Source organism: Caloenas nicobarica, chromosome 27 (genome assembly GCF_036013445.1).
Source record: "Caloenas nicobarica isolate bCalNic1 chromosome 27, bCalNic1.hap1, whole genome shotgun sequence".
Lineage (NCBI taxonomy): Eukaryota > Metazoa > Chordata > Aves > Columbiformes > Columbidae > Caloenas > Caloenas nicobarica.
The window spans coordinates 61,148-344,203 of NC_088271.1; the positions used below are offsets into that span (position 1 = coordinate 61,148).

At 58.6% G+C, this 283,056-nt stretch overlaps 4 protein-coding genes and 1 long non-coding RNA gene across 26 annotated transcripts; 1 reads left to right on the forward strand and 4 right to left on the reverse strand.

Annotated features, from left to right (window-relative positions):
- Positions 1 to 109,359: 109,359 nt before the first annotated feature.
- LOC135999195 (uncharacterized) lies at positions 109,360 to 110,097 on the forward strand. The gene is made up of 2 exons (XR_010607683.1): positions 109,360 to 109,456; positions 109,549 to 110,097. It is a non-coding gene; the product is annotated as an uncharacterized LOC135999195 (long non-coding RNA).
- A 6,332-nt stretch (positions 110,098 to 116,429) lies between these two features.
- On the reverse strand, positions 116,430 to 127,420 carry MEX3D (mex-3 RNA binding family member D). Its single transcript, XM_065652560.1, has 2 exons — positions 126,810 to 127,420; positions 116,430 to 117,809 (listed from the first exon to the last, which is right to left on the reverse strand). Exons 1-2 carry the CDS (start codon positions 127,306 to 127,308, stop codon positions 116,539 to 116,541), a joined length of 1,770 nt encoding a protein of 589 aa, XP_065508632.1. The 5' UTR covers positions 127,309 to 127,420; the 3' UTR covers positions 116,430 to 116,538.
- A 7,586-nt stretch (positions 127,421 to 135,006) lies between these two features.
- Positions 135,007 to 152,145, reverse strand: MBD3 (methyl-CpG binding domain protein 3). 4 transcript variants are annotated; one of them, XM_065652653.1, is made up of 8 exons: positions 152,080 to 152,136; positions 147,383 to 147,439; positions 145,056 to 145,215; positions 143,259 to 143,396; positions 140,792 to 140,882; positions 140,155 to 140,332; positions 139,025 to 139,222; positions 135,007 to 137,435 (listed from the first exon to the last, which is right to left on the reverse strand). In XM_065652653.1, the coding sequence occupies exons 1-7, from the start codon at positions 152,133 to 152,135 to the stop codon at positions 139,030 to 139,032; spliced, it is 873 nt and encodes a 290-aa protein (XP_065508725.1). In that variant the 5' UTR covers position 152,136; the 3' UTR covers positions 135,007 to 137,435; positions 139,025 to 139,029. The 4 variants fall into 4 exon arrangements, with proteins under 4 accessions (XP_065508725.1, XP_065508726.1, XP_065508727.1 ...); XM_065652654.1 differs by lacking the exon at positions 152,080 to 152,136 and adding an exon at positions 151,622 to 151,748; XM_065652655.1 differs by lacking the exon at positions 147,383 to 147,439 and having other exon boundaries at positions 152,080 to 152,145.
- Positions 152,146 to 157,321: 5,176 nt separating this feature from the next.
- On the reverse strand, positions 157,322 to 160,133 carry LOC135999128 (cytochrome b-c1 complex subunit 10). The gene is made up of 3 exons (XM_065652615.1): positions 160,025 to 160,133; positions 158,945 to 159,079; positions 157,322 to 157,580 (listed from the first exon to the last, which is right to left on the reverse strand). The coding sequence occupies exons 1-2, from the start codon at positions 160,072 to 160,074 to the stop codon at positions 158,959 to 158,961; spliced, it is 171 nt and encodes a 56-aa protein (XP_065508687.1). The 5' UTR covers positions 160,075 to 160,133; the 3' UTR covers positions 157,322 to 157,580; positions 158,945 to 158,958.
- A 709-nt stretch (positions 160,134 to 160,842) lies between these two features.
- TCF3 (transcription factor 3) lies at positions 160,843 to 240,350 on the reverse strand. 19 transcript variants are annotated; one of them, XM_065652633.1, is made up of 20 exons: positions 240,270 to 240,350; positions 237,335 to 237,430; positions 230,487 to 230,559; positions 199,252 to 199,325; positions 198,106 to 198,202; positions 190,629 to 190,696; positions 187,644 to 187,773; positions 186,090 to 186,139; positions 179,758 to 179,860; positions 179,409 to 179,548; positions 179,133 to 179,259; positions 178,200 to 178,258; positions 177,746 to 177,824; positions 176,607 to 176,680; positions 175,788 to 175,991; positions 174,478 to 174,601; positions 173,407 to 173,569; positions 172,274 to 172,512; positions 168,698 to 168,842; positions 160,843 to 167,975 (listed from the first exon to the last, which is right to left on the reverse strand). In XM_065652633.1, the coding sequence occupies exons 2-19, from the start codon at positions 237,407 to 237,409 to the stop codon at positions 168,700 to 168,702; spliced, it is 2,022 nt and encodes a 673-aa protein (XP_065508705.1). In that variant the 5' UTR covers positions 237,410 to 237,430; positions 240,270 to 240,350; the 3' UTR covers positions 160,843 to 167,975; positions 168,698 to 168,699. The 19 variants fall into 19 exon arrangements, with proteins under 19 accessions (XP_065508705.1, XP_065508708.1, XP_065508723.1 ...); XM_065652636.1 differs by lacking the exon at positions 240,270 to 240,350 and adding an exon at positions 239,755 to 239,842 and having other exon boundaries at positions 173,407 to 173,566; positions 198,106 to 198,199; XM_065652651.1 differs by lacking the exons at positions 172,274 to 172,512; positions 240,270 to 240,350 and adding exons at positions 169,350 to 169,576; positions 239,755 to 239,842 and having other exon boundaries at positions 173,422 to 173,569; positions 198,106 to 198,199.
- Positions 240,351 to 283,056: the final 42,706 nt, after the last annotated feature.

Here is a 283,056-nt window from a genome sequence, read left to right on the forward strand (position 1 = left end):
CCGACAGAGCCCGACAGAGCCCGACAGAGCCCGACAGGGCCCAGTAGAGCCCGACAGAGCCCGACAGAGCCCGACAGAGCCCGACAGAGCCCAGTAGAGCCCGACAGAGCCCGACAGAGCCCGACAGGGCCCGACAGAGCCCGACAGGGCCCGACAGAGCCCGACAGAGCCCGACAGAGCCCGACAGAGCCCGACAGAGCCCGACAGGGCCCGACAGGGCCCGACAGAGCCCAGTAGAGGCCGACAGAGCCCGACAGAGCCCGACAGAGCCCGACAGAGCCCGACAGGGCCCGACAGGGCCCGACAGAGCCCGACAGAGCCCGACAGAGCCCAGTAGAGCCCGACAGAGCCCGACAGAGCCCGACAGGGCCCGACAGAGCCTGACAGGGCCCGACAGGGCCCGACAGAGCCCAGTAGAGCCCGACAGAGCCCGACAGGGCCCAACAGGGCCCGACAGGGCCCAGTAGAGCCCGACAGAGCCCGACAGAGCCCAGTAGAGCCCGACAGAGCCCGACAGGGCCCGACAGGGCCCGACAGGGCCCAGTAGAGCCCGACAGAGCCCGACAGAGCCCAGGCGAGCCCGACAGAGCCCGACAGAGCCCAGTAGAGCCCGACAGAGCCCGACAGGGCCCGACAGGGCCCGACAGAGCCCGACAGGGCCCGACAGGGCCCGACAGGGCCCAGTAGAGCCCGACAGAGCCCGACAGGGCCCGACAGGGCCCGACAGAGCCCGACAGGGCCCGACAGGGCCCGACAGGTCCCAGTAGAGCCCGACAGAGCCCGACAGAGCCCAGTACAGCCCGACAGAGCCCGACAGAACCCGACAGAGCCCGACAGAGCCCGACAGAGCCCGACAGAGCCCGACAGGGCCCGACAGGGCCCAGTAGAGCCCGACAGAGCCCGACAGAGCCCAGTAGAGCCCGACAGAGCCCGACAGAGCCCGACAGAGCCCGACAGAGACCAGTTGAGCCCGACAGAGCCCGACAGAGCCCGACAGGGCCCGACAGGGCCCAGTAGAGCCCGACAGAGCCCGACAGAGCCCGACAGAGCCCGACAGAGCCCAGTAGAGCCCGACAGAGCCCGACAGAGCCCGACAGGGCCCGACAGGGCCCGACAGGGCCCGACAGGGCCCAGTAGAGCCCGACAGAGCCCGACAGAGCCCGACAGAGCCCGACAGGGCCCGACAGGGCCCGACAGAGCCCGACAGGGCCCGACAGGGCCCGACAGAGCCCGACAGAGCCCAGTAGAGCCCAGTAGAGCCCGACAGAGCCCGACAGAGCCCGACAGAGCCCGACAGAGCCCGACAGAGACCAGTTGAGCCCGACAGAGCCCGACAGAGCCCGACAGAGCCCGACAGAGCCCGACAGGGCCCGACAGGGCCCAGTAGAGCCCGACAGAGCCCGACAGAGCCCGACAGAGCCCAGTAGAGCCCGACAGAGCCCGACAGGGCCCGACAGAGCCCGACAGAGCCCGACAGGGCCCGACAGGGCCCAGTAGAGCCCGACAGAGCCCGACAGAGCCCGACAGGGCCCGACAGGGCCCGACAGGGCCCGACAGGGCTCGACAGAGCCAGACAGAGCCCGACAGGGCCCGACAGAGCCCGACAGAGCCCGACAGAGCCCGACAGACCCCGACAGGGCCCGACAGAGCCCGACAGAGCCCGACAGGGCCCAGTAGAGCCCGACAGAGCCCGACAGAGCCCGACAGAGCCCAGTAGAGCCCGACAGAGCCCGACAGAGCCCGACAGGGCCCGACAGGGCCCGACAGGGCCCGACAGAGCCCGACAGAGCCCAGTAGAGCCCGACAGAGCCCGACAGAGCCCGACAGGGCCCGACAGGGCCCGACAGGGCCCAGTAGAGCCCGACAGAGCCCGACAGAGCCCGACAGAACCCGACAGGGCCCAGTAGAGCCCGACAGAGCCCGACAGAGCCCGACAGAGCCCGACAGGGCCCGACAGGGCCCAGTAGAGCCCGACAGAGCCCGACAGAGCCCGACAGAGCCCGACAGAGCCCGACAGAGCCCGACAGGGCCCGACAGGGCCCGACAGAGCCCGACAGGGCCCGACAGGGCCCGACAGAGCCCGACAGGGCCCGCCTGAGCCCGACAGAGCCCGACAGGGCCCGACAGGGCCCGACAGAGCCCGACAGGGCCCGACAGGGCCCGACAGAGCCCGACAGGGCCCGACAGGGCCCGACAGAGCCCAGTAGAGCCCGACAGAGCCCGACAGGGCCCGACAGGGCCCGACAGAGCCCGACAGGGCCCGACAGGGCCCGACAGGTCCCAGTAGAGCCCGACAGAGCCCGACAGAGCCCAGTACAGCCCGACAGAGCCCGACAGAACCCGACAGAGCCCGACAGAGCCCGACAGAGCCCGACAGGGTCCGACAGGGCCCGACAGGGCCCAGTAGAGCCCGACAGAGCCCGACAGAGCCCGACAGAGCCCGACAGAGCCCGACAGAGACCAGTTGAGCCCGACAGAGCCCGACAGAGCCCGACAGGGCCCGACAGGGCCCAGTAGAGCCCGACAGAGCCCGACAGAGACCGACAGAGCCCAGTAGAGCCCGACAGGGCCCGACAGGGCCCGACAGGGCCCGACAGGGCCCGACAGAGCCCAGTAGAGCCCGACAGAGCCCGACAGAGCCCGACAGAGCCCGACAGAGCCCGACAGGGCCCGACAGGGCCCGACAGGGCCCGACAGAGCCCGACAGGGCCCGACAGAGCCCGACAGAGCCCGACAGGGCCCAGTAGAGCCCGACAGAGCCCGACAGGGCCCAGTAGAGCCCGACAGAGCCCGACAGAGCCCGACAGAGCCCGACAGAGCCCGACAGGGCCCGACAGGGCCCAGTAGAGCCCGACAGAGCCCGACAGAGCCCGACAGAGCCCGACAGGGCCCGACAGGGCCCGACAGGGCCCGACAGGGCCCAGTAGAGCCCGACAGAGCCCGACAGAACCCGACAGGGCCCAGTAGAGCCCGACAGAGCCCGACAGAGCCCGACAGAGCCCGACAGGGCCCGACAGGGCCCAGTAGAGCCCGACAGAGCCCGACAGAGCCCGACAGGGCCCGACAGGGCCCAGTAGCGCCCGACAGAGCCCGAGAGAGCCCGACAGGGCCCGACAGAGCCCGACAGAGCCCGACAGAGCCCAGTAGAGCCCGACAGAGCCCGACAGAGCCCGACAGAGCCCGACAGAGCCCAGTAGAGCCCGACAGAGCCCGACAGAGCCAGACAGGGCCCGACAGAGCCCGACAGAGCCCGACAGAGCCCGATAGAGCCCGACAGAGCCCAGTAGAGCCCGACAGAGCCCAGTAGAGCCCGACAGAGCCCGACAGAGCCCGACAGGGCCCGACAGAGCCCGACAGAGCCCGACAGAGCCCGACAGGGCCCAGTAGAGCCCGACAGAGCCCGACAGAGCCCGACAGAGCCCAGGCGAGCCCGACAGAGCCCGACAGAGCCCGACAGAGCCCGACAGGGCCCGACAGGGCCCAGTAGAGCCCGACAGAGCCCGACAGAGCCCAGTAGAGCCCAGTAGAGCCCGACAGAGCCCGACAGAGCCCGACAGAGCCCGACAGAGCCCGACAGGGCCCAGTAGAGCCCGACAGAGCCCGACAGAGCCCGACAGAGCCCGACAGAGCCCAGTAGAGCCCGACAGAGCCCGACAGAGCCCGACAGGGCCCGACAGGGCCCGACAGGGCCCAGTAGAGCCCGACAGAGCCCGACAGAGCCCGACAGAGCCCGACAGAGCCCGACAGGGCCCGACAGGGCCCGACAGAGCCCAGTAGAGGCCGACAGAGCCCGACAGAGCCCGACAGAGCCCGACAGGGCCCGACAGAGCCCGACAGGGCCCGACAGGGCCCGACAGAAACCGACAGAGCCCGACAGAGCCCAGTAGAGCCCGACAGAGCCCGACAGAGCCCGACAGGGCCCGACAGAGCCCGACAGGGCCCGACAGGGCCCGACAGAGCCCAGTAGAGCCCGACAGAGCCCGACAGGGCCCGACAGGGCCCGACAGGGCCCGACAGGGCCCAGTAGAGCCCGACAGAGCCCAACAGAGCCCAGTAGAGCCCAGTAGAGCCCGACAGAGCCCGACAGAGCCCGACAGAGCCCGACAGGGCCCGACAGAGCCCGACAGAGCCCGACAGAGCCCGACAGAGCCCGACAGGGCCCAGTAGCGCCCGACAGAGCCCGACAGAGCCCGACAGGGCCCGACAGAGCCCGACAGAGCCCGACAGGGCCCGACAGAGCCCAGTAGAGCCCGACAGAGCCCGACAGAGCCCGACAGAGCCCGACAGAGCCCAGTAGAGCCCGACAGAGCCCGACAGAGCCCGACAGGGCCCGACAGGGCCCGACAGTGCCCGACAGGGCCCGACAGGGCCCAGTAGAGCCCGACAGAGCCCGACAGAGCCCGACAGAGCCCGACAGAGCCCTACAGGGCCCGACAGGGCCCGACAGGGCCCGACAGAGCCCGACAGAGCCCGACAGGGCCCGACAGGGCCCGACAGGGCCCAGTAGAGCCCGACAGAGCCCGACAGAGCCCGACAGAGCCCGACAGAGCCCGACAGAGCCCTACAGGGCCCGACAGGGCCCGACAGGGCCCGACAGGGCCCGACAGAGCCCGACAGAGCCCTACAGAGCCCTACAGAGCCCGACAGGGCCCGACAGGGCCCGACAGGGCCCGACAGAGCCCGACAGGGCCCGACAGGGCCCGACAGGGCCCGACAGAGCCCAGTAGAGCCCGACAGAGCCCGACAGAGACCAGTTGAGCCCGACAGAGCCCGACAGAGCCCGACAGAGCCCGACAGGGCCCGACAGGGCCCAGTAGAGCCCGACAGGGCCCGACAGGGCCCAGTAGAGCCCGACAGAGCCCGACAGAGCCCAGTAGAGCCCAGTAGAGCCCGACAGAGCCCGACAGAGCCCGACAGAGCCCGACAGAGCCCGACAGGGCCCGACAGAGCCCGACAGAGCCCGACAGAGCCCTACAGGGCCCGACAGAGCCCGACAGGGCCCAGTAGAGCCCGACAGAGCCCGACAGAGCCCGACAGAGCCCGACAGAGCCCGACAGAGCCCGACAGGGCCCGACAGAGCCCAGTAGAGCCCAGTAGAGCCCGACAGAGCCCGACAGAGCCCGACAGAGACCAGTTGAGCCCGACAGAGCCCGACAGAGCCCGACAGAGCCCGACAGGGCCCGACAGGGCCCAGTAGAGCCCGACAGGGCCCGACAGGGCCCAGTAGAGACCGACAGAGCCCGACAGAGCCCAGTAGAGCCCAGTAGAGCCCGACAGAGCCCGACAGAGCCCGACAGAGCCCGACAGAGCCCGACAGAGCCCGACAGAGACCAGTTGAGCCCGACAGAGCCCGACAGAGCCCGACAGGGCCCGACAGGGCCCAGTAGAGCCCGACAGAGCCCGACAGAGCCCGACAGAGCCCAGTAGAGCCCGACAGAGCCCGACAGGGCCCGACAGAGCCCGACAGAGCCCGACAGAGCCCGACAGGGCCCGACAGGGCCCAGTAGAGCCCGACAGAGCCCGACAGAGCCCGACAGGGCCCGACAGGGCCCGACAGGGCCCGACAGGGCTCGACAGAGCCAGACAGAGCCCGACAGGGCCCGACAGAGCCCGACAGAGCCCGACAGAGCCCGACAGGGCCCGACAGAGCCCGACAGAGCCCGACAGGGCCCAGTAGAGCCCGACAGAGCCCGACAGAGCCCAGTAGAGCCCGACAGAGCCCGACAGAGCCCGACAGGGCCCGACAGGGCCCGACAGAGCCCGACAGAGCCCGACAGGGCCCGACAGAACCCGACAGGGCCCAGTAGAGCCCGACAGAGCCCGACAGAGCCCGACAGAACCCGACAGGGCCCAGTAGAGCCCGACAGAGCCCGACAGAGCCCGACAGAGCCCGACAGGGCCCGACAGGGCCCAGTAGAGCCCGACAGAGCCCGACAGAGCCCGACAGAGCCCGACAGGGCCCGACAGGGCCCGACAGGGCCCGACAGGGCCCGACAGACCCCGACAGGGCCCGACAGAGCCCGACAGGGCCCGACAGAGCCCAGTAGAGCCCGACAGAGCCCGACAGGGCCCGACAGGGCCCGACAGAGCCCGACAGGGCCCGACAGGGCCCGACAGGGCCCGACAGAGCCCAGTAGAGCCCGACAGAGCCCGACAGGGCCCGACAGGGCCCAGTAGAGCCCGACAGAGCCCGACAGAGCCCAGTAGAGCCCGACAGAGCCCGACAGAACCAGACAGAGCCCGACAGAGCCCGACAGAGCCCGACAGGGCCCGACAGGGCCCGACAGGGCCCAGTAGAGCCCGACAGAGCCCGACAGAGCCCGACAGAGCCCGACAGAGCCCGACAGAGCCCGACAGAGACCAGTTGAGCCCGACAGAGCCCGACAGAGCCCGACAGAGCCCAACTGGGCCCGACTGGGCCCAGTAGAGCCCGACAGAGCCCGACAGAGCCCGACAGAGCCCAGTAGAGCCCGACAGAGCCCGACAGAGCCCGACAGAGCCCGACAGGGCCCGACAGGGCCCGACAGGGCCCGGTAGAGCCCGACAGAGCCCGACAGAGCCCGACAGGGCCCGACAGAGCCCGACAGAGCCCGACAGGGCCCGACAGAGCCCGACAGGGCCCGACAGAGCCCAGTAGAGCCCGACAGAGCCCGACAGGGCCCAGTAGAGCCCGACAGAGCCCGACAGGGCCCAGTAGAGCCCGACAGAGCCCGACAGGGCCCGACAGGGCCCAACAGGGCCCAGTAGAGCCCGACAGAGCCCGACAGAGCCCGACAGAGCCCGACAGGGCCCGACAGGGCCCGACAGGGCCCAGTAGAGCCCGACAGAGCCCGACAGAACCCGACAGGGCCCAGTAGAGCCCGACAGAGCCCGACAGAACCCGACAGAGCCCGACAGGGCCCGACAGGGCCCAGTAGAGCCCGACAGAGCCCGACAGGGCCCGACAGGGCCCGACAGAGCCCGACAGAGCCCGACAGAGCCCGACAGGGCCCAACAGGGCCCAGTAGAGCCCGACAGGGCCCAGTAGAGCCCGACAGAGCCCGACAGGGCCCAAAAGAGCCAGACAGAGCCCGACAGAGCCCGACAGAGCGCGACAGGGCCCAGTAGAGCCCGACAGAGCCTGACAGAGCCCGACAGAGCCCGACAGGGCCCGACAGAGCCCGACAGGGCCCGACAGAGCCCGACAGAGCCCGACAGAGCCCAGTAGAGCCCGACAGAGCCCGACAGAGCCCGACAGGGCCCGACAGGGCCCGACAGAGCCCGACAGAGCCCGACAGGGCCCAGTAGAGACCGACAGAGCCCGACAGAGCCCGACAGAGACCAGTAGAGCCCGACAGAGCCCGACAGGGCCCGACAGGGCCCGACAGGGCACAGTAGAGCCCGACAGAGCTTGACAGAGCCCAGTAGAGCCCAGTAGAGCCCGACAGAGCCCGACAGAGCCCGACAGAGCCCGACAGAGCCCGACAGGGCCCGACAGGGCCCGACAGGGCCCGAAAGAGCCCGACAGGGCCCGACAGGGCCCGACAGGGCCCAGTAGAGCCCGACAGAGCCCGACAGAGCCCAGTACAGCCCGACAGAGCCCGACAGAGCCCGACAGAGCCCGACAGGGCCCGACAGGGCCCGACAGGGCCCGACAGGGCCCAGTAGAGCCCGACAGAGCCCGACAGAGCCCAGTAGAGCCCGACAGAGCCCGACAGAGCCCGACAGAGCCCGACAGAGCCCGACAGAGACCAGTTGAGCCCGACAGAGCCCGACAGAGCCCGACAGGGCCCGACAGGGCCCAGTAGAGCCCGACAGAGCCCGACAGAGCCCGACAGAGCCCGACAGAGCCCGACAGAGCCCGACAGAGCCCGACAGAGCCCGACAGGGCCCGACAGGGCCCGACAGGGCCCGACAGGGCCCAGTAGAGCCCGACAGAGCCCGACAGAGCCCGACAGAGCCCGACAGGGCCCGACAGGGCCCGACAGAGCCCGACAGGGCCCGACAGGGCCCGACAGGGCCCGACAGAGCCCAGTAGAGCCCAGTAGAGCCCGACAGAGCCCGACAGAGCCCGACAGAGCCCGACAGAGCCCGACAGAGACCAGTTGAGCCCGACAGAGCCCGACAGAGCCCGACAGAGCCCGACAGGGCCCGACAGGGCCCAGTAGAGCCCGACAGAGCCCGACAGAGCCCGACAGAGCCCAGTAGAGCCCGACAGAGCCCGACAGGGCCCGACAGAGCCCGACAGAGCCCGACAGGGCCCGACAGGGCCCAGTAGAGCCCGACAGAGCCCGACAGAGCCCGACAGGGCCCGACAGGGCCCGACAGGGCCCGACAGGGCTCGACAGAGCCAGACAGAGCCCGACAGGGCCCGACAGAGCCCGACAGAGCCCGACAGAGCCCGACAGGGCCTGACAGAGCCCGACAGGACCCAGTAGAGCCCGACAGAGCCCGACAGAGCCCGACAGAGCCCAGTAGAGCCCGACAGAGCCCGACAGAGCCCGACAGGGCCCGACAGGGCCCGACAGGGCCCGACAGAGCCCAACAGAGCCCAGTAGAGCCCGACAGAGCCCGACAGAGCCCGACAGGGCCCGACAGGGCCCGACAGGGCCCAGTAGAGCCCGACAGAGCCCGACAGAGCCCGACAGAACCCGACAGGGCCCAGTAGAGCCCGACAGAGCCCGACAGAGCCCGACAGAGCCCGACAGGGCCCGACAGGGCCCAGTAGAGCCCGACAGAGCCCGACAGAGCCCGACAGAGCCCGACAGGGCCCGACAGAGCCCGACAGAGCCCGACAGAGCCCGACAGGGACCGACAGAGCCCGACAGAGCCCGACAGAGCCCGACAGAGCCCGCCTGAGCCCGACAGAGCCCGACAGGGCCCGACAGGGCCCGACAGAGCCCGACAGGGCCCGACAGGGCCCGACAGGGCCCAGTAGAGCCCGACAGAGCCCGACAGGGCCCGACAGGGCCCGACAGAGCCCGACAGAGCCCGACAGGGCCCGACAGGTCCCAGTAGAGCCCGACAGAGCCCGACAGAGCCCAGTACAGCCCGACAGAGCCCGACAGAACCCGACAGAGCCCGACAGAGCCCGACAGAGCCCGACAGGGTCCGACAGGGCCCGACAGGGCCCAGTAGAGACCGACAGAGCCCGACAGAGCCCAGTAGAGCCCGACAGAGCCCGACAGAGCCCGACAGAGCCCGACAGAGCCCGACAGAGACCAGTTGAGCCCGACAGAGCCCGACAGAGCCCGACAGGGCCCGACAGGGCCCAGTAGAGCCCGACAGAGCCCGACAGAGCCCGACAGAGCCCAGTAGAGCCCGACAGAGCCCGACAGAGCCCGACAGAGCCCGACAGGGCCCGACAGGGCCCGACAGAGCCCAGTAGAGCCCGACAGAGCCCGACAGAGCCCGACAGAGCCCGACAGGGCCCGACAGGGCCCGACAGAGCCCGACAGGGCCCGACAGGGCCCGACAGGGCCCGACAGGGCCCGACAGAGCCCGACAGGGCCCAGTAGAGCCCGACAGAGCCCGACAGGGCCCAGTAGAGCCCGACAGAACCCGACAGAGCCCGACAGAGCCCGACAGGGCCCGACAGGGCCCAGTAGAGCCCGACAGAGCCCGACAGAGCCCGACAGAGCCCGACAGGGCCCGACAGGGCCCGACAGGGCCCGACAGAGCCCGACAGGGACCGACAGGGCCCAGTAGAGCCCGACAGAGCCCGACAGAACCCGACAGGGCCCAGTAGAGCCCGACAGAGCCCGACAGAGCCCGACAGAGCCCGACAGGGCCCGACAGGGCCCAGTAGAGCCCGACAGAGCCCGACAGAGCCCGACAGGGCCCGACAGGGCCCAGTAGCACCCGACAGAGCCCGACAGAGTCCGACAGGGCCCGACAGAGCCCGACAGAGCCCGACAGAGCCCAGTAGAGCCCGACAGAGCCCGACAGAGACCGACAGAGCCCGACAGAGCCCAGTAGAGCCCGACAGAGCCCGACAGAGCCCGACAGAGCCCGACAGAGCCCGACAGAGCCCGACAGAGCCCGACAGGGCCCGACAGGGCCCAGTAGAGCCCGACAGAGCCCGATAGAGCCCGACAGAGCCCGACAGGGCCCAGTAGAGCCCAGTAGAGCCCGACAGAGCCCAGTAGAGCCCGACAGAGCCCGACAGAGCCCGACAGGGCCCGACAGAGCCCGACAGAGCCCGACATAGCCCGACAGGGCCCGACAGAGCCCGACAGAGCCCGACAGGGCCCAGTAGAGCCCGACAGAGCCCGACAGAGCCCGACAGAGCCCGACAGGGCCCGACAGGGCCCAGTAGAGCCCAGTAGAGCCCGACAGAGCCCGACAGAGCCCGACAGAGCCCGACAGAGCCCGACAGAGACCAGTTGAGCCCGACAGAGCCCTACAGAGCCCGACAGAGCCCGACAGAGCCCGACAGGGCCCGACAGGGCCCAGTAGAGCCCGACAGAGCCCGACAGAGCCCAGTAGAGCCCAGTAGAGCCCGACAGAGCCCGACAGAGCCCGACAGAGCCCGACAGAGCCCGACAGAGACCAGTTGAGCCCGACAGAGCCCGACAGAGCCCGACAGAGCCCGACAGGGCCCGACAGGGCCCAGTAGAGCCCGACAGAGCCCGACAGAGCCCGACAGAGCCCAGTAGAGCCCGACAGAGCCCGACAGGGCCCGACAGGGCCCGACAGGGCTCGACAGAGCCCGACAGAGCCCGACAGGGCCCGACAGGGCCCAGTTTAGACCAGTAGAGCCCGACAGAGCCCAGTAGAGCCCGACAGAGCCCGACAGGGCCCGACAGGGCCCGACAGAGTCCGACAGAGCCCGACAGGACCCAGCAGAGCCCGACAGAGCCCGACAGAGCCCGACAGGGCCCGACAGAGTCTGACAGAGACCGACAGGGCCCGACAGGGCCCAGTAGAGCCCGACAGAGCCCGACAGGGCCCGACAGAGCCCGACAGAGCCCGACAGGGCCCGACAGAGCCCGACAGAGCCCGACAGGGCCCATTAGAGCCCGACAGAGCCCGACAGAGCCCGACAGAACCCGACAGGGCCCGACAGGGCCCGACAGGGCCCAGTAGAGCCTGACAGAGCCCGACAGAGCCCGACAGAGCCCAGTAGAGCCCGACAGAGCCCAGTAGAGCCCGACAGAGCCCAGTAGAGCCCGACAGAGCCCGACAGGGCCCGACAGAGCCCGACAGAGCCCGACAGGGCCCAGTAGAGCCCGACAGAGCCCGACAGAGCCCGACAGAGCCCAGGCGAGCCCGACAGAGCCCGACAGAGCCCGACAGAGCCCGACAGGGCCCGACAGGGCCCAGTAGAGCCCGACAGAGCCCGACAGAGCCCAGTAGAGCCCAGTAGAGCCCGACAGAGCCCGACAGAGCCCGACAGAGCCCGACAGAGCCCGACAGAGCCCGACAGAGCCCGACAGAGCCCGACAGAGCCCGACAGGGCGCAGTAGAGCCCGACAGAGCCCGACAGAGCCCGACAGAGCCCGACAGAGCCCGACAGAGCCCAGTAGAGCCCGACAGAGCCCGACAGAGCCCGACAGGGCCCGACAGAGCCCGACAGGGCCCGACAGGGCCCGACAGGGCCCGACAGAGCCCGACAGAGCCCGACAGGGCCCAGTAGAGCCCGACACAGCCCGACAGAGCCCGACAGAGCCCGACAGAGCCCGACAGGGCCCGACAGGGCCCGACAGAGCCCAGTAGAGGCCGACAGAGCCCGACAGAGCCCGACAGAGCCGGACAGAGCCCGACAGAGCCCGACAGGGCCCGACAGGGCCCGACAGGGCCCGACAGGGCCCGACAGAACCCGACAGAGCCCGACAGAGCCCAGTAGAGCCCGACAGAGCCCGACAGAGCCCGACAGAGCCCGACAGAGCCCGACAGGGCCCGACAGGGCCCGACAGAGCCCAGTAGAGCCCGACAGAGCCCGACAGGGCCCAACAGGGCCCGACAGGGCCCGACAGGGCCCAGTAGAGCCCGACAGAGCCCGACAGAGCCCAGTAGAGCCCAGTAGAGCCCGACAGAGCCCGACAGAGCCCGACAGAGCCCGACAGGGCCCGACAATGCCCGACATAGCCCGACAGAGCCCGACAGGGCCCAGTAGCGCCCGACAGAGCCCGACAGAGCCCGACAGGGCCCGACAGAGCCCGACAGAGCCCGACAGGGCCCGACAGGGCCCAGTAGAGCCCGACAGAGCCCGACAGAGCCCGACAGAGCCCAGTAGAGCCCGACAGAGCCCGACAGAGCCCGACAGGGCCCGACAGAGCCCGACAGAGCCCGACAGGGCCCGACAGGGCCCAGTAGAGCCCGACAGAGCCCGATAGAGCCCGACAGAGCCCGACAGAGCCCGACAGAGCCCTACAGGGCCCGACAGGGCCCGACAGGGCCCGACAGGGCCCAGTAGAGCCCGACAGAGCCCGACAGAGCCCGACAGAGCCCTACAGGGCCCGACAGGGCCCGACAGAGCCCGACAGAGCCCGACAGAGGCCGACAGGGCCCGACAGGGCCCGACAGGGCCCGACAGAGCCCGACAGAGCCCGACAGAGCCCGACAGAGCCCGACAGAGACCAGTTGAGCCCGACAGAGCCCGACAGAGCCCGACAGAGCCCGACAGGGCCCGACAGGGCCCAGTAGAGCCCGACAGGGCCCGACAGGGCCCAGTAGAGCCCGACAGAGCCCGACAGAGCCCAGTAGAGCCCAGTAGAGCCCGACAGAGCCCGACAGAGCCCGACAGAGCCCGACAGAGCCCGACAGAGACCAGTTGAGCCCGACAGAGCCCGACAGAGCCCGACAGAGCCCGACAGGGCCCGGCAGGGCCCAGTAGAGCCCGACAGAGCCCGACAGAGCCCGACAGAGCCCGACAGAGCCCGACAGAGCCCGACAGAGCCCGACAGAGCCCGACAGGGCCCGACAGAGCCCGACAGAGCCCGACAGGGCCCGACAGGGCCCGACAGGGCCCAGTAGAGCCCGACAGAGCCCGACAGAGCCCGACAGGGCCCGACAGGGCCCGACAGGGCCCGACAGGGCTCGACAGAGCCAGACAGAGCCCGACAGGGCCCGACAGAGCCCGACAGAGCCCGACAGAGCCCGACAGGGCCCGACAGAGCCCGACAGAGCCCGACAGGGCCCGACAGGGCCCAGTAGAGCCCGACAGAGCCCGACAGGGCCCGACAGAACCCGACAGGGCCCAGTAGAGCCCGACAGAGCCCGACAGAGCCCGACAGAACCCGACAGGGCCCAGTAGAGCCCGACAGAGCCCGACAGAGCCCGACAGAGCCCGACAGGGCCCGACAGGGCCCAGTAGAGCCCGACAGAGCCCGACAGAGCCCGACAGAGCCCGACAGAGCCCGACAGGGCCCGACAGGGCCCGACAGGGCCCGACAGGGCCCGACAGAGCCCGACAGGGCCCGACTGAGCCCGACAGACCCCGACAGGGCCCGACAGGGCCCGACAGAGCCCGACAGGGCCCGACAGAGCCCAGTAGAGCCCGACAGAGCCCGACAGGGCCCGACAGGGCCCGACAGAGCCCGACAGGGCCCGACAGGGCCCGACAGGGCCCAGTAGAGCCCGACAGAGCCCGACAGGGCCCGACAGGGCCCGACAGTGCCCGACAGGGCCCGACAGGGCCCGACAGGGCCCAGTAGAGCCCGACAGAGCCCGACAGAGCCCAGTAGAGCCCGACAGAGCCCGACAGAACCCGACAGAGCCCGACAGAGCCCGACAGAGCCCGACAGAGCCCGACAGGGCCCGACAGGGCCCGACAGGGCCCAGTAGAGCCCGACAGAGCCCGACAGAGCCCAGTAGAGCCCGACAGAGCCCGACAGAGCCCGACAGAGCCCGACAGAGCCCGACAGAGACCAGTTGAGCCCGACAGAGCCCGACAGAGCCCGACAGAGCCCGACAGAGCCCGACAGGGCCCGACAGGGCCCAGTAGAGCCCGACAGAGCCCGACAGAGCCCGACAGAGCCCGACAGAGCCCAGTAGAGCCCGACAGAGCCCGACAGAGCCCGACAGAGCCCGACAGGGCCCGACAGGGCCCGACAGGGCCCGACAGGGCCCGGTAGAGCCCGACAGAGCCCGACAGAGCCCGACAGAGCCCGACAGAGCCCGACAGGGCCCGACAGGGCCCGACAGGGCCCGACAGGGCCCGACAGAGCCCGACAGGGCCCGACAGAGCCCGACAGAGCCCGACAGGGCCCAGTAGAGCCCGACAGAGCCCGACAGGGCCCAGTAGAGCCCGACAGAGCCCGACAGAGCCCGACAGAGCCCGACAGAGCCCGACAGAGCCCGACAGGGCCCAACAGGGCCCAGTAGAGCCCGACAGAGCCCGACAGAGCCCGACAGAGCCCGACAGAGCCCGACAGAGCCCGACAGAGCCCGACAGGGCCCGACAGGGCCCAGTAGAGCCCGACAGAGCCCGACAGAACCCGACAGGGCCCAGTAGAGCCCGACAGAGCCCGACAGAGCCCGACAGAGCCCGACAGGGCCCGACAGGGCCCAGTAGAGCCCGACAGAGCCCGACAGAGCCCAACAGAGCCCGACAGAGCCCAGTAGAGCCCGACAGGGCCCAGTAGAGCCCGACAGAGCCCGACAGGGCCCAAAAGAGCCCGACAGAGCCCGACAGAGCCCGACAGAGCGCGACAGGGCCCAGTAGAGCCCGACAGAGCCTGACAGAGCCCGACAGAGCCCGACAGGGCCCGACAGAGCCCGACAGGGCCCGACAGAGCCCGACAGAGCCCGACAGAGCCCGACAGAGCCCAGTAGAGCCCGACAGAGCCCGACAGAGCCCGACAGGGCCCGACAGGGCCCGACAGAGCCCGACAGAGCCCGACAGAGCCCGACAGGGCCCAGTAGAGACCGACAGAGCCCGACAGAGCCCGACAGAGCCCAGTAGAGCCCGACAGAGCCCGACAGGGCCCGACAGGGCCCGACAGGGCACAGTAGAGCCCGACAGAGCTTGACAGAGCCCAGTAGAGCCCAGTAGAGCCCGACAGAGCCCGACAGAGCCCGACAGAGCCCGACAGGGCCCGACAGGGCCCGAAAGAGCCCGACAGGGCCCGACAGGGCCCAGTAGAGCCCGACAGAGCCCGACAGAGCCCAGTAGAGCCCAGTAGAGCCCGACAGGGCCCGACAGGGCCCGACAGGGCCCAGTAGAGCCCGACAGAGCCCGACAGAGCCCGACAGAGCCCGACAGGGCCCGACAGGGCCCGACAGGGCCCAGTAGAGCCCGACAGAGCCCGACAGAGCCCGACAGAGCCCAGTAGAGCCCGACAGGGCCCGACAGGGCCCAGTAGAGCCCGACAGAGCCCGACAGAGCCCGACAGAGCCCGACAGAACCCGACAGGGCCCGACAGAGCCCGACAGGGCCCGACAGAGCCCGACAGGGCCCAGTAGAGCCCGACAGAGCCCGACAGAGCCCAGTAGAGCCCAGTAGAGCCCGACAGGGCCGGACAGGGCCCGACAGGGCCCAGTAGAGCCCGACAGAGCCCGACAGAGCCCGACAGAGCCCGACAGAGCCCGACAGGGCCCGACAGGGCCCGACAGAGCCCGACAGGGCCCGACAGAGCCCAGTAGAGCCCGACAGAGCCAGACAGAGCCCGACAGAGCCCGACAGAGCCCGACAGAGCCCAGTAGAGCCCGACAGAGCCCGACAGGGCCCGACAGGGCCCGACAGGGCCCGACAGGGCCCAGTAGAGCCCGACAGAGCCCGACAGGGCCCAGTAGAGCCCAGTAGAGCCCAGTAGAGCCCGACAGAGCCCAGTAGAGCCCGACAGAGCCCGACAGAGCCCGACAGAGCCCGACAGGGCCCGACAGAGCCCGACAGAGCCCGACAGAGCCCGACAGGGCCCAGTAGAGCCCGACAGAGCCCGACAGAGCCCGACAGAGCCCGACAGAGCCCGACAGAGCCCGACAGGGCCCGACAGAGCCCGACAGGGCCCAGTAGAGCCCGACAGAGCCCGACAGAGCCCAGTAGAGCCCAGTAGAGCCCGACAGAGCCCGACAGAGCCCGACAGAGACCGACAGAGCCCGACAGAGACCAGTTGAGCCCGACAGAGCCCGACAGAGCCCGACAGAGCCCGACAGGGCCCGACAGGGCCCAGTAGAGCCCGACAGAGCCCGACAGAGCCCGACAGAGCCCAGTAGAGCCCGACAGAGCCCGACAGAGCCCGACAGAGCCCGACAGGGCCCGACAGGGCCCAGTGGAGCCCGACAGAGCCCGACAGAGCCCGACAGAGCCCGACAGGGCCCGACAGGGCCCGACAGGGCCCAGTAGAGCCCGACAGAGCCCGACAGGGCCCAGTAGAGCCCGACAGAGCCCGACAGGGCCCAGTAGAGCCCGACAGAGCCCGACAGAGCCCGACAGAGCCCGACAGAGCCCGACAGGGCCCGACAGGGCCCAGTAGAGCCCGACAGAGCCCGACAGAGCCCGACAGGGCCCGACAGGGACCGACAGGGCCCAGTAGAGCCCGACAGAGCCCGACAGAACCCGACAGGGCCCAGTAGAGCCCAACAGAGCCCGACAGAGCCCGACAGGGCCCGACAGGGCCCAGTAGAGCCCGACAGAGCCCGACAGAGCCCGACAGGGCCCGACAGGGCCCGACAGGGCCCAGTAGAGCCCGACAGAGCCCGACAGGGCCCAACAGAGCCCGACAGAGCCCGACAGAGCGCGACAGGGCCCAGTAGAGCCCGACAGAGCCCGACAGGGCCCGACAGAGCCCGACAGGGCCCGACAGAGCCCGACAGGGCCCGACAGAGCCCAGTAGAGCCCGACAGAGCCCGACAGAGCCCGACAGAGCCCGACAGGACCCGACAGGGCCCGACAGAGCCCGACAGAGCCCGACAGAGCCCGACAGGGCCCAGTAGAGCCCGACAGGGCCCAGTAGAGCCCGACAGGGCCCGACAGAGCCCGACAGAGCCCGACAGAGCCCAGTAGAGCCCGACAGAGCCCAACAGGGCCTGACAGGGCCCGACAGGGCACAGTAGAGCCCGACAGAGCCCGACAGAGCCCAGTAGAGCCCAGTAGAGCCCGACAGAGCCCGACAGAGCCCGACAGAGCCCGACAGAGCCCGGCAGAGCCCGACAGGGCCCGACAGGGCCCAGTAGAGCCCGACAGAGCCCGACAGAGCCCAGTAGAGGCCAGTAGAGCCCGACAGGGCCCGACAGGGCCCGACAGGGCCCAGTAGAGCCCGACAGAGCCCGACAGAGCCTGACAGGGCCCGACAGAGCCCGACAGAGCCCGACAGAGCCCGACAGGACCCAGCAGAGCCCGACAGAGCCCGACAGAGACCGACAGGGCCCGACAGGGCCCGACAGGGCCCGACAGGGCCCGACAGAGCGTGACAGGGCCCGACAGGGCCCGACAGGGCCCGACAGAGCCCGACAGGGCCCGACAGGGCCCGACAGAGCCCGACAGGGCCCGACAGGGCCCGACAGAGCCCGACAGAGCCCGACAGGGCCCGACAGAGCCCGACAGAGCCCAGTAGAGCCCGACAGAGCCCGACAGAGCCCGACAGAGCCCGACAGGGCCCAGTAGAGCCCGACAGAGCCCAGTAGAGCCCGACAGAGCCCGACAGAGCCCGACAGGGCCCGACAGAGCCCGACAGGGCCCGACAGGGCCCAGTAGAGCCCGACAGAGCCCGACAGAGCCCGACAGAGCCCGACAGGGCCCGACAGGGCCCGACAGAGCCCGACAGGGCCCGACAGAGCCCGACAGAGCTTGACAGGGCCCGACAGAGCCCGACAGGGCCCAGTAGAGCCCGACAGAGCCCGACAGAGCCCGACAGAGCCCGACAGGGCCCGACAGGGCCCGACAGGGCCCAGTAGAGCCCGACAGAGCCCGACAGAGCCCGACAGAGCCCGACAGAGCCCGACAGGGCCCGACAGGGCCCGACAGGGCCCGACAGGGCCCAGTAGAGCCCGACAGAGCCCGACAGAGCCCGACAGAGCCCGACAGAGCCCGACAGAGCCCGACAGAGCCCGACAGGGCCCAGTAGAGCCCGACAGAGCCCGACAGAGCCCGACAGGGCCCGACAGGGCCCGACAGGGCCCGACAGAGCCCGACAGGGCCCGACAGGGCCCGACAGGGCCCAGTAGAGCCCGACAGAGCCCGACAGGGCCCGACAGAGCCCGACAGAGCCCGACAGAGCCCGACAGAGCCCGACAGAGCCAGACAGAGCCCGACAGAGCCCGACAGAGCCCGACAGAGCCCGACAGGGCCCGACAGGGCCCGACAGGGCCCGACAGGGCCCAGTAGAGCCCGACAGGGCCCAGTAGAGCCCGACAGGGCCAGACAGAGCCCGACAGAGCCCGACAGAGCCCAGTAGAGCCCGACAGAGCCCAACAGGGCCTGACAGGGCCCGACAGGGCACAGTAGAGCCCGACAGAGCCCGACAGAGCCCAGTAGAGCCCAGTAGAGCCCGACAGAGCCCGACAGAGCCCGACAGAGCCCGACAGAGCCCGGCAGGGCCCGACAGGGCCCGACAGGGCCCAGTAGAGCCCGACAGAGCCCGACAGAGCCCAGTAGAGGCCAGTAGAGCCCGACAGGGCCCGACAGGGCCCGACAGGGCCCAGTAGAGCCCGACAGAGCCCGACAGAGCCTGACAGGGCCCGACAGAGCCCGACAGAGCCCGACAGAGCCCGACAGGACCCAGCAGAGCCCGACAGAGCCCGACAGAGCCCGACAGGACCCGACAGGGCCCGACAGAGCGCGACAGGGCCCGACAGGGCCCGACAGAGCCCGACAGAGCCCGACAGGGCCCGACAGGGCCCGACAGAGCCCGACAGGGCCCGACAGGGCCCGACAGAGCCCGACAGAGCCCGACAGGGCCCGACAGAGCCCGACAGAGCCCGACAGAGCCCGACAGAGCCCGACAGAGCCCGACAGGGCCCAGTAGAGCCCGACAGAGCCCAGTAGAGCCCGACAGAGCCCGACAGAGCCCGACAGAGCCCGACAGGGCCCGACAGAGCCCGACAGGGCCCGACAGGGCCCAGTAGAGCCCGACAGAGCCCGACAGAGCCCGACAGGGCCCGACAGGGCCCGACAGGGCCCGACAGGGCCCGACAGAGCCCGACAGAGCTTGACAGGGCCCGACAGAGCCCGACAGGGCCCAGTAGAGCCCGACAGAGCCCGACAGAGCCCGACAGAGCCCGACAGGGCCCGACAGGGCCCGACAGGGCCCAGTAGAGCCCGACAGAGCCCGACAGAGCCCGACAGAGCCCGACAGGGCCCGACAGAGCCCGACAGGGCCCGACAGGGCCCGACAGGGCCCAGTAGAGCCCGACAGAGCCCGACAGAGCCCGACAGAGCCCGACAGAGCCCGACAGGGCCCGACAGGGCCCAGTAGAGCCCCACAGAGCCCGACAGAGCCCGACAGGGCCCGACAGGGCCCGACAGGGCCCGACAGAGCCCGACAGAGCCCGACAGGGCCCGACAGGGCCCAGTAGAGCCCGACAGAGCCCGACAGGGCCCGACAGAGCCCGACAGAGCCCGACAGAGCCCGACAGAGCGCGACAGGGCCCAGTAGAGCCCGACAGAGCCCGACAGAGCCCGACAGAGCCCGACAGGGCCCGACAGGGCCCGACAGAGCCCGACAGGGCCCGACAGGGCCCGACAGAGCCCGACAGAGCGCGACAGGGCCCAGTAGAGCCCGACAGAGCCCGACAGAGCCCGACAGAACCCGACAGGACCCGACAGGGCCCGACAGAGCCCGACAGAGCCCGACAGAGCCCGACAGAGCCCGACAGGGCCCAGTAGAGCCCGACAGAGCCCGACAGAGCCCGACAGAGCCCAGTAGAGCCCGACAGAGCCCGACAGGGCCCGACAGGGCCCGACAGGGCACAGTAGAGCCCGACAGAGCCCGACAGAGCCCGACAGAGCCCGACAGAGCCCGACAGAGCCCAGTAGAGCCCAGTAGAGCCCGACAGAGCCCGACAGGGCCCGACAGGGCCCGACAGGGCACAGTAGAGCCCGACAGAGCCAGACAGAGCCCAACAGAGCCCAGTAGAGCCCGACAGAGCCCGACAGAGCCCGACAGAGCCCGACAGGGCCCGACAGGGCCCGACAGGGCCCGACAGAGCCCAACAGAGCCCAGTAGAGCCCGACAGAGCCCGACAGAGCCCGACAGAGCCCGACAGGGCCCGACAGGGCCCGACAGGGCCCGACAGGGCCCGACAGAGCCCAGTAGAGCCCGACAGAGCCCGACAGGGCCCAGTAGAGCCCAGTAGAGCCCAGTAGAGCCCGACAGAGCCCAGTAGAGCCCGACAGAGCCCGACAGAGCCCGACAGAGCCCGACAGAGCCCGACAGAGCCCGACAGAGCCCGACAGGGCCCAGTAGAGCCCGACAGAGCCCGACAGAGCCCGACAGAGCCCGACAGAGCCCGACAGAACCCGACAGAGCCCGACAGAGCCCGACAGAGCCCGACAGGGCCCGACAGGGCCCAGTAGAGCCCGACAGAGCCCGACAGAGCAAAGTAGAGCCCAGTAGAGCCCGACAGAGCCCGACAGAGCCCGACAGAGCCCGACAGAGACCAGTTGAGCCCGACAGAGCCCGACAGAGCCCGACAGAGCCCGACAGGGCCCGACAGGGCCCAGTAGAGCCCGACAGAGCCCGACAGAGCCCGACAGAGCCCAGTAGAGCCCGACAGAGCCCGACAGAGCCCGACAGAGCCCGACAGGGCCCGACAGGGCCCAGTGGAGCCCGACAGAGCCCGACAGAGCCCGACAGAGCCCGACAGAGCCCGACAGGGCCCGACAGGGCCCGACAGGGCCCAGTAGAGCCCGACAGAGCCCGACAGGGCCCAGTAGAGCCCGACAGAGCCCGACAGAGCCCGACAGAGCCCGACAGAGCCCGACAGGGCCCAGTAGAGCCCGACAGAGCCCGACAGAGCCCGACAGAGCCCGACAGGGCCCGACAGGGCCCGACAGGGCCCGACAGAGCCCGACAGGGCCCGACAGAGCCCGACAGGGACCGACAGGGCCCAGTAGAGCCCGACAGAGCCCGACAGAACCCGACAGGGCCCAGTAGAGCCCGACAGAGCCCGACAGAGCCCGACAGAGCCCGACAGGGCCCGACAGGGCCCAGTAGAGCCCGACAGAGCCCGACAGAGCCCGACAGGGCCCGACAGGGCCCGACAGGGCCCAGTAGAGCCCGACAGAGCCCGACAGGGCCCAACAGAGCCCGACAGAGCCCGACAGAGCGCGACAGAGCGCGACAGGGCCCAGTAGAGCCCGACAGAGCCCGACAGGGCCCGACAGAGCCCGACAGGGCCCGACAGAGCCCGACAGGGCCCGACAGAGCCCAGTAGAGCCCGACAGAGCCCGACAGAGCCCGACAGAGCCCGACAGAGCCCGACAGAGCCCGACAGGACCCGACAGGGCCCGACAGAGCCCGACAGAGCCCGACAGGGCCCGACAGAGCCCGACAGGGCCCAGTAGAGCCCGACAGGGCCCAGTAGAGCCCGACAGAGCCCGACAGAGCCCGACAGAGCCCAGTAGAGCTCGACAGAGCCCGACATAGCCCGACAGAGCCCGACAGAGCCCAGTAGAGCCCGACAGAGCCCAACAGGGCCTGACAGGGCCCGACAGGGCACAGTAGAGCCCGACAGAGCCCGACAGAGCCCAGTAGAGCCCAGTAGAGCCCGACAGAGCCCGACAGAGCCCGACAGAGCCCGACAGAGCCCGACAGAGCCCGGCAGGGCCCGACAGGGCCCGACAGGGCCCAGTAGAGCCCGACAGAGCCCGACAGAGCCCAGTAGAGGCCAGTAGAGCCCGACAGGGCCCGACAGGGCCCGACAGGGCCCAGTAGAGCCCGACAGAGCCCGACAGAGCCTGACAGGGCCCGACAGAGCCCGACAGAGCCCGACAGAGCCCGACAGAGCCCGACAGGACCCAGCAGAGCCCGACAGAGCCCGACAGAGCCCGACAGAGACCGACAGAGCCCGACAGAGACCGACAGAGACCGACAGAGACCGACAGGGCCCGACAGGGCCCGACAGGGCCCGACAGAGCGCGACAGGGCCCGACAGGGCCCGACAGGGCCCGACAGGGCCCGACAGGGCCCGACAGAGCCCGACAGGGCCCGACAGGGCCCGACAGGGCCCGACAGGGCCCGACAGAGCCCAGTAGAGCCCGACAGAGCCCGACAGAGCCCGACAGAGCCCGACAGAGCCCGACAGAGCCCAGTAGAGCCCGACAGAGCCCGACAGAGCCCGACAGAGCCCGACAGGGCCCGACAGGGCCCGACAGAGCCCGACAGGGCCCGACAGGGCCCAGTAGAGCCCGACAGAGCCCGACAGAGCCCGACAGAGCCCGACAGGGCCCGACAGGGCCCGACAGAGCCCGACAGGGCCCGACAGAGCCCGACAGAGCCCGACAGGGCCCAGTAGAGCCCGACAGAGCCCGACAGAGCCCGACAGAGCCCGACAGAGCCCGACAGGGCCCGACAGGGCCCAGTAGAGCCCGACAGAGCCCGACAGAGCCCGACAGAGCCCGACAGGGCCCGACAGAGCCCGACAGGGCCCGACAGGGCCCGACAGAGCCCGACAGAGCCCGACAGGGCCCAGTAGAGCCCGACAGAGCCCGACAGAACCCGACAGGGCCCAGTAGAGCCCGACAGAGCCCGACAGAGCCCGACAGGGCCCGACAGGGCCCGACAGGGCCCAGTAGAGCCCGACAGAGCCCGACAGAGCCCGACAGGGCCCGACAGGGCCCGACAGGGCCCAGTAGAGCCCGACAGAGCCCGACAGAGCCCGACAGAGCCCGACAGAGCCCGACAGAGCGCGACAGGGCCCAGTAGAGCCCGACAGAGCCCGACAGAGCCCGACAGAGCCCGACAGGGCCCGACAGGGCCCGACAGAGCCCGACAGAGCCCGACAGGGCCCGACAGGGCCCGACAGAGCCCGACAGGGCCCGACAGGGCCCGACAGAGCCCGACAGAGCCCGACAGAGCGCGACAGGGCCCAGTAGAGCCCGACAGAGCCCGACAGAGCCCGACAGAGCCCGACAGGACCCGACAGGGCCCGACAGGGCCCGACAGAGCCCGACAGAGCCCGACAGAGCCCGACAGGGCCCAGTAGAGCCCGACAGAGCCCGACAGAGACCGACAGAGCCCAGTAGAGCCCGACAGGGCCCGACAGGGCCCGACAGGGCCCGACAGGGCACAGTAGAGCCCGACAGAGCCCGACAGAGCCCGACAGAGCCCGACAGAGCCCGACAGGGCCCGACAGGGCCCGACAGGGCCCAGTAGAGCCCGACAGAGCCCGACAGAGCCCAGTAGAGCCCAGTAGAGCCCGACAGGGCCCGACAGGGCCCGACAGGGCCCAGTAGAGCCCGACAGAGCCCGACAGAGCCTGACAGAGCCCGACAGGGCCCGACAGGGCCCAGTAGAGCCCGACAGAGCCCGACAGAGCCCGACAGAGCCCGACAGGGCCCAGTAGAGCCCGACAGAGCCCGACAGAGCCCGTCAGAGCCCGACAGAGCCCGACAGGGCCCGATAGGGCCCGACAGAGCCCGACAGAGCCCGACAGGGCCCGACAGAGCCCGACAGAGCCCGACAGGGCCCGACAGGGCCCAGTTTAGCCCAGTAGAGCCCGACAGAGCCCGACAGAGCCCGACAGGGCCCGACAGGGCCCAGTAGAGCCCGACAGAGCCCGACAGGGCCCGACAGGGCCCGACAGGGCCCGACAGAGCCCGACAGAACCCGACAGGGCCCGACAGAGCCCGACAGGGCCCGACAGGGCCCGACAGAGCCCGACAGAGCCCAGTAGAGCCCGACAGAGCCCGACAGAGCCCGACAGAGCCCGACAGGGCCCAGTAGAGCCCGACAGAGCCCAGTAGAGCCCGACAGAGCCCGACAGAGCCCGACAGGGCCCGACAGGGCCCGACAGAGCCCGACAGAGCCCGACAGAGCCCGACAGGGCCCAGTAGAGCCCGACAGAGCCCGACAGAGCCCGACAGGGCCCGACAGGGCCCGACAGGGCCCAGTAGAGCCCGACAGAGCCCGACAGAGCCCAGTAGAGCCCGACAGAGCCCGACAGAGCCCGACAGAGCCCGACAGAGCCCGACAGGGCCCGACAGGGCCCGACAGGGCCCGACAGGGCCCAGTAGAGCCCGACAGAGCCCGACAGAGCCCAGTAGAGCCCAGTAGAGCCCGACAGAGCCCGACAGAGCCCAGTAGAGCCCAGTAGAGCCCGACAGAGCCCGACAGAGCCCGACAGGGCCCGACAGGGCCCGACAGAGCCCGACAGGGCCCAGTAGAGCCCGACAGAGCCCGACAGAGCCCGACAGAGCCCGACAGGGCCCGACAGGGCCCGACAGGGCCCAGTAGAGCCCGACAGAGCCCGACAGAGCCCGACAGAGCCCGACAGAGCCCGACAGAGCCCAGTAGAGCCCGACAGAGCCCGACAGAGCCCGACAGAGCCCGACAGAGCCCGACAGGGCCCGACAGGGCCCGACAGAGCCCGACAGAGCACGACAGGGCCCGACAGAGCCCAGTAGAGCCCGACAGAGCCCGATAGAGCCCGACAGAGCCCGACAGAGCCCGACAGGGCCCAGTAGAGCCCAGTAGAGCCCGACAGAGCCCAGTAGAGCCCGACAGAGCCCGACAGAGCCCGACAGAGCCCGACAGGGCCCGACAGGGCCCGACAGAGCCCGACAGAGCCCGACAGGGCCCAGTAGAGCCCGACAGAGCCCGACAGAGCCCGACAGAGCCCGACAGAACCCGACAGAGCCCGACAGGGCCCGACAGGGCCCAGTAGAGCCCGACAGAGCCCAGTAGAGCCCAGTAGAGCCCGACAGAGCCCGACAGAGCCCGACAGAGCCCGACAGAGCCCGACAGAGCCCGACAGAGACCAGTTGAGCCCGACAGAGCCCGACAGAGCCCGACAGGGCCCGACAGGGCCCGACAGGGCCCGACAGGGCCCAGTAGAGCCCGACAGAGCCCGACAGAGCCCGACAGAGCCCAGTAGAGCCCGACAGAGCCCGACAGAGCCCGACAGAGCCCGACAGAGCCCGACAGGGCCCGACAGGGCCCGACAGAGCCCAGTAGAGCCCGACAGAGCCCGACAGAGCCCGACAGAGCCCGACAGGGCTCGACAGAGACCGACAGAGCCCGACAGGGCCCGACAGGGCCCGACAGAGCCCAGTAGAGCCCGACAGAGCCCGACAGAGCCCGACAGAGCCCGACAGGGCCCGACAGGGCCCGACAGGGCCCAGTAGAGCCCGACAGAGCCCGACAGAGCCCGACAGAGCCCGACAGGGCCCGACAGGGCCCGACAGGGCCCGACAGAGCCCGACAGGGCCCAGTAGAGCCCGACAGAGCCCGACAGGGCCCAGTAGAGCCCGACAGAGCCCGACAGAGCCCGACAGGGCCCGACAGAGCCCGACAGAGCCCGACAGGGCCCAGTAGAGCCCGACAGAGCCCGACAGAGCCCGACAGAGCCCGACAGGGCCCGACAGAGCCCGACAGAGCCCGACAGGGCCCAGTAGAGCCCGACAGAGCCCGACAGAACCCGACAGGGCCCAGTAGAGCCCGACAGAGCCCGACAGAGCCCGACAGGGCCCGACAGGGCCCAGTAGAGCCCGACAGGGCCCGACAGGGCCCGACAGAGCCCGACAGGGCCCGACAGGGCCCAGTAGAGCCCGACAGAGCCCGACAGGGCCCGACAGAGCCCGACAGAGCCCGACAGAGCCCGACAGAGCCCGACAGAGCCCGACAGGGCCCAGTAGAGCCCGACAGAGCCCGACAGAGCCCGACAGAGCCCGACAGAGCCCGACAGAGCCCGACAGAGCCCGACAGGGACCGACAGAGCACAGTAGAGCCCGACAGAGCCCGACAGAACCCGACAGAGCCCGACAGGGCCCGACAGAGCCCGACAGAGCCCGACAGAGCCCGACAGAGCCCGACAGGGCCCAGTAGAGCCCGACAGAGCCCGACAGAGCCCGACAGAGCCCAGTAGAGCCCGACAGAGCCCGACAGGGCCCGACAGGGCACAGTAGAGCCCGACAGAGCCCGACAGAGCCCAGTAGAGCCCAGTAGAGCCCGACAGAGCCCGACAGAGCCCGACAGAGCCCGACAGAGCCCGACAGGGCCCGACAGGGCCCGACAGAGCCCGACAGGGCCCGACAGGGCCCGACAGGGCCCAGTAGAGCCCGACAGAGCCCGACAGAGCCCAGTAGAGCCCAGTAGAGCCCGACAGAGCCCAGTAGAGCCCGACAGAGCCCGACAGAGCCCGACAGGGCCCGACAGAGCCCGACAGAGCCCGACAGAGCCCGACAGGGCCCGACAGGGCCCAGTACAGCCCGACAGAGCCCGACAGAGCCCGACAGAGCCCGACAGGGCCCGACAGGGCCCGACAGAGCCCGACAGAGCCCGACAGAGCCCAGTAGAGCCCGACAGAGCCCGACAGAGCCCGACAGAGCCCGACAGAGCCCGACAGGGCCCAGTAGAGCCCGACAGAGCCCGATAGAGCCCGACAGAGCCCGACAGAGCCCGACAGGGCCCAGTAGAGCCCAGTAGAGCCCGACAGAGCCCAGTAGAGCCCGACAGAGCCCGACAGAGCCCGACAGGGCCCGACAGGGCCCGACAGAGCCCGACAGAGCCCGACAGGGCCCAGTAGAGCCCGACAGAGCCCGACAGAGCCCGACAGAGCCCGACAGAGCCCGACAGGGCCCGACAGGGCCCGACAGGGCCCAGTAGAGCCCGACAGGGCCCAGTAGAGCCCGACAGAGCCCGACAGAGCCCAGTAGAGCCCAGTAGAGCCCGACAGAGCCCGACAGAGCCCGACAGAGCCCGACAGAGCCCGACAGAGCCCGACAGAGACCAGTTGAGCCCGACAGAGCCCGACAGAGCCCGACAGAGCCCGACAGAGCCCGACAGAGCCCGACAGGGCCCAGTAGAGCCCGACAGAGCCCGACAGAGCCCGACAGAGCCCAGTAGAGCCCGACAGAGCCCGACACATCCCGACAGAGCCCGACAGGGCCCGACAGGGCCCGACAGGGCCCAGTAGAGCCCGACAGAGCCCGACAGAGCCCGACAGAGCCCGACAGAGCCCGACAGGGCCCGACAGGGCCCGACAGGGCCCAGTAGAGCCCGACAGAGCCCGACAGAACCCGACAGGGCCCAGTAGAGCCCGACAGAGCCCGACAGAGCCCGACAGAGCCCGACAGGGCCCGACAGGGCCCAGTAGAGCCCGACAGAGCCCGACACAGCCCGACAGGGCCCGACAGGGCCCAACAGGGCCCGACAGGGCCCAGTAGAGCCCGACAGAGCCCGACAGGGCCCAACAGAGCCCGACAGAGCCCGACAGAGCCCGACAGGGCCCGACAGGGCCCGACAGGGCCCGACAGGGCCCAGTAGAGCCCGACAGAGCCCGACAGGGCCCAACAGAGCCCGACAGGGCCCGACAGGGCCCGACAGGGCCCAGTAGAGCCCGACAGAGCACGACAGGGCCCAACAGAGCCCGACAGAGCCCGACAGAGCCCGACAGAGCGCGACAGGGCCCAGTAGAGCCCGACAGAGCCCGACAGAGCCCGACAGAGCCCGACAGGGCCCGACAGGGCCCGACAGAGCACAGTAGAGCCCGACAGAGCCCGACAGAACCCGACAGAGCCCGACAGGGCCCGACAGAGCCCGACAGAGCCCGACAGGGCCCGACAGGGCCCAGTTTAGCCCAGTAGAGCCCGACAGAGCCCGACAGGGCCCGACAGGGCCCGACAGGGCCCAGTAGAGCCCGACAGAGCCCGACAGGGCCCGACAGGGCCCGACAGGGCCCGACAGGGCCCGACAGAACCCGACAGGGCCCGACAGAGCCCGACAGGGCCCGACAGGGCCCGACAGAGCCCGACAGAGCCCAGTAGAGCCCGACAGAGCCCGACAGAGCCCGACAGAGCCCGACAGAGCCCGACAGGGCCCAGTAGAGCCCGACAGAGCCCAGTAGAGCCCGACAGAGCCCGACAGAGCCCGACAGGGCCCGACAGGGCCCGACAGAGCCCGACAGAGCCCGACAGAGCCCGACAGGGCCCAGTAGAGCCCGACAGAGCCCGACAGAGCCCGACAGAGCCCGACAGAGCCCAGTAGAGCCCGACAGAGCCCGACAGAGCCCGACAGAGCCCGACAGGGCCCGACAGGGCCCGACAGGGCCCAGTAGAGCCCGACAGAGCCCGACAGAGCCCAGTAGAGCCCGACAGAGCCCGACAGAGCCCGACAGAGCCCGACAGAGCCCGACAGAGCCCGACAGGGCCCGACAGGGCCCGACAGGGCCCAGTAGAGCCCGACAGAGCCCGACAGAGCCCAGTAGAGCCCAGTAGAGCCCGACAGAGCCCGACAGAGCCCAGTAGAGCCCAGTAGAGCCCGACAGAGCCCGACAGAGCCCGACAGGGCCCGACAGGGCCCGACAGAGCCCGACAGGGCCCGACAGAGCCCGACAGGGCCCAGTAGAGCCCGACAGAGCCCGACAGAGCCCGACAGGGCCCGACAGGGCCCGACAGGGCCCGACAGGGCCCAGTAGAGCCCGACAGAGCCCGACAGAGCCCGACAGAGCCCGACAGAGCCCGACAGAGCCCGACAGAGCCCAGTAGAGCCCGACAGAGCCCGACAGAGCCCGACAGAGCCCGACAGAGCCCGACAGGGCCCGACAGGGCCCGACAGAGCCCGACAGAGCACGACAGGGCCCGACAGAGCCCAGTAGAGCCCGACAGAGCCCGATAGAGCCCGACAGAGCCCGACAGAGCCCGACAGGGCCCAGTAGAGCCCAGTAGAGCCCGACAGAGCCCAGTAGAGCCCGACAGAGCCCGACAGAGCCCGACAGAGCCCGACAGGGCCCGACAGGGCCCGACAGAGCCCGACAGAGCCCGACAGGGCCCAGTAGAGCCCGACAGAGCCCGACAGAGCCCGACAGAGCCCGACAGAACCCGACAGAGCCCGACAGGGCCCGACAGGGCCCAGTAGAGCCCGACAGAGCCCAGTAGAGCCCAGTAGAGCCCGACAGAGCCCGACAGAGCCCGACAGAGCCCGACAGAGCCCGACAGAGCCCGACAGAGCCCGACAGAGCCCGACAGGGCCCGACAGGGCCCAGTAGAGCCCGACAGAGCCCGACAGAGCCCGACAGAGCCCAGTAGAGCCCGACAGAGCCCGACAGAGCCCGACAGGGCCCGACAGGGCCCGACAGAGCCCAGTAGAGCCCGACAGAGCCCGACAGAGCCCGACAGGGCTCGACAGAGACCGACAGAGCCCGACAGGGCCCGACAGGGCCCGACAGAGCCCAGTAGAGCCCGACAGAGCCCGACAGAGCCCGACAGAGCCCGACAGGGCCCGACAGGGCCCGACAGGGCCCAGTAGAGCCCGACAGAGCCCGACAGAGCCCGACAGAGCCCGACAGGGCCCGACAGGGCCCGACAGGGCCCGACAGAGCCCGACAGGGCCCAGTAGAGCCCGACAGAGCCCGACAGGGCCCAGTAGAGCCCGACAGAGCCCGACAGAGCCCGACAGGGCCCGACAGAGCCCGACAGAGCCCGACAGGGCCCAGTAGAGCCCGACAGAGCCCGACAGAGCCCGACAGAGCCCGACAGGGCCCGACAGAGCCCGACAGAGCCCGACAGAGCCCGACAGAGCCCGACAGAGCCCGACAGGGCCCAGTAGAGCCCGACAGAGCCCGACAGAGCCCGACAGGGCCCGACAGGGCCCAGTAGAGCCCGACAGGGCCCGACAGGGCCCGACAGAGCCCGACAGGGCCCGACAGGGCCCAGTAGAGCCCGACAGAGCCCGACAGGGCCCGACAGAGCCCGACAGAGCCCGACAGAGCCCGACAGAGCCCGACAGAGCCCGACAGGGCCCAGTAGAGCCCGACAGAGCCCGACAGAGCCCGACAGAGCCCGACAGAGCCCGACAGAGCCCGACAGAGCCCGACAGGGACCGACAGAGCACAGTAGAGCCCGACAGAGCCCGACAGAACCCGACAGAGCCCGACAGGGCCCGACAGAGCCCGACAGAGCCCGACAGAGCCCGACAGAGCCCGACAGGGCCCAGTAGAGCCCGACAGAGCCCGACAGAGCCCGACAGAGCCCAGTAGAGCCCGACAGAGCCCGACAGGGCCCGACAGGGCACAGTAGAGCCCGACAGAGCCCGACAGAGCCCAGTAGAGCCCAGTAGAGCCCGACAGAGCCCGACAGAGCCCGACAGAGCCCGACAGAGCCCGACAGGGCCCGACAGGGCCCGACAGGGCCCGACAGAGCCCGACAGGGCCCGACAGGGCCCGACAGGGCCCAGTAGAGCCCGACAGAGCCCGACAGAGCCCAGTAGAGCCCAGTAGAGCCCGACAGAGCCCAGTAGAGCCCGACAGAGCCCGACAGAGCCCGACAGGGCCCGACAGAGCCCGACAGAGCCCGACAGAGCCCGACAGGGCCCGACAGGGCCCAGTACAGCCCGACAGAGCCCGACAGAGCCCGACAGAGCCCGACAGGGCCCGACAGGGCCCGACAGAGCCCGACAGGGCCCGACAGAGCCCAGTAGAGCCCGACAGAGCCCGACAGAGCCCGACAGAGCCCGACAGAGCCCGACAGGGCCCAGTAGAGCCCGACAGAGCCCGATAGAGCCCGACAGAGCCCGACAGAGCCTGACAGGGCCCAGTAGAGCCCAGTAGAGCCCGACAGAGCCCAGTAGAGCCCGACAGAGCCCGACAGAGCCCGACAGGGCCCGACAGAGCCCGACAGAGCCCGACAGAGCCCGACAGAGCCCGACAGGGCCCAGTAGAGCCCGACAGAGCCCGACAGAGCCCGACAGAGCCCGACAGGGCCCAGTAGAGCCCGACAGGGCCCAGTAGAGCCCGACAGAGCCCGACAGAGCCCAGTAGAGCCCAGTAGAGCCCGACAGAGCCCGACAGAGCCCGACAGAGCCCGACAGAGCCCGACAGAGACCAGTTGAGCCCGACAGAGCCCGACAGAGCCCGACAGAGCCCGACAGAGCCCGACAGAGCCCGACAGAGCCCGACAGAGCCCGACAGGGCCCAGTAGAGCCCGACAGAGCCCGACAGAGCCCGACAGAGCCCAGTAGAGCCCGACAGAGCCCGACAGATCCCGACAGAGCCCGACAGGGCCCGACAGGGCCCGACAGGGCCCAGTAGAGCCCGACAGAGCCCGACAGAGCCCGACAGGGCCCGACAGGGCCCGACAGGGCCCAGTAGAGCCCGACAGAGCCCGACAGAACCCGACAGGGCCCAGTAGAGCCCGACAGAGCCCGACAGAGCCCGACAGAGCCCGACAGGGCCCGACAGGGCCCAGTAGAGCCCGACAGAGCCCGACACAGCCCGACAGGGCCCGACAGGGCCCAACAGGGCCCGACAGGGCCCAGTAGAGCCCGACAGAGCCCGACAGGGCCCAACAGAGCCCGACAGAGCCCGACAGAGCCCGACAGAGCCCGACAGGGCCCGACAGGGCCCAGTAGAGCCCGACAGAGCCCGACAGGGCCCAACAGAGCCCGACAGGGCCCGACAGGGCCCGACAGGGCCCAGTAGAGCCCGACAGAGCACGACAGGGCCCAACAGAGCCCGACAGAGCCCGACAGAGCCCGACAGAGCCCGACAGAGCGCGACAGGGCCCAGTAGAGCCCGACAGAGCCCGACAGAGCCCGACAGAGCCCGACAGGGCCCGACAGGGCCCGACAGAGCACAGTAGAGCCCGACAGAGCCCGACAGAACCCGACAGAGCCCGACAGGGCCCGACAGAGCCCGACAGAGCCCGACAGAGCCCGACAGAGCCCGACAGAGCCCGACAGAGCCCGACAGGGCACAGTAGAGCCCGACAGAGCCCGACAGAGCCCAGTAGAGCCCAGTAGAGCCCGACAGAGCCCGACAGAGCCCGACAGAGCCCGACAGGGCCCGACAGAGCCCGACAGGGCCCGACAGGGCCCGACAGGGCCCAGTAGAGCCCGACAGAGCCCGACAGAGCCCAGTAGAGCCCAGTAGAGCCCGACACGGCCCGACAGGGCCCGACAGGGCCCAGTAGAGCCCGACAGAGCCCGACAGAGCCCGACAGGGCCCGACAGGGCCCGACAGGGCCCGACAGGGCCCAGTAGAGCCCGACAGAGCCCGACAGAGCCCGACAGAGCCCGACAGAGCCCGACAGAGCCCAGTAGAGCCCGACAGAGCCCGACAGAGCCCGACAGAGCCCGACAGAGCCCGACAGAGCCCGACAGAGCCCGACAGGGCCCGACCGGGCCCAGTAGAGCCCGACAGAGCCCGATAGAGCCCGACAGAGCCCGACAGGGCCCAGTAGAGCCCAGTAGAGCCCGACAGAGCCCAGTAGAGCCCGACAGAGCCCGACAGAGCCCGACAGGGCCCGACAGAGCCCGACAGAGCCCGACAGGGCCCGACAGGGCCCGACAGGGCCCAGTAGAGCCCGACAGGGCCCAGTAGAGCCCGACAGAGCCCGACAGAGCCCAGTAGAGCCCAGTAGAGCCCGACAGAGCCCGACAGAGCCCGACAGAGCCCGACAGAGACCAGTTGAGCCCGACAGAGCCCGACAGAGCCCGACAGAGCCCGACAGAGCCCGACAGGGCCCAGTAGAGCCCGACAGAGCCCGACAGAGCCCGACAGAGCCCAGTAGAGCCCGACAGAGCCCGACAGAGCCCGACAGAGCCCGACAGAGCCCGACAGGGCCCGACAGGGCCCGACAGAGCCCGACAGGGCCCGACAGGGCCCGACAGGGCCCAGTAGAGCCCGACAGAGCCCGACAGAACCCGACAGGGCCCAGTAGAGCCCGACAGAGCCCGACAGAGCCCGACAGAGCCCGACAGGGCCCGACAGGGCCCAGTAGAGCCCGACAGAGCCCGACAGAGCCCGACAGGGCCCGACAGGGCCCGACAGGGCCCAGTAGAGCCCGACAGAGCCCGACAGGGCCCGACAGGGCCCGACAGAGCCCGACAGAGCCCGACAGAGCCCGACAGAGCGCGACAGGGCCCAGTAGAGCCCGACAGAGCCCGACAGAGCCCGACAGAGCCCGACAGGGCCCGACAGGGCCCGACAGGGCCCGACAGGGCCCAGTAGAGCCCGACAGAGCCCGACAGAGCCCGACAGAGCCCGACAGAGCCCGACAGGACCCGACAGAGCCCGACAGAGCCCGACAGAGCCCGACAGAGCCCGACAGAGCCCGACAGGACCCGACAGGACCCGACAGAGCCCGACAGAGCCCGACAGAGCCCGACAGAGCCCAGTAGAGCCCAGTAGAGCCCGACAGGGCCCGACAGAGCCCAGTAGAGCCCGACAGAGCCCGACAGAGCCCAGTAGAGCCCAGTAGAGCCCGAAAGGGCCCGACAGGGCCCGACAGGGCCCAGTAGAGCCCGACAGAGCCCGACAGAGCCCGACAGGACCCGACAGAGCCCGACAGAGCCCGACAGAGCCCGACAGAGCCCGACAGAGCCCGACAGAGCCCGACAGGACCCGACAGAGCCCAGTAGAGCCCAGTAGAGCCCGACAGGGCCCGACAGAGCCCAGTAGAGCCCGACAGAGCCCGACAGAGCCCAGTAGAGCCCAGTAGAGCCCGAAAGGGCCCGACAGGGCCCGACAGGGCCCAGGAGAGCCCGACAGAGCCCGACAGAGCCTGACAGAGCCCGACAGGGCCCGACAGGGCCCGACAGAGCCCGACAGGGCCCGACAGGGCCCAGTAGAGCCCGACAGAGCCCGACAGAGCCCGACAGGGCCCCGTAGAGCCCGACAGAGCCCGACAGGGCCCGACAGAGCCCGACAGGGCCCGACAGGGCCCAGTAGAGCCCGACAGAGCCCGACAGAGCCCGACAGAGCCCGACAGGGCCCGACAGGGCCCGACAGGGCCCGACAGGGCCCAGTAGAGCCCGACAGAGCCCGACAGAGCCCGACAGAGCCAGACAGGGCCCGACAGAGCCCGACAGAGCCCGACAGGGCCCGACAGGGCCCGACAGGGCCCGACAGAGCCCAGTAGAGCCCGACAGAGCCCGACAGAGCCCGACAGAGCCCGACAGAGCCCGATAGAGCCCGACAGAGCCCAGTAGAGCCCGACAGAGCCCAGTAGAGCCCGACAGAGCCCAGTAGAGCCCGACAGAGCCCGACAGAGCCCGACAGGGCCCGACAGGGCCCGACAGGGCCCAACAGAGCCCGACAGGGCCCGACAGAGCCCGACAGAGCCCGACAGAGCCCGACAGAGCCCGACAGAGCCCGACAGAGCCCGACAGAGCCCGACAGGGCCCGACAGGGAACAGTAGAGCCCAGTAGAGCCCGACAGAGCCCGACAGAGCCCGACAGAGCCCGACAGAGCCCGACAGGGCCCGACAGGGCCCGACAGGGCCCGACAGAGCCCGACAGGTCCCGACAGGGCCCAGTAGAGCCCGACAGAGCCCGACAGAACCCGACAGCGCCCAGTAGAGCCCGACAGAGCCCGACAGAGCCCGACAGAGCCCGACAGGGCCCGACAGGGCCCAGTAGAGCCCGACAGAGCCCGACAGAGCCCGACAGGGCCCGACAGGGCCCGACAGGGCCCGACAGGGCCCGACAGAGCCCGACAGGGCCCAACAGGGCCCAGTAGAGCCCGACAGAGCCCGACAGGGCCCAACAGAGCCCGACAGAGCCCGACAGAGCCCGACAGAGCCCGACAGGGCCCAGTAGAGCCCGACAGGGCCCGACAGAGCCCGACAGAGCCCGACAGGGCCCGATAGGGCCCGACAGGGCCCGACAGAGCCCAGTAGAGCCCGACAGAGCCCGACAGAGCCCGACAGGACCCGACAGGACCCGACAGAGCCCGACAGAGCCCGACAGAGCCCGACAGAGCCCAGTAGAGCCCGACAGAGCCCGACAGGACCCGACAGAGCCCGACAGAGCCCAGTAGAGCCCAGTAGAGCCCGACAGGGCCCGACAGAGCCCAGTAGAGCCCGACAGAGCCCGACAGAGCCCAGTAGAGCCCAGTAGAGCCCGAAAGGGCCCGACAGGGCCCGACAGGGCCCAGGAGAGCCCGACAGAGCCCGACAGAGCCCGACAGAGCCCGACAGGGCCCGACAGGGCCCGACAGGGCCCGACAGAGCCCGACAGAGTCCGACAGGGCCCAGTAGAGCCCGACAGAGCCCGACAGGGCCCGACAGAGCCCGACAGGGCCCGACAGGGCCCAGTAGAGCCCGACAGAGCCCGACAGAGCCCGACAGGGCCCGACAGGGCCCGACAGGGCCCAGTAGAGCCCGACAGAGCCCGACAGAGCCCGACAGAGCCCGACAGAGCCCGACAGAGCCCGACAGAGCCCGACAGGGCCCGACAGGGCCCGACAGAGCCCGACAGGGCCCGACAGGGCCCGACAGAGCCCGACAGAGCCCGACAGAGCCCGACAGAGCCCAGTAGAGCCCGACAGAGCCCAGTAGAGCCCGACAGAGCCCAGTAGAGCCCGACAGAGCCCGACAGAGCCCGACAGGGCCCGACAGGGCCCGACAGGGCCCGACAGGGCCCAACAGAGCCCGACAGGGCCCGACAGGGCCCGACAGAGCCCGACAGGGCCCAGTAGAGCCCGACAGGGCCCGACAGAGCCCGACAGAGCCCGACATAGCCCGACAGAGCCCGACAGGGCCCGACAGAGCCCGACAGAGCCCGACAGGGCCCGACAGGGCCCGACAGAGCCTGACAGAGCCCAGTAGAGCCCGACAGGGCCCGACAGGGCCCGACAGGGCCCAGTAGAGCCCGACAGAGCCCGACAGAGCCCAGTAGAGCCCAGTAGAGCCCAACAGAGCCCGACAGAGCCCGACAGAGCCCGACAGAGCCCGACAGAGCCCGACAGGGCCCAGTAGAGCCCGACAGAGCCCGACAGAGCCCGACAGAGCCCGACAGAGCCCAGTAGAGCCCGACAGAGCCCGACAGAGCCCGACAGGGCCCGACAGGGCCCGACAGAGCCCAGTTTAGCCCAGTAGAGCCCGACAGAGCCCGACAGGGCCCGACAGGGCCCAGTACAGCCTGACAGAGCCCGACAGGGCCCGACAGAGCCCGACAGAGCCCGACAGGGCCCGACAGGGCCCGACAGGGCCCGACAGAGTCCGACAGAGCCCGACAGGACCCAGCAGAGCCCGACAGAGCCCGACAGGGCCCGACAGAGCCCGACAGGGCCCGACAGGGCCCGACAGGGCCCTGTAGAGCCCGACAGAGCCCGACAGGGCCCGACAGAGCCCGACAGAGCCCGACAGGGCCCGACAGGGCCCGACAGGGCCCGACAGGGCCCAGTAGAGCCCGACAGAGCCCGACAGAGCCCGACAGAACCCGACAGGGCCCGACAGGGCCCGACAGGGCCCGACAGGGCCCGACAGGGCCCGACAGAGCCCAGTAGAGCCCGACAGAGCCCGACAGAGCCCAGTAGAGCCCGACAGAGCCCAGTAGAGCCCGACAGAGCCCAGTAGAGCCCGACAGAGCCCGACAGAGCCCGACAGGGCCCGACAGGGCCCGACAGAGCCCGACAGGGCCCAGTAGAGCCCGACAGAGCCCGACAGAGCCCGACAGGGCCCAGGAGAGCCCGACAGAGCCCGACATAGCCCGACAGAGCCCGACAGAGCCCGACAGAGCCCGACAGGGCCCAGTAGAGCCCGACAGAGCCCGACAGAGCCCAGTAGAGCCCAGTAGAGCCCGACAGAGCCCGACAGAGCCCGACAGAGCCCGACAGAGACCAGTTGAGCCCGACAGAGCCCGACAGAGCCCGACAGAGCCCGACAGGGCCCGACAGGGCCCAGTAGAGCCCGACAGAGCCCGACAGAGCCCGACAGAGCCCGACAGGGCCCAGTAGAGCCCGACAGAGCCCGACAGAGCCCAGTAGAGCCCAGTAGAGCCCGACAGAGCCCGACAGAACCCGACAGAGCCCGACAGAGACCAGTTGAGCCCGACAGAGCCCGACAGAGCCCGACAGAGCCCGACAGAGCCCGACAGGGCCCGACAGGGCCCAACAGGGCCCAGTAGAGCCCGACAGAGCCCGACAGAGCCCGACAGAGCCCAGTAGAGCCCGACAGAGCCCGACAGAGCCCGACAGAGCCCGACAGGGCCGTACAGGGCCCGACAGGGCCCAGTAGAGCCCGACAGAGCCCGACAGAGCCCGACAGAGCCCGACAGAGCCCGACAGAGCCCGACAGGGCCCAGTAGAGCCCGACAGAGCCCAGTAGAGCCCGACAGAGCCCGACAGGGCCCAGTAGAGCCCGACAGAGCCCGACAGGGCCCGACAGGGCCCAGTAGAGCCCGACAGAGCCCGACAGAGCCCGACAGAGCCCGACAGGGCCCGACAGAGCCCGACAGGGCCCAGTAGAGCCCGACAGAGCCCGACAGAGCCCGACAGAGACCGACAGGGCCCGACAGGGCCCGACAGAGCCCAGTTTAGCCCAGTAGAGCCCGACAGAGCCCGACAGAGCCCGACAGGGCCCGACAGGGCCCGACAGGGCCCGACAGGGCCCAGTAGAGCCCGACAGAGCCCGACAAAGCCCGACAGAGCCCGACAGAGCCCGACAGAGCCCAGTAGAGGCCGACAGAGCCCGACAGAGCCCGACAGAGCCCAGTAGAGCCCAGTAGAGCCCGACAGAGCCCAGTAGAGCCCGACAGAGCCCGACAGGGCCCGACAGGGCCCGACAGGGCCCGACAGAGCCCGACAGAGCCCAGTAGAGCCCGACAGAGCCCGACAGAGCCCGACAGAGCCCGACAGGGCCCGACAGGGCCCAGTAGAGCCCGACAGAGCCCGACAGGGCCCAACAGGGCCCGAGAGGGCCCAGTAGAGCCCGACAGAGCCCGACAGAGCCCGACAGAGCCCAGTAGAGCCCGACAGAGCCCGACAGAGCCCGACAGGGCCCGACAGGGCCCGACAGGGCCCAGTAGCGCCCGACAGAGCCCGACAGAGCCCGACAGGGCCCGACAGGGCCCGACAGAGCCCGACAGAGCCCGACAGGGCCCGACAGGGCCCGACAGGGCCCAGTAGAGCCCGACAGAGCCCGATAGAGCCCGACAGAGCCCGACAGGGCCCAGTAGAGCCCAGTAGAGCCCGACAGAGCCCAGTAGAGCCCGACAGAGCCCGACAGAGCCCGACAGGGCCCGACAGGGCCCGACAGGGCCCGACAGAGCCCGACAGGGCCCGACAGGGCCCGACAGGGCCCAGTAGAGCCCGACAGAGCCCGACAGAGCCCGACAGAGCCCGACAGAGCCCGACAGGGCCCGACAGGGCCCGACAGGGCCCAGTAGAGCCCAGTAGAGCCCAGTAGAGCCCGACAGAGCCCGACAGAGCCCGACAGAGACCAGTTGAGCCCGACAGAGCCCGACAGAGCCCGACAGAGCCCGACAGAGCCAGACAGAGCCCGACAGGGCCCAGTAGAGCCCGACAGAGCCCGACAGAGCCCAATAGAGCCCAGTAGAGCCCGACAGAGCCCGACAGAGCCCGACAGAGCCCGACAGAGCCCGACAGAGACCAGTTGAGCCCGACAGAGCCCGACAGAGCCCGACAGAGCCCGACAGGGCCCGACAGGGCCCAGTAGAGCCCGACAGAGCCCGACAGAGCCCGACAGAGCCCAGTAGAGCCCGACAGAGCCCGACAGAGCCCGACAGAGCCCGACAGGGCCCGACAGGGCCCAGTAGAGCCCGACAGAGCCCGACAGGGCCCGACAGAGCCCGACAGGGCCCGACAGGGCCCGACAGAGCCCGACAGAGCCCGACAGGGCCCGACAGGGCCCGACAGGGCCCGACAGGGCCCGACAGGGCCCCGTAGAGCCCGACAGAGCCCGACAGGGCCCAGTAGAGCCCGACAGAGCCCGACAGAGCCCGACAGAGCCCAGTAGAGCCCGACAGAGCCCGACAGAGCCCGACAGGGCCCGACAGGGCCCGACAGGGCCCAGTAGAGCCCGACAGAGCCCGACAGAACCCGAAAGGGCCCAGTAGAGCCCGACAGAGCCCGACAGAGCCCGACAGAGCCCGACAGGGCCCGACAGGGCCCAGTAGAGCCCGACAGAGCCCGACAGAGCCCGACAGGGCCCGACAGGGCCCGACAGGGCCCAGTAGAGCCCGACAGAGCCCGACAGGGCCCAGTAGAGCCCGACAGAGCCCGACAGGGCCCAAAAGAGCCCGACAGAGCCCGACAGAGCCCGACAGGGCCCGACTGAGCCCGACAGAGCCCGACAGGGCCCGACAGGGCCCAGTAGAGCCCGACAGAGCCCGACAGAGCCCGACAGGGCCCGACAGGGCCCGACAGAGTCCGACAGAGTCCGACAGGGCCCGACAGGGCCCGACAGGGCCCAGTAGAGCCCGACAGAGCCCAGTAGAGCCCGACAGAGCCCGACAGAGCCCGACAGAGCCCGACAGGGCCCGACAGGGCCCGACAGGGCCCGACAGAGCCCGACAGGGCCCGACAGGGCCCGACAGAGCCCGAAAGAGCCCGACAGGGCCCAGTAGAGCCCGACAGAGCCCGACAGAGCCCAGTAGAGCCCAGTAGAGCCCGACAGGGCCCGACAGGGCCCAGTAGAGCCCGACAGAGCCCGACAGAGCCTGACAGAGCCCGACAGGGCCCGACAGGGCCCGACAGAGCCCGACAGGGCCCGACAGGGCCCGACAGAGCCCGACAGGGCCCAGTAGAGCCCGACAGGGCCCAGTAGAGCGCAGTAGAGCCCGACAGAGCCCACTAGAGCCCGACAGAGCCCGACAGAGCCCGACAGAGCCCGACAGGTCCCGACAGAGCCCGACAGGGCCCGACAGGGCCCGACAGGGCCCGACAGGGACCAGTAGAGCCCGACAGAGCCCGACAGAGCCCGACAGAGCCCGACAGGGCCCGACAGAGCCCGACAGGGCCCGACACGGCCCGACAGAGCCCGACAGAGCCTGACAGAGCCCAGTAGAGCCCGACAGGGCCCGACAGGGCCCAGTAGAGCCCGACAGAGCCCGACAGAGCCCAGTAGAGCCCAGTAGAGCCCGACAGAGCCCGACAGGGCCCGACAGGGCCCGACAGGGCCTGACAGAGCCCGACAGAGCCCGACAGGGCCCAGTAGAGCCCGACAGAGCCCGACAGAGCCCGACAGGGCCCAGTAGAGCCCGACAGAGCCCGACAGGGCCCAGTAGAGCCCGACAGAGCCCGACAGAGCCCGACAGAGCCCGACAGGGCCCGACAGGGCCCGACAGAGCCCGACAGAGCCCAGTAGAGCCCAGCAGAGCCCAGTAGAGCCCGACAGAGCCCGACAGAGCCCGACAGAGCCCGACAGAGCCCGACAGGGCCCGACAGAGCCCGAAAGGGCCCGACAGAGCCCGAAAGGGCCCGACAGAGCCCGACAGGGCCCAGTAGCGCCCGACAGAGCCCGACAGAGCCCGACAGGGCCCGACAGAGCCCGACAGAGCCCGACAGGGCCCGACAGGGCCCAGTAGAGCCCGACAGAGCCCGACAGAGCCCGACAGAGCCCGACAGAGCCCAGTAGAGCCCGACAGAGCCCGACAGAGCCCGACAAGGCCCGACAGGGCCCGACAGGGCCCAGTAGAGCCCGACAGAGCCCGATAGAGCCCGACAGGGCCCAGTAGAGCCCAGTAGAGCCCGACAGAGCCCAGTAGAGCCCGACAGGGCCCGACAGAGCCCGACAGGGCCCGACAGGGCCCGACAGGGCCCGACAGGGCCCAGTAGAGCCCGACAGGGCCCAGTAGAGCCCGACAGGGCCCAGTAGAGCCCGACAGGGCCCGACAGAGCCCGACAGAGCCCGACAGGGCCCGACAGGGCCCGACAGGGCCCGACAGGGCCCAGTAGAGCCCAGTAGAGCCCGACAGAGCCCGACAGAGCCCGACAGGGCCCAGTAGAGCCCGACAGAGCCCGACAGAGCCCAGTAGAGCCCAGTAGAGCCCGACAGAGCCCGACAGAGCCCGACAGAGCCCGACAGAGCCCGACAGAGCCCGACAGAGACCAGTTGAGCCCGACAGAGCCCGACAGATCCCGACAGGGCCCGACAGGGCCCGACAGGGCCCAGTAGAGCCCGACAGAGCCCGACAGAGCCCGACAGAGCCCAGAAGAGCCCGATAGAGCCCGACAGGGCCCGACAGGGCCCGACAGGGCCCGACAGGGCCCGACAGAGCCCGACAGGGCCCGACAGGGCCCAGTAGAGCCCGACAGAGCCCGACAGAGCCCGACAGAGCCCGACAGGGCCCGACAGGGCCCGACAGGGCCCGACAGGGCCCGACATGCTCGACAGAGCCCGACAGAGCCCGACAGAGCCCGACAGAGTCCGACAGAGTCCGACAGGGCCCGACAGAGCCCGACAGAGCCCGACAGGGCCCGACAGAGCCCGACAGAGCCCGACAGAGCCCGACAGAGCCCGACAGAGCCCGACAGGGCCCAGTAGAGCCTGACAGAGCCCGACAGGGCCCGACAGGGCCCGACAGGGCCCAGTAGAGCCCGACAGAGCCCGACAGGGCCCGACAGGGCCCGACAGGGCCCAGTAGAGCCCGACAGAGCCCGACAGAGCCCGACAGGGCCCGACAGGGCCCGACAGAGCCCGACAGAGCCTGGCAGAGCCCAGTAGAGCCCGACAGGGCCCAGTAGAGCCCGACAGAGCCCGACAGAGCCCAGTAGAGCCCAGTAGAGCCCGACAGGGCCCGACAGGGCCCAGTAGAGCCCGACAGAGCCCGACAGAGCCCGACAGAGCCCGACAGGGCCCGACAGGGCCCGACAGGGCCCGACAGGGCCCAGTAGAGCCCGACAGAGCCCGACAGAGCCCGACAGAGCCCGACAGAGCCCGACAGAGCCCGACAGAGCCCGACAGGGCCCGAAAGGGCCCGACAGGGCCCAGTTTAGCCCAGTAGAGCCCGACAGAGCCCGACAGAGCCCGACAGAGCCCGACAGGGCCCAGTAGAGCCCGACAGAGCCCGACAGGGCCCGACAGAGACCGACAGAGCCTGGCAGAGCCCAGTAGAGCCCGACAGGGCCCAGTAGAGCCCGACAGAGCCCGACAGAGCCCAGTAGAGCCCAGTAGAGCCCGACAGGGCCCGACAGGGCCCGACAGGGCCCAGTAGAGCCCGACAGAGCCTGGCAGAGCCCAGTAGAGCCCGACAGGGCCCGACAGGGCCCAGTAGAGCCCGACAGGGCCCGACAGAGCCCAGTAGAGCCCAGTAGAGCCCGACAGAGCCCGACAGAGCCCGACAGGGCCCGACAGGGCCCGACAGGGCCCAGTAGAGCCCGACAGACCCCGACAGAGCCCAGTAGAGCCCAGTAGAGCCCGACAGGGCCCGACAGGGCCCAGTAGAGCCCGACAGAGCCCGACAGGGCCCGACAGAGCCCGACAGAGCCTGGCAGAGCCCAGTAGAGCCCGACAGGGCCCAGTAGAGCCCGACAGAGCCCGACAGAGCCCAGTAGAGCCCAGTAGAGCCCGACAGGGCCCGACAGGGCCCGACAGGGCCCAGTAGAGCCCGACAGAGCCTGGCAGAGCCCAGTAGAGCCCGACAGGGCCCGACAGGGCCCAGTAGAGCCCGACAGGGCCCGACAGAGCCCAGTAGAGCCCAGTAGAGCCCGACAGAGCCCGACAGAGCCCGACAGGGCCCGACAGGGCCCGACAGGGCCCAGTAGAGCCCGACAGACCCCGACAGAGCCCAGTAGAGCCCAGTAGAGCCCGACAGGGCCCGACAGGGCCCGACAGGGCCCAGTAGAGCCCAACAGAGCCCGACAGAGCCCGACAGAGCCCGACAGAACCCGACAGAGCCCGACAGAGACCAGTTGAGCCCGACAGAGCCCGAAAGAGCCCGACAGAGCCCGACAGAGCCCGACAGAGCCCGACAGGGCCCGACAGGGCCCAGTAGAGCCCGACAGAGCCCAGTAGAGCCCGACAGAGCCCGACAGAGCCCGACAGAGCCCGACAGGGCCCGACAGGGCCCAGTAGAGCCCGACAGAGCCCGACAGAGCCCGACAGAGCCCGACAGGGCCCGACAGGGCCCAGTAGAGCCCGACAGAGCCCGACAGAGCCCGACACGGCCCGACAGGGCCCGACAGAGCCCGACAGGGCCCGACAGAGCCCGACAGGGCCCAGTAGAGCCCGACAGGGCCCGACAGGGCCCGACAGAGCCCAGTTTAGCCCAGTAGAGCCCGACAGAGCCCGACAGAGCCCGACAGGGCCCGACAGGGCCCAGTAGAGCCCGACAGAGCCCGACAGAGCCCGACAGGGCCCGACAGAGCCCGACAGAGCCCGACAGAGCCCGACAGAGCCTGACAGGGCCCGACAGGGCCCGACAGAGCCCGACAGGGCCCGACAGGGCCCGACAGGGCCCGACAGAGCCCGACAGGGCCCAGTAGAGCCCGACAGAGCCCGACAGAGCCCGACAGAGCCCGACAGGGCCCGACAGGGCCCGACAGGGCCCAGTAGAGCCCGACAGAGCCCGACAGAGCACGACAGAGCCCGACAGGGCCCAGTAGAGCCCAGTAGAGCCCGACAGAGCCCAGTAGAGCCCGACAGAGCCCGACAGAGCCCGACAGAGCCCGACAGGGCCCGACAGAGCCCGACAGGGCCCGACAGGGCCCTGTAGAGCCCGACAGAGCCCGACAGAGCCCGACAGAGCCCGACAGAGCCCGACAGGGCCCGACAGGGCCCGACAGAGCCCGACAGAGCCCAGTAGAGCCCGACAGAGCCCAACAGGGCCCAACAGGGCCCGACAGGGCCCAGTAGAGCCCGACAGAGCCCGACAGAGCCCAGTAGAGCCCAGTAGAGCCCGACAGAGCCCGACAGAGTCCAGTAGAGCCCAGTAGAGCCCGACAGAGCCCGACAGAGCCCGACAGAGCCCAGGCGAGCCAGACAGAGCCCGACATAGCCCGACAGAGCCCGACAGAGCCCGACAGGGCCCGACAGGGCCCGACAGGGCCCAGTAGAGCCCGACAGAGCCCGACAGAGCCCAGTAGAGCCCAGTAGAGCCCGACAGAGCCCGACAGAGCCCGACAGAGCCCGACAGGGCCCGACAGGGCCCAGTAGAGCCCGACAGGGCCCGACAGAGCCCAGTAGAGCCCAGTAGAGCCCGACAGGGCCCGACAGGGCCCGACAGGGCCCAGTAGAGCCCAACAGAGCCCGACAGAGCCCGACAGAGCCCGACAGGGCCCGACAGGGCACAGTAGAGCCCGACAGAGCCCGACAGAGCCCGACAGAGCCCGACAGAGCCCGACAGAGCCCGACAGAGCCCGACAGAGCCCAGTAGAGCCCGACAGAGCCCGACAGGGCCCGACAGGGCCCAGTAGAGCCCGACAGAGCCCGAAAGAGCCCGACAGAGCCCGACAGAGCCCGACAGAGCCCGACAGGGCCTGACAGGGCCCGACAGGGCCCAGTAGAGCCCGACAGAGCCCAGTAGAGCCCGACAGAGCCCGACAGGGCCCGACAGGGCCCGACAGGGCCCGACAGGGCCCAGTAGAGCCCGACAGGGCCCAGTAGAGCCCGACAGGGCCCGACAGGGCCCGACAGAGCCCAGTTTAGCCCAGTAGAGCCCGACAGAGCCCGACAGAGCCCGACAGGGCCCGACAGGGCCCAGTAGAGCCCGACAGAGCCCGACAGGGCCCGACAGGGCCCGACAGGGCCCGACAGGGCCCGACAGAGCCCGACAGAGCCCAGTAGAGCCCGACAGAGCCCGACAGAGCCCGACAGGGCCCGACAGGGCCCGACAGGGCCCGACAGAGCCTGACAGGGCCCGACAGGGCCTGACAGAGCCCGACAGAGCCCGACAGGGCCCAGTAGAGCCCGACAGAGCCCGACAGAGCCCGACAGGGCCCGACAGGGCCCGACAGGGCCCGACAGGGCCCAGTAGAGGCCGACAGAGCCCGACAGAGCCCGACAGAGCCCGACAGGGCCCAGTAGAGCCCAGTAGAGCCCGACAGAGCCCGACAGAACCCGACAGAGCCCAGTAGAGCCCGACAGAGCCCGACAGAGCCCGACAGAGCCCGACAGAGACCAGTTGAGCCCGACAGAGCCCGACAGAGCCCGACAGAGCCAGACAGGGCCCAGTAGAGCCCGACAGAGACCGACAGAGCCCGACAGGGCCCGACAGGGCCCGGCAGGGCCCGACAGGGCCCGACAGAGCCCAACAGGGCCCAGTAGAGCCCGACAGAGCCCGACAGAGCCCAGTAGAGCCCAGTAGAGCCCGACAGAGCCCGACAGAGCCCGACAGAGCCCGACAGAGCCCGACAGAGACCAGTTGAGCCCGACAGAGCCCGACAGAGCCCGACAGGGCCCGACAGGGCCCGACAGGGCCCAGTAGAGCCCGACAGAGCCCGACAGAGCCCGACAGAGCCCAGTAGAGCCCGACAGAGCCCGACAGAGCCCGACAGAGCCCGACAGGACCCGAAAGGGCCCGACAGGGCCCGACAGGGCCCAGTAGAGCCCGACAGAGCCCGACAGAGCCCGACAGAGTCCGACAGAGCCCGACAGGACCCAGCAGAGCCCGACAGAGCCCGACAGAGCCCGACAGGGCCCGACAGGGCCCGACAGGGCCCAGTAGAGCCCGACAGAGCCCGACAGGGCCCGACAGGGCCCGACAGAGCCCGACAGAGCCCGACAGAGCCCGACAGAGCCCGACAGGGCCCGACAGGGCCCGACAGAGCCCGACAGAGCCCGACAGGGCCCGACAGGGCCCAGTAGAGCCCGACAGAGCCCGACAGAGCCCGACAGAGCCCGACAGAGCCCGACAGAGCCCGACAGAGCCCGACAGGGCCCAGTAGAGCCCGACAGAGCCCAGTAGAGCCCGACAGAGCCCGACAGAGCCCGACAGAGCCCGACAGGGCCCGACAGGGCCCAGTAGAGCCCGACAGAGCCCGACAGAGCCCGACAGAGCCCGACAGAGCCCGACAGAGCCCAGTAGAGCCCGACAGAGCCCGACATATCCCGACAGAGCCCGACAGGGCCCGACAGAGCCCGACAGAGCCTGACAGAGCCCAGTAGAGCCCGACAGGGCCCGACAGGGCCCGACAGGGCCCAGTAGAGCCCGACAGAGCCCGACAGAGTCCAGTAGAGCCCAGTAGAGCCCGACAGAGCCCGACAGAGCCCGACAGAGCCCGACAGAGCCCGACAGAGCCCAGGCGAGCCAGACAGAGCCCGACAGAGCCCGACAGGGCCCGACAGGGCCCGACAGGACCCAGTAGAGCCCGACAGAGCCCGACAGAGCCCAGTAGAGCCCAGTAGAGCCCGACAGAGCCCGACAGAGCCCGACAGAGCCCGACAGAGCCCGACAGGGCCCAGTAGAGCCCGACAGGGCCCGACAGGGCCCAGTAGAGCCCAGTAGAGCCCGACAGGGCCCGACAGGGCCCGACAGGGCCCAGTAGAGCCCAACAGAGCCCGACAGAGCCCGACAGAGCCCGACAGGGCCCGACAGGGCCCGACAGGGCCCGACAGAGCCCGACAGAGCCCGACAGAGCCCAGTAGAGCCCGACAGAGCCCGACAGAGCCCGACAGGGCCCGACAGGGCCCAGGAGAGCCCGACAGAGCCCGAGAGAGCCCGACAGAGCCCGACAGAGCCCGACAGGGCCCGACAGGGCCCGACAGGGCCCGACAGAGCCCAGTAGAGCCCGACAGAGCCCGACAGAGCCCGACAGAGCCCGACAGGGCCCAACAGGGCCCGACAGGGCCCAGTAGAGCCCGACAGAGCCCGACAGAGCCCGACAGAGCCCGACAGGGCCCAGTAGAGCCAGACAGAGCCCGACAGAGCCCGACAGGGCCCGACAGGGCCCAGTTTAGCCCAGTAGAGCCCGACAGAGCCCGACAGGGCCCGACAGGGCCCAGTAGAGCCCGACAGAGCCCGACAGAGCCCGACAGGGCCCGACAGGGCCCGACAGGGCCCGACAGAGCCTGACAGAGCCCAGTAGAGCCCGACAGAGCCCGACAGAGCCCGACAGGGCCCGACAGGGCCCAACAGGGCCCGACAGGGCCTGACAGGGCCTGACAGGGCCCGACAGAGCCCGACAGAGCCCGACAGGGCCCAGTAGAGCCCGACAGAGCCCGATAGAGCCCGACAGAGCCCGACAGGGCCCGACAGGGCCCAGTAGAGGCCGACAGAGCCCGACAGAGCCCGACAGGGCCCAGTAGAGCCCAGTAGAGCCCGACAGAGCCCAGTAGAGCCCGACAGAGCCCGACAGAGCCCGACAGAGCCCGACAGAGCCCGACAGAGCCCGACAGGGCCCGACATGGCCCGACAGGGCCCGACAGGGCCCGACAGAGCCCGACAGAGCCCAGTAGAGCCCGACAGAGCCCGACAGAGCCCGACAGAGCCTGACAGGGCTCGACAGGGCCCGACAGAGCCCGACAGGGCCCGACAGGGCCCGACAGAGCCCGACAGAGCCCAGTAGAGCCCGACAGAGCCCGACAGGGCCCAACAGGGCCCGACAGGGCCCAGTAGAGCCCGACAGAGCCCGACAGAGCCCAGTAGAGCCCAGTAGAGCCCGACAGAGCCCGACAGAGCCCGACAGGGCCCGACAGGGCCCGACAGGGCCCGACAGGGCCCGACAGAGCCCGACAGAGCCCGACAGGGCCCAGTAGCGCCCGACAGAGCCCGACAGAGCCCGACAGGGCCCGACAGGGCCCGACAGGGCCCGACAGAGCCCAGTAGAGCCCGACAGAGCCCGACAGAGCCCGACAGAGCCCGACAGAGCCCAGTAGAGCCCGACAGAACCCGACAGAGCCCGACAGAGCCCGACAGAGCCCGACAGGGCCCGACAGGGCCCAGTAGAGCCCGACAGAGCCCGATAGAGCCCGACAGAGCCCGACAGAGCCCGACAGGGCCCGACAGGGCCCGACAGGGCCCGACAGGGCCCAGTAGAGCCCGACAGAGCCCGACAGGGCCCGACAGAGACCGACAGAGCCCGACAGAGCCCGACAGGGCCCGACAGGGCCCGACAGGGCCCAGTAGAGCCCGACAGAGCCCGACAGAGCCCGACAGAACCCGACAGGGCCCGACAGAGCCCAGTAGAGCCCGACAGAGCCCGACAGGGCCCGACAGAGCCCAGTAGAGCCCGACAGAGCCCAGTAGAGCCCGACAGAGCCCGACAGAGCCCGACAGGGCCCGACAGGGCCCGACAGGGCCCAGTAGAGCCCGACAGAGCCCGACAGAGCCCGACAGAGCCCGACAGAGCCCAGTAGAGCCCGACAGAGCCCGACATATCCCGACAGAGCCCGACAGGGCCCGACAGGGCCCGACAGAGCCCGACAGGGCCCGACAGAGCCCGACAGAGCCTGGCAGAGCCCAGTAGAGCCCGACAGGGCCCGACAGGGCCCAGTAGAGCCCGACAGGGCCCGACAGAGCCCAGTAGAGCCCAGTAGAGCCCGACAGAGCCCGACAGAGCCCGACAGAGCCCAGGCGAACCCGACAGAGCCCGACAGAGCCCGACAGAGCCCGACAGGGCCCGACAGGGCCCGACAGGGCCCGACAGGGCCCAGTAGAGCCCGACAGAGCCCGACAGAGCCCAGTAGAGCCCGACAGAGCCCGACAGAGCCCGACAGAGCCCGACAGAGCCCGACAGAGCCCGACAGAGCCCGACAGAGCCCGACAGGGCCCGACAGGGCCCAGTAGAGCCCGACAGAGCCCAACAGAGCCCGACAGGGCCCGACAGGGCCCGACAGGGCCCGACAGGGCCCAGTAGAGCCCGACAGAGCCCGACAGAGCCCAGTAGAGCCCAGTAGAGCCCGACAGAGCCCGACAGAGCCCGACAGAGCCCGACAGAGCCCGACAGAGCCCGACAGAGACCAGTTGAGCCCGACAGAGCCCGACAGAGCCCGACAGGGCCCGACAGGGCCCAGTAGAGCCCGACAGAGCCCGACAGAGCCCGACAGAGCCCGACAGAGCCCGACAGAGCCCGACAGAGCCCGACAGAGCCCGACAGAGCCCGACAGAGCCCGACAGAGCCCGACAGAGCCCAGTAGAGCCCGACAGAGCCCGACAGAGCCCGACAGGGCCCGACAGGGCCCGACAGGGCCCAGTAGAGCCCGACAGAGCCCGACAGAGCCCGACAGAGCCCGACAGGGCCGACAGAGCCCAACAGGGCCCGACAGGGCCCGACAGAGCCCGACAGAGCCCGACAGGGCCCAGTAGAGCCCGACAGAGCCCGACAGAGCCCGACAGAGCCCGACAGGGACCGACAGAGCCCAGTTTAGCCCAGTAGAGCCCGACAGAGCCCGACAGAGCCCGACAGGGCCCGACAGGGCCCGACAGGGCCCAGTAGAGCCCGACAGAGCCCGACAGAGCCCGACAGGGCCCGACAGGGCCCGACAGAGCCCGACAGAGCCCGACAGAGCCTGACAGAGCCCAGTAGAGCCCGACAGAGCCCGACAGAGCCCGACAGAGCCCGACAGGGCCCGACAGGGCCCGACAGGGCCCGACAGGGCCCGACAGAGCCCGACAGAGACTAACAGAGCCCGACAGGGCCCAGTAGAGCCCGACAGAGCCCGACAGAGCCCGACAGAGCCCGACAGGGCCCGACAGGGCCCGACAGAGCCCAGTAGAGGCCGACAGAGCCCGACAGAGCCCGACAGAGCCCGACAGAGCCCGACAGGGCCCAGTAGAGCCCAGTGGAGCCCGACAGAGCCCAGTAGAGCCCGACAGAGCCCGACAGAGCCCGACAGGGCCCGACAGGGCCCGACAGGGCCCGACAGAGCCCGACAGGGCCCGACAGGGCCCAGTAGAGCCCGACAGAGCCCGACAGGGCCCAACAGGGCCCGACAGGGCCCAGTAGAGCCCGACAGAGCCCGACAGAGCCCAGTAGAGCCCAGTAGAGCCCGACAGAGCCCGACAGAGCCCGACAGAGCCCGACAGGGCCCGACAGAGCCCGACAGGGCCCGACAGAGCCCGACAGGGCCCAGTAGCGCCCGACAGAGCCCGACAGAGCCCGACAGGGCCCGACAGAGCCCGACAGGGCCCGACAGAGCCCAGTAGAGCCCGACAGAGCCCGACAGAGCCCGACAGGGCCCGACAGGGCCCGACAGGGCCCGACAGGGCCCAGTAGAGCCCGACAGAGCCCGATAGAGCCCGACAGAGCCCGACAGGGCCCAGTAGAGCCCAGTAGAGCCCGACAGAGCCCAGTAGAGCCCGACAGAGCCCGACAGAGCCCGACAGAGCCCGACAGGGCCCGACAGGGCCCGACAGGGCCCGACAGGGCCCGACAGAGGGTGACAGGGCCCGACAGAGTGTGACAGAGCCCGACAGGGCCCAGTAGAGCCCGACAGAGCCCGACAGAGCCCCACAGAGCCCGACAGAGCCCGACAGGGCCCGACAGGGCCCGACAGAGCCCGACAGGGCCCGACAGGGAACAGTAGAGCCCAGTAGAGCCCGACAGAGCCCGACAGGGCCCGACAGGGCCCAGTAGAGCCCGACAGAGCCCGACAGAGCCCGACAGAGCCCGACAGAGCCCGACAGGGCCCGACAGGGCCCGACAGGGCCCGACAGGGAACAGTAGAGCCCAGTAGAGCCCGACAGAGCCCGACAGAGCCCGACAGAGCCCGACAGAGCCCGACAGTGCCCAGTAGAGCCCGACAGGGCCCAGTAGAGCCCGACAGGGCCCGACAGGGCCCGACAGGGCTCGACAGGGCCCAGTAGAGCCCGACATAGCCCGACAGGGCCCGACAGGGCCCGACAGGGCCCAGTAGAGCCCGACAGAGCCCGACAGAGCCCGACAGGGCCCGACAGGGCCCAGTAGAGCCCGACAGAGCCCGACAGGGCCCGACAGGGCCCGACAGGGCCCGACAGGGCCCAGTAGAGCCCGACAGAGCCCGACAGAGCCTGAAAGAGCCCGACAGGGAACAGTAGAGCCCAGTGGAGCCCGACAGAGCCCGACAGAGCCCGACAGAGCCCGACAGAGCCCGACAGAGAACAGTAGAGCCCAGTAGAGCCCGACAGAGCCCGACAGAGGCCGACAGAGGCCGACAGGGCCAAGTAGAGCCCGACAGAGCCCGACAGAGCCCGACAGGGCCCAGTAGAGCCCGACAGAGCCCGACAGGGCCCTAGAGAGCCCGACAGAGCCCGACAGGGCCCAGTAGAGCCCGACAGAGCCCGACAGGGCCCGACAGGGCCCGACAGGGCCCGACAGAGCCCGACAGGGCCCGACAGGGAACAGTAGAGCACAGTAGAGCCCGACAGAGCCCGACAGAACCCGATAAAGCCCGACAGGGCCCGACAGGGCCCAGTAGAGCCCGACAGAGCCCGACAGGGCCCGAAAGGGCCCGACAGAGCCCGACAGGGCCCGACAGAGCCCGACAGAGCCCGACAGAGCCCAGTAGAGCCCGACAGAGCCCGACAGAGCCCGACAGGGAACAGTAGAGCCCAGTAGAGCCCGACAGAGCCCGACAGAGCCCGACAGGGCCCGACAGGGCCCGACAGGGCCCGACAGGGCCCAGTAGGGCCCAGTAGAGCCCAGTAGAGCCCGACAGAACCCAGTAGAGCCCGACAGAGCCCAGTAGAACCCGACAGAGCCCGACAGGGCCCGACAGGGAACAGTAGAGCCCGACAGAGCCCGACAGAGCCCGACAGAGCCCAGTAGAGCCCAGAAGAGCCCGACAGAGCCCGACAGAGCCCGACAGAGCCCGACAGAGACCGACAGAGACCGACAGAGCCCGACAGAGCCCGACAGAGCCCGACAGGGCCCGACAGAGCCCGACAGGGCCCAGTAGAGCCCGACAGAGACCGACAGAGCCCAGTAGAGCACAGTAGAGCCCAGTAGAGCCCGACAGAGACCGACAGAGACCTACAGAGCCCGACAGAGCCCAGTAGAGCCCAGTAGAGCCCGACAGAGACCGACAGGGCCCGACAGGGCCCGCCAGAGCCCGACAGGGCTCGACAGGGCCCGACAGGGAACAGTAGAACCCAGTAGAGCCCGACAGAGCCCGACAGAGCCCGACAGGGAACAGTAGAGCCCGACAGAGCCCGACAGAGCCCGACAGGCCCCGACAGGGCCCAGTACAGCCCGACAGAGCCCGACAGAGCCCGACAGAGCCCGACAGGGCCCGACATGGCCCGACAGGGAACAGTAGAACCCAGTAGAGCCCGACAGAGCCCGACAGAGCCCGACAGGGCCCAGTAGAGCCCGACAGAGCCCGACAGGGCCCGACAGGGCCCGACAGGGCCCGACTGAACCCGACAGAGCCCGACAGAGCCCGACAGGGCCCAGTAGAGCCCGACATAGCCCGACAGGGCCCGACAGGGCCCAGTAGAGCCCGACAGAGCCCGACAGAGCCCGACAGAGCCCGACAGGGCCCGACAGGGCCCGACAGGGCCCAGTAGAGCCCGACAGGGCCCGACAGAGCCCGACAGGCCCCGACAGGGCCCGACAGGGCCCAGTAGAGCCCGACAGAGCCCGACAGAGGCCGACAGAGCCCGACAGAGCCCGACAGGGCCCGACAGGGCCCGACAGGGCCCGACAGGGCCCAGTAGAGCCCGACAGAGCCCGACAGAGCCCGACAGGGCCCGACAGGGCCCGACAGGGAACAGTAGAGCCCTGTAGAGCCCGACAGAGCCCGACAGAGCCCGACAGGGCCCGACAGGGAACAGTAGAGCCCAGTAGAGCCCGACAAAGCCCGACAGAGCCCGACAGAGCCCAGTAGAGCCCGACAGAGCCCGACAGAGCCCAGTAGAGACCGACAGAGCCCGACAGGGCCCGACAGGGCCCAGTAGAGCCCGACAGAGCCCGACAGAGCCCGACAGAGCCCGACAGGGCCCAGTAGAGCCCGACAAAGCCCGACAGAGCCCGACAGAGCCGGACAGAGCCCGACAGAGCCCAGTAGAGCCCGACAGAGCCCGACAGAGCCCGACAGAGCCCGACAGAGCCCGACAGGGCCCAGTAGAGCCCGACAGAACCCGACAGAGCCCGACAGAGCCCAGTAGAGCCCGACAGAGCCCGACAGAGCCCGACAGGGTTCGACAGGGCCCAGTAGAGCCCGACAGAGCCCGACAGAGCCCGACAGGGCCCGACAGGGAAAAGTAGAGCCCAGTAGAGCCCAGTAGAGCCCGACAGAGCCCGAAAGAGCCCGACAGAGCCCGACAGAGCCCGACAGGGCCCGACAGGGCCCGACAGGGCCCGACAGGGAACAGTAGAGCCCAGTAGAGCCCGACAGAGCCCGACAGAGCCCGACAGAGCCCGACAGAGCCCGACAGAGCCCGACTGAACCGGACAGAGCCCGACAGAGCCCGACAGAGACCGACAGAGCCCGACAGAGACCGACAGGGCCCGACAGGGCCCAGTAGAGCCCGACATAGCCCGACAGGGCCCGACAGGGCCCGACAGGGCCCAGTAGAGCCCGACAGAGCCCGACAGGGCCCGACAGAGCCCGACAGAGCCCGACAGAGCCCGACAGAGCCCGACAGAGCCCGACAGGGCCCGACAGGGCCCAGTAGAGCCCGACAGAGCCCGACAGGGCCCGACAGGGCCCGACAGGGCCCAGTAGAGCCCGACAGAGCCCGACAGGGCCCGACAGGGCCCGACAGAGCCCGACAGGGCCCGACAGGGCCCGACAGGGCCCGACAGAGCCCGACAGGGCCCGACAGAGCCCGACAGGGCCCGACAGGGCCCGACAGAGCCTGACAGGGCCCGACAGGGCCCGACAGGGCCCGACAGGGCCCGACAGGGCCCAGTAGAGCCCGACAGAGCCCGACAGGGCCCGACAGGGCCCGACAGGGCCCGACAGGGCCCAGTAGAGCCCGACAGAGCCCGACAGAGCCCGACAGAGCCTGACAGAGCCCGACAGGGCCCAACAGGGAACAGTAGAGCCCAGTAGAGCCCGACAGAGCCCGACAGAGCCCGACAGGGCCCGACAGGGCCCGACAGGGAACAGTAGAGCCCAGTAGAGCCCGACAGAGCCCGACAGAGCCCGACAGAGCCCGACAGAGCCCGACAGGGCCCGACAGGGCCCGACAGGGCCCGACAGGGCCCAGTAGAGCCCGACAGAGCCCGACAGGGCCCAGTAGAGCCCCACAGAGCCCGACAGAGCCCTAGAGAGCCCGACAGAGCCCGACAGGGCCCAGTAGAGCCCGACAGAGCCCGACAGAGCCCGACAGAGCCCGACAGGGCCCGACAGGGCCCGACAGGGCCCAGTAGAGCCCGACAGGGCCCGACAGGGCCCGACAGAGCCCGACAGAGCCCGACAGGGCCCGACAGGGCCCGACAGGGCCCGACAGGGCCCGACAGAGCCCGACAGAGCCCGACAGAGCCCGACAGGGAACAGTAGAGCCCAGTAGAGCCCGACAGAGCCCGACAGAGCCCGACAGGGCCCAGTAGAGCCCGACAGAGCCTGACAGGGCCCGAAAGGGCCCGACAGAGCCCGACAGGGCCCGACAGAGCCCGACAGGGCCCAGTAGAGCCCAGTAGAGCCCGACAGAGCCCAGTAGAGCCCGACAGAGCCCGACAGAGCCCGACAGAGCCCGACAGGGCCCGACAGGGCCCAGTAGAGCCCGACAGAGCCCGACAGGGCCCGACAGGGCCCAGTAGAGCCCGACAGAGCCCGACAGAGCCCGACAGAGCCCGACAGAGCCCAGTAGAGCCCGACAGAGACCGACAGAGACCGACAGAGCCCGACAGAGCCCGACAGGGCCCGACAGGGCCCAGTAGAGCCCGACAGAGCCCGACAGAGCCCGACAGAGCCCGACAGAGCCCGACAGCGCCCAGTAGAGCCCGACAGAGCCCGACAGGGCCCGACAGGGAACAGTAGAGCCCAGTAGAGCCCGACAGAGCCCGACAGAGCCCGACAGGGCCCGACAGGGCCCGACAGGGAACAGTAGAGCCCAGTAGAGCCCGACAGAGCCCGACAGGGCCCGACCGGGCCCAGTAGAGCCCGACAGAGCCCGACAGAGCCCGACAGAGCCCGACAGGGCCCGACAGGGCCCGACAGGGCCCGACAGGGAACAGTAGAGCCCAGTAGAGCCCGACAGAGCCCGACAGAGCCCGACAGAGCCCGACAGAGCCCGACAGAGCCCGACAGAGCCCGACAGAGCCCGACAGGGCCCGACAGGGCCCGACAGGGCCCAGTAGAGCCCGACATAGCCCGACAGGGCCCGACAGGGCCCGACAGGGCCCAGTAGAGCCCGACAGAGCCCGACAGAGCCCGACAGGGCCCGACAGGGCCCGACAGGGCCCAGTAGAGCCCGACAGAGCCCGACAGGGCCCGACAGGGCCCGACAGGGCCCGACAGGGCCCAGTAGAGCCCGACAGAGCCCGACAGAGCCCGACAGAGCCCGACAGGGAACAGTAGAGCCCAGTAGAGCCCGACAGAGCCCGACAGAGCCCGACAGAGCCCGACAGAGAACAGTAGAGCCCAGTAGAGCCCGACAGAGCCCGACAGAGCCCGACAGAGCCCGACAGAGCCCGACAGAGCCCGACAGGGCCCAGTAGAGCCCGACAGAGCCCGACAGAGCCCGACAGGGCCCAGTAGAGCCCGACAGAGCCCGACAGGGCCCTAGAGAGCCCGACAGAGCCCGACAGGGCCCAGTAGAGCCCGACAGAGCCCGACAGGGCCCGACAGGGCCCGACAGGGCCCGACAGGGAACAGTAGAGCACAGTAGAGCCCGACAGAGCCCGACAGAGCCCGATAAAGCCCGACAGGGCCCGACAGGGCCCAGTAGAGCCCGACAGAGCCCGACAGGGCCCGAAAGGGCCCGACAGAGCCCGACAGGGCCCGAAAGGTCCCGACAGAGCCCGACAGAGCCCAGTAGAGCCCGACAGAGCCCGACAGAGCCCGACAGGGAACAGTAGAGCCCAGTAGAGCCCGACAGAGCCCGACAGAGCCCGACAGAGCCCGACAGGGCCCGACAGGGCCCGACAGGGCCCAGTAGAGCCCGACAGAACCCAGTAGAGCCCGACAGAGCCGAGTAGAACCCGACAGAGCCCGACAGGGCCCGCCAGGGCCCAGTAGAGCCCGAGAGAGCCCGACAGAGCCCGACAGGGCCCGACAGGGCCCAGTAGAGCCCGACAGAGCCCGACAGAGCCCAGTAGAGCCCAGAAGAGCCCGACAGAGCCCGACAGAGCCCGACAGAGACCGACAGAGACCGACAGAGCCCGACAGAGCCCGACAGGGCCCGACAGAGCCCGACAGGGCCCAGTAGAGCCCGACAGAGACCGACAGAGCCCAGTAGAGCACAGTAGAGCCCAGTAGAGCCCGACAGAGACCGACAGAGACCGACAGAGACCTACAGAGCCCGACAGAGCCCAGTAGAGCCCGACAGAGACCGACAGGGCCCGACAGGGCCCGACAGAGCCCGACAGAGCCCGACAGGGCTCGACAGGGCCCGACAGGGCCCGCCAGAGCCCAGTAGAGCCCGACAGAGCCCGACAGGCCCCGACAGGGCCCAGTACAGCCCGACAGAGCCCGACAGAGCCCGACAGAGCCCGACAGGGCCCGACAGGGCCCAGTAGAGCCCGACAGAGCCCGACAGAGCCCGACAGGGCCCGACAGGGAAAAGTAGAGCCCAGTAGAGCCCAGTAGAGCCCGACAGAGCCCGAAAGAGCCCGACAGAGCCCGACAGAGCCCGACAGGGCCCGACAGGGCCCGACAGGGCCCGACAGGGAACAGTAGAGCCCAGTAGAGCCCGACAGAGCCCGACAGAGCCCGACAGAGCCCGACAGAGCCCGACAGGGCCCAGTAGAGTCCGACAGGGCCCGACAGGGCCCGACAGAGCCTGAAAGAGCCCGACTGAACCCAACAGAGCCCGACTGAACCGGACAGAGCCCGACAGAGCCCGACAGAGACCGACAGAGCCCGACAGAGACCGACAGGGCCCGACAGGGCCCAGTAGAGCCCGACATAGCCCGACAGGGCCCGACAGGGCCCGACAGGGCCCAGTAGAGCCCGACAGAGCCCGACAGGGCCCGACAGGGCCCGACAGAGCCCGACAGAGCCCGACAGAGCCCGACAGGGCCCGACAGGGCCCAGTAGAGCCCGACAGAGCCCGACAGGGCCCGACAGGGCCCGACAGGGCCCAGTAGAGCCCGACAGAGCCCGACAGGGCCCGACAGGGCCCGACAGGGCCCGACAGAGCCCGACAGAGCCCGACAGAGCCCGACAGGGCCCGACAGGGCCCGACAGAGCCCGACAGGGCCCGACAGAGCCCGACAGGGCCCGACAGGGCCCGACAGAGCCCGACAGGGCCCGACAGAGCCCGACAGGGCCCAGTAGAGCCCGACAGAGCCCGACAGAGCCCGACAGGGCCCGACAGGGCCCGACAGGGCCCAGTAGAGCCCGACAGAGCCCGACAGAGCCCGACAGAGCCTGACAGAGCCCGACAGGGCCCAACAGGGAACAGTAGAGCCCAGTAGAGCCCGACAGAGCCCGACAGAGCCCGACAGGGCCCGACAGGGCCCGACAGGGAACAGTAGAGCCCAGTAGAGCCCGACAGAGCCCGACAGAGCCCGACAGAGCCCGACAGAGCCCGACAGAGCCCGACAGGGCCCGACAGGGCCCGACAGGGCCCGACAGGGCCCAGTAGAGCCCGACAGAGCCCGACAGGGCCCAGTAGAGCCCCACAGAGCCCGACAGAGCCCTAGAGAGCCCGACAGAGCCCGACAGGGCCCGACAGAGCCCGACAGAGCCCGACAGAGCCCGACAGAGCCCGACAGAGCCCGACAGGGCCCGACAGAGCCCGACAGGGCCCGACAGGGCCCGACAGGGCCCAGTAGAGCCCGACAGGGCCCGACAGGGCCCGACAGGGCCCGACAGAGCCCGACAGGGCCCGACAGGGCCCGACAGGGCCCGACAGGGCCCGACAGAGCCCGACAGAGCCCGACAGAGCCCGACAGGGAACAGTAGAGCCCAGTAGAGCCCGACAGAGCCCGACAGAGCCCGACAGAGCCCGACAGGGCCCAGTAGAGCCCGACAGAGCCTGACAGGGCCCGAAAGGGCCCGACAGAGCCCGACAGGGCCCGACAGAGCCCGACAGGGCCCAGTAGAGCCCAGTAGAGCCCGACAGAGCCCAGTAGAGCCCGACAGAGCCCGACAGAGCCCGACAGAGCCCGACAGAGCCCGACAGGGCCCAGTAGAGCCCGACAGAGCCCGACAGGGCCCGACAGGGCCCAGTAGAGCCCGACAGAGCCCGACAGAGCCCGACAGAGCCCGACAGAGCCCGACAGAGCCCGACAGAGCCCAGTAGAGCCCGACAGAGACCGACAGAGACCGACAGAGCCCGACAGAGCCCGACAGGGCCCGACAGGGCCCAGTAGAGCCCGACAGAGCCCGACAGAGCCCGACAGAGCCCGACAGAGCCCGACAGCGCCCAGTAGAGCCCGACAGAGCCCGACAGGGCCCGACAGGGAACAGTAGAGCCCAGTAGAGCCCGACAGAGCCCGACAGAGCCCGACAGGGCCCGACAGGGCCCGACAGGGCCCGACAGGGAACAGTAGAGCCCAGTAGAGCCCGACAGAGCCCGACAGGGCCCGACCGGGCCCAGTAGAGCCCGACAGAGCCCGACAGAGCCCGACAGAGCCCGACAGAGCCCGACAGGGCCCGACAGGGCCCGACAGGGAACAGTAGAGCCCAGTAGAGCCCGACAGAGCCCGACAGAGCCCGACAGAGCCCGACAGAGCCCGACAGAGCCCGACAGGGCCCGACAGGGCCCGACAGGGCCCAGTAGAGCCCGACATAGCCCGACAGGGCCCGACAGGGCCCGACAGGGCCCAGTAGAGCCCGACAGAGCCCGACAGAGCCCGACAGGGCCCGACAGGGCCCGACAGGGCCCAGTAGAGCCCGACAGAGCCCGACAGAGCCCGACAGAGCCCGACAGGGCCCGACAGGGCCCAGTAGAGCCCGACAGAGCCCGACAGAGCCCGACAGGGAACAGTAGAGCCCAGTAGAGCCCGACAGAGCCCGACAGAGCCCGACAGAGCCCGACAGAGAACAGTAGAGCCCAGTAGAGCCCGACAGAGCCCGACAGAGCCCGACAGAGCCCGACAGAGCCCGACAGAGCCCGACAGAGCCCGACAGAGCCCGACAGAGCCCGACAGAGCCCGACAGGGCCCAGTAGAGCCCGACAGAGCCCGACAGAGCCCGACAGGGCCCAGTAGAGCCCGACAGAGCCCGACAGGGCCCTAGAGAGCCCGACAGAGCCCGACAGGGCCCAGTAGAGCCCGACAGAGCCCGACAGGGCCCGACAGGGCCCGACAGGGCCCGACAGGGAACAGTAGAGCACAGTAGAGCCCGACAGAGCCCGACAGAGCCCGATAAAGCCCGACAGGGCCCGACAGGGCCCAGTAGAGCCCGACAGAGCCCGACAGGGCCCGAAAGGGCCCGACAGAGCCCGACAGGGCCCGACAGAGCCCGACAGAGCCCGACAGAGCCCAGTAGAGCCCGACAGAGCCCGACAGAGCCCGACAGGGAACAGTAGAGCCCAGTAGAGCCCGACAGAGCCCGACAGAGCCCGACAGAGCCCGACAGGGCCCGACAGGGCCCGACAGGGCCCGACAGGGCCCGACAGGGCCCAGTAGAGCCCGACAGAACCCAGTAGAGCCCGACAGAGCCCAGTAGAACCCGACAGAGCCCGACAGGGCCCGACAGGGCCCAGTAGAGCCCGACAGAGCCCGACAGAGCCCGACAGGGCCCGACAGGGCCCAGTAGAGCCCGACAGAGCCCGACAGAGCCCAGTAGAGCCCAGAAGAGCCCGACAGAGCCCGACAGAGACCGACAGAGACCGACAGAGACCGACAGAGCCCGACAGAGCCCGACAGAGCCCGACAGAGCCCGACAGAGCCCGACAGGGCCCGACAGAGCCCGACAGGGCCCAGTAGAGCCCGACAGAGACCGACAGAGCCCAGTAGAGCACAGTAGAGCCCAGTAGAGCCCGACAGAGACCGACAGAGACCGACAGAGACCGACAGAGCCCGACAGAGCCCAGTAGAGCCCGACAGAGACCGACAGGGCCCGACAGGGCCCGACAGGGCCCGACAGGGCCCGACAGGGCTCGACAGGGCCCGACAGGGCCCGCCAGAGCCCAGTAGAGCCCGACAGAGCCCGACAGGCCCCGACAGGGCCCAGTACAGCCCGACAGAGCCCGACAGAGCCCGACAGAGCCCGACAGGGCCCGACAGGGCCCGACAGGGCCCGACTGAACCCGACAGAGCCCGACAGAGCCCGACAGAGCCCGACAGAGCCCGACAGGGCCCGACAGGGCCCAGTAGAGCCCGACAGAGCCCGACAGAGCCCGACAGAGCCCGACAGAGCCCGACAGGGCCCGACAGGGCCCGACAGGGCCCAGTAGAGCCCGACAGGGCCCGACAGAGCCCGACAGGCCCCGACAGGGCCCGACAGGGCCCAGTAGAGCCCGACAGAGGCCGACAGAGCCCGACAGAGCCCGACAGAGCCCAACAGGGCCCGACAGGGCCCAGTAGAGCCCGACAGAGCCCGACAGAGCCCGACAGGGCCCGACAGGGAACAGTAGAGCCCTGTAGAGCCCGACAGAACCCGACAGAGCCCGACAGGGCCCGACAGGGAACAGTAGAGCCCAGTAGAGCCCGACAAAGCCCGACAGAGCCCGACAGAGCCCAGTAGAGCCCGACAGAGCCCGACAGAGCCCAGTAGAGACCGACAGAGCCCGACAGGGCCCGACAGGGCCCGACAGGGCCCAGTAGAGCCCGACAGAGCCCGACAGAGCCCGACAGGGCCCAGTAGAGCCCGACAAAGCCCGACAGAGCCCGACAGAGCCGGACAGAGCCCGACAGAGCCCAGTAGAGCCCGACAGAGCCCGACAGAGCCCGACAGAGCCCGACAGGGCCCAGTAGAGCCCGACAGAACCCGACAGAGCCCGACAGAGCCCAGTAGAGCCCGACAGAGCCCGACAGAGCCCGACAGGGCCCGACAGGGCCCAGTAGAGCCCGACAGAGCCCGACAGAGCCCGACAGGGCCCGACAGGGCCCGACAGGGAACAGTAGAGCCCAGTAGAGCCCGACAGAGCCCGACAGGGCCCGACAGGGCCCGACAGAGCCCGACAGAGCCCGACAGGGCCCGACAGGGCCCGACAGGGCCCGACAGGGAACAGCAGAGCCCAGTAGAGCCCGACAGAGCCCGACAGAGCCCGACAGGGCCCAGTAGAGTCCGACAGGACCCGACAGGGCCCGACAGAGCCCGAAAGAGCCCGACTGAACCCGACAGAGCCCGACTGAACCGGACAGAGCCCGACAGAGCCCGACAGAGACCGACAGAGCCCGACAGAGACCGACAGGGCCCGACAGGGCCCAGTAGAGCCCGACATAGCCCGACAGGGCCCGACAGGGCCCAGTAGAGCCCGACAGAGCCCGACAGAGCCCGACAGGGCCCGACAGGGCCCGACAGGGCCCAGTAGATCCCGACAGGGCCCGACAGGGCCCGACAGGGCCCAGTAGAGCCCGACAGAGCCCGACAGGGCCCGACAGGGCCCGACAGGGCCCGACAGGGCCCAGTAGAGCCCGACAGAGCCCGACAGAGCCCAGTAGAGCACAGTAGAGCCCAGTAGAGCCCGACAGAGACCGACAGAGACCGACAGAGACCGACAGAGACCGACAGAGCCCGACAGAGCCCAGTAGAGCCCGACAGAGACCGACAGGGCCCGACAGGGCCCGACAGAGCCCGACAGAGCCCGACAGAGCCCGACAGGGCTCGACAGGGCCCGACAGGGCCCGCCAGAGCCCAGTAGAGCCCGACAGAGCCCGACAGGCCCCGACAGGGCCCAGTACAGCCCGACAGAGCCCGACAGAGCCCGACAGAGCCCGACAGGGCCCGACACCGCCCGACAGGGAACAGTAGAACCCAGTAGAGCCCGACAGAGCCCGACAGAGCCCGACAGGGCCCAGTAGAGCCCGACAGAGCCCGACAGGGCCCGACAGGGCCCGACAGGGCCCGACAGGGCCCGACAGAGCCCGACAGAGCCCGACAGAGCCCGACAGAGCCCGACAGAGCCCGACAGGGCCCGACAGGGCCCAGTAGAGCCCGACAGAGCCCGACAGAGCCCGACAGAGCCCGACAGAGCCCGACAGAGCCCGACAGGGCCCGACAGGGCCCGACAGGGCCCAGTAGAGCCCGACAGGGCCCGACAGAGCCCGACAGGCCCCGACAGGGCCCGACAGGGCCCAGTAGAGCCCGACAGAGGCCGACAGAGCCCGACAGAGCCCGACAGAGCCCGACAGAGCCCGACAGGGCCCGACAGGGCCCGACAGGGCCCAGTAGAGCCCGACAGAGCCCGACAGAGCCCGACAGGGCCCGACAGGGAACAGTAGAGCCCTGTAGAGCCCGACAGAACCCGACAGAGCCCGACAGGGCCCGACAGGGAACAGTAGAGCCCAGTAGAGCCCGACAAAGCCCGACAGAGCCCGACAGAGCCCAGTAGAGCCCGACAGAGCCCGACAGAGCCCAGTAGAGACTGACAGAGCCCGACAGGGCCCGACAGGGCCCAGTAGAGCCCGACAGAGCCCGACAGAGCCCGACAGGCCCCAGTAGAGCCCGACAAAGCCCGACAGAGCCCGACAGAGCCGGACAGAGCCCGACAGAGCCCAGTAGAGCCCGACAGAGCCCGACAGAGCCCGACAGAGCCCGACAGGGCCCAGTAGAGCCCGACAGAACCCGACAGAGCCCGACAGAGCCCAGTAGAGCCCGACAGAGCCCGACAGGGCCCGACAGGGCCCAGTAGAGCCCGACAGAGCCCGACAGAGCCCGACAGGGCCCGACAGGGCCCGACAGGGAACAGTAGAGCCCAGTAGAGCCCGACAGAGCCCGACAGGGCCCGACAGGGCCCGACAGAGCCCGACAGAGCCCGACAGGGCCCGACAGGGCCCGACAGGGCCCGACAGGGCCCGACAGGGAACAGCAGAGCCCAGTAGAGCCCGACAGAGCCCGACAGAGCCCGACAGGGCCCAGTAGAGTCCGACAGGACCCGACAGGGCCCGACAGAGCCCGAAAGAGCCCGACTGAACCCGACAGAGCCCGACTGAACCGGACAGAGCCCGACAGAGCCCGACAGAGACCGACAGAGCCCGACAGAGACCGACAGGGCCCGACAGGGCCCAGTAGAGCCCGACATAGCCCGACAGGGCCCGACAGGGCCCAGTAGAGCCCGACAGAGCCCGACAGAGCCCGACAGAGCCCGACAGGGCCCGACAGGGCCCGACAGGGCCCGACAGGGCCCAGTAGATCCCGACAGGGCCCGACAGGGCCCGACAGGGCCCAGTAGAGCCCGACAGAGCCCGACAGAGCCCGACAGGGCCCGACAGGGCCCAGTAGAGCCCGACAGAGCCCGACAGGGCCCGACAGGGCCCGACAGGGCCCGACAGGGCCCAGTAGAGCCCGACAGAGCCCGACAGAGCCCGACAGAGCCCGACAGAGCCCGACAGAGCCCGACAGGGCCCGACAGGGCCCGACAGGGCCCGACAGGGCCCGACAGGGCCCGACAGAGCCCGACAGGGCCCAACAGGGAACAGTAGAGCCCAGTAGAGCCCGACAGAGCCCGACAGAGCCCGACAGGGCCCGACAGGGCCCGACAGGGAACAGTAGAGCCCAGTAGAGCCCGACAGAGCCCGACAGAGCCCGACAGAGCCCGACAGAGCCCGACAGAGCCCGACAGGGCCCGACAGAGCCCGACAGGGCCCAGTAGAGCCCGACAGAGCCCGACAGGGCCCAGTAGAGCCCCACAGAGCCCGACAGAGCCCTAGAGAGCCCGACAGAGCCCGACAGGGCCCGACAGAGCCCGACAGAGCCCGACAGGACCCAGTAGAGCCCGACAGAGCCCGACAGAGCCCGACAGAGCCCGACAGGGCCCGACAGGGCCCGACAGGGCCCAGTAGAGCCCGACAGGGCCCGACAGGGCCCGACAGAGACCGACAGGGCCCGACAGGGCCCGACAGGGCCCGACAGGGCCCAGTAGAGCCCGACAGAGCCCGACAGGGCCCGACAGGGAACAGTAGAGCCCAGTAGAGCCCGACAGAGCCCGACAGAGCCCGACAGAGCCCGACAGAGCCCGACAGAGCCCGACAGAGCCTGACAGGGCCTGAAAGGGCCCGACAGAGCCCGACAGGGCCCGACAGAGCCCGACAGAGCCCGACAGGGCCCAGTAGAGCCCGACAGAGCCCGACAGAGCCCGACAGGGCCCAGTAGAGCCCGACAGAGCCCGACAGAGCCCGACAGAGCCCGACAGAGCCCGACAGGGCCCGACAGGGCCCGACAGGGAACAGTAGAGCCCGACAGAGCCCGACAGAGCCCGACAGAGCCCGACAGAGCCCGACAGAGCCCGACAGAGCCCGACAGGGCCCGACAGGGCCCGACAGGGCCCAGTAGAGCCCGACAGAGCCCGACAGAGCCCGACAGGGCCCAGTAGAGCCCGACAGAGCCCGACAGAGCCCGACAGGGCCCAGTAGAGCCCGACAGAGCCCGACAGAGCCCGACAGGGCCCGACAGGGCCCGACAGGGCCCAGTAGAGCCTGACAGGGCCCGACAGAGCCCGACAGGGCCCGACAGAGCCCGACAGGGCCCAGTAGAGCCCAGTAGAGCCCGACAGAGCCCAGTAGAGCCCGACAGAGCCCGACAGAGGCCGACAGAGCCCGACAGGGCCCGACAGAGCCCGACAGGGCCCGACAGGGCCCGACAGAACGCGACAGAGCCCGACAGGGCCCGACAGGGCCCGACAGGGCCCGACAGAGCCCGACAGAGCCCGACAGGGCCCGACAGGGCCCGAAAGGGCCCGACAGGGCCCGACAGGGAACAGTAGAGCCCGACAGAGCCCGACAGAGCCCGACAGAGCCCGACAGAGCCCGACAGAGCCCGACAGAGCCCGACAGAGCCCAAGAGAGCCCGACAGGGCCCGACAAAGCCCGACAGGGCCCGACAGGGCCCGACAGGGCCCGACAGAGCCCGACAGGGCCCGACAGAGCCCAGTAGAGCCCGACAGAGCCCGACAGGGCCCGACAGGGCCCAGTAGAGCCCGACAGAGCCCGACAGGGCCCGACAGGGCCCGACAGGGAACAGTAGAGCCCAGTAGAGCCCGACAGAGCCCGACAGAGCCCGACAGAGCCCGACAGAGCCCGACAGAGCCCGACAGAGCCCGACAGAGCCCGACAGAGCCCGACAGGGCCCGACAGGGCCCGACAGGGAACAGTAGAGCCCAGTAGAGCCCGACAGAGCCCGACAGAGCCCGACAGAGCCCGACAGGGCCCAGTAGAGTCCGACAGGACCCGACAGGGCCCGACAGAGCCCGAAAGAGCCCGACTGAACCCGACAGAGCCCGACTGAACCGGACAGAGCCCGACAGAGCCCGACAGAGCCCGACAGAGCCCGACAGAGCCCGACAGAGACCGACAGAGCCCGACAGGGCCCGACAGGGCCCAGTAGAGCCCGACATAGCCCGACAGGGCCCGACAGGGCCCGACAGGGCCCAGTAGAGACCGACAGAGCCCGACAGAGCCCGACAGAGCCCGACAGGGCCCGACAGGGCCCGACAGGGCCCGACAGGGCCCGACAGGGCCCAGTAGATCCCGACAGGGCCCGACAGGGCCCAGTAGAGCCCGACAGAGCCCGACAGAGCCCGACAGGGCCCGACAGGGCCCGACAGGGCCCAGTAGAGCCCGACAGGGCCCGACAGGGCCCGACAGGGCCCGACAGGGCCCGACAGGGCCCGACAGGGCCCGACAGAGCCCGACAGGGCCCGACAGGGCCCAGTAGAGCCCGACAGAGCCCGACAGGGCCCAGTAGAGCCCGACAGAGCCCGACAGAGCCTGACAGGGCCCGACAGAGCCCGACAGAGCCCGACAGAGCCCGACAGAGCCCGACAGGGCCCGACAGGGCCCGACAGAGCCCGACAGAGCCCGACAGAGCCCGACAGGGCCCAACAGGGAACAGTAGAGCCCAGTAGAGCCCGACAGAGCCCGACAGAGCCCGACAGGGCCCGACAGGGCCCGACAGGGCCCGACAGGGAACAGTAGAGCCCAGTAGAGCCCGACAGAGCCCGACAGAGCCCGACAGAGCCCGACAGAGCCCGACAGAGCCCGACAGAGCCCGACAGAGCCCAGTAGAGCCCGACAGAGCCCGACAGAGCCCGACAGGGCCCAGTAGAGCCCCACAGAGCCCGACAGAGCCCTAGAGAGCCCGACAGAGCCCAACAGGGCCCGACAGAGCCCGACAGAGCCCGACAGAGCCCGACAGAGCCCGACAGAGCCCGACAGGGCCCAGTAGAGCCCGACAGAGCCCGACAGAGCCCGACAGAGCCCGACAGGGCCCGACAGGGCCCGACAGGGCCCAGTAGAGCCCGACAGGGCCCGACAGGGCCCGACAGAGCCCGACAGGGCCCGACAGGGAACAGTAGAGCCCAGTAGAGCCCGACAGAGCCCGACAGAGCCCGACAGAGCCCGACAGAGCCCGACAGAGCCCGACAGAGCCCGACAGGGCCCGACAGAGCCCGACAGGGCCCGACAGGGCCCAGTAGAGCCCGACAGAGCCCGACAGGGCCCGACAGGGCCCAGTAGAGCCCGACAGAGCCCGACAGAGCCCGACAGAGCCCGACAGGGCCCGACAGGGCCCGACAGGGAACAGTAGAGCCCGACAGAGCCCGACAGAGCCCGACAGAGCCCGACAGGGCCCAGTAGAGCCCGACAGGGCCCGACAGAGCCCGACAGAGCCCGACAGAGCCCGACAGAGCCCGACAGAGCCCGACAGGGCCCGACAGGGCCCGACAGGGCCCGACAGGGCCCAGTAGAGCCCGACAGAGCCCGACAGAGCCCAGTAGAGCCCGACAGAGCCCGACAGAGCCCGACAGAGCCCGACAGAGCCCGACAGGGCCCGACAGGGCCCGACAGGGCCCGACAGGGCCCGACAGGGCCCGACAGGGAACAGTAGAGCCCGACAGAGCCCGACAGAGCCCAGTAGAGCCCGACAGGGCCCGACAGAGCCCAACAGAGCCCAACAGGGCCCGACAGAGCCCGACAGGGCCCGACAGGGCCCGAAAGAACCCGACAGAGCCCGACAGAGCCCAGTAGAGCCCGACAGAGCCCGACAGGGCCCGACAGGGCCCAGTAGAGCCCGAGAGAGCCCGACAGGGCCCGACAGGGCCCAGTAGAGCCCGACAGAGCCCGACAGAGTCCGACAGGGCCCGACAGGGCCCGACAGGGAACAGTAGAGCCCAGTAGAGCCCGACAGACGCCGACAGAGCCCGACAGAGCCCGACAGGGCCCAGTAGAGCCCGACAGAGCCCGACAGAGCCCGACAGGGCCCAGTAGAGCCCAGTAGAGCCCGACAGAGCCCGACAGAGCCCGACAGAGCCCGACAGAGCCCGACAGAGCCCGACAGAGCCCGACAGAGCCCGACAGAGCCCGACAGGGAACAGTAGAGCCCGACAGATCCCGACAGAGCCCGACAGAGCCCGACAGCGCCCGACAGGGCCCGACAGGGCCCGACAGGGCCCGACAGGGCCCGACAGGGCCCAGTTTAGCCCAGTAGAGCCCGACAGGGCCCGACAGAGACCGACAGAGCCCAGTAGAGCCCGACAGAGCCCGACAGGGCTCCACAGAGCCCGACAGATCCCGACAGGGCCCGACAGGCCCAGTTTAGCCCAGTAGATCCCGACAGAGCCCGACAGAGCCCGACAGAGCCCGACAGGGCCCAGTAGAGCCCAACAGAGCCCGACAGAGCCCGACAGAGCCCGACAGGGCCCAGTAGAGCCCGACAGAGCCCGACAGAGCCCGACAGAGCCCAACAGAGCCCGACAGGGCCCGACAGGGCCCAGTAGAGCCCGACAGAGCCCGACAGAGCCCGACAGAGCCCGACAGAGCCCGACAGAGCCCGACAGAGCCCGACAGAGCCCGACAGGGCGCGACAGGGCGCGACAGGGCCCGACAGGGCCCAGTAGAGCCCGACAGAGCCCGACAGGGCCCGACAGGGCCCGACAGGGCCCAGTAGAGCCCGATAGGGCCCGACAGGGCCCGACAGGGAACAGTAGAGCCCAATAGAGCCCGACAGAGCCCGACAAAGCCCGACAGGGCCCAGTAGAGCCCGACAGAGCCCGACAGGGCCCGAAAGGGCCCGACAGAGCCCTACAGAGCCCGACAGGGCCCAGTAGAGCCCGACAGAGCCCGACAGAGCCCGACAGAGCCCGACAGAGCCCGACAGAGCCCGACAGAGCCCGACAGAGCCCGACAGAGCCCAGTAGAGCCCGACAGAGCCCGACAGAGCCCGACAGGGCCCGACAGGGAACAGTAGAGCCCGACAGAGCCCGACAGAGCCCGACAGGGCCCAGTAGAGCCCGACAGAGCCCGACAGAGCCCAGTAGAGCCCGACAGAGCCCAGTAGAGCCCGACAGAGCCCAGTAGAGCCCGACAGAGCCTGACAGAGCCCGACAGGGCCCGACAGGGCCCAGTAGAGCCCGACAGAGCCCGACAGAGACCGACAGGGCCCGACAGGGCCCAGTAGAGCCCGACAGAGCCCGACAGGGCCCGACAGGGCCCAGTAGAGCCCGACAGGGCCCGACAGGGCCCAGTAGAGCCCGACAGAGCCCAGTAGAGCCCAGCAGAGCCCGACAGAGCCCGACAGAGCCCGACAGAGCCCGACAGAGCCCGACAGAGCCCGACAGAGCCCGACAGGGAACAGTAGAGCCCAGTAGAGCCCGACAGAGCCCGACAGAGCCCGACAGAGCCCGACAGAGCCCGACAGAGCCCGACAGAGCCCGACAGGGAACAGTAGAGCCCAGTAGAGCCCGACAGAGCCCGACAGAGCCCGACAGAGCCCGACAGGGCCCGACAGGGCCCGACAGGGAACAGTAGAGCCCAGTAGAGCCCGACAGAGCCCGACAGAGCCCGACAGAGCCCGACAGAGCCCGACAGGGCCCGACAGAGCCCGACAGGGCCCGACAGGGCCCGACAGGGCCCGACAGGGCCCGACAGAGCCCAGTAGAGCCCGACAGGCCCCGACAGGGCCCGACAGGGCCCAGTAGAGCCCGACAGAGCCCGACAGGGCCCGACAGGGCCCGACAGGGAACAGTAGAGCCCAGTAGAGCCCGACAGAGGCCGACAGAGCCCGACAGAGCCCGACAGGGCCCAGTAGAGCCCGACAGAGCCCGACAGGGCCCAGTAGAGCCCAGTAGAGCCCGACAGAGCCCAGTAGAGCCCGACAGAGCCCGACAGAGCCCGACAGGGCCCGACAGGGCCCGACAGGGAACAGTAGAGCCCGACAGAGCCCGACAGAGCCCGACAGAGCCCGACAGAGCCCGACAGAGCCCGACAGAGCCCGACAGAGCCCAGTAGAGCCCGACAGGGCCCGACAGGGCCCGACAGAGCCCAGTAGAGCCCGACAGAGCCCGACAGGGCCCAGTAGAGCCCGACAGAGCCCGACAGAGCCCGACAGGGCCCGACAGGGCCCGACAGGGCCCGACAGGGCCCAGTAGAGCCCGACAGGGCCCGACAGGGCCCGACAGAGCCCGACAGGGCCCGACAGGGCCCGACAGGGCCCAGTAGAGCCCGACAGAGCCCGACAGAGCCCGACAGAGCCCGACAGGGCCCGACAGGGCCCGACAGGGAACAGTAGAGCCCAGTAGAGTCCGACAGAGCCCGACAGGGCCCGACAGGGCCCAGTAGAGCCCGACAGAGCCCGACAGAGCCCGACAGGGCCCAGTAGAGCCCGACAGAGCCCGACAGGGCCCGAAAGGACCCGACAGAGCCCGACAGGGCCCGACAGGGCCCGACAGGGCCCGACAGAGCCCGACAGAGCCCGACAGAGCCCGACAGAGCCCGACAGGGAACAGTAGAGCCCGACAGAGCCCGACAGAGCCCGACAGGGCCCGACAGGGCCCGACAGGGCCCAGTAGAGCCCGACAGAGCCCGACAGAGCCCGACAGAGCCCAGTAGAGCCCGACAGAGCCCGACAGAGCCCGACAGGGCCCGACAGGGAACAGTAGAGCCCGACAGAGCCCGACAGAGCCCGACAGGGCCCGACAGGGCCCGACAGGGCCCAGTAGAGCCCGACAGAGCCCGACAGAGCCCAGTAGAGCCCGACAGAGCCCAGTAGAGCCCGACAGAGCCCAGTAGAGCCCGACAGAGCCTGACAGAGCCCGACAGGGCCCGACAGGGCCCAGTAGAGCCCGACAGAGCCCGACAGAGACCGACAGGGCCCGACAGGGCCCAGTAGAGCCCGACAGAGCCCGACAGAGCCCGACAGGGCCCGACAGGGCCCGACAGGGCCCGACAGGGCCCAGTAGAGCCCGACAGGGCCCGACAGGGCCCAGTAGATTCCGACAGAGCCCAGTAGAGCCCAGCAGAGCCCGACAGAGCCCGACAGGGCCCAGTAGAGCCCGACAGAGCCCGACAGAGCCCGACAGGGCCCGACAGAGCCCGACAGAGCCCGACAGAGCCCGACAGAGCCCGACAGGGCCCGACAGGGCCCGACAGGGCCCGACAGAGCCCGACAGAGCCCGACAGGGCCCAACAGGGAACAGTAGAGCCCAGTAGAGCCCGACAGAGCCCGACAGAGCCCGACAGGGCCCGACAGGGCCCGACAGGGCCCGACAGGGAACAGTAGAGCCCAGTAGAGCCCGACAGAGCCCGACAGAGCCCGACAGAGCCCGACAGAGCCCGACAGAGCCCGACAGAGCCCAGTAGAGCCCGACAGAGCCCGACAGGGCCCAGTAGAGCCCCACAGAGCCCGACAGAGCCCTAGAGAGCCCGACAGAGCCCAACAGGGCCCGACAGAGCCCGACAGAGCCCGACAGAGCCCGACAGAGCCCGACAGAGCCCGACAGGGCCCAGTAGAGCCCGACAGAGCCCGACAGAGCCCGACAGAGCCCGACAGGGCCCGACAGGGCCCGACAGGGCCCAGTAGAGCCCGACAGGGCCCGACAGGGCCCGACAGAGCCCGACAGGGCCCGACAGGGAACAGTAGAGCCCAGTAGAGCCCGACAGAGCCCGACAGAGCCCGACAGAGCCCGACAGAGCCCGACAGAGCCCGACAGAGCCCGACAGGGCCCGACAGAGCCCGACAGGGCCCGACAGGGCCCAGTAGAGCCCGACAGAGCCCGACAGGGCCCGACAGGGCCCAGTAGAGCCCGACAGAGCCCGACAGAGCCCGACAGAGCCCGACAGGGCCCGACAGGGCCCGACAGGGAACAGTAGAGCCCGACAGAGCCCGACAGAGCCCGACAGAGCCCGACAGGGCCCAGTAGAGCCCGACAGGGCCCGACAGAGCCCGACAGAGCCCGACAGAGCCCGACAGAGCCCGACAGAGCCCGACAGAGCCCGACAGGGCCCGACAGGGCCCGACAGGGCCCAGTAGAGCCCGACAGAGCCCGACAGAGCCCAGTAGAGCCCGACAGAGCCCGACAGAGCCCGACAGAGCCCGACAGAGCCCGACAGGGCCCGACAGGGCCCGACAGGGCCCGACAGGGCCCGACAGGGAACAGTAGAGCCCGACAGAGCCCGACAGAGCCCAGTAGAGCCCGACAGGGCCCGACAGAGCCCAACAGAGCCCAACACGGCCCGACAGAGCCCGACAGGGCCCGACAGGGCCCGAAAGAACCCGACAGAGCCCGACAGAGCCCAGTAGAGCCCGACAGAGCCCGACAGGGCCCGACAGGGCCCAGTAGAGCCCGAGAGAGCCCGACAGGGCCCGACAGGGCCCAGTAGAGCCCGACAGAGCCCGACAGAGTCCGACAGGGCCCGACAGGGCCCGACAGGGAACAGTAGAGCCCAGTAGAGCCCGACAGACGCCGACAGAGCCCGACAGAGCCCGACAGGGCCCAGTAGAGCCCGACAGAGCCCGACAGAGCCCGACAGGGCCCAGTAGAGCCCAGTAGAGCCCGACAGAGCCCGACAGAGCCCGACAGCGCCCGACAGGGCCCGACAGGGCCCGACAGGGCCCGACAGGGCCCAGTTTAGCCCAGTAGAGCCCGACAGGGCCCGACAGAGACCGACAGAGCCCAGTAGAGCCCGACAGAGCCCGACAGGGCTCCACAGAGCCCGACAGATCCCGACAGGGCCCGACAGGCCCAGTTTAGCCCAGTAGATCCCGACAGAGCCCGACAGAGCCCGACAGAGCCCGACAGGGCCCAGTAGAGCCCAACAGAGCCCGACAGAGCCCGACAGAGCCCGACAGGGCCCAGTAGAGCCCGACAGAGCCCGACAGAGCCCGACAGAGCCCAACAGAGCCCGACAGGGCCCGACAGGGCCCAGTAGAGCCCGACAGAGCCCGACAGAGCCCGACAGAGCCCGACAGAGCCCGACAGAGCCCGACAGAGCCCGACAGAGCCCGACAGGGCGCGACAGGGCGCGACAGGGCCCGACAGGGCCCAGTAGAGCCCGACAGAGCCCGACAGGGCCCGACAGGGCCCGACAGGGCCCAGTAGAGCCCGACAGGGCCCGACAGGGCCCGACAGGGAACAGTAGAGCCCAATAGAGCCCGACAGAGCCCGACAAAGCCCGACAGGGCCCAGTAGAGCCCGACAGAGCCCGACAGGGCCCGAAAGGGCCCGACAGAGCCCTACAGAGCCCGACAGGGCCCAGTAGAGCCCGACAGAGCCCGACAGAGCCCGACAGAGCCCGACAGAGCCCGACAGAGCCCGACAGAGCCCGACAGAGCCCGACAGAGCCCAGTAGAGCCCGACAGAGCCCGACAGAGCCCGACAGGGCCCGACAGGGAACAGTAGAGCCCGACAGAGCCCGACAGAGCCCGACAGGGCCCAGTAGAGCCCGACAGAGCCCGACAGAGCCCAGTAGAGCCCGACAGAGCCCAGTAGAGCCCGACAGAGCCCAGTAGAGCCCGACAGAGCCTGACAGAGCCCGACAGGGCCCGACAGGGCCCAGTAGAGCCCGACAGAGCCCGACAGAGACCGACAGGGCCCGACAGGGCCCAGTAGAGCCCGACAGAGCCCGACAGGGCCCGACAGGGCCCAGTAGAGCCCGACAGGGCCCGACAGGGCCCAGTAGAGCCCGACAGAGCCCAGTAGAGCCCAGCAGAGCCCGACAGAGCCCGACAGAGCCCGACAGAGCCCGACAGAGCCCGACAGAGCCCGACAGAGCCCGACAGAGCCCGACAGAGCCCGACAGAGCCCGACAGAGCCCGACAGGGAACAGTAGAGCCCAGTAGAGCCCGACAGAGCCCGACAGAGCCCGACAGAGCCCGACAGAGCCCGACAGAGCCCGACAGAGCCCGACAGAGCCCGACAGGGAACAGTAGAGCCCAGTAGAGCCCGACAGAGCCCGACAGAGCCCGACAGAGCCCGACAGGGCCCGACAGGGCCCGACAGGGAACAGTAGAGCCCAGTAGAGCCCGACAGAGCCCGACAGAGCCCGACAGAGCCCGACAGAGCCCAGTAGAGCCCGACAGGGCCCGACAGAGCCCGACAGGGCCCGACAGGGCCCGACAGGGCCCGACAGGGCCCGACAGAGCCCAGTAGAGCCCGACAGGCCCCGACAGGGCCCGACAGGGCCCAGTAGAGCCCGACAGAGCCCGACAGGGCCCGACAGGGCCCGACAGGGAACAGTAGAGCCCAGTAGAGCCCGACAGAGGCCGACAGAGCCCGACAGAGCCCGACAGGGCCCAGTAGAGCCCGACAGAGCCCGACAGGGCCCAGTAGAGCCCAGTAGAGCCCGACAGAGCCCAGTAGAGCCCGACAGAGCCCGACAGAGCCCGACAGGGCCCGACAGGGCCCGACAGGGAACAGTAGAGCCCGACAGAGCCCGACAGAGCCCGACAGAGCCCGACAGAGCCCGACAGAGCCCGACAGAGCCCGACAGAGCCCAGTAGAGCCCGACAGGGCCCGACAGGGCCCGACAGAGCCCAGTAGAGCCCGACAGAGCCCGACAGGGCCCAGTAGAGCCCGACAGAGCCCGACAGAGCCCGACAGGGCCCGACAGGGCCCGACAGGGCCCGACAGGGCCCAGTAGAGCCCGACAGGGCCCGACAGGGCCCGACAGAGCCCGACAGGGCCCGACAGGGCCCGACAGGGCCCAGTAGAGCCCGACAGAGCCCGACAGAGCCCGACAGAGCCCGACAGGGCCCGACAGGGCCCGACAGGGAACAGTAGAGCCCAGTAGAGTCCGACAGAGCCCGACAGGGCCCGACAGGGCCCAGTAGAGCCCGACAGAGCCCGACAGAGCCCGACAGGGCCCAGTAGAGCCCGACAGAGCCCGACAGGGCCCGAAAGGACCCGACAGAGCCCGACAGGGCCCGACAGGGCCCGACAGAGCCCGACAGAGCCCGACAGAGCCCGACAGAGCCCGACAGAGCCCGACAGGGAACAGTAGAGCCCGACAGAGCCCGACAGAGCCCGACAGGGCCCGACAGGGCCCGACAGGGCCCAGTAGAGCCCGACAGAGCCCGACAGAGCCCGACAGAGCCCAGTAGAGCCCGACAGAGCCCGACAGAGCCCGACAGGGCCCGACAGGGAACAGTAGAGCCCGACAGAGCCCGACAGAGCCCGACAGGGCCCGACAGGGCCCGACAGGGCCCAGTAGAGCCCGACAGAGCCCGACAGAGCCCAGTAGAGCCCGACAGAGCCCAGTAGAGCCCGACAGAGCCCAGTAGAGCCCGACAGAGCCTGACAGAGCCCGACAGGGCCCGACAGGGCCCAGTAGAGCCCGACAGAGCCCGACAGAGACCGACAGGGCCCGACAGGGCCCAGTAGAGCCCGACAGAGCCCGACAGAGCCCGACAGGGCCCGACAGGGCCCGACAGGGCCCAGTAGAGCCCGACAGGGCCCGACAGGGCCCGACAGGGCCCAGTAGATTCCGACAGAGCCCAGTAGAGCCCAGCAGAGCCCGACAGAGCCCGACAGAGCCCGACAGAGCCCGACAGAGCCCGACAGGGCCCGACAGAGCCCGACAGGGCCCGACAGGGCCCAGGAGAGCCCGACAGAGCCCAGTAGAGCCCGACAGAGCCCAGTAGAGCCCGACAGAGCCCGACAGGGAACAGTAGAGCCCAGTAGAGCCCGACAGAGCCCGACAGAGCCCGACAGAGCCCGACAGAGCCCGACAGAGCCCGACAGAGCCCGACAGGGAACAGTAGAGCCCAGTAGAGCCCGAAAGAGCCCGACAGAGCCCGACAGAGCCCGACAGAGCCCGACAGAGCCCAGTAGAGCCCGACAGGGCCCGACAGAGCCCGACAGGGCCCGACAGGGCCCGACAGGGCCCGACAGGGCCCGACAGAGCCCGACAGGGCCCGACAGGGCCCGACAGGGCCCGACAGGGCCCGACAGAGCCCGACAGAGCCCGAAAGAACCCAGTAGAGCCCGACAGAGCCCGACAGGGCCCGACAGGGCCCGACAGGGCCCAGTAGAGCCCGACAGAGCCCGACAGAGCCCGACAGGGCCCGACAGGGCCCGACAGGGCCCGACAGGGCCCGACAGGGAACAGTAGAGCCCAGTAGAGCCCGACAGAGGCCGACAGAGCCCGACAGAGCCCGACAGGGCCCAGTAGAGCCCGACAGAGCCAGACAGGGCCCAGTAGAGCCCAGTAGAGCCCGACAGAGCCCAGTAGAGCCCGACAGAGCCCGACAGAGCCCGACAGGGCCCGACAGGGAACAGTAGAGCCCGACAGAGCCCGACAGAGCCCGACAGAGCCCGACAGAGCCCGACAGAGCCCGACAGAGCCCGACAGAGCCCGACAGAGCCCGACAGGGCCCGACAGGGCCCGACAGGGCCCGACAGAGCCCAGTAGAGCCCGACAGAGCCCGACAGGGCCCAGTAGAGCCCGACAGGGCCCGACAGGGCCCAGTAGAGCCCGACAGGGCCCGACAGAGCCCGACAGGGCCCGACAGGGCCCGACAGGGCCCGACAGGGCCCAGTAGAGCCCGACAGAGCCCGACAGAGCCCGACAGGGCCCGACAGGGCCCGACAGGGCCCGACAGGGAACAGTAGAGCCCAGTAGAGCCCGACAGGGCCCGACAGGGCCCGACAGGGCCCGACAGGGCCCAGTAGAGCCCGACAGAGCCCGACAGAGCCCGACAGGGCCCAGTAGAGCCCGACAGGGCCCGAAAGGACCCGACAGAGCCCGACAGGGCCCGACAGGGCCCGACAGGGCCCGACAGAGCCCGACAGAGCCCGACAGGGCCCGACAGGGCCCGACAGGGAACAGTAGAGCCCGACAGAGCCCGACAGGGCCCGACAGGGCCCGACAGGGCCCGACAGGGCCCAGTAGAGCCCGACAGAGCCCAGTAGAGCCCGACAGAGCCCGAAAGAGCCCGACAGGGCCCGACAGGGCCCAGTAGAGCCCGACAGACCCCGACAGAGCCCGACAGAGCCCGACAGAGCCCGACAGGGACCGACAGGGACCGACAGGGACCGACAGGGCCCAGTAGAGCCCGACAGGGCCCGACAGAGCCCAGTAGAGCCCAGTAGAGCACGACAGAGCCCGACAGAGCCCGACAGGGCCCGACAGGGCCCGACAGGGCCCGACAGGGAACAGTAGAGCCCAGTAGAGCCCGACAGAGCCCGACAGAGCCCGACAGAGCCCGACAGAGCCCGACAGAGCCCGACAGGGCCCAATAGAGCCCGACAGAGCCCGACAGGGCCCGACAGGGCCCGACAGGGCCCGACAGGGCCCGACAGAGCCCGACCGGGCCCGACCGGGCCCGACCGGGCCCAGTAGAGCCCGACAGAGCCCGACAGGGCCCAGTAGAGCCCGACAGAGCCCGACAGGGCCCAGTAGAGCCCGACAGAGCCCGACAGAGCCCGACAGGGCCCGACAGAGCCCGACAGGGAACAGTAGAGCCCGACAGAGCCCGACAGAGCCCGACAGAGCCCGACAGAGCCCGACAGGGCCCAGTAGAGCCCGACAGAGCCCAACAGGGCCCAGTAGAGCCCGACAGAGCCCGACAGAGCCCGACAGGGCCCAACAGGGCCCGACAGGGCCCAGTAGAGCCCGACAGGGCCCGACAGAGCCCGACAGGGCCCAGTAGAGCCCGACAGAGCCCGACAGGCCCCAATAGAGCCCGACAGAGCCCGACAGGGCCCGACAGGGAACAGTAGAGACCAGTAGATCCCGACAAAGCCCGACAGGGCCCGACAGGGCCCGACAGGGCCCAGTAGAGCCCGACAGGGCCCGACAGAGCCCGACAGGGCCCAGTAGAGCCCGACAGGGCCCAGTAGAGCCCGACAGGGCCCGACAGAGCCCGACAGGGCCCGACAGAGCCCGACAGAGACCGACAGAGCCCGACAGGGCCCGACTGGGAACAGTAGAGCCCAGTAGAGCCCGACAGAGCCCGACAGAGCCCGACAGGGCCCGACAGGGAACAGTAGAGCCCAGTAGAGCCCGACAGAGCCCGACAGAGCCCGACAGGGCCCGACAGGGCCCGACAGGGCCCAGTAGAGCCCAGTAGAGCCCAGTAGAGCCCGACAGAGCCCGACAGAGCCCGACAGAGCCCGACTGGGAACAGTAGAGCCCAGTAGAGCCCGACAGAGCCCGACAGAGCCCGACAGGGCCCGACAGGGCCCGACAGGGCCCGACAGGGAACAGTAGAGCCCAGTAGAGCCCGACAGAGCCCGAAAGAGCCCAGTAGAGCCCGACAGAGCCCGACAGAGCCCGACAGGGCCCGACAGGGCCCGACAGGGAACAGTAGAGCCCGACAGAGCCCGACAGTGCCCGACAGAGCCCGACAGAGCCCGACAGAGCCCGACAGGGCCCGACAGGGCCCGACAGGGCCCGACAGGGCCCGACAGGGCCCGACAGAGCCCAGTAGAGCCCGACAGGGCCCGACAGAGACCGACAGGGCCCGACAGGGCCCAGTAGAGCCCGACAGGGCATGACAGGGCCCGACAGGGCCCAGTAGAGCCCGACAGAGCCCGACAGGGCCCGACAGGGAACAGTAGAGCCCAGTAGAGCCCGACAGAGCCCGACAGGGCCCAGTAGAGCCCGACAGGGCCCGACAGAGCCCGACAGGGCCCAGTAGAGCCCGACAGAGCCCGACAGGGCCCGACAGAGCCCGACAGGGCCCGACTGGGAACAGTAGAGCCCAGTAGAGCCCGACACAGCCCGACAGAGCCCGACAGGGCCCGACAGGGAACAGTAGAGCCCAGTAGAGCCCGACAGAGCCCGACAGAGCCCGACAGAGCCCGACAGAGCCCGACAGAGCCCGACAGAGCCCGACAGAGCCCGACAGAGCCCGACAGAGCCCGACAGAGCCCGACAGGGTCCGACAGAGCCCGACAGGGTCCGACAGGGTCCGACAGAGCCCGACAGAGCCCGACAGAGCCCGACAGAGCCCGACAGAGCCCGACAGAGCCCGACAGAGCCCGACAGAGCCCAGTAGAGCCCGACAGAGCCCGACAGGGCCCGACTGGGAACAGCAGAGCCCAGTAGAGCCCGACAGAGCCCGACAGGGCCCGACAGGGCCCGACAGGGAACAGTAGAGCCCAGTAGAGCCCGACAGAGCCCGACAGGGAACAGTAGAGCCCAGTAGAGCCCGACAGAGCCCGACAGAGCCCAGTAGAGCCCGACAGAGCCCGACAGAGCCCGACAGAGCCCGACAGAGCCCGACAGAGCCCGACAGGGCCCAGTAGAGCCCAGTAGAGCCCAACAGAGCCCAGTAGAGCCCGACAGAGCCCAGTAGAGCCCAGTAGAGCCCGACAGGGCCCGACAGGGAACAGTAGAGCCCAGTAGAGCCCGACAGAGCCCGACAGAGCCCAGTAGAGCCCGACAGAGCCCGACAGAGCCCGACAGAGCCCGACAGAGCCCGACAGGGCCCAGTAGAGCCCAGTAGAGCCCGACAGAGCCCAGTAGAGCCCGACAGAGCCCGACAGAGCCCGACAGAGCCCGACAGAGCCCGACAGAGCCCGACAGAGCCCGACAGAGCCCGACAGAGCCCGACAGAGCCCGACAGGGCCCAGTAGAGCCCAGTAGAGCCCGACAGGGCCCAGTAGAGCCCGACAGAGCCCGACAGAGCCCGACAGGGCCCGACAGGGCCCGACAGGGCCCAGTAGAGCCCGACAGAGCCCGACAGAGCCCGACAGAGCCCGACAGAGCCCAGTGTAGCCCGACAGAGCCCGACAGGGCCCAGTGTAGCCCGACAGAGCCCGACAGAGCCCGACAGAGCCCGACAGAGCCCAGTAGAGCCCGACAGAGCCCGACAGAGCCCGCCCGGGCCCGACCGGGCCCGACAGGGCCCAGTAGAGCCCGACAGAGCCCGACAGAGCCCAGTAGAGCCCGACAGAGCCCGACAGAGCCCAGTAGAGCCCGACAGAGCCCGACAGAGCCCGACAGGGCCCGACAGGGAACAGTAGAGCCCGACAGAGCCCGACAGAGCCCGACAGAGCCCGACAGAGCCCGACAGAGCCCGACAGAGCCCGACAGGGCCCGACAGGGCCCGACAGGGCCCGACAGGGCCCGACAGGGCCCGACAGAGCCCGACAGAGCCCGACAGAGCCCGACAGAGCCCGACAGGGCCCAGTAGAGCCCGACAGAGCCCGACAGAGCCCGACACGGCCCGACAGGGCCCAGTAGAGCCCGACAGGGCCCGACAGAGCCCGACAGGGCCCGACAGAGCCCGACAGGGCCCGACAGAGCCCGACAGGGCCCGACAGGCCCCAATAGAGCCCGACAGAGCCCGACAGGGCCCGACAGGGAACAGTAGAGCCCAGTAGAGCCCGACAGAGCCCGACAGGGCCCGACAGGGCCCAGTAGAGCCCGACAGGGCCCGACAGAGCCCGACAGGGCCCAGTAGAGCCCGACAGGGCCCGACAGGGCCCGACAGAGCCCGACAGAGCCCGACAGAGCCCGACTGGGAACAGTAGAGCCCAGTAGAGCCCGACAGAGCCCGACAGGGAACAGTAGAGCCCAGTAGAGCCCGACAGAGCCCGACAGAGCCCGACAGGGTCCGACAGGGTCCGACAGGGTCCGACAGGGTCCGACAGGGTCCGACAGAGCCCGACAGGGCCCAGTAGAGCCCAGTAGAGCCCGACAGGGCCCGACAGGGTCCGACAGGGTCCGACAGGGTCCGACAGGGTCCGACAGGGTCCGACAGGGCCCAGTAGAGCCCGACAGAGCCCGACAGGGCCCGACTGGGAACAGTAGAGCCCAGTAGAGCCCGACAGAGCCCGACAGAGCCCGACAGGGCCCGACAGGGCCCGACAGGGCCCGACAGGGAACAGTAGAGCCCAGTAGAGCCCGACAGAGCCCGACAGGGAACAGTAGAGCCCAGTAGAGCCCGACAGAGCCCGACAGAGCCCAGTAGAGCCCGACAGAGCCCGACAGAGCCCGACAGAGCCCGACAGAGCCCGACAGAGCCCGACAGAGCCCGACAGAGCCCGACAGAGCCCAGTAGAGCCCAGTAGAGCCCGACAGGGCCCGACAGGGCCCGACAGGGAACAGTAGAGCCCAGTAGAGCCCGACAGAGCCCGACAGAGCCCGACAGAGCCAGACAGAGCCAGACAGAGCCAGACAGGGCCCAGTAGAGCCCAGTAGAGCCCGACAGAGCCCAGTAGAGCCCGACAGAGCCCGACAGAGCCCGACAGAGCCCGACAGAGCCCGACAGAGCCCGACAGAGCCCGACAGAGCCCGACAGAGCCCGACAGAGCCCGACAGGGCCCGACAGGGCCCAGTAGAGCCCGACAGAGCCCGACAGAGCCCGACAGAGCCCGACAGAGCCCGACAGAGCCCGACAGAGCCCGACAGAGCCCGACAGGGCCCGACAGGGCCCGACAGGGCCCAGTGTAGCCCGACAGAGCCCGACAGAGCCCGACAGAGCCCGACAGAGCCCGACAGAGCCCGACAGAGCCCAGTAGAGCCCGACAGAGCCCGACAGAGCCCGACAGGGCCCGACAGGGCCCGACAGGGCCCAGTTGAGCCCGACAGAGCCCGACAGAGCCCGACAGAGCCCGACAGAGCCCGACAGAGCCCGACAGAGCCCGACAGAGCCCGACAGAGCCCGACAGAGCCCGACAGAGACCAGTAGAGCCCGACAGAGCCCGACAGAGCCCGATAGAGCCCAGCAGAGCCCGACAGATCCCGACAGGGCCCGACAGGGCCCGACAGAGCCCGACAGAGCCCGACAGGACCCAGTAGAGCCCGACAGAGCCCGACAGAGCCCGACAGAGCCCGACAGAGCCCGACAGAGCCCGACAGAGCCCGACAGAGCCCGACAGGGCCCGACAGAGCCCGACAGGGCCCGACAGAGCCCGACAGGGCCCGACAGAGCCCGACAGAGCCCAGTAGAGCCCGACAGAGCCCGACAGAGCCCGACAGAGCCCGACAGGGCCCGACAGGGCCCGACAGGGCCCGACAGGGCCCAGTTTAGCCCAATAGAGCCCGACAGAGCCCGACAGAGCCCGACATGGCCCGACAGGGCCCGACAGGGCCCGACAGAGCCCAGTTTAGCCCAGTAGAGCCCGACAGAGCCCGACAGGGCCCGACAGGGCCCGACAGGGCCCAGTAGAGCCAAGTAGAGCCCAGTAGAGCCCAGTAGAGCCCAGTAGAGCCCAGTAGAGCCCAGTAGAGCCCAGTAGAGCCCGACAGAGCCCGACAGGGAACAGTAGAGCCCAGTAGAGCCCGACAGAGCCCGACAGAGCCCGACAGGGCCCAATAGAGCCCGACAGAGCCCGACAGGGCCCAACAGGGCCCTGTAGAGCCCGACAGGGCCCGACAGAGCCCGACAGGGCCCGACAGAGCCCGACAGGGCCCGACAGGGCCCAGTAGAGCCCGACAGGGCCCGACAGGGCCCAGTAGAGCCCGACAGGGCCCGACAGGGCCCAGTAGAGCCCGACAGGGCCCGACAGGGCCCGACAGGGCCCAGTGGAGCCCGACAGGGCCCAGTAGAGCCCGACAGGGCCCAGTAGAGCCCGACAGGGCCCGACAGAGCCCAGTAGAGCCCGACAGAGCCCGACAGAGCCCAGTAGAGCCCGACAGAGCCCGACAGGGCCCGACAGGGCCCGACAGGGCCCGACAGGGCCCAGTAGAGCCCAGTAGAGCCCGACAGAGCCCAGTAGAGCCCGACAGAGCCCGACAGGGCCCGACAGGGCCCAGTGTAGCCCAGTGTAGCCCGACAGAGCCCGACAGAGCCCGACAGAGCCCAGTAGAGCCCGACAGAGCCCGACAGAGCCCGACAGAGCCCGACAGGGCCCGACAGGGCCCGACAGGGCCCGACAGGACCCACTACAGCCCGACAAAGCTCGACAGAGCTCGACAGAGCCCGACAGAGCCCAGTAGAGCCCGACAAAGCCCGACAGGGCCCGACAGGGCCCGAGAGAGCCCGAGAGAGCCCGAGAGAGCCCGACAGGGCCCGACAGGGCCCGACAGGGCCCAGTAGAGCCCGACAGAGCCCGACAGAGCCCGACAGAGCCCGACAGAGCCCGACTGGGAACAGTAGAGCCCAGTAGAGCCCGACAGAGCCCGACAGAGCCCGACAGGCCCCAATAGAGCCCGACAGAGCCCGACAGGGCCCGACAGGGCCCGACAGGGAACAGTAGAGCCCAGTAGAGCCCGACAGAGCCCGACAGGGCCCGACAGGGCCCAGTAGAGCCCGACAGGGCCCGACAGAGCCCGACAGGGCCCAGTAGAGCCCGACAGGGCCCGACAGAGCCCGACAGGGCCCGACAGGGCCCGACTGGGAACAGTAGAGCCCAGTAGAGCCCGACAGAGCCCGACAGAGCCCGACAGGGAACAGTAGAGGCCAGTAGAGCCCGACAGAGCCCGACAGAGCCCGACAGGGCCCGACAGGGAACAGTAGAGCCCAGTAGAGCCCGACAGAGCCCGACAGGGCCCGACAGGGCCCGACAGGGCCCGACTGGGAACAGTAGAGCCCGACAGGGCCCGACAGGGCCCGACAGGGCCCGACAGGGAACAGTAGAGCCCAGTAGAGCCCGACAGAGTCCGACAGGGAACAGTAGAGCCCCGTAGAGCCCGACAGAGCCCGACAGAGCCCGACAGGGCCCGACAGGGCCCGACAGGGCCCGACAGGGAACAGTAGAGCCCAGTAGAGCCCGACAGAGCCCGACAGAGCCCGACAGAGCCCAGTAGAGCCCAGTAGAGCCCGACAGAGCCCGTCAGAGCCCGACAGAGCCCGACAGAGCCCGACAGGGCCCAGTAGAGCCCGACAGGGCCCAGTAGAGCCCGACAGGGCCCAGTAGAGCCCGACAGGGCCCAGTAGAGCCCGACAGAGCCCGACAGAGCCCGACAGGGCCCAGTAGAGCCCGACAGGGCCCGACAGGGCCCGACAGGGCCCGACAGCGCCCGACAGAGCCCGACAGGGCCCAGTAGAGCCCGACAGAGCCCGACAGAGCCCGACAGGGCCCGACAGGGCCCAGTTGAGCCCGACAGGGCCCGACAGAGCCCAGTAAAGCCCGACAGGGCCCGACAGAGCCCGACAGGGCCCGACAGGGCCCGACAGGGCCCGACAGGGCCCGACAGGGCCCAGTGTAGCCCGACAGAGCCCGACAGAGCCCGACAGAGCCCGACAGAGCCCGACAGAGCCCGACAGAGCCCGACAGAGCCCGACAGGGCCCAGTAGAGCCCAGTAGAGCCCGACAGAGCCCGACAGAGCCCGACAGAGCCCGACAGAGCCCGACAGGGCCCGACAGGGCCCGACAGAGCCCGACAGGGCCCGACAGGGCCCGACAGGGCCCAGTTGAGCCCGACAGAGCCCGACAGAGCCCGACAGAGCCCGACAGAGCCCGACAGAGCCCGACAGAGCCCGACAGAGACCAGTAGAGCCCGACAGAGCCCGACAGAGCCCGACAGAGCCCGACAGGGCCCGACAGGGCCCGACAGTGCCCGACAGAGCCCGACAGAGCCCGACAGAGCCCGACAGAGCCCGACAGAGCCCAGTAGAGCCCGACAGAGCCCGACAGGGCCCGACAGGGCCCGACAGGGCCCGACAGGGCCCGACAGAGCCCGACAGGGCCCGACAGGGCCCGACAGAGCCCGACAGGGCCCAGTTTAGCCCCATAGAGCCCGACAGAGCCCGACAGGGCCCGACAGGGCCCGACAGGGCCCGACAGGGCCCGACAGGACCCACTACAGCCCGACAAAGCTCGACAGAGCTCGACAGAGCCCGACAGAGCCCAGTAGAGCCCGACAAAGCCCGACAGGGCCCGAGAGAGCCCGAGAGAGCCCGAGAGAGCCCGACAGGGCCCGACAGGGCCCGACAGGGCCCAGTAGAGCCCGACAGAGCCCGACAGAGCCCGACAGAGCCCGACAGAGCCCGACAGAGCCCGACAGAGTCCGACAGAGCCCGACTGGGAACAGTAGAGCCCAGTAGAGCCCGACAGAGCCCGACAGAGCCCGACAGAGCCCGACAGGGCCCGACAGGGCCCGACAGGGCCCGACAGGGAACAGTAGAGCCCAGTAGAGCCCGACAGAGCCCGACAGGGCCCGACAGGGCCCAGTAGAGCCCGACAGGGCCCGACAGAGCCCGACAGGGCCCAGTAGAGCCCGACAGGGCCCGACAGAGCCCGACTGGGAACAGTAGAGCCCAGTAGAGCCCGACAGAGCCCGACAGGGAAAAGTAGAGCCCAGTAGAGCCCGACAGAGCCCGACAGAGCCCGACAGGGCCCGACAGGGAACAGTAGAGCCCAGTAGAGCCCGACAGAGCCCGACAGGGCCCGACAGGGCCCGACAGGGCCCGACTGGGAACAGTAGAGCCCGACAGGGCCCGACAGGGCCCGACAGGGCCCGACAGGGAACAGTAGAGCCCAGTAGAGCCCGACAGAGCCCGACAGGGAACAGTAGAGCCCAGTAGAGCCCGACAGAGCCCGACAGAGCCCGACAGGGCCCGACAGGGCCCGACAGGGAACAGTAGAGCCCAGTAGAGCCCGACAGAGCCCGACAGAGCCCAGTAGAGCCCAGTAGAGCCCGACAGAGCCCGACAGAGCCCGACAGAGCCCGACAGAGCCCGACAGAGCCCGACAGAGCCCGACAGAGCCCGACAGAGCCCGACAGGGCCCAGTAGAGCCCGACAGGGCCCAGTAGAGCCCGACAGAGCCCGACAGAGCCCGACAGGGCCCAGTAGAGCCCGACAGGGCCCGACAGGGCCCGACAGGGCCCGACAGCGCCCGACAGAGCCCGACAGGGCCCAGTAGAGCCCGACAGAGCCCGACAGGGCCCGACAGGGCCCGACAGGGCCCGACAGGGCCCAGTTGAGCCCGACAGGGCCCGACAGGGCCCAGTTGAGCCCGACAGAGCCCAACAGAGCCCGACAGAGCCCGACAGAGCCCAGTAGAGCCCAACAGAGCCCAGTAGAGCCCCACAGGGCCCGACAGGGCCCGACAGGGCCCAGTAGAGCCCGACAAAGCCCGACAGAGCCCGACAGAGCCCAGTAGAGCCCGACAGAGCCCGACAGAGCCCGACAGAGCCCGACAGAGCCCAGTAGAGCCCAGTAGAGCCCAGTAGAGCCCAGTAGAGCCCAGTAGAGCCCAGTAGAGCCCGACAGGGCCCGACAGGGAACAGTAGAGCCCAGTAGAGCCCGACAGAGCCCGACAGAGCCCAGTAGAGCCCTACAGAGCCCGACAGAGCCCGACAGAGCCCGACAGAGCCCGACAGAGCCCGACAGAGCCCGACAGAGCCCGACAGAGCCCGACAGAGCCCGACAGAGCCCGACAGAGCCCGACAGAGCCCGACAGGGCCCGACAGGGCCCAGTAGAGCCCGACAGAGCCCAGTAGAGCCCGACAGAGCCCGACAGAGCCCGACAGGGCCCGACAGGGCCCGACAGGGCCCGACAGGGCCCAGTAGAGCCCGACAGAGCCCGACAGAGCCCGACAGAGCCCGACAGAGCCCGACAGAGCCCGACAGAGCCCAGTGTAGCCCGACAGAGCCCAGTGTAGCCCGACAGAGCCCAGTGTAGCCCGACAGAGCCCGACAGAGCCCGACAGAGCCCGACAGAGCCCGACAGAGCCCGACAGAGCCCGACAGAGCCCGACAGAGCCCGACAGGGCCCAGTAGAGCCCGACAGAGCCCGACAGAGCCCGACAGGGCCCGACAGGGCCCGACAGGGCCCGACAGGGCCCGACAGAGCCCGACAGAGCCCGACAGGGCCCGACACGGCCCAGTTGAGCCCGACAGAGCCCGACAGAGCCCGACAGAGCCCGACAGAGCCCGACAGAGCCCGACAGAGCCCGACAGAGCCCGACAGAGCCCGACAGAGCCCGACAGAGACCAGTAGAGCCCGACAGAGCCCGACAGAGCCCGACAGAGCCCAGCAGAGCCCGACAGATCCCGACAGGGCCCGACAGGGCCCGACAGAGCCCGACAGGGCCCAGTAGAGCCCGACAGAGCCCGACAGAGCCCGACAGAGCCCAGTAGAGCCCGACAGAGCCCGACAGAGCCCGACAGAGCCCGACAGGGCCCGACAGGGCCCGACAGGGCCCGACAGGGCCCAGTAGAGCCCGACAGAGCCCGACAGAGCCCGACAGAGCCCGACAGAGCCCGACAGAGCCCGACAGAGCCCGACAGGGCCCGACAGGGCCCGACAGGGCCCAGTTTAGCCCCATAGAGCCCGACAGAGCCCGACAGGGCCCGACAGGGCCCAGTTTAGCCCAGTAGAGCCCGACAGGGCCCGACAGGGCCCAGTAGAGCCAAGTAGAGCCCAGTAGAGCCCAGTAGAGCCCGACAGAGCCCGACAGGGCCCGACAGGGCCCGACAGGGCCCGACAGGGCCCAGTAGAGCCCAGTAGAGCCCGACAGAGCCCAGTAGAGCCCGACAGAGCCCGACAGGGCCCGACAGGGCCCGACAGGGCCCAGTGTAGCCCAGTGTAGCCCAGTGTAGCCCAGTGTAGCCCGACAGAGCCCGACAGAGCCCGACAGAGCCCGACAGAGCCCGACAGAGCCCGACAGAGCCCAGTTTAGCCCAGTAGAGCCCGACAGAGCCCGACAGAGCCCGACAGAGCCCGACAGGGCCCGACAGGGCCCGACAGGGCCCGACAGGGCCCAGTTTAGCCCAGTAGAGCCCGACAGGGCCCGACAGGGCCCGACAGGACCCACTACAGCCCGACAGAGCCCGACAGAGCCCGACAGAGCCCGACAGAGCCCAGTAGAGCCCGACAAAGCCCGACAGAGCCCGACAGGGCCCGACAGGGCCCGAGAGAGCCCGAGAGAGCCCGAGAGAGCCCGACAGGGCCCGACAGGGCCCGACAGAGCCCGACTGGGAACAGTAGAGCCCTGTAGAGCCCGACAGAGCCCGACAGAGCCCGACAGGCCCCAATAGAGCCCGACAGAGCCCGACAGGGCCCGACAGGGCCCGACAGGGAACAGTAGAGCCCAGTAGAGCCCGACAGGCCCCAATAGAGCCCGACAGAGCCCGACAGGGCCCGACAGGGCCCGACAGGGAACAGTAGAGCCCAGTAGAGCCCGACAGAGCCCAGTAGAGCCCGACAGAGCCCGACAGGGCCCGACAGGGCCCAGTAGAGCCCGACAGGGCCCGACAGAGCCCGACAGGGCCCGACAGGGCCCGACAGGGCCCGACTGGGAACAGTAGAGCCCAGTAGAGCCCGACAGAGCCCGACAGGGAACAGTAGAGCCCAGTAGAGCCCGACAGAGCCCGACAGGGAACAGTAGAGCCCAGTAGAGCCCGACAGAGCCCGACAGGGCCCGACAGGGCCTGACAGGGAACAGTAGAGCCCAGTAGAGCCCGACAGAGCCCGACAGGGCCCGACAGGGCCCGACAGGGAACAGTAGAGCCCAGTAGAGCCCGACAGAGCCCGACAGGGAACAGTAGAGCCCAGTAGAGCCCGACAGAGCCCGACAGAGCCCGACAGGGCCCGACAGGGCCCGACAGGGAACAGTAGAGCCCAGTAGAGCCCAGTAGAGCCCAGTAGAGCCCGACAGAGCCCAGTAGAGCCCGACAGAGCCCGACAGAGCCCGACAGAGCCCGACAGAGCCCGACAGAGCCCGACAGAGCCCGACAGAGCCCGACAGAGCCCGACAGAGCCCGACAGAGCCCGACAGAGCCCGACAGAGCCCGACAGAGCCCGACAGAGCCCGACAGAGCCCGACAGAGCCCGACAGAGCCCGACAGAGCCCGACAGAGCCCGACAGGGCCCAGTAGAGCCCGACAGGGCCCGACAGGGCCCGACAGGGCCCAGTAGAGCCCGACAGAGCCCGACAGGGCCCGACAGGGCCCGACAGGGCCCGACAGGGCCCGACAGGGCCCAGTTGAGCCCGACAGGGCCCGACAGAGCCCAGTAGAGCCCGACAGAGCCCAGTAGAGCCCCACAGGGCCCGACAGGGCCCGACAGGGCCCAGTAGAGCCCGACAGAGCCCGACAGAGCCCGACAGAGCCCGACAGAGCCCGACAGAGCCCGACAGAGCCCGACAGAGCCCGACAGAGCCCGACAGAGCCCGACAGAGCCCGACAGAGCCCGACAGAGCCCGACAGAGCCCGACAGAGCCCGACAGAGCCCGACAGAGCCCAGTTTAGCCCAATAGAGCCCGACAGAGCCCGACAGAGCCCGACAGAGCCCGACAGAGCCCGACAGAGCCCGACAGAGCCCGACAGAGCCCGACAGAGCCCGACAGAGCCCGACAGAGCCCGACAGAGCCCGACAGAGCCCGACAGGGCCCGACAGGGCCCGACAGGGCCCGACAGGGCCCAGTAGAGCCCGACAGAGCCCGACAGGGCCCGACAGGGCCCGACAGGGCCCAGTAGAGCCCAGTAGAGCCCAGTAGAGCCCAGTAGAGCCCAGTAGAGCCCGACAGAGCCCGACAGAGCCCGACAGAGCCCGACAGAGCCCGACAGAGCCCGACAGAGCCCGACAGAGCCCGACAGAGCCCGACAGAGCCCGACAGAGCCCGACAGAGCCCGACAGAGCCCGACAGAGCCCGACAGAGCCCGACAGAGCCCGACAGAGCCCAGTTTAGCCCAATAGAGCCCGACAGAGCCCGACAGAGCCCGACAGAGCCCGACAGAGCCCGACAGAGCCCGACAGAGCCCGACAGAGCCCGACAGAGCCCGACAGGGCCCAGTAGAGCCCGACAGAGCCCGACAGAGCCCGACAGAGCCCGACAGAGCCCGACAGAGCCCGACAGAGCCCGACAGAGCCCGACAGAGCCCGACAGGGCCCAGTTTAGCCCAGTAGAGCCCGACAGAGCCCACTAGAGCCCGACAGGGCCCAGTAGAGCCCGACAGAGCCCGACAGAGCCCGACAGGGCCCAGTAGAGCCCGACAGGGCCCAGTAGAGCCCAGTAGAGCCCGACAGGGCCCAGTAGAGCCCGACAGGGCCCGACAGGGCCCAGTAGAGCCCGACAGGGCCCGACAGGGCCCAGTAGAGCCCGACAGGGCCCGACAGGGCCCAGTAGAGCCCCCACAGAGCCCCCACAGAGCCCCCACAGAGCCCCCACAGAGCCCCCACAGAGCCCCCACAGAGCCCCCACAGAGCCCGACCGTGCCTAAGAGAGCCCGCCAGAGCCCGCCAGAGCTCATTGCCCATTGCTCCGCAGGGCACCCCAACACGTGTCTTGGATCCTCAGAGCTCCCCCTTCCTCCTCAGGGCTCCCCAAAACGTTTCTTGGTTCCTCAGGGCTCCCCAAAACGTGTCTTGCTTCCTCAGGGCTCCCCATTCCTCCCCAGGGCTCCCCAAAACGTGTCTTGCTTCCTCGGGGCTCCCCATTCCTCCCCAGGGCTCTGCAAAACGTGTCTTGGTTCCCTAAGGTACACTTTGCTATTAATTCCCTTTCCATCATTCCTATGGCTCTTGAGCATAGTGAGCTTTTCTTCCACAGCTTTCCAATCGTGGCTATTACCACGGGCTCATTCCTCCGAGAATCTGGACCTCTAACTCGCCCGGTGCCTCCATCAGTAATCGGGGACGGCGCCTGCCATCCTGCCGCCATCGGTTGGTGTCGGGTGAGTGACTCGGGGCGCTGCTGGCCAAGAGCGGTTTTAGATCGCTTACCGTGCAACGTTAGAGTGATGGCAAGGGGGACTATTACTGCTTTGACAAAATATGCCGGGCATATTCAGGTGAGACTCGATTCAGAGTGATCTGTACCTGGACGGGAAATGCCGAAAGCTAAAGGGGGGCGCTTCTGTTGAGTCGAAGTTCAGATGGGACCCCCTTGCTTACTAAACTCCTGCTCAGAGAGGAGTCTAAGTGCAGCAGGGTCCAAACTTAGCCCCAGGCTGGATCTACGCTTTGTGTCTGTTGTGAGGTTCGGAATGGACCCCCTTGCTTTCTAAACTCTTCCTCGGAGAAGAGTCTAGGTGCGGCTGGATCCAAACTTAGCCCCAGATGGATCTACAGCTCATGTCTACAATACACAGAGCGTAGGGGAAACACCTAAGGGATTACATTTATATATGGCCAAAGGATTGCATGTGCTCACTCAACCCCTTATATCACTTAGCTGGGATTTCAGAGTTTCATCATTCTGCACCTCGATGTCCTTACCTCCCCTCCAGGGGCCTGGGGTCTGGTGGATTGCGGTCCGGATCCTTGGTCCCTGGAGGCAAACTCTCAGGCAAAGTCCATGAAAACAAGTAACCGAACAGAGTGGTACGGCGGGAGGGCTGACTCAAACTGCTGCCTTTGCTGAGGTCCCACCCAAGTGTAGAAATTCCTGGGTATTTATACCCTTACACACTATTTACCCACCCCTCACACCATGATAGCAACAATAGCAACAGTTGTGTCTGGAGTCTTCTTGCTTCTTAGTGGATCCTTTGCACTGACCTCAGACAGGCCTTTGCTTTGTGCAGCTCTAGATACGGTTTACGGTCCATAGGCACTTCATGCCAGCCTTGAATGTAGTGTTTTCTGTGAATGAATCCTATTTGTTCAAAGAAGTGCAATGCGGGCCTGATCTCACAGGTGGCGATCGTAGTCTGTAGCTGCTTTTGTTGCCGTGAAGCAAAGGTCATAATGACAAGTGATATACTCTTAAGAGGCATTTTTCTTTAGCTAAAAAGACTCATATTGACAACGCGGTCACCTACAAAGAAAAAAAATTAGTTAAGACACTGTCTGTGAAATAACAGCACGCTAGTCAACAATGATCTTTGGTATCAACTGTAAAACACAAGTGAAGGGACTGTCCACTCCCCCTGCCCATGGATACTCTAGCCTGGATGATGGTACAAATTTTGCCTACAGACTTGAATGTGTCAATAGATTAACCATGGACGCCTGGGGCTCGGTCCACCCACACCTGACTCCATGCCTCCGGGCAGAGCAGCTCCAAGACAAACACGCACATGTGCAGACTGATGCTGCACAGAACGCTACAAACACCACCACTCCAACAGGACCAAAGTCATTCAACCATGAGAACAGCAGAGACGGCACCAAAACAAACTACAGGGAGGCAGTGGTGAGGCGAGGAGCCTCTACTGCTACCCCAAAACAAAAAGGAGCCGAACATCACGGCTCCTTACGAGACGGCGCCACTGGCACAACAAACAAACGGAGACGGCGCCACTGGCACAACAAACAGAGACGGCGCAAGTGCAAGTAACTCCTGCAAAACCTAAAGACTTCAGGATGCTGGGAAGAAGTGCCAGTCCCTTAGACTGGATGGGTAGGGAGCAGAGCTGCCCACGCAGCCCAGAACTACACTATAAAACACGACTGACCAGAAATGTCCGAGATGCAGGAACCATCCACGCTTTCAGCTGCTGATACAAGAAAACCGGCACCCAACTGGCAACAGGCCAATTGGCACCGGCATTCCAGACCCCGGGACGGCACCTGAGATGCCGGTCGTGCCCCTCAGGCACGACGAGACCCCAGGATCGTCTGAACGGCGCAAGGCAGGCTTCCCGAAGTGCACAACAATGCAGACACAGGCTGGAGCTGCCCTGCCCAAGCTGGCATCGCACTGTAAGGTTCCCTGCGCCCTTTACCCACCCAAAGGGGACTGTTCCTGGACGGCCCTTTCCCCTCTGAGACCTTTAGCCCCCCGCCCCTGCAGTTCCCAGCCCCTCCCCAGCCCCCGTGCCTCCACTTAGCTTTCAGAGGGCCGAGGGACCGAATCCATCCACGGAGGAAAACACCACATGGGCTCACGGGGATCTTCCTGCATTGCCGGGTTCCTCATCAACATCTGCAACAACACAAGTTAACACACGCTCACTAAGCAGTGCCAGCACTAAATATCATGTGCATCAACACCGACGACATCCACAGCACCCACCTCCCCCGAAGTTCCCAGGCGTTCCATTCAGCCTCTCGTGCCATGGGCGCAGGCAGAAACCCTCATCACTCGTTGCACCTAAGACAGCAGAAAAAGAGCTCTAGTGCTTGGGACAAGTCCCCAGCCCCACACTCCTCCTCACCCCTACCCCTGCTCACTGCAAACGGTCCTCTGAGTCCAAAGGGGTCCACAAAGCCCCTGCAAAACAAGAAGGAAACGCTGAACCGAGTCACCAGGCAGTACTGTGCTCCTGAACACCAGCCACCTCCTCACCTTCTTGGCTGCTGGTCGGCGTGCGGCTTCGCCCCTCCGAGCTTTCCTGTAGCGCCTGCTAAAACAAAGGCGCATGCTCAGATACTGCCCAAAAGCACAGCCTGCCCACAGACGGTCCCATCTCCCCCTCCTTTACCTTGGCTGCTCACCCACCTGGCCTCCGTCACCTTCACCTGCCACGCTGTTGACCGCGTTGAGGCCCAGCTACCACCTGTAAAACACAAGCAAAGGATGCTGAGACCTGCACCAGAAACACAACACCTGAAATGAGACGCTGCTTCGGCCCAGCGCTCCTTGCTCACCTTGCCCGAGGAGCTGCGGTGCCAATACCCGGCTTTCCTCCTCGCTTCGCACCTATAAAATAGAGAAACAACCAAACTTACATAGAGGCACACGGCACACCTTCCCTCTGAGACCTCGCACCAGCCCACCTGCTCACAGCACTCGGCTTGCCTCTTCCGTCGCTCTTTTAGGCCACGTTTTCCCTCTGCATCTGAAATCAAGGTATTCAACAGGTCACCCAGATGCTGATCAACAGCTTCACCATTCCACAGGTCTGCTTTCTATTCACAAATAACACCAGAAGCTCTAATCGAGCCCCTAAAACACTGGTGAAGGGACTGCCCACTGCCCCTGCCCACAGCTGCTCTGTCCTAGATGACTGTACAACCTTTGCCCACACTATTACATATATCAAGAGATTAACCATGGACTCCTAGGGCTCAGTCCACCCACCCATGACTCTACGTCTCCAGGCAGAGCAGCTCCGAGCCAAACGCGCACATGCGAAGACTGACGCTCCACAGAACGCTACAAACAGCACGACTGCAACAGCACCAAAAACGCTCGACAATGAGAATGACTCCAAGACCAGAGACTGCATCAATCAAAAGAACCTGTGGGGAGGCAGAAGAGAGGCGAGAAGCCTCTACTGCAACCCCAAAACAAAAAGGAGCCGAACGTCACGGCCCCTTACGAGACGGCGGCACTGGCACAAACCAACCAACCAACCGAGACGGCGGCACTGGCACAAACCAACCAACCGACCGAGACGGCGGCACTGGCACAAACCAACCAACCGACCGAGACGGCGGCACTGGCACAAACCAACCAACCGACCGAGACGGCGGCACTGGCACAAACCAACCAACCGACCGAGACGGCGGCACTGGCAAAACGCTCCCGCAAGACCTAAGAACTTCTTCCCAGCATCCTGAAGTGCCAGTCCCTTAGACTGGATGGGTAGAGAGGAGAGCTGCCCACGCAGCCCTGAACACCACCATAAAACAACTGACCAGAAATGTCCGAGGCGCAAGAACCATCCACGCTTTCGGCTGCTGATACAAGAAAACTGGCACCCAATTGGCAATAGGCCAATCGGCACCCGCATTCCAGACCCCGGGATGGCGCCTGAGATGTCTGTCATGCCCCTCGGGCACGACGAGACCCCAGGATCGTCTGAACAGCGCAAGGCAGGCTTCCCGAAGTGCACAACAACGCAGACACAGGCTGGAGCTGCCCTGCCCAAGCTGGCATCGCGCTGTAAGGTTCCCTGCGCCCTTTACCCACCCAAAGGGGACTGTTCCTGGACGGCCCTTTCCCCTCTGAGACCTTTAGCCCCTCGCCCCTGCAGTTCCCAGCCCCTTCCCAGCCCCCGTGCCTCCACTTAGCTTTCAGAGGACCAAGGGACTGAATCCATCCGGGGAGGAAAACACCACATGGGCTCATGGGGATCTTCCTGCAGTTGCCAGTTTCCCCTTCATCCCCTGCAATAAGAAAAGAAAACAGACACACACTATTGAGCACCAGGGTAATATTTACCAGTACTAGTCTAACAGCCACTGCTCACCTTGGCTGAGTTCTGGGAAGGACATTTGAATCATCCATCCACCAGGGGCCACCGCCCACTGCAAGGGTTCTGGGGACAACACCGTGTTCTGTGGGTGATCAGGGAGGCGATGAGCCACCCCAGAGCCAGAAAGACACTCTGCCTTATGGCCCCGCTGCTTCCTGCAGAAGTGCTAGAACTCCATCTACAGATACAAGACGCTCACTCTGACCCCTGCTAGATCACCTGAGCGTCAGTCCTAGGAGAAAAGATTATACCAGCAGCTTGGTATACAGCAGTAAAAACCAAAGAAACAATGCTCCATTTTCATTGCAGTCAGGGGTTCTGGGAAAACGTGAAGCACCTGAAATTGATTTAGTAAATTACACATAGTTACAAACACACTTTCTGCTACAGCTGCTGTTGAACCTTTGCTGCTCCTGGAGCTCTTACCTCTAGCAGACACCTCCACTTCTCCAAACAGGTCTGTCCATGCTGACTAAACAGCTCAAAAGCTGCCCACTGCTGAAGGAGCAGCAGAGAACCAGCACCAAAGCAGCCCTGGAGCAGAATGAGCTCCTGCCCAGGGGCTGGGGCTCAAATACCCCGGGCCCCGCCCACCCCCCTCCCACAATCCCCTGGGGAAGGGGCGGGGTCAATCAGCCCAGGCCCCGCCCACCCCCTCCCACAATCCCCTGGGGAAGGGGAGGAGTCAATCGGCCCAGGCCCCGCCCACCACCCTGACCAAACCACCTGGGGAAGGGGCAGGGTCAATAATTAATATGGTAATAAATAGATTCTACGAGAATCTCTTCTAAAAAGTAACCCAGGGCTTTCTTTGCCTCCCCAGGACTCCAAAGGTCTCCCCAGGACCCCCCTCATCTTCCAGGGCTCTCCGGACCCTCCCCAGCTATCGCCTCATCTCCCTGGGGCTCCCCTGAGATCCACTGTCCTCCCCAGGGTTCGCATCGATTCCCCGAGGCTGCCAAGTTCTCCCCAGGGCTCGCCTTGGTTCCTCAGGGCTCCCCAAAACGTGTCTTGGTTCCTCAGGGCTCCACATTCCTCCCCAGAGCTCCCCAAAACATGTCTCGACTCCCCAGAGCTCCCCATTCCTCCCCAGGCTGCCCTACAGGCCTCCGTCAGACTCGGTCGGGCGCTGCCGGGCCCTGTCGAACCCTGCCAGGCCCTGTAAGGCTCCGTGGGGCTGTGTGAGGCCTTGGCAGGCTCCGTCACTCCTTGTCGGGCTTTGTCAGGCCCTGTCGCGCCTTGTTGGGATCTGTCGGGCCCTGCCGGGCTCTGTTCACCTCTGTCGGTCTTTATCGGGCTTTGACGGGCTCTGTCAGGCTCTGTTGGACTTCCTCGGGCTCTGTCAGATTTTGTCGGGATGTGACAGACTCTGTCAAGCTCTATCGGACTTTGTTGGGCTCTGTCGGGCTTTATCGGGCGCTGTCAGGGTCTGTTGACTTCGGTCAGGTTCTGTGGGGCTCTATCGTGCTCTTTCAAGTTTTGTCGGGCCCCGTCAGGCCCCGTCGGCCCTTACCGGGCTCTGTCGTGCTCTGCCGGTTTCTGTCGGGCCCGGGGCCGTGGCCTCCGAGCCGGGGCTCGGTCCGGGTTCCCCCTGGGTCCTGGCGCCCCCCCAGCTCCAGGGACCAGGACAACCCCCGGGGGATGGGAGGGGGGAACCCACTTACTCCCATTTGGGGGTGCACAAAAAGGGGGGGCAGGTGATGGTCTGACACCAGCCCGGGGGCGTTGGGGCTCCTTGCGGGGGGCAGGGCAGCTCCTGGGTACTGGGGAAGGGGCCACGGGGGTGCCCACGGCATTTGGGGGGCGCTGGAGGTGACACCCCCACTGGGACCCAGGCGCCTTCGTGATTCCCAGGGGGGTCCCCTCGGCGTCCCGGGGGAAGATCCCTGGGGGGTCCCCTCAGTGTCCCCGTGGCCCCAAGGGGTCCCCACTGTGTCCTTGGCTCCCATGGAGGGGGTCCCCACGACATCCTCGGGGTGTCCCGCTGCCCCTATAGACTCTTCCCATAGCCCCCCGATCCCCCGCGTTCAGCACTGGGGGTGGAGCTGTGTCCCCAAATGGCGCCCCGCCCCGCCCCCCCCCCAGAGAGCAACAACAGCAGCAAAATCCATCACTTTAATGGAATGGGGGGCCCAAGGGTGACCCCCCCCAAGATAAAACCGTGGGCCCCACGGTCCCCCCAGTCCCGCACACCCTGGGGGGCCAACAGGAAATAAATAACAGAGGAGGGGCCCAAGGGCAAAGGGGCGCGGGGGGCTGGGGGTCACCAAGCACAGGGTGCCGGGGGGTCAGGGGTCCCCAAGGTGCCACAGGGGCGGTTCGGGGGAACTCATGGAGGCTCTTGATTGCCTGGAACTGGAGGCGCTGGGGGTCCAGAGGCAGCGGGGGCAGGGCAGGGATGGCCCCTGCCCCCCCAAGGCGCAGCATGTCCCACATCAGGGACGCGCGTTGGTGGCAGAACCCGCAGAGCTGACACCCGGGGGGGAACGGGGGTCGGGGTCCCACATGCCCCCCCCTCACTGCAGGGGGGTCTCCAGTGTCCCCACTCCCTCCACAGGGGTCTCACTGTCCCCATGTCCACACTCACCCCATGGGCATCTGTGTCCCCACGTTCCCTAACCCTCATGACCCTGCCCCCTAACCCAGCAACAGCCCCATTGACTCCGCAGACCCCGGGACCCCCCACAACCGCCCCATAGACCCTTGTGACCGGCCCATAGTGGGCAGTGGAGGCGTGGTCAGGAGGGAAGGGTGGTGATGTGGACAGAGGTGTGGGGTGCCGTGGGGCAGAAACCTGGATCTATGGGGCAGAATGCAGAAGCTATGGGGTGGTACGCATCTCTAGGGTAGAGTGCAGCAGCTAAAGGGTGTTGTAGGGCAGCACTGTGGCTATAAGGGGCAGAGTAGAGGAGCCATGTGGTGCTGTGGGGCAGCACTGTGGGACTATGGGGCAGAGCGCAGCAGCCATGGGGTGCGGTAGGCCACTGCTGTAGATGTATGGGGCAGTGGAGGATGCATGGGGTGCTGTGGGGCAGCGCTGTGCATCTATTGGGCAGAGTAGAAGAGCCCTGGGGTGCTGTGGGGCAGCACTGTGGGACTATGGGGCAGAGTGGAGGAGCTCTGGGGTGCTGTGGGGCAGCACTGTGGGTCTCGAGGCCAGAGTGGAGGAGCTCTAGGGTGTTATGAGGCAGCACTGTGTATCTATGGTGCAGAGTGGAAGACGTATGAGGTACTGGGGGCACTGGTGTGAATGTATGGGGCAGAGCGGAGGAGCTATGAGGGTATAGGGCAGCGCTATGCATGCATGGGGCAGAGTGGAGGAAGCACGGGTGCTGCGGGGCACTGCAGTGGATCTGTGGGGCAGAGTGGATGAGCTATGGGGTGCTGTGCAGCAGTGCTGTGGGTCTGTGAGGCAGAGGGAACGAGATATGGGGTGCTGTGGGGCAACAGTGTGGGTCTATGGGTCAGACTGCAGGAGCAAGGGGGTGCTGTGGGGCAGTGCTGTGCCATCTATGGGGCAGAGTGAAGATTCTGTGGGGTGCTGCACAGCAGTGCTGTCCATCTATGAGGCAGAGTGAGAGCAGCTACAGGGTGCTGTTGACCTATGGGGCAGAGTAGAGGGGCTATGGGGTGCTTTGGATCTAGGGGGCAGAGGGGAGGAGCTATGGGGTGCTGCAGTTCTATGAGGCAAGAGTGAACAAGATACGGGGTGCTGTGGAGCAGCACTGTGGGTCTATGGGTCAGAGTGCAGGAGCCATGGGGTGCTGTGGGGCAGTGCTGTGGATCTATGGGGCAGAGGGGGGGAAATACAGGGTGCTGTGGGTCTATGGGGCAGAGTGGAGAAGCTCTAGGGTGCTGTGGGTCAGCACTGTGGGTCTATGGGGCAGAGCAGAAGAGCTATGGGGTGCTGTGGGGCAGTCCTGTGGATCTATGGGGCAGAGGGGGGGAACTACAGGGTGCTGTGGGTCTATGGGGCAGAGTGGAGGAGCTCTAGGGTGCTGTGGGTCAACACTGTGGGGCTATGGGCCAGAGTGGAAGAGGTATGAGGTACTGTGGGGCACTGGTGTGGATCTTTGGGGCAGAGAGGAAGAGCTATGGGGTGCTGTGGGACTATGGGGCAGAGTAGAGGAGCTATGGGCTGCTGTGGGGCAGCGTGCAGGAGCCATGGGGTGCTGTAGAGCAGTGCTGTGGATCTATGGGGCAGATTGGAGGAGGTATGGGGTGTTGTGGGGCCACACTGTGGGTCTCGAGGCCAGAGTGGAGCTGCTCTAGGGTGTTATGGGGCAGCACTGTGCATCTATGGGGCAGAGTGGAAGATGTATGAGCTACTGAGGGCACTGGTGTGAATGTATGAGGCAGAGCGGAGGAGCCATGACATTGTGGGGCAGTGCTATGTATGTATGGGGCAGAGTGGAGGAAGCAGGGTGCTGCGGGGCACTGCAGTGGATCTAGGGGGCAGAGTGGATGAGCTATGGGGTGCTGTGCAGCACTGCTATGGGTCTATGGGTCAGAGTGCAGGAGCCATGGGGTGCTGTGGGGCAGTGCTTTGCCATCTATGGGGCAGAGTGAAGATTCTATGGGGTGCTGTGTGGCAGTGCTGTCCATCTATGGGGCAGAGGGAACAAGATATGCGGTGCTGTGAGGCAGTGCTGTCCATCTATGGGGCAGAGTGAAGATTCTATGGGGTGCTGTGTGGCAGTGCTGTCCATCTATGGGGCAGAGTGAGAGCAGCTACAGGGTGCTGTTGAACTATGGGGCAGAGTAGAGGGGCTATGGGGTGCTATGGGTCACTGTGGGTCAGTGTGTGGGTCACTCACCTGCTGGGGGTTCAGCCTCTTCTGGGGTGTTTCGCCCCACAACAGCCCCATTGACCCCACAGCCCCCATGACTCCCCACACCCACCCCATAGACCCTAGTGCCCCCCCCCCACAGTGGGCAGTGGAGGCGTGGTCAGAAAGGGTGGTGATGTGGACAGAGGTGTGGGGTGCTGTGGGGCAGAAACGTGGATCTGTGGGGGAAAATGTAGAAGCCATGAGGTGCTATGTATGTATAGGGCAGGGTGCAGCAGCTAAAGGGTGCTGTGGGGCAGCACTGTGGGCCTAAGGGGCAGAGTGCAGGAGCTATGGGGCGCTGTGGGGCAGCACTGTGGATCTATGGGGCAGACTGGAGGAGCAATGACATGCTCTGGGTCTATGGGGCAGAGTGAACAAGATATGGGATGCTGTGGAGCTGCACTGTGGGTCTATGGGTCAGAGTGCAGGAGCCATGGGGTGCTGTGGGACAGTGCTGTGGATCTATGGGGCAGAGGGGGGGAACTACAGGGCGCTGTGGGTCTATGGGTTAGAGTGCAGGAGCTCTAGGGTGCTGTGGGTCAGCACTGTGGGTCTATGGGGCAGAGTGGGAGAGGTATGAGTTACTGTGGGGCAGTGCTGTGGATCTATGGGGGAGAGTGGAAGAGCTATGGGGTGCTGTGGGTCTATGGGGCAGAGTAGAGGAGCTATGAGGTGCTGTGAATCTATGGGGCAGAGTGGAAGAACTACAGGGTGTGGGTCAGTGTGTGGGTCACTCACCTGCAGGGGGTTCAGCCTCTTGTGGGGTGTTTCACCCCACAACAGCCCCATTGACCCCACACCCCTGTGACCCCCCACAACCGCCCCATAGACCCTTGTGACTCCCCCCATAGTGGGCAGTGGGGGCGTGGCCAGCTGGAGAGGGGGGCGTGGCCAGGGTGGAGCAGATGGGGGCGTGGCCAGGGTGGAGCAGATGGGGGGCGTGGCCAGGGTGGAGCAGATGGGGGGCGTGGCCAGGGTGGAGCAGATGGGGGGCGTGGCCAGGGTGGAGCAGATGGGGGGCGTGGCCAGGGTGGAGCAGATGGGGGCGTGGCCAGGGTGGAGCAGATGGGGGCGTGGCCAGGGTGGAGCAGATGGGGGCGTGGCCAGGCTGCCTTCACTGTTCTCTGAGCAGGAGCTGCAGTTGTAAAAAAACAAACAAACAAACAAGCAACAAAAAAAAGGCGTTATTTGCTTCAAAATCCTGGGAAATAGCCCCAACCCCCCCTGCTTAAATATTAACTTAGTGAGCAAATTGATTGCCAAAAAAAAATAGATCTTAAAAGCTTCTTTGAGCACAAATTATCGTAAAAACAGCCCAAAAATATCAAAACCCCACCCAAATATGGTCCCTCCCAGCTTTATATAATAGAATAAGATATATATTAATGTATTAGATATATTATATAGTAATTATATATTTCTACATCAATACATATATTAATATTAATGAATATTAACATATCATAAATGTTGTTATAATACATTATACATCACATTATTATATTATGTTATTATATATTAATTAATTAATAATAGGAATTGATGGTTAGCATATAATATACATTTTTATTATTCATCATATTATTATATAATTTATATTATATTGTTAATACACTAATATGTTAATTTTATAGATCTGTATTATTTATATTCATATATTACCATATTAAATAATATAGTAATATTGAAATAACACAATTTAAAGAATTAAGCGGGTTTAGGGACGCGGCGACCAATCAGCGCCTTCCTCCCCTCGGAGACAGCCGCGCGAGGCTGAGCCAATGGGAGGCTTTCCCGCCAGACGGCACCGGCCAATCAGCGGGCGTCTCCTCACCCCGCTCAGGGTGAGGGGGGAGACAAAATGGCGGCGGGTTAAAAAAGCCGAGTTTGTTCCCGCTTAAATATTAATTTAGTAAATTATCGATAAATAGATTTTAAAAGCACCAGATCTGGGACCCCGAACTTTAGATATGTTCGGTAAAGTGAATTCAGCCCCCAAATCGCCTCAAAAAGCAAAAAAATGCCCCTCCCGACTTTAAATACAATAATTTACACAATTATTTAAACATTTAAATTATTTCAACAATTAAGCGGCTTTAGGAGCCTCACAACCGCCCAAAAAGCTAAAAAAACCCCAAAAAACCTCAATTAAAAAAAACCTCATAAAGCCCCGTTTAAATATAATAATTTAACCTAATAAGCAGTTAAAATAAAAAGCCGAATTTGGACTCATAATCCTGGGAAACAGCCCCAAATCTCCCCCTGCGCTTTAAATATTAATCTATTGAATAAATTCGTTATCAGTAAATAGATTCTAAAAGCTTTAAAGCCCCAAATCTGCCCCTCGAGCTTTAAAAGCGTTAAATAAACCTTTAAAAAGCCGATTTACACCCAAACAGCCCCAAAACGGCTCCTCCCAGTTTTAAAAGCTTTAAAGTCACGAATCAGCCCCAAAATGGGATCCGCAACTTTAAATACGTTTAAAATGCGAATTCGACCCAAATGGCCCCTCCCGACTTTAAATACAATAATTTCGACATTAACTTTAATAAATCGAACAATTAAATTTTAGGAGCCTCAAACCCGCCCAAAATGTTCCAAATAAAACCTCAAATAAACCTTTTAAACATATTAAAAAAAATAACATTAAAAAAAAAAAACCCTAATCTGGACTCAAACTCCTGGGAAAAAGCCCCAAACCTCCCCCCGAGCTTTAAACATTAATTCTCCTGATAATATGACAATACAGAGATTTTAAAGGTGCCTTTTAGCATAAATCGGCACCCAAAACCCCCCTAAAATATGTAAAAAAAACTTCTGGAAGCCGAACTGGACCCAAACCTCCCCGGACTCCCGAGAAAAGCCCCAAACCGGCTCCTCCCGCTTTGAACACAACGATTCGAACAGTTAAAGCGGCCGCGGGAGCCTCAGCGCCCCCCCCCCAACAGCCACAAACCCGCGGCTTTTAAACCCCCAGTTTCGATCAAAGCCCCAAATACACCCAAGCCCGCCGGGCACTCGTCACCCCGCCGAGCCCCAATTAACTCCCGCACGATAATTAACGCCCTGACCCGCCCGTTAATCGGTCCCAGCCGCCGCTCCCGCTGCTCTCGGTCCCTCGGGTCCCGCGGGGGGGGGCGGATCAGCCGGTTCGGCAGCGCCCAGCAGCGCGCGCAGCCGCCGCCGCCACGTCCTGCACCCGCGCGCGCTCCACGCCACGTCCTTTATCACCTCGCTGTCCCGCCCGGTCCCGCCCTCCGCCCGCCCTCCGGCCAATGGACGAGACGCCCGCCTCAGCCGCGCTGGCCAATCAGCGCCTCGTTACTGTGGGAGAACGTCGGCGGGAAGACGGCGACCAATCAGCGCCTTTTTTACCTCAGAGGCACTAGCGAATCAGCGCCTGGCACGGGCTGGGTGAACGTCGGCGGGAAGGCAGTGACCAATCAGCGCCTTTCTCCCCTCAGCGATACGATCACCAATCAGCACCTTTCTCCCACCCCCTCGGAGAAGCCCGCGCGGGGATGAGCCAATGGGCGGCTTTCGCGCCGGGCGCCGGCAGCCAATCAGCGGGCGCCCCCTCCTACCTCACTATAAAATAGCGGCGGCGAAAAGGAGGGGGGAGACAAGATGGCGGAAGAGGCAGGAAGCGGTGGCTCGTCCGGCGGCGGCGATTGAGGCGGGGGGGGGGAGTGGGGGCTGGGCGGAAAAGCGGCAGCTCCTGAGACAGCAGCGGCAGCAGCAGCAGCAACGGCGATCGGGGGATGTGGGGGGGCGAAAAGCGGCGGCTCCTCCGGCGGCAACGGCGATCGGGGGATGTGGGGGGGGAAAAGCGGCGGCTCCTCCGGCCGCAGCAGCCACGGCGATCGGGGGATGTGGGGGGGGAAAAGCGGCGGCTCCTCCGGCCGCAGCAGCAACGGCGATCGGGGGATGTGGGGGGCGAAAAGCGGCGGCTCCTCCGGCCGCAGCGGCCACGGCGATCGGGGGATGTGGGGGGGGGAAAAGCGGCGGCTCCTCCGGCCGCAGCGGCAACGGCGATCGGGGGGATGTGGGGGGGGAAAAGCGGCGGCTCCTCCGGCCGCAGCCAGGACGTGGCTTCACCGGCACCGCGCGCTGTGGGGCTGCGGGGCGGGTGTGGGGCCGGGGGCTCCGGCGGTCCCGCAGCGGCGGCCGCGGGGCGGGATGGGGCGGCTGTGGCGGTACCTATGGGGCTGCTATAGGGGCTCTTCAGAGGCGTGTCTGGAGCACTTAGGGGCAGGTACAGGGCTGCTATAGCGGTACCTGTGGGGCTGCTATGGGGTTACTTATGGGGCACAGATGGGGGGGCACAGGATGGGGGGGGCAGCTGGGGGTGGCACCGCATGCAGGGGGTGGGGTCAGTGCGGAGGGGCGGGGACTATGAGAGGACGCGCCCACGGGGAGCCCCGCCTGGGGAAGGGGGTGGAGCCTCCGTGTGTCACGCCCTGTGGGAGGAGCCGGGGGGTGGAGCCTGTGCAGGCGTCACCCCTTGGGCAGCTCACTCGGGGGTGGGGTCAGCAGGGGATGTGCCCCAAGGGGGCGTGGCTTAGCAAGGGAGGGGCTTTGGAGGGGGTGGAGCCTTCACAGGACGTGGCTTAGGGGAGGGGTTGGGGGGGGGGCCTCAGAGCGTCATGCTCCTCGGGCAGTGCGGTGAAAGGGGAGGGGCCTGCATGGGACACGCCCCTTGGGGAGGGCACACACTGGCAGGGGTGGAGCTTTGGAAGGGGTGGGGTTGGGGGCGTGGCCTCTCGAGGGCACGCCCCTGCAGGAGAAGCCCAGACTGGATATCACAGTGAAAAATTAAAATTAACTGTTGTTAATCAGATGTAGTTTGCTGTCTTTTTATTTTGACTCTACCTCGAGCTAATTAATACCTGTGATGTTTTCACACACCTCCCAAAAAAGCTGTGTTTAAATTTAGACAAGCATGACTCACCCCTTTTCTAAATTTTTTTTTTTTTTTTTTTTTTTTTTTTTTACATCTAAATCTTTTGTGTTGATAATCACTACTGCCTGGGAGTTTCTTTTAATACCTCCATTTATAAACAGCCAGGAGGCATGTTGGGGTATTTTTAGTTAAGGAAACTGCTGTTTGAACCTGCAAGTGAACTACCCGTACAGGGCCGGACACGGTCAAACAAACCCCGGCTGGTTCAGCAGCTGTTGACAGCGCGTCCATTCACCGCCTGCCCAGCCGGGACGGGTCTGTTCACCCCGACAGACCTGCTGGACACACGTGGACTGGTGAACTTGCACCAGCACTGCCCATCCCGGCCAGCTTTGATGTGGGATTGTTTTATTTTGTTCTCCCTGCAGAGGACAGGGAGAAATCTCTCCTCTCCACAGTACCACTAAACACCCCACCCATGATTCTTCAGGCATTTTGGGGCTGTAACCCCCCCATCTCTCACTGGCCTGCTCCTCCAGTACCATCAGCACACCCCCCAGTGACATCATCATCACCCCCCTGAACCCCCCCTTTTATTCCCTCCGATGAAAAGGTAGAGAAGGGAAACAGCCGCAACAGGCAGCTCCTTACTCTCATAGTGCCATTTACATATGTACATACCACAGCCCCCAAAAACAGGGGGGCAGCACCCCAAACAGTCACAGCCCCCGTCCCACAGGCCGGCAGCTGCCCCACGGCACGGGGGGGACAGAGGATTTTGCTACATCTCCTGCTTGGGCTCTGCTCCCCGCCTGGGCTGAGGGATCTGCTGAGCATCAGGCTTTCATAGCTTCTCCTCTGAAAAACAAAAATTCCAAATTAGAGTTCAGCATCTTAAAAATATACCGCAGAACAAAGCAGAGGAATGAGTCAGAGTAAGGGATCGCCCAGCGGCAGCGCTCGCTGGCCGTGCGCTGCAGTACCCGAGTTTCGCCACACGGCGGCAGCACCGAGGCGCGCCGCGGCACCGCACTGGGGCGGCCGCCTGCAGTACCGCGCTTCGCCCACAGGGCGGCAGCACTGAGACCCGGCGCAGGTCCCGAAAACGAGCACCGCTGCCCGCCAGCCCGGTGCCGGCAGGCGAACGCGCCCGGAGGCAGCGCCTCCAGTCCCGACCCCGCGGTAACGCCCGTCCCCTCGCCCTGGCCCCAGTTTTCCCCCATCCGCGGCAGCAGGCCAGGGTTTTTCCTTGGCCCACTTCTCTTGTCCTACACGCAGCCCCACCTCTCTTTCCCAGCCGCTGACGGCCCTTCTGCCGCTCCAAAAGTGCTGACTGCAGCGGCCAGACGGCGTTTCCCGCCAGGGGAACTGCGTGTGAGACGAATCCCCCGACTCCCAGCTGCAAGGCCAGCGTGGCAGCGCGACGCCACCTCCTTCCCCGCAGGAGGAGCCCTTCCAGATGTGGAAGTGTGTGAAAATGAAGTTTTGTTTTAATTCAGACCCTGTACTTAAAAGACTCAATTTTACGGTCAAGTACTCCTTTTCTGGATGGACAAACTTTTTCTTAAAAGTTCTCGACTGAAGACTCCACTGAACAGAACTGAGCCACAAGACAACTTTCCATCAGCAGTCTAACGAAAAAAAATCAAATAAAAATATTGGTTTTCATTATGTTTCATTCATTACATTTCTACTGGCATCTAGATGCTCAAAAATTAACTACACTGACACCACATATTACTACAAACATAGTTACACGTATAGAAGCCCCAGGCCGGGAGCGGTTTGCAGCTGCCCGTCCGCACCGGCTCGGGTGGGGGCCCCGCGGCAGCGGCTCCTCCCTGGGCAGCACCTCTGGGCCGAGCAGCTCCGAGCCCAACGCGCACGCGCACACACTGACGCCCCACAGAACGTTATATGGGCAGCATGACTGCAACGGCACCAAAAACACTGAACAACAATCAACAAGAATGACTCCAAACCCAGAGACGGCATCGATCAAAAGAACCTACAGGGAGGCAGTGGTGAGGCAAGGAGCCTCTACTACAATCCCAAAATGAAAAGGAGCCGAACATCACAGCCCTTTACGAGACGGTGGCACTGGCACAACAGAGATGGTGCAATGCAAGGAACTCCTGCAAAACCTAAGAACTTCTTCCCAGCATCCTGAATTACCAGTCCCTTAGACTGGATGGGGAGAGAGCAGAGCTGCCCATGCAGCCCTGAACACCACCATGAAACACAACTGACGAGAAACGTCCGAGGCGCAAGAACCATCCACGCTTTCGGCTGCTGATACAAGAAAACCGGCACCCAATTGGCAATAGGCCAATCAGCACCGGCATTCCAGACCCCGGGACGGCACCTGAGGTGCCTGTCGTGCCCCTCGGGCACAACGAGACCCCAGGATCATCTGAACGGCGCAAGGCAGGCTTCCCGAAGTACACGACAACGCAGACACAGGCTGGAGCTGCCCTGCCCAAGCTGGCATCGCACTGTAAGGTTCCCTGCGCCCTTCACCCACCCGAAGCAGACTGTTCCTGGATGGTCCTTTCCCCTCTGAGAGCTTTAACACCCCCGCCCACCGCCCCCCCCCCCGCAATTCCCAGCCCCTCCCCAGCCCCCGTGCCTCCACTTAGCTTTCAGAGGGCCAAGGGACTGAAAACATCCACAGAGGAAAACACCACATGGGCTAACAGGGATCTTCCTGCATTGCCAGGTTCCTCTTCAACATCTGCAATAACACAAGAAAACACACGCTCAATAAGCAGTGCCAGCACTAAATATCATGTGCATCAACACCGATGACATCCACAGCACCCACCTCCCCCAAAGTTCCCAGGTGTTCCATTCAGCCTCTCGTGCCATGGGCGCAGGCAGAAACCCTCATCACTCGTTGCACCTAAGACAGCAGGAAACAAAACAGCTCTAGTGCTTGGGACAAGTCCCCAGCCCCACACTCCTCCTCACCCCTACCCCTGCTCACCGCAAATGGTCCTCTGAGTCCAAAGGGGTCCACAAAGCCCCTGCAAAACAAGAAGGAAACGCTAAACCAAGTCACCAGGCAATACTGTGCTCCTGAACATCAACCACCCCCTCACCTTCTTGGCTGCTGGTCGGCGTGTGGCCTCGCCCCTCCGAGCTTGCCTGTAGGGCCTGCTAAAACAAAGGCGCATGCTCAGATACGGCCCGCAGACGGTCCCATCTCCCCCTCCTTTACCTTGGCTGCTCGCCCACCCGGCCTCCGTCACCTTCACCTGCCACGCTGTTGACCGCGTTGAGGCCCAGCTACCACCTGTAAAACACAAGCAAAGGATGCTCGTACCTGCACCAGAAACACACCACCTGAAATGAGATGCTGCTTCAGCCCAGCACTCCTTGCTCACCTTGCCCGAGGAGCTGCGGTGCTGATACCCGGCTTTCCTCTTGGCTTCACACCTATAAAATAGAGAAACAACCAAACTTACATAGAGGCACACGGCACACCTTCCCTCTGAGACCACGCACCAACCCACCTGCTTACAGCACTCAGCTTGCCTCTTCCGTCACTCTTTTGAGACAAGTTGTCCCTCTGCATCTGAAATCAAATTATTCAACAAGTCACTCAGATGCCGATCAACAGCTTGACCATTCCACAGGTCTGCTTTCTATTCAGAAATAACATCAGAAGCTCTAATCGAGTCCCTAAAACACTGGTGAAGGGACTGCCCACTCCCCCTGCCCACAGCTGCTCCATCCTAGATGACTGTACAACCTTTGCCCACACTATTAAATACGTCAAGAAATTAACCATGGACTCCTAGAGCTCAGTCCACCCATCCCTGACTTTACGCCTCCGGGCAGAGCAGCTCCAAGCCAAACGTGCATGTGCAAAGACTGACGCTCCATAGAACGCTACAAACAACATGACTGCAACAGCACTAAAAACACTCAGTGAGAATGACTCCAAAGCAGATACTGCATTGAACTAAAGAACCTGCAGGGAGGCAGTGATGAGGCAAGGAGCCTCTACTGCAACCCCAGAGGAAAAAGGAGCCGAACGTCACGGCCCTCAATGAGGCAGCACTGGCACAACCCCACAAACAGAGAAGGCGGCACTGGCACAGCAAACAAACAGAGACGGCGCAAGTGCAAGAAACTCCTGCAAGACCTAAGAACTTCTTCCCAGCATCTTGAAGTGCCAGTCCATTAGACCGGATGGGTAGAGAGCAGAGCTGCTGACGCAGCCCAGAGCACCACCACAAAACATAACTGACCAGAAACGTCCGAGGCGCAAGAACCATCCACGCTTTCGGCTGCTGATACAAGAAAACCGGCACCCAGTTGGCACTAGGCCAATCATCACCGGCATTCCAGACCCTGGCATGGCACCTGAGATGCCTGTCGTTCCCCTCAGGCACAATGAGACCCCAGGATCGTCTGGCAGGCGCAAGGCAGGCTTCCCGAAGTACACGACAACGCAGACACAGGCTGGAGCTGCCCTGCCCAAGCTGGCATCGCACTGTAAGGTTCCCTGCGCCCTTTACCCACCCAAAGGGGACTGTTCCTGGACGGCCCTTTCCCCTCTGAGACCTTTAGCCCCCCGCCCCTGCAGTTCCCAGCCCCTCCCCAGCCCCCGTGCCTCCACTTAGCTTTCAGAGGACCAAGGGACTGAATTCATCCTCAACATAAGAAAACACCACATGGGCTAACGGGGATCTTCCTGCAGTTGCCACTTCCACTTTCCCCTTCATCACCTGCAATAAGAAAAGAAAACACACGCACACTATCGAGCGCCAGGATAATATTTACGAGTACTAGTCCACTAGTCATTGCTCACCTTGGCTGAGTTCTGGGAAGTACATTCAAATGATCCACCAGGGGCCACTGCACACTGCAAGGGTTCTGGGGACAACACAGTGTTCTGTGGGTGATCAGGGAGACGATGAGCCACCCCACAGCCTGAAAGACACTCTGCCTTACGGCCCTGCTGCTTCCTTTCAGAAATGCTGAAATTCCATCTACAGATGCAAGACGCTCACTTTAACCCCTGCTGGATAACCTGAGCATCATTCCTAGAAGGAGAGATTATATCAGCAGCTTGGTATACAGCAGTACAAACCACAAAACAACGCTCCATTTTTATTGTGGCCAGGAGTTCCGGAAAAGCACAAAGCACCTAGAATTGAACCAATATATTAAGCAGAGTTACAAACATACTTTCTGCTACAGCTGCTGTTGAACCTTCGCTGCTCCTGGAGCTCTTACCTCTAGCAGACACCTCCACTTCTCCAAACAGGTCTGTCCATGCTGACTAAACAGCTCAAAAGCTGCCCACTGCTGAAGGAGCAGCAGAGAACCAGCACCAAAGCAGCCCTGGAGCAGAATGAGCTCCTGCCCGGGGGCTGGGGCTCAAATACCCCGGGCCCCGCCCACCCCCCTCCCACAATGCCCTGGGGAAGGGGAGGGGTCAATCAGCCCAGGCCCCGCCCACCCCCCTGACCAAACCACCTGGGGAAGGGGCGGGGTCAACCGCCCAGGCCCCGCCCACCCCCCTCCCACAATCCCCTGGGGAAGGGGCGGGGTCAACCACCCAGGCCCCGCCCATCAAGGGACCAAAACACCTGGACCATCACTGGAAATGACAGCACCTGCACTTTTCTACCTCTATTCTATCTGCAATGGGACTGAGTACAGATGTAAGTTGTAATCTTTAATGATTGCTACACGTGACCTGTTTTTGGTGGGTGTACTGGTAGGTATTTTATTGTATATGTCTTTTTGGCTCTAGGTGTAATTATAAATAGATAACCGTACAGTCGAAAATGTAGTGTGGTAATTGCAGTCTCGAGATCGTACACCGGAAACTGTTTACCTGATATCCTGTGTCGGAAGTCGTGAACCGTAAGGTCTTCATCGGAAACCGTACACCGGAACTCATGCGACGGAAGTTGTGTTCCGGAAGTCGTACACCGGAAGCCATATGCCGGAAGTCCTGCAGCGGAAGTGTTTTTGCGGAAGTAGTATGCCCGAAGTTGTATTTTTAAGAAGTGTTTTTTTTGTTTTTTTAGTTTATTTGGATGTTTTTTATGTGTGTCGTGTTGTTGTTAAAACTGGTATGTGTTTGTCGATCTTGTATTTTGATTTTGTTTTAATGCGTGGAGAGGGCAAAAAATATTTTGACCAAATTTGCATATTTAATTAGATCATTTGCATGATTAGCTGCTAACTGTCATTCCCAGTGAAAGTAATTCCTAATGTCATGTTCATGTGGTGTAGTTATTTGATTAGTGATTGCTCCCACTGGGAATGACAGTTTGTGGGTGGGGCTATTATTTTATTATTTTTCTGTGTATATAAAAGACTAAAAATCTAAAGTCCGGTGCAGCAGTAGAAATTTGGATGCTCTAGAGGAGTGCTTGGCTTGGGGTTTTTATCTTGATTCAGAGTGATTTCTACACAGACAGGAGATGCCAAAAGCTAGAGGGAGGCCCTCCCGTTGAGTCAGTGTTCAGAAGGGACCCCCTCGCTTTCTGAACTCCTCCTCAGAGAGGAGTCCAGGTGCGGCTGGGTCCAGACTTAGCCCCAGACTGGATCTATGGTTTGTGTCTAAGAGACACAGAAGGCAGGAGGAACAGCTAAGGGACTCTGTGTATATATGGCCAAAGGATTGCATGTGCACACCCAATTCCTTATATCGCTTAGCCGGGATTTCAGAGTCTAATCATTCTGCACCTTGACATCCTTACCTCCCCTCCAGGGGCCTGGGGTCAGGTGGGTTGCAGTCTGGATCCTTGGTCTCTTGGGGCAAACTCTCAGGCAAAAAGTCCATGTAAATAAGTAACCAAAAAGAGCAGTACAGCAAGAGGGCTGACTCGACTGCTGACTTTGCTGATGTCCCAGCCAAGCATAGAAATCCCTGGGTATTTATACCCTTACAGACTATTTACCCACCCGTCACACTATGATTCAGTCCAATAGCAATAGTTGAGTCTGGGGTCTTCTTGCTTCTCAGTGGATCCTTTGCACTGACTTCAGACAGGCCTTTGCTTTGTGCGGCTGTAGATATTGTTTACAGTCCATACATGCTTTGTGCCAGCCTTGACTGTGGTGTTTTCTCTGAATGAAACCTATTTGTACAGAAAAGTGTAAAGCAGGCCTTATCTCACAGGTGTTGATCGTAGTCTATAGCTGCTTTTGTTACCATTAAGTAAAGGCTGTAATTACAAGTGATACATTCTTTTTAAGAGGCATTTTCTTAAGCTAAGTGACTCATATTGACAACGTGGTCACCTGCAAAGAAAAAAAAATTGTTAAAACACTTTGTCTGTGAAAGAACAGTACACCACATAAAACAGTAGTCAACATTGGCCTTGGATATGAACTCTAAAACACCAGTGAAGGGACAGTCCACTCCCCCTGCCCATGGCTACTCCATCCCAGATGATGGTACAGCCTTTGCCTACAAAATTTATTGTGTCAAGAAATTAACCATGGACTCCTAGGGCTCAGTCCATCCAACCCTGACTCTACACCTCCGGGCAGAGCAGCTCCAAGCCAAATGTGCACATGTGCAGACTGACACTCCACAAAATGTTATAGGCAACATGACTGCAACAGCCCCAAAAACGCTAAACAACAACAACGACTCCAAGACCAGAGACGGCATCGATCAAAAGAACCTACAGGGAGGCAGTGGTGAGGCGAGGATTCCCTACAGCAAACCCAAAACAAAAAGGAGCTGAACATCACGGCCCCTTACGAGACGATGGCACTGGCACAGGAAACAGAGATGGTGGCGCTGGCACAACAAACAGAGACGGCGGCACTGGCACAAACAGACAACACAAACACAAGAAACTGCTGCAACGCCTAAGAACTTCAAGATGCTGGGACGAAGTGTCAGTCCCTTAGACTGGATGAGAAGAGAGCAGAGCTGCCAACGCAGCCCAGAGCTACACCACAAAACACAACTGACCAGAAATGTCCGAGGTGCAAGAACCATCCACGCTTTCGGCTGCTGATACAAGAAAACCGGCACCCAGTTGGCACTATGCCAGTCATCACCGGCATTCCAGACCCTGGCATGGCACCTGAGATGCCGGTCGTGCCCCTCGGGCACAACGAGACCCCAGGATCATCTGACAGGCGCAAGGCAGGCTTCCCGAAGTACACGACAACGCAGACACAGGCTGGAGCTGCCCTGCCCAAGCTGGCATCGCACTGTAAAGTTCCCTGTGCCCTTCACCCACCCAAAGGGGACTGTTCCTGGATGGCCCTCTCCCCTATGAGAACTTTAAACCCCCTCCCTGCAATTCCCAGTCCCTCCCCAGCTCCTGTGCCTCCACTTAGCTTTCAGAGGGCCCAGGAACTAAATCCATCCTCAACAGAGGAAGACACCACATGTGCTAATGGGGATCTTCCTGCAGTTGCCACTTTCCCCTTCATCATATATAAGGCTGTTGTCAGAGGATGTAGGGAGGCAACTAGGAAAGCTAAGGCCTCCTTAGAGTTAAACCTGGCAAGAGGGGTCAAGGACAACAGAAACAGCTTCTTCAAATACATGGCAGAGAAAACTAACACAAGAGGCAATGTAGGCCCACTGATGAATGGGGTGGGTGCCCTGGTGACAGAAGATACAGAGAAGGCAGAATTACTGAATGCCTTCTTTGTCTCCGTCTACTCTGCCGGAGGCTGTCCTGAGGAGCCCCGTACCCCTGAGGCCCCAGAGGAAGGCAGGGCAATGGAGGAGTTTGTCTTAGTTGACGAGGACTGGGTTAGGGAGCATTTAAGCAATCTGGACACCCATAAATCCATGGGTCCAGATGGGATGCACCCGCGGGTGCTGAGGGAGCTGGCTGAAGTCATTGCTGGACCACTCTCCATCATCTTTGCCAAGTCTTGGCAAACGGGAGAGGTGCCTGAGGACTGGAGGAAAGCAAATGTCACTCCGGTCTTCAAAAAGGGCAAGAAGGAGGACCCGGGCAACTATAGACCGGTCAGCCTCACCTCCATCCCTGGGAAAGTGATGGAACACCTTATCCTTGGTGCCATCTTAAGACATATCAAGGATAAGAGGGTCATGAGGGACGGTCAACATGGCCTCACCAAGGGGAAGTCGTGTTGGAGCAACCTCAGAGTCTTTTATGAAGACGTAACAAGGTGGATTGACGATGGCAGAGCAGTGGATGTGGTCTACCTTGACTTCAGCAAAGCATTTGACACCGTCTCCCACAGCATCCTCACGGCAAAACTGAGGAAGTGTGGACTGGGTGATCGGGTAGTGAGGTGGACTGCAAACTGGCTGAAGGAGAGAAGCCAGAGAGTCGTGGTCAATGGGGCGGAGTCTGGTTGGAGGCCTGTATCTAGTGGAGTGCCTCAAGGGTCAGTTCTGGGACCAATACTATTCAATATATTCATCAACGACTTGGATGAGGGAATTGAGTGTACTATCAGCAAGTTTGCTGATGACACCAAGCTGGGAGGAGTGGCTGACACGCCAGAGGGCTGTGCTGCCATCCAGCGAGATCTGGACAGGCTGGAGAGTTGGGCGGGGAAAAATTTAATGAAATATAACAAGGGAAAATGTAGAGTCTTGCATCTGGGCAGGAACAACCCCAGGTTCCAGTACAGGTTGGGGAATGACCTATTAGAGATCAGTGTAGGGCAAAGGGACCTGGGGGTCCTGGTGGACAGCAGGGTGACCATGAGCCAGCACTGGGCCCTTGTGGCCAAGAAGGCCAATGGCATCCTGGGGTGTATTAGAAGGGGGGTGGTTAGTAGGTCCAGAGAGGTTCTCCTTCCCCTCTACTCTGCCCTGGTGAGACCTCATCTGGAATATTGTGTCCAGTTCTGGGCCCCTCAGTTCAAGAAGGACAGGGAACTGCTGGAGAGAGTCCAGCGCAGGGCCACAAAGATGATTAAGGGAGTGGAGCATCTCCCTTATGAGGAAAGGCTGAGGGAGCTGGGTCTCTTTAGCTTGGAGAAGAGGAGACTGAGGGGTGACCTCATCAATGTTTATAAATATATAAAGGGTGGGTGTCACGAGGATGGAGCCAGGCTCTTCTGGGTGACAACCAACAGTAAGACAAGGGGTAATGGGTTCAAGCTGGAACACAAGAGGTTCCACTTAAATTTGAGAAGAAACTTCTTCTCAGTCAGGGTGACGGACACTGGAACAGGCTGCCCAGGGGGGTTGTGGATTCTCCTTCCCTGGAGACATTCAAAACCCGCCTGGACGCCTCCTGTGTAACCTCATCTGGGTGTTCCTGCTCTGGCAGGGGGATTGGACTGGATGATCTTTCGAGGTCCCTTCCAATCGCTAACATTCTGTGATTCTGTGATCATCTGCAATAAGAAAAGAAAACACACGCTCACTAAGTAGTGCCAGCACTAAATATCATGTACATCAACACCGACCCCATCCACAACACCCACCTCCTCCTAAGTTCCACGGCGTTCTGTTCAGCGTCCAGCTGGCACCTGGTGGGGGGACAGGGGGTCAGGGGTCCCCCGTGCCGCCCCCTCACTGAAGGGCGGTCTCTGGTGTCCCCAGTGTCTCCACTCACTCCATGGGGGTCTCTGTATCCCCATGACCCCAATGTCCCCATGTCTCCACTCACTCCACGTGGGTCTCTGTATGCCCATGTCCCCTAACCCTAATGATCCTAACCCTAACCCCCAACTCCAACCCCTAACCCTAACCCGAACCCTAACCCGAATCTGAACCCGAACCCTAACCTAAAGGAAAGCTAAAGGAAATTAAAAAAAACATCCCTGGATGGGGGTTTTTTGGGCATTATTTTTGTTGGGGGCCAGGGGAAGTGTTGGGGTATTTTTAATTAAGGAAACTGCTATTTCAACTGTAAGTCCAACCTGCAAGTGAAAACAAACCACACATACAAGGCTGGACACAGTAAAAAAAAAAGATCCCAACTCTTTCAGTAATCGCTGACAGCGCATCCGGCTCGGTCAGTAAAGCTGAAAGCGTGCAGCCTCAAAGAGTGAAATTAAAAGGTAAAAAATAAACCTCGGTAATTGACTTTATACTAAAAAGGTATGCATATGTTTAGCTACACAAAAAAACCCCTTTGATTTTCCTTGCTGGCCGTGCGTTGCAGTACCCGAGTTTTCCCACAGGATGGCAGCACCGAGGCGCGCCGCGGCACCGCCTTGGGGCGGCCGCCTGCAGTACCGCGCTTCGCCCACAGGGCGGCAGCACCGAGACCCGCCGCGGCAGCCCCGGGCGAGCGGTCGGGCCGCGTTCCGCGGGAATCCCGGGCAACCCGGGCCAGGTTCTCGTCACCCTCAGTGTAAACGTGTGTCACCTTATCACTCTGGTCTCACCAGAGCAGAGCAGAGGGGCAGAATCCCCTCCCTCCACCTGCTGCCCACGAGGCTGGGGATGCAACCCAAGATATTTATTATTTCTGGGCTGCAAGCACACATTGACAGCTCGTGTCCTATTTTTCTTCCCCCAGCACCCCCAAGTCCTTCTCCGCAGGGCTGCTCTCCATCCCGTCACCCCAGCCTGGATTGATAATGGGGGTTGTCCCAACCCAGGTGCCACGCTGCCAAAAAGCCACCTACCAGCAGACAGACGGACAGCCAGACAGACAATCCAGAACCAGAGCAGGGTGTCCGGTCCCGAGGATGCTGGAACAGGGAACGAGAGGCGGCGGGGAGTGAGACACTGTAGGCAGCACATGAATTCATATATAGTAAAAAGTCTTTATTAAGAAGGCTTTGAAGTCAAAAAATAAAACTCTTGATACAATTTTCATAACCGTCAAGTCAGCTCAGCAAATATATAATCAGTACTTTAGCCATGTAAGGTTAAAGGTCCGTTATTTTCTTTTTAAAATAAAATATATTTTAGTTTTTAAAATTTATTCAATAAAGTACATATTTTCCTATAAATTCCCTACATATACATAAAGAGGTAAAAAATTAAAAAAAAAAAACTAAAACAAACAAACAAAAACAAAAACCAAAAAAAACAACAAAAAACCAAAACGAAACCAAAAAAACCCAACTACAAAATAAAAAGAAGGTAGAAATTTGTCTGGTTTTTGTGACATGGCATGTTAACTGTGCCCCCTCCACCCCACGAGCTCCCCTGCCTGGCCTGGCCCCTCCAGCCATGACTCCAACCTCCCATTACACATTTCTGGGCAGTTTTCACATTGGCAAAATAGAAGATAGACCTGCGTTACAAAAAAAATATATATACATATATTTATAGAACCATTGAGAATCATCCAAAAAAATAACTACATACAAAAAGAACAACAACAAAAAAATTATAATAATAGAATGATTTTAAAAAAATAAAAGACAACCCTTGCGTGTCCTAAAATAAAAAGTGCAACCGGACCTTTTCTTTCTGTTTATTTAACTTTGCAAACTGAATACTGTTATTTGGGAAGGACTGTTGAAGAACAGCTGGGCTTCCTCCTCCCAGCCGCCACAGCCGGGTGAAGAGTTAAAGCTATTCTGTAAACATCGGAGTTGCCTCCTCTCTGCAGTTTCACACCCTCTTCCTCCTCATCTTCGTCAGCCCCCTCCCCCACCCCTCCCGACCCCCGATTTTTTGGCCACCCCCCCGCCCCACTGTCCTCTCCAGCCAACACACAGCAGCCTCTCCATCCCCCCCCCACCCCCTGCGCCCACTGGATCTGTTATTAAATAAAAAGGTTGATTTAAACAGTTTTCCGAGTCCTTAAAAATAAGTGTTGGGGTAGAATGGGAGGGCTGGTGGCCCTGGTGAGCCACGGCCCGGCTAGGAGAAGATGTGGATGGCTTGCGTGGCGGGAGTGTGGCACGCGGGGCACTCAGGCTCGGCTTTGCCGCAGATGCGCATGGCGCATTCCATGCAGAAGAGGTTGTGGCCGCAGGGCACCAGGGCGGCGATCACCTCGCTCTCAAAACACACCATGCACTCCCGGGAGCTCTTGCGGGGCCCATCCGAGCTGCTGGAGTCGGTGGGCGAGCCCGAGGTGGCAGAGATGCTGCCAGGCAGGGAGGAGGAGGAGGAGTAGCCGGTGCTGTTGGAGAAGGAGGACAGGGAGCCCTGGGTGGGCAGCCAGGACAAGGTGCTGACGGGGTCGCTCTGGATGCGGCGAGCTAAGGGGTGTTCCAGGGCCGCCCCCGCACCGCTCTCAGGGAGGGTGGGCGAGTGGCGTGGCGTGGCCGTGCCGCTGCTGCGTCTCTGCGAGCCGTTGATGGAGGAGCAGCTGCTGAAGGCTTGCAAGGGGTTGCCCGAGCGTTCAAAGGGCGACCAGATGGTGGTAGTGGGTGTCGTGAGGTCGAGGGCCAAGAAGTCAAAGCCAAAGTCGCACTCCTCAGAGCCCAGCGGAGCCGGGGGCTCGCTGAAGGTGAAGCCAGAGCTGGTGCTGTAGGGGCTGGTGGGGCTGGCGTCCGCCACCCGCCCGCTGTAGAAGGACTCGGTCGAGGTGCTGCCCAGTGAGCTGAGGCTGTCGTTGCGCGGAGCGGCCGAGGGGCGGCGGGCAGGGTGGGGGGCTTTGGCCCACAGGCCGCCTGTGCTGCCCTGCAGGTCCAGGCAGACGTCAGTGCCGTTGGAGTGGAAGTCGTTGTCGGTGTTGACATCAATGAAGGAGCCTGTCCGCATGGTGATGTGCGCCTCGATCTCCTCCCTCGCCCGGTCCACGTTCTCGGGCATACCCGTCACCTCGAAGACGGGCTCCTTGTCCCGGCTGGGCGTCACGATGTAGGTGTGTGTCTGCTGCTGGATCCGCTTGATGGTGGCTCCTTTGGGCCCCACCACCAGCCCCACCACACGGTACGGGACCCTGACCTGGATGGTGGTCTGTCCTGGCAGGTTGGGGGGGCCCTGCATTGCTCCTGTAAGCCCATTCACTTTGTTGCGCGTCGCCCGGATCATGGAGAAGTGCTCGGCAGCCGAGAGGATCTCCCTTTTCGCCATCTCCACATCCTCCTTCCTCCCAGTCACAATGAAAATAGGCTCCTCGCCCCTGACCGGCGTCTTGATGTAGGTGTTGGTCTTGGCGCGAAGGGCTTTGATTTTGCAGCCTGCAGAGCAAGGAGAAAGGGAAAAAAAAATGACACATCAAAGCTGAGAGCTCGCGTGGTCACCCTGCTCACCCAGGATGGGGAGATGCGGGAGCAGCCGGAACCAGCGGGTCCCTTTGGTTCTGCACCTGCAGCGCAGACGCCCTTGCGGAAAGGGGTCCCTCCTGCCCCAAAGGCAGCTGGGGGTCACAGCTTGGTGCTGGGGGCTGCACCAGCTCATCTGAGACACGTCAGGCTCCTGGCACCGGCCTGATCCTCTGCCATCACCTCCTCTATGCCGCTGCGGGGACAAGGACCTGCGGGACACAGCCTGACCCGGCTCCTGAGGGCTCGGACAAGGCTGGGGCAGAGAGGGGACAGGGCAAGTGGCCATGGGGGCACTGCTGGGCCACTGAAGGGATGGGAAGCCAGGTTTACTTAAAAAGTGTTTGAGGTGCAAGGAAAAAAGACACTGGAGATGGAAGGGAACGAAAAGGCTCACTGGGGTCCTTCAGGTTTGTCAACACCTCTCAGCCAGCAGATGAACTCGAGAAACAGCCCTGGCTGTGCCCCAATGGCAGCAGCGATGGCCCCAGAGGGACAGGGGATCCGGGGCTCCCCACAAGCAGGCAGCACAGGCCCCCCAGCCCCGAGGGAGGAGACCCCAGGCAGAGGCTGCGCCATCCAGCGGGGACAAAGGGGCTGCCGGGGCAGCGGCTCCCCCTCACCAGGGGACATGATTCAGCAGGACACCAGGGCTTTGATGCCAGCTCTGCCTCGCCTGGCACGACACTGGGCTCAAAGAATGTCCTGAGCTGGGAGGGACCCACAGGGATCATCGAGTCCAACCCCTGTCCCTGCACAGGACACCCCACAGGTCACACCGTGTGTCTGAGGACGTTGTCCGGTCTCTTCTTGAACACTGTCAGGTTGGGGCCGGGACACCTCCCTGGGGAGCCTGTTCCAGTGTCCAGCACCTCTGGGTGAAGAACCTCTTCCTCATGTCCAACTGACCGTCCTCAGCACATCTTCCTGCCGTCCCCTTGGGTTCCATTGCTGGTCACCACATCCCTGCCCCTTCCCTCCCACGTGTGAACCGGGCTCCGGCAACAAGTCCCCGCAGCCCCCGTCCCGCTCCTGCTCCACCCAGACCAGTCACTGTGGCTCTCGCCGAGGAGCCACCTGTGGCCACAAGCGCAGCATCGATCCCTGGCAACCCCAGCGCTGCTAACTGCACCTGCTCCACCTGTGCTCCGGTGCACAGGCTTAACTAAATTCACACGAGCCAGGCACAGTGTGAGCTCAGCCCAGCCGCCCTCTGCTCCGGTACACGAGGGCAAGGGATCCCCCATCTCCCACCCCCACGCACCCCCCGAGCTCTGCGGGACACCCAGAGCAAAGCTGGGAGCCCACAAGGGATGAGGCTGCTCCATCGGAGGCCCGAGCGCGTCCCCGAACGCTGCAAATGCTGCTGCTGCGGATCCACACTGACAAACAGCCGCACACGGGGAGAGCTCAGCTCCACGCACACGTGGTCAAGGAGCTGCAAGCGCACAGCCAGCTCCTCCACACACAGGTGGCTTGGGCACTCCTCGTCATCATCCTCCTCAACCTCCTACCAGGGCTCCCTGAGGAAGGGCAGGCGGCTCTTGCAGCTGCTGGGCTGAAGGGAGAGCCGTGGGGAGGTTGAAGGGACTCAGGACGATCAGGCAGGTTTGTCCCAACCAGGGAAATTGTCTCGTGCTCGCGAGCGGCTGGATTAGCAGAGCCCTGACAGGGCCATGATGCTCCTGGACACATGAGCATGGTGCGTTTACCAGGGCAGTGAACATCATGAATAACCAGAAGTAAAAAAGGTGTCAAAATAAGTGACTAGCATCTTTCCTGGGTGTCACAGCCCAGCATTTTGGCAGCACTAAGCCCTCCGATAGCCACATCCAGGGAGCCGTGGGGTGAGGACGCCAGCCTCTCCAGACACTTCCTTCAAAAATCCTCGAAAGCAGCTTGTACCCGCCGGCGCGGTCCCTGCCCGGCTCCCGGCCGCCCCGCGCTGCCGGTAGCTCCACGTGTGCCCTGCAAAGGTCCCAGGTTGAAGAGGATCCGGGGTGGGAACAGGCAGATAAACAGCCACACAGACACCTGCTGAGATCTCCCTCCTAAGGGGAGAAACCCTCTGGATTTCATACAAGCCAGGCTGAAGGCATTTGGCAGCCACCTCCAAGCACTTGTTGCAATCAAACCAACGTTCCTCTCACCTTTCATTGCCCCAGGGATTCACTCCTGGCTTGAGGCAGTGGGACGAGCCCAAATTCAACCCAAATTCAACCATCTGTGCAACCAGCTGGGCTGGGGACAGCACAGAGCTGCCCTGTTCCCCAGAGCTGGGGAAGCCACTGAGGAGACACACGGAGGCATGTGGGTGAAGAAGGGTTTGTCCAGGCTTTTCCTAATTTAGGACAACAACTGAAAGGTGTATTTATGGCCGGGGGCATATGGTAGAGAGAGCAATGTCTGGTGACTGGGGCAGGGCAGAACCAGTAGCCATCATAAAGGTGAATTTTTTTTAAGCATGTCCCAGTTTCTGCGAGGCTGCCCAGAGTGAAGTGCCTATGACTCCCACACCTCCCTCCTCGATTTATTCTGGTACCTGCTATAAGCCCATCCCCTGCTCGGCAAACTGGGACACACGTGGTGGCATCGGGACAGGGAGGCACCGAGGGCTCTGCTAGTGCCTCCCACAGACACCAGCATCGCATCCGAGGTCCAAAAATCACCCTTTGGAGCAGGAAGCAGCAATTTCAAGACCCAAAGGTATCGGGCAGCTGCCAGGAGCTGATCGGGAGCCGCGTCCCATGGGAGTACAGCAGAGCGAAGCTCTTCTCGCCCTGCTCCACTGGTGGGACCAAACTGATGCTATCGCAGCACAAAATGGAGGAAAAGTTTCTCCTTGTGAGCCCTTCCTAGGGGCAAAGCCAGAAACCTGGGTTCAAAATTGAAGGGGTGCCTGGCTTGGGCAGCTCCACCCTCCTTAAACAAGCAGGGCAGGAACACCACACACAACCTGCGGCTGCTGGACCCTGCCAGGGCCACCATGGCACAGAAAAATGCACCGCGGGTCAGAGCTGGTTTTACCAACCCTGGTGTAAAAGGACGGTGACGGTCTGGGACAGTGGGGGAGCTTGGTCACCACTCCACCGCGGGGGAAACATCGGCCTGGAAGCTGCTTGCCCGAGGCCACGTGTTGGTGTCTGCAGCAGGAGCCTCAGCACGAGGAGGCTCCATCACCACGACACGTCGGTGAGAGCTCCGGACGGGCACATGGGGGACAGAGCCGTAACAGCACCAGGGTCCCCCCAGGGACCAACCTGTCCTGCTGCTGCCGCCTGTCCCAAACTCCACCCAAGTCACCCCCCTGGCTGCGGGAACTCCCAGACAGCAAGTCTGAAATGTCCCCAGTGGAAAGGATGTGCATCCTCTGGCTGGGATTCGACCAGAAAAGCATCTAAACCCAGACAGCCCAGTGAGCTGCAGGTCTTCAACGCCAGCACCGAGGAGGAGGTACAGCCTCACGGCAGTACGGCCCCTGTCCCCATCACACTCGCGTCTCCTGGCCACAGCTGCTCCTGGCCACGCTCAGGGACACACTGACACCCCATGGCCGAGCTCCCCAAAGCCCCCCGAAAGCCAGACATACTCCAACGACACAACACAGGTGGTTTAACCAGCAACCTGCAACTGGGGGAATGATCCACACCAGTATGAGATATTCCAGGTGAGTCTCCACAAGCCCCCACCCAAGCACGTGGTGAAAACACCATCCCTGATAGCTGCACCCCTCTGAAATTGGTGCTGCACAACCCCACTGGAACGGGACCAGGGAGAGGACCAGGTGCCACCTGGCATTGCTGGTGACCGCACCACGGGCACGTCCTCACCCCAGCATCACCGGATTAAGCAGCACCGTATCCCAGCCATGTGGCAGTGGTCGGCATTCCCGTATTTTACCTTGCCGAGGGCCGGCGCACAGCATTTTGATTCATAGAATCATTTAGGTTGGAAGAGACCCTTAAGATCATCAAGCCCAAACATAACCTAAACCTGGCAATAAACGATGTCCCTAAGAACCTCATCTACATGTCTGTTCGACCCCTCCAGGGATGGTGACTCCACCACTGCCCTGGGCACCCCGTTCCACTGCTTCGCAACCCTTTACATGAAGAAATGTTTTTTAATATCCAATCTAACCCTTCCATGGCACAACTTGAGGCCATTTCCTCTTGTCCTCTCAAGAGAGGAGGAAAACAAGGTGTCAGACTTTGCTACAAGTCTATAAACAAGGTGGCTTTAAAAGCGCCTTTCATATTCAAAAGAAAACATCCCCAGAATTGGGGCAGACCCAGGGGTGCTGCAGCCCCAGCAGACCCGTTCTCAACACCGGAGCCCAGGAGCAGCTCAGTCACCATGTTAGAGCCTTTGTCACAGCTCCGTGTCCCCACTGGCCCAGAGGCATCAGGACAACCTGAACAAGACAAGAAACAGAATCCCAGGGGATTCTCCCCAGGATGATGCAGTGATGGAGGCAGCATCTCTGGAAAAGTGGCTGCTCTCCCTGAACATCCTCTCTTGGTACCACCAGAGAGGACTTCACACTCTGCCAGGAGCCCCGGTTGGACCAGGGCTGTGACCATCGCAAGAGCTGATGAAAACCAGCCCAGTGCAGGCTGGGGCAGCTAGCGGGACATGTCTCTCCATCCTCTGCGCTCCTGCTGCTCCCCAGGCAAGAGAAGAGCCCTGAAACAGCTCAGCCCATTTGCTGATCCCCAGCACCTGCTCTGACATCAGGAGGTCTCCTCCACGTGAGGACAAAGGCAGCAGAACCCCTCGGCCAGACAGCATCTCTCCCCAAGGAATTTTGTGCTTGCCGTGCCCAGCTCCAAGCTGTGAAAACCCAAGAAAGAGCAAACGGAGCTTTTCTGGAGGAGCCTTTGAGGGCATCAACCAGAACTGTTCCCAGAAGCCAGCTGACGCCTTGCACCCAGCCCCCTGGAGTGTGCTAAAAGGATGCGGAAGAGACAATACCCTTCCTAAAAAGATGCAGAAAAGACGTTACACTTCCTATTTCCCAGCTCTGCAGCACCTCCTGGCCTCAGATCCAGTGTTACGGTGCTCCAGCCCCCTTTGTTCCAGGCAGATGGCACAAGACGCATCAGGACCGGAGCCAGACGTGGAGCAGAACACGTCGCACCTCCATCGCGTTCACCTCCCCTTTCGCTGAGCTCTTCTTCCCACCTCTCTGCAAACAGTAATTAATTCATCCTCGCAACCACAATGTGGGAGAAAAAGCACATCGCAACTTTGTTTCTTCTCCAGACGCTGGGAAAAGCGAGGCAGTGCCGCTGGGCTCCTCGCTGCGAGTGAGAGGAGGAAGCCGGTGCCAGAGCGGGGATGTGAAGGCAGATACTCCAGCGCTGCCACCGACCCGTGCGGCTGACTTCAGGAGTTTCTGGCTCTGCCACGACTCGGAGGAGGGAGGAGGCAATCAGGCCGGCCCCGAAGGACGTGGCGTGACGGGCAGAGGATGGCAGAGAGCAGCAGCCCGGGGCTCGGGAACACGAGCGGATTCGTCGCAGCGCCAGCGATCCGCGGCCAGTTTACAGATGCCCAGGCTGGCTCGGAAACCGAGGCGCATGTTCTCCCTGTACATCCTCCAAGCGTCGAAACGCTGAGCTCTGGCAGAGACAAGCTGCCGTGTTTCATCCTGGATCTCCCCTTCAAGCATCCCAGCGTCTTCTATAAACAGCAAATTTCCCGAATCCTTCGCAGAGCTGCCAACAGCACCTGCGTGTTGCAGATGGGGAAGCGGAGCCCGGGAGAGGAGCCGTGGTGGGTTCCATCCCACGAGAGCCCGGGGCTCTCAGCTGCACCACCTGCCCGTCACCCTCCTGATCTCATTTGGGCAGAAGCTGCCGGAAACACAGCTCCAAACTTGGGACGCCAGGGAGCAACGCCAGCACGGTGCCATCATGCAAGAGCCACGGCGATTCTAACGTCCAGCCCTCCCCATCTCCCTTTTCCCCCATGATTCCGTTATCCCCACCACTCTTTCTGCTGGTTACTGGTGCGGTGAGCCCACACCACAGCAATCGGTGCCCACAGCACTTTTCGGGGAACACCCCTCCCATGGCAGGAGTCACGAATGGGCTTGCACACAAAGGCATGGCCATGCAATCCTGCCAGGCCACGCTGCCTCTGGGATGCCGTGCGGGCAGGGAGGAGAAAAACCGCAGATCCCGGCTGGCAGACGTCGCTAAACACCATCACCGGTGCCAGTCTGGATGGGGGGGTCACGGCAACTGCCCCTCCAGCTCAGAAAACATAGATTTGCTTTACACAACAAAGATTTACCTGCTGAGCTGCTGCTGCTCCCTTCTGGAAAGGGTTAAATTAGTGGATCTGGAGGAGAGAAACTGGAAGAAAAAGGAGAAGTAGGAGAAATTCCGACTGACAGCATCTGTCCCACCTCAGCCCACGCAGGACAAAGTGCGTTGGTCTGATGGGCGAAGCGCTGCCCTAGCTGCCAGCAACTCCCCGCCATGGCCTTGCTCACCCCGATGGCTCTGGGGACAGCAGGACCAGTCACAAAGTGGCCCGAGAGCTGCTCCTCAGAACATGGTGGATGGGGAGAACAAAAACAGCCTAGCCCCACTCGAGACCCTTCCAGGGCACCCGATACCCACATCTTCATCCCTCCCTGTGTTCCGAGCGCAGCAGCACCACAAGCACCCGCTCGCTCCTCGGGTCATTGCCTGGTTAAGCAGCGCAGGACGCACAAGAGTGACGGGGACATGGTCTGACCCAGGTCTGCAGTGTCACCAGCAGCCCATGTCCCCACCGGGATGATGCCAGGCCCGACGAAGCACCCCCAGGGCTCAGCTCCACGCTGCTGCCACGGGGCTACCGAAGACCGAGTGACATTCACACAGGGGGACCTGGGGACTAGAAGGACCTAGGAGACAGCACGGGTGCAGGAGGATGAGGTGAGCGAGGAAGGCTCTGCTTGTTTTCGAGCTCAGCACCAGATCCTGAGGCGGGAGCTGTGAACGACCTCTGCATCGCACCTGCACGGGCCGCACTGGCCTCGCACGTCCCTGATTTAAAACAGTTGCCGGTAGCACCCGAGAGCAGCCAGAGCACAAAGACACTCTGCTGACAGCCCTGTCCCCTTGGATGCTGCCCAACCGCACCCCCTGCCAGAGAGAAACAGGGGTGCCAAATGCCAAGCCCCTCCTCATGCCAAAAGCCCAGCACCACGGGGCGACGGGATGGCATCTGAACAGGCCAGGAGCTGCAGAAAAGCCGATACCAGGAGAGGGCAGGAAGCACATTGGGAAAAAACCCCCGAGAGAGCTGATCCTGGCCTGGGGCTGGGGCAGCAGCAGGTAACTCCAGCCCATCGCTGCCCTGGGTCCCCTTCGAGCCCACCAGCGGGACACGGTGCCCCACCACATCCCTCTTCCAGCTGGTACAATTTGTTTTGCAGCTCTTTTCCAGGAGCCCATGGAGCTCAGCAAACACCCAAACTCTGCACAAGGTGTTTGGGGCAGGCACCTGGGTGCACATGTAACTCGTTGGGGTGCAGGGGCGCAGCACTGGGACCTCACCGCAGCCCAAACACCCAACCTCAGCTGCTGCGAGAACAGGCGCCGACCCGAACGCAGCCGTTCCTCCAACCTCCCAGACCTTGCGGAGCTGAGGCTTTTCCCAAAACATACTGGATGCGTTTATGGGTTTGCTTTCAAGTTGCCGGACCCTGGGCTTCTGCAAAACCTGCCAGTGAGGCCACCAGATCCAGGTCCCCATCCAGCCCAGGGAGAAGTGGGATTCCCCCAGAGCAGGGCCAGTGCTGCGCTTCCCTCCTCCGCTGACGGAGCCGGTTGTGCCGCTCGCCTGCCCCGGCTGTGCTCGGCAGCCTGGGGGAACCCTCGGCTGGGGCGGTGGGACCAGCCAGGGGTGTGCGGAAAGTTGGGAGCCACGAAGCGGGGCCGGCTGGGAGGCAGCGCAGGCCAATGGGAAGCGCAGAGCATGATGTCACCGCGCTCATCACAGCATGGCTCTGGCTAACAAAGAGAACAATGAGGCTGCCCAGCTCCCCGCTTCCCCCCAGGAAAATAATGCCCCCCAAACCCCCCAGCCCACAGTCCCCTGGCTGGGGAGGGATGGGAACCCCAGAAGTGAGGGCACAGGTGGAGTGCCACAACCCTGCGTGCACAAAACGCCCCCCAGATCAGGCTCCCCGCGAGCCGAACTGCCCATCGCCAGCAGGATTCCTGTGGGTAGCAGCTCACCTTCCTTCTTTCCCGCCCCCGCCCCGTGAATCCTCTTCCCTGGGGTCTTTTTCTTTTTAAAGGTGAAAACTTCGGTTAAGGGACTATTTCAGATTTCCTCCAGACAAAGACCATGCCAGGCACACCCACCGGGGACAGGGCTGGGGCACGCCCGGGCGGCCTTTTGTGACAGCTGAGAGCGAGCAGGGCTTCAACCTCATCAACCAGCGGATAAATTACTATTTCGATATGAACTCTGAAATATCGAGGACCATTTACACGCCAAGAGCGGGAGGAAGGTGGGGCGGGGAAGACTCAACTACAATAAAATTAAAGCTTTCGTGTCCCGCCTGTTCCCACGGACTTGCACGGCCAGGGAACTTTCCGCGTTTCTCCCCCCCCGCCCCGCCCCGCGCCGTTTTGCTGGCTTATTAGAGTTTAATTAATATTTACGGAAAAGCACAAAGAGCAGCAGCTTCGGTGCTGAAACCCGCGGCGAGGGCGCGTCTGCGGGAGGAGTTTCAGGGCCGCGGGATTTGTCGCCGTTAAGTTTCCACCTCCGAACGGAGACAAAGCCTCAAAACTGCCCCAAACGCTGCGGGGCCGGGCGGGTGCGTCCCGCGGGAGGCGGCGCCGCAGCCCCGGGCCGGACAGCGCGGGGGTCCCCGGGTGCGTCCCCACGCGGGGCGGGGGTTACCTTGCCGGCCCACGATCTCGGCGACGTGCTCGGAGCTGGGCACGGGCACGCACTCGGTCATGTTCACGCTCTTCTTCCTGCTGCCCAGCGGCTCTGCCAGCAGCGCGGCGGGCGGCGCCAGGTGCGGGGCGAAGTTCCCGAAGGCGGCCGGGGGGGAGGCGGCGCTGGGAGCCGGCGGGGAGCCGCCGCCGCGCTCCCGCGCCTGCAGGCCGCCCGGCCCCGCTGCTCCTGCCGCCGCCTCCGGTTCCTCCGGCCCCGCGCCGCCCGCCTCCGCCGCCCGCAGCCCGCGCTCGCCCGCCTCCTCCAGCCCCAGCAGCGAGAACTGGTCCAGGGCGAACCTCAGGGCGGCGGCTTCGTCCTGCGCCGGCGGCCCCTCCCGCTCGGGCTCCGGTGCTGGCGGCTCCTGGCCGGCGCTCGGCGGCGGGCTGAGCAGCGCCAGGCAGCGCGGCGGGCCGCGGGGGGGCTGTCCGCCCTCGGGCTGGTAGATGGAACCGGGCATGGCGGCGGAGCGGCGGCCGGGGAGCGGAGCGGGCCGGGGCGGTGGCGGTGCCCGCCGCACGCCGCCTCTCTGCGCGCGCCCCCCGCCGCGCCGCCCCCGCCCCGCCCCGACGTCAGCCCGTCCCGACAATGGGCCGCGCCCCGCCGCGCGCGTGCGCCCGCCGCGGCCCCGCCCCCGCCGCAGGAAAGGGGCGGTGCCGGCCACGCCCCGCGCGGCAACACGGCGAGAGCTCCGCGGGAGAGCTCGCGCTGCCCACGCGTGTCCCCCGGCGCCGCCCCGCCCGAGGTTTAAGGCACAAGGTCGGCGGTTCGAGCCCCAGCTGGAGCCGGCCGGGCGGTACCGGACGGGGCAGCGGCCCGTACGTCCAGCACGGCAAGTCCCGAGTGGGGACACGGACTGTGCTCGGGTGGGGCAGGATGGGCACTCCGGAGGGTCACAGGACATGCAGGATGCTCCAGATATCGCGGTTGCACAGCCTTTCACTCCTGCCCTCTACAGTTCAACTACCGCGTGTTTTCTATTGTAAAGACACAGCCTGACCGCGTTCGCAGAGATGCTGTAAAAACGATGCTGAAATCGAGGAAGTTTGGAGACGCAGCAGGCTCAGGGCTGCCGTTATTTGGGTTTTTTTTTTTACACCCAGCTCTCAATCCCAAGCAGCCCCAGCTTTACGAATTTCCACCAGAGTCACAGATCAGATGAGGCAGGTGCTGCTTTGCACAACCCTTTTTTTCTTTCCCAGCAGAACGCAGAGCTGGAGCAGCAACGCACCCGCTGAGGACATGGCAGCTCTGCACAGCACCCAGGGGAGCCCGTTCCTGTCCCCCTGTTCCGTGCATACCGGGACCACGAACCGTTTGTCAAGCACTCGAGGGCGTGGAGCTACAGCACAGCTACACTTTAGGTACTGAAGGATATTTCCTTCTTCCCAAGTTGCAAAAGTTAAGAAAACATAAAATCTTTATCCTTTCTCCCACCTTTTCTTTTCCCCTTGGTTCTTCAGTTCCTGTTTTACAAGGGTTATTTGCTGTCTATTGCGCTCAGCGGGCAGCTGTTTCTGCTTCAGAGTTGTGACAACAGCACCTTGGATGCCCCAAGCCCACTGGGATCTCAACCACCTTCCTGAGCCTCCCTGGAGGGAAAGCCCCGGCACCAGGTCCTGCTGGGGGGTTCCCCCCAAAAAAAGGCAGTTGCAAAACAACCTCCTCCAAACCACTCATTCCACCTGGGCCACCGCTTTCCGGGGACCTGCTGCAGATGGAGCGGTAAGGAGCCCTTCCTGCAGCAACGGCACAGCAGCTAATTTGCTGTTACCATATGGAAAACAATTACCAGCTCACCTGCTACCTCCAATGCCCAGATGCTCAAATTCCACAGGTCCCATTCTCAAGATTCTTTTTCTCCATTTTCACATAATTGTCTTTCCAAGTCACTGTCTTTGGGACTAATTCAACCATTTGGCTTGGGGCCGGTTTTAGGTGCGAGAACCAGTAGTGTCTGTTCTAGTAAACCCCCACTTTGAAATGTCTACATACAGACCCTGGGAAACATTAAACTCCTGCTGGTCAGTGGCCCTGACACATGAGCCACGTGGCTGTCCTTGTGCTTCCGAGTTTTTATCCTTCAGCTGGCGACTCTCCTATGGAGAAGGACTTTGACCTTCTGATAATGTGAAACGTAGAATCGTAGAACGGTTTGGGTTGAAGGGAACTTCCCAGCCCCCCCAGTGCCCCCCTGCCATGGGCAGGGACATCTGCACCAGCTCCGGTTGCTCAGAGCCCCGTCCAGCCTGGCCTGGGATGTCTCCAGGGATGGTTCAGCCACCACCTCTCTGGGCAACCTGGGCCGGGCTCTCACCACCCTCAGTGTAAAAATGTGTCACCTTATCATCTATGTGATCTTTCCAGTGAGATAACAGCCACCAGGACCCGCCTCCTTCCTTCTTTCAATTTCTTTTACCTGCCAACTAACCCTGACACCTTCCAGCTGCTGAAAAGTTTCATGAAACAGGCAACAAGCTGCTGCTTCTCCTGTTTTACCTTCGGAGGTCCTGGCAGCAAGCTCCCACCAGCTCTTTTTCTGGATGGCTGCTGCAGAAGATGACTGTAGCAACTTCTGGTTTTCCCCGAAGCATTCACGGCTCAATTTCACAGAGATCTGACTGCATCCATCCAGACTCCTCGGTGCTTACACGGATGCATCGGCATGAGTGCAGCTCTGGGAATCCTCCCACTTCGGACTCGTCTTCTCCAGGCTGCAAGCTGTTCAGAGAATTGTTCTGCTCCAGGCAAGTCATACAAAGTTCGCAGCTACTGCGGACCTAAGCTTCTCCTCCAGGCACAGACACGGCAAAACCAGATTTGAGCCACACAAGCTGGCTGCGAGACATCTCCCCTGCTCACTTCTGAAAATATTTAACCTACTAATCTGAGACACCTCACTAAACTACTAAAAATAGTGGGTTTTCCATGACTTGAGACAGAACAGTACAGACCCTCCCTTCTGAGCTTCTCTCATTTCCAGAAAAACGTAGAAAATTCCCACCAATGACCAGCACTGTGAACTTCTCTGGGCAACCTGCACCAACCCAGATGACACCTGTACCTGTGCCCATCTGAATGCTCCCGATGTCCCCACCGCAGCTCCGGCGCGATCAACACACTCCTTGTCACCACCAGCCACCCCGTCACCATCTCTCAAGCCCCACGAAAAGTGCTGGTTTCAAACGGACCTCAGGAACTGCCAGTTGTTATTTTAAGTGGTTTTGGAAAACCTGGTTTGTAGACATGATGTTTTGTTCAATTTTCCACAGAACTAGCTCACTCTTTCTTCTCAGATTCTTAACTTCACTCAGGACACCAAGCTGCCTTTGCATTTTTTTTTTTTTTTAACTTGAGTAATTAGCAGGTCTTTAAGAGACAAAAACGGATTACACAAATTAGAGGAGTTCTTCAGCACAACCAAAACACAACCATACAGAAAATCTGATTTCCTTGAACGCAAGAGAAGACAGAAGGCACATGCTTTTGGTTTCCAAGCCCATCCCTCCAGGCAGCTCATTCACAACTACTCCTTCTGCCTCTTTGTGCTGCATGTAATTGTTTGGTCTCTGATCACCCACAGAAAAAAAAAGATGTTTACTAAAGTGACCAACACAATCCCCTGTACATGTACCAGGAATTAAAGAACACTGTGCCAAAGCAAAGCTGAGGTGGAACAGCCTGTTAAGCTGTTTTCTGTATGGAGAAACAGCAATATAGCTGCAGCAGATTCATTAGTACCAACACAGCTGTGCGAAACGAACTCTCCCAAGCACAATTCGGCAACAGCTGCTCTTATTCCAGGTCAAGTGTACAAAGGCAGAAGTTCCAACATCCAAACTAGAATATCTACTTTGCTATAAAGACCACCCTTTTGCAAACTAGCCCCTGAAGAGCGGATCACTGAACACATCGGGGAAACCCTCCCTCCCCAAGAAACCAAAAAAAACCCCAGTTATCCATCTGCCTAAATTAACCAAATGCTATAAATGTGATCCAAAGTTTAGGGGCAAAAATTACTGTTAGAGAACAACTGTAGTTGCTCCTCTCACTCTCCAGGAGATCAGACTCCGCTTCTTCAAGCACATGCAAACATCGTGCAAAAAAAGCCAGGCTTTGAGCACAGCACAGGAGGTGATGCAGCCTGGAAAAGAATGATTAAAAAAAAAAAAAAAGAAAGAAAAAAAAGTCCTTCCCTGTGCGTGGGAAGGCCGAAGGGAATATTTCAGCACATCAGGAGCTGAATCACTGCATGTAGGTGGAGCCAGACAGATTGACAAGATCTCCAAGTTGAAAAGTGACCTAAGTCTGAGATCAATCAGCTCCCGAAGTAGCTGACAGAGGGAACAACTTACGGAGACGGTTCAAGGGGATGAGGCTCAATGTCAGCATGACAGGCAAAAACTGAGGTAAGGGCACATGCTACAACTGACCAACTGCTAAATAACTCAGAATATGAACAATTGGGATCCTCTTGGCACCAACAAACTGAACAGGCTTTTTTCTGTTACCTCTTTGTATCACCAGCACCACATTATACGTAAAAAAAAAAGGCACTTTGGCGGAAGTCATTAGCAAACATCTTTTTCACACATTCCATTAATGAAGAATCTAGCTTTCAGGTAATGACTTCTGAGAAGTTGTGGAGCGGCCACTTGATGCAAAACTATGAATTAATTGCAGATCAAACAAAAGCATGAAAAATACGAAAGATGGAGTATTAAGCTTTCAAGTTTTGCAGCCCTTCAGATCACTAAACCCCATAAAATGTGCTCGATGGGCCAATTCAGGACATAGAACTGGACTCAAATTACAAACAAAACCAAGTAATAACTTTTTGGTGTTCATCTCCTTCTGAAAGCTCAACATTGTGGGTCTATTTATCAGAACACCTGTAATTTGCATATGCAAATGACATCAGATTCCTACGGCTGAGCAGTTCCCGGTTCTTGCCACTAGAGACAAACCAGTTAAGAGGTCGTTCACTGCCCCACTGTTCCAGCTCTGCACGATCTCAAACTATCTCCACTTGTGACTTTGCAAGGTAAGAAAAATCCACTAAACAAGATATTTATTTAATGAATTAAATAAATATTAATCTACCATTCTTGCTAAGTATTATTTACGACTAGCAGTCAGTGCTAGACCAGTACTCATCAATACCAAATTCAATTGCTAACCAGTAACTCTGACAATTTCAAGTACAATTTGTTGGGTCATTCTGAAGTTCGAAATGTTGGGGTTTTTTTTCTCCTCATTCTCATAAATGCTCTATCACTGTAAACATCATTTGGCAAATGCTGTTCTGTGCTGTTCTCTCATAATACTCCAGCCAGCCGTGGGGTCAGGCTGAAGGGGAACGGTTTTCGCTCGTTAGTTCAAGGGCACGGAGTTGATCCTTGCTAATCCGAGTATAAATCCACATTTTTAGCTCCAGGACATTATTTTTTGTGCTGCAGAATTAGCGCACCAGCTTCTCATGGCTGTCTGCATACTTATTTAAAGCGGGGTGCTAAAATACGCAGCACCAGGAACCTTGACCAACCACAAGACTCTGTTAAGATGCGGTTCCAGCGTACGCAGAAATTTCTGTTCACAGGGACAACAGCCGAGAAGACGCACTTTATATTTATTTATAAGTGGTATCACCCAAGGATTTGCATGGGCACTCTGGATTCTTGGAGATTGTTCTTTTGGATGTAATCTCAAATAAATAAGATTGTTTGATTGGAGAATTAACCCTGAAAAACTTACTTTTTCTTCATTAAACAAACAAACACTCTCCTGCCCTCTCCCCCTTTAAACATGTTATCCTACCTTCTTTTTGAGGATCGGGAGCATTAGTCTAGATAGAATGGGCTCTCCTTAAAGCCAGGCAAAAAGGACAGGACTCAGAAGTGCTCAAAGACTAGTTATCCTTTTGGATGTTCTGCTTTAGCTGCCTCCTGCAAAGTAGCAAAGAGTGGGAGTGGAGTAAAAACAAAACAAAACAAAAAATAAACCACTTGCAACAGTCGCTGCGAAGCCCTTGGTGCTGCCGCGGAGCCTGGACGGAGCCGCTGGGTAGGAATTTCGTCAGTAACTTGCAAAAATACATTCTCAAGTAAAGAAGCGTTGCAGTTGCCACAGAGGTAATGTTCAACGGCAAACAGGAAGGAAGGAAGGCAAAAATATATTTCATAATGATCTTAACAGAAGAATTTGAGGTTGATAAGCAGGACACGACAAAGTTAGACAGGAATGAATAAGGTCAGGAAGTTTCAGGATAGAATATTAGAAGTAATATCCAATAACAGAAATAAGTCTGGGCAGAAAGCTCCAGGTGAACAGCTTGTCTGTTTTGAAGGATAAAAATCTTAAGGCAGAGAGACCGAACCACAGAGCTACACGGCACAGGGCAAGGTGACCCAGCAGCTCTGTGCAGCAGCATCGGTGGATTTCAAATCTTTTACAAATGCGTGGATGCAGCCTTGAGCTGTGCGACCAGGCCCCTTTCACAGGACTGGCACAAATACTAATTTGAGCCAACAAAACTTTTAACTAACAGGACAGCTCACTCCCCGTTCCCTCCACTCCTCAAATGACCACAGCAAGCTTGTGCAAGATTAGTTTTCAGCGAGAGAGCTGCAAAACACATCTACCTTTTTTTAAAGTTTGCACTCACACATTCAACCTTTTCTTTATAGAAGAGAACATTAGGACAGTCTCTTAGACCTATAAAGAAGCAAAATTACCTCAACCAGTAGCTGATAAACCAGCATTAATGAAAAGCTTTCATTTAGCAAAGTCTGCCTGGTACACAGTGCTTTCTGTTCCACAGTAACTAAAATGTGTTTTCCTGATGAAAATACATTTCTGATTTGGAAAGTTAGTATCTGCTACACGGGAAGTAGAACAAGAGCGTACATTTAGCCATGAATTCTAACTTCAAAAATAGTTTTCATGTAATACTACCACTAGAAAACAGCTCGCGGCCGAAGGCTCCGTACGCGGGTTTAACACGCCGATGTTCCGTGGTCCAGCCGTGTCATCCACGACCGATTCCCCATCCTGGTGTGCTCAGTCTTTGAGCAAGAAAACCCCTCCCTCTTCCTGCCCAACAGCCCATTCGGCAAGTTCAATTTCAGATGTGAATCAAGATAACTTTTCCTGGGCAGAACCGCCTACAAAAGCTCTGCAGGCCCAGACTGTACCAATCTCTGTGCAAATTTACTATTTTTATTGATTGCAAAAAATGTCGTCTGACTAAAATTCAGTAAAAATAACACTTGTAATACAAACAGGGGGATAATCACATCCCCTTTAACTTTCTTAGATTTGCAAAATGAGGCAGAGGAAAAAAAAAAATTAAGCCATCTTAACGAAACAGCTCCAACACACTTTGCACAAGATAAAATCGGAAGTTTTAAATAACGAGGAGGCTATATTTATACAAAGTTACCTTTGCAAACAGCATTTTGAGGGTTTTTATCCTGTCTACCAACATTAACCACACCAGTCCATCCCCCATCTCCAACCTGTCCCCCAGAATTTGGCAGGCAGCCGTTTTCTGATAAAACGAGAAAAACCTGACTGAGCATGACACAGCAGAAGAAACGGAGCTTTTGTGAGCGCCCACGGTGCGTAGCCAAAATTACACCAGCTACAGAAAAAGATGCAAAACCTCAGCTGCACTGGATGAGATCCCACCCCTCAGAGAAGCTGCATTAGGGCCATTAGAATACACTTATATATTGTGTCCAAAGAGGATTAAACTATCTCAAGATAACTACCCATCTACAGTTCAGTGCTATCGTTTTTGGAGAAAATAATCAAAATCATTTACCGATGCAAGCAGAGCAAACCTACGGCTATTTCATATTGCGGCTCTGTATTACGTTTATAATATTTGAGGGCAACAAGGAGGTGTCATTAACATTGATAGAAAAAATTTTTAGTTTCAAAATTATCCCCTCACTAGTACTCTCCAAGCAAATGCACTTTATCTCAGACAGAACAGGCAATGCCGCTGTTAATATATTTTCATGTAACAACTGCTGTATATTATAAAGAGTGAGTTTTACCCCAATTCCACTCAATTATTTTTCTTAAATATGTTCTTTACTCATCATCTGCTCAACAAGAGACCTCAAATATCACCTGCTGTGTCCATCCTGGGGGTATATTCAGCGATGGCAAAGCACTATAAACCCATCGGTCACGTCCATGGCAATAGGCTGTGATAAGACAAACTAATCCAGTTATTATTGCAGCAATATGAGCAAAACATCAGGGTCATTTCAACGGAATATTTTATTTACTCACCTGTCTTGATAAGCAGGTAGAGTTATTTAGGCTTCTTTCGATGTGATAGGAGTTTTGGGCACCATTTTGATACTTTGAACAATCAGCTTCTCCATATGAATGAAAACACTGATCAACTTTTTACAGGACTGAAGGAAAGAAAGAGCTGGACGGGGACAGTAGGGTGGTGAAAACAAAAAAGCTGGCACACAAACTGGCAGTAATTTAAACCTGATATCCAATGCATCAAAATATTAGTATCGACATCTCAATCATCTAAGTTTTGGTGCTATTTATGCTTACAATATATTCAAATTCAAGTAAATAAAAACATCACTAGATACTATAAAAATTCAAGAGCGTCTCCACTGAAATAACCGGAAGGAACAGAGCACACAAACTGCGGGTAAGGGCTCGATGCAGACTAGAGGAACCTCTGCTTTGTGAGAAACATTTAATTCAACACAAGAGGACAGATTTACAGAATAACCGTAACAGACTGTTCAAAAAGGAAAATAATTGTCACTGGCTGCAGTACCAGGTGAGGTTCCCCAAAGCAATCCCTGGTACAGCAGCGCGAAGTACAATTCAGTCTTCTTGCAGTACTCCCAATGAGCAATACCAAAGAATTTTGCATTTTCAAATCTCTACAAAAAGAGTTAAAATACAGTATATCAATCACTTTGGCATGGGATATTTTTCAAGGAGCTTAAACCTATTCCAATCCCTATGCTGAACTACTCCCAAAGGTGACTGAGCTACTTCCCGGGCAGTTCTCCGCGTGTCACCACTAATAATTCCTACCTGATAAAGGCTCTGGGAGCTACTTTCTTCCCCAAGTTTGGGGATACGCAATATTTAATCCATCACTTTATACTGTACTCTCAGCCAAGACGTCCATGCACAAATTATGCAATGGATACCCTAAGACTAAAATAACTTTTGCAACCCAGTCAATGCATTCTCCAAGCTATAAACTCCCATCTTCCTTCCCTCTCCCTATCCTCCCTCCCCAGATAAATCCATTTTTAGCTCCAAGTTACCCCAATATGCTCACAGACGTACTAGAAGAGACCAAGGAATCAATCAAGGTACCCACGGTGAAGCCAAATACTTATAAAAACACATTAAGGCAGGTTTCACATAATTTCATTTTTGGACACAAAACGCCGGTCACTTCACTGCACATGCAAATAAGAAAGATTTCACACTTAATAAAAAGCTTTAAATTCATTTTTTTAGATATTATAGAAAAATCAACCTTTTTCCTTTCTTCTTTTAAAAGAGGTCAGAACATTACTGCAGACGAAAGCAGATGTGTAGACACACCTAATGGAATGGATCCCCCTTCCCTCCACACATACAGAAACAGAGGTCAGGGTTCTTGGCACCAGAAGAGAACAGAAGTTTTTCCTCATCGTCAGTCAGAAATGAGTCATCCTTCCATTCTGAGTTGAGAAGGTCCTTCCAAGCGGACTTAAACCAAAGCAAAATATACCACGGAGCAGGTGTATTTATCTTCGAAACTCTATTCGGCTACACTTGGACGTACAACACACAACTCCGGATCAAAAACGCGCACCGCAGTGCGTTCGTGTGGTGCTGGAACTAACTAAAAAAAACAATTGTATGATCAATTCCTCAAGTTAACTTCCTCTACTAATCAAAACCTCAGGTGGAAGAGGCACCGGCAGTTCATCTCTGAGATGACGCTTCCAAGACCAATGTGGTCTTGCGAGGAAAAGGAAATTTGGTGACCCAAATTGACCAGGGGAATGACAATCCGCAACGTAAAATGACCTCCCTACAGCCCGGTACAAACATGGAGCCTACAGCAGAGTAGCCAAGGAGTGAAACAACTCTCACGTTGGAGATAAAATTGTTTCAATGGGTCATTGTTAAAGGTACTTCAATAGAAAAAGCTTTAAAATGTATCATCCATCACTGACCCACAATTAAAAAAAACCAAAACAAAACAAAACACAAAGGACAGGAAATTTGGTTCCTAGTATTTTCCCTCCCACCATTTTATATTCCTTTATTCCCTCCCACTTTCGCATTCCCAATTACCCTACCCCTTTAGAAAAAGGAGGGGGAGTAGAGTTTAGTCAAGTTCCATCCTCAAAACTACCCAGCAATGAATTAACCGTCAGCTTCTCGACGTTTCCTGAAGCGCACGTCAAAATGCTCATAGGTTCGGTTGGATTGTTGGTGCAATTCACTCGGCAGACACTCTTGGCTTTGTAAATCGTTGTGCTGACCCTGCTGATAGGGTTTATTCTGGGAATTCTTAGATGGAACTCCCTAGAAAAGAAAAATCAAGCTTGTAAGTCAAGAAGAACTTTTTATTAATGTATCTTTATAGCTAGCGAGCCCTTAAAAGAATAAAGCACCATTGCCATAAAATATCTATTTCTTTATCTCCTGTTTTTCACCTTCAGCAGATGGTTAGTCCTGGTTCTTTGCTGTCGCCAGATCTTTGTCCAAATAAAGCTCCTGTTAGTGATGTGGTAAGACAGCCCAGATATAAGATGGTATCTCCCAAAGGCCAAACAGATCTCGTGTTATAATCAACCTTCCAGCTTGGAGGATTGCTTAACATAAATCACCCTTCTACCTGAAATACAGCTGCCGCTCCCTCTAAGGGGGCTTTTCTTCTGTTATTCATCCTAAAAGTTCATATTTTTTCCCCTCCACATTCTTGGTTCTTGCCTCCCAGGCTCTGGAGTCTACATAACAAAGCACTCAGGGTATTGGCCACCCTGTTTCCATGACAGAACACTAATTGCTTTTCTTAGGCTAAAACTTAAAACAATAAAATATTAAAATCAGCATGAGCTCCACTGATTATATATACAGTGCTCCTGGCTAGGGTTACATCAAAGGAACCAGCAAGGAAAAACTCTGCTTCATAGCACAGTGCACTGTCCCCACATGCAACATTTAACAGTTGGACTCCATGATCTTAGAGGTCTTTTTCAACCGAAACAACTCTATGATCTTATTCAAGAGAATTCCCATTGGTGCCTCTTGACTTGGCCTCAGATATCTGATTTTTTCTGCATTACTACACAGTAACAATTCATTATTAAGAGCTATTTTTTGCTTACAAGACAATTAAAATTCTACTTGCGCCTTTGAAGAAGAGCTCCAGTGCACAAGTGAAAGTCAGAGATATTCTCGAAAACGAGCCCTTTGCGATGTTTTTAAGGGACACACAATGTAAAGGCACATTTCTGTGAATCCTGCAGTTACTACTATCATCAACTTTTCGGATGTTTCCAGATGTTTAATACCTTCGTTCTTCTCTTATTTTCAGTCTATGAATTCCCACCACACGGGAAGCTTTTTAGCAGCTTCCCTCTTTGGATGGTCAGGTTGCCCTTTTCTAACTTCCTACAAACATTATCTTAAAAAATTCCACAAATGTGCCCTCTAACATACCCCGCAAGAAAACGCGTATTAAAAATGCAAAAGTGAGAGAAAAACACAGGCAGGGGGAGAAACTGAATCCATGAGACGGCAGCTGCCCTGTCTGCCCAGGGTGTCCTCTTGCTTGTAATAAGAACAGATAAATAGGGGGAAAAATGACATTACAAGATATTTTTTTAAGAATTGATGCTCAAGACAGCTTGATGCTTCAAGAACTTACGTACGTTCTGGTTACACATTTAGCCCACCTGACACAGATATAAGGCCCGTGACAACACAAGGACTCAACAGACACCACACACGTCAAAATATTTGATTTTTCCTGCAAGCACGCCTACTCCACAATTAAAAGTGCGAGCTAAAAAGCAAAGATTTGTCAATATAGACTAAGATTCCTTCTGAAATCATTTCTGCCTTCAGTGAAGTCCAGTTTAAGGTGAGAAGAGATGCTGTCACATTACCTGGACTATACGTTCTCCATCTCCTGGTCATGGTCCTGCTCCTCCTCCTCCTCTTCCTCTTCTCCTTCTTCCTCGCCTCCTCCTTTCTCTGAAGGAGCTTCCCCATCTCGCGCTATTTCCTCCACATGGGCGAGCATGTCGGCCATCAGAGCTTCCTCTAGCCTCTTCCTCACCTGCTGCACCAGCTCCTCCTGCTTCCTGCCACAAATCAACCAACGCTGACATCAATCCTCAATTCCTCTTTCAAGGGCAAGGAATCTTATAAATAAGGGATCTGGACCGGCTGGATCTTTTTTGCTTGTTCTCCTTTTGAGTCACAACCTTAAATTTTACAGCTCCTTTTCTGCCAAGTCACAGTAAAGAAGCGATGAACAATCCAGCTCTCGGTACTCCTATTTCATCTCAGCCACAGGAAATCATAAGGTTAAAAACAGACCATTTTTCCACGTCATTCATGTATAACTCAAGCATAAAAAAGTCATCCTGTAACTCAAAAAGATTTATCAAACAGTCAAAGCAATTCCTACCTGCTTTCAGGTTAGCATCCTTGGTATATTAAGTTCTCTATGAAGTGCTTAAAGCTGAATTTCTCCAGTCTCGATTTAGCAATATAACTACTTACAGGAAGCAAGGTATATCTAAATAAACTGCATCCTTGTTCGCTGCCACAGCAGCAGTTAAATGCTTTTCTTTGGTCCTGTGCTGAGACAGAGTACGGTGAGGAGAATCAAATTGCACTGTTCAGGATTTCTCCAATCCCTTCTTTGCTTAGAGGTGCCTTAATCAAGGTTACTTAAATTCAGACTTTTTTTTCAATAAAAGGAGACTTACTCTGACACGAAAAACAAATATGAACCTGAAACCTCAGAGTAACTGAGCATGGGCAAAATAAAAAATAATGGGCTTTAAGGACATGCTTGTACAAGAGCAGCTTCATCTAACAAGTCTTTTCTATTCTACTGATAAAGAAGCATTCAAGTAAATTCAGCAAGCCACAGCGCTCCACCAAACATCTAAACTTGCTATTGCAAAAAAAAAAAAAAAAAAAAAAAAAGATATGGCAGAGGCTGAAACTTTTTTACCACAAGAAACCTTGTTCCAAGAGAGTAAGTGATATTTCCAGCAAATACCTAATATCTTCATCTGTCACCATGAACGCTTTGCAAAGCGGCTGGGAGGTGTTGAGCCAAACACCTGGATTTTTCTCCACGGCCGCGGAGAGTTGGCCAGTGATGGGCATAGTGCTGGTGTGCAGAGCACTGGCGATAGCAGAGAGAAGGGTTTCATCGGTGCAACCGGGTCCAACCCCTAAAATTGGGAGGAAAAATGATAATTGACATCACAGCAGACACAGAACAGCAAATCAAGACAACAAGCGTTATTTAAATTTTAATCGCAAGGCACGTACTGTCATTTAGAGAGCTAACACAACAGAAATCTTTAGGACAGATTTATAACAGCACCTGTACTACTCCCTGCAAGGTTACTTAAACCTAGATCAATTCCTTCTTCTGTTACATTAAAAAACAAAGCAAAACAAACAAAAAAAGGGAATGGAAGCTGCTTGCATTCTGTTTCTGGAAAATGAACAAAAAGTCAAGAAGCTTTGCTGCAGCACGCCCTCGGCATGGAGCCTTCCAGCCAAAGCGGGAACAGTCCACAACACCAGGAGCGCCATAGAATAAGGATGTCAAACCCAGTATCTTCTGATCGCCACTGATCAGTATCAAAACGCCACCCTCCGGGGTAAGGGCAGACTCCAATTACCTTGTAAACCTTTTGGAAGGTCCATTGTTTTCACCAGCTCTTCTGCAATGTCAAAAGCGTTCAGTCCACTTAATTTCTTCTCCCAGAAGAGCTGACAGCAAAGAAAGCTTTTATTGGCACAAAACGGAGAAACGGAATCGACAACTACACAAAGCACCTGCTTACTGTCAAAAAAAGAGAAGAACGCTGCTGCAGACAGTTTGATATTGGATTTACGACAGAAGGGTCTGCGTGTCAGGGGACAATCCCCATCGTCAATCAGTCCCACGACAACTCTGTCCTGATCTGCTGCCCTGAAAAATACATTATTTTTTTTTTTTCATCCAGGGGCTGGTACTGAATTGGAACAGCAAAAGTGCCCAGAGTGTGCATAGGTTTTTTTTTTTTTAACGCTCCTTTTCCTCTTGCTGTCTCACATCTACCACAGAAGTTAAGGAACGTACGGATTTTCTCCAACCTCTTTCTAAGGTCAAGCGTTATTTTATTTATGTCTCATGACAACAAACACATCTGGTCCTTCACCATGTTTTAAATCACAGATTCTCCTCAAGCTTAAGAACATGCAAACGTCTGGTTTGGTGTAGTCGGATACTACACCTAGATACACCTTCAACTCTCAATCTATATGTACGAGGATGAGCAATGAATATAGATGGAGTACCATTTGTCTTGAAAGCAAGCAATTTTATGTAGATTTTGAGAAACTAATGATTTACCTCAACCACGTGTTCCCTGTCAAAATGCGAGTGCAACTGAACTCTCATTATTTGTCCGATTTCCAGCTCCCAACAAGGGGAATAAGGACGGTCACACCCAAACCACAGTGGCTGGATATCCTCTAGCCGGCGACTTTCAAATAGGTGAATTTTACACCAGCATGTGATGGGACTTGCCACTGCTTTCAAATATTTAAGAAATACCTGGAGTCTGCTGACCAGAGGTTAAAATATACTCATCCAGTAAAATATTTTAAAGCTGTAATTTAACAGATTTTTAGATGTACAATGCAGAGAAAGACACGAGCAAGTTTGCTCTATTCTACACTATAAAATAGAAAATCAAATATATAAATAGATAAACCAATATGTATATCTATATTTTTATATATATACACACACATATATAAAAACGTGTAAAGGACCTTCTCAAACTTCAATGTTGTTATAAAAGGAATTACACAAAGAAAGCACAAGCAGAGTCTGGGAAGCTGCATTACAACAAGTAGTAACGTGAGCAGCAAAACTACACAGGTCAGTTTTATAGGAGTAGCAACGACACTGTTAACACACATGTTCTGCTTCCTTAGAAAACCACTCCAAACCCCACCAACCTGTTTAAAAAATGAAACACAACACCAAAACCGACCACCAAAACAAACCACCCAACCCTGTTTCAAATAGAACCTCTCTCACATTTCAGAAAGGCGGTTTTTAAGTTTGCAAAAAACTGTTTTAATGTGAGAGGTGGGTAGTTTATAGGGTATTTTTAAGTTTTATTGAAATCACTTTCCCTCTTGGAATGATACATTTTAAATTCCTCCAGACCAACAAGAGTTTCAAATGTGCTTATAATTGATATTTTCATTCCACCAGACCTGCAAGAGTTTCAAATCTGCTGATAATTGATACCGATGACAGCGTCTGAACAGATTAATGAAGCTGAACATCTCGTTTCCATCAGGATGGACTCACTGTAGGAGAAGATTCACAGAATCCCTGGTGTGAGCTCTGCAGGGGCAACGGGCCATCAGCTCCAGGGACCATTAAAGACACGAGAATGCCTTCCAAGCGCTGCTTTGAACAGGTACATCTTCTTTTCCCAGCACCCAACTTCTAAGCCCCACTTGTCCCAAACACACTTTTTTGCATCCTTTCATCAGAAGAAATTAGGCTGAAAGATTTCCTTTCAATTTGGTGTATTCTGCTGTTTGTAAATACGCTGCATGATATGGAAAACACTTTGTATATATAACACATTTTGTATTAATAATGACATTTTCCAAGTAAATTTATAACCTTATTCATACAGGTGGAGTTAACTACTAACGAGATACGCATCTAAAAAAGAAGGCCCGTGCAGGGGGTACAATCCCTTGCTCTACATGTACGTGGTCTGTACAGGAACAGGGATTTCTTGAAACACAGAATTCTTACACGATTGGAACATATGACAGTGATTCTAATCACAATGCAAATGTCCCCTTGAAGTGGTTACATGTGTCTAAATTTGTAGATAATAAGCCACAGTACAGACAGCATATTAATTATAGATTGGAAATGGCGTTTGCTCCCATTTTAAAAGCTGGGAGCACTGGAAGGTCTTGTTTCTGAAATATCAAGAGACTTCAAATCGCCACGGACCATTTGCTCAGCATCACAAAATTCAAGTGGTTTATTTTGGGACCCTCCCAGCAGCAAAACCTGGAGTTTTCTTAATTTTGGAGAAGCTGCTAAGCTGCCATCCTTACCTGCCGGGGCTGGTCCACAGCTTTCTGCGGATCACTCTTCACCTTATTGCTGGGATGGTTCGTGATCTTTGTGACGGGTTGTTTGAAGATGGAAGCCGTCTGTCTGACAGGCAGCGCCGTGTTCAAATCGGGCTTGCCCTAAAGATTTCAAACAAAAGGAGAGAAAACAAAACAAAACAAAAACACAAAAATATTTTCAGTTTGCTAAAATGCTGCTACAGCCATAAAGATGTACAGCAGGGAAAAAAGTGTTCGTGGACTTGAACACTTGGCTGATCTCAAGCTGTATGAGTTAGACAGCTAAAAATGCGTAACTGTGTTAAAATCTTGCCTTAGATCTATCAAAATTAAAATAAGTTTTCCACTCTTTCACATTCTACTTAACATCCTCTCACCCTAGTTTATGCACACTGGTTTTATCCCAATTTTGACAGAATTTAGGAGTCAGAACACTGAGTTTTCACTTTGACAAGCCACCTATAGATCACTAAACCAGAAGATTTCTATACAATGTTTGTAATAATTAGAAATAATAACTAGAATCCAGAAACCATTCTCAACCATTCTGCTTAAATCCTGTTGTGGACACCAATAAACAAATCAATACAGCTGGAACCTTGATCACCATTTTTTATTTTCAGTTAACAAAACTCAGGTTTTAAACGGAGTTGATAAACATCAAGTTTTTAATGCAAGACCGCATTTTATGTTAGTGGGAACACAGGAAAACTGTTCCACGTTCCCAAGATCTAACAGGCAAGTCCAGAAACAGCCACAGGACACACTTTGTTCTTGAGGATACAGACATCGTGTCTGCTTAACATATTTATTCATGAGATGTAGAAAAGATGTATTCAGGACAAATATCATTCTGAATCATGTGTGCTAATCCATTTATAAGGCGGTGGTAACTATTCGTACATTTATTGAAAGGTTTGGGCCGAATTTTTAGCCTGTGAGATGCGCGTTAGCTGCTGGTCTCTGCAGCAAGGAATGTTTTCAAATCTCACGATAGCACCTAGTGCTGTAAGTAAATGTTCCGATTGCTCTGATGATGACGATTCTTGAATGGCTGACGTACTAAGAAAATAAGCATGATGCTGTTTTCCAAATTTAACGTTGAGTTGCACAGACATAAGCTTTTGGGTTCTGAAAAAGCTTTTAGCACCCGAAGAAGATAACTTAGGAATGGCTTGAGCCGATCTCTGCAGACAGGCCATATGCCAACGTCACTGTAATCCTGACTAAACCCTAACAACTGAAATCACCAGGCGCTAAACACAGATCCTTTCATTTTGTTCTAAAATCAGGCCTTACCATCCTCCTGTTTCTTCAGCTTTTTGCCCAAAATGTATCCCCTTCTTAGACCAATTCCAAAGCCGAGATACTGGCACGGCCGAGGTCCCTGCTGTCCCCTTCCCGCTCCCCAAAACCGAACGTCAGAGCAGAGCTGCTGCCCAACCACCAGACCAGCTGGAGATGTAGGGCTCCAGAGGAGATCAAGAAGACGATTTCACTCTCCAGGGAAGGGAAGAGAGAAAGACACCAGCCCTCTCTCCACAATATTTCACAGTATCGCAATATTCTTCCATGGCATCGCTACCCTGGAAGAGTCAGGGAATTGCAGTATTTGTCCAACACCCCATAACAGAGACGTTCTTATTTCATATAACCTTGAGTTTCAAACATTAATTACAAAATGCTTAATTTTCACACTAGGACATCGTCCTGAGAGGCAGCCTGGCCACTCCGACAGCAAATGGAAAACGAAAAGCTGCCCATGCCTCTCAGTCTTACTTTGGCTTGGTTGGAACAGTCATAGCGCATCCTCTGCCTGTTCTTGTTCATTTTATTCATCAACATTTTCCCTGTGCGGAAGTCAAAAGTGCCCAGGTCCATTGAGCTCCCCAGGTAGCGTGCCAGCTGGGGCTTGCTTCGGAACTTCTTACCACTCGGGCTGAAAAAAATACAGAAAAGAAAGAAGGAGGGAAATTAAAACCCCCTGGACTTCAATACCAGCTGTAATGCAGGAGATGCAAGTTTATTTCCTTCTTAAAAAAACATGTGCTGAACTCCCAAGAATGAAGCTCACATTGAACTCTAAAAGGATATTATGGCTTTTGTATCAACTCCTTCTCATGATTACCGTGGAAGAGACAAGCGCAGACCATGTTAAAATGTTTTTATACGTAAAGAGGAAGATTCAGACCAGGTACAAATGAACACAGCATAATTAACACAATAACTGACAGGGGAGATATCAGCACAGATATACTTATCACTCAGCTGTCTCAAATAATAAATGTCCATTTTCAAGCATAATTTCTTCTCCCAGGAGTGTTATGTTTGACTAGCACCACAAATGTCTCCTCCGACTCCCTTTCCCGCCCCCGAACAGCACTTACAGGTTTGGTTACATCTCTGGTAGCATTCTGAACACTCAACTTCAGGATTACACAGTAGCAAGGAGCAAGAGCAGAAATTAAGTGCTGACAAGCCGCAGAGAAAAGAATTACAACGCTTAAGTGATGCAAAGATAAAGGTCAAAACCTTGGAAAACTTTCAATTAATAGGAAACAGAAAATATTCTCTTTTAAACACCTGGTTTCTCCCGAGAGCCTACAGCGTGCCAAGCAGGCACATATTACTCCAACTCCTCATTGTTGTGTTTATTTTTTTTTAATATAACCTTTTCCACTACTACAAAAAGCATTGCTAGGTTAAGCTCTTTTTTTTTTTATGCATAAAGCAAAAATCAGTCAATGCGTTATGACTACAGTGTATAGCACAAAGGATTCTTCACGTTTTTACTTAGCATCATAACGACGCCTCTTTATTCCCTTAATTTCTCTCACTTCTGGTTTTCCGCATCTTGCGGTTTGCATATTCAATCTTAGCACCCACCTGGTAGCAGGTCTTTCCATGTATATCGTACTGAACACAGGTTAGTTGGGTTAAAGACCAAAAATGCCAATTACCACCCCACTCCTATTTATCCATTTTCTTATTTTAAAGAGCAGATAGTGTTAGAATTTTTTTTTTCTGCCAGATTGCATGATGCGGAGTGATTTCCTCTCTAACCTGCAAACACCCTCCGCTCTCGATGTACCACAGATCTCATTTAGAAAACGTCAGGTCACGTCCCAGCAAGATCTCACGAACATCGTACACAACGGTGGCACCTGCAAGTTCAACAACTCAACTCAAAGCAACTTCACAATGTCCAAACGTTGAACTTGAGATGTATAGAAGCGGTACCTACATATCACCCTGAGTAGATATTGACAGCCTCACCGGAGTCTCATCAAAGATTAAAAAAAACCAGAAAAAAAGCCTCTTTACAACACATTATCTGCTTCCCTGAGGCTTTTATTAGGGGAAAGGTCTGAAAAAAATAATGTGAGAATAGAATTTCTAGTATGGGACAGTGGCAAACCAATTAGTCCAAGTAGGCTGTGCATGCAAAAAAAAATAGATTAAAACAAAAAGCAGAAAGAAACAAAGTATTAAAAGCCTGTATCTGCTCCCCACTACTGCTCAGGCATGAAAGCATCCATGCAAATGCAGAGTTAATCAGCTGGGGAAAATAATCAATCTTTGGAGGGCAGGAAGAACGGGAGGAAACACTTTATCACTAGTTATTCCTCAGCTGGACCAGTTCACTACGGAACTGCACAGGCAAGAAAGTGACAGAGAGAGGAGGAATAAGCAGAGAGGAACAGAGACTGGGTCCAGACTCAAATTTAAAGCCAATTTTAAAAATATAAAGGGAGTTACATGCCTCAATCGATAAAGAGGAATAACCAGCTCCAGCAGCTTTTCGGCCAGAGCCATCACTGCCACAAGCGAAACCAAGACGAGAAAATCCGAATACATGAAGAATATGACACTGCTCTGCAGCTCCAGCTTACAGTTTAGTGCCTTAGTAATTTTTAAAATAATACATTACAGTGAATTGTGCACTTCGAAACACAGTGTAACTTCCAGAACAGAGCCAGATACACTCGGAGACAGTATTTTAAATGAACGCAACCCTTCGGCTTTTGTGTTTTGTACGTGTTGTAGTAATTTTGCAATGGATCTGAAAAGCTGTTCAAAGTCCACATACATCTAAAAAAACCCACCTGAAATGACTCAGAGTCCTTTCTCTTCCTGGGGAGGCTTGGCCCAAAGGAAAAGCACTGAAATGTTCAGAAGAAAAACTTTTATTCTGATTATGTCTTGAAAAAGGCAATAACCGTACCAATCTCTGGAGCAACGGCAGAACGAGGAACAAAGCTCCAACTCTAACTGACGGTGAACTTGCTCAGTGAATACAAACAGCTCTGGAGCTCCAGGGGTCCCTCTGGCAGGAGCATCCTTGGTATGATACAGCTGTTGAGGGCACCTACAGACACCCGAGAGGGTCAAAGTGGGGAGGGAAAAAAAAAAAAAGGCAGCCAAAACCCACAAAATTTGAGCAGCGGGATTGCTCGCTGCACATCACAAGGCACGGAAACATTAAACCAGCAGTTATGAATTCCGAACATCATTAAAACGCTTGTGTGCCCTTTAAATGTCACAAAATATGAAATTTCTCTCCCTCCACTTGGAGCAAAAGCTTTGTTCTGCACTCCTGGTCTTGATATACAAAGACTTTGAAGCGACTCAGAAGAAAGACATCTTGGTACGAAGCTGGAAAAAACCATCCTATTCTAAATAATCCTGCAATACGCTGCGCTCAGGTCCTGAATTCAAGTCTTTCACACTTCACTGTGTTACAAAAAAACAAGGCAACTGCAAAGTTGCAACCGATTTGACACGCTCGTCCATCAAAAGCTCCACAGTATTATGTACTCGCGCAGCACAAACAAAACGAACGCCAAGAGGAGCGAGGGCTGGCGTGAGTCAAGCCCAGCCGCCCTTGTCTGCTCTTCATGGACTTTTTGGGCATGGATTGAGCCAGATTAGGCAACTGAAGGGCCGGGCGCTGCCAGGTGCCAGCTGCTCTCCATGTGCAGCTCAGCCTTTGTTTCCTGCCTTGGATTCTTAAGGAGAGAGAGACTGCAAGCCCAGGCCCTCTCTCCTCCTCCTTCATTACACAAGTCTCCTCCCCTCCACTCTCCCCATTTAGCCCACAGAAGATCTGCACAACTTGGAAAGTGAGGGACAAAAGACAAAAAACCACCCGAACAAACCCAGGCGTCACCTGTGCCTTTTAAAGAAATGGAGACAGGAATCAGCTGGGTGAAAACAGAGAGCAACGGTATATCCCTTACGTCTCATTTCCTCGGTGGGAGGTGACGTGTATAATGAAAAATGTTTTTCCTTCCCCGTTTCAATCATGCTCCCTCCTGGCAGAGCTGGGGAGTCGCAGCCCCCCCAGCTCTGCCCCAGGCAAAGGCTGATGCCAGGGGCCCCGTGGGTGCTGTACAACCCCCCGACACCACATCCCAGGGAGGGACACGCACCCTGGGACGCCTCGCACCCCGTCACCGCCAGCATCCCATGTTACCCCTGGCTGCAGCACCTGCACCAGGTCCTGCCTCAGTGGTTCCAGACTCCAACAACTCAGTGACCCTGGGACAGGCTCGCACAAAGCACTGCTAGGAACGAGGTGACAAGGTGACAACTCCAGCTGCCATAAGCCACATCACATCTTCACATGCCCCTCCAGAAATGGGTGTCCTCAGCTCTGTACGGAGCAGCCTCGGGGGATCGAGCTGTTCCCTGCCACAACAGCTGTCCCCAGAAATATTTCTGTGCATGTGGCCCCACACCACTGCCAGCAGCAGCAGGTAAGAGCTGCTGCGAAGGGCAATGGGGCTGTCTTTGTTCAGTAACTTGGGCTCTGACCACAAAAAAACCCTCAAACAACAAACCAAAAAAACAAGCCCCCCAAAAAACCCCCCAAACCAAAAATCAAACAAACGCCCCCAAAACCAACTTTGATACATATGATAAATACACCAAAATCTTTCAAATTTCCAGAGGCGCCCCACTGCTAAACAAGAACCCGAGTGGCAGGAACAAGCACAAATATAATGAGCCATTTTTATAAGGCTCATCTCAAACATCATGAGAGTTTCCCTGGGGGAGCTGTGGGTAAAACAGAACAACTGAAAAATAGCAAAGTACGAGCTCAGTTTAACAAAAAAAAAATATATATATATATATAGAGAGAGAGACCAAAATATACTTGGGGGGGGGGGGTGTGTTAAAAATGTTCTCTTCAACTTTTTACATAGGTGCTGCATAGGTAAGAAATTCACAACAAAATAAGCTTCACCCAAGAGATCTGTTAAGTTTTCCAGAGCAGCGCTGCCACCAACTCCTTGCAGCAGAGAGGAGCAGCAATCCCAGACTTCTTAGACACTTGGTCATCGAACCTTCAGCAGAAAAATACTATGAGGAAAAGCATCACAAAGCAGCACTAAATTCTCCTTCCCCTCAGTGAGAACACTGAGTTTGAAAGGAGCCTTCGTAGCCAAAACTCTCTCAAAAAACAACCCACCGCTTTCGCAAAATCCTCAATACGCTTCGCAAAATCCTGCATCCCTGCCCCTTTCCTGCTCTCTCCGAATTCAGCCCACAAGCCCCACATCAGCAAGACACCCTCTCGGGTTTCCCAACTCTTAAGCCACAGGCAGATGAAAAAACAGAATCCGGATAAAAAAATTTCTGCACAACCATCTGCCAGTAAGTGCAACACCGTAGTAGGACTGCTGCTAAAAATCTGGCCAGGGACTTAAACCTCAAGGAGGGTTTAATTTCCAGCCAGCAACCGGCTCGCACGTGAGCTGAACACACTCGGCACAAGTCATTTGTCTTGTCGCCTAAAGCAGAACTCGTCTTCGACAGAAACCTTCCTGCAGAAAAATGTACTGCGAGCACTCGGGGTTACAAAAGGAAATCTCCAAATAGAAAGCACAACAGCCTTAGAAAAACGGTTTGGAAAGCGGTAACTGCCACCCCGTCGCTGATTCCCTCGGCTCGGCATTAATTCTTAAGGCTGGTTGTTGCACAGGAGCACTCGTTTCCGAGCCATGCGCGAAATTTCCCACAAACACATACCGCATCTGTAGGTTCAGGGCAGCCAGATTTAAAAAAAAATCATCCAGGTAAACAACAGGCAGAAATAGTAGAGGGATTAATAAATTGCCTGACATGTATTTTCCACTCTGAGGTAATGCAAAATGCAACAGTAACCAAAAATTAGTGTAGCAGAGCCCTATTCTACCTTTGATCTCCGTCCAAATTGATATAAAGGGAAAATCCATTATAATTTGGGAATAAAAACATGCTACTTATCCTCTCTCTCCCTCTTTTTTAAGCTCAGCTCCAAGACCACAACTTTACAAATAAAATAAGTACATGGAAAACCAGGGATGTTTCAAGCTTTCAGCCGCTGATGGTCTGTGCTTCTCCAGGATGCAGCCGTGGAGCCGGCACTTCCAGCTTTACGCTCTCGAGGATATTTGCCAGTTCCGTCATCGTCCAGCACCACACGCTTTTCTCCCAGCTGTAATCTGATTTTTTAAAAAAATGAAACCTAACACGTGCGGAAAGTTGATCGCATGCATTTTGCTGACTAGAGAAGGCCGTTAAGGACACCTGGGTAAGTTCTGCTATGCTCTTGCAGCTCCCAAGTTTCACCCGTCAGGCCGTGGGTGCGCCGGGGCGGCCTTGGGTGGGTGCGGGAAGGATCCATATGGCCCACACCTACAGCCATATGAGACATGCAGCTTTATAGAAATTCGTCAGGCAGAGCGAGCAGCTCCCCAGCCATACGTGCGGGATAAGGCACCCAGAGCCCTGGGCTCTTCACCTACATCGACACCCAGCAAAGCAAATGCTTCTTTCTTTGCCTTGCCCCAAATTCCTTAATTTACAGAAAATGCAGCAGATAGAGCCCCAGGAAAGCAGGTGACCGCACTCACCAATACCCTGGCTACTTTGCAAACACCGCATTTGTTTGACATTAAAAAAAAAAAAAAAAAACAACAAACAAAAAACCCCAAAAAACCCAAAACTATTTGCAAGGCATAAACCATTCTGGAGGGACAAGTGGGGCTCCCGAAAGGCCACTGTCCCCTCCCACGGGGCTCATCGCCTCACGGCAGGTCGCTGACAGCAACACGGGGGGTGGCAGAGCCCCCCCCAAGACCCCGCACACACCCCTACAGAACCGATCCCCACAGGTACCAACCGGCACCTACAGCCCCGCCGGCCCCTCCACCACCTCCACCTGTAGCGCCAGGCGGGGCCGGGTCCGCCTCTCACCTACCGGGCGCCTCCTCCCGGCCCCCACCGCGGGGAAGCGCAACCCGAGCCCCCCCCCAGGCCCAGGGCAGCGGCGCCGCGGTCCGGCCGAGCGCTCCCACCTCTTCCGCTCCATGGCGGCCCGGCCCGCTCCCTCCGGCCGCCGGCTCTTCCCCGCCGCCGCGCTCTCCTCCCGCCGCCGGCTGTTCCACGCTCCGGCCGCTCACGCCAACCCCCCGCCGGGTTCCTATCCCCCCCCACCTTCCCCGGCCCCAGGAGGCGGCGCCGAGGCCGCGGCTCGTCCCGCTGCCCAGCGCGGCCTCCGCCGCTGCCCGCCGGGCCCTGGCCCCGCTACCACCGCGCCGCGGGCCTCCCGCCTCCTCCACGCCGTGAGGCGGCCGGTCCGCGCCGTCCGCCCCCGCGGTTCCGCTCCCGCCCCTTCTCCGGCTCCGCGTCCCGCCTTCCCGCCGCGACTGGATCCCTCCGCCCGCGCACGCCGGGGGGATATAGTCCCTCCCCGCCGCCCCGCTCGGCGGGAAAAGCTGGACCCACCGCCCTCTCCGCGGGTCCCCCGCCTCACCTCAACGCCGGGCGCCGCGCCCCTCCCCGGGGTCCCGGCAGCGCCGCTTTGGGCATCTTCCCCCGTGCCCGCCCCGGCCGCACTGGCGGCCCCGCGCCCCCCGCCCGCTCCCGCCCCCTGCAGGCCCGGCCCCGCGCCGCAGCCCCGGCGCCACCGGGACCCGCGCCCCGCACCCCGGGACACGGGGCTGGAGACTGGGCCGTGGGGCACACGGGCCACCCGGGCAGAGGCAGCCTGCGTCCCGCTGACACCGACTCTGCTTGGAGGAACCGGCCCGTTCTGCAAGGCGGCCCTGCCCGAGGGGCCTTTTCTGAGGGGGCTCCTCCGGGCTCGTTTTGCCCGTTCAGCAGCAGCGCTCTGGGAGCGGCCACAGCCCGTCTGCGGGGACAACGGGCAGGAAGAGGTCCATAAAAAAAACCAAACACCACCGCACCAGCACAGAACAAACAAAGAAAAACTAAAACAAAGCACACACACAAAAAACCAAAAACCCACCAAGAAACAAACAAAACACAAAACAAGTCAAACAAAAATCAAAATTAAAAAACCCCCACAAACAACAACAACAAAAACAAACAAACAAAAACCCCAAAATCACCAACAACAGAAAAAAAAATAAAAAGAAAACAAGAAAAAAGGGTAAAATTGCACAGGGAGGTTGTGCTGCTTCCTTCTCTGGAGATATTTAAAAAAAAAAAAACCAAACCCTGGCTGCATTCCTGTGCAATCTGCTCTGGGGACCCTGGGTTGGACGAGATGATCGCCACAGGTCCCTTTCAACCCCAACCATTCTGCAGTTAAAACTTGCTCTGGAGAAGAGACTGTGTGAAGAGAAAGCGATGAAAAGTTTTTCAGGAAAAAAACAACCTGGACGGCCAAGTCACCCGCTGCAGTTACCCCAGGGCAGCTGCGTCACCTCCTGCGGCTGTTTAACCTCTGCTGGAAATCCTCTATTGGAAAATAATCCAAAAATCACCCCCGGTTTGAGAACACACAACCCAGCACCCCTATTTTGGCATTACATGCCAAAAACCACGAAGCCCCACAAGGCAGTCTGCCTTCTGAAGCAAATCAGAGTAATTAATTTTCCTTTAACAAACAAATCACATTGGAGGTTTGTTGTAAGGATCCTGCACAGACCAGCAGACCTGGAGCGATCACCGTCAGATTCCAAAGCAGCAGTGCCCGTGGGAGCCCACCCAGATCTGTTGAGATCAAAATAAATAAAAAAATAAAATTATGAAAAAAACCAAAACAAAACACAACAAAAAACCCAACCAATCAACAAAATGTGAGCACAGCTCTGGCCACCGCTCAGTTCTTCTGCCACCAAGCTTATTTAGTCTATTTGAGCTTCCAGTGCTTCCTCCAGCCCACATCTGTGCAACAAGCTGTCAGTAGTTTTACTTATTTTTTTTAATGTTTTTGCTCATGTGTTTCAGACTCCCTTGTTTGGAAGCAGCAGGGAGCGCGAGATGTGAGAGGAAACCCAGAGTCCCCTGTGCGTGAGGTGTAAATTGTCTGGACTCAGGTAGAAATTGAAAAAAATTTCAAAGAACCAGATCTGCCAGTAGGTGCTAGGTTGCATTTGCTTTGTACAGAAAGATTTTTACATTTAAGATACATGATGGTGGGGATTTTGTCTTTAATCTAATCAATATGGAGCTCTCCGTTGCCCTGAAGATGCTCCATCTCTTTAGGGATTGGTTTTGTTCATTTATGATTAACGTTGTCTCCTTCTGGGCTCACACTTATGAAATATCTTGCTCTGTTATCACTGTTATTTCCTGTGATCTGGAACACACAGATCAGAAAAGTTTTAATTGCCAGTATTGATCAAAACCACATTATTTTTCATAAGTGCGCTTTCTGCAAACGCCTTATAACCCAGCCAAACTCCTACTATCCTAACCAAAAACTTGTAGTGAAATACAACTTCTTGATTAAAAATAAGTGCGCAAAGGGAAACTGAGGCACGGAGCCAAGTGGCTTGCTCTCATTTGGCGCAGCAAACAGGGAAACCGGCAGCAGAACCCTGTTGGCGTGACACTGCAGCACTGCGCACCCGATAGCTGCATTTTGAGAGAGACGTGGAGCAAGTAGAAGCCAAGAGGAGAGCGGTGAAAATCAGCAGCTGTCTGCAAAACGTCCTGTGAGGGAAGAAGAAAGAACTGGGGTTGTTTAGTCTCGAAAAAATAGCTGAGATCTCTTAATAGCCTTCAAATATGTAAAAGGGAAAGAATTACTGAGCAGGAGGGGAGAGAATTTCTTTTTTATAAACATGTAAACTGAGAAGTTAAGCAGAGAAACGGACTACGTGAAATCTTAATAGCATTTTTTAAGACTAAATTGGAAAAGCCGGGGAGCGAATCCTGCTGCGGTGTGGGGATGGAGAAGGTTGACACTTAAAAATCCACAGAACCTCGAACTCAGGGTAACAGGAGTTAGAAAATCAGTTTCCACCAACAGCCGGCACAGCAACAGCTTGCAGAAGGGAAGACGTTTCCTCTCCAAGGACTGCATGAAATGTTTCGGTAGAAACCCTCTCTTGAGCCCAAGGGAAAGATTCCTGCATTTCTGCGGGAACGCTGCCAAGGTGCAGAGGACGAGGCATTTGCAGACGTTGCCACCAGCTGAAAGCGTATTCAGCTGCCAGAGAGTCCATGTTGTTCCAGAACCAGCAGATAATCAAAAAACCATGAAAAATCAGCCATGGAAACAAGCAATGGGACATTCTCACAGAAAAAACTCTCAAATTTACCCCTGAAGTCAAAAGCTTTCTGCTCAGCAGCCAAATATCCCAGCACCAGCAGAGGAGCTTATTTCAGAGCAGAACTGGTCCAGGAGACAATGGCAGAAGCAGCAACCAGCACGGGCTGACCACAGCAGGGCGACAGCACCAAGGTGCCTGCGATAACGACGCCCTGTCCCGTCTCCACTCACGCCTTTCGTGACAAAAATGAAGATCCCAGCATGGCCAAACCCTTCAAAGAGGCAGGCGGGAATCCAGACGACCCTCCTTTTCGTACAGATGGTTTTGAAATCACGTCATAAACCCAGAGCCAAAGGCGCTTTTTGATTTCTGCAGCTCCAAAGCCCCATGAGCTTGGCTGTACCCTCTCCAGGTTTTTCCTCTGTCAGGTCGTTATCTTTTAACTAATTTGTTCATATAATGGATGTGACATTGGGTTAGCTCACCCTGAAAAATAATTAACTGTTAGAAAAGAGGCAATGCTAGAATATTAAAATTAGAAAGATCACTCATGACACTTGAACAGTAATTATTTGAATTTTAACAGAAATTTGCCCCAGAACACACAAGGTATTTCTAATAGAGTATTTTTGAAGAGCGCTTGCTCTTGTGGAAGGATAAATACTAGAAATTAAAATCGGTTATACGCTAATCCTAGGGTTAATTAGAGACAAAGCCATCACTTGAAATGCTGCAGAAAACACAAGCAGCTAAATAATCGTCGAATGGCAAACAAACCCAAAATCCATACATTTCTTGCAGTGCCTGCCTGTGCAGGCAGTTAGTATTTTGAGTATGTTTTTCTCCTTTAAATATCTTCTAATCTCACCTGCTGTACACAATTCTATCACTGGAGCTTTGCTAAAGGTCACCGTCACCAGCGAGAGCTGCAGACTGACAGCTCGGGGTGCGCAGAGGACAGGGCAAGACAGACAGACACACGGGTCAAGGCCATGGGGAGAACTCTGGCAGCTGTGGGAGCAGAGACTCACCCGTCCATGGAAAAAAGCCAAAACCAGGTCATTTCTCAAGTCAGAAATAGCATTTTATGCCCGTCCTGTTGTGTTGAACAGGTAAGGAAGAGCAGAGATTCCAACAGTTCGAGTCTGAGCTTGTGCGAGTCCAGGTTAACGTAATCTCCACTTTCAAGGCAAACTTCGGGTGAAAACGGATCAATATCAATATCCCGATATTATTGTTGTCAAACCTATACTCTCCGCATTTCAGGGCACAGCGGCTTTGGCCTTTCGGGCGCCAGGCAGGAGTTTGGGAGTGCTGGAGTGGGACAGACTGAGGAAACGGCACTGTTACCCCAAGCTTCTGCACCGTCTCGTTGGACATAGCAGGGCAGCAAAGCAAGTTTTCCATGTGAAAATGATTATCGATGATGCTGCTGAAGCAATGCTAAAGCAATTATTCTGTAATAAGTTGTTTAAGCATCCTGCACAGTGCCACTGTTTAAGCAAATTTTACCGCAGTTTTCCATAGAAACGTCAGTTGGGAGCCCTCAGCCCTGAAGGTGACATCCGAGCAGTACAGCTACTGCAACTGAGATGTGTCCCTGAAGAGATTCAAAACTTCCATTACAGCCAAAAATTATAATGAGGTGAAATTTGGCACCAAATGGACAGAAAACAGTGATCCTGTTCTCACGCAGAGAAAGTTTGTTTGCAAATTCTGGTCTTTTCAGAAAGGGATGAACTTTCTGAGTCATGTGCTGTGGCTCCATGGCAGAGAATAGATCAAGAATAATCCTTGTCCTTCCTTCTTCTAACAGCCAAAAACTTTTTAACCTAAAGGACTCTGGTAAGGAGTTGTTCCATCACCAATTTATGTTGACAAATATACCTATGAAGTATAAATACATATTCTACATTAAGAAAGGAACTGAGTAGCTCTCTAAACCACTGGTTTTCACCCCGGTACACAGAAAGCAGCCCAGGTTTGCCAACTGCCTTCCTTGAGCCCCGAGATTAAGCCAGAAAATCCAGCCTGTTTTCAGACAACACATGCTGCTTTAAAATGGTGTGTGCCCAGACAGTTTAAAGGGTCCACAAACTGGTGTTAAAAAGAAACAAAACCTTGGGAATCTGTGTTTTTGAGAAACTCTGCAATATCGGCTCTGAAAATTAACTGCATGTAAGAGTTGCTGTTGATCTAGGATTGATTAGTTTAAAAATCAACAACATCACAAAGAGCAGTTCAAGAATTACAGCAGCATTAGGAGTGATGAGCAACAATTACCCAGGGACACACAAAATGCTCATACACAGAATCCTGGCAGCTACCGGCTGATGCCTGAGGAAGCGGCACGAGAAGCAAACATGCAGCAGGATTTCCATAGGACACACGTTTGAACAAGCTGACAACAGAACCCAAAACAGAAGTCTGGCCTAAAGAATGTGGACTAAGATGGTAACGCAAAAAAAACCCAAAACAACAACAACAACAGAAAAAAACCAAACCACAACAAAACACCAACACCAAAACTATCATTCTCTTGGTTTATTTTGTACATCAGGTTTATAAACTATTCCCATGAGGACAAGATCTGCTGTGAAGGTGATCAGAGGATGAGTACAAGGCAGGCTGGTCGGTGAAGTTATATTTTTTCACCCAAATTTGTTCATGAGAGAGAGAGGGACACCGCAACCTGTCGCAGAATCTGTCCTGGGCATTGCAAAGTCACCTCAAAGCAGGGGCTCAGTGGACGGATGGCTCCAAAACACGCTATCCAGCCATAGATTTCCTACAATAAACGCAAAGCAGTCAGTCAGCAGCGCTTCCCGCAACATGCTACAGATTTCAAAATCCTCTAGTATCCAGGCACGAAATTTCTGGTTACAGAAGCAAATCGGGCACAGAACACAGACATGTGGGCCTGGAGTCTCTTTGAGAGGAATCAAAAGCCACCACAGAAACATCCTCTTTCTTCCCATGCAGAAATATGGTCTTTCCAGATGATTTACGCACAACGACACATCAAAGCTCTTGCTTCAAAACAGAAAACATACGCTGTGGTCTCAGGAACGCATCTACGTCCCCGCTACTGGCCAAGACCGTTTTTAAGTTAAAAAAAAAAAAAATCCCTGACTAGGTAATTTAATTGCCTTTTCCACTGACTCGTTCAAAAACATCTACGGCCATCCGAGATGCTATGAGTGCCGCTGACTTTCATAAAAAGCTTCTTTCATCCTTTGGTTACACCAAGAATCTGTGCAATACATATTTTGAAAACAGGGAAGGGACAGTAAATTATTCAAACTGCAACAAGCATCTCTGGAAAAAGTGACTTACAAAAGTATGAACGATTCGCTCTGTGACTCTCTGATCTCCCTATAAAATACTGTGTAGCATGAAGACAAGTATCTCATTTTCATTTAACAACGTTTAAATGTAACTCTTATTCTGACTGGAAAAACGTATTAAGATTTATGTAGTTTCCTCTGGACCTTTTCCTGTCAGCATCCTTTAATGCAATGCAAGAAATAACAAAGTTCTAAGCCTGCCTACTACACAAATACACATTTAGAAGCCCAGGAGAAGGTCTTGTTTAATTGCCGGTCTACGTTTATGGATGATCAGTCTTAGAGAAGATTCCGAGCAGTACATTTCATATGCTATTAAAGGAAAAAAAATAAAATATTGAGAAAGCCAATTTGACAGTGAATTTGTGATACACAGTAACCATCTCCAAACATTCAACTTACTTTTAACAACAGTTACAAGAACAGAAAGGAGTCTGAATTTGCCTTGCAACAAAACTAGTCACCAGCTTGAAGCCATTCTCCCTAGGAGTAGACATAAAAAGATCTGTCAAACGTTCCAAATTACCACAGAACACTTGATTGGACTTCTCAGGAACGACATTACACTGTGAAAAATCCACTGCTTGCAAAATAATCACTTGAAAAACATACTCTTATTAATATTTCATCCTTTGGGCATTCTGTGAAGTACTGTATTTAAAAAATAATAATAATTTTTAAAAGCCCTGAACAATCAAATTGAGCAGTTCTGTTCTGGACCAACAATATGATTGTGCCCTGGACTGACCGGACACATCAACACAATGCTACTGCTTAAGCCAAGAGATGCACAAACAAAACTTACCATGAGAGGGAAGCTTAGTCTTCAGTTTTATACTTGCCACCGATGTAGGGAACATATTGAAGCACCAGCTTCCAATCTGTGACCCATATTACACCAACACCTGCTACACCACCCCATCTAGCGAGGGTGGGAGTCCTAAAGAAAAGACACACACATGTGCAGGTAAACAATGTTAACCGGGGGAGGTTGAGGTTGGATCTTGGGAATAATTTCTTCCTGGAAAGGGCTGTCGGGCATTGGAACAGGCTGCCCAAGGCAGTGGTGGAGTCACCATCCCTGGAAGGGTTGAACAGATGGAGACGAGGTTCTCGGGGACATGGGTTAGTGCCAGGGGTGGGTTAATGGGTGGACTCGATGGTCTTAAAGGTCTTTTCCAAGCAAAAGGATTCTATAATTCTCCACGACAAAAGGTCTGGCAAACACTCATCACTAAAGTACCTGGGAAAGTAATTTCAATTGAGAAAAATGCTTGGCAGAAATCTTGAAAGAACCTCACATTCATAGAAAACTATTAGTCCCCAAGGCAGTAAAGATATTTTACAGGAAAGCATTGACACACATTTTCTTCAAAAAGTGTGTTACTAAGTTAAGAAAAGCCGTGGTTACTTGTTCAACTACTCCACTGCTATCACTCGTGTCCCCATTATTTCCATCAGCTACTTCATTCTCTCTCACGCAACCCCGCAAACTGGCAGCCGCTGGCACGGCCGCACATATTTATAGCTCTGGAACACTTCGAAAACGGTCAGAACAACCCGGAGGCCAAACCCCCGCCAGGCAAACATCCCCCAGCCCCCCCAAACCCGCCCCCCTCAGCGCCTCGAACCCAGCCCGACCCCACACGGAACGCAGAGCCGCGGAACAAACCCGAAGGGAACGGAAAGGCCCCGGGAAGCCCCTCAGGCTCCTGAGGCGCGCGGTGGCGGCCGCGGCCCGTCCCGGTGTCCGCGGTGAGGAGACCGGGACAGGCCGCGCGCCTTTCACTGCGAACCGCAGGAGCGGCTGCGTCCCGCCCCGCACAACCAGTGCCCACTGTGCAGGAGCCCGGGGCCGAGCAGGCAGCCCCGGGCCGGGCCTCACCAGTTCTGGAGCAGCTGGACATAGCGCGGCCCCACCAGCTTGCTTAGCATCCCACCCCACTCAAAGTCACCCCCACTGCGCAGGCGCGGGTCAGGGACCTTTGCAACACCGCGGCGCCTCCGCGCATGCGCAATGTGCGGGGCTGCCCGCGGCAGTGCCTGAGTCAAGCGGCGTTGACATGGCAACACCCCCGCTCTGGTCGTTGTCCTGCATGGCCCCTGGCGCCGGGTCCCCGGTTAGGGGACCTCCGCCTCAGCGGGGACACGAGCCCTGAGGGGATCATGGAATCACAGATGGTTTGTGTTGCAGGGCCCTTCCCAGCCCCCCAGTGCCCCCCTGCCATGAGCAGGGACATCTGCACCAGCTCAGGTTGCTCAGAGCCCCGTCCAGCCTGGCCTGGGATGTCTCCAGGGATGGTTCATCCACCATCTCTCTGGCCAACCTGGCCCAGGCTCTCACCACCCTCAGGGCAACAATTTCTTCCTCATGTCCAGCCTGAATCTCCCTCCTTTAGTTTAAAACCATCACTCCTTGTCCTATCGCAACAGACCCCGCTCAAAAGTCTGTCCCCATCTTTCTTATGAGCCCCTTTTAAGTACAGAAAGTCTGCAATAAGGTCTCCCTGGAAACCCTCACCAGGGGAGTGTGAAACACCCGCAGTGTGTGAGTTCAGGCTGTGCCCCAGGCCCGATTCGGGTGGGCAGGACCCATGCCCAGGGCACAGCGAATGGACAGTGTCTGAAAACCTGTCTTGTCTTTCAATTTTTTTTTTTCTTTTTTTAGTACAAGGTAAAGCTTTTATTACAACTTCTCATTCATAGGTATACAACATCTGAAAGACATATATGGGGGAAAAAAGTAATATTGTTATAAAATGTCACATTTATTGCTACATTACTGTTATATACAGGACAGTTCTCAAAATCTACTTTAAAAAAGTTAGGATTATTTAAAAATTCCAAATAATCCAGCCAGCTGTTTTGACACTTGTATAAAATTATTTAAAAAAATGAAAACAATTCATATCTTGAGGCACTCGGAAACACAATTTCATCCCCCAATTGTGATTCATTTCAAAGAACAACGCATTTCCCCACCCCCAAATACTTTATTTTTTTTTCTTTTTTTTTTTTTTTCCCTGGGTTAGGCATATATATATATTTACTATATATATAGTTCAAAACTATAATGTGTATCTGATTTAAGAACAAGGATTTCAGCCACTTAAGTACATCTGGATTTACAGGTAGGCAGCATAAACATCAAAAGCAAGGACTTTTTTGTTTTTGAAGGCCAAAAACCAATAAAACAACCCAAAACTTTCTACAGGGTTAAAAATAAACAACTCCCGCAGGCATCTCCCATCTGCTTTCCCACACCCCACCCTCATCCCGTCCTACAAAAATATATAGAAAGAGCAACTCAGTAATGCTTCGTTTCCCCACCGAGCTGGAGCCCTCCATAAGATATGGATTATTTCCTGCAGCCCATGGCGTCCCAGCCTGTGGTTGGGGCCATCCCTGCTCTGCTTCACCAGGTGCCTCTTTCTCCTCTCCTGGCAAATTAACTCCCCTGGCAGGGGGGTGCACAGCTCCTGCCATCCCCACGAGGCCCGAAACTACACATTTTGCTCAAAACCTGGTGGTTTTCAAGTGATTCGGGAGGATGTGGCACCGGCAAGGGGGACCCACAGTGCCCCCGGCTCCCCAGGGATGCTGGGTACAGGGATGCTCTTCGGGTACCTGTGACACTCCATTCTGGCGCACAAACCCCTTTGCTCTCCTGTACCGGTGCCCGCAGCCGCACCGAGACTTAACAGGGTGTGAGTTTTATTCCCTCCCTACGTGGCAGGTGCTTGGCTGGGCTGGGGCGGGGTTCGGCAAGAGCTGAGGAGCGAGAGGCTCCAACAGCAGAGGAACCAAAATGCCAGCGCGGAGACCCCCGGCAGCTGGGACACAAGATGGACACGCAAGTTTTGGCAGAAAGGACGCTGGCGACCTGTGCTGTTCTAACCAGAGATCTCCTCCTCGCTCAAGTCCCACAAGCGAAGGCGTTGCAGCTGCCAGGGCTCCAAAATGGTGAATCAGCCTTAAAACTTCCACCGAGAGCACTGGCTCCCCCCACGCCTGCGCCAAGGGCTGTGGGACCGACCTCCCAAATCAGCTGGTGACACAGTCCTGCCCCACTGCGGGGAAACCTGCGGATGAAGGAAAACAGCTCGGGGGTGCTGGCTGGAGAGATCTGGGGCACGCAGGAGGAGGGAAAGAACACTTTCAGGCTTGAGGTGGTTGAGGGAAGACCAGCCAAGGCGAGCCTGAGGCGCAGGGTAGAGCCGGGCAGCAGCAAGGTGGGACACGATGTCCCTGTTCAGGGGTACCAGGAGATGGGGCGAGATGAAGTACACCGGCAGCAAGCCGCCCAGCATCGAGCAGAAGGCACAGGGCGGGTGAAGGGTGTGCGGAGGAGCCCCAGGACCAGGCCTTGTCACTCCGACTCAGTGCTCAGCTCCTGCAGCGCCGGTTGAAAGGATGTTTCTGCCTTCTCACCCCTTGTCTACCCGCCTCAGCTCCAGGGCACAGGTCTTGAAATGCTTTTGGAGCTGCTAGAAATGAAGCTGAACCCAGAGAGCAGCAGGAGGAAGAACTTGGCAGCCATGGACGAGAGCAGAGAGAAGGGGCTGGGATCTGGAGAGTCCCGGAGAGAGGGAGGGGGTTGCATAGGATTTCACAGGGCAAAGACCTTGTGCAAGCTTGTGGGAGGGAAAACAGGTCTTGCTATTGCTGGTGACGAGCAGAGACGGGGGATTCTGGTGGCCACAGTTTGCTCCGGGTGAGCCAGCACGGCACCACGGGGGCCGGGGGCTTGTCCTGGCCCCAGCTTTGCTTCACCCCCCCATTCTCAGCTGTTCTCTAAAACCCCAGGCCAAGGCCTTGCCGAAACTGGAGCTGGCGCAGGGTCACCAGCACAGCAAACAGGACCACGGGCACTGATGTTGGCCACATCCCCATGGGAGCATGGGAGAATTGGACCAGATGATCTTTTGAGGTCCCTTTCAATCCCTAACATTCTGTGATTCTGTGTGACATCAGGGACTGGGGGTCCAAAAGCCTCTCTCTCAAGTCTGAATTGCCCCGAGCCCAAAGGCTCTGCTGGCTTCAGCAGGCGCACGTGTGAGACACGAAGGATCTTTCGGAGCGTCTTCCACACTGAACCTGAAATCGTCGACTCTGGGGAAACCCCAGCCCGATTCTGTCCTTCCTGTTCAATTGCTACTGAGCAGCAAGCGCAAAACCTCTGGGAACCCGTCTCGCCACCGACCCACAGGCCAGGGGACAAAGCTGTTCACTGAAGTCACAGCTGGGGAGGTTTCACATCACGCTTCCGCATTTCTCTGGTGGAGAGGGCAAAAACACCAACTGCAAAACAGACAGAGCCCCGGGGGCACACGGAAGGGGCAGCAAGTTGTCCCCACTGAATGGGGCTGACACGGACTCTCTCCCCATGGACAGATGTGGATTTTGGGGTTCCCAGCTAACTCGACTGCCCTGATTCCTGCAAATTGCCTGCCCTGGCTCCCAGGCTGGAGGTGCGTGCAGATCGGAGGGGCACAGACTGGGATCCAGACATCCTCAGCTCCGTCCCTCCCACCAACACCCCTCCCTGTAAAAACCGGGGAGCAGAGAGCCCAAGGAAATGCTGGCAAAGAGCCGGAGCTGAACTTCAGCCAGGTCTGGCTGGCGGGTCGCAGGCAAGGGAGTGGTTGCCAAACCGGGGATTCACTGGAATTTTGCTCCCTGGGGTCGGAGCGGGCAGGCTGCCACCACCTCCTTCCGCTGCCATGAGACCATCGAGTCTCTGGGAGGCTGCAGCTGTTTTGCTCTGGGGCGAAAAGCAGGTGAAAAGGGAGAAAGAACAAAAAAAATCTGCAATTTTATACTGTTAATAAACTGGATTCCAGCCACTGCCTGGCACCTGGCAGCACACAGGGTGGGATGTGCAGGGGCCGCTTGAGGAGGGAGAGTAGGTCCCTTGGGCGAGGGACCTGAGGACAGCATCCCCGCCACACAACAAGTGTCCCATGGACCCCAGTTCTGCCGTTCGAGTGTGATGTGGCTCAGCTACTGCGCCCTGGGCAGAGAGAATCCAGAAAACGCACATGGGTAAAGCGGCTTCTCCTTATTGTGTCTGATGAAGAACCTTTGAGGGGGCCCTGTGACCCCCAACGATGAGGGACACACAGCCCAGGAGAACCTGCTCATGCAGGGCTGAGAAAGGGAGCAGAAAACCAGATGCGACCCTGCAGTACGTCCCTCACCCGTGACACCTCTCTGTGCAGGACCACCAGTGCCAGCGACACACAGAGAAGCAAATTTGGGGAGAAAAAGGATCTAGAGCTGAATGCCAGCAGCACTGTGGGCTGGAGAGTGCACAGACCCCATCTCTCTCTATCCGCAACACCTAAGGACCAGAGTTTCATCACAACAGGCTCATATTTCAAGGCTGACCTGGTGGTATTTTGGGCACAGCACCTGGCAGAGCTCATTTTCAGAAAAGCCACTTTCCCTGGCAGGTTACAGGCACCACGTTCATGCTGAGCCAAAACACTGGGCGACCCAAAATCTTTTTTTCCTTGCTCCACTCCACAATTGCTCCTGGAGAGCACGATGGAACGTGAAACACCCTGAGCCATCGAGGCAGCTCCAGGGCACAGCACGACCAGCCCCCGACACCTTTCCTGCTGGAGGAACCAAGATCTCCAAAAGCTGGCACTGGGGCTTTGTGCTCAAGGACCAACATTCAAGCCTTGCCAAGGAAGTTCCCTGGTTTTCTGTCAAGAAAACAGCATCTAAACCACCTAAATGCAGATGAAAAGCCCCATCTCTCTTGCAGTGCCTGGTGGTTTGGGGATGATGAGGAAAGCTCCGTCCCACCAGGACTTGGAGGGGATGAAGGACTTCTGCAAAATATTGAACAAATCATAAATCTTCTCCAATTTCAAATTTGTCAAGTTTCTGGATTTTTCTTTACTACAATCTCTTTTTTCTTTAAATCCCGCTGTACATGACTGCCACCTCAAATTTTTGTTGCAAAACTAAAGTGTTGGGGAAGCACTTTCTAATTTTTTTGTACGACTTCACACTTGCCAGGGCTGGGACATTGCTCCATCCCTCCCCGGTCCTGGGGCAGTGACATTGAACCCGCAGAAAACCCCGAGCAGCGAGTGCCCTCCCACCCCAGCACCATCCTGAGGATGGGACAGAGATGCTGGTGGGATGAAACAGCCTCTCCCAGCCAGTGAGTCCCCAGATCCTACCTCAGAGCACGAATTGCGGTTGTCCGAGTGTCCGGACCCAGCTGATGGGGTATGGCGAGCCACTGAGCCCTTCCTGGGCATTTTACCACCCCCAGACTGAAACTCCAGCGTCTGAAGTGCAAGAAGGTGCCTGAGGAAGACCTGCCTCATGGGGACACAGCTGTCACACACGGAGGAAAACCTCATCCGTCTCATGCTGCCAGGTGCTTAAGCAGGCAGAAGAACCCAAGGGAGAGAAGAACATTGTAACGTGACAAGCTAATTAGGCTGAAACTCCTGCTGACACAGGTGAGAAGAACCCATGTCCCTGGGTTGCAGGAACCTGGAACTGTGTCGTGGTTGAGACGGACAAACGACAGAACTGCTGCCATCTCGGGTCTCACCCTGCAGAAGCACTGGTGGGAGCAGGGAAAGCCTGGAGCATCCCAAAGCCCCAGAGCTCGGCTGGACCTTGGTGAGTCCCGTGGCAGCAGGGACAGACTGTCCCACCTGTTTCCACACTTGTGAGTGGCTCCTTCCGGAGGTGCTGCAGGGGCTGAGCCCATGGGACTTGGGTTCAGGCAGGAGATGAGCAAAGTCCTGAGCATTTCCAGCGGCTTTGCTGGAGGACAAAGCGCAGCTACGAGCGCAGAGGAGGTTATGCCAAAGCCTGGGGCTGCTGGAAGTGCCACAGGACCTAACCCTGTTCCAGTCGTTCCCCTTCCTGGTGCCAAAGCAATGCAGCCGCCTCAGGAGCAGAGGCCAGAGAAGCAGAGGGTAAAGATGGACCCTGCTGCTGGGCTCCTACCGTACTCATTGTCCCCACGTTCCCCCCTGGCCACCAGCAGCCCCTGAACCGTCCTGCCTGACACGGCTCTGCTGGGCAGCTCCAGGCAGCAGCCACTCCAGCTCGAGAGTGTCACAGATGCTGAGCTGGGATTTACCATCCCCCGGGGAGCTGCCTCACCTGCCTGCAGAGTTGGGAAAGAAACAGGCACAAAACGTTTCAGAAAGGGAAGAAACAAGAACACATTTCCCGGTGGACACTTCCATTGCCAACTCCAGAACGGCCGCAGCAGCTCAGCACCGCCGAGCAGCTATTTGTTTGCTCCCTCACCTCACGGCAGGACTGTCGGGGACTTTCCTCCCGCTGAGCTGCTCTGGAGTGACACTGGGAAGCCCTTAGCGTGAAGGCCTTGATGGCCCAGCTTGGCTGCTGGAACAGGACAGGCGCTTGGCTGCTCCCCTCCTTTCCAGCACCCATGTGCAGGTGACAGCGGCCACTCTGCGTCCCCATGGTGAGCTGGGTGGCGATGCCGAGCTGCGTTTGCCTCCAAGGATGCTATGGAGATAAGACAGCGTGTGAAGGTGCGGTGTGAAACCATCCCTCTCTTCCGTGGTGCAGGGAGAAGCTGCGAGGAGACAGGGATCCCACTGCTGCTCGGCGATTGCTGAGCACTGGAGCGAGCGCACGGGCTGGGGAGCTGCTTCGCGTCCTGCTGCCACCTTGGGCTCTGCTGCCTGGCACCAGCGTCTGCGGGTTTGTCTGCTGCAACGTCGCTGTGTGTCCTGCCTCAGCCTCGTCCCTGTCCTCTGGCTTTGTTCCGTTCATCTTTGTTCAGCACTGCCTTGCAAGTGCCTCTGCCAGTGGGCGTTTGCTCAGACACGCGGGCAAGAGGCGTTTTCCTGCACCCTGGGCTTTCCTCTTGCATCTGTGGTGCTTCTTTGCTGATCTTGAAAGCGCGTCGGTCCCTCGATTCTCTTCCACCTCCTTGTCGTCCCCATCATGACGCCCTGGGACAACTGTGGGGCACCTCCTCCCCTGGCAGGACTGTGGCCCCCAGGATTCTCAAAGAGTAAAGCAAATCTTGCAGTGCCTTGATGGAGCTCGGTCACCTCCCAGGAGCACCACTGCGCAGCACACAGCTGCGACTCGCTTTGCTGTTTAACTTCCTTTTCCCAAATCGGAAGTGGCCAAAGCAAAGAGATGGTGAATTCAGCACGAGTTTGGTTTGGTTTTTTTTTTTTTGTAATGGAAGGTACAAGCCAGGCGAGGAAGAACATCCCCTCGCTGCAGCTACATTCGCTTTTAGTGGCTTTCAGAGCCGAATCTGAGAATTCCTCTCTTTATATCCAGTCTCTCTTAATACAATTTTAATATTCTGGTTGATCCTAAAGATGCAACGTTAACTATAGAAACAGCAGCAGAAAAGCGTGGGGTACAAGACATTTTTTTATACAAAAAAAATTTCTTTTCGTTGCTTACAAAACATATGCAAAAGAAGCTAAAAAACCCAAAAGGCATTGCTATTTGTTCTACATAAAAAATCTCATAACTAATGTTCTTTTTTTTTAAAAAAGAAATATCAAGCTTAGGCACAATTTTGCTGCTGGCTGCTTGTGAACAAGCCAAGAGAACACGCCACCCTCTCCTAACTGAGTGATATGTATTGACTGTTCCGCACTTTATACTTAAGGCAATTTTTTTTGTTTTCATTTTGTTTTTGACAAAGTGTTTTTTTCCACCCCTTACGTCATGCCGGGATCCGTCCATGTGTGTCAGTATTAGCAGTACTTAAGTTTATGGTTTGAGAAGGTTGCAGGTCACACCAAGGGGTTTCTTCCTACAGATCTCTGTATCCAGAGGAACAAAAAGATCTAGAAATAATAATAATAAAAAAAAAAAAAGCCTGAAGTGAGAGAAACCCAAGTGAGAATAAAACCCTGCTCCTTGTGCGGGGGGAGCACAAGTCTCACTGTTGCAGTCTCGTCTCTGCAGAAATCAGCCCCGAGGGCTCAACGTGAAGCTGAGACAGGAGCTCGCGATTCTGCCAAGACGTCAGCTTTACCTTCTTTTAAATTTTTCATGGCAGCCCCGGGCAGCCACCGGCACAGGGGACACTGGGGACAACAGCCCCTCCATGTACCCCGGGGCGCATCCCCGCAGCGCTTGGGCCAAATGGGCGCAGCTGCTCCTGGCTAATCACAAGGTTTTGGGGTTTCCTTAAAAATGGGGAGAGCCCAGGAGAGCTTGCACTTGCCACGGCCTCGCCCAGGGAATCTCACGTTTTGTGTTGGTTTTGGCCTGTCTGGGACTTGCCCGTTCCCTCCCATAGGGCCACCAGGCAAAGGAGTTGCTGGTTTCCAGTCACCAACGGGGGCAGCACTGGGAGGCACAGAGCAGACCTGAGCTCACACGGGGTGGTGAGAGCCCTGAAACCTCCGTCCCAGCAACGGGGCTGCCCACGGCCGAGCAAACAACGCGCACGTAGAAGTCATTTAATAAGGCTGGTGCCAAATGAGCCAGTGCCGAAGCAGAGCCGTGTGTATCAGCTGGGACACACAGCGGGGTGCCAGGATCGCGGGGCATGGGACAGTACCTTTACATGTGTCCAACAGGGTTGTGACCATCTCCTAGACCAGGATGTGAAGCTGAAAGCGTCATCTGGGGATCTCCCGCCACTCCGGAAACTTTCTCCTCTTCCCGACGCTTCAAGCAGGCGGCTTTAGGGTTCAGATTGCGCTCTAGGTCAAAAAAGAACATGGAAGCGATGTTGGTGTGGGCAACAGCGTCGCGCAGCAGCCGAAAGAGACAGCGAGGACAGAGTCTCAGGACAGACAGACGGACCATGCGAGGGAACAGCATCAGTGAAGCAGCTCGTTACAGTGGCTGCAGTAACTTGGTGGGACTCCCCGCTCGAGCAAAACCCTGTGCCCGGCTGGGCCAATTTAAACATGCGCTGGCCCAGAGCAAACCCCGAGAGCCTCAGCCGGCCCTCGGAGCTGAGAACCAAGTTTTCCAAAGCTGCTCAACGGGATCCAGGTGCCCAATTCTCATTAAGCGTTGAGGAAAAACGGACAGAATGGCCTCGAATCCACCCCTGGGCTGGGTCTTTGGAAAGCGCGGAGCACCCGAGGGCGCCGCTGGCAATGCCGACACGCACCCTCGCACCAAAAGCAGGAGTCACACTGGAGATACACACACACAGAGATGTAGGGGGAGAGAAATGCACCTGCCAGCTGGTACCATACCTCGTACTTGCTGCTCCAGGCCCAGAATGACCTGCACCGCTTGCTGTAGGATGATCAGTTTGGTCTGTGCTTTGTCCGTTTTTAAGTGCATCTGACACATGCGTCCCAGTTCTTTAAAGGCCTCGTTAATGTCCCGCACGCGCACCCTTTCCCTGGCGTTATTGGCCATTCTCCTCTCCCGGTCCCTCAGATCTTTGTCCTCCAGTGACAAGGCCTCGTCTGTACTGCTGGGTTCACAGCACCACAGGGGTTAGTCAGGGGGGCGGTAGTGATTGGGGGGACTGTACGTTGCCGTGCTGGAAGTGCTGCTGGCGTCCTCTGGAAACGGCTCAAACAGCCTCATTTTGCAAAGCCAATTTGTCTTGGGCGCTTCTCTGCAAGCCCCAGGAAGGTGCTGCCAGCACGGGGCCAGGGGGGCTGCTGGGGGTGGGCAGTGGATTTGGTAATCGCCACCGATACCTTCTCCCCCCTCGGCAAAACTTTGCCTTCCTGCTCGTTTTCGGCTGCAAACTAAAAGTTCAAGGTGGGGGCTCAGCCGAAAACATTGGCTTCGTGCCCCAAGAAAAGACTTTTTGACAGAAAGCAAATCCCTCTTTGTAAGATTTCTTTCAAAAATGCCATCTGCAGCAAAATCCTCCCAGAGAAGGTGTTTTGGGCAGCCTGGCCCAGGAGCGTCTTACAGGTGGTGGCAGGAGCCAAGTTCCCCCGGCTGCTGCTGAGGGTCAGTCTCGCATGCAGACCCTGAATCCAAGTCTTTCAACACAGCCAAAATCACCCTGGAAAGGGGCGATTTTCTTTCCCAGACATGGTCAGGAGCTTTGGGAGAACTTTGGCAGCACCCTGGGGGTGCTAAACAGGCAGAGCCAGGGGGAAGGCAGAGTCATGCTGGCAGCACCTTGAACCGCGGCCTTGCCTGCTGCCCGTCCCCTCCAACCCCCCAATTTTCTGTACAGACGACCTTCTCCCCCAGAGCAAAAATTCTGCAGGAAAGACACCTGTCTGAGGAGGGTCCCTTGGTGAGAGCTGGCGCTGGGACAGACTGTGGCCTTCAGCTCTAGGGGACCCATGTGGGGACAAACCTTCACTGAATAGGGGCTGTGGAGTCAAAGCCGTGCTGGGGGGTCTGAGACCCCCCAGATCCTGCCCGGCCACGTGAAGGGGCGGTGAGGGCTCCCCAGGCAAGGTCTGCCCGCTGTCCCTGCCTCATCCTCTCCCTGCTGCCTCGTCCCTTCCCGCGTCCCCTCCTGCCTGCCATGGTGCCCCAGCTAGCACTGCCACCTTCTCCCCAGCACGCCGGGGGGGAGCGGAGCCACCAGCTGCCCTGGCACACAAACCCACCCACGGCACAACCCAGCTCATTCCTTTGGTTCCCACCAGCAGGGACACGGCTCCGGCAGCTCCTCGTACGGTACGTGTGGGACCCTCCAGGTGACAAGAACACGCGGTGCCTTGGCTGCTTTATGCCTCTCTCAAAGGGGACACTGACCTGCCTGCTGCCGCCCCTAACACCCCTAATCTTCTCCTTCCCTGTCAGCTGCTGATGGCAGCAAGAGGATCCTCAGCCGGGCACGCGGGAACACGATGGCCCTGGTCCTACCGCTGGAGGGGACAGCGGGGTCGGCTTCTGTCCTGCAAAACAGTCTGAAGGCCAAACCCCCCAAGAAGGGACACCCTGTCTGCCTGCGCCAACGCCTGCCAACAGTAGCACACAGGACTTGGCTCGCGGCCCTGGCTGCGTCCTGGAAGGGTTTAAAAAGGGACAAGCGTGGGAGACCAAAGTGAACACGGTGCCAACTCTGTCTAAGCCCCCGCCGCCCCTCAGCTCCTGCCTCCAGCCGCGAGCAGCAAGTACAAGGTAGAGAGTGGGACCACCGAGAGGTCACGGCTGGGGACTGTCTGTAGGAGATCGGAAAGAACAGAACTGAAAAGTAAAAAACTCGAAATAAAAAAAAAATAAAAAGGAAGGGGAAATTAAAAAAGAGACAGGAAAAAATATACGTTATGAAAGGCAAAAAATTACAAACTGAAGAGAGGCACAAAGGACTCCAACATCAATGCAACAGCAGAGGCCAGCAGAGAGGAGCAGAGCCAGGCACAAACCACCGATGTGTTACAACAGCCTCTGCAGAGAGAAAGGGGGTTAACCTGTGGCAGAGTCAGCTGGGAGCACATGCACTGTGGGACGGGGGACGAGCGGCCGTGAGCCCCTGGCTCCCCACACAGCGGGACCGGCACCACAGCACACGCGGGCGGCGGGGACTGGCACACGCGTCTGAGACAGGAGTGAGCGGAGCCTGCGCAGGCCTGCCCGCGGCTCCGGGCTCTGTGAGGGATGCTCCAGTGCTCCCAGCTTCAACTGGAGACCAGTTTGGAGCAGCAGTGAGGGCTGCCCAGCGCTGGGCTCGGCGTCTCCATCCCCTCGCACGGCTCCAGCCATCACGAGGGGTTTGCCAGGTGCCCCCGAAACTGGGGGTGCAGCGGTGGGGACAGGAGCACGGAGAGGACAGGGCATTGCTCGTGTCAGATCTGGGTCCCCTCTGAAAGATTTACTGGGTTTTGGTTTGGTTTTTTATTTTTTCATTTTGCAGGTCAAGTAGCTGAGCAAAACACCTGGCTGCAGGAAAGCGAGGACGGCGCAGGTGTCCCCTTGGGGACCGGCATGCAGCACACGCAGTGGCAGTGGGGGACAAAAGAGAGAACAGCAGGGATGCAAAAAAGGAAAAAAGAAAAAAAAAAAGAAAAAAGAAAAGAAAAGAAAAGAAAAGAAAAAAATAAAAGGACATCAACAGCCTTGGGAACCCAAGGCCACAGGGGAGAGAGAGACAGTGCGAGGCACCACAGCACATGTCACAGGAGACAGACAGACAGACAGCCCCGTGCCGATCAGATACGTAAAATATCACCACTCCGGGACCCTCACTGACCTCTAACTTGTTGCTCCAGGTTCAGTATGACTGATACGGCCTGGTGTAGGATTAGCAGTTTGGTCTGCGGTTTTTCGCTGTTTAGGTGGAGTTGGCACATGCGTCCGAGCTCTTTAAAGGCCTCGTTGATGTCACGGACCCGCAGGCGCTCACGGGCATTATTGGCGACCCTCCTTTCTCTCTCTCTCTCGGCTTTTTGCTCTGGGGGAAGAAGATCGTCCTCCTCATCCTCATCTTGACTAATGGTTTAAAATAAGAACGAGACAGGGACATTCCTCGCGTGCACTCTCAGCACCAGTCAACTCACAGAAAAGAAACACAGGTCGAGGCACCGAGACGCCAAACCCCACGCATGTACCCTTGTGTCCCCACGTGTCCCTGCCAGCCCGGTGCCCCGTGCTCAGACACAGGGACACGCAGCGACTTCGGACAGAAGTAATTAAGGCTCTTCTTCTGCCTCTTTTTTTTTTTTGTTTGGTTTGGTTTTAAACAACAAAGAAGCAAATCACAATGCGATTAAGGCCTGGCCCGGAGAAGGGCTGGGGGCCAGCACTGGCGTCCCAAGGTGGCATTTTGGGATGACACAGCCCTCTGCCATCAGGGCAGGAGGTGGCTGTGGTCTGGCAGCAGTGGGGCAGGCACTGCCCCTCCGGGCACATCACCCCGGCGAGGTCTCCAAGCCCACGGCGAGGTCTCAGACAAGGCAGCGCGCTGGAAGGTCTCTACTGATCCGCTGCCACATTCCTGGCTGAATGTGACAGAGGATACGGGAGCCTGACGCAGACAGCGGGGACGACCCAGAGCAAGGAGGAGGTTCAAACTCTTCCCTGCCCCTGAGCACTTGTCCTTCCCACACACGGGCACAAACAACAGTCTGAGCAACCCCACAGGCAGGTGCAGCTTGTGTGGCCGAGGTGTGAAGCCTCTGCTTTAGGAGCAGGACGAAGCCCAGAGGCCAAGGGGACGGGAGGCAACAGGGACTCTTCCCTGGCACAACCCAAGGCGGCCGTGGGGAACAGCGGGAGAGCGGGCTGTGCCGTCTGTGCGAGGCTGGACCAGGCTCCGCGGTGGGTCACCACAGCCGTACCCCAGCCCAAATGCCCCCAGCCTGGTAACAAAGTGAAGGGAGAGACCTGTTCAAAGAGCACCTTGTTCTGTTCCGGGAGGGTTTCAGCTCCTTCTTCTCCTCTTCTGAGTTATCCGCCACCGACGTGTTCTCTTCGTCTTCCTTCTCTTCCCTCTTTATTTCGCTGTTTCCCGAGATGTTGCTTCGCCCCAGTCCCCCCGACAAACCTGCTGAGGAAGCAGAACCACATATGGAGGTTGGAGGGGCCAGACCTGCACGGAGGGTGGGGGTTCCCCAGGCCCTGTTCCCGCTGCGCAGCATCGCCAGAGCATGCAGGACTCATCCTGCACCCCCGGCTGCAGCAAGAGGAGCCACAGAAAGGATCCGAGGATGGACCAGCTCTGCTGGGAGGACAGGCTGAGAGAGTTGGGGTGTTCAGCCTGGAGAAGAGAAGCTCCAGGGAGACCTCACTGCAGCCTTTCTGGACTTAAAAGGGGCTAACAAGAAAGATGGGGACAGACTTTTGAGCAGGGCCTGTTGCGATAGGACAAGGGGTGATGGTTTTAAACTAAAGGAGGGAGATTCAGGCTGGACATGAGGAAGGAATTGTTGGCCCTGAGGGTGGTGAGAGCCTGGGCCAGGTTGGCCAGAGAGGTGGTGGCTGAACCATCCCTGGAGACATCCCAGGCCAGGCTGGACGGGGCTCTGAGCAACCTGAGCTGGTGCAGATGTCCCTGCTCATGGCAGGGGGGGCACTGGGGGGGCTGGGAAGGTCCCTTTAACCCAAACTAATCTGTGATTCGACGATTCTATAAGGGACACAGGAAGGGCACCAGCCCTGCCCAGCCACCCCTCCCTGTTCTTGTCCCTCCACCTCCCAGACCCTCCAGAGTCGGAGCCCAACCTCCCCCAGCAGAGCAGGGCCTAGGGACATCGTGCACCCACAGCTGGCAGAAGGGATGAGAACGTGCAGGTCAAACCTCTGGAAAAAGCTCAATGCAGACGCTGCCGTGCGGCTGCTGCAAGGAAGCATCGGCCTTGCAAGAGCGTCCACCTCCTCCCAGCTGCTCCTGGACCTGCGGGGTCTCCCCAGTCACGTCCCCAGCAAGGGAACCTCAAGTGTGCGGAGCTGCCTTACCACTGAATGTGTCCTGCTGCCTGCCGAGGTCAGGGAGCGTGCTGGGCTGTGACGGAAGGGTGACGTGGTTGTGGAGCATGCTGGCGTTGCTGGACAGCCCGTCTTCAGGGTGACCTCCTCCCACCTACAGCAGAACGAGCAGAGCGAGCCTTGAGGTGGGGAAGTGTTACGGCTAGTGGGTTTGGGTGGTGTCACCCCCCCGAGCACAGCGGCAGGGCTTTGCAGACCAGACTGGGGTGGCAGCCACATGCCCTCCTCGGACGGTGCCACCTCTCCGGGCACAGACATGCAGGAAGGAACAGCCAGCCTGCTCTAGCACCAGCTCCGCGCTGGGGCAGCAGTGGGGACACCTCAGAAAGCAGTTCTATGCCCTGCACATCAGTAGGACAAGCAGAAAGCCCTGTCAGTGCTGTCATCCCCCACCATGGTGCAAGGCTGGCACGGTGAAGAGAACACCCTGCCTGGGCTGCACGTGTGCTGTCTCCATCAAGCACCAATGTTTCTGCTACTTCCCCAGTGCCACCAGAGCAAGGGATATCCCAGCAGCATGAACGTCACCCCAAAGGGCCTGGACACAAAGGGCGAGGGTCAAGCAGCCTCTCTTTGCCTGCACCCCTGAGGCTGCACCCAGGAACTGGCAGGACCAAGTCAGCCGTGCTGCAAACACCTGCGTTTCTGCAGCCGGTAGCAGTTTGCAACAGAGGACACGATTCATCGCTTTGCAGCAGAATCTGGGAGCTCAGAAGGGAAGCAGAGCTGGTTCTCCAGAGAGACCGGAGCCCAGTTCTGCCAAAAACGTGCTCCTGGGGTCACCAGCCTCTAAGTGGGGACCCTGGTGACCCAGCATGGGACCACAGCATCCACGTGCTCAGGGCACCTTCCATGTGCATGGAGGATGCAGTACCTGCCCAAATGGTGCAAAGCAGAGAAATCCTGGCAACACCTGGCTCTCTAGAACCGGCACCAGATCCCTCTCCTCCTTGCACCCCCCAGGTATGCCTTAAAGCTGTTTTGAGGGATCTCCATCCACGTTGCAGGGAAAGAATTGCTTTCACCACCTCTGCACGCAGGGCTTGTGCCTGAGAGCCACCACTGTGCTGAGCACAATTCAACCCCCTTGCACAAAGCCAGCAAATCACCACACTTCTGTGCACATCACCCCTGCAAAGCTGCCAAAAGCTGTCTCAAGCTGCACCACACTGAGCTATTCCCACACCAAAAGCAATGCAATGTCCCTCTGGATGCCAGGGGACACTGTGATGTGCGTCCCTGGTGAGTCCCTGCCAGCTGCCGTGATGTCCCGCGCTTACCAGGCTGGGGTGCCTGTTCCCCAGGGACATGACAGCGGCAGGGAAGGCCTGGCCCAGGCTGCCCACGGCGGCACCGTGCGCTGGCGCCGAGCCCAGGAGCCCATGCATGTCCCCATGGCTGCTGGGCATGGCGGCTGTCTGGCCCACGGCGTGATTCCGCAGCACGTGGATGGCTTCGTCCAACCTGTCTTCCATTTTGTTTTGCTTGAAGGCCAGGAGAGAGAAATAGGTCTGTGTTAACACCTGTAAAGCCAGCAGGCAGTTGTCTACACTAAAGAATGGTTGTTGGCAGCCATACACCCAACTAACGCGGGGCAGGTACAGGGAGAAATATTAATAACCCCCGATGCCATCAGTGCCACTCCCTTAAGGCACGAGGGGTCACACAAGCAGAACCGCTCTGGAAAGGGCAGCAAAAACTAGACAGAAATCTGGCGTCCAACCAAATGTCCATCCACCAACTGACAATCCTCCTTCAGGCCCCAGATGTTTGGGGAGAGGAAACGGCCTCAAGTTTTGCCAGGAAAGGTTCAGATTGGGTACCAGGAAAAATTTCTTCCCCAAAGGGCTGTGGGGCATTGGAACAGGCTGCCCAGGGCGGTGGTGGAGTCACCATCCCCGGAGGGGTTGGACAGATGGAGATGAGGTTCTCAGGACACGGGGCAGTGCCAGGGCTGGGGGAACAGTTGAGACTCATTGATCTTAAGGGTCCCTTCCAACCAAAATGATTCTGTGATTCTATGATTTACCCAAAGCCCTTTACCGCCCAGTGCACAAGGGATGGAAAAGGAAGAAGACAGATCTTTTGGTGACACTTACTAAAGTGTGGAGGCTCCCTTCGTAGCTGGGAGATAAGGCACCCTGTCCGCTCGCTCGCGACCACTGGGATGTGCCTGCAAACAAACAGGGAGAGCTTGGGACCAGGTATGGCTGCCGCTAGATGGGGCTGGAAACTGGGCCACCACGCTGTGCACAGGTCACTGCCACTGTGCACAGCACCGCATGGGCCACCACAGCACTACATGGCACCGCACAGGCCACCGTGGCACTGCACAGGGACAGTGACACTGTGCGTACGAAGCCAGCCAGGGGTTTTTCCCCAGCTTCCCATCACCATTCGGCATCACCTTATCTTGCCAAGATGCCGCGAGGGGACACACTTCTGACCCCACATGCCTCCTGTGGAAATCTCTGCTCAGCCCCTGCTGTGGGCTCATCCCCGCTTCGCCTTAGCAGGGAACTGAGCTCAGGCCTTCAGACCTCAAGAGGTTTTTAAATTTACAGCATGGCAGCAAGCATCTCAACCTCCGGGGAGCAGCATGCTGGAGTGTGAATGTCAGTCTGCACCTCCAGCACCAAGGAGCCTCGGACCAGCTCTGCTGGGCAGAAACGAGAGCTCTGTCACCGACAGGAGCACAGACGGGTTTTCGTCAGGCGCTGAAAATGGCTTTTAACTAGTTGGCTGCTTCCCATTTCCCACTGTGCTGCTCCCACGGGTGACAACCAGGGACAGGCTCTCCAAGCCAGGGCACGCAGGGACACGGTCTGAGCGGAAGGAGCGGGTCCCAGAAGCAGCAGCGATGCTTTGGCTCAAGCGCACAGAGGTGCTACCATGTGCACCAGGCTCGTGCCTCCAGCTAAAACCCCTCTGCAGGGACAGAGCCAGGCGCAGGCAGAGCCGTCACCCCTGCGTACGCGGTGTCACCGCACCTGGGCACTGTTCAGCTCCCAACGAGGGAAAAGCTACAACTGATTAAAGCAGATAGACACGCAGCTTCACAGGAGACATTTTTAAAGTATCTTCAAGTTTGCTTGTCCTCCCTGCTTTTAACAACAAATGACATTTGGCGAGATTGCCGAAAGTGTCTTTAATGAGGGTTTGGGAAGTTCAGTGCCTTGGATCTCCTGAAGCAAACCCGACACCCCCCTTCAGACAAAGAGCATCACTTTTCACCTACCTGCAAGCCCCTGAGGGGAGCCAACTGGTGTAGAGGGGTTTGATGAGAAGTTATTGCTAGAGTGATCAGGGGAATAAATCTGAAGGGACAGAAGCAGGACACGGTCAGCAGAGCCCACCCCTGAGATGGCTCCCCCCGACCAGCAGCTCCGCTGAGCCCAGCACCACCCGTAGCATCTCCCTTCCCAACCAACACCAGCTCCTGGCCAGCATGACGGGCCAGCCTCAGTTTCCCCATCTGCTGAAAGGTGCTTTTCCACAGTGCCAGGACTCCATGGCAGCACAGAGAGTTGGGAAAACCCTCTCCTCAGAGGTTGCCATGTTTTTGGGGTGCATTCACCCACTCTTCTCAATTTGCCCATCCTCCTCACTGCCCAGAGAGTCCCCGTGACAGAGGGGAGGTCCCACACTGTGACAGGACAGGGACCGGACCAAGGATCCACAGAAACTCTTACTGAAGCTAGTGCCTTCCCAAGCGCATCTCCCGAGCTCCCAGCTGTGGTTCCTCTGTTACCTGTCAAGAGAGGACACAGATGTCACTGCCAGGGCGCCAGAAACCCAGCAGGACACAGCGCCCGCATGAGACCTTCTCTGAGACTGGAATTTCTCTCTCTGATTGCTTTGCTTGAAAATTCAACAGACATTCAGCACAGAGCAGCCTAGACGAAAGGACACACGCCCCGGCAGCTTTCCTGGGGTTGCAGAAATGTCTTTATAAAGCTGCTGGGTTGAAGGTGTCATCATCAGCAGTGATCAAATGTCTGCTGCAGCACAGTCCCGTTTTCACAGGGCATCTTAAGCCCCTACAATCCCAAACTTGTTTCCCCTCCTCTAAACAAGGGTTTTTTTAAGAATCAAGGTCAGGATCCTCATTTCCAGGGGAACATGAGTTCATTTCAGTAACAGGTTTTGTAACAGGTTCAGCAGGGTTAGAGATTAAAGCACTTGGGTTTAACGTGGTATCCGAATGCAGCACAAACATTTCTATTCCAGGTTTAGATGAACAGCTTCACACATACCCCGCCTTCCCGCAGCGCAGGTGCAAATCCCTCCCGCAACTCATTGAAGCCACGGCACCTCCAAGAGATAATGTCACAGGTCTCCTCCCAGAGCCACCAAGTGAGGTGTAAACCCCCAAAACCAGCCCCTGTTCCCCCACTACAGCCTGCCCAGGTACCCTGCAGCAATAACCTCACTGCATCTCTTCCTCAGGCCATAACTCCACAGTGGGTGAGACACAAGGGACAAAAAGTGTCCGGGTACGCTGGACGTTGATATCGCAGCCCCAGGCATCAGAGATTTGCACAAGACCAATTTACCAGTTCAGCCCCTGCGTGGCAGCGGAACGAGGGGGGTGACGCTGGGGACAACTGTGTGCCCATACGTACCCATCATCGTGTCTGTCCCGCTGATGGGGGGTGTGTGGCTGGAGACCCCATACGGCGTGGAGGCAGAGGAGAAGCCAGACACGGAGGGGAGCCCGCCGTTCACCTCTCCTGAGTGCAGCTGGTAGTTCTGCCGGACAGGGGAGAGGGGTGAGACGCGTCCCCAAAAGTCCCCCCTGCCGGCAGCTGCCCCAAGGCGGGGTGAGGTGACACACTGTCACTGAGCTGAGTCCCCAGCCTGCCCAAAGGGACACGTGGGGACACATAGGGACACATTACCATGCGTTCGTGCTGATGTAAACTGTTGAAGCCGCTGGCCTGTGGGAGCGGGGAGGACGAGCTGCCCAGCATGGCACCATAACCCGACTGGCTCATGGCACCCGGGGAGCTCCACAGGTCAGGCGAGTTGTGGAGCCCATCTGAAAGGAAAAGTGGAGCTGAGGGACCGTGTCTGTCCCCACCATGTCCCGCCTACAATGAGCATCACTGAGAAAATTAGAGCAGTTTTGGGGCTGGTTTGTGTCTCATGAGCTCCTACCCTGAGCTCCCTGTCGCTGTGCAATTCCTCCCGTGATCCGTACCAGGCCAGGCAGCCCCTGCACTATGCCGGGGATTGTTCATAACTCACCTGCCATATAAAAGGCTCCGGGATACACAGTGCTGGGAGGTTTTGAGGGTGTATATCCAGCTGGATCCCTGCTGTAGTCGTCACCTGAGTTGGATGGATACACCTATGGGGCAGGAAAGGGGGTGAGAAGTGCTTGGCCCCACCGTGGCCCCACATGTCACCCCACCCCATGCACAGAATTGTTTTGTTTGGTAAAGCTCCTCAAGATCAACAAGTCCAACCGTTCCTCCATCCCCAGCACTGCCCCGTGTCCTGAGAACCTCATGTCCGTCTGTCCAACCCCTCCAGGGATGGTGACTCCAGCACTGCCCTGGGCAGCCTGTTCCAATGCCCCACAGCCCTTTGGGGAAGAAATTGTTCCCCGGATCCAACCTCAACCTCCCCTGGTGCAACTTGAGGCCGTTTCCTCTGCTCCTGGCGCTTGTTCCTGGGGAGCAGAGGCCAACACCCTCTATGCTACAACCTCCTTTGCGTTCATCCACAGCACCAGATGCCAGAGTTGCTCCCACAGCAAAGCTGGGGGAACCGAAGCAGCTCAAAGTCACGGTGACGGCACCAAACCCAGGGAGCGGCGCAGGGGATGGGGTTGTCACACAGATGTGTCCCCTCTGCCTTCCCGTCACAGAGCAGATCACACAGCCCCTCTGGCACCAGCAGGAATTTCAGCTCTCTGCTCTAGTTCCTTTTTCTGCAGCTATAACTTTTTCTTGGTAACCACAAAAGCCATCATTCCTGTGTACTGACCCTGCACCCATGGGCTGGGTGGTGGTGACGGGACCAGCGAAGATTTGGGACCTGCTCAAACCTTTTGCGGAAGTCGGCCCGTCTCGCTTAAGGGTAAACTGAGGCACAGGGGAAGCTGAGGGCTGAGCAGTCCCTGGAAAGGGATGTCACACGGGAGGGGATGCTCTCGGACAGCTTTGGGCCAGATTTCTGTTAGCCACATTATTTAACAGCATATTAAGCAAAAGAAAAGGATTTTTTATTTTCTTCTCAAATAACCAAACCCATCCTAGAAAGCCCTTACCAAAAATCACCCTGTGCCAGTGCAAAAACATACTTTTTTTTCTTTTCAAGCAGAAATTCAACACGCAAAGAAACTGAAACACCACTCAAAATGACGTGAGAACTTTGGTTACAGCTTATTTTCATCCCTCGTTGATTCATTCTGAAACTGTTAATAATTTTTTTTTAAATCCAGCCGAAAGCAGAGGTGGGTGCAGGGGCTGGCTGGGCTCTGGAAGACTCAGCTCCCTTTGGAAAGGAAACCTGCCCCGAGTTTCTGTTCCCCCACACCGAGCCAGTTCCCTCCGACCCCTTGTCCTCGCCCAGCGAGAAGAGGCAAAATTATTCTCTATTAATGCAACTGGCCAGAACACCAAGAATTACTTCTTTTTTTGTGGAGTGTAACAGAAAATAGGGGTCTTTTTGTTAAAAAAAAAGCTCTGAAAAGCACCAGTGATTTCACTTAAATATATTGCTTTATTTTCCCCAGGTTCCTGCTCTCAGAGCAGTTTCCCTTGAAACTGGGGGGGCTCAGAGCTCCCAGAGGCAGCTGGAACCTGAAGGGCAATGGGGAGCTGAAAGCAACTTGTGGGCATCAGTGCTACAGATTGGGATTGGGGAATTTGTAAAATTAAAAAAAAAAAAAAAAAAAAAAAAGAGAGAGAGGGGGAAGGGAAAATCCTGACAGACACTGGCAGCTGCCCTTTGTTCCTTGCTCAAAAAAGATAATTCGCAGGATGGCATTGGGTGCCGCGGGTGCCTGGAGTCACGCGTGGGCAGCGCGCGCGGCCGGGGAGAGCGGGGGAACGAACGGAGGAGGCTGCAAAGGACGAGAATCCCGTAAATTGACTTTTCCTCTAATTTGATTAAATAGCGGGAGCCGGGCCGGGGGAATGGAGCACAGCACGTCTAATAGCCCCGCGCCATCTGCCAGGGGCTGGCAGCTGGCCAGCGCGCGCGGCAGCTGTGCGGCAGCGGACGGGGGGGCCGCTGCGAGCTGCAACATCCATTTCAGAAATCCAGAGTGAAAATAAAAAGAATAAAATAGCGGGGATGGAAAGCAGGGGGGAGCTCGATTGTGCCTGACCCCCCCATCTCTTGTTGGGTCCTGAGGGGCAGGTTTCACTGCAGCCGTGTTCCTAGTCCCCCTAAATCTTTAATTCTTCTGCTCAGCGCAGGGGAGGCTGTGAAAAGCCAACTCTTCTTCCTGGCACCACCCAAGCCGGGAGCATCCCGGTCCTGCCGTGTGCGGGGGATCCAGCCAAGCCGGGGCCGCCGGCCAAGCGCCGCAGGAAACGGTAAATCAGCGCCGGACCCCACTCCCCCAGCGGCCCCAGCGCTCGGCGGCCCCGGGACCTCCAGGTGAGGTAATTTCCTCCGGCTGGAACTGCCAGCGCAGCCAGAGAGCGGCTGCACAGCCCAGCGCTGCGATTCGCAGGGCTTAGCGGGTGCTGGGGGTTTCTTTATCCCTCCCTCTCTGTTTTTCTTGAGCTGGGGTGGGATGTGAGGCAGACTGAAGCTAAACAGAGCGGGGACCAGGCGGCGAATTCGCAGGGCGAAACAGCTCCCGGCCACCACGCTGGCTGCAGCAACTGATCCTGCAGGAACCAACTCACACCAAATCCCTCCCTGGCGTCCTCTGGGGCCTCATCCAGCCCCAGGTCCTGTGCCAGGACATGCCAGACCTGGGGGGTGTGGCCTTGAGCACTACCCCTGCTCTGTGCCACAGGGAGGGTGGAAGGAGCTCTGTGTCCCAGGGGCAGCCCTGGTGTGTGACACTGCCCCAGCACAGCACCTATTTCACAGAATCACAGAATCATTTTGGTTGGAAAAGATCCTCAAGATCATCGAGTCCAACCGTCCCTCCATCCCCGGCACTGCCCCATGTCCTGAGAACCTCATCTCCATCTGTCCAACCCCTCCAGGGATGGTGACTCCAGCACTGCCCTGGGCAGCCTGTTCCAATGCCCCACAGCCCTTTGGGGAAGAAATTGCTCCCCAGATCCAACCTCAACCTCCCCTGGCGCAACTTGAGGCCGTTTCCTCTGGTCCTGGCGCTTGTTCCTGGGGAGCAGAGCCCGACCCCCCCGGCTCCAAGCTCCTTTCAGGCAGGTCAGAGATCAGAAGGTCTCCCCTCAGCTCCTGTTCTCCAGCTGAACCCCCAGCTCCCTCAGCCGCTCCCGTCACCCTTGTGCTCCAGCCCCTCACCAGCTCCGTTCCCTGCTCCCAACTCGCTCCAGCACCTCAAGGCCTTTCTTGGCCCGAGGGGCCCAAAACCGACCCCAGGATTTGAGGCTGGACCTCCCCAGCACCCAGTACAGGGGACAGTCACTTTCACAAGAACTCAACCCAAAGGTCATGGGTTTCAGCACAGGTACCTCCGTGCCCATCTGCAGTCTGAGCTACTTGGTCCCTGCCCGGCATCACCCTCCACATCTCCCTTTACCCATCTCATGCCGTCAGTGTCTCTTGGTGCCTCTGGCAGAATCACTCCCCATTCAGCCACCCGCAGCTATTCCCATCACTGACCCCTCTGAGTTTTCCAAGCAGCTAGGGAATTACAGATTAAAGCACTGTATTTTAATCAGATGTTGATTAACCTATTTATTTTGCGCGAGGTCCAGCGATAACATGGGGTTGGCTCCTGTGCAGGCGAGTCAGACAAGAAAGAGCCTTTGATCCGCTGCCTTTGAGGCCGGCAACTCCTCTTGCTCCACGCTTCTCTCGCTGCCTCGGTGCTGATTTCTCTCCCCAGGTGTGGAAGTTCAAAAACAAACCAAGCTGGAAGTCACGACAAAAAGAGGGCGGCGGGAAGAGGCAGCACGTACAGCAAAAACTGGAGCTTTGTGGGCAAGGGGCAGCCGAGGTGGCAGCCGGAGGGAGGTTTTTGGGCTGGGACAGCCCATGTGCCAGGGTCAGCTCAGGCACAGGGATGGGGCTGAGTTTGGCAAACGCCAAGCGGTTCTTCCTGCGGGAACCGGGGCCCTTTGGGGCACCACGGCCTGTGACCTTTGAAATATGAGGCCAATAAAGGGCCATTTGTCGGGAGCAATGGTTTCCCCACATGTCAGCTCAGGTTTGAAAGCTCTGAATTTCACAAACGTGACGCAGCAATATGGATCCTGCTTTGGGCAGGTTTTCCCTGTTAAAACACAGACTCCTGCAACTCAGCACTGTTGACTAGAGTTGGTTTCTGCATGATGTGGGTCTGCAGGAACAGCCCTCAGTGCCTTCCTCCCCCTCCATCCTCCCACATCGGCAGCTCAGGGTCCATCTCCGAAGGCAGACCCCGTGGGGCAGACGACTGGGTGAGCTTTGCGCAAACAGTGGAGGAACGTTAGAGCACGAGATTTTCCCCTATAGGTGGATGCACAAGGGGGTTCCCTGCGGAATCACAGAATTGTTTCGGTTGGAAAAGACCTGTAAGATCATCTAATTCAACTGTAAAACCACCACTGCCAAGTCCACCACTAAACTGTGCCCCTAAGACCCTCATCTCCATGTCTGTCCAACCCCTCCAGGGATGGTGACTCCAGCACTGCCCTGGGCAGCCTGTTCCAATGCCCCACAGCCCTTTGGGGAAGAAATTGTTCCCGATATTCAATCTAAGCCTCCTGTTCTCCAGCTGAACCCCCAGCTCCCTCAGCCGCTCCCATCACCCTTGTGCTCCAGCCCCTCACCAGCTCCGTTCCCTGCTCCCAACTCGCTCCAGCACCTCGAGGCCTTTCTGGGCGTGAGGGGCCCAGAACTGCCCCCGGGATTCGAGGTTTTTCCTCCCCATTCCCAGCACAGGACGGTCACTGCCCTGGGCCTGCTGGCCACACCAGTGCTGGTCCCAGCCAGGATCCTGTGGCCTCCTGGCCACCTGGGCACACGCTGGCTCGTGTTCAACACCCCCAGGTCCTTTTCTGCTGGTCACTTTCCAGCTGCTCTTCCCCGAGTCTGGAGCGTTCACGGGGTTGTTATGACCCAAGTGCAGGACCCAGCACTTGGCCTTGTTGAATCTCAGACAATTGGCCTCAGCCCATCGATCCAGCCAGTCCAGATCCCTCTGTAGAGCCTCCTGCCCTCCAGCAGATCAACGCTCCCATCCAACTTGGTGTAATCTCCAAACTTACTGAGGGTGCACTCGATCCCCTCGTCCAGATCATCTCATGTCACTTCAGCATCAGCTTTGGCAGCGAGTGGCATGACATGCTCGGGCAAAGGCATGTCTCCAGTACAGCTCCAGTTAAAGCTCCAGCGCAGTCCCAGTTTAAGCTCCAGCACAGCCCCAGTTTAAGAACCAGCACAGTCCCAGTTTAAGAACCAGCACAGCCCCAGTTTAAGAACCAGCACAGTCCCAGTTTAAGAACCAGCACAGTCCCAGTTTAAGAACCAGCACAGTCCCAGTTTAAGAACCAGCACAGTCCCAGTTTAAGAACCAGCACAGCCCCAGTTTAAGAACCAGCACAGCCCCAGTTTAAGAACCAGCACAGTCCCAGTTTGAGCTCCAGCACAGCCCCAGTCTGAGCTCCAGCACAGTCCCAGTTTAAGAACCAGCACAGCCCCAGTTTAAGAACCAGCACAGTCCCAGTTTCAGCTCCAGCACAGCCCCAGTCTGAGCTCCAGCACAGTCCCAGTTTCAGCTCCAGCACAGTCCCAGTTTCAGCTCCAGCACAGCCCCAGCCTAAGCTCCAGCCCACCTGCAGGACAGAGCCTGCTCATCCGCCTGCAAACACGCAAACGCTCCAGCGAGGAATGCAGCCTCGGCCGCCGCGCAGTCAGACAGCTCCCATATTCCTGCAGGAACCCTCCAGCCCGCTCCAATTAGCTTTCCTGGAGATCCCATTACTTCCAGCCACAAAGACATTGTTCAGTGTGTTCCCTCGAACAGCCGCAGGAGCATGGCTAACATATTCCTACAGTCTGCTCGGCTTTCTTATAAAGCAGCCCAGGCAGTGCTCACACCTGGAGCAGCCCCAGCTGCCCGCCTGCGTTACAACTGCTTTGCTTTCCCTTTCTGGAGTGAAATCCGATAATGCCGAATATTACATTTCACTGGGGTACCCGCGACATAACGTCAAACAGATGAGAGCCAGCGAGGGCAGGAGGCAGTGGGGCTGGGGAGGTGCCACCAGCTGCTCCGCACGGGCAGCATCATGGTTCCTTCTCCCCGATGGAGGAGAAGCTGAGAAAACCCTTCCTTGTCCTCCTAAAATCCAAGCTCTCCATGTTTGGGGTGGTTGGACACATAGGGCTGGCTGCTCTCACAGCAGAGAGAGAAGGAACACACAGGGGACAGAGGACAGGGAGGGGAAAATGGGGAAAATGCTCCAGCCACTTACCGAGGAGGGGAGTCCAGGAGGCACCTTCCGAACCTTTTTGGGCTGCCCATCTGGTTTAAAGAAAAGAAGAAAGGGTGTAACTTCTGAAGGGGGTTAGCGGGATGGAAAACAACAAACTACAGCTAAAAGTCTCCAAGGATGGAAGACGCAGGTACAAACAGGGCTCAGATCCCAAATGCCCCATGGCCAAAGTGTCAATAGTGAAAATGTCTGAACTCCTCGCCGCATCTGTGCCCTTTGAGGGCAGGTTTATTTAAACAATTTGACTTGAAGTGGGTTTGCAGGGAGAGGATGCAGAAAGAGAACAAATGCAGGGATGGGGCTGTATTTTCATTTATTCCTTATACAGTAATACACTTGGGAAAGCTTCGCTGCTGGGGGAAGGGGGGATGGTCCCTCCCCAAATCCTCTCTCCAAGTCCAGCTCTGAGCGGGGAGGACTCAGAGTCCTGGGGAATGGAGAAAATTCTGGGAGCTGGTGGGGGAAACATCCCAAGAAGCAGCTCAAGGGGAAATACTGGTTAAAAATTCAGGGGTTTTGTTTGTTTGTTTTTAATTAAGGAAAGCCCCAGCGTAAGGGGTGCAGGGTGATAACACAGCAAATCTGCCAAGCCAGGGACTCTGCTGGGCCTTAGCTCAGGAGAATAAATTCATCGCACAGAATGACCTGATGCAAAAGAATCATTTTCCAGGTTGACAACATAAACCAGCAACATGTCAAAGAGGCAATATAAAAGTGGATGGTTTTTTTTCTGAAAAGCACTGGAAAAAAAAAAGACATGTAACACTGGGTCACTTCTGGTTTCGTTTCTTGGGGAAAACCCAAAATAGCAGGAAGAAAATGACTTTGGAGGGTGCGAGGGGGAACTGTGACAAGAAACACAAGTTCTGGAGAACTCGAAAGTTAAATTCACACCCAGCCTTAACCTTCGTTAAAAGCAAAATGTCTTATTCCTGGGTAGACCCAGGCACAGACAAGTCCTGGCCTGGAACGTTATTTTTATATATATATATGGGGGGGGGGGTGTTCCCCTCAGAAAAAGCAAGTGCCCAATTCACACTTACCCTTTTCCCCCGAAAAGAAGACCTACCCCAAAAATAAGCCCTAGCAGGATTTTTGAAGATGCTTGAAATTTAAGCCCTACTCCAAAAATAAGCCCTAGTTACAGTTCATTAAAAAAGTCAATCTAAGTAGTGTCCAGGCAGCTATACAAGAAACTTACGATGGAATTTAAGGTTTGGAGAGTTAGGATGATGTTCCAGATGATGACGACATGACTGTATTTGAATAAATTTTGATTTTTGTTCAGGAATACATGCAGATTGTTCTTCATGGAAAAATAAGACATTCCCTGAAAATAAGCCCTAATGCATCTTTCGGAGCAAAAAATAATATAAGACCCTGTTTTATTTTTGGGGAAACAGGGTCTGTGCACACAAGGCAACATTGGTGCTTTCAGACCTGATTCGAGCACCCGTCCAGTCGACAGTTACTTGACCAAACCGCGGGACAAACCGGAGCGGTGGCACCCGAGGGTGACACAAAGGGACTTACCTATGTTGCTCTCAGCACCTCTCCTGCGAGGATTGTTGGGGTAAGAAAAATACTGAGACCCCCCTTTGACGCCGGTGGGGGAAAGCGTGCTGGGACTGGCGATTCCCATTTCACTGGGCAGGAAACCAGTCTGCAAACAAGGAGACAGAAAAGCCCTTCCATGTAATTATGCTGCAAAAAACCACTGCGCTCGCTGGGAGAGAACAGAGTCGCCTTGAGTCACCTCTGCACTAATTCAACCGCAGGGAAAGAAATGGGCAAGTCAAAGGGGCAGAAGGAAAACCAAATATGTAAACATGGGGGTAGCGGTGAGAGAATATGTCTGCAACTAGAAAAGGGTCTTTCAAGTGGTGTTTTCTGGCTGGACCCCAGCAAGGAACCTCTCTACGAACTGAGGATGCGAACCAGCAGGTGCCACCGCGGGGAGCATCGCAGTCCCACAGTCCCCTCGAGAGCAGGATGGGACCCGGCCACGGCAAGGGACAGAGCCAGCACTCACCAACCAGCAAACCCAGGGTCCCCCAGGCTGTCACATCCCTCGACCGTATCTAAACCGACTGCAAGAGACAGGAGAGGTTCCGCAGTCTGTCTGCCTGTGCGCATCCAAGCTTCCCCGGCCATAACACCCAGCCCAGGGTGCTGGCACGGGTGGTTTCTCTCCCAACCCCAGCGCCGCACACCTGGACCCATCATAGATCGTTGAATTATAGAAACATTTTGGTTGGAAAAGATCCTCAAGATCAAGTCCAACTGTTTCCCCAGCCCCGGCACTGCCCCGTGTCCTGAGAACCTCATGTCCGTCTGTCCAACCCCTCCAGGGATGGTGACTCCAGCACTGCCCTGGGCAGCCTGTTCCAATGCCCCACAGCCCTTTGGGGAAGAAATTGTTCCCCACATCCAACCTCAACCTCCCCTGGCGCAACTTGAGGCCGTTTCCTCTGGTCCTGGCGCTTGTTCCTGGGGAGCAGAGCCCGACCCCCCCGGCTCCAAGCTCCTTTCAGGCAGGTCAGAGATCAGAAGGTCTCCCCTCAGCTCCTGTTCTCCAGCTGAACCCCCAGCTCCCTCAGCCGCTCCCGTCACCCTTGTGCTCCAGCCCCTCACCGGCTCCGTTCCCTGCTCCCAACTCGCTCCAGCACCTTGTGTTTTACCACGGAAAAGTCAAATCCCTCTGTCTAAACAGAGGAAACTCCTCCCTCACATTTATTGCCTCTGACCTTGGACACAGAGCTGGCAGGAGTGGGAGCCCTGGGTGCTCGTCGGCTCCCGGGATGGAGCAAATGTCCCTTTCCTCTGAGAGACACCCACTGGCATTGCCTCTTCCACCTCCAGAGAGAGTTAAATGTATTTACATGGAGTTTAAGAGAGCTGGCACAGAGCCTTTAAGCAACAAAAGCTTAGCTTTGACCCATCTTCCGAGGGCAACACATTGAAATAAAGAAGGATTTCAAGCTTTTGAGAAACTGGAAAGCAAAACCCACCGCTTTAAAACTCCATCTCCTCTAGAAAGGGGTCAGGGAGGGAAAGAGGAGCTCATGTATTCACAGCTGGTGAAATTCCTGCAATCTGTTCCACCGGTCAGGTTACCTTTTTGCATTGAAACCACTGTGCGCCACGGAGCAGCACAGCCAAGAAAAACGTGGGGCACAGTCCCGGGAGGAAACCCCGAGGGCTAAGCCGCTGCTGCCTCCGGAGAGGCACTGAGATTTTAAGGCCATTTCCCAGAAAAAGGGATTTTCTTCCCCTTCCCTCTCCCTGAGGACAACTCCAGAGGTGGTTAAGGATTAAGCGAGGGGGGAGCCACAGCTCTGCCGCAGAGGACGGTGTTTTGGGGAGGAATGTGCTCCTCATCCAGGGCATCTGCCACTGGACAATTTTCCAGAGCTCTTCAAAAAGAAAAAAAAAAAAAAAAAAGTCAACTCCCCCAAAAACTGGAGCCAGAAGCAACAACTGTTCTAGGGGCCCTGCTTGCCTCCCAGTGCCCAGTACAAGAGGGGTTTTGTCTCCTATACACATCAAATGGGCTCCGTCTCCCATTCTGCCACCTGATCCGTGCCCGCGCCGGGGCCTCTCCTGCCTCCAGCACCACTTGCCCACCCCGTTTCTGTTACCTTATATCTCCCCCTCCTCCACGAAACCCCAGCAAAACCATAACATTAAAAAGCAAGGCTTGGCATCCCTCCCGTTTTTATTTCAGCAGCTTCAGTGGTAAATTAAATCCACTCTGGCACAGACAGCCAGCACAGCTGTTTCAGCAAAGGAAACATCCTCAGTTCAGAGAAGAGGAAATTATGACAAATTCGTGTAAAATTAAAACATGTAGTATGTGTACATGTATAAAATAAAAAGCTGTCCAGCCAAAAGCTGCTCCCTTGAATAAAATGGTGGGACTGTTTCCCCAGGGCCATGATCAGGCACTGACAGGGCAGTTGCAGCAACACATCAAAGCGGAGAGGTGCTCGCTCCTTCCCGAAAAACTATTTCTGGATGCCGGTGATATCAGGCTGGATTATCTCAGGGCTGGTCACTGCGTTCTTGGGCTCTGATTTACGCCTGCGGTGTTCCCCGCGGGGAGCAAATTCTGCCCCGTGGCACAGCCCTGGTCCTGCCGCTGGGGTTCACGTGGGGGGGCCCGCCAGCGCAGGGATGCTGCTGAAGAGGCAGCTCCTCCAGACCATGTCCCTCCCTGACTGCGGAGATGAGCATCTGCTGCAGGTCCTTCACCAACAGAACCACCGTAAAACCAAAATACTGCCCGATATAATGTATCATTTTGGTTGAAAAGCTCTGACAACTCTCCTGAGCCAGTACTGCAGACCCATGTAAACCCCCGATACTCCACAGAGGTCTCCGAGCAGAGCAGATGCTTTCTAGGACCTGGTGCTGAGGCAAGACGCAAACCCCCAGGTTGCTTTTCATTCCCGAGCTCTCGCTCCTCACAGCTTAGCCAGTAAATGAAGGAAAAAATCTCAAAGTATTTATCATTACCTGGTTTAGTCCCGGCATCCCCGTCTCTCTTCCGAATGTGGAGTACGAGGCTCTTTCACCGCTCTTCCCTACAGTGGAGAAAAGAGAGGGGTTTGCATAAAGGGAAGGAGAGGTTTTGCCCCTCCCGGGTGTCCCGCCGAGGTGCGAAGCCTGGTCTCATCACGCAGCTTCCTCCTCCCGTCCACAAAAGCCACTGCCTCCCATAACAGCTTGTTGCTAGAACAGAAGCTCTTTTCAAGTTCATGGACAGCAGGACTCAGCTGGTCCAGAAACGGCAAAACCCCAAAACTGCAGTGATGCAGGGAAGTGCTTGTGGCCATGGAAACTAGTTGTGTCAGCCCAGAGCAAAAAAAAAAGAAAAAAAAAAAATCCCTCCAGACATGTTAAAAAAAGCCAGCTGAATTTGGCACAGAGGCAGCGACAGAGCAAACCGAAAGCCAGGCACGAGTGACCAGACTCTGCGAGCACTTCCATACAATACGAAACACAATTCCAGCGCACGCCGAGCGTGCAGAGCTGAGTTCCTCACGGCACCAGGATCACCTTCTTCCCCTTTTCCCAGTGGAGATTTAACTTTCCAAACCCCCCTCCAGCTCTAAAGAGCAGGAATTCAGTAGAAAAGCTTTTCCATCCTTTCCAAGCCCCCTCGGCTGGGTCCCCCCCCAGTCGGAGCATCCCCGTGCGAGCCAAGCCCACGTGTCCCAGCGCTGCCGAGGGAACTTTATTACCCACCAACCACTTTTATCAAACACACTCAACCTCACCCTGCCCACATGCTGCTGAAAATAGTGATTTCAAGACGGAGAATGAAAAAAACCCCAAAACACGCACATGGTGAAATGCTTCCATTTGGAAATGTCCTTGTGGTATCATCCTTTGTGGTTGCACCGTGGTCCCTGGCATGCAGCACCCACGGGTGCTAGGGCAGTGTGGCCACCCCGGGGACGGGCCCCAGGGACAAAGGTAACAGCTCTGGGGCAGGCAGCAGCATGACAGTCTGCCTTTCCCCCACCCAAAGCAAAATTAGACATTTTCTAGTGGGGAACAGGTGGTTTTTCTTTTAAAAAAATGAAAAACTGGACTGCAAATATATGAGGGATTTTCCCCTGCTGTTAATTACAGCCAGCAGGGAAAAGGGGAGGGCAGAGGGAAATGGAAGATGATCAAGAAGGACTTGACCGTGGGGCAGGATGGCCCCCGCACGGGGGACTCTGCCCGCGACGCCACCGCGGGGTGTTGGGCTTGGCCATCCCACCCCCGCAAAAACCCTTCCCCAAAAAGGGGCGATCGCATCCAGCCTCCAGGCTGGCTTAGTAAGCAAAACTGGGAGAGGGAGGGTTTTGCCAATCTGCTTAACCTAAAGCTAAACCTCACTGATGAATGGTAAAATGCAGGTTAACGCATCGGGGTGATGTTCGGACTGATCTACACATGGTGAAGAGGTCTTGGGGAGCAGGTGAAGAGGAAGGAAGAGCAAATTTCCCCAGAGTAGCCCCCACTGAAGCACAGAGCAGAGAGATGGAAGAACGAAGAGGCTGCTCAGTTTTGCAAACTTCGCATGGGGGCCTTGAGCTCAAGCCAAAATTTCGCGAGTGGGTTTTCCCCACCACAACCCCCGAACCCGAGACCCCAGTTCCCACTGGTGCTGGGATGAACGTGGCCTGTCGGCATCCCGCTGGTCCCCACCTCTTGCGACAGCCGGGTGCTGCCGCCGTTTCATTTCAGAGGCTTAAATGTTAAGTAAACAAAGGTCAAAATGTCAGTGGACGGATCTCCTAAATGACCTAATTTCTAAAAGAGCTTAGCAGCTCTATCTGCCGCAGCGCCGGCGACGGCACACAAATAACTCCGCAGGTTGTGGCGATGGGCAGGCAGCGATTACTCCTAAACCAGAGGAAAATCAGGGCAATGCCACGAGCCTGTATCTGGTCAGCAAGGGCCAGGCCTCCCATCCCGAGATTATATATGTAATATAATAGATGTATTATATACCACTCGGATCAGCGGGTAACTCACAATTTGGAAAGGGAGGGCAGCTCCCCCCGACCAGCCCCGCACCCTCCTTCGTCATCACATAAAAAGCGGAAAAAGCAGCAAAAACCTCAGTGGGAGAAATTTTACATTTCATTATCTGGGAGAACAAAGCAGAAGGAAGAACGGCAAATTATTTCTGGATCAGTATCTATCTAGCCAATTGAAATTTAAAAAAAGGCCACAAGTTGGGCAAGAAAAAGCTGAAGTTGCCAGCAGAAGGTGCTGTTTCTGCTGCTGGGGAAATGCCACGGGTGGCAAATGTGGCTCTGGCAGGACTTGCCATGGCCCACAGCCCAGGGGCGCCAACCAGAAAAGGTAGAGAAACTCTAGGACCATGGCAAGGACAAGGACAGAGTCAGGAAGAGGCAGAAAACACCAGGAATTGCCTCAAACACTCCTGACTGAATTACTGAACTCCTGCAGATGGGTGTTAAGGAATCTTTCAGGGATCAGGGAAATAAAAATCAGAAGATACTGGGAGTAAATCCCTGAAATCCTGCAGATGGGTCTTAAGGGATCTTGGGGGAAAAAAAAAAAAAAATCAGAAGACATTGGAAATAAACCCCTTGAATGGGAAAGGCGTTTCCCTCGGAAATCTGTTGGATTTACCTCTGCAAATTTGTGCGTGCAAAGGTGAAGCCTGGCAGGTGGCACCTTGAGCAAGGAGCATCCAGAAATGGCCTAGGAGTCTTTAATATTTCCAGCGATGCCGTGAAGAGCTTCACTGCGCATCCTGGCAGCCCCTCCTGCCTGTGCCGCTTCCATCCCAGCAAAACCAGCCTTTTCCCAACCTTGCTCCTCTCCCCAGCATGTTCGCTCCTGCAGGATCAGCCAGAGCCTCCCCGGACCTGCCCTCACCCAGGGTTTGTGCGGAGACGCCCCCGTGCACCCTCTGCTCCCTCCTCCCAAAGGCGGATTTTGCTCCCGGGCTTGGGGAATAAAAACTCCCCTTTCCCGAGGTTGCCGGTGGGGTTTGGCCTCAGCGCCCGGGACGACGGCAGCATCTCACGCCCACCAAAGCAAGCCTCACTTTTAAGTGAACTTGCGATTTTGCCGTTTCTCTCCCCAAGACAAGCCCCACTCGCAGATGGGTATAAATAAGCCAAGAAAAGGCGATTCGGCACTGCCTACAGGTTTCACCAGCTGGGAGGAAGACAGGTGCTTTTCTGAGGGTCCTGCCAGCCCATGGACCCCGTATCACCCCGAAACAGAGCCCCAGTGCAGCCCCCAGCACCCACCGCCCAGTACAACCACCCACCGTGTGCCACCCCCAGCCCCATGCCGGTAATTCCATTAAAGTTACAGCCTGGGGAAATAGGAGAGGAAAAACACAGCCGGGGATTAAAAGGGGGGAGGAAAAAAAAAAATGTTAACAAACCAGGAGCAGTGACAAACCCTGTCCGTAGGCAGATTAAAAGCATTATCCAGGAGGAACCCAACGCACAACAGCTCACAATACACACAAGATTAGAAACACTCCTCTGAAAAGAAGCTAATTACTAGAAATAATTACTAGAAAGAAATCTGTTATGGCTTATCAGTTTCCCCGCTGTTTAAGCAATCCTCCCCAGCTGAAGATGGATGGTAGAAGAGTGGAAGACTTTGTAGATTGGTGATTTAAAGCAAACAGAAAAGCCCTCCTCACCCCCCAGGACAAGCTGGTTCATCACCACGCTGTGTCCTGGCACCACCCTGGGCAGCCAGGAATGGTCCCTGTCATCCAGGGAAGGTCCTTGTCACCCCTCTCCACCCAAGGCCAAGATGTTCAGAGCTCGCCGGGATGGCACCAACAGCTCAAAGCTTGAAAATTCAGAGGAGGAAGTGATGGAGCTCGCAGATGTTGCTACTGCACCCTGCTCATCAGCCTCGGGTCAGAGCACGGACGAACTTACATTTTTTTTAATTTATGTAATCCCATCCAGTGCAACCCAGGCCAGAGTTCCCCACGCAGTCAGTCTCGCAGACAACTCTGGTTTTCCACATCACCTTGTGGAGCTGAAGCTGTGGCAGAGAAGGAACCTGGGCTTTGGGAAACATCCGACTGAAAATTGTTCTTGTGCTGTTCCCTTCAAAAAGTGCATGAGTGGCGTCACCCGCAGCTCTCAGGGAGCCCCAAGGGGAGCGCAAGGCCAGCTCGGGGTGCGGCACCCGTAGGCCTCGCTGTCAGTGCAGCCCCTTTCCTGCCCTGTGCTCACGGTGCCTCCCTAAGCCAAGTGCCCCATCGTGCTGGGTGCTGCGTGTCCATCAGAAGAATCATAGACTCACAGAACGGTCTGTGTTGCAGGGCCCTTCCCAGCCCCCCAGTGCCCCCCTGCCATGAGCAGGGACATCTGCACCAGCTCAGGGTGCTCAGAGCCCCGTCCAGCCTGGCCTGGGATGTCTCCAGGGATGGTTCAGCCACCACCTCTCTGGCCAACCTGGCCCAGGCTCTCACCACCCCCAGGGCCAACAATTCCTTCCTCATGTCCAGCCTGAATCTCCCTCCTTTAGTTTAAACCCATCACCCCTTGTCCTATCACAACAGGCCCTGCTCAAAAGTCTGTCCCCATCTTTCTGATCAGCCCCTTTTAAGTCCGGAAAGGCCGCACTAAGGTCTCCCCGGAGCTTCTCTCCTCCAGCTGAACCCCCCAGCTCTCTCAGCCCGTCCTCCCAGCAGAGCTGCTCCAGCCTCGGGTCGTTCCTGGGGCTCCTCTGGCCCCTCTCCAGCAGGTCCATGTGTGTCTGTGCTGGGGACCCAGAGCTGGACCAGCACTGCGGGGGGGCTCACCAGAGCGGAACATCCATAAGCCCCAATTACCACATCTGTGTGTCCCAGCTGAAAAGAAATCAGTACTTTTTCTTTCAAAGCACGCTACGTCAATTCAAACCCATTTTTTCCTTTATCCAAACTGCCACTACACCCAGCAGTTCCCAAATCTTTCTCCTCAAACCCCTGCTCTTGTTAGATCAGTTTGAGAGTGGCAAAATAGTCTCGTATTTAAAAATTCATCAGTTCTACTCAAGTGGCCCACCAACACGAGCTGGCCTCGTGCCCCCGGGGGGGAACTTGCTGGAAACCAGGCCCTGGCAGCTGAAGTGACACATCTCCAAAACTCGCCTTTCCCTCCCACTTTGCTACTGCTCTTACACTAGTGTAGGCAAAAGCGCTTTTTTTTCTGCTCTTTTTTCTCTCCCCTACCACTTATTGTTTTGCTACTTGAAAAGTTTTCAGAAGCAGCTTGGTAATGAGGAAGAGCAAATCCCATCCGTGATCTTCCTCTGGTCCATCCTTCTCAATACATTGAGGCAAAATAAAACTTATTTATGTATTTTGCGATCTGCCCCATGAGTTGATGTTTTCTGCTTTAATCCACACTCAATTTTAGGAACAAAACACCTCCTGGCTGCTCTCTCCCGGCCACCCCGGCTCCTGCTTTGGCGCTGGAGCTCCTGGTGTCACAGCCAAACTGCCCAGGCCAGCGGCTGAGACCCCATTTCGGTGGGAGGAGACGCAGCCCCGGCCGGTGTTGAGCCTCAGGCACGGTGCGTGGCCACCGTCCTGCCGGCCACAAGGCCAGGCTCGTCCTCCGCTGTGGAGAAGCTGGTGGAAATCACCCGCTGGAGCAGCACAGGCTCCAGCTCCACGTGCTGGGGACCGGCTGGGCTCGCAGCCTCGCCAGGGAGTGCCGCGGCACTTGCCAAAGCCTGGGAGCCCTGGCTTTGAGAGGAAGCCAAACGTGTCTTCCTCGCACACATCAAAGGGGAAACCTCTGTGCTCCTCCCTGGGCAGCTCCTTCACGGCTGAAAACCCTCGAGGCTGCCTTGGCCCCGGGCGTGGGGCAGGTTAGGATGGGTCTCCCCCACACACATCCCCGAGAAATCCAGCTGAATTGCATCAAGGCTCCCCCGCCTCATTAAGAAACATCTCTTCTGCTTTGCTTACATCCTCCTGGGGCAGAAAATTAGAAGGAAAAACTGCCCTTGCAGGACAGTGGGAAGCTGCTCAGAAATGCTCTTCCACGCCTGTGCACGACACCCAAGGGATGATTAAACATCGTCCCCCTGACAGCAAGAGGGGTGGCAGCGGGGAGCAGGGCTGGGGGCGAGTCCCTCACCCCAGACGCAAGCCAGGACGAGCCAACACAGCTGCTCCTTATAGCACCCCACTCCTCAACTCCCACTTCCGAATTCACACAAACCCTTCCCAACCAGCTCTGCAGGAGGAGCCTCCTGTCGTGGTGGGGATTTTCTGTTTCAAACACAATTCCCTCTTCTACCCCCAACCTTCCAACCACGAGCAAACTCCGCTGGCTGCGGGATCCTTCCATGCTCACCGGGGGGTTTAACCACCGCTGCGTGGGCAAAGGTGGGGAGGACTAACCCCAGTTCCTGACCTAATGCCATTAGAGCTCTCTCGAAGCCCTTCAGGATGGATATTTTCTGCTCATAATCTCTCCTCCCACCCCTGAGCTGAGAGAGGTAACTGGGTGAATTGTTGCATGCATCTGGCCACGCACGGTCACTGTCCTGGCACTCACCAGTCCCCGCCAGCTCCTCATGCTGCCTGGTTGCAGCAGGAGATGGAGGAGCCAGACGGGGCTGCTGGAGCCTAGCAGGACACAAGAGGGACCCCCCCAAACCCCACTGCAGCAAAGTGGGGGCACCTCCAGCTCCCTGCAGAGCCTGCACCGCCCAGGGGCCGTGGGGTTGGAAAGCAAAGCAGCCACCAGCCTGTTGGAAGAGCCTAACGATGAGCTGGGGCTTTTCTCCCTCTCTCCTGATTCTTTTCCTCCCTTGATTACCAGCTCCCAAAAGCAAACTCAGCCCATCCTGTGCCAGCACAGCATCAATCTCCACTATTGCCTCTGGGTGCTGCTGTAAAGTTGGGAAAAATCACAGAATCATTTTGGTTGGAAAAGACCCTCAAGATCATTGAGTCCAACTGTTTCCCCAGCCCCGGCACTATCCCATATCCCTGAGAACCTCATGTCCGTCTGTCCAACCCCTCCAGGGATGGTGACTCCAGCACTGCCCTGGGCAGCCTGTTCCAATGCCCCACAGCCCTTTGGGGAAGAAATTGTTCCCCAGATCCAACCTCAGCCTCCCCTGGCGCAACTTGAGGCCGTTTCCTCTGCTCCTGGCGCTTGTTCCTGGGGAGCAGAGCCCGACCCCCCTGGCTCCAAGCTCCTTTCAGGCAGGTCAGAGATCAGAAGGCCTCCCCTCAGCTCCTGTTCTCCAGCTGAACCCCTCAGGTCCCTCAGCTGCTTCCCAGCACACTCATAAGATAAATAATCACAAATACAGCAGCTGTCATGCATGTCAGGCACTGATGAGACCCTCTGGACAGCAGCTCCTCTAAGCACAGCTTTGAGAGCACCTTCTGGAGCAGGTCCAACATGGGGAACAGCAACGCCAGCCAGTGCTCCCACCACCACATGCCATCTCCCCGGCTTTGGCCACTTACCCACCAGCCCAGCTCCCAGGAACGGCGATGATGAGATGCTGTTGTGGGACGGCAGGTCCCTGTGCTCGCCGTAGTGGGGGCCTTCGCCATAGCTCTGCTGGAGAACACAGCAGAGTTACCACCGGGCACGCCGAGCGGAACGCCGAAACACACGAGCTCAGTTTCTGCCATCACAGGAAGGCTCAAAGCCAAAGGCTCCCCGTGCAAAGGGCACAGAAATGATCTTATCCTCACACAGGGGAGAGCAGGGCAGTGCAGCCACAAGCCTGAGGCATTGGGAGGGGATATGGCACCAAAACAGGGACATTCGGGGGGTTTGCCCCACGCTGGCTGCTCTGGGGCTCGGCACCCACTAGCTGAGAGCCTAGCAGCCCTCTCGCCGAGCCAGGGGGGCAAAGGGGCGAGGAGAAGACCTATAAAAATGAGAAATGACACCACGACGCCTGCTCCGGCACTGACCTAAGGGAAGGGAAAGGTGCCATTGCAAAAACGAACCACACAAACCCATTAAAACACGAGCGTCTGTCAAAATAACACCATTTCAATTAAGGTAATGTCTTTTCTATCTTCCTCTCCCCAGGTCCCAGTCAGATGCTGCCGCAACCTCAACTCATAGAATGATAGAATTGTAGAATGTCCTGAGCTGGAAGGGACCCACAAGGATCAAGTCCAACTCCTGTCCCTGCACAGGACAAGCCCAAAACCTTTTCAAAACCTGTCCCATGCTCTCCATCTGCACCTCGGGCGCCTTGGCTGGCCAGCAGGATTGATTCTTCCCAAAACTAGCCCCAGTTGGTGCCTCGGGCTCCCAAAGCCCACGGTGGGGGCACAGCGCATCGGGTGACATCCCTCTACCTGCCCCCCCATTTGGGTACCCCACGGCCAGGAGTCCCCGCTCCCCACACCAAAGCCGAGGGTGTGGGCCTGGGGGCGGTTTTTGGAGGAGAAGCCTCTCCAGGGGGGACCTCAAGGCAGCAAAACCAGGAAGATGGGGACGGGTGGTCACCTGCTGCCACCCTCACAGGGTGTCAAATGTCCAAAATGGGGCGAGAAAAGCCGTTCCAGGGTTAGACCCAACCTGGGCACAAACTCATGGTAAAGCCTGTTTATTTTGGTTGGAGCGTGGTGTTTGTGCCCTGTCCTTACCCTTCCTTGGTCAAATGTGGAGCTGTTTTGATCTCCCGTTCCCCAGGAACCTGATCCCGGTCTTTCATCCAAACCTGCCAAAAAACAGGAAGAACAAAGGTTACTCTTGCTTTATCAGCAAAGCCTCAAAGGTGTTCTTGCAAAATTAACTCTTCCTTCTACAAACAAAACAATATTTTCACTATAAACCACTTCCACTTGGCGTGACTGATCTTCCCCTCTCCCTCCTCACCTTCCCACTCCAGCCGGGAGTTTATTCCACAAACCTCAAAGCAAATCCCACCACAGCCTGGAAACACTTCAAAACACAGGGCAGTGGGAAGAGGAGAAACAAGTATTGTAATTCGCTTTATTCCAGAGAGTGTCAATGAACCTCTTCTCCCCAGAGACTGATGGCGAAGAGGATGATGAGTTAAAAACTCATCGCATCCATCCCGATGCTCCAGCGGGATCCAATTTTTGCCCACAGTGCTGCTATATCATGGACCAAACTCTGCCCTTCATCGCACCCCAGTAGATTAGACAAGTGCCCAGACCTGAAAGCCCCAGATGGAATTGCTGGGGTACAATGTTACCTGTGGCTTAGTCACGCTCGTTCAAGGGCATTTGCTATTTAAGAGGAAGGTGCACTGCCAACATAGGGACCATCAGAGCACGCTCCCATCCGTCTCATTTTTAGCTCTCCCAAGCGTACCTTTGGCAAAGCGGATCCGACCCCAAAATGGCAAAGGACTGAAACAGGAGAGTTTTGCAATGTGCGGTAGGAAATCATCTCCTTCCATCCTCTGCCAGGTCTACCCAGGCTGCACCTTGGGCTACCGGCACACAAGGGACCCAGGGGAGACAGTGAACCAGGACAAAAAAAAATCCCAGAGTCACATCAAGCAAAGCTCTCGCAGTTAAAGCTGGTACCACAACTGCATGGAAGAAACCTTTCCTGGCAGAGCCTCGACGCGACTGCGCGTTTCCCGACTGTGCTGGTCCACCTCCTCTGAAGTCGGCATCTCCCCATTCAAAGGCACTGGCAGGGCCTGACATGAGGTTTTCTTCCAGGAGCAGAGACCCGCTCACAGCACCGGTGGCAGGGACGGTGGCAGGGACAGGGGTGCGTGCAGGAGCAAGGACACGGGGCGGGGGCAGGGTTGCAGGGCGCACTCCAATTTCATTTTAGCAAAGCTGATTATTATGGCAAACACGCTGTGTATTTGTCTCCTCCGCTCCCCTTACAGTTCATTTAACCAGAAACTTCTTTCAAATTACATCCTTCTATTTCTGTGCCTTTGTGTTAATCATTTCTCCAGAGAATTGGTGTTTAATTGCTGTCTAATTTGCATAATTATGCATATTAATCTCAACACCTAATGAATATTCATAATTCTCATTTAGATTTTGTTTTCTAATCAAAAATTTCCAATGTGATTACTGTGCAGAGCAGGGATAAGCCTCTAATAATACCTTGGATACTAGGGAGAATTACTGCCAATTCTCCCACCTCCTACTTCCTAGAATAAACTTTTGCTTTGCTAATGTGTTTTTCTAAAGCAATTCATCTGCATACCCTGCAAACACCAATGGAGAGCAGGAGGCAGAAATGCTCCTCTCTATTCATTTTGCTTTCACGGGTGTTTTTAAAGCTTCCCAACGGTCAGGGCAAAGACACGAGCAGGAACCGCGGCCTCAGCCATCCTTGGCAAACTCATCCCTTTGCCCTGGAAGGACAAGGACGGCGGCACTGACCGGGCTTTGGCTGAGGCTGGTGGCCCCACAAGACTCCTCGGGAGCCCCAGAGCCAGAGGGGGAGCTGAGGCACAGGTGTCTCCATCCCTGCACTGGGCAAGACGTGTGTTCGTGGGTCTTGGGTCACCCTGTCCTCCCGCAGAGCCACCCACTCCTGTCCCTGACCCATCGGTGGCAGAGGAGCATCCCCAGGCTGGGATGCGCAGGGAGCGGGCTCTGAGGAAATTCGGGTGGCTAGAAGCCCAAGATGAATTTTTTGCCAAAATTCCCCCCCAAAAATAAATCAGTCACTGCCAGGCCTCCACAAAGGAGGGAAGAGGGGACAGCGGGTGGTACAGGTGACAAAAGCTGAGGCCAAGAGGCTCATGCAACTCCCAGACGTGGCAAAACCCTCTGCACGAGTGACCTCCACACCGCGGTGCCACCAGAGGGGACAAAACCACATCGGGGGCTCCAACGGCACATACCACGGCAGGCTGCGAAGGACGAGCCGCTCACCCAGAGTTGCTCCAATCCCTGGGAGATGTGGCGCTCGGTGTGAGCAGCCCCCACCACCTGGGGAAACCCAAGAGGTCATTTTTTCTTTCCCTCCAGGTGCTGGTGACATGTGGTCGCGGCTGGCAAGGTGAAGCGAGGTTATCGCTCTCCCATCCCATCAGCAAAGCAAGCGGCACACAGCTCTGCAAGCCAACCCAAAGGCTCAGCCGCCTCTGAATGCGCCCGTGACAGCAAACGCCTGAAACCTGCTGGAAAAAAAGGTCTTGTGCCTTCCCCAAGCTGCAGTCACCTGCATGAAAGGTGTTGGCAAAAATCTCCCGTTTTCAGCCTGGATGTGTTTGAAGGGGTTGGGGATTTCTGGGATGAAGCCAGGAAAAAACAGACTGCCCGCTTTCGACTTCTGACATCTGTCCTACATTCAATCCCAACCTGCTCTTCCCTTCGTATGGAGGAAGGATCTGAAATTTGGCAGCAAAACGCCCTCTGCCAACCCTGCAAAAAGCCACAGTTTGGCCAAAGGCAGGTGCTTCTGGAGAATGCCCCCCAGCAGGGTTTTGCTCCACTCACGCCATAAAATCCCCAAAGAGGTGGCACCACGGAACGCGGTCACGCTTCCCCCACCGGCAGAGCCACTGACCTTGACCTTCCCACGGGCATCGCCTGGCACCAAGGAGGAGGAAGAAGCAGAGGACGGGGAAGCCTGGTCACGGTCAGAGCCCCGACACTGCCTGGAAGCACCTTTGCTCCAATCTGTGTAACTGTTCTTATGCTTTTTTTGCCCTCTTGTATTAACTATTTTAAATCATTAGCTGTTTGGAACTGGGATCTTTGTGTATTTTTCATTCTAAAATGAGCAGAACTTGAGTTGTTTGGGGCATTCGGAAATCACTAGTTTGGTTTTTTTTGGTTTAGTTTGGTTTGGGGTGTTTCGTTGTTTGGTTGGTTTTAACTGAGTCTATTCATTTTTGTAGAGGAAATGGAGGCTTCTGCAGCCCTCCATAAGTGATCTAAGTGACCCAACCTATATTTTAGTTGAGGTCTTAAGAGATGATAATGGGGTGAGAAGGACACGGCCAAGGTGGTCCCACGCAAAAGAAATCAGAAATCCAAGTCACCAACTGAGCTCGTGTCAAAGCTCACGTGGCGCGGAGCTGAATTACATTTGCACGAGTGAGCTGAATTCTGGCATATCCCATTTTTTGAGCACATGGCTTCGCAACATTTACAAGGCTCTTGCAGCACAGGGCATGTGTGTAGCTTTAGAGACGCCCACGTGTGCACGTTGCTGTCGGGAGCCAACTTTATTTTAAAATAAACCCATTTTCCAACTAACCAAGTTAAGGCACACTTTCCTATTCAGAAAAGACAAAAATAGGAACAACCTCCTCTCTCCTTTAATACAGTTATTAAAAAGCGTACAGATTAATTGTGCATTTTAATAACCCTGATCATGAATATTCATAACACATTTCTTGCTCCTGTTCTAATTAAAACATACTAATAGAATAAGATGTAGCTGTCAGACAGTAATTTTTTTTTCCCTTACAATTTTTGTGCCTCAGCTAAGAAGAACTGATAGACAAAAACCATCCTAAGCTCTCAGCACGGATAAAAATAATTTGTCCACGTTTAGTCTCAGCAAAAAAAACCCCTTCACCTGACAGAGAGACAGAGTCAAAGGCTACACACAAGTGACCAGTGATATGGGACACCGGGAGCCATTCCTCACCCAGGAGGACCAAAAAACCACTTAAACACAGAATTCTTCAACAAGAAAAGGCACTAAGGAGGGTGCAGGGTTTTCAGCCCCATCCCCACACCCCAGCAGCCGCGTATGGTCCCTCCTGCTCAGGTCCTGGTCTGCAGCTTCCAGCCCCCCACCCACGGGTCGAAAATGCCACATCAAGAGATGCTGCTCTGGTTTCAACAATTGGAGCCCCCAAAGCCACCCGGGCACAGTGCTGGTCTAGGGGTGGGCAGCTGTCCCTCCAGACCCAGAGGACACACAGGGACGCAGAGCAGGACATTCTGCCCCCAAAATGGGTTTTTTCCTTAGAAACTGTTTGTGCAGCAACATCCAGAGTTTTTGCTCTTATATCCTGCACCAAAGATACCCAGAGAACTTGGACTGCTGCGAAGCTGCCGTCTGGCTGGCTCAAATAGAATCACAGAATGGTTTGGGTGGGAAGTGACCTTCCCAGCTCAACAACAATTCCTTCCTCATATCCAGCCTGAATCTCCACTCCTTTAGTTTAAAACCATCATCCCTTGTCCTTTCGCAGCAGGTCCTGCTCAAAAGTCTGTCCCCATCTTTCTTTTGGGCCCCTTTTAAGTCCGGAAAGGCCGCACTAAGGTCTCCCCGGAGCTTCTCTCCTCCAGCTGAACCCCCCAACTCTCTCAGCCCGTCCTCCCAGCAGAGCTGCTCCAGCCTCGGGTCGTTCCTGGGGCTTCCCTGGCCCCTCTCCAGCAGGTCCATGTGTGTCCTGTACCTGAAGGCACACAGTATTCCGTGTCAGGAGGATGCAGCAGGGGAGCATCACAGCAGCCCCACAGGTGACAGTGGGGGACACTCCGGGGATGCTGCGCAAGCTGTGGCTGAGCCCTCCCCCCCCCCAGTGCGGTGCTGCTTCTGCAATCTGCCAGCATCAGAGCGCCCTCCCTAATCTGATTCCCACCAAAATTACTAAGCTAGGCTTTTTTTTTTTTTTTTTTTTTTAAGTCTATTAAAAATATTTAGGCCAAGCCCCTGGTGTGGCTGGACAAGACTCGGGAGCAGCCACAGCTGCCATGAAAATGGTATCTTTCATCCATGGCACTGGCGAGCCCAAACCTCAAATCCTGAGGTCAGTTCTGGGCCCCTCACGCCAAGAAAGGCCTCGAGGTGCTGGAGCGAGTTGGGAGCAGGGAACGGAGCCGGTGAGGGGCTGGAGCACAAGGGTGACGGGAGCGGCTGAGGGAGCTGGGGGTTCAGCTGGAGAACAGGAGCTGAGGGGAGACCTTCTGATCTCTGACCTGCCTGAAAGGAGCTTGGAGCCGGGGGGGTCGGGCTCTGCTCCCCAGGAACAAGCGCCAGGACCAGAGGAAACGGCCTCAGGTTGCGCCAGGGGAGGTTGAGGTTGGATCTGGGGAACAATTTCTTCCCCAAAGGGCTGTGGGGCATTGGAACAGGCTGCCCAGGGCAGTGCTGGAGTCACCATCCCTGGAGGGTTGGACAGACGGACATGAGGTTCTCAGGACACGGGGCAGTGCTGGGGTTGGGATAACGGTTGGACTCGATGATCCTGAGGGTCTTTTCCAACCAAAATGATTCTGTGATACCCGTGATCTTCATGGGTTTACTGATCACACAGTGCCCACAGCGAGGCCTGGAAAGCTGGGCAGTGAATCGAGTTCTGCGGTCAGAGCAGGACCCATGGGCTGCATCAGGATTGGGATGTGGTGGGAACAAAAACCCTGCAGCCAGCAGCCCACCGAGCTTATCTTATCACAGAATCACAGAATGTTAGCGATTGGAAGGGACCTCAAAAGATCATCCAGTGCAATCCCGCTGCCAGAGCAGGAACACCCAGGTGAGGTTACACAGGAGGCGTCCAGGCGGGTTTTGAATGTCTGCAGAGAAGGAGAATCCACAACCCCCCTGGGCAGCCTGTTCCAGTGTCCGTCACCCTCACTGAGAAGTTTCTTCTCAAATTTAAGTGGAACCTCTTGTGTTCCAGCTTGAACCCATTACCCCTTGTCTTACTGTTGGTTGTCACCCAGAAGAGCCTGGCTCCATCCTCGTGACACCCACCCTTTATATATTTATAAACATTGATGAGGTCAGCCCTCAGTCTCCTCTCCTCCAGCTCAGAGCCCCAGCTCCTCAGCCTTTCCTCACCCGGGAGATGCTCCGCTCCCTGCAGCATCTTGGTGGCTGCGCTGGGCTCTCTGCAGCAGTTCCCTGTTTTCTTGAACGGAGGGGCCCAGAACTGGACACCATATTCCAGATGAATACACTTAATAACCTCAGCTCACCCCCGAGCCGAAACAGGGAGACCCTGCTTCCCCATCAGCCTCTGTCAGAGGTGGAATGGTACAAGCCCCCACGGATAGAGACACCGGTGTCACCGTAATTTGATTTGAAACACAGGTGACAGAAGGCTGCTTGATAAACACTTCCAAATTAAGCAGCTTTGTGTCCTAATCGCTCTGGCGATCAGCCTCACAGCAAAACCTCTGCTAAAAGGGATTTGAAATCAATAAAATTAGTCAACTAGTAATTAGCTTTAGTCCCAGTCAGACTAGCAAAGTTGTTTTTTTCTTGGCTCCCCAGACCTGTGTGCCACCACTCGGCAAGGAGAAGCCCACGGATGCATCTCGGCATCCAGAGACCCCCCAGGAACGGCCCCTGGGTGCCGGCACAGCCCCTGCAAGGGGAAAACTGGGTGTTGGGAGCAGCCACCAGCTCTGCCTGTTTATTTTCCAGCCTCATCCACCCCCGAATAGGAAAAAACAGCTGTGAATGGAAGGCAGCCGGTAGCTGTTTACAGGACCGTAGCTGTTTACAGGACGTCAATTGTGGATGGGACTATACAATTTGTTCACTTCCTTTTCCCGGTGCATGACAAAACAATTTAAAAGAAAAAAAAGAAAAAAACAAAAGGGTGAAAAAAATCCCCCAAAAGCAAGTGGTGCCAAACACCTGGAGAGCAGGACAGGATCCCTGGCGATGCCACCCTGCAGTCCCTTTTCTTGCTTTGATTACCACTAGTTTTCACCTATTACACCCAACTGGAGGCCTGGCCCCATTCCATCTTCCACTGCCTCCGAAGTTGAGGCTGGACCAAGGCTGGATGGTTGAGACAGCAAGGCCCAACATTTCTGATGCCTGGGGAGAAATAAAGTATTTTGGTGGGTGCCACAGTGTAACGCCCCAAGAAGGCGATGGATGGAGCCACACTGCTCCCCAGCCAGGTCCTGGCCCCTGCCCTCCGTGCTGCCGGCTTCCCGACCTGCCCAGGAGGAACACGGGGGCCAGGCGGTGCAAGGAGATGCTTTGGGCAGTGACCATAGAATCACAGAAAGGTTTGGGTCGAAGGGACCTTCCCAGCCCCCCAGTGCCCCCCTGCCATGGGCAGGGACATCTGCACCAGCTCCGGTTGCTCAGAGCCCCGTCCAGCCTGGCCTGGGATGTCTCCAGGGATGGTTCAGCCACCACCTCTCTGGGAACCTGGGCCAGGCTCTCACCACCCTCAGGGCCAACAATTTCTTCCTCATGTCCAGCCTGAATCTCCCTCCTTTAGTTTAAACCCATCACCCCTTGTCCTATCACAACAGGCCCTGCTCAAAAGTCTGTCCCCATCTTTCTTTTGGGCCCCTTTTAAGTCCGGAAAGGCCGCACTAAGGTCTCCCCGGAGCTCCTCTCCTCCAGCTGACCCCCCCAGCTCTCTCAGCCCGTCCTCCCGGCAGAGCTGCTCCAGCCTCGGGTCATTTCTGGGGCTCCTCGGAACTCACTCCAACACAACGATAACCTGGTGAAGCCGAGGGCAGCAATGACAGTACACACACAACTGCAACGACACGTTAAACAAACGGATCGTCTCGGAGCCCGCTAACACCGATCCCTACAAGATTTACAGGGCAGACTCTGCCCATTTATCTTTGTGATGATGAATGTAGCAAGAATTCAAAGCCAAGACATGCACATTCACCCCACAGGGGCCCCTGCACCCCGATCCCTGCTGCTGCCTCCCCCCCTCCCCAAATGCACACTCAGGGATAATTTTTGACTTAAAAAAAGCTGACGCCACCACTTCAGTGATCATTAGTTCCTCCGCGTAGCATCTGTTCTGGTGTCTCCCATGCTGCATTCTGGTTCAGCAGTTTCTGCACGGTCCACACTCCGAGCAGCGTTTTTGGAAATGTTTGGGGCCGGGGAAAGATGGGAACGGTACTGGGCAGAGAGAGGGGAAAAATAATTCATTCCCCATTGGCTTTGGATGAGTATGGACAGAAATTAAATCTACAGCCAACACCAAAAAAAAAAAAAAAAAGCCAGAAAAAGGGGAAAAAAAGCCAAAGTAGTCTAGTTATTCTTGGTCTTTTGGAAGATGCTCTGGGCTATCATGCACATGGTGTTTCAAAACAAATCTGTGTTCCTAGCTTCTGCTGGGGGTCGGGACGTTGCTTTGCTCCCACGTCACAGCCCACGGGTGACTCCAAAGGACCTGGCAGGTCCCAAGGCAGCTCCTAGGCTGGTTTCAGGGGGTGACGTCCCAGGAACGCCCCAGAAGAGAAAAATAAGTGTACAAAACAGTGCCCAGCACAGGGGTGCGGAAGGTTTAACAAGAGAACCCAACAAGCAAATTCAACCACCTTTCACTTTAGAAACAAGTTTTATTTGCAGACCCTACAGAAAGGTCCCCACTGTGTTTTGGGGAGTGGCTTTTTGGTAATTGGAGTGAATGTTTGCCTGCTTAAAGTCACAATTAAGGACATAAATCACCCAAACCAGCCCAAACCTCATCAAGGCCTTGTAAACTAACTGCACATCGTGCCAACGGTGGGACCGATGGTGTCCACAGCATGGCCAAGGACCAGACCCAGAGTCCTACGGTCCACACCAGTGGCAAATCGCTGGGCTACCCTCTCCCTGGAGGACAGGCCAAACTGGACAGGATTTATTAAACTAACAAAAAGCGAAGGCAGCGAGGCCACAGGGCCTCCTGAGCGCAGGGAAGAAGGCAGCTCCTTCCAGCGTAAAGGCACAGGGAGCAGAGAGGGTCCCAGCCCCTTGGAAAGCCAGCAAGATGCCACGGGGAGAAAGAAAACAAACCTGTGAGGACAACCAGAGGGAAGAAAATAAACTTTAAAGCTCAAAACACTTCCCCCAGCTGTAAAAACAAAGGTACAGCAATGACCAAACAAGAGCACAAAGGAGCAGCATGAAAAAGAGACGGAGGATAACACAGGGCTTGACCAGTTGGAGCTTTCGAAAGGTCAGCAGCCTGTGGGACAAACCCACCCTGTCCCTTGTCCCCAGCCTCCCCAGGACGGACATACCCATGTCCCTCGTCCCCAGTCTCCACCCGAGCCCACCAGCTCATCCACACTCTGCAAGAAGCGGGACATCAAGAACGGTCTAAGGAACAAAAGCACAGGGAAATGGGCCAAGAATAACACGAGTATGAATCAGACCGATAACAGGTGAATTCGCTTTTTCTTTGTGAGTGCCTTGGATCAACACGTATTTTAGGGAGCAGCTCTGCTACCACCCTCCTCATGGATGGAAACAGGGACCTGACGCGAGGTGACAGCAGGAACCCCGCTGCCACCAGCTGGCCCTGGGGTCCCCTGCGGGGGGACATGGCAAAGCAGGGCCACAGGGACTGCCGAGCGTAGCAGAAGCACAAAGGGCCACTCTGGGTGTCGCGGATGAGCTACCAAGCTGCTGGAAGCAGCTCATGGTGACACCAACCCCGCAGAAGAGCAAGAGGTGGTTCAGAGCTGACCCTGCGGGACCCACTTCCTGGGAGGGTGACACGAAGTGCCTCAGGCATCCCCAAACCACTTTATGACAGGAGGCTGAGGAAGACACCCCCGCATCGAAAGCAGGTCTGACGCAGGGCTGCTAAAGCTCAGCACAAAGCCACGTGGCGCTGGACACCAGCAGTGCTGTCCCTGTCACCCCCCGGCTGTCCCTCAACCCGGGCTCACCAAACACTGTCGCCACACTGCTCCGTGCTATTTCCAGGCACGCAACTTGAAAACATTTAATTCTGTTAGATAAATATTAAAACCCACGGAGCTATAAGGATGCACCTTGGCCTGAACATCCAACTCGTGCCCTCCCCAGCTGGAAGCCCATACATGTGTCTATAGGACTGAGGACCTGCAATCCTGGAAGCAAACTGAAACCTGAACACAGCCCCATAGAGAACTTCTACTCATGTTTTGCATCACATGCATTCAACAACACCATGTTTGCAACCACAAACCAACTTAAATTCAGTAGATACCCGCTTATTCACAAAGTTATATTCCATTAAACAGAAAGCTTCAGGGAGAAGAATGAGAGTAAATCTGCATCCTGTTTTTTTCCGGCTCATTTATTTTACCACAAAGTTGCACACTCATGAAAGATGCAGACACTCGACGCTAATGCACATATTGTCATCCACAGAAAGAATACATTCTGCTGAGCGCGCACAGCAGCCCGATGCCAGCGAGGAATGAAATACAATGGCTGTGGGTCCCCCAAGACACCCCGTGTCGACCTTTCATATTTTGCAGGCAATTGTATATTTTGCACACAGGCACAGATGCACGGAATAGGCACCTACACCCCCGCTACTTTACTTAGAAGCATATACCTCTATTTCTGCTCTGATTTGCATCTTTCCAAGTATTGTTTCGTTTGCAATGTAAAATAAAATTACAGTATCAGAGATGCAACCAGACCACTGGCCTTTTGCTGGAGGATAGAAATCTCTTCCCACTTGGTTTCCATTACTCACCCAGCAAGAAAATAAGGGACAAAAGCCTGTTTACTTATACCTGGCCAAAAAAAAAAACCCCAAAAACTTTGCAAGAGAGACATTTCAGATCAAACAACAAGGCTGTTTCCCTGGGTTGTGCACACATGAGTCCTCCCAGCCCACCCGACACCAGCAGGTAGGGAGGCCAGAGGCAGTTTATTTGTGAGTCTTCTCTTACCAGGGAGAGGGATGGTGGTTAATGACTTGTCTGTTCTATTGCTAACGAATCAGCACTTACTCTGCAAAGTTCCCTGGAGCGAGGGGAAAAAACAAATCCCAAAGGGAAGGTTGAAGCGAAGGTACATCCTGGAGTGTTTATTGTGAGCCAGCTAGCAGGGTTTGCAATCCTGCAGGGTGCTGGGCAGCCCAGCACCACGCAGTTCAGGATGCCCAGACCACGCAGGATGCGGCCAGGGGGCTGGCTGGGAGAACCACCGTGTTCACCCAGACGATGATTCAGCCCACAGGAAGGATCATCTAAGAAGAATTGTTCAACACAATGAGAAAAACTTTCCCAAACAAAGTGTTCTCAACACCACCTGCCTGGCTGCCTCCCTCCCCGCGCGGGGCCGGGGCGAGCCCTCCGCTCCAGCTTTTGTTCGCAAAGAACTTCGAGACTTCGGTCGCCACAGCAAAGATTCTTCTTTTTTTGTTCTCCTTTCTCCAGGCTAGCATCACGCAGCAGGACCACGGCTGCCACCCCATCCCTGAGAGCAAACCGGTGGGCAGCACTGATGCCACCAACCTGCTGCCAAAACCCCCAGTGAGTCCCAGCTACAGGACTGCAAACTTCAGTATATCCCCAGAATATACAAGCCAGGTTTACCAAGGCACCTCCAAAGCAAACTCAAATGCCAGCAGTATACAAGGTACAAAGTTTGGGGGAAAACTGCATGTACAGCCAAGGAGTTTTCCCTTCCAGGCAGCAGTTCTTACAGAATTTGATCAACATGACGCAGCATGGTGAGATATTTACCTTAAGAACAATTTAAGGACAGATGTGACCTATTTAGAGCTCTGCCAAATATTTCTGTAATTGAATATACCATTGATTATGTAAATTGCATTAAAAAGGGCTGCATTCGATCAACTTGCTACTAAGAGCACCATTTCCAAGAACCACAACTCTTTCCCCCCCTCTTTAAATAAAAACACTTCAAGATGCTCACTTGTCCCTTCCCCTGTGCAGAATCCACATCTTTGCATAACCACATTCTGTGCCTCGAATTCCCCTTGTAGCCCAAAGGGATAAGTCATGGGAAGAGCTAACCTGAAAAAAAAATATAGAATGATCAGCTTTGTTTTAAGCTTTACAGAGGCTTATGGTGTAGATGGAACGGAGCCCATCAGGGAAGGTCTCAGTCGGCCTCTTGACCTCAACAGAAATCAATGATGCGTTGAGAGCCTGTTTCTAATCACACGTCGGCCAGGGGACACCGAAAAGTTGCTCCAGCCCCTTGTGCCCTGGGTCTCTTTGTCCCTAAAACCAGATCACAACACCTGTCCCAAAGCAGCACATTAGCCCACATGCTGGTAAAGAGATTAAGGGACCGGTCAGGTGGTGGTGGGTTGGTTGTTTTTTTTAAAAAAAATTTAGATTTTGCCCAGGGAAGTGGTCGAGTCGCCATCCCCGGAGGGGTTTAAAAGGTGTATAGACGAGGTTCTTAGGGACATGGGTTAATGCCAGAGTTAGGTTTGGTTGGACTTGATAATCTTAAGGGTCTCTTCCAACCAAAATGATTCTACGATTTTGTCACCTGATTTGGTTCAGTATGTAGATGAGAATTTGGGGCCAGTACAAGGGAGGGGACAGGAATGGCTTCAGCCACCAGCAGCATGGACACATCCCACGTTAAATCAGTCACAGAGGTGCGGTATGAAGCATCCAGTGCAAGCTGGGACGTGTCACCCTCAGCAGATACCTCCTTCTGGTTGCTCCTGCCCCGGGTGGGATTACAAACTGCTGGGACAACGAGGACATCACAGAACAAGCAGAGGGGATTCCACCGCCACCAGGTCCCACGGTGCTGACCCTGGTGACATCTCTCCCGGGGCACACACGTCAATGCCACAGGCGAGGTGCCAGTAGATGGCACTCAACGTGTACTGTGACACTCAACACGTACCATGGCACTCAACGTGTACCACCTCGGCTCCTCCATTTGCCAGGACTAACCAACACTTTTTTTTCCCCTGTGTGCGCATTTCAAACCATTTCCCAGATGCGACTCGAGCACCACTTAAGGACACTCAGCAGGAGCTGATCCTCCTTGGGCTGACCTAAACAACAGTAAAAAAACCCTGAAAAACCCACCGCACAGTTCCTAGGAAGCCCCATGAAGATCTCATGAAAGTAGGTTTTATACTTCTGACTATTACAACACCGAGGAGCAACATTTCACCTAATTTACATCTTTCACACCACCCCAGGCGTGCACAGCCCCACTGCTGCCGGGAAGAGGGGAAATGGGTTTTCTCTCCCTGCCTGAGCATCCAGCCCAGCTTCCGAGCTCTTTAAATGCTCTTCACATCAGTGCTGCGAGCTATTCAGAGGAACAACTTGGAGACAAAAAGGGACCTATTAGATTATCTTGTCTGTCTCTCCTCTACATGATGTTTTCTCTTCTATTGCTTTTGTCTAGACGAGTGGTAACACTTATCAGGAACACCAATATAACTGTCTAGTACAATTCACCATTTAGAAGTTTCTCTAATATTTTGCTTGAAGTTTGCTTTCTCTTACCTACAAGAAGCTCAAAGGATTCTTTTCCTCCATGAACAAAAAGAGCTGTGCTAGTGCCCAACCCATAAGCACAGAAGCTCTGGTTGTCTGAAGGGGCTTAAAACCTGGAATTCCACATTTTGTCAGGATGGTGAAAGCTGAGCAAAATGCTGAGAGAAACTGCTGCCTTGCAGAAAACCGGCTGCATTTTCAAACACAACTTTGGAAAGAATATATATGTATAAAAATGAGAAGAAGAAAAAAACCCCACCACCCCTAGCTTCAGTACGGCGAGGAAAACCCTACAAATATGCAGGATAAAAGTCATCACCGAACAACTGGGCTGCTTCCAGCACATAAGCCCTGCCAGCAGCTCCCACCTCCACTTCTGGGAGACCCCAGGACCCCTTGGCCATGGACCCCAGCAGCCGCACCGGGTCCATGGGGTGGTCTGAGGCATCGCTGCTCTGGAAGGAAAGGGCCCTTCGTGCCTTGCATTTACCTTGAGAAAGTTCTGGGGCTCACCGAAATTTCCAGACGCTGCTGAATGCATAAGACAGCAGGAAACCCAAAGAAAAATCAGTTCCCCATTTGGAGCGCGATGTGCCCCAGAAGCCCCCAAGACAGATGGGAAGGGGAAGACCTGAGCTGGCAGCAAGCGACCGTTGGCTCAGCTGTTTGCAAAACGGCAGCCCCACATCTCCCCGCGAAACAAGAGTCCCATTTGCTTCTGCCACCGCGGCAGGGGGAGCAGGTCGGAGGCTGGAGGGGACAACCGCCTCCATGTAAGCTAATCCACTGGACACTCTTGACTCCAAGCAGAATCAAGGCGAAAACCCTTGTAAAACCCCTCCGGTGCCCAGGATCCATCACACTCGAGGATCTGGCTGCTCAGCTCCTGCCCACGTTGCGCTGATCACGACGAGGAGCACAAATCTACCTCTGGTGACCCCGGGCACAGAGGTTTAACTCTCGTGGGAAGCTAATTCTGGGTTTGCAGAGTTTTTGTCCATCCTGTCCGTTCCCCCTCATCTCCACAGCATCCCGAAGCCTCCACTGCCTCCCGGCGTCCCAAGGGAAGTCTGTCCACTACAAAGCACATGGCATACTCCTCACTTGAATACAAGCCCACGTTTATTTAAAACTAAGAGGTGGAGGTTTCTCAGCCAGAACAAGAGCCCCTGTCGCCCACCTCATTTCAGCACCATTTGTAGCAATTCAGATAAACTGGTTTCTCTCAAGTTAAAACTAGATATGCACGAACCACTTGAATTAAAGCAAGACCATCTCCAGAGAGCTGGGCACCAGTTTGATTTGTTTCTAAAACCGGTTGCAACAAAAACCGTCCAACAAGCCCCCTGCAGGGGAAGGAAACCCCCCAATCCAGGTCACATCACCCACCTGGTACCGCAGTTAACCACGCATGGGGACCAGGGGTCATTTCCTCACCCGAGAAACCCTCGGCTCGCAATTAACTTCATTTTGTGCTGCAGTTACGCATCCTTCTCTGCTCGTTCTGCCGCTTGCCGCAGCTTGCTTTAATGGGTTTTAAGGGACTTATATGTTACAGGGGAAGGCAGGGAAGCAGCAGAAAAAGCTGAGCTATCCTTGCAGAGGCATGCATCCTGTTCCCAAAACAGGATCAAGTGTCCTCAAGCAGCGTTAACACTCTCCGCTCCTGCCCAAAAGCTGAACAGCACAGAAAAGCAGGTACCCACAGCGCGGGGAAGAGGATTTCCAGCCCGCCTGCCTCCAAATCCCTCAAGAGCAGAATTCCCAAGCAAGCCACTCAAAATTACTCCTTTGCACTCCATCCTCAAAACCTCTGCCAGAATAATCCCAGCTGTCTGGCAGGAAGACCTACCCCAGTGCGGCTTGTTCGGGGATGCCATGTCCACGGAGCAGCCGGCGGCCGAGCAGCCCAGCACCCCGTGCCGCGAGGTCCTGGCCCCGCGTGCTCCTCCCACCCGGCTCCTCCGTCCCTGCCCGCCTTTGTTTGGGGGACTATAAAGGAGTTCACTCTAAGGACAAGCACAGGCAGCTAAAAGAAAGTTAACGAGGTTTATGGAGTGGATTAAGTTTACCAGGGGATTTTAAGATGCATTGCCCAGAGAGCAAAGACCGATTTGGCAGCATCTCGTCCGGACCCGGTTCACTCCCGGGACAGCCCAAGAGCACCCGGGGGAAAAACTCACCTGCGTGCCTCAACCGTGCTCTTATCCACAGTTACCTCCCTAACACAAGCTCTTTCGAACACCAGAGTCGGGGCTCAGCTGCTGTTGTAGGGGGTCCCAACCATGTCTGTAGCAGTGGCTCCTGGAACAGTTGTTCGCCCTCTAACAAAAGGCATCTCCACCCAATCCTACACGACTCTGTTGTGGTGATACAGGGTATTTCTTTGGCACAGCCCCGGTCGCTGTTTATTGTCTTGCTTTCCTTTATCTGCAGATCTCAAAGCATTTTATAAATGTTAAACCTCAAAGCCTCTCTAGGGAACAAAACTGTTTCTAGCTATTGTATGTATGGAGAGACTTGCCCAAAAAATTAGGCCAGAGCTGGAAATGCAGCAGCAGAGACCAAAGCTGAGACAGCCTCTCCTGGCACAATATAAAGCAACATAGATTATCCTTTAAATACTTGCGTGGACAGACACATCTCCAGCTTTTAACCCGCCTCTTGGAACAAGCACTTGTGCTCACCGGCTCCGAAAGCCTAATATGCCGGAGCGCGCAAAAATCCTTCCAACTGGCAATCCAAACCACGACGTCTCACTAATCTTTCAGTTTTCTTCTTTGGGTAAAAAAGCACCAGTCCTACAGTTTCAACTTTTTAGAGAATTATTTAAAGAAAACAGAACAAAAAACCACAAGGCTTTTAAAAATACAAAGCAAGCTGGGGGAGAAGGTCTGTTCTCTATTTCTGAGCTGACCCAGGAGGATTGTTGCAGGAGATGCTCGTGGCTCTCCTTGCCATGCGGTGCATGTCCTACTGTCAGAGCTCCTAAGCTGCGGTGGTTTCACAGCGGGGAGTGAGAATGGCAGCTCTCCGTCTTTTTCCTTGGCTTTATTCTCCATGCACTTCAGTTGAAAGGAACCTGAGGAGCAGCGGGAACACAGTGCCATCCAGGCTCGGCTTTTCCCACTGCTCCAGGGAAATGTCACGGTACAGGAATTGTGGCGGTGCTCTACTTGGGAGATTGCTGCCTGTAGACTCCAGCAAGGGGATAAAACCAAAATAACTGTGTGTCTGGGATGGGAAGGGTGCCCTAGGCAGGGGAACAGCAGCTCAAAAGCCTCACGGGAAGGAGAAGCACCAGCACAAGCATCATCTTGGACGCACAAGCTCCTGCATGACCCTAAATGGCTCCGTTGGGGCTCTAACGGCTTTGGGACCAACTACGACAAGACACGAATTCAGTGCCTGGCCCAAAAAACCTTCAGTTTGACTGCAACGAGCAACCTAGAGAGCAGCCCAGAAGTCTGCAGTGAGCTCAAGGCTCCAGACATCAGCTCCCTGAGATGCCTCAGTTCCCAGGTCCTTCTTGAAGCATCATCCCGAGCCCAGGACCTAACACAACACTCCGGTTTCTCACCCATATCCAGTGCTCTGCATCACAAGAAGCCTGGAAAAGCAAAACCAACTCTGAAGATTATGTAAAAACCCCACAGGTCAGAATTCAGGACTCATTTTCCACTCCTGGCTGCTCACACCTGAGCGGCAGAGCTCTGTTTGGCCCAACTTCACGCTTCCCTGCAGAGCCAGGTGGTTCTGGAGACCCAGCGCAGGGAGATGTGACACCTCCGTGCCGTGAGCCCTGAATGGAGGAGAACCGGTGACAGTCCAGGCAGCTGCAACCGCCTCACCGTGTCCCCGCAGCCCTGGGAAGGGTCCTGAGCCAGCGGGGCCACGAGGCACCTTCTGCCACCGGCCAGAGGACAAGCAAGGATTTGCAGGCACCCCAGCTAGAAACAGGAGCTTAAAAATAAACAAGCGCTAAGTTTTGAGTTCTGAACTAATAGAAACCGAGAGGACTTGTGCAGGATCTCTGCTGGCCACAAGGCAGCAAAGACTTGTTCCTCTTTAGCTGTTTCACCCCGGGTCGCTTTTGCAGGTCACGGCTGCAGCCGCATTAACCTCAGCGGCTGCTCGTTACATCACAGCTGAGAAGGAGCTAACGAAGCTAATGAAGGGAACGCAGCCAGGACAGGCACCACCTCAGAGCATCCCGCTCGGCCAGAAGGAGAATTAGACTAAAGCAAACCCAAAGTGGGTGTCTTGTACCCCAATTTCAAGCAAGAAGATCCCAAGCAGACCTGGGCTGTACAAGGAGGAGCTGTGGACAGCAGCCACCGGGGTCCTGGGTGTTGCTCCCTAAGGAAGCTCGACCTCCACGTTCCTCCCAAAGGTTCAGACGGACTGAGCAAACCAAACCACCCACATGTCCTTTTTCTCCATTTTGCACACCTCTACCCCCCACGCTAATTTCCAGAGAAGGGCTTAATTAAAATTGCACTGGCTCCTGGGTCTTGCAGTATCAGCAGTGAATTGACTGCAGACAGATGGACAAAGAGGAGGAGGACGAGAACCAGGAGAGCTCCAGGACTGAGGGTGAACACTGCCCAGATGGCACCATTGCCACTGGGCAAGCGGCCATACATGCCATGACAGGAGCTCAGGACCCGCTTCATCCATCCGCACCATTGCCACGTCCCCAGGGCTGGACATGCCGCGTCCACCAGCATGGAAATGGCTTTTGCCCTGAGCAAGCTCAGGTGAGACCTTTGTATTTCACCAGGCAACACCCCCGCAGGGCAGAACCGGAGCACTGAGGTGCAATCCTGTGCCAGTGGCTGGACTGGACCAACCCCGCACCGGGGCTGCGCAGCATCCCGCAGCATCCACGGCACAGGACAACTCCTGCCCCATTAACGGCAGTGCTGGAGCCTCATGCCGTGGTCCCCGGCACCTGCTAGGCTGGGGAGAACCCCTGTGCCACTCCAAGGTGTCCCAGCCCTCCCGGGGCGCAGACCCCAGTGTTTCCTGGGAGAGTTTTTAGAGTTAAAGCAACACCGGTAGTGGGATTGTCAGCAGCACAAACGCACAATCAGGAGGAGAAGATGTGGGGGGGAAAGCATCCAACTGGCGAATATAATACTTGGAAGGAAAAGCAGATTCAAAAAAAAAAAAAAAAAAAAGAGGGGGTGGTAAGAAAAAAAAAATCTCAGGAAGTCATCTAGTCATTCCTGCTCTTTGCTGAAACAATAGACTCGGGATGCTGGCTAAGTTATAAATAATCCCACTGGCTACACAACACAAATACAAGACAGGAGCAGGGTAACTATCGCTCGATGGAAAAGTGACTCACTACCTTCGTACAACATACCCAAAGAAGGGCAAACGCCGTGGCTGCGCGCCTGCTCGTGGGGCTGTGCCGGGACAGGGGCTCCACCGCCCGGTACCCCTGTCCTGGGGGGGAAAGCTCTGTGTTTCATGGAGCCAAAGCCCATGCAGCTCCGAGACACCTCCACCCTGCACCACAGCGTGCGCCAGCAGTGGTGAGATTGTCCCCAAACCAAAGCCAACCGTGCAGCCTGACACTGGGGGACCGACGGCGAGAAAGCGCTCAAATTGGGGAAAATAATGGGAAGCCACGAACTCCACAACATCCTTCTCTTTTTAGAAAGGAAGTTGCCATTTGCGAGATGATTTGGCTGAGCTGTTTTCCAGATCACTCCTCCGAAATCGGAGATGAGCGAAGCCAACGCACCTCAGGATGCTGGTGAAACTACCCCAAGGGACACGTGCAAGCATCTCTGCCCCAAATACGGCACTGGGGGGGATGTACGTGACCCCTCCAGAACATGAGGAAGGGAAGACCCATCTTTTTGGGCACCCAGGACAACCCCGTGGTTGCTCCAGGTCCGTCGCCGATCACGGCACAGAGCACAACGTGCCGTCACGCCAGGACCGCGGTGCCACACGCACGGCCACAGCAGCAAGGAGCCTTCGTGCCAGGAGTAACTGAGAAAGATCTTCCCAACTGGAGACTGAGAGAATTTGGAAGTGACATAAATTATCCTTTTTTTTTTTTTTTAAGGAAAAAAAAGAAGCTTTTCTAAAGGAAAAAAAAAAGAGCTTCCTGACTTGTTATTCCATTACCGAAATCTGGAAATGCAATCATATTAGTTCAGCTGCATTAACACAACAAAAAACCCCAACAAAAACTGTCTTAAAGATTGAACTGATCTCCAAGGGGCTGAGCGAAAGGAGAACAAAAGTCACAAACCTGTGGCAAGCAGCTTCCCCTGCGAGCACCACGGCCAGCCTGGCACCCCAGTCGTCCTCCGCAGAGGATGTGAAATAATCAGGATATGAAGTGATTTTTCAGGAGGTTTTTTTGCCAGGTAGGTGAGGTAAAAGGTCCCTAAGAGCCGTGTGAGCAGACCCACCTCAGCAACGTAATGCTGAGCTTGTTACGGAGCTTAAGCCAGTTTAAAAGTACCTCAGACAAGGAGAAAAATCCAGCTTCAAGCCGAGTGGAAAGTCCAGGCAATTTGAAGATGCTGCGGGGATGCGCTGCCGCAGACCCAGCTCCTAAACCAGCTCTTCTTCCAGCAGCCCAATGCCACCCGGTCTGAGAGCAGGTTGGAAAAACAAATGGTTTGAAAGAAAAAGTGATGGTTGAGATCAAATTTCTTTTTTAAATCAGCAAAGGAGATTATAAAGCTGCGAGGACAGAGCAGCCGCAGCTGAAACCAGCAGCACCGGGAGGTTCAGTAACAGGATCGTCTCCTTGGCCACGAGCGAAGCTGCCACCAAAAACATGTTGTTTAAGGGTAAATCGAGTAAATTTAATCCCTCTCCTTTGGGGGCTGGAGCCTCTGTACTTCAGAGCACACAGGAATGGCCACCCAGCCAGACATGTTCACTTCAGGTTCTAGAGGAAAGGTGTGAACAGTTTGAACCACAGTACAAGAAATTAAGGAAATTTGCTTTTAAATTTTTTCTTAAAAATAAAAAAACCCCACCAAACCAAACACGGAGCACATGCGACGGGGAGGCACATCCACCTTCCCACAGCCTCTTAGGCTATTCATCATTTGGATAAAATCCGGTTTCGCATTGAAATTCAGCCGGACTTTCAAATGCAAATACAAGGAGAGGAGCAACATATGGTAGAGGTTAGTATGTATTTTTCCTAATTAAATGGCATGCTGCTGTTTTGTATAACAATGTTAATGGGGCATTAAGAAGCCTGAGGAGGAGAGACCACCTCACTTTTTTTTTTTTAAAAAAAAAAAGGTCCCAGAAAGCAGAAGGGGCCCAGGGTCTCCCTGCAGCCACACACGCATCGCAAGGACAGGTTTGGTCCCTCGTCACACGCCAAGTCACCCGCGTCCCCCCGAGTTCTGTAGGACAAGGCACAACGGTAAGAGAGGTGACAGGAAGCCCCAGTGTCCCACAGGCTGGTCCTGCAGGATCTTCTTCTCAGTCAGGGCCATCGTGGGTTGTCCCTGGGGCACGCTGGGGTGCCACGTCTGTGACCAGAGAGCGTCACGATGGAGACCAGCAATGGCTTTTGGAGGGGGAAAAACCTCATTGATGCCTCATCCCCAGGGATGAAGAACAGGCAGAAGATGCTTCAAAATTATCATTCATTTATTTTTGGTCCCTGTCTAACCATGAAGACTCTCCCTGCAAGAAGAAGCTTGTGCCACATTAACTTCACCTCCCTCTTGCTCCTCTACAGCTAAATTCAGAGAGAGACATTGCCTTAGGTCACTGTGGAAGTAAAGAGATGCTTCTCAGGGTTAACAGGAAGGTGGACAATATTTTAATTTTTTTTTTCTCCCTGCTGGCTTTGGAGTTGTGCTAAGTGGAGAACTGAAAAATTCAAGATTAAAAAAAGGGCAGCTGTTCTGGACTGCGTTTTTCCCTCCTTCAGTGAACGACATGCTCCCACCACAATCGTTAACCATGGCAGCGAAAACAGCGTCAAAACAACCCCTACAAAAATTCTCAACAGCTGAATCCAGAAATCTTCACCCACGGTTCAGCTTTTTCCTCTTCTGATGTTCCTTCATACCTATTTTCACCCTACAAGGCCACCCAGGACAGACAAAGCCAAAATCTCTATAACCAGATGACAAAACTACCAAGTCCCCCTCCAATGAGCTGGATGCGGCTGCGGCAGCAGGGGTGTCAGGGTGCCAGGAGAGCACTGCTGCAGAGAGCCCAGCGCAGCCACCGAGATGCTGCAGGGAGCGGAGCATCTCCCGGGTGAGGAAAGGCTGAGGAGCTGGGGCTCTGAGCTGGAGGAGAGGAGACTGAGGGCTGACCTCATCAATGTTTATAAATATGTAAAGGGTGGGTGTCACGAGGATGGAGCCAGGCTCTTCTGGGTGACAACCAACAGTAAGACAAGGGGTAATGGGTTCAAGCTGGAACACAAGAGGTTCCACTTAAATTTGAGAAGAAACTTCTTCTCAGTGAGGGTGACGGACACTGGAACAGGCTGCCCAGGGGGGTTGTGGATTCTCCTTCTCTGCAGACATTCCAACCCGCCTGGACGCCTCCTGTGTAACCTCACCTGGGTGTTCCTGCCCTGGCAGGGGGATTGCACTGGATGATCTGTGGAGGTCCCTTCCAATCGCTAACATTCTGTGATTCTGTGAGAGCTCCGAGCCCGGCTTGCCCGAGGTGATCCCCGATCCTCCACACTCTCAGTCCCCCATACAATTACACATTCAGCACCACAATATTTTTCACACTATATTTCAAGCCTCATTTGGCAACAAAATTAATTAAACTTTAAGTCAACACTGAAGGAGCACAGTACCTTTCTTCCCTCCATGGCATATATAACTCAATTTGTCTGAGCTAATGCGCTAATCAACACCTGTAGTATTTGGGAACCTTCTGGCAGACGGATCCCCCAAGTGAGCAGTGAGATGCTCCCCGAGCCGCGGGTCTCTGCTCCAGCAGGGACATCACTGAGTGACAACCAGCTGTCTGCAGCCCCATCTTTCTGATCAGCCCCTTTTAAGTCCAGAAAGGCCGCACTAAGGTCTCCCCGGAGCTTCTCTCCTCCAGCTGAACCCCCCAGCTCTCTCAGCCCGTCCTCCCAGCAGAGCTGCTCCAGCCTCGGGTCGTTTCTGGGGCTCCTCTGGCCCCCCCAGCAGGTCCATGTGTGTCTGTGCTGGGGACCCAGAGCTGGACCAGCCCTGCAGGGGGGCTCACCAGAGCAGAGGGGCAGAACCCCCTCCAAACCTGCTGCCCACGGGGCTGGGGATGCAGCCCAGGGTATGATTTTGCAGCCTCTGAGCTGGCAAGTGTCATACCAAGCAGGTCACTGCCCATCCTCGCCTCCCAAGCTCATCAAGTTCAGGCAACTGCACGTATCCAGCTGGGCTGGTGGCCTGGGGATGTGTCGGAGAAAGCCAAGCACGCAGTGCTGTCCAGGTCCCTTGTCCTTGCCACGCAGGGACAGGCAGGCGAGCCGGTGCGCCTCCTCGGAGCCTGCAGGCTGCCGCTCCCTTGCTGTGCTCCAGGCTTTTCTCAGCTATTTGGAGATGCTGCGACAGGGCACGATAATCCCAACCCACACGGCTGGGAATCCCAGAGGCAGATGTGGGCAAACTTTTTAGCATAACTGAGACAGCTGTCTCGCATGTCCACCACCAGCCCACCGCTTGGCATCCTCCTTGTGATGGAGAGGGTGCTGGGAGCCACCGGCACGGGGCAAACCCCTCCAGAGCGGGTAAAACAGGCTGAGCAAAAAGTTCAAGGAGCCTCACCGGAGAGCGACTACCAAGACAAAAGAGAAACAAGAGCCAGCAACCAGCGACCCGGGGTTTACCTGCACGGTGATCCCTGCACCACGGGGGAGAGGGACCAAACCCGCTCCCAGGAGCCCAGCATGTTTTTCAGGTCCAGCCTGGTTAACACTGAGCCCATGGCAGGTTTCCAGCCGATGCAGGAGGATCGGCCCCACTCCCGACATTCGCCAACCGTGCCACGCTGCTGCAAGGGTTTATACATCAACTTGCATCTCATCTGGGGTTGAGCACAAGGGTGACGGGAGCGGCTGAGGGAGCTGGGGGTTCAGCTGAGAACAGGAGCTGAGGGGAGACCTTCTGATCTCTGACCTGCCTGAAAGGAGCTTGGAGCCAGGGGGGTCGGGCTCTGCTCCCCAGGAACAAGCGCCAGGAGCAGAGGAAACGGCCTCAAGTTGCGCCAGGGGAGGTTGAGGTTGGATCTGGGGAACAATTTCTTCCCCAAAGGGCTGTGGGGCACTGGAACAGGCTGCCCAGGGCAGTGCTGGAGTCACCATCCCTGGAGGGGCTGGACAGACGGACATGAGGTTCTCAGGACACGGGGCAGTGCCGGGGGTGGGTAACGGTTGGACTCGATGATCTTGAGGGGCTTTTCCAAACAAAATGTTTCTGTGGGTCTATCTATGAGGGGATATGGTGTTTCCCAAGGGCCTCACCTGCCCATCGAGTTCAGACCACGGTCTCTCCTCATGCTCTCGAACCTGCGGCTCAAAGCACTCAGGAAACAGAGCTGCTCACGACTTCACTCCAACACCCAGAGGGAGGCTTGTGTCTACATTTCATTCTTTCACGTAAAGTGGCAGATCACCATCACTTTCCCACTTGGGAATAACATTGTTATCCAGTTGGGTTCAAAATCTGCTCTTGTGTTAGAAAAGCATCAGAAATATCAATTTTCCAAGTGACTTCGGATGCTAGTGAGCAGAGGTGATACCTTTATAGCATTCCTTCAACTTTAACACTGGAGAATGTAGTGCCAAGTTAGAGAAGAAGCCATCCAAGTTAACACAATACACTACGCATTAAATCCACCCCCTTAAGTCACCCATTTGCTGTCTCAAACTGAAAAAAAAAAAGAATAATAATAATCCCAATTTGAGCTTCACCACATATAAACGTTAACAACGGAGATGCACCAGGCAGAGCGACTGGCCGCACGCCGGACACGTGCTGCAGAAGGGCACCCTCTGGAGCATGCAGAATTCAAAATTAGCAGCGGCGAGGTCCAGCAGAAACGCTTGCCAGACCCACTGGGTCCCTTCCAAAGCCATCTCTCCCCTTTGGAAAGGGCACAACAAGCGTGCAAGGCCGCGAGCTGGGATGCTGAGCCAAAGGCAAACAATTCAAATATCTCAGCCCCTCACCGACACATGCCACTCGGGCAGGATTTGAGGTTGGGCTGAGCAAAGCCCAAGTGCCTTGCCCTCCAGAGCATCATTTATAACAAGACCTGGCCCTCACGGTTGAGAAGGCAGCAGCATGAAAAAGGTAATGACATTACACATACAATTAATGCACAACCAGCTCCTCTTATTAGAAGGAAAGCAGGTGTCTGAGTTTGTACACGTTCTTTTGAAACGCAGAAGTTTCACTCCCTGGCCAGCTTCACGTCAGCCTTAATCCAGGCAAGGCACGTGATTTTTACATAAGATCTGCACATCTCGTCATAACCCCTTGAGCAGGCACAGTTACGCCAGTGCTGAACCGCCTCATCCAGGGGAGGAAAAAGCTCTGCCGGCAGAGATAGCTGTGCTGCTGCAGCTCTTCTGGCGTGGTTAAAACTGTGCTTAAACAAGGTCTATGTCAAATTTGCAGTTTCTAAACAAAAGCTGTCACTTACCTCAGTACAGCTCCGTCTCTCTGGCACTCCTGACATTCGCCGTGTTCTTTCCCTAGTTCAAAATTTCAAATCCAGCCAGGAGGACTCTTCCCCAGTATAGGAGAAAAAAACCAAAATAAAACAACTCTACCCTGAAAACGTGCACCAAGACAGGGATGGGGTTATATTTTCCTCTCCCCAGCTTCTGGAGAAGCACCAAGCTGCCGGCAGAGCATCCCCACTGTCCAGCGGCACTGTCACCTTTTTCCTGCTCATTCCTCGTGTGTCCGTCAGAAACCAGTTGTGCCTCTGGCCAGACACTCTCGCTTTCAGCCTTGCGCAAAAGTTCGAGCAAAAACCAGAAATTTGAAGAGAGGTAACAGAGAGAGAAGGTCTTCACGTTTCAAGCTCCCAGGTGAAACGGCTGCCCAGGCGGGGAAGCCCCGGGAGCACGAACACAAAGATCCCAGATACAACTGGGATGTGACGCTGGGTTAAGGGAGACGGGTGTGAAGATCTTCCCTGGCCATTTGTTCCCCCGCACTCGCTATTTCCTGCGACCCATGTTCCCTGCCCCCAGCTTTTGGGCTCTTTTCAAACCCCGTTTTCTGCATCCCGACCCAGCCCACGGGAAGAACAAGGAGCAGAAAGGGGAGAGGAGGGAGAACAGGAGAGATGAAAACAAAGCAGAAAGCTGTTGAACGCACCTGACCAGCATGTGGGAGACAAACTGCACTGAAAGTCCTCCAGGGTTTGTTACTGGAAAGGTTGGGGCTGCGGCACCCAGGGTGTTTCCCTGCAAAACCCTCCTACACCCCGGGCACAGGCTCTGCGGTAGGGAACCACTCCAAGGATGCAGAGAGCAGCAGCGATTGTCTCGTCCCAGCCTAACAAGACCTTTGCAAGCTTCACTTGTCCATGGCAAAGCTTTTTTTTTTTTTTTTAATTATTTTTCCTTTGATAACAGCTAAAAAGCGATTTTTTACTTTGAAAGAAAGTCACACCAATAGGCAGGCAAGTAAATTTTTCTGGTTTGCCTTTTTTTGTTGTGGTGGCGTTGCGTTTAGTGACAGTTTTGCGAGCCCGCTGCACGGGCATGCATGCAACCGCAACATAAACAAGCAGCCTCAAGTACGTTCTTTAATGGAAAGTGCCAGTTTTAAATATCAAGTCACATATTGCGCACCTCATGTCTGCCTTTCATCATCTATCAAAATAGGAAGCAAAGCCCATCACTCCCACTCCAGCATAAGCAAAACATGTGGGAACTAGAGGCACTTAGTAGGAAAATGTGATATATCCTTACTAATAAAAGCTCCTGCTTTCCTCACTGTGGTAAATAGTTGCAAATGCGTTTCTGCAGCCTGAGACTCAATTGCTGACAGTTTAGATTGTTTAGTTCTTCCCAACTAACCGAGATGCTTTTACTGCAAAGGACCAGCGGCTGCTCCGCAAGCTCCTGGCCGGCTCGTCGGACCCTCCCCGCCTCAGAGCTTCCTAACGCACAAAATAATTAAATCTTCAAACAGCTCACTCGTAGCACCAATTAAAGAGACAACCCTCATCTTTCATAGAATTTATTACTTTCAGTGCCGTTGCCACAGGTATCCAAGTTTGAACGTTGTTTAAAGCAGGCTTTCAAAGGAGATACAGACTCACCTACCTCCAGGGAAAATGCGTTTACTTTGTTCAGTAGACTATAACTTAAAATCTGTTACATGCACCAGCTTGTAACTCTTTGAAAAAACTCCCTGGTTAGCCAGCTTCAAATGTATTTTCTGAACTTGCCCCGATCAAAGCAATTCCCTCAACAATGAGCCTCTCACTAGGGAAAAAAAGCACCGAACAAATTTTGGGGGTGGAAATCACAGCGCAGACCAGGAGGGGACTCTCCCTTCCCAACCCACCTAAGAGATCCCAACCGTGGGAGCTCCCTTCACCACAAAGCAAGGAGGAAAAGACGTTTAATGGTGAATGCGCTTACTCAAAAGGAAAGGGGGGGGAAAAAGCGCTACTTTTTTTAGCAGAATTTTTATTTGTGGCGAGCAGAATCGTCCCTTCAGCAGGAGAGCGCCCGGGTCCTGTTCCAACAGGGCACAAACCCGGCACAGCCAGTGCTGCCAGTGTGACGGAGGAGATGTCACCTGCCGATGCAAAGTGCTGCTCCCAAGCTGCCTCTCGCACGACCCTTCGCCTCAGTCTTATTTCCCAGCTCCGCAGAGCCCCACTTGTTCACCAAAGCAAAGGCTCACTGGGCAGCCACTTTGCCGAAAACTCCGCAGCCGCCGGGCGACAGCCCCGGCCCAGGCTGGGGAGGGACAATGACGCTTCTTTGCCTCCTGCCACTCCTACTGTCTTAATGTCAATTAAAAATGGTTATTTCCATGTGAAATTTAGCACGCGCAGTTTCCTGCTCGAGGCGCAGTTTAATTTAGCGTGCGAGGATGGAGCTCATTTCTGATCAGATTAGTCATTTATGAACTATGACATGGAGGGGGACATGGTTTTAAATATTTTGCTACTGCAAATAATAAGCAACCAGTTTGGCGAGGGGACGAGGAAACCGCAGCCCCTAGGAGCAGGACAATAGGAATACAATGAGCACCCCGGCTAAAATAAAATACCAGCAGCAAATGACACGGCTTGGGCTGGAAAACACAAGTTGCAGCTCAAAGCCCCAGGAAGACCAACTTCCCCGCGGTGACCTATATGTGCTATAAATGCCGCAGACACGGTCTGCGTGACGTAAGTTCCATCCGAGCGGCAATTGTTGGGTCTCGCCTTGCCAAGAAAAGGCAAAGCAGAGGTGTGGAATTATTGTCCATGCGGCGGGGTAGCTAAACCAGTTCCTCCCTGGTGCATTTAAGGACAGAAAGGAGGGAAACAGTGGCAGAGCTTAAAATAAAACCAGGAGACAAATATAAAAGCCAAGGGATCTCAAAGCTGGAGGGCTCGTGTTGGAATTTTCCTGGCCTAGGAGAGAGAAACAGGTTCCCCTTTGCAAAGGGGCCACGGGCACAAGTGCCCTGGCAGTTATTGGGATCTGAAAATTATTTGAATTTGGGGAAATTTTATCAGCGTGATTTGCTAGTAGCACTGTTTCAAATGACTGCGCTACCTTATTTTATTTATTAAGAGTTAGGTTAAGTTATGGTTGGACTCGATGATCCTGAAGGTCTCTTCCAACCGATATGATTCCATGATTTACCTTTGGAAGAAAGAATCTCATCTTGGCAAGTGGGGCATTTTGGCTGGGAGTCTGCGGGTCACTGCTTTGCTCCCTTCTCTTCCAGATTCCCTGGGGAAGAAATCGCTCCTCCGGAGGGGAAAAATATAAAAGCTACATATTACCCCAGGATTTCCCCGAGAAGGAAGGAGATTAAAAGCGGGAGGCCACGAATTCACATGTCCAAGGGCGGGCAGAAGCATGAAACACCAATTTCTCTGGCACACAAGGCAGCATCTTGAGTTACTACAATAATCCCAAATAATGAGATCCTGACACTGTGGTGCATGTTACTGAACTAGGACTTAAGTAAATCGGTATTTGCTTCTCCTTTCCAGGCAGCAGAGGGAAACACTGCACTACCTTTATCACTGGATGGGACAGACAAGAGGAAGAAATTGTTGCCCCTGAGGGTGGTGAGAGCCTGGCCTGGGATGTCTCCAGGGATGGGGCATCCACCACCGCTCTGGGCAACCTGGACGGGGCTCTGAGCAACCTGAGCTGGTGCAGACGTCCCTGCTCATGGCAGGGGTGCGACCGGGTGAGCTGGGAAGGGCCCTTCGACCCAAACCATCCTACGATACCAACTGCACAGGAGTGCTTGAAAAACACCAGGCGCATAAAGACGAAGCCCAGGCCTTCCTGCAAGGCAAGAAGATTTAAGGAGCTAATCTCCAGGTCCAGATTAGGGCCTGGCTGCAAGGTGCTCTGCTCCTTCAGCAAGTCCAGGTCTCCAAGTCCAAGGACCATCTGCTCTTCGCCCCCTGACCGCTGCCAGGTTGGTGACGATTCAACTTCAAATCAAATTCTGAGCCAGACGGCTGGTTGTGCCTTTGGGGATGAACCAGTATCTGACTGTACCTTGCTGCCAATTAGTGAATTAAGCTAAACCAAACACCACCAAACTATAAAAACAATCCACTCCAGATTATCTAAGACCTAGCTTAGACACCTTGGATCCCTCCAACAGACACAGTGCATCCTTGTGCATAGCACATCTTGTTAAGGTCTTACCGCAGTTATTCATCCCACCAGCAAAAATCAATCATCAAACATGCAGGACCAGAGAGAAATCACAAAGCCGACACACAAATTAAACAGGCCCCCTGCTCTCCAAAAGTGAGGCCCAAGGGATAACTCCACACTGGAGCAAAAGGCTTTCCCTAAACCAAACCCCGAGCTGCGTTTCAAACCCGGGATGCCCAGGGCAGGACGAAAGAGCAGCCACAGAATGCAGGACGGCAGCGATTGTGCAACCGCCTTCAGTTGTATAACACCAGTCCTGTGTTTTTATGAACTGCTCACAGCTGGACCCAAAACGCAGCAGCCCAGAGGAAGGGTGGTGTCAACATTACCTTGCACTCACCCGAAAGAAAAGAAGGAGCGGGGGGAAAATCAAAGATTTTGTGTCGTTTCGGCTGCTGTACGAGCAGAGGGGGTCCGGCCAGCGCTATAAACTGGCAGCCGAGCGGGAAACCAATTAATGCAAGCTTGCTCTGTTAGTATTCTCCCACGAGCACATCTTTTGTGGATTATTTTAATGGCGAAAGTCGCACATGGGAACACTCGCTGGAGAGATCAGCCTCCATCTGGGTTAACCCAAGAGTTTTCTCCCCTTGAATTTCCTCCAGTGTCCACTCGACAGCTTCCCTGTGTGTAAAAATGTTTGCTCAAAACCATCTTGACATGCAGCTAAACAGCCCAACCTAAAAGCATCGAATTTCAGAGTACACCCCTCCTGTCCTTGCTTCTGCAGGTTTTCCCAAGAGCTGCCCCACAACTTGCTCCGGCATCAAAGTTGCAACCCAGAAATCCCACCCCGGCCCCTGGAAAGCCACCCGGCATTGGGGCACGTAGCCAGTGGGCTATGTAGCCATGGGGCTACATTCCACATAGCCAGTACTTTCCCTGGACAGCTCGAGTTGGCTCAGAGTAGAGAAGGTCAAGTTTTAACCATCCACAAAGCGGCAGCATGTTTCAGCAAGAAGGACAAATTACCCAAACCTCCCGCGCGCCAGGGGCTGCAGCGAGCCCGGCACAAAGCGCTTTCCCCGGGCATCAAACGCCTGGCACGGCCCCACGCCGGCCGCCCGGTGAATTCTCCGCTTCAGCCTCAAATAAACCAGCGCCACGCTTCCCAATCACACATGTAAAGCTCCGTACCCTCCAGACTGCCAGCCCGCTCCACAAACCCTTTGATGTCCACGCCCCCAGCCTCTCCCTGGCAAAGATGCAGTCACTTGGTCCTTCTGGGGACGGGGACCAGCTGGTGGCTTCATGGACACGGGGGGGACAGGTGAGGTTGTGCTCACAGCACCCCAAAACCACAGCGAGGTCCAGCTTGGTGGCTGGCGACACGGCTCCCGTGTCCCCAGGGCAGCCTGGTGGCACCTGGTCAGGGTGGTTTTGTGAAGGTCCCTTCGGGAACGCCGAGATCCCACCCATCGGCAGGGAGCTGCATGGAGCAGACACCCAATCCGTGCCAGGGTCTCCGTTTGGGCAGCTGAGCCCCAGGAATTCACCACCACCGTGTCTTCTCGGTCTCCCAGGGCACACATCTGCAGACACTCATTTAAACAGCTTAAGAGACCACTGAGTGTCTGGTCTTGTGCTGCTTCAACCAGAGCAGCAAGACAACCACCTCCAGCTCAGGTAGTGACTTCTTAATTGGAGACAGATCGGCAAGAGCAGCTCTGATTACCCAGAGACACGTGGAACAACAAGAAAATCATCTAGAGAAATAGTAGCAGACCAGAAAAATACATAACGCAAAACTACAGAAACCCCTTCTTTTGGGTCGCTGGAAGCAAATACAAATTTATTGCAAGAAACATTACAGTTTCAAGAAAAAAAAAAAAAACAACACATAAGATGACAGTACCTGATCCTCCAAACTGCGTGCTCGCTAGGGTCGTGGGTCTGTTTTTTCCATTAGCCACTGGCAGGGGAAACATCTACAAAAACAAGAAGATGAGAGAGAGGGGAAGAGAAAGGAGATTTCAGTATGTTAGTTTTACTGTGCTGCTGCAAAGGTGGTCAGATTGGGCAGGCAGGGGGAGGAAAGGGGGAAGAAAAGCACTTCATTGATGCAAAAAACTTTCCTTATGTCCCTGCTACAGAGATCAGCTGCAGGAGGGACAGGGAGGCAGCGCAGCTGTGCGCTGATATACACACATATTCCTCCTGCGCACAGAGCGTGCCTGGTTCCTTAAGTGCAACTGAAAACCATCCAAGCAGCATCATAGTTTGGATAAAACTCATGGTTTCTTCCCTAATTTCTTCACCAAGGCCCAGACTAGAAGGTGCCCGCAGAGAAAGGCTGGTTCCATTCATAAAACGACAGCACCCACCAAGACCACAGCACACAGAAAAGCTCATTTTATCCCTCAGCACCCGTAATGCTCCAGGTCTCACCCAGACGTGACCGACCAGAGCACAGGAAACCTCACAGTATCCCTCTCAAAGGTATTTTAACTCAGCATCAGAAAGATTAATGTGTTGTACAGCATCGGTCACTCTGGCAACTTGTTTACTGCTCCAGCTTTGGTATCACAACGGATCTTCTCCCCTCAAAAATACTGCACAGCTCGTGTGCTAACCTGTATAAATATTTTTAATATAAGTTCAGAGGGTTTCAGAAGCTGTTATTTAAAAATTTATATGCACCTGTGTGCGGCAGAAAACTAATTCTTCTCCACACAAATGGAGCTCCAGCCAATAAAACAACTGGTGGGAAAACGCTTAGTGAATTAACATTTTAATATCCTTTTACCACTCAACTCAAGACACTTTCACCACCGAGTCATTTGAATTTTTATTATTTTTAGCTTTGCAATGTCTGAGCAACTCAAAAGTTTAATGCTTTGAAGATTAAACAATGTAATGGCACAAGAGCTTACAGAAACGCAGCGTTTCATGCCCTGACATAGCTGCTGTCTGGTTGTGGTCAGAAACATTCCTTTGTACAAAACCGTCTGCCCGGCTTTGTTTTTACAAATGCTGGGGAGAGGAAAAAAAAAAAAAAAAAAAGAGGCAGTTAAATGTGGTAGAGATGCAAAGTGAGCAGTTAAGAAACCAACTGCCATTCAAAAAAAGAACACAAATTTGGGATCGTATATATGCATGCAGACACGCACGCCATGTATATATTATATATATACTTAAATAAAGGTGTAAAGAGCGTTTAAAGGTGCAGCCTGTGCGTGGACGACCACTCCAGCTAGCAGCCACCCGCCTTCCTATGGCTTTGTCCCCTATTATCACCCCGCACCCCCAGCCCCACGTGCAGCGTGGCAGTGGGAGACACTGCTGGGGGGACACCAGAGTCACTTTGTGGGGACCGGCAGCCCCCACCACCACATGCGCCTTCTCTCCTCGGGAAGTCGGGCTAGAAAACAAAAACAAGCCCTGCCGACAGCAAAGGTTTGCAGCCAACCTTCCTCTGCACCGCCACAGGTTTTTCCTGCCCCCACCCCGCCTTTGCAGGGCAGTGCTGTTTTCCTAGCAAAGACCTCCAAAAATTACTGAAAATGGATTTTACATGGCTGATCCCACCCAGCTTGTGCTCACTACTAAGGCAGGGAAGAAGATTAAGTGAAGTAGTTAAAAAACCCTTTTCCAAGTTCTGCCTATATGAGTTGGGGAGGGGGGAGATAGGATGCACGAACACAATGATACCAAGCAGCAGAAACCAACAAAAACAACAATAAAAAAAAGCACTGCTGGCTCTTTTTCACAAGCATTTCTGCTTATTAACTTGCTGATGCTGAAAAAAACCAAGGTTTGAGCAGTAAACGTGAGTGGAGAAAATGAACAGCCCTGTTCCATTGTGCAACGAGCGTGGTTTTGGTTTTTTTTTTTTACTTCTGCAAACAAGGGGTCCCCGCCTGCGCACTCGGCAATCCCCGCAGCCCCGCAGCCGGCCCGCTGGGGATGCCCTCCCCACCGCCCACCTGCTTCGAGAGATTATTTCGAGACTGATGCAACACCTTCCTGCTCGGATTTCGGAGCCACCGACCCCCTCCCACGCTGGGATGCTCAAGCAGGGCAAGACAAGAGGAACCCCGGCTTACCCCTCACCTCAGCGCAGCCTCCAAATGTATTTATCATTTGCCAACTCCAATAACTGTTTTAACTGTTTTGGGTTTGTTGTGGGTTTTTTTTTTTTTCCTTTTCTTCCCCCCCCCCCCCCCGCCCCGCTGTGGTATGTGGGTTGAAGCCGAGCGGGGATGCTGCCCCCAGGAGCCCCGGCTCAAGTCATACATGAAGTTGCCGGCTGGCTCGGCTGGCACAGGCAAAGTTAACCCACCCACTGCAAATTTCCTTTCTGCTTTCACATGCTGCTTTAAAAATAAACGGGGTGGGGGGACGGAGGAAATGAACCAAACCCCAGGCATCAAGGAGGGACCCGGGCACAAGCGTCTGAGGAGATGTAATTGGGTCATTACTTGGCCTTTGTTGGATTTGAATAATGTAGATTTAAACGGTTATGTAAAAATCTCCCATCCTAAGTCGCTAGGTTTGGTTTCTCGAGTCCTATTCTCCAGCCCCTCCGACAGCTGACAACTTCTGCGTAACCTCATAGCCCAATTTCCACCCCTCTCAAATAATTTATTCCTCTCCCTCTGTTTCTCCCAGGTTAAAAGATGCAAATCCAGTGCTTGGGAAGATCCAAACACCCACCCTCTTATAGCTCAGAGACCCCACAATTTCAACAGCAAACTCATAAGCAAGAAAGGGAATTTGCCAGACACAAGTAACAATACCAAGCAGCATTTCATTTATTGTGTACTTCTACCAGTGTTTCCCAATTAAATAGCTGTTTTCATTTCCTCCGCTCTTCCACCTCATGAACTCCAGCCTGAACCAACCTCAGGCCTGAACTCAAAACCTGAAATTTATTTTTCACCGTGGAAAGCATCCAGCTGCTAATTCGGGGAGAAGAGGGAATTCGGCTCAATAAACATTGCCAGCAGGATATTTCATACATGTTCATCTAAGACAGACCTTCTTGACTACAGCCCCAAATGTCCACGGCAGCGTAAAGTCAAATTTTACAACAGCTTCACTTTAAACAAAAGCGAGAGTTTTATCATGGAAACACAGGCTGTGCCTTGGCCAGGGCTGGGTTTCAGCATCCTCCAGCACCTCGGAGGGCAGGCGTTTGCTCCAGCCCTGCTCGCTGGGAAGGGTTTGGCTTTCACGCCTGGTTCGACGGCTGGAACGCAAGGAGAGCAGTCAGAGAAACGAGATGGCAGGTCCTGCGTGACTGCTCAGGCCCCTGCCCGCCCTGCAACGTCTCACCGAGCTGGAAACCCACCCTGACAACGAGCATCCCCGCAGCATATGGTTAATACTCTGCTAATAATCATGGTTGTTAACAGCATTTCGCTTCTGCCAGAGACCTGGGCTGGCACGCAGCCGCCTGCCTCTATCTCGCTCGGCAGGAACGCTCCGCGACACGGACAGACTCCAAAACCCGTTCGTGTGCTGCTCCGTCCCAGCTCTCCCCATGCCATGGGGCGTCCCTGCCCCCCGAGCACCCCAGCCCAGCCGGGATCCCTGCCCAAACCTTCCCACAATGCCGGGACAACCACAGCGAGTCCTCACAGCCGAGCATCTCCCGACAGCAGCTCCCGCGCCCGCCTGGCCACCACCGGCCAAAGGACAACGCACCAAAACCCAAGCCTAATAAACGGGCTAAGACAGCAACTCGGATCTAAAGGCAGGATGCTTTCTTGAAAGCTCTCCTCCAGATTTGTAAGCCCAGCCTGGATTACTGCCAGGGAGCAGTGGTGAAGGAAAGCTTACAAATTACCCGTACCTTGGGGCAATTATAAAAGGCAATTTGTTGGGAGGCAGAGGGAAGTGAGCGCCATGCACAGCCCAAAGCAGCGACCAGACCACGGAGCTGGGGGTTTGGCTCCGGCTCACTTTGATCAAAGTTACAGATTCCTTTGATTTTTCACCCTTATTGGCAAATTACATTGGCACAAAGCTTTGGGCGAGCACTTTGCAGCTCAACAACTTCCCAATCTATTTATTTATTGAAGAAGGCACAAGTCCTCCTTTTCAGGACCGTGAGCCCGACTTACAGCATCCCGCACAACCCTGCCACTTACTGACCCCACAAACTCACGTCTGACTATGCTGCGACCTTAAAATTCACTCACTGCACAGCAAAACACAGCAGAGAGCTGGACCACAGACTGCTGGGGTTTAACATATTTTCCCTAGAAAAAAAGGAATTAAAATACTGATCTGAAGTAAATGCTTGCAGCTGCTGTGAATCTCTCTAGTCCTCCCTCCCATCTACTCTCCTGGAGAGGATTAGCGGACCAGTGCTCCACTCCAGCTTATTGAAAGAAAAATATAAATATGCTTGAAAGAGCGAGGTTTGTGGTCAAAAACACTGCATCCCAGCGACACATGGAGAACAACCCATGGAAGAGCCTCTTCGACAGACTCACACCGTGCACAACAAGCTCGCAATGCCCAGGTCAAGACCATTTACTCGCTAGGAAGCTTTCTATTTGAGCTACTCGTCCTCCAAGAGAGGTGTTAATATTCCCTTTCTGCAAACTCAGGAGAAGGGTGTGCAGAGCTGAGGGTTTGTGAACCAGATTTGGCTCAAATCCAGGCTGCACCAAAGCCCATCGGCCAACTTATCCTGGAGGGAACGTCTTTGAACCGTTTGCTGGCAACTGACATTTGCAGGCCCTGATCTCACAAGCAGCCGCCCCTGGTGCCGCCGCTGAACGCACCAGCCTTATACGAACGAGTTCTGGGCATTCCCAGGTTTACACCAGTGTAAAAGCGTTGGAACCAAACCCAAATTCAACCATTAGGTGTAGATTAATCTCCAAGGACAGAAACATTATGCACAGAGGGAACAGGTCAGGACCCTTCCAGGGAATACAGCTCTGAGCATGCAAATGAGGATGGTTCGTTAAGTTTGAAAATAAGGTATTGGGTTTTTTTTTAAAAGCGCTAAACAGTGAGTGGGATTTTATTTTTTTCTAAGGGGGAGAAAAAGCGAAGTGGGAACCACTGCAGCCTTGGCCAGGGTGCAGATTACTGGTTACTGACCCAAAGTGTGGTTCAAAACCTGCAACTCTCCGGGGCAGGAGATGGGAAGCAAAGGACCTCATGACGGAGAGAGGGACAAATAACCATGCACCGCTCGCCAGCAAACCCTCAACATATTCCTGCTTTTAAATGCACATTGTCACTGCAACTGTAAAAATACAGCTCTGTTAATCTAACAGAACTGGCCTCCTAACAAAATCTTGACACTGGGAAAACTGGGCCTGCAGGAAAATTGCTCTTTGGGGGACTGAGAGACCCTCCCTCCAGCGCGGAGTCCTGCCGGGACAGCTACAAGCCCCAGCTGTATAAAAAGTTTTATTTTTCATTGCTAAACCTCAGTGCTCAGACGCAGAAAAGTGCCTGAGCCCCAACACTTCCCAGAGGTGTGACAGGTACCAGGACAGCGGGTGCCCTGAGCTCTGCCACCGCTTTTCCTCCTTTTATTCCCTTCTTAGAATCATAAAATGTCCTGAGTTGGAAGGGACCCACAAAGATTATCAAGTGCAACTTGTGTCCCTGCATAAAACAACCCCAAAATTCACACCATGTGTCTGAGGGCCATTTGTGACTTGCTGACATTCTTGGTGGTAGCAGTTTGACCTGTTCTGAATCAGCGTTTCTAAAAAGCTGTATGGACTTGAATCTCCAAGAGGCAAGAAAATCAGCCCTGCAGGGCCATGGGTTAGGTGACCCAAGACAGCACAGAGCCACACCAGTGACATTCGTGGTTATTCCTCCTCGTGGAGCTGGGTTTTTTCTATCTTTGCAGCACGTTTGCTTATCTAAAAAAGCAAGATGCACACTCTGAGTGCCATGAGGGTGCAGCACACGACAGAGGAACCCAACCAAGTTATTTTCTTCTGAACACAAGCTCTCCTCTCCACAAGTCATCTGCCAATGACAGCCAGCAACGGCGTGGCATGTCACCAACCTCGGCCAGCAGGACAGATGGACATGTCAGGTAATAACCCTCACCCTGCCATGACTAGAAGGGACTTCTTCCCCTCCTAGAGGGGGAACTCTCAGGTCTTGTTTCTTTGGAAATAAACAGCTCCTGAATGCAACGAAAGGTTTCCAGGCTACAGAAGAGAAGAGCGTGGGGGACACAAGTGTCCAATTCCTGCAAAAATAATGTGCTGGAGAGCTTGGACACATTTCAAACTGTGACAAAATAACCTGTGGCAGCAAAAGTTTAATAGTCTGGATCTGGGGAGAGGAAAAAAAAGCCTGATTAATCAGCTGCTGAAGTTACATCTTTGAATGTCTTCAGAAACAGCCACCTGGCCCAGCTCATGGTGAGTGTTTAAACAGAGAACACACGACTCCGTTACATTTCCCCAGAACTTCCCATCCGAAAAAAAAAAAAAAAAAACCAATCCACCTCTCTGTGCTCCCCGCAGGAAACAAAATACGTTTGAGTGGAAAGTGGGGTGGGGGGAGAGAGGCGGGGCAGAGGCTTTGCTTTAACTTGAAAATAAACAAGTTGCAGCACATGTGCACGCACACAAACACGGGCACATCTGAAACCCATCACGGCCAATTTCCAGGCTCACGTTTCCTCCCTCCTCTGGCTCCGAAACACCGCGCACAACCAAAGCCCCCAGGACTTTTGATCCCCACTCCCAGCCCGCGCTCGCTTACCATGCTGAAGTCCAGCAGGTCACTGAGCTCTTTGTCTGTCCCAACTGCGGCCATTCTCTGCTGCTGCTGATTCATACTCCCTCAGCCTCACCAGCCCTGCGGAAAACCAGGGGGAGGGGAAAAAGAGATATTTTAATGACTGCAGCAAACTACCCACCCCATTGATGAATATTTTAAAAAGACAGAGCAAGGGGCGAGAAAAGAAAAATCCTTTTTGCGGGTCTCCGGCATCCGAGTCCTCGACAGTCAGAGTCCTCACATTGCGCCTGGAGGCAGGAACAAGCACTCTATTGACCAGACACACTTGTATGTTAGTTTTTTGCTGCCAGTTCCACTAGTTCGGGCCAATTCTGTTCCTGCCGTGTGGCGAATGAAGAGAGAAAAAAAAAAGGGGGGGGGGGGGGGGAAAGAGTCAACTCATTTATCAAAGGGTTCAGGCAAGTTATCACTCAGGCACTTGTCTGGCTCGGCCCCTCTCCTTCCCCCACACTCGCTCCCTGCAGGAGGCTCTCTTGTCCTTGCTGAGTTTGTTTAAAAAAAAAAGAAAAAAAAAAGGGGGGGGGGAGTGCTGATCCTACACCTCTTTCCTTAGGGTTGCCGAGCACCTGCAGCTGCTTTTTGAGGGGCTGAGTTTGGGGATGCCCAGCCAGGCTGGACTCGGTGAGAACTGAACCTCTCTGCTCCCAAAAGGGACTGGAAAGAATTTTTTTTTAAATTGTTTTTGGAGGGTTTTGCAAAAATTAAGCCCTTCAGGCAACTTGGCAAGATAGGTAAATATTATTTTTCCTAATTTTACAGATTATTATTTTTAAGGGGAGATTGATCTTTTCGGCCAGCTCGCTATGATAGAAAAATATTTCTTTGGAAGGAAGAGAGGCCTGGGATGAGATAAAAGATGCCTTTTTTTTTTTTTAGGAACTCATTCATGGTTACAAAGGGCAGCTGGCCAATAAATTTAACTCATTAATCACAAGGTTAAAAAAAAAAGAATTAAAAAAACCAAGAAAACTCCATGCGATCCAAAGCGTTAGTAGGCTGTGCCAGCTCAGCCACCACATTTCAATGAAGTTTTTAAAAAAAAAAAGAAACAAACAAAAAAAACCCACCACACCAACAAAACGCTGAAATCAGCCCAGCATGTAAAAACCCTTCGCCACCACCAAAAAAAAAAAAAAAAAAAAACAACACACAGCCAGGGGATTTTTTTTTTTTCTCTTTTCCTTTTCTTTAAAATGCCTTTTCTAAGTGTCATCAATGCATCTGGTCAGTACTTTTAAAGCAGCTTTCCCAACCTCCCGCCCGGGTACCTTGACCGTGGGGGCTGGAGCGACACGCTCGCCCGTTACACCCCAAAGAACCCCCTGGTGAAAGAAGGGGGGCAGATCCCCCCCCTGAGCAGCCCCACCAAACCCCACATCCCGGAGAGAACCAAGATCGCGGACAACTCAAACAAAACACGCTCGCCACCCCAAACTCAACTCGGGTTTTTATTTTTAATCCCTCCCCCGCTCCCAACTCTCCTATTTTTAACTCCCAACCAGCCCCCTCGGGCACCCAGCGTCCTGCCCCGGCCCGGGACGGGCTTCACCCGCCCCGGGAGCACAAAGACCGAGGAAAACTTGACCCCGTCGGCAGCCGGGGCAGCCGGGCCGGGCCAACGCGCAGCAGATGTCCACCGCTCCCCCCGGCCCGCTCGGGTTTCCTCCGGCGGGCCCGGCGCTGGCGGCACCTTCTCACTTCGGACAAAGGCTCCGGCACCGCCGGGCCCCGGTTCCCGCAACTCCCGGGGCGGCGGCGGCAGCGCGGCTATTGCGGGGCACGCGTGGGGCCAGCCTGGCTGGACCGGGCTGAGCTAGGCCGGACCAGGCTGCCCTCCGCTGCAGGCAGGAGGGCGAAGGGGGTCCCTGCGCACCACCGGGTCCTCCGTGTCGTGGGGGGGGCACAGCGGACTGCCCTCCCTCAAAAGTAGAGCCCCCCCCACCCCGGGCTGGACACCACGGAACGAGGCCGAACAAACCCCCACCCGCGTCGGCTCCCCCAACTTTTGGAACAGCCGGAGCCGTGTGCCCTAAGCCGGGGAGAGGGACCCCGCCCGGGGCGCTGAAATTCGGGCCCCCAAACTTCGCAGCGGGACAGGGCACTGCCCCCCCCCACACGCACACTTCGAGGCGGCCCCGCACGCCTGGGGACCCCCCCAGCACGGCCCGTCCGCTGCCCGCCCCCCCTTCTCCCGGCCCCGGCAAACTTTGCAGGGGACAATAGAGCCGAGCCCGTCCCGGGGCAGCCCCGGCGCAGGGAGGCGGCGGCGCCTCAAGTCCCGCAGATTACGGGGCGCTGCGCCGGGACCTCCAGCGCCCGCAGCACCGAGGGGGGGTGGGGGACACGCGTATCTATTATTTTGTTTTATTATCATTTTTTACCTGTTCCGGGGCAGGCGCGCACTCCCCGTGCGTGCGCAGCGGAGGGGAAGCGCATGAAGGTCCGGCGGGCGCGGAGGGCCGGGGGCGGGCGGGCGGCGGCCGCGGCGCCCAGGGCCCGGCGGGCGGCGGCGGCGCCTATTGTTCTCGCGCCGCCGGCGGATACAATGTAGCGAAGCGGCGCGATCGCCCCGCACCGGGCGGCGCGTGCGCCCCGGCCCGCCCCGCCTCCCCACCCCCCCGCAGCCGCTCCGGGTCCTAACGCCGCCGCGGCCGCTCCGCCTCCCGCTGCTGCTGCGCCCGCCGGCCCCGCTGCCTCCGCATGGTCCCCCCGCGGCGGGGCGTAGACGCGGCGCCCCCCCCCCGCCCCACGCACACCCCCGCCTGCCCTCCTCATGCCCCGCCCCCTGCGTGGCAGGGCGCCTCCCCCCCCCGTATCCCTCCGCCGGCCGCACGGGTTCCGCACGCCCTGCTCCCCACGCACACCCCGCTACCGTCGGGAGGAAGCTGGGCAGAACCTGCTGCGGCGGAACGGGGCCCGACGGCAGCGCGGGGGCGGAGACGGGGAGGAGGCCCCTCCGGTTGGGGCACTATGTTTCATGGCGGAAGGGGAAGGGTCGTACGCGGCTCCGAGGGGCGGGGCAGGAGGGCCGTGACGACACGGGAGCTCCGGGAGATGGACTGATAAGACCGAGGGGCACCGTCCAACGGGAGGGCTCCGCTGCTCTGAGTGGCAGACGGCCAGGCCAACCAGAGTGCGCTTTGTCCCAGTCCCCGCCCACCGAGTGCGGGGGGCGGGGCGCGGCGGAGGCCGGAGGCGGTCTCTGTTTCTCGTCACCGCCCGCAGCTCCCTCCGCTTCGCCGACGGGGCACCCGACGGGCTCGGGCGGGCAGGGCCGCGCAAGCCGCGGGCTTGTACCGGGGCGGAGGTCCCGCTGCGGGGCTGGCGGAGCTCCGGGAGCAGCCGCCTCCCAGCTGGATGTCCCCTTGTTCCCCGCCGTGGGGTAGCTTCCTCCGGGGCAGCCCCATGCTTGGGGCGGGGGGGCCCACCGCCCCTCGGTGCTGGGGACATCGGGTCTCCCACCACAGGGCAGCCCTGAGTCACCTGGGCAGCGCTGCTGGCGACGACACCTGTCCGCGCTGTCCATGTTCCTGTCTGCCGGCAGCCTCAGCCCGTCTCCAGCAGCACAAGAGGGTGTTGCAATGTAAAGTCCGTGTTTTATATCCCCATCTATACATCTTTCTGCCCGTTACCCACCTGGTTTAGTTCCACAGCTGGCTGCCGGCACTTGGAAGGCCATCGGCGGGTGCTTCGTATCGAAGGTGCCGCGTGGTGAGCCCTGGCACCTCCTGCGACGTGCGGCCTGTCAGCCCGGTTCACCGCAGGCCAGCAAAGCCGCCGCTCAGCAGGAGCTGTCCCCGGCACCCAGGGAGCCGCGTCCCCATGAGCATCGCTGGCTTTGCAGCTGGAGTCCTGGGCCAGCTGGCACAGGGACCTTCGAGCCATTTGGCTTTTTTTTTTTTTAAGTGGAAAGAAATGCCTGCCTTTAAATGGAGTTAGTGACCAAAGTCATCTGTCATACAATCACAGAATAGTTTGGGTTGAAGGGCCCTCCCCAGCCCCCCAGTGCCCCCCTGCCATGGGCAGGGACATCTGCACCAGCTCAGGTTGCTCAGAGCCCCGTCCAGCCTGGCCTGGGATGTCTCCAGGGATGGTTCAGCCACCACCTCTCTGGGAACCTGGCCCAGGCTCTCACCACCCTCAGGGCCAACAGTTCCTTCCTCATGTCCAGCCTGAATCTCCCTCCTTTAGTTTAAAACCATCACCCCTTGTCCTATTGCAACAGGCCCTGTTAACCCCCCTGCATGTGCTCCACGCTCCCCCTGCTCCTGAAGGATGGGGCGCGCTGCCTTGTTGCTGTCGCTCTGTGAAATGAACCAATTTGTGTTTTTCTCCTGCACTTTTTCCATGCCCCTCGGGCTGTCACCCCGCAGCACCAGCTCCTCTCCCCCACTACGAGGCACAAGGCCAGCACCTCCCGCCAGCACTGCTCTCCTTCCTCTGCTCCCGCTCTGCTTTCCGCTCTCAGGGATGACAAGGAGAAGATGAAACATTTCCCTAACGCAATTATATTCTAATTTTGCATGAGTGGCCATAATTTCCCTGTCAACAATTGTAATTAAACCTCCAAGCCTGGCTATCCCATGCAAGGATGGAGGGCCATGGTGGGCAGGAATTGGCGTTAAACTTGCTGTCTTTCCCCAGGCACCCACAGCTAGGACAGCGGGAGATTTTCCTGCTCTGAGCTGTTTTGGTCATTGTTTGTTTCTGCATGCGTTGAAAATTGCATTTGCCTTTGGAGGCTATTCCTTCCTGGTTGCAGCATCGTGGCAAGGAGCATGTCCCCAGTCCTGCCCATGGGGAACTGAGGAGGTTTAAAACTCCTCCAGTGCCATTTTTTTCTTGAAGCTGAGAAGTTCCACCTTCCAGTTCATGGCGCAGCCCCCTCGGTTTCCTATTTCAGGCTATTTTGGTGAAGGGCAGTAGGAAGCAAAAAGGATGGGGAGATACACGAGGGATTCCACGGGGACGCCGTGCAGACACCTCCACCCGGGACACTGCGGGGCCTACGGTGACAGTGACATTCCCCGCCTGGAGCCTGCAGGCTCAGGAACACTCTTGATGTCCCCTGAGCACCTTGTGACGTGAGATACAACCCCAGCTCCTTGCTCCTGCGTAACAGCATAAAATGCAGCAGTGTTGCATGGGCAACACCTCAAGTTCTCCTTGTTTCCACCTCCTGAAACTTTGGGATGGGGAGAGCAGGTTTCACCATCTTCACAACTGCTAGTGCTAGTAACATACAGCTAGTTAATATGTAAATAGAGCTGAGATTGCATCGTAGTCCTACCACACCAAGAACTGTGGCTTAAATAATCTCCAGAAGCAGCAGTGCAGCTGGAGCAGGTGGCAGGGCAGTGGTGCCCTCGCCAGCCAGCACAGCGCCAGCTCTTGTGCTTCCCGCTCCAGGGATTTCCCTGCCTTAAAATTTTTCACAGAGAAAAAAACATCCCTTTATAGCCCTTGACTGCAGTCCAGGGGCTCCGGCCAGCTCCGAGCTCTGGCTGCAACAAACTCCCTGCCCTGGGTCTCGCTCCCCGCATGCAAAGTGAAGCCTCCCTGGCCGCGGTCGTGGCGCTCCTGGCGCAGCCGCCTCCTCGCCACTGAGGCCTGGGCAGGTTGTGACATACCATGAGACAGAAGTCAGCAGAGAGGCCATGAGCTCCGGCAGCCGGCAGAGCCACACACCATCTCCACGGGAAGACAAGCGGTTACTCTGGTTGGATCTTTCTGTTCGCCTGCGGACCCCATCTCTGTGCCTCAGTTTCCCCTCCATGTGATGACAGCAGGGCCAAACTCTGCTCATGTGAAACCCTTGGAGACCTTTGTAGGTGCTGCTGGGGATACGGCACTGATGTGTCAGCCCACAGCAGCATCCCTGGGCAGGGGAGCCCCAAACAAGCCCCGTGTCCAAAACCTCGCGACAGAAACCTGCCGGAACCCAGGGGGCTGCCCCATGTCCCAGCGTCATCCCTAGAGCTAAAAACCAGCCAAGATGTTCCATTTCTCACCAAGGAGATGCCAGACCCATCACCGTCTGCAGGGAACGGGCTGCTGGTGCAGAAGAGAAGGCTGAAACCTGAAGTGATGTGGATGGAGACTTGGGGCAGGCTGTGCTGCCTCTGAGCCCCCAGCCTGGCCTGTCACTGTCCCCATGTCACCTCCCAGTGGTTCGGGAGGGTCCAGGAAAGGTCATTCACCGGGAGGGTTTGGGAGGACTGGGCTGCTCCAGCCGAACTGTTGCGGCAATATCTGGGGGGGCTCCAGCCCCAGCGGGGTCTGCAGGAATAAATAAATAAAATAAACGATGAAAATGAATAAAAATTTAGGTCAGTGCTGGCAAGAAAACAGGCTTAAAAAAAAAGAAGATACTCGAGAAAAATCCCCATTTCCCTGGAATTTCCTTCCAGTGGAGCTATTTTCCCAGAGTGTGGTGTGATTCCCGGGGTTCAGCACAGTTTGCTAGGACCTGCCCCCCGTGTGGAACCCAGACTCTTGTACCCAACCAGGGACACTGTGTGACAGCCACCTGCACCACAGGGGACCTGAGGAGATGGATGGGCTGGGACCACCCAGCACGACCAGTGGCTGCATAAAGCCCTTGTGCAAAGCCCCTGTGCCCCCAAAAATCAGGGCAGCCCAAGGATGTCCCCTTGGCATTGGGGTGAGTATCTCCCACCCTCAGCCAAGGTCTGGGGGTGCCATCCTCCCCCCAGCTCCCCTTTTGGTCCAGTTTCAAGGAGGTAAAAAAACCCAGGAGGTGCGGAGCATCACTGGGCACTGTCACCTCAGAGGATGCTCCCACAGATGACAGTCCCAGAGCCACCGAGGCGTTGGCAAGCGTGTAGCCAGGCTGGGGCCACCTCCCCGGGGCAAGGGGGAAAGGGGGAGCTCGGGGCTTCGCGCTGGATCCCAGCAACTTTAAGGAGCAAGTTTGAGTTCATATTTGCATTTAGTCACAGTGTGAGTCAGACATTCCAGCCTCGGCTGCCGAAATGCCTCAGCTCTGACTTCTGATTTCCCACTGCAACCTTGGGGGTTTTTTTCTTTCCTTTTTTTTTTTTTTTTCCCTTTTTCTTTTTCCTCCCCCCACCCCGCGCCCCGCCCCTTGTCTTTCCCTTTCTCCTCTTTTTCTTCCCTCTCTTGCCTGTCCTCTCTGGCCAGTCCTGTTCAACGCTGGGCTGGGCTCCCGTGGGAGCACACTCGGCACTGCGCACGGATCAGCCACGATGCTCCGGGGCTGCCGAGGCAGAGCAACGGTCCTGGGCATCCCAGAGAGTTTTATTTTTCCCTGCAACACTGGGGAGGTGAGGGGAGGTTAAACCCTTCCAGATGGCCCAGCCATGGAGGGGGTTGAGCCAGGGACGCCCTCAAATCCCTCCAGCAATTGCAGGGGGACATAGGGGCATCAGGAGCCCCGCTGAAGCCACCAGCCAGACTTGTGCAGGTTTATTTGTCCTCAGCAAAGTGCCATTTCTTGATTTGCAATGTTTTTAATTAAAAAAGACTTGCAGCTCAGCCAGCCCCCCTCCTGTGCCCCCCCCAGCCACTGTCCTGCCAGCCCCGGGTGCCCCGAGCCGGGTCCAGTCGGGGACACCCAGACCCAGGGGCTGCCGGACCCCCGAGCCTGGGCTGGGGGCAGGAGACGTCCTGAGTATTTGGCTAGAAAGGCAGGTTTGTGTTTGGTTTCCTGGCTGATGGGTTCCACATGGCGTTGCATCACACACAGCTGTTACATCACTTTAGCCAGGAAATTTAAAACAAGTGGCCTTGGCTGGAAATGGAAGCTTAATTATTATTTATGGACAACAACAACAACAGGGAAAGGGGGAAAAAAAAGGCCTCAAACCTCTTTTTTGTCTTTTCTTTTTTTAAACCAGCTCACATCTCACATTACAGTGACTTTGTCCTCAGCTCCCTCCTAGCCCGCATGGCCCATGGGGACTGGCCTTGGTCACAGCCATGGGGGACATCTGTGGCAGTGACAGGTCCACTTCTCTGACCTATTTTCCTTCTTTTCTTCCAGCTGTGGAGACAGAAGTGATGCTGAGAGTGTGATCATCCTTCCTGCCTTCGCTTGGGGGCATCAGGGACCCTCTTCTTCCTCCCCCCTCTCTTTCAGGCACAGTGTGGAATAGGGACATCGGTGACACTGACCGCCCATTGCCAGCACCCCAGGGGTCCCTGTCACTGCCAGGCTCAGCTCCAGACCCCATTTGCAGGTGGGGAAACTGAGGCGGAGGGAAGGGCAGCGGCTTTTCTGCTGGAGCACAGCAGGTTGGGATGGCCACCAAGCATGAGGGTGACGGAACACTGGCCCAGGCTGCCCAGGGGGGTTGTGGATTCTCCTTCTCTGCAGACATTCAAAACCCGCCTGGACGCCTCCTGTGTAACCTCACCTGGGTGTTCCTGCCCTGGCAGGGGGATTGCACTGGATGATCTGTGGAGGTCCCTTCCAATCCCTGACATTCTGAGATTCTGTGATTCTGTGATTCATCTCGGCTCACCTCCCAGCCCGGGTAGAGCCGGGATAGAAACTTCTCAACCGCACATTGAAAAGCATTGGGGCAGCTTGTTGGAAAATTCAGTGGGGAATTCTCCTGTGTGTGAAACCCCTCGCTTTGTGCAAATGTTGAAAAATGCAAAAATGTTTCATCAAAATGCTGCCCTGGTGCATCGGCAATGACAAACACCCCGCGTGCTTCCCACCACCGCCACGCTGCTTCTCTCCCCAGTTACACCTGAAATAACATTTTCCAGACCATTGTCCACAGACCATGGGGTGCTGCAGGGACTCCTGGGAAACAGGAGGTCATGCCGTGATGCACCACACCCCATTCCCGCAAGATGGAGCAAAATGGTCCCCAAATTGTGATGTTCAGATAAAGGAGGCTGAGGGGAGACCTTCTGATCTCTGACCTGCCTGAAAGGAGCTTGGAGCCAGGGGGGTCGGGCTCTGCTCCCCAGGAACAAGCGCCAGGACCAGAGGAAACGGCCTCAAGTTGCGCCAGGGGAGGTTGAGGTTGGATCTGGGGAACAATTTCTTCCCCAAAGGGCTGTGGGGCATTGGAACAGGCTGCCCAGGGCAGTGCTGGAGTCACCATCCCTGGAGGGGTTGGACAGACGGACATGAGGTTCTCAGGACATGGGGCAGTGCCGGGGCTGGGGAACAGTTGGACTCGATGATCTTGAGGGTCATTTCCAACCAAAATGACTCTATGATGACTCGGTTGTAAAGAAATCCCACTCTGGGTGCCCCGGGTCAAGAGTGCCCCGTCCCCCCCGGCAGCGGGATGTGGTCCCCATGGCACAGCAGAGCCTGGGGATGCCCATGTCTGCCTGGGGGGTGTTATCCTGTCTGGGGGGACTTGGAAAAGCTGCCTTAAAATCAACCAAAACCAAACCAGAGTCATGAGAGAGCCCTCGGAACGGTGTGCTGGAGGCAGTAACATGGTGTCCCCGGTCCCAGACGGGGACCCTCCCCATGCCGCTGCAGCCTGCGCCCAGGATAGCATCCGCCTACGAACAGGAAACCCTCTGTACGTGTTCACTGGGGCGGGGGGGCCGGGGAATCTCCTCTGAATGGAAAGAAAAGTCACCTCCACACCCAGAGAGTGTGGGGGTGGATCTCCAGGGGTGCCCTTGCCGGAGTGCCCGGGGGAGCCAGTGGAAACTGTCTTCCCCAGCCAGGATGCAGGGGAGCAGGTTGCTGCCGGATGAGACAGCTGTGGGTGGGAGAAGGCTAATGTGGGGGGGGAACCTGCCAGGAAAAGACTGAATCATATTATAGAATCATTTTGTTTGGTAAAGCCCCTCAATATCATTGGGTCAAAATGTTACCACACCCTAGGCACTACCCCATCTCCCTGAGAACCTCATGTCCGTCTGTCCAACCCCTCCAGGGATGGTGACTCCAGCACTGCCCTGGGCAGCCTGTTCCAATGCCCCACAGCCCTTTGGGGAAGAAATTGTTCCCCAGATCCAACCTCAACCTCCCCTGGCGCAACTTGAGACTGTTTCCTCTTGCCCTAGAAACGCCCCGTCCAGCAGCTCTTCACACTGCCAACAACGGGATCTGAGGGCAGCTCTTCAAACTTGGAGGTAAATATTCCCCACGGACAAGGAAGGCAGCAGTACCTGTCTAAAGAACTGCCCATGTACCCCCTGCCAGCTGCAGAGGTCCCCGCCACCCACCCCAAAAGTCCTGGTGAGGAAGGGGCAGGAAGACATGGGGGGGGTTTGCCTGAGTCTGGGGGTTCGAATGCTGCTGGGATATAAATGTGTCATTAACAGGGCAAATTTCCAGCTTCTTCAAGATAAACAGCTCAATAAATACATCATCACGGTGGGTGAGGCTCAGAAAGTTTAATTTTGCAAGCGTGCCCCGAAGCAGAGCTGCTCCAAGTGCCAGGACACTGGGGACCACGGTGGCCGCCGTGCTGCAGGGGAAGGAGGGGACACGAGTGGTGCTTCTTTGGGACCAGTCGGGGGATTTCCCTTCCCTACCCAGATTTCTTCCCTTAGCAGGTTTCATGATATAACGTCAAGTTTCAGCATCATTTGAGGAGTAATAGAAACCTCCCCGGTGAGGTGAGTCCCTGCTCCAGGCTCTGTCCCCCACTGTGGGACACAGTCATGGCCAGATCGTGGTGACACCTCACACCGCAGAAAAGTCAGAATTTGCAGTGAGTCCCATCTCAGCCCAATTTTCCATCCTCCCTTCTCACGGTCTCAGCCCAGGGCGTGGTTTAGGCACCACCTGCTCCCCTATTTGCCCCCCCAGCTGCCAGATCCAGCCCCCCCGGCATGGGGAAATCCCTGTTTGGCTCCATCCTCTTCTACACCACCCCAGTCCTTCACCTCTGTGTCTCCGCCATGACCTTGTCCCACTGCACAGGGCTCTGGCATGGGTGGAAGATGCTGAAAACTCCCCAAAACTTGGGCTTGGGCACAAGAGCAAAGACCAACCTGAACGTGAGCATGCACCTAAAAACTGACCCTGTTTCCTGGAGAAACTGGCCCTGAGTGACCTAAACTGGCCTCAGGTTGCACCAGGGGAGGTTGAGGTTGGATCTGGGGAACAATTTCTTCCCCAAAGGGCTGTGGGGCACTGGAACAGGCTGCCCAGGGCAGTGCTGGAGTCACCATCCCTGGAGGGGTTGGACAGACGGACATGAGGTTCTCAGGGCCAGGCATGGGGACGCTGTGGCTCTGCCAGCTCTGGCCCGTCCTTTGCCGCAGCTACAGGTGTGTCCCCGCCATGTCCCCCACCCGGCCTGGCCCGCAGCACCGCAGCATCGCTTCCCTTTCACTTTCCCGGGCCGACATGGCGCGTGGGCGGGGGAGTCAACCACATGGACATGGGGTATAATTAGACACCAGCAACCTCAGGAGCTCACGTCACTTCAGCTGAGGGAAAGGAGAAGCAGAAACTCCTGGGAGGGCTGAGCTGCCAGTGCGGGGTCTGGGGAGGCTGCACCTCGGTGGCCTGGGGATGCAGGAAAGGGCAGCGGAGGGGACCGGAGCATCCTTCCTCTGTCCCCAAGGGGAGCAGAGCATCCTTCCCCTATCCCCATGGGTACGGCCAGGACAGAGGCTGCTGCGAGGGTGTCACTGGGCGATGCCCCCACACAGGCACCAGCCAAAAATCCTGCAGCCCGGCTGTGGGCGCATGTTCTGCAGCTGAAGCTGTTGGGTCTCTCCCCGTCATTTTGCAGGGTGACCCCCCATCCCTGACACCTGCAGCTTCGCTCAGTCTTTGGGGGGCACAGAGGGGAAATGAATGAAATCCACAGGTGGGTTAAGGGAGAGGAGGAGGCTGAAGAGATGCTCAGCCCTGGGCATGTCAAAGGACCCAGCAGCAAAACCCATCTCCCCCCGGCTGTGGCCAGCAGACCACAGAGGGGTTTGCCTGTGGGAGGGGGCGACAAGAGGTGACATGGGCACCCCAGGGCTGGGTTTCAGGCCATACCCGGGTGACAGGGGACACTGAGGACGGAGCAGGGTGCTGTGGCTGTGGCCATGGGTTCCCACAGCCCTGCCAAAGGCTGGGCACACCCGGTGACCCCCGTTGTGCCCTGTGTCCCCACAGGGCCCTTCTGCCCCCCCCAACAGTGGGGAGCGTGGGTGCATCCCCGGGCCGCGGGGGGTGGGCTGGGGGGGCGGGGAGGGCGCAGGAAGCCAGATTAACGGCAGCTAGTCGCGAAATCTGGGGCAGCCCCATCTGTCAGGCGTCTCCCGTTCGAATCCGGCTGTGATGCCCCCCCCTGCATCGCACCCACCTCCTGCATCCCCCCACCCCTTCCTGCGAACCGCATCCGGAGGGGCTGCGGGGAGCATCCTTGGTGAGGGGAGGAGGCAAAGGGACTTCTTACCCTTGTTAAACCCTGGATGTGCCTTTTGTCCCCACAGGCAGCCCCCAGCCTGGGCTCCAGGCTCTGCTCCGACCCAGTTTTCAGACACCCAGGGGGGTTTCTCTTCTTTTTGAGGCCTCTGAAAAGCTCCAGGTCAGGGAGCCAGGGGGTTTCGTGATAGGTTTTTTTTAAATCAGGAGCTTTAGGGGGAAAAAAACCAAAAAGACACATTTGGAGAGGGGAGAGGACAAGACAGAAAGGTGACTGAACCACCCGTACACGTGGCTTAGCCCCAGTTCGGCAGTTCTTGGGCATCCCAGGTTTTGAAGCTGCTTCCGAAGCTTTCAGTGGCGAATGGTGTTGGAGCCCCACCAGGAGCTGCTGAGGAGCGGGTGACAGATCTGGCAGCCCCAGGAGGTAACAGAGGCGTCACCAGCAGGACTGGGAGCCGGCAGGATTGTACCCTGAGAGCTGAGCCCCACACCGGCCCCATGTTCACACCCAGGGCTGAGCCCATGACACCTTGCTCGAACTGTGAAATAGAAAAAAACTCTCTGCCCAAGAAGATGTCCCTCTCCCACAGCATGTTTTGCTCAGATTTTGAGCAAAACCAGGCAAAACGTGGCTCAGAAGCCCCCAGCCCTGCCATTAGCTCTGCTGGATGCATGGTGCTGTGAGAAGCAGTGCAGCTTCACCAAACTGGGCAGGAGAGCCAGGTGGAAGGACACAAATCTGCCTGAAATGAAAACATACATCTGTCTGTGTGTGTATGTAACCCGGGGCTGCGGGGGCATGTTCACCCGCCGGGGTTTGCAGTGACCTCAGTTTAACTTGGCAGCCGTCAGACGCTTTATCTTATCTCCACATCGAGCCACGCTCGCAGCTCGACAAGTGCCAAGCACCTCGGCTTCCCCTGCTCCTGCCCGCTGGGGCACCCGCCTCGTGCAGACACAGCACCCCTGTGCTCAGCATCGTCACAGGGACCAGCTGCTCCGCGCATGGCACTTGGAGCTGGCACTACAGCTGTCCCCGGGATAATTCATGGGAACGGCGACTGCTGCCATCCCCGCATCCCTCCTCCATCTCCCGGCATCCCAGGAAGGGGAGGCTGAGACGCTGGGTATCATCCTTTTTGCTATTTTCCTTTCCTGGTAGCTTATAAACCCAAACATTGGCATTTTTTCCCCAGAACAGGAGTGGCGAGCTCAGGAAAGGAGCCTGTGATCTCCTTGCCCCACAATGTGCCCCCCATAAGTAGAATGAGGGGAGTCACTGTACTTGACTCATCTCTGGTGTAGACATTTGCCATTTTTCAGGTGAAGCTGAAGCTGGACTGGGGGACGTGCCCCCCTGAACCTGCCTCCGCTGCCTCTGCGGTTTCCCTACCTGCTCCCAAGCCCCCCCGGGCTGGGGTGACAGCGAGACGCAGAAGGCAGGATGTCACCTCAAACCTCAGAGGAGCTGCCGAGGGGGAGGGCAGCCGGGATGCCAAGTGGGGGGGATTTGCGAGTCACCGTGTGTAAACACGGGTGCTCCTCTCCTAACCGTCCCCTTCCACAGCCTCCAGCCTCACCACGGACCGTGGGGCTCTCGTGTCCCCTGCCGGGGGACAGGGAATGGCCTCGCTGCACCGTGAGCTCCCCGGGCAGTGGGGACATGACCCTTTGCTATATCGGGACCCTGTGGTGACAATGACAGATGAAAATGCCTTGATGCCCTCAGGGGTGCTTCTCAGGGCGGAGGCACAAGGTTTTCCTTTCTCTTGGGGTCAGCACAGCACCCCGACCCCCTGATCCCCACCATCCCCCCATGAGATGGATTTGGTGGCTTTGGGGAATGGTTGGGGACCCTGTGATCCCCTAGGCTCATGGGGATGGGGGGTCTTGTCCTCAGGGCCTGGGGGGTAAATTTGGGACTGTGCCCTCAGCCCACTCCATTTCTGGGCTCCTCAAGAGCCAGTTTGATTTCAGTTTGTGGAATGTCACCACTGCAAACCCCTTTTGCTCTTCCGGCATCCACGTAACCCCCAGAACTCCCCCGCAGTCTGACTGGGGCATGAGCCCCGCAAAAGTTGGGAAACCCGGGATCCCCGACCACATCAGGCTCTGCTGCCCTGGACGTGGGGCTGGGACGTGGCAAGGAGGGATCTGGCCTCGTTCCTGACACCCTCTGTGCTCCCCAGAGCCCTGCCAGCACACACTGCCCTGAGGGGGCTCAGGAGGGAGTCAGGGAGGGGAACAGCTGGGTGTGACAGTGCCCGCTGCAGCTCCACAGCTCTCATGCTGTTTGGTGGGGGTGTCATACAGGGAGAGCACCCACTTGTGCACCCACAGAGCACCCAGCGCACCCACTTGTGCTCCCACAGAGCACCCCTTGCACCCACTTGTGCACCCACAGAGCACCCCTTGCACCCACTTGTGCACCCACAGAACACCCAATGCACCCACTTGTGCACCCACAGAGCACCCCTTGCACCCACTTGTGCACCCACAGAGCACCCCTTGCACCCACTTGTGCACCCACAGAGCACCCCTTGCACTCACTTGTGCACACACAGAACACCCAATGCACCCACTTGTGCACCCACAGAGCACCCCCAGCACCCACTTGTGCACCCACAGAGCACCCCCAGCACCCACATTCAGGCACCCACTTGGTGTCCCACCTTCCCAGGAATGGGACATTGGGACTCTGAGCCCCCTCCAGGAAAAGACAGCGATTTCCTCGCTGCCTGACGGTGAGGGGGTGAGCAGGAGCAGGGGGAGACGGAGGCAGCCCCCTTCCTGGCCCCCCGCGCCCCCACCCTGGGCTCCGCTGGGGAGATGAAGGTTTCCGGCTTCACAGGTGTGCTGGGGCTCGGCACGGGGGGGCCGGGGACATGGCGGGGGGGGCCCCGGGGACCGCTGGGTTGTGTCTGCAGCACGGCTGCAAGGCACCCACATGGCACCCTGGCCACGGGCAGGGGCATCCAGCCTTCAGCTACGCCGAGGATGAGGAGGGTCCTGCTGGGTCCCTTTGCATCTGCCCTGTGTCGCCTGCCAGCCCCGAAAGCCCCGGTGACAGAGCAGGGATGTCCCTTCCTTCTGCGTAAACCCAGGGGATGCCCTGGGATGGGGACGGGCTCAGCTCCGGCTGTCCAGACACTCAGATGGCAAAAGTGGCTTCGAGCTCTGGCCACCAGCCACCCAGCCACCCCGGCCACCGGGCTGTGGGACAGGAGGGGCGATTGGAGGGGAGTACAAGCCTGTGAGCAAGAACTTTTGTGGTTTTGAAAGAAAGAAAAAAGCCCCATGTCTTCAAGGAGCAGCTGCTCCTGTTTGCCCGTCTCCTTTCCTGCTTTTTTTTTTCTTTTTTTTAAAAATCTTCTTTCACCTCAACCACAGCGACTCTAAGATGGAGCCGGTTCCCTCCCATCTCACCCGTAACCGGCTCCTTCTGCCTCCCCTAACCCACCACCTCCACTGCAGGGGTGACAATGACAGCTGCAGGGACTGGGGGTGTCCCTTCCCCCTCTGCACCCCTTCCCATCCACATCCCCCTCCCCAGCCCCAGCCCTCCACAGTGTTGAGCCCCCCGAGCTGGGCTGCCTGGCGGCCCCGCAGCCTTTCGCCTTGACATTTGAAAAATGCCAGGCTGAGCCGGGAGACGGCAGCTGCAGGGTGGCACCCGGCCAACTATTTTGTTTTGGGTGGGTTTCGGTTTGTTTTCCGCAGCGGCTGACACTGGCGGGAATGAAAGGGGAAGGCTGCACCCCGGCACTCGCCCTCCGGACTGGGGGCTGTGGTGGGGGCTACCAGGGGGATGTGGCACCCACGCGTGGGTCGGTTTGAAAGGGCAGACAGGGACCGACCCTGTGCCCAAAGGCTCTTTGGCTGGTGCATCACTCTCACAGCTCAGCGGTCCAGCTGCCCCCGTCAGCCCAATCCCTGGGGGAACCCAAGTGTCATCCCTTTGGTTTGGGGTCTCTACTGTAGCACATGGCCTGGTGTCCAAGGGACATGTCCAGTGCCAGCCCCGGTGGGGTCCAGTCCCCATATGGACAGAGATGGACAAAGTGTTGCTCAGTATCTAGCTCTCTGGGAGTTTGGCCAGGGGTGGGATGGGGGATCCCGATGGGTTCAGACACCGGGTCCCTGCGGTGCCGCTGGGGGAGCATAACCACACAGGACCCCCCTGGCTTGGGTGTCCCCAGTCCCTCATTGTCCCTTGGGAGGTGGAGAGCTGGCACAGCTCTGGCACAGGGCTCAGCACTGGTGGGCACCATGGGGGACAACCAATGTGCTTCCAGTTGTTTGTGGGGTTTGCCAGGGAATGAGGCATAGAGGGGTGAGGGAGAGGTTACTTAACTCCCCATTGCAGGTACCTGGGTCCCCTGGCTGCCGCCTTGCCCTGGCGATGGGCAATGCCAGCTGGGACGGCACAAGGGACAGGGACAGCGTGCCCTGTGCCCTCCTCCGTCCGAGGCAGGAGGCTGCAGCAGGCCGCAAGGACAACCCTTTGATACTCATATTTTATATTCATGTAAGCAATATAAATCCGCCTGGCTGCTCTTTCCCTGACAATAGAATTCATTAGGATGGAAATATCCTCCGGAGGACTGCAGCTTAATTACCTCCTAATTTGCATTTTTGCATATTAATGACTGCAGAGCTGCTAATTTTGCTGCATTATTTTAAAGGCAAAGCAACCCCACTCCTCTGTTGTCTCGCCTGCCATTTTCTTTCCCCCTCACTTTCTCCCCATTAGGGCTGGAGGTGGCACAAGCCCTGGGCTCAGCAGGTGCCGCTCTGATTGTGACCCCCGCATGATGGCCCAGCTCTGTCCCAGTGCCGCCCCCAAAATGTCAGGCCATCCTCCTTAGCACAAGGTCCTCATCAACCACCCGGGCCACACAGTGCCATGGGATGTCCCCAAGCCAGGTGGCCTTGTGGGGTGTCCCAGGGATGTCTTCAGCTCCTCAGCAAGCGCTGGCGGGAGCATGGCCTCCCACGTCCTTCACGCTCCCGACTATTGTTCTGGTGGCAGTGCTTTGGGCAGCGGTGTCACTGCATGTTACTTCCACTCCACAGCTCCAAATGCAACAGGCTGGGGAGGAGCAGGGGGGGTTTGTCACCCCTCGTTCCCTGCTGGCCACGCTCGCTTGCCAGCTCTGCGCATCCCACTCTCGCTGGTACCCAGGACAGGGCAGCAGGCTGGGCAAGGACGTGTCACCTCCCAAAATGGCTGATGGGAAAAGGATGCAGGGGGTGGGAGGGATGGCTGAGCCCCCTCTCCTGCCTCTTTATGGGACAGCGAGGCTGGGGGTGTTTTGCCCCTGGACCATGTTCCCTGATGGCATTGAACTCCATCCCAGGTGTCACTGTCCCAGGGTGGTGTTCAGGGCTGTCAGGAACCAGCCCAACCCCAGGCAGGACCTACTGCCTGGTCCCCAAATGTGTCCTGATAGAGTTGGTGTCTGCTCCCCTTCCATGTCTCAGCCCACGTCGGAGGAGCAGAAGCAGAACCGAGGGCTTCCCGTCCCCGGCCGGAGCCCGTGGTGTGGCTGCCAGCCGGCTGGCCCAGCTGCCACCGACCTGGGGCTGCCCAGGGTGACTCAGCCTGCCAGGTGCCACCAGGGGCTGGGAGCAGGCAGAGCCTTGGGGGTGTCACAGGCCTATGGGACACTGAGCATCAGCCCAGCGCTAGGCAGTAGAGTGGGGAGTGCAGGCAGAGCAGGGGACAGGGTCAGGGCTGGGGACAGGGCTGGGGCTGGGGACAGTGACAGTAACGGGATCAAGCCTTAGGCAGCACTAGGCAGTGGGGCGGGCAGGTCGGGCAGAGCAAACGGACAAGGACAGGGCTGTGGACAGGGACACAGGGACACGGGGACACGGGGCCGGGGACAGGGGCCAGGCTGGGGTCGGGGACAGGGGCCGGGCTGGGGTCGCACCTTTTCGTGGCGCCACCTGGCGGCCGAGAGACGCGCTGCGGGGGGCGGGCGGCGGGGGCGCGCTGCGGGGCGCTGCGTGCCAGGCAGGGGGCACGGCGGGGGCAGTGGGAACCGCTGGGTGCCGGGGCGGGGACCCTGAGGGCACGGAAGGTCAGTGGGACCCCCAGCAGTGGCCCGTGGGTGCGTGGGGCAGGACCCCGCTGGGTGCGTGGGGCAGGACCCCGCTGGGTGCCCCCCCGCACCCGCACGCGGCTCCGACCGGAGCGGAGCCGCCCGGGGGATCCCCCCGGAGGCGGGTTGGTGGCTTTAATCCCCGGCCCCGCCCGCAGCTCCCGCCCCCGCTCCGTCCCCTTCACCGGGGGACGTGTCCCCGATGCGTGCCCCCGGGAGGGGTGGCAGTGGCCCCACGCAGGACCCAGCCCGCCCGGCCTGTGCCGGGTCACCTGCCCCGCTCCGCCTCTCTGGTGGCCCCGCCACGACACGCGGGACCCCGTGTCCCATCACCAGCCCACGGGCCCCCCGCCTCGGGCTGCGGCCCCCCCGGGGACGGGGGGCGGGGGCGGCAGCCGGGAGGGGGCGCGGGGACAGCGCGGCGGCCCCGGAGGGAGGGCCGGGGCGGCGCCGCAGTTGCCGCTAGAGGGCAGCGGGAGCCCAGGAATTGGGGTCCCCGGGCGGGATCCGCGCCCCTCACCCCCCACCCTGAACCCTGCCCTGTACCCCTCCACCCTTCATCCTGCCCCTCTCCATCCCCCACCCTGCCCTGCACCCCTCCATCCTCACCCCCCTCACCCCACACCTCTCCACGCAGACCTTCAACCTCCACTTTACACCCTTTCCCCTCCCACCCCTCTCCGCTCCTCCCCCGGCCTTTCTTCCCACTCCTTGCCAGCTCCCACCCGGGACCAGCACTTCTGGGTTCCTGCTGCATCACCCAAGCATCTCTCTGTGCCTCAGTTTCCCCAGGGAACGCACTGCACCGACCCTCACCAGAGAATTCTGGCATCTCCTTACACCCCTTGTCCTGCTCCTCTTGGAGGGGACCTGCCCTTTGAGGTGCCACCCGGGCCAGGAATTTAGCCCTCACCCTCCCCACGCCAGTAGCATCCCACCAATGCACCAGCTTTGACACCAGCTGACCTGTCTCGGCACTCTCCTGCAGCCTGGAGCCCCCCATCCACCCCTGGGGACCACTGGTGTCACCGTGGCAACCGGTGATGGTCAGCAGCCGGTGACCCGGGCGCCCTGGAGGGAGCCCTGGCCCTGGCCAGGGTCACTGGGGTCAATCAATCTCATTGCTATGCAGAGAGCCCTTCGTTACCGCCAGCGCTGGTAACGAGTGCCAGGGCTGGCAAAGCACAGGAAAGGGAGAGAAAAAGGGACAAAATGGGGGGAAAAATTTATGTAAAAGCAACTCGAAGAATTTTGTTTCAAATGCCTGCCTCAGTCCCCTCCCAGTCCCCTCTGTCCCCTGCCCAATTAGGGGACCCCTGAGATGGGTCCCTCCGGAGCTCTGCAGGACCTTTGGACTGGGTAGGGTGGGTGTCCCCGGGCAGGGTGGGGGTCTGGGTGCCCAGGGTGGTGCTGAGGCGGTGGAGCAACTGTGCTGCCTGGTACAGCAGCATCTGGCAGCTGCCGGTTCCCGAAACCCCCTGCCTGGGGGGTGAGCCCACTCCCCCTGGCTTTACCACATCCTGCCGGAGAGCGTCAGCCGGTGGCTGCGTGAACTGGCAGGGAATGAGGCGGCTTTGCTGCACCCCACCAGCCTCCTCCTGCCCCGTCCCTGCAGGGAAGTGGGACAGGCAGCCGTGTGCCCCCCAGCAATGGGGAAACCATCCTGGTGAGGGCTCAGGGGTCCCTGCTTGTGCAAGAGGAGGGCAGCCTTCCTCCACTCCCTCATTCTGAGTCTTCCTCACCCTCCTGCCATCCCGCTCCAGCCCCGGGCTGGGAGCCAGGGCTGTGTGGCCTCCTGGCCTGGCTGAGGCCCAGCAGACTCATCTCCCCAGTGGGGTCCCTGCCCGCAACTCCTGCCTGCGCTGCCCGGGCACGGACGGGGTTCGATCGGCCGCTGCCGGCCCCGGCTCCGGGCGGTGCTGGGGCGAGTCTGGGCAGCAGAGCCCTCGCCCAGGCAGGAGGATGGGATGAGGTACCCAAATCTCCCCCAAAATGGGGTCCTGCTCCCTGGGAGCACATCCGCCTGGCAGGGCAGACAGGGACATCCCTGGATGTGTGGGGGGCTGACCAGGTGGGAACCCAAATTTCTTGTGCAACCTCCTGTCTCGAGATGCTCCACAGCACAGGGGTACAGCCACCTCTGGACGAGGTCTCAGCCAAAAAAGCCACGTGGAGGGGCTGCTCAGGGTGGCCAGGGTGGCATTGCCGCCTCCTAACCTGCAAACCAAACTCCAAGGAACAGCCTAGAGCTTGGGGGCGGGATCGTGGCTTTGGGGACCAAGGGGGCAGCCATCCCCGCATCTCTGCCGCTGCCCACCGTGGCCCCCCTGGCTCCCCCGCTGCTCCGGGCTGGGGCTGGAGGCTGCAGAGGACAGACATGGTGTCTCCAGCGCACAACCACACTCACCTCGGGGAGGGGGGCTGCTGGGAAAAGGCTCCCCCTGCTTCTGCCAGGGCGCCCGCAGGCAGGGGCATTGTCAGGATTTACCGGTACTGGGTTAACAGCACCGTCTCAGGGCCTTCCCGATTCCACCGGGGCGTCCCCAGGGAGGTCTGAGCCCATTTGGGGTCCCGCGTCCTAGGGGTGGTGACATCCCAGTCACTCAGTGCTCCTGGGGACTCCTCCATCCCTCCACCAAGGTGTGACGGACCGGCTGGGTGGAAGATGGGTGCCAGCAGTTCTTTCTTCCCCCCTTAACATCGCCCCAAGTTCCCATTTTGGCTCCAGCCCCAATGGGGACCCTGGGGACCCCCCTGGGACCAGCAGTGCTCCTGTGTCTGCTCACCCCCAGCATCCCGCCCGGAGCTGCACGTGAACGGCAACGAAGGCAGATTGCAGCTGACGGCTGGAAGATGGATTTATTGCAATGATGCAAAAATTAGTTTATAGAATATATATAAATAAAGATTTCCTTCCTTGATGGGCGAACTCAGCACAGCAGCAGCTCCTCTGGCAGGATTTATTAATCACCCGAGCGCACTGCTTGTGCAGCAGCAACTATTTCCCTGGGTGAACAGGGCTGGCGGCGCCCCGAGAGGGGGCAAAACCCCCTCAGTTTTAGCTCTATCCTCAGCCCAGTAGTGTTCATCCCTGCTGTGAAGAGACCTGGCCACAAACCAGGGCAGCCTGGCAGAGCAGAGTCACCCCTCACCTCGAAACCATCCGGGAGGCATCCTGCTAGTTAAGCATGGGGAAACTGAGGCATGGAGGCAGCGTGGCTTGTCCGAAGCCGAAGAGAAACAAAGGGAGGATACAGGCAAGGAGGAGGATATGACAAGGGCGATGGTTTTAAACTAAAGGAGGGAGATTCAGGCTGGACATGAGGAAGGAATTGTTGGCCCTGAGGGTGGTGAGAGCCTGGCCCAGGTTCCCAGAGAGGTGGTGGCTGAACCATCCCTGGAGACATCCCAGGCCAGGCTGGACGGGGCTCTGAGCAACCTGAGCTGGTGCAGATGTCCCTGCCCATGGCAGGGGGCACTGGGGGGCTGGGAAGGGCCCTTCGACCCAAACTGTTCTGCGATTCTATGATACAGGAGCCAGTGCTGTGTAAAGGGGGAGGTAAAAGTGTAAAAGGGGAGGTACTTTCTCTTAGATTTGGGAGGAGTTGGCAGGTGTGCTGGTGGGAACACTCCCCTGACAGACCCCCTGCTCCTACCCAAGGACACATGCTGCCTCCCAGTCCCCTCATTTTGTCAGAAAAGGAGGAAACCCCTCGCAAGGGCAGCTGCACCCTGACACCCGCATCTCCCGAGCACCGCCACCCCATCCCGCAGAGGACTGCGGCAAGGCGGGGGTGGCAGCGGGGGTGGCGGCGGGGGTGGCAGCGGGGGTGGCAGCGGGGGTGGCAGGGGGGGTGGCAGCGGGGGTGGCAGCGGGGGTGGCAGCGGGGGTGGCAGGGGGGGTGGCAGCGGGGGTGACGGGGGGGGTGGCAGCGGGGGTGGCAGGGGGGGTGGCAGCGGGGGTGGCAGCGGGGGTGGCAGGGGGGGTGGCAGCGGGGGTGACGGGGGGGGTGGCAGCGGGGGTGGCAGGGGGGGTGGCGGGGGGGTGGCGGCGGGGGTGGCAGCGGGGGTGACGGGGGGGTGGCGGCGGGGGTGGCAGGGGGGGTGGCGGCGGGGGTGTCAGCGGGGGTGACGGGGGGTCAGTGGGTCCCCTGGCTGCCCCGTGGGGCGCCGCGCGCAGGCAGGGTGCAGGCTGCTGCTCTCTGTGTCTCCTTGTTGCGCGGTCGATCCCCAGACAGACTCCTCGCCTTGCTGCGTGTGCTCTTTCGAGCCCATTGATTTCCCTGAGTAAGTGGGTTTGTATGGATCCTGCAGGCCGGGCTGCCCAGCGGTGCAGCAGCCGGCGGGGGGGAGGGCGTGCGAGGGAGCGGGGGGAGCTGGGGAGAGAGCAGAACCGATCAATATGGACAGTGTGAAGTGAATTAATGGAAGACGTAGAGGCTGGCTGACAGCGCTGCCGAGGCCGCGCTGCCCTTCGGGGGCTGCTCGAAGGCAGCTGGCGATGCCGGGAGGGGTCCCCGGGGACCCCGGCTGCAATCCTGCCCGGGGGTCGGGGGACACCAGTCGGCCGTAGGGACCTCGTGGCTTTAGAGCTTCTCCCCAACAAGAGATCTGGGATCTTCTGGTTGCTGAGACAGACCCGTGTGCCAGAGCACCAGCTGTGCCAGGGCTGCACCGTGCCAGGGCACTAGAGGGTGCCCAGCTCTGCAAGAGCTTCTGTAGCCGCTTTCCCCACAGCCAGGCATTTAAAAAAATCATATTTTCTTCTGACAAACAAAAAGGGGAGGCTGTTTGGTCAGGATTTTCATGAAAATATCTAGTGGGGTGTGCTGAAAATTAAAGAAGGGGAGAAAAATCCCCAGTTTCTGATTAAAATCTGTTGCCTTTTCTTTCATGAGAGCTCCATGCACCCTGAGAAGCTGGGTGTAACCAGGACCTTGCCTACAACCAGCTCAGAGTAAGCACTAGGGTTTCTGACATCTCATTTGCCTTTGCAGAGTATTTGGTGGTGAGCTCAAAAAAAAAAAGCAAAAACTCAAACATTCCCCCCAGAAGTGCTTCCCACAGTGCTGAGGGGACAGGAGCAGCATGGGGCGGCAGCATTTTTAATTCACAGGTCATGGCCATTTGCTGCTCTGCCCTGGATGCAGGTGGGTGATTCCTGGTGCTTGTAATGTGAGTTAAACAGAACCACCTGCTGAGCATGTGGTCAGTGTAGAAATCTCCCAAACTCCACCCAAGATGAGACAATTTGCAACCCTTGTCACTTGCTACCCTTGTCACTTGCTGAGGCTCATTAGGGTCTCAGGGCATAATTACTCTTCCTTCTGCTGGTGTGTCTTTACTGGGATTGAGATAGAGAGACGGCAGCCTTGGCTGGCATCATTAGGTTTCAGTGTTAACATACTTAGGGAATGGTAGAGTTCCTACCAACACGGGCTCACATAGGGCTTGTCTGGTGCATTTGTTCAGTGAGGGGCTTGGGGAGGCACTGTGGGCACCTGAAAAATTGTCTCCAGATCCTGCAGCTCCTTTTTTTGACTTTTATAACAGGAGCAAAGCAGATGAGCTGGGCTCAGGGGAGCACCTGCAGCTCTGTAAACCTGCTCCAGCCAGGACCATGGATGCTTGAGGAAGAGGATGATGCCTTGAGGCACGGCATGGGGTCTGGTCATTCGTGCTGCAGGGTGGGATTTGTTGCAGCAATGCCTGTGTGCACAGCCCTGTGGTACTTGGGGGCAGAGGAGGGGGGAGATTAAAGCCAGCGAGGGCTGTGGGAAGGCAATTTCTGGGGTTTTTGAAGCTTTTTTTTCCCCTTCAGTGTTGAAGCAGGTGGAAAAGCTGTCAGTAGTGACGCTGCGGGAGCCAGACTGGGAAATGTGCCCTGAGGCTTTCTGTGGGTCCGGGTGCTTTGGTACTGGAGGAGCAGGTCCCCAGGGGTTTCCCGGAGGGCAGGGACTGGCAGGGTGCTGATGTCCCCCATGCCTGTCCTCAAACTCATGGTGACGTGTGCAGGGAGCTGCTGGGCAGGGGCTGCAGTAGCTTGGGGCTACCTGGTCCTGTGCTCCAGTTGCAGCCTGGATACCATCAGCTCTCGGGAACTGGAGGGATGGAAAATCCTGTTGGTGGGTTGATGGAGCACAACCAGGTTTTTTCATGCTCTGCCCACTGATAGTGTGAGTGTGGGGAGGCCTTCGGGACTGTCATGGTCACGTTGAGGAGGAAAAGCTGTGCCGATGGTGGAGCTGCAGAAGAGAGAAGGTGCTGCCAAGTGGTGAAGATGGAGGTAGGCACCCACATGTCATCATGAGTGAAGCAACAGAGACGTGGCACAAAGGGGAGGTGATGGGTGAAGAAAAGCATCATAGAATCACAGAATCAGAATAATTTGGGATTGCAGGGCCCTTCCCAGCCCCCCCAGTGCCCCCCTGCCATGGGCAGGGACATCTGCACCAGCTCAGGTTGCTCAGAGCCCCGTCCAGCCTGGCCTGGGATGTCTCCAGGGATGGTTCAGCCACCACCTCTCTGGCCAACCTGGGCCAGGCTCTCACCACCCTCAGGGCCAACAATTCCTTCCTCATGTCCAGCCTGAATCTCCTTCCTTTAGTTTAAACCCATCACCCCTTGTCCTATCACAACAGGTCCTGCTCAAAAGTCTGTCCCCATCTTTCTTTATGGGCCCCTTTTAAGTACAGAAAGGCCACGGTCACCGACAGCCCAGTGTCACGTCCTGCCTGGCACGAGAGACCTGAGGGCAAGTGGTGCCTCTGGACCCAGCGCTGGGTGACATGAGGCAGATGGACCCAGGGAGGGGGAGGAAGAGGTGCACTGGCCCTTTAAGAGAATAATTTCGGAGCTGGCCTACTGCGTTATTGATTGGCGCTATGGTAACGTATATTAGATTATGTATGGCTGGAAATGTGTTGTGGACTGGGAGGCTTGTTTGGGAAGCCAGCACTCTTCTTCTTGTAAACCAGCTCCCTGCAGAGGGGTTGGTTTGGGAAGGGTCTGCAGCACGTCAGCTCAACTGCAGCTGAGGACGGGCAGCACTCGGTGCATGTGTGAGATCCGGCACCCTGGGGCACAGCTGGGGGCATCTTTGGGTCCAAGGGATGGATGCTGAAGAGTTTGTGTTCAGAATGGTGTTATCAGATGGATGGGAGTACCTGTGGAATTGGTCATAAGTGGGAAACCACCCCCCAGCTGGCCCTTTTCCTTCCAAACCAGCCACCAGCAACTCCCATCACCCGTCTTCCTCGGAAAAGATGAAACACACGGGGAAGGACCTAGGCCCGTTGAAACAGCCTAGGTGAAACACTCGGGGTCACTCCAGCTTCTCCATCCCATCTGCCAGGGCTTTGGCTTTCTTTTATTTGCATGAGCTGGCAAAACATAACATTTTTTCGTATTGCCATAACACAGAGAGGTCAATGGGGTTCGAGGGAGGTGGGTTTACCAAAAATCCTCGTTTGCCAACCAATAGCTACTTGCAATCCAGGCCAGCTGGCAAGTCCCAGCCCTGCCGCTCTACATCTCTGATGGATTCTTGGCTTGCAGAGGAGGCTCCTTCAAGGCTTCGCCCCATGAATTTGTGCAGACCCGTGAAGACCCGTGTCACTGGATCACAGAATAGTTTGTGTTGAAGGGACCGTCCCAGCTCCCCCAGTGCCCCCCTGCCATGGGCAGGGACATCTGCACCAGCTCCGGTTGCTCAGAGCCCCGTCCAGCCTGGCCTGGGATGTCTCCAGGGATGGTTCAGCCACCACCTCTCTGGGAACCTGGGCCAGGCTCTCACCACCCTCAGGGCAACAATTCCTTCCTCATGTCCAGCCTGAATCTCCCTCCTTTAGTTTAAAACCATCACCCCTTGTCCCATCGCAACAGGCCCCACATCCCTCCCCAGGGAGCACAAAAAGCAGCAGCTCCTGTTTGGGCCAATAAAGCTCCCAAATCCCAGAAAAAGTCCTTTGTGCCCATTCCCTCGCTGACAAGTTCGTGGGAGAGGACGTGGCTCATCCTGCTGGTCCTCTCCAGAAGAAGAGCCCAGAGGGTTGCCGAGCCCAGAGGGGTGCAGACCACGATGCGCAGTGGGGCCGGGAGATGAAGGCGCTGTATTGATCCCGGCCTCTTGCCATCACCTTTCGGTGCTGACCGCGGGGCAGCTCAGGGAGGCAACAGACCGTGGTGCCGTGCTTAGAGCGCAGTCGGGGGTATTGTGCCGGAGTAATTTGGCTTAGAAAATGAGAGGCTTTGCAATCGTTTAAAAGCAGAGAGGGAGGGGAAGGTGATGGGGAGAGGCAGCTGTTGGAGGAAGGAGGGGTCAGCCCAGGGGAGGGTCATGGAGCTGCTGGGGGGTGGGATATATTTTGGACTGCTTGGGTGGGAACTTTGCCTGTTCCCCTCTTTTTCCATTCCCACTCGCTCTGAAGATGCCCTCTTGTCCTGGAGCCGCCCAGGTGCCACCCCAGTGTGGGGGTCCCCAACTGTCCCCACCACAGCTCTGTGACTAACACCTGCCATGTCCGGGGTCAGGCCAGCAAACCTGGGCAGGGACACAGTGAGGACAGTGAGCAAAGGAAAGGGGACAGGACCCTTGGGGCTGGGACACTGAGAGACTGGCTGGAGATGGGACAAGGGAATTTCAGGATGAAAACAAAGCTATTTCTTGCATCTTGCAGCACTGCCTTTTGCATCCAGCACCAGGGCTCACAGGTGGTGATTCGGCAACAAGATGGAGATCTCTGGGTCCCCCAGCCACCAGGTATTGAGACGTTTCCCACCAGGCAATTATCAGCCACTGCTCCAGTGCTAAATACACCGTCATCTCCTTCCTCGCCCCCCTTTTCTTTTTTTTTAATTCTTCTTCCCACTGTAACATAAAAACCTATCGATCACTCAGCTGGGCACTCTAAGCATGCGTGAGATGGGAAGGGAACAGATTCCGTCACCTGTGCCACCTCCATCTGGGATGCCCAATGCATCTCCCAACTGTCAGGGGGACAGGCAGGGATGGGAGTGTCAACTTGGGCTTGAGTCTGACCCATCGAGCCCAGTGTTGGCCTCACAACTGTGGGGCTGGAGCTCCAGGCTGGTGCCGCAGCCGTGGGGAGCCCCGAGATGCTTCGGGAGCTGAAGCTGCTTGGAAAGGGATTGTCTGTGGCCAGGCTGGGGTTTGGATTTTAAAACCTCGGCTCCTGAATTCTGGGAGGGTTTTAAGTGTATTTCTGGCTTTCCCATGCACTGGGAACTGCCCAGGTAACTGCTTGAAGGGCTGGAAGCCCTGGGTGAGCCCCTCTGTGGGTTTGGTGAGCCCTGGGTGCTGGATGGGTCCTGGGTATCACAACCAGTGCCAGGGGTGTGAATCCCCCAGCTCCTACTCCTCACTGGAGGCTCTGGATAAACTCCAAACACTTATGCAAAGTTGTGATTCCTGCTTGTCCCCTCTTTCTTTCTTTCTTTCTTTGCAGCTTGGAGCACTTGCCAATCAATTCAGCCAACACGCTCAGACTTCTGCAGATCTATTATTTTTATATTAGTATTTTCTATATTTAAAGAGTTGGACTGCCCGGCCCCAAAACGGAGAAGCTGGTAATGACCCCTCTCCCTTCCCCTTGCTCCCCCAGGCAGGAGGGGACGATCCCCACCAGGATCAGCTTCCCCCTGCTGCAGGAACATGCCAGCCTTTCCCTGATGTCCCCAAAGGTGCGACCCTACTCAGTCCCTCCTGGGCCAGTGACAGCTGCCACATTGTCCTTAAGCTCCAGTCCCTGAACTGAGACAGGAAAATGGAGCTGCTCGGGTGCCCTGTGTGACATCCAGCCTGGATGTCACCTGCATGCTGCAGTCACAGCTCTGGGAACTGTGAGAACCAGCTCCAGCTGATGGGGCCCACTGACAGGGACAGGAGGGGTCCCTCTGGTGACTGTCTCCATGGGGTTAATCCTGCCTGAGGGCCTTCTGGAAGGGAGAGGAGCCCGGGGGTCCCGTCTCACTTGTGCCTCCTGGGGCACGGGTACAAACCCCCACCTCCCAGGGGAGAAGGGCCAGCGGGGCCATCGTCCCACCACCCTGCGGTTTGGGGACAAACACCTCCGGGGATGGACAAGAGCAAAAGGGTGGTTAAATCTTTCTTTGGCTTTAAATGTTCCATTTTGGCTGCGGGGCAGAAGAATCCTGTGGGGGGTTACCTAGAGGTGCATGGGTTTGGTGTCCCTGGGGGTGCAGAGACCTGCACCCATCAGCTTTTGGGGGGCCCTGTCCTCCCATTGTGCTCCCAACACCACACTCCAACTCTTGTCTCCTCACCCCCTCATTAGCTGCAACAGGGAAAGTGTTTTGCAACCTTTGCAGAGGGGTCTCTTCCTCCTCCCTACCCACCCCCCCGCTCAGGCCTTGGCCACTTTTCCCGTCATGCTCATTAGAGCCCTGAGTATCAATCAGGCAGAGATGAAAGGCAGCTGGGGATCCCACGCAACACCTTGGAAAGGGATGAAAGGGCCTCTTTAGTCCTCACAAACCTCTCCAAGCTGAGATGCATGCAGACACGCGCCTCACACGCTGCCTTTCATCTCCATTTCCACCTTTTGGGCTGTTTGGCTCTTTGCCCCCCGCAAAACGGCCATCCTAGCATCACTGCGTGTGTGACTGGCAAGGTGGCCTCAGGTCCCTGAGGAGGGGTGGCGCGGGGTGCTGGACACGCCAGGAAGATATAAGGAGGTTTTACAGGTTTTGCTTTGCCCATCTGTCACCTGAGGACTGAGAGGATGGCCCAAAATGTCACTGGCCAGAAGGAGCCACTATGGCCATCTGTGGGCGCAGCATTAGTCCCATCTCAGCTCCAGAGATAGGTCCCACTGCAGGGAGTGGTAGGATCAGGCCCTTACTGTGTTGCGCTGTGCAATGGATTTTAAATTTAGAAATTGTTCAGTTTTGTACTTTGAAAAAAATGCATGGGGTATTAAATATTTACAGAAAATCAGCAGCTGTGTAAATAATAGAAAAATTCAATATTCTGGAGTGGACCGGTTTTCAATAAATTTGAAAATTTTATGATATTGTTATTATTATTTATTGCCTATTTTATTTGTCAGTGTCTCTTTTCACAGGCTGCATGGATCTGGGTGTTTGACCGCCTCGTGTGGTCCGAACTTTTGCTGCCGAGAGCCGTCGGGCTCTGCCCCGGCTGTGCGCTGAGACCTGTCCCATTCATCGCACTGGTGGACTGTGTGAGTGTCAGGGTGAGGGTTCCTCTGCTCCTATCCCACCAGTGGTTTCCATCCTGGTATGGCCCTGTGGCAATGGGACACGGTGTCACGGGGAGTCCTGGGGGGACCGAGGGCGCAGGGGGAGCCCTAGGTGGGTGAAGGGCTGCGGAGGGTGATGGCGACACAGCACCTACTCTAATGGGATCCTCTCCACAAGTAATTAAGCCTCGGCTAATGCTAACCGTAATGTGATGTATGTATGCCTTTAACTAATCATTTATTAGCCTCGTTGATGGTTTGTCAATATTAATTCATTTATTTAAACAACTCCGAGCTGTAATGAAGATGTTTGCTTTAAGGGGGGAAAAAAGAGATGGAGCTGCCAGGAGATTTTTTTGTTGACTCGATGGATGTTGCCCTGTCCTGGCTGATGGGGCCACGGCGGGACGAGGAGCTGCTGCCACCACTTGTCCCCAGGTCTGGTGGCATCTCCTGCAGCCCCAGGGTGGGTGGGGAGCTGCCAAGGTGAACGTGGGTGGAACTGGGGGAGCAGGATCGGGCCCCACTCCCTGTCCCTGGGGTGACAGGGGCACCTGGGGGGACAGAGGGCTCTGGCACAGCCCCCTGTACCAACCTGCATTGGAGCAGCTCCAGCACCAAGCAGCTCCGGCTCTGCCACCAGAGCAACTTTGGAAGAATTTCCTGGGGTTTGACCTTAAAATGTTCAAGCTGCACCTCAAAACCAGAAATCAAACCCAAACATGCTGCCCGACCCAGAACAATCAGGTTTTGCCTGACTTTTGATTTGCTAATGATTTTGAACCGGTTTTCATTTCAAATCAAATTACTTCTATTTAATTTTTTTTGAGGCAGGGAATGTGAAATTGCCAATAAACTGGAAAAAAAAAAAAAGTCCTATTTGATAAACCAAGTTGGATCAGATTTGGTCCTTCTTTGGGTGTTAAAGCAGGTGGGACACACGAGAGGGGAACAGCTTCTCCCGGGGAGCATCCCCAGGGCAGCCAGTCCTGAACTGGAGCCTTTGGCTGGATATTAAAGCAGCTGCTTCCAGCTTTCCTTGGCAGCTTCTTAATATCAACTAGATCACAGTATTAAAGTTAACTTTCTCTTAAACAGGCTTAATTAGTGTTCTTCAGACAAACATAAATTAATCCTGTGTTGTGCTGGAGGATGCGGAGTTTCCCCTTGATGGATTATTGCCAGCCCTGGCTCCAGATAAACTCCTTGGAAAAAACAGGTCTTGCTTTTGGTCATCCAAAACGTCATTCCCAGGAGCCGGTGGCATCCTCGTGTCCTTGGGGGTTGGCCCTGCTCCAGGCTGCGGGCACAGATATGTGGCTCTGGATGTCATCACAGCTGTGTGTGACCGTGCATGACCATTCACCACTATGCACAATTTCTTCCCCAAAGGGCTGTCGGGCGTTGGAACAGGCTGCCCTGGGCAGTGGTGGAGTCACCATCCCTGGAGGGGTTGGACAGATGCAGAGATGAGGTTCTCGGGGGCACGAGTCAGTGCCAGGGTTTGGGTAACTGTTGGACTTGGTCTTTTCCTGCCAAAATGATTCTATGGTTCTATGGCCTTTTTGGGGTGCAGCACCCATCCCCACCCCAAAATCCTTGAGCAAGGGACTGAGAACCTCAAAACTCACCCAAACCAGAGTAGGATATCCCTTTGGGATTCACCCAGTGCTGTTCACACAGCAGCTTTGAGGCCGTATTCTGCTCAGCATCACCCAATAAAGCAGCCCAGGGAGGTGATTAGACAGCTAAAGGGCCCATGGCCATGGGAGGACACAGTGCTGGGGTCCCCGGGGGGCACCAGGGGGACAGGGAGTGAGGGACCCACTCGCAGCAGCAGACACAAACCGGTGAGCAGGTAGGAGGAAGAGAGGGGCGGCCAGAGCCAGGGTGGGGCTGCCCAGCCCGACACCGGGTCGTGGAGCCAGGAGCGGCGCGAGGTGCCGAAGGGATCAATAGCAATTCTAATATCATACAAGTCAATTTTGACCTGTCATGGGCAGCTCGGCAGGCTGACTCCAGAGCTGCAGGACCTGATAAATGGGCTCTCTAAACCATATTTATAGCAAGAAAAAGCTCATAAAATTGAAGCAAGGGCAGAGCGCAGGGAGGAGGCTGCAGCCTGGCTGTGATGCTGACCACGGGAAGGAGCAAGGAGGGAGGCAGAGTGTGAAGGGGGTGGGATGCTGCCCTGGGGGGGGCTGTTTAGGGGTCGGGGTTCAGTGCCAGAGGGGTTGTGGCAGGGGACACCCAGCACTCCAATGCCTGACAACCCTTTCCAGGAAGAAATTTTCTTAATATCCATTCTAAACCTCCCCTGATGGGGATGGAAGTTTTGTAGGTGGCTTGGGTGCTGTTCTGATCGACTAGGGAAGGCTACAGAAAAGAAACAAGAGGGCAAGGAGAGACGCTTTTCCCAAGGTCCCTGCCTGTAACTGCTGGGAAAAGGGGTTTGCAAAAGGCAGACGAGAGCCTTTTGGAATGAAGCAATGTGGGAGCAAGTTGCAGGACTGGACGGGAGTGTTTGGTCTTGCCCAGGGTGTTTATTACAGCACAAAAGCCCTCTGCAGTCCTGCCTGGGTGAGACCTGGATGCACAGGAGAAAATCATAGACTCATAGAATCATTTTGCTTGGAAATACCCTCCAGATCATCAAGTCCAAACATAACCTAACTCTTGCACTAAACCATGTCTCTAAGAACCTCATATATATATCTTTTAAACACATGCCATAGTCCCTTTTGCAGACGGAGCCCTGGAGCTCTGGTTTTCCAGGATTTCAGGGAAGCATCTGAGCAAAGGTTGGGCCATCAGGACCTGCTTCCCCCCTCTCCTCTTGGTGGGTCCCTTGAGAGAGGCTGCCTGGCTGGGTAGGACATGTCGGATGGCCACCCCTCTGCCACTGAGCCTCACACAGAAACCAGAGTCACTCGAGAGCTACCAACATGCTGGTACCAGCACCCTGCCTTGTCCTACTGCCCTCCCCTCCATGTCACTACCGCAGACACAACCCAAAGGCTTTCAGCAACCCCACTCCCATCTTCATCGTGCCCCACGTGCTCTCCTGATGTCAGAGGTTTGTTCTAGATAAGACAGAAAGAAGACAGGAAATACCAGTTTGGAGATGGCATCTGGAGAGCCACCACTATGGTGAGAGAAGGGCCAATGACCAGCATCTCCTGGTCCTGGATGAAGCAGAACATCTTCTGAGTGTCCCTTATTGCTATGCTCATGGGGACTTTTGAGCATTCACATGGTGGTGGTGGGCAGCTCCCTGTCACTGGTGACAATGTGTCCACCATGAGCTGTACCACCTCTTGCTTAAAGGGTCTTCAGCAGAATCAGCCCGGTACCAACGCCCCGAGGACTCAGCACCACACCAGCAGCTCCTGTCCCCAAGGATGGACACGAAAAGTCCAGGCAGACAAAGGTGAGGAAGAAACCATTTCCTGCAGTGGTGAGAAGCTGAGTCCAAGCTTGTGAGATGTGTTCCCACTACTAGGTCATGGCACATTCTCTTGAGGATGAAGACAGACATGTCCCAGAGGTCCTTCTCCATCCCTTCTGCTCCTTGGTGGCCTGGGAGAGCATTTCCTTAGTACAGACAGGCGTTCAAGCTTGGCCTGTTGGAGACAACCCAACCACTGACATCCCAGGCCTACATCCTCCACGTAGGCCCATTCTCCAGGTCTCCATTACCTCCATCGTGCGTTACCCTTGGGACCCACTGTGCCAATGTGCCTCTGGAAGAAATGGGGGTGGCTGCATGAAGAACCCATGCGTGGCAAACAACGATGAGCATCAGGTGAGGACATGTTCGCATCCAGCTGCTCTGCTAGTCCTTATCTGGGGGAGGCGCATCCGGAGGAAACAAGGAAGAGCTGAAGGGGACATCTGGCTGCTTGAACCCTTGGCCCCCATCTCCACGTACCAGGTGAAGATCCTGGCGTCCTCTTGACTGAAGCTAGGCAGAACGGCTGCATCTCCAGCCTTCCTATCTCCTTGCGAAGTGTGGCAGTTCCTGAATTGCCCGGCCGCGGCGGGCCCTAATGGCCCAGAGCTGATGTTTTATTGTCGGGTTTAAAAGTGTAATTAGTTCAAGTGTAAACAAAAAAACCTTGCTTAATTAAGAATTTTTAAACAGGGCAGAGAGAGATTCCGGAAACATTAATGAACCCCAGGCAAGCACCATAAAATTGATCGAGGGAAGAGAGACGGCGGGGGACGGGGGAGGGCTGGGATGGGGATGCGTGATGGGAGGGTATTACCGCAGAAATCACCTTCAGTTTACTTTGGCCGCTTAATGCCGGAGTGCATTTGGAAGCCTGTGTTTATGGCGATGGGTCTCCATAGAAATGCCTAATGATTTTTTATGCATTAATGGGAACGATGGACAGCGGTAATATATTGTTTAAGGAGATGGAGAGGATCCTTTTAAGGCTGACATGTTATAGATCAAGAGTGACAGGCCGGGCCCTGGGCTGAGGTTCCCTGCGCCATGGCCTGTTGGGCCCCATGCCTTAACAAGGCTCAAATGCCATCCTGTACCTTTAAGAGTCCATAAAAAGAACAAATAAAATCAAAGTGCTGCTTTCCTACCACCCTATCCCTCCCTTCAATGCTCTTTTTGGCTGGTGCCAACAGAAGCTAAATATACCCATCTTTCCCGTCTGCAGGCAAACATCTGTGTAGATGGGAAGAGGGTCTGAGTGTTTCCCACCCAGACAGGTCCCAGGAACTGAGGAGCAGATGTGTCTCTCCAGGTTGGTATGTTCTCTGTAGGTTGAACCCCTCGGGAGCAAGGGTGCCTGGAAGGTCCGTCTTCTTCCCGTTGACTGGGAAGAAGGCAAAGGCTCCATTGGGTTCTGCTCAAGGCCAGCTGGCCTCTCCCTGCCTGGTTGAGTTTTTTGGCGTGAGATTCTGGTGAAGGTCAGCAGAAGGAAGACCCTTGAACACTTTCTGTGCGTGGGTGTCCTCCTGAAGGTGATGGACAGGAGAGCTATAAGTACCCCGAGTGAAAGTACCCAGAGTAAAATGAAAGAGAAAGAAAAGTCAACTTCTGCCTCAGGAAAGGTCACCCCTCTTATTCTACAAATGGGCAAAGAGCCCTCTGCTCAAGAAAGGAGTCCTGCTGTGTCTCTCTCTCGGGCTGAGAGCCCAGCTCACTTGGAGAGAAGAACAGCCCATGCTGTTGGCAGCTGAAGAACTTTGAAGGTCAAGGCATGTTTTAGTTTTTCCCTTCCTGGCCCAGCAAAAGGCCCCAAGCATGTCTTGCCCAATCCTCTGGAGCAGCCAAGTCCTGGAGAAGTTCAGCAATTTTCTGTCCTTTTGGTTAAAGTTCCCTTTGCCAGACCTCCATACCACATGCAGTGACTCTTGGAGTTCTGCAGGAATATCTACCTTGCTCTCACCCAGATCTCTATAACAATTATGTTTGGTGCCACCAGTGGCCACCAAAATCCTCAGAGAAAAATTGGGTCCTGCCTGGGAACCCACCTTCAACCTTGCATGGTTTCTCCATGTCCTTCCCTTGATAGAGGCTGAGAAGAAACCAGCCAGTGTCCTGTCCTACTAGGCTTGCTGCTGATATATTCTCCCTTCTGGAGCACATGGACTCACTGCTTTTTACTCTTTCTCAAAGGCCACATCTTCCAAACATCTTATTCCTGTTCCTTCCCTCCATGGCTCTCCAGGTTGTCTACATTTTCCTTGTAAATGCAGTGTCTAGCCCAGCTGAGCTGCTCCAGCAGGGACCTCACGAAAACCGAGTCAAACAAGCAGGTGACTGCCAGGTCTGGCAACTCACCTGGCCCTTGTTTGGGGCTTTTCCCCAAAAAAAGCAGGGCATTGCAGGCTCTGTTGAGCACTCAGAACTAGCTCCTCACCTCGAGGGACAGAAATGACCAGGGCCACCAGGTGACACATTGGTCACCTCCACAGCAGGGCTTCACTGGGCAGAGAGAGGACCTGAATGACCAACATGAGACAAAACAAGTCCTCATACAATGACCGTCGCTCAAACTTATTCTCTAACAGCTCTGGGAGGCATTATCTAGAGGTAGGAAAACTGAGGTGTGGGGAATTTAGACCATATCTACTGCTTTGGTGGTCACACAGCACCAGCCACGTGGGACAGGCCAAGGATGGCTGGCTCCTGCCAGCAGAAGGAGGTCAAGTTCCACCATGAGGTAGCGGAAGACAAGATTAGAGGCCAGCAGATGATTCCCTGCATGCTGCTTGGCTCTTGCTGGGGTATTTTTGACATCAGAGCAACGTTCATGAGTTTTCGTGCTCCTGGCCACAGTGGGCAAGAAGGGATATCTGAGCAAAGCTGGTCCACGGCATTTTGCCATTGCTGCGATGCTGAGGGTGTCCACACACCTGCAGCAGCAACAGAGCCCACACCTTGCATTCACATGAGGATTTAGATGTTCACGTAGGCAGCAGGAGGTGCCTGCCATGCTGTCACCTCTCCTGTCCCATCAGACCTCGCGGGACACGTGCCGGGCCCACGTGCTGGCACAGCGCCCACCAGCAGGTCTCCTGCAGGCCGAGCCGGCTTTGCCCTCCCGCCTCCTCTTCCGTCCTCTCTGCCTCTTCCTTCATTATTTCTCTGCTCCTCCCACCCTCTCCCTGCCTCTCCTCCCTTTTCCTGGCTTTTGTTCCTTCTCTCCTCTTCCCCTCCCTCCTCCCAGAAGCCTCCCTCCATCTCCAATCCCTGCTCCGGCTGCCCAGCCTGTGTCAATTAAGTATCGATCCCCTGTTCTCTATCAGTGGTCAGCTGAGCTAACCAGTCCTGCTAGGTGCTTTTCACAGTGATGAATAATAACAATAATAATAAAGGGTTGGGGGGGAGAGGCAGCTGCATTTCGTGCCTACAGCCCTTCACCTCTCCCTACCCCGCGCCCGCCCGCCCTCGCCCCCTCCACAGCTACAGGCAAAATCGATAATGCACGGAGTCAGGAATGGAATATTTTTATCCTCTAATTGGGAAATGTGCTTTGACAAAGCCCAAGGAGCAGGGAGGGGGCCGGGAGATACTGTACCGAGAGCCAGGGAAGGCGGCAGAGCCCGGCGAAAGCGGGGACGACAGGGATGCTCTGCTGCAGCTGGCAACAGCTGTGAGGAGGTGACAACGGTGGGGACTTTGTCTGGGTCCAGGGCTTGGCTCTGGAGGACGGGGACAGTGGTGGGCCCACAGGGGAGCCAGTCTTGACCCCGGCGATGTCAGATAAAAATAAGGCAAAAAAGCCCTTTCCCCACTTGAACTCTCTGCCAGTGTTTTGCTATTGCAGTTGCAAGGCAGAAAGCGTGTGAGCTATTCCCTGCATCCCATGGCACGATGCATGCCCAGGCTTGATGGTGCTCAGCAGTGTGGGACAGTTATACGTGCGACACCATTGCAAGGTGTCCCAGGAAGCCACCAACTCCCCTCCGGCTTGGGAAGATCCTTATCCTGCAATGCCCAAGGGCAGCTGGCACTGACTCCACCACTGCCCTGGGAAGGGATTTGCCTTCTCCGGCAAAGCACAGACTGACCACCAACCCGACTGCTCCATCCTGCGGTTACAAACCTCCAAGCAGCAAGGAAAAGACAAAGACTTGTGCCAGGGAAGATGGGTCAGGTCTGAATCCCGTATGCAAGGCGAGCCTGTCTCTGAGCACCTTTGCTGGGGTCGGTGTCCTACCCTGTTCCTCAGTTGACACAGTCCCTGGGATCGGGGCTCCACTGCCTCCACATGTTCCTGGAGATCACCAGGCTCAAGGACCTTGCAGGCATCCCAGGAGAAAACCCTCCTCTGCAGGGTCCCAGGCCGGAATTGCTCATGTGGGATCCCAGCCCAGGGGGCGGATGAATCAGACAGACCGACCTCAGGATGGATATGCCCATGTGGGACAGCAACAAGGACTTGAAGACAATATCTACATTGGATGAAGCCTTGTGCCTGGATGAAGGACCTTCCTCAGCATTCCTGATTATCTTACGGGATCTGTTGCTGCTCACTTCCATGTTCTCTGAAATTAGTCCCCTTCTTAGTGTCCTGGGCCTGAAATAGGTTTGCTTCTCTTGGAAAACATGGGACCAGGAACACGACCTGGCAGTGCCTGATTATCATTCCTTCAGCCTGAGATTGACCCTCACGGAGGACTTCACAGGGATCAGTGCTGGGACCTGCTCTGATCCACACGGTCTTAAATAATCTGGGAAAAAAAGCAGAAAATACAACTATAAGGCTTGGTGAGGAGGCAGAAATGTTCAGGGTAGTTGACACAAACAATGACTGGGAAAGTCTGCAGAAGGATCTAAGGACACGAGGAGACGGGGCAATAAAAGGGCAGATAAAATACGATGTTGATAAATGCAAAGTCATGCACAGGAGGAAAACAACCTTAACTACCTATATCCTGCGATGGGCACCAAATTAGCTATTACTGCTCAGGGAAGAGCTCTTGGAGCTAATGTGGGTAGTTCTCTGGAAATGTCAGCTCAATGTTCGGCTGCAGTCAAAAAGGCAAATTGGATGTTAGCAATGATTAAGAGAGGAACAGAAGAGAAATCAGAACACATCATTAGAGCCCCGTGTCAATCCATATTCGATACTCCTGTCCCCTCCTGCTCTGGGGGCTGAGCAAGAAGAGGCACTAAGGGTGGGCTTGGCTGGTACCTGCGTGTGAGGACATTAAGGGGTTGAGGAGGAACCCAAAAGATTGTGAGCAGCCTGGAGAAGAAGAGAAATAGTTATTTTCTTGTTTTGCTAACAGAAGAATGAGGCAAAGCCCCAAATTTCTCTGATAAGCAGGCTCAAAGTAAACCAAAGGGAATCCTCTTCCCTCTGTGCTTCCTTATGTTTAGGAACTCCCTGTCCCTGGACTGCTGAGACCCAAAGTATAAATGTGTTTGGAAGGGCTGGGATAACCCTTTGAGGATGGTATGTGGGATGGCCAGTGCAGCCACAGCTAAATAAATCATTAAGCTGAAGACAAGAAGTGGTTCAGCAAGAGAAATGTCACCTTATTTCTCACCAGCTTTCCCCTTGCATCTGTCCCTGGGAACAGGGTTGTGCTGAGGGTCCCAAAGGTCTCCTGGAGTTCAGGGGAGGGAAGAGTGAATCTGTGGGGCAGGAGGAGGGCGGTAGAAAGAAAAACCTCTCCCCACGAGACAGACCAATGGAAGCTCATCACTGCTCTGGCCTGATCTTGGAGCGAGGGCTGGTTTGGTCTGTGCCACCCCAAGCAAACTCCGAACTCAGGAGATCTGGTCCTCTGTTCCCCAGTATAGCTGGTCCCTTCCTGATGCTGAGTAGACATTGGGCTTGAAAACTAGGAAATCAGCTGTGAAAATCCCACATTTCTCTCCCATGCCTCATGCAGGAGCAACCAGATTCTCCTTGCAGCTGAAACTGGGAAGTTTTAATGCACAAGGAACATCTGAGCAGGAGGCAGAGGCGCATCCCTCCTTTCCCAGCCATTTGGAGCATCATTTGGCTTCTCTCCTCACCGGTTTACCCATTTGCGTGGCAAGGAAGGCCACAGGACACAGAGTAAAAGCCAGAGGAGAGACCCTGAGGGCTCCTCGGGAGAAGTGGGATTTGGGAAGGGGGTGTTTGCGCTCCTGCTGTCAGCACTCCAGTTAATGCCTCCGCACTACCCTGTCTTTCAGTGGCAAACAAAAAAGCTCAAGGTGAGCATCACCTCTGCCCTATCTCTTAGATTCGCCTCTCTCCTGTCCATCCATCACACACTTGCTCTCCTGCAGCCGATTGCAGCCGACCTGCATCAGCTATTGATTTATTGACAGAGGCCAGGTCTGGAAGATTCAGGGAAGCAGCTCCCCACAGAAACGCTTTTCAGAAGTAGAGATTTGATTTTTTATTTATTCTTCTCTTCAATGTATGGATTTAACAAGCTCTAGGCAACAAAGAACTTACTCCTCCAGCACGCAGGCTCCCTCCTTCTCCTCCCCTTCTCCAGCAGTAAAGTCATCTTTAAGGGATTACTCTTTAAGGGCAAAACGCAGCCCTGTGGATAGAGGCAGCCCACAGTGTCCCCAGGGCTCAGATGCTGCACAACCTCTGCGCTGACCTTTGTCGAAGGGGTAGATGTCTCCCTTGGTCTATGTGTTTGTTATTTGCATGTGGTGGTGTCAGTGTGAGACCAAAATTCCCTTTTTTTTTTTTTTTTTTTTTTCTCCTATATCATGATGATGAAATTCCAGCCCAAACAGGCGCTATGGACAAGAGGCACCTATGGGTGTGGGGGTTTCACTGGCAAGGCAGGGCACAGCTGGCAACATCTGCACCTTTCCCTTTCCTGTGACTGTGGGGGGTTTTGCTGATTGATTTGCCTTTTCTTCCTCCCGTCTTTTCCAGAAGCTCGCTGGCTGTGAGCTTGGAGAGACCAAAACCCGGTATCTCTGGTGTTGCTCCAAATACACCAGCTGGACTTTGGTTCCTCGAAGCCATCCCCCTCCACGTATTTTTCAGGCTGGTGAAAGCCTCGTGCTCAGAGCAGGGCTCTTGGTGCTCCCAGGTGGCCCCAGTCCCCCTGTTGTCACCAGCTCATGGCCCTGATGAGGTGGCTCTAGCCCCTCTCTGGCCCCTCCTGCCCTCGCTCCAGGGGGTTTTTATTGGGCCAACCCTTTACAGACCTCTTGGTTTGATTAGTTAATGATGGGCGATTTCATTTGCGGCTGCATTAACCATCTGATTACTCTCCTGTGGAAGACGATAGAGACAGATTCTTCCCAAACTATCAGCCAAAAGGCCTAGTTCCTGCACAGCCAACTTTTTAAATTTGCTTCCTGTCTAATTAAAAACAATAAACAAAACAAACTTTTCAAAGCAATAGCAGGGACCAGGCTGGTGCTAAGGCAGACCCTGGCAGAGCCGCTTCCAGGCCAGCTCTGTGGCTCCGAGGGCGGGATTTGCTTTCATGGAGGACAACTGCCCAACTTCAGGGATGGGTCCATGATGCTCAGGAGCTGCTTTCAAAGCTCTAGTCCAGTTGCGATCCTGGGTGCTTCCAGCCTGCCCCTCTTCAAACCAGCTCCTCCCTGCTCTCCTCGACCAGCCCGTGCCCCTTCCTGGAGCAGAGAAGCTCCGGGGAGACCTGATTGCGGCCTTTCTGTACTTAAAAGAGGCTGATCAGAAAGCTGGGGACAGACTTTTGAGCAGGGCCTGTTGCGATAGGACAAGGGGCGATGGTTTTAAACTAAAGGAGGGAGATTCAGGCTGGACATGAGGAAGGAATTGTTGGCCCTGGGGGTGGTGAGAGCCTGGCCCAGGTTGGCCAGAGAGGTGGTGGCTGAACCATCCCTGGAGACATCCCAGGCCAGGCTGGACGGGGCTCTGAGCAACCTGAGCTGGTGCAGATGTCCCTGCCCATGGCAGGGGGGCACTGGGGGGCTGGGAAGGGCCCTTCAACCCAAACTATTTTATGATTCTATTCTCCCAAAGCCTCAAAAATCACCCCTTTGGGGCTTGCCTAAGCCATGGGCTCCTGGAGTTTTCTCATCCACCGTTCACGCTGGGTTTCACCCGTGGCTGGTGGGAGGCTGTCTGTGCAGCAAAGCCAGCCAATACTACTCAGCCAATAAAGTTACCTAAGGGTAATCATTAAGCCCTTACGAACAATGCAGCTCGTGTGGAGCTGGGGTAGACAGCGAGTGAGATACTGCTGCAAATGTCCTTGCAGAACACAGCTGACCTTGGCGAGGCAGAACCGCAGGGCTGAGTCCTGATCTCTGAATTTGGGGATGGATGGCAGCTGCAAGACAGGTTTCCTCACGAGGAGTCAAAGGACTCGTGGTGGCAACTGTGGCCAACCTGTGCTTCAAGCAGTCATGTCCTTCCAGCCTCCGTCCACCACCTCTCTGGCCAACCTGGGCCAGGCTCTCACCACCCTCATGGCCAACAATTTCTTCCTCATGTTCAGCCTGAATCTCCCTCCTTTAGTTTAAAACCATCACCCCTTGTTCTATCGCAACAGGCCCTGGATATGTGGCCCAGGGCATCTTTGCTTGCATGGAAACAAAGACAGGGTTGTCCATCCTTGGCTCAGCAACCTCTGGCTCTATTAAGGTTTCTGACCGCTTTTCTCAAGTGCTTTTAATTTCCAGAGCACTTTAAAAACACAATCTAATTAATTCCCCCGAGCCCCTGGGGAAAGAGGCAGGTAGGGATGTGGAGCCGGGGATCCTGCACAGGTGGTTGGGACCCACAATTGTGGCTGTGACCTGTCGGAAGGAGGGAAAAACGGGATGAGGCTTTTCTCCGTTGCTGGCTGTACTGCGGTGACATCCTGCGTCACATCATGTGAGGGGCCTCATCCAGCCTGTTGGTAGAGCCGACCGGGGGCTTGACCCCCATTGCCGTGGCCGTGAGGGCAGCTGGACCCCATCACCGCTCGGTGGAGACCCCAGCAGGATGGCTCATCACCTCGGGGTGCTGAGCAGGGTCCCCAGCATTGCTGTGGAGGGCGGGGTGGCGGGAGAGCAGCCCATCACCATGGAAACGGTACATCCTGTGGCAATGAGCATCCTGGCAGGATTTTTTTTATTATTTTTTCCCCCTCCCTTCCTCTCCTTCTGTGAGACCTCAGCATTGATCCAGGAACGTGCTCTTCGCATGTATGATCCATGCAAACACCGTGTTCCTATTGATCAGGCTCCTTTGCTGCTTGGGGTCTGCACTGGCAGCAGAAACAAAGGCCGGAGGAAGGAGGGGAGAAAATTACCCGGCACTGCACTGAGCAAATAGCATTGGCAGCATCTACGGGGTATCTCTAGAGCCACCTCCTCATCCCTTCCTGTTCCTGCCATCTACCTTCCACTGTCCCCTCATTCCTCTCTTCTCTGTCTTCCCTTCTGCTCTTTCTGTCTCACTCCCGCCCCACTGAAATTGGCCAAAATCTCTCCTGTTTGCCCCAGTGATGAATTCTTGGGGGCTATTTCCAAGAACTGGGAGCTAACGTGTCCCTGCGTCACACAGGGACCAGCGTCACTGCCCTCCCAGCCCTGTCTGACATGGGGGACATGTTGTGTGTGGAGGGGGCACAAACCCACCTCCTTTGCCAGCTGAGCTCTATGTGAGCCTTAATAATTACAGTGATGAGTCAATAACAATTAGGCCTAACAGCCACTCAGCAGAATTGACGCAAATTATTTTAATTTTATGTTTCTATCGATGAACTTTTCCAGGTTGGCACCTTCCCCCCCATTCCCACGCCTCCCCGTCCCCTCTCCCCAGGGGACACCTCACTGCACCCTGGCTCAGGCGGTCACTGATGGGGGACAACACGGGGCTCCACCAGCATCTTCTCACATCCTTGCTCCAAAAACCCTTATCCAAAGCCAGAACTGCCTGCAGAAAAGGGTGTTTGTGCACAGGCAGGTTTCTCCGCTTGCGAGGAATATCTGTTTTTTCCCATGAAGGTGATTCCCGGTTGAAGTTGTCCGTCAGGCACAGCTGGAGGGAAGAGGCTGGTTTTGGACTCGGTTTGCTGGGGACAGGGGACCAGGCTTTGTGGCACAGAGCTGAGTGCAACCTCCTACAATATGATTTTTGTGGTGTTTTATCTTCTCATTCATGATGTGGTTACATCACGTCAGGTTTTGCTGGTATTGCTTTGTGTTTATTTTTCTTGCTCTTCTATACAATTGACCCGTTTAATATTTTTATATTACATAGAAATTATAATGAATCTAATAAAAATGATGCCTCAAAAGTAATCATTTTCAAGATCCCACATCCACAGCTGTCTGAAATGGCCTTGTTTGGGAAACACAATCACTTCGCTGCCCAAAGGCTGCAGCTCATCCCTTGGGTTCAGGCTCTGGGGGTTTGCAACACCTCCAGCCCTTCAGCAGCCTAAGAAACCCCCCAGCATGGGATGTAAACCCCCGCAGGCAGCCATTCTTCGAAAGCAGAAGAAGAAACCATAGATAATTTTTTTTTCTTTCTATGCTGGCTGATGATCAGTGGAAGATTCCTTGGATTTTTTTCTTTCCTATTTACAGGACTGAGCAGTTAATGGCATGACCTGCTCCACATCCCCTGGGATGCTGTGAGCTGCAGAGCTCCACAAAACAAGAGGTGACCCTCAAGCTGTGGTCACCGAGTGTCCCACCCATCCCATGAGGCAAGCCCAGGGAGACTCCTTGTGGCTCCTTTCCTCCTTCTGCCTCTTCGGGTGGATTTTTCTGCCTCCCTCAGAGCTGGGAGCTGGCACCGTAGAGCTGTAAATCACCAGTATCCCCATCACTGCTGACCTGCATCTTTTCTCTGTTCCTGTCATTAGGGTGATGCAGCCCATTCAGTGGGTGACAGGTGCTCAATTGCTTTTAAGTGGCTCACGGATAATTGGGGAGGTCTTTAACTACTTGTAACTTCCAATAATAAACAATAGACAGGGGGGAAAATATCCATGAGGAGCACTTAACCAATGGCCTTGTTTTCAAAACTGCATTAGGGCTCTTCTCCTTCCCACGGGCCAGCCCGAGGGCATCGCTTGCATGACACCGTCCACCTTGACAAGCAAGAGCCACCTCCTTGCTGTCACTTTGAGGTGGTGGATGATGAAGGATGAGACCCTGGATTCGGCTCCACCACTGCTGGTGTTGGGAACTGGAGGGCTGCACAGTGCTTGGGAGATATAATCATCAAATCACAGAACAGTTTTAGTTGGAAGAGACCTTTAAGATCATCGAGTCCAACCGCTGATCCAACTCTGGCACTGACCCACACAGGGTCCCCCAGTAGCGGGGACCCTCTACCATAAATCACCATCGATTCACCATGAGAAGAAAAGGGCAACAAATATTATTCCCGATGAATAATTCAAGCAGCTCTAAGCCATACCTTGCGCGTTCATTACCCTCCACGAGGACCTGGGGGATACAGCTTGAAAGGCCCTGTAAAAGGAAACAGGGGAAGATTTATTTTTAAGGTTGGGCAAATCCCGATAACCCACTGCAGGAGGGATTGTGCCTCGCACCGGCGCAGAGTTTGCTTGGAGGCGGCTGTTCCGCTCAGCCCGTGCCCCCGTCCTCCCACCTCACTGATGCTTTGTTAAAAAAAGAAAGCACTTACAGTGCTGTTGGGGGATCAGTCCATTCGCCTTTCTTCCCTGCCGAAGCTTTCAGGGATGAAAGCACTCTAAAGTGCTGGCTTTGGTGCTTGGAGCTGAATAGTGAATAATCCCCCTCCTTCATCCCCCTGCCCGTGCAGGGTCACCGCGCTCGAACCAGCCGTCATGGCCCAAGCCAGCAGTGCATCTTCACTTCTCGGCACATCCGGTGCCGGGTGCACGTCGGTGTGTGATGGAGGCATTGAGCTCACTGAGGTTGTGTGACTTACCCGGTGCCACCGGGAATTGGGTACCAATTGGGGAACACTGTCAGGCATGAGCATCTTTCTGCCTACCCGTCTTCCATCACATCCCATCAGGGTGGGGACCATGCTGTGGGACACAGATTCACAGTGTCACCTTCTCTGCACAACCCCTTTAATCACCCTTAGCCCCCTCCCTGGGGAAGCCAGGACACCTGGAAATTTGATTTTTGGAAAGTGGTTCCTGTAGCCACATGGAAAGGAAAGTACTTTTCCTGGAAAAGTTGTGTTTTCCCTTGCAGGAAATGTATGGGGTTTTGCTTTTTTATTTTAAGAAAAATATATGAAAGGCAGGATTGTACAGTTTTGATGCATGTCTGACACCGCTGAGATTTGAAGTCAGGTGTCAGCTCTGTCAAGGAGTCACTGAGCATCTATCTGTCCATGCTGCTGAGCTCCTTGGGGCAAGAACTGACATTCCCTGGGTATAACCCCCTCTCAGGATGCTCCTGAACAAAAATATCAGCTTCCGGTGATTCCATTTACCTGCTTGTTCACATAAGCAGGACATTTCGCCAGAGCTGATTGCGCCATGCTCAGGTGGATGGCCTGGGCTGGGATGTGTTTGCTTCCCTGACTTGTACTGCCCGCTCTCCTC

Bases quoted from the DNA above. Each gene is read 5' to 3' on its own strand.
- MEX3D (XM_065652560.1), bottom strand. From the start codon at position 127,308: ATGCCCGGTTCCATCTACCAGCCCGAGGGCGGACAGCCCCCCCGCGGC. The intron at 117,810-126,809 runs GTAACCCCCGCC...CTTGCTCTGCAG, and splicing joins CGAGATCGTGGGCCGGCAAG to GCTGCAAAATCAAAGCCCTT.
- MBD3 (XM_065652653.1), bottom strand. From the start codon at position 152,135: ATGCCCAAAGCGGCGCTGCCGGGACCCCGGGGAGGGGCGCGGCGCCCG. The intron at 145,216-147,382 runs GTGGGTTTTTTT...TATTTTTTTCAG, and splicing joins AGGACTCTGAGTCATTTCAG to CCCGAGTGGTAAGAAGTTCC. The intron at 143,397-145,055 runs GTAAGACTGAGA...TGAAATCTTTAG, and splicing joins ACTGTTCCAACCAAGCCAAA to GGCAAGCCCGATTTGAACAC.
- LOC135999128 (XM_065652615.1), bottom strand. From the start codon at position 160,074: ATGCTAAGCAAGCTGGTGGGGCCGCGCTATGTCCAGCTGCTCCAGAAC. The intron at 159,080-160,024 runs GTGAGGCCCGGC...TCTTTTCTTTAG, and splicing joins GTCCAGCTGCTCCAGAACTG to GACTCCCACCCTCGCTAGAT.
- TCF3 (XM_065652633.1), bottom strand. From the start codon at position 237,409: ATGAATCAGCAGCAGCAGAGAATGGCCGCAGTTGGGACAGACAAAGAG. The intron at 230,560-237,334 runs GTAAGCGAGCGC...TTGTTTTTGTAG, and splicing joins ACCTGCTGGACTTCAGCATG to ATGTTTCCCCTGCCAGTGGC. The intron at 178,259-179,132 runs GTACGTATGGGC...CTCTCTTGACAG, and splicing joins CGGGACAGACACGATGATGG to GTAACAGAGGAACCACAGCT.